Consider the following 203,558-nt stretch of genomic DNA (forward strand, 5'->3'; position numbering starts at 1 on the left):
GCATCCTATGGGGGAAACCTGCCTTGCAGAAATACATTCGGTTAGGCAAAAATCACACACAAAAATGTGCATTAGAAGAAATCCACCCTAAAAATGCTGATGACTTTTCATAAAGACCCTTTTTATTTTTTTAAAAAAAATTCGTGAAAAGTTGATGTGGAGATGTGCAGAACTGACAACTCTTCCTCCTAGCAGATTGTAGACACGACTTTAAGAAGATATTATCAAAAGATGACCAAGGCAGATCCTGATGTCTTTTTCTTCCAGCCACAACACCTTCTGCTTTTTAAATTGCTTGCGTTAGACGATGGGCAACTTATTTTTTAGTCCTTATAGCTAAAGCTGATGGAGGCGGCATTTTCCACCCTGAAAGACTGCTTTCTGGCTCAGAATGGCCATAAAAAAACCTCTCCTTCCGTCTGCAGCCATCGACAGCTCAGTGAAGTTATTTTAAAAACCAGAAATCTATTTGCCTGTTGTCGGGAATAGCAGATGGAGAGAGATCAAAGCAGATTTCACAAAATGATGTCCAAAAAATATAAAAATGGGGGTGGGGACCCAAAGTATTGCTTCAGTCTGCAGGAAATAGGATTGAAGTCAGCAGAACCTGGTGATAGAATGGAAGGATACTAAAGGAGTGCGGCTCGGAGACGTTTTCAGGTGCAATGATGCCTGAGTGTCAGGGTAATTGATGGCTCTAGCAAATAAATGTGGGGATAATGAGTCTTTCAAGTCTGATCAAATTCACGGGAGAGAAGGCAATCAGCAGCTGCTGGCCACAAGAGCGATGTTCCACCTCCACCGTCAGGAAACACAGAGGAGCAGAATGCTGCTATGCTCACATCCAGCTTGGCGGCTTCCCACAGGTATCCAGTGGGCCATCCTGTGAAAACAGGATGTTGAACTAGGTGGATCATTGGCCTGATCCAATGGGCTCAAATTATGCTCTTATGTTCTCATTGTCTTTTTTTTAAGAAAATGATATTTATTAAGAATTTTAAGGTTACAGAAAAAAGAAAAAAAAAACAAGGAAAAAACAAACAACAATCAAACAATACAAATTGATAAAAATCAAAAGCAAAAACAAAACACATAACACATCAAAATCAAAAAACAAAAATAAACCACAAAAGTTTAAAAACAGATCCAATATTCCCAAATCCTTAACTGTCATTACCTTATTTCATCGACCTCCTCACCCCACCCTTTTTTGTATTCTAGTTATTGATTATCACAGCAAATCCTTCCCATTTTTCATAATATTCTGTCATTGAATTACCTTAATCTATTTTAAGTTATGTTCTCATTGTCATTTGTGCCAGAGAAGCATAGAAGAAATCAGAAGTCAATTTTGATCTGGGGGATGAGAGAATGTGGCATGTCGGACTCCTACAATAAATTCACACAGACTACATATTTAGCACCAATATACTTCTTTTTATGCTATTTTGCAAATACACACATTTTTGCAAAGCAAGCTTCCCTAATACAAGTGCTTACTGTATGTTATTTTCTCTAATATATGCATTTTTAATGCACATTTACCCTAGGATGTGCATTTCTGTCCATACCACTTGGCCAGAGAAGTGCATTGCAAAATTCAGAGAAGAGTTTAGAAGGATGGCTGTGTTATGGTCTGTGTATCATTCCTGAAAGTGTGAATTAAGTAGGGTGAAATGAATTGAATCTCTTGCCCATCTTCCCCATCCCTACTTAGAAGCAAACACTATTGATAACAGCAACGACTGAATTATTCTCCTTGTGATACTTGTGCCGCTGCTGCTAAAGGTGACCCACAGACTAGGCTGCCTCTCCTCCTCCTCCTCTTCCCCCTACTTCTCTCTCTGCCACACACACACTTTCTTGCTTGTGACAGAGCCAGATAAGAGACAAGCTGCACAAAGCACAGCGACAAATCAGCCCTTTGTCCTGGAAATCACTTTCTCATTTTGCTCCGTTTCCAGTCATTTGAACTTTTCCCGTTCTGAGGTGGATCCTTCCAGGAACCGCTCCCGGAGACATTCAAGCTGATCGATCCCGCTGCGTGGCGTCATGGCTTTGTGTCAGAGAACCAGAGCGAAAATAAGTGCCAAGGGGTCTGGAATGGCCTGTGCCATCTGCGGCAACAGCTTGCCAACTCACTGAAAAGCAAGGAAATGGAGCCATCAACTCGCAAAAGTTGTGAACACCACGGGGTCAGTCTGCCCTCCACACCAGGGATGAGCAGCCTTTTCTTCTGCTGAGGAACAGATTCCCTTGGGGGTAGTCTGTCGGGGTCATTTGCTGGTGATTGGCAAAGTCATACTTGTCGGTGCGTGGAGGCTGGGGGCATTGCCAGATGACCTCTTGATGGAGCATTCAGCTTGATTTGTTTTGTAAGGAATCAGATGATGCTGGCTATTTAATAATAATAAGTTATTATTTATACCCTGCCCATCTGGCTGGGCTTCCCCAGCCACTCTGGGCAGCTTCCCACAAAATATTAAAATACAGTAATGCATCAAACATTAAAAGCTTCCCTAAACAGGGCTGCCTTCAGATGTCTTCTAAAAGTCTGGTAGTTGTTGTTCTCTTTGACATCTGGTGGGAGGGCATTCCACAGGGCGGGTGCCACTACCGAGAAGGCCCTCTGCCTGGTTCCCTGTAACTTGGCTTCTCGCAGTGAGGAAACCACCAGAAGGCCCTCAGTACTGGACCTCAATGTCCCTGCAGAACAATGGGAGTGGAGATGCTCCTTCAGATATACTGGACCAAGGCCATTTAGGGCTTTAAAGGTCAGCACCAACACTTTGAATTCATTCTGTTTCACTCACAGGAGATGAGATGGCATTGTGTTAGAATGAGTGTGGTTCCTGGGAATACAAAAAGGTCAGAAACTATTGGGAAATGATATATAATGGTTAAGAAACCAGAAGCATTCCTCCTAGGTATTTTAGATCAAGAAATAAGAATAGACAACTGGAAATTATTTATGTATGCAACAACAGTGGCAAGAATTGTACTAGCACAAGCTTGGAAGACAGAAGAAATCCCAACGAAAGAACAATGGCAACAGAAACTCATGGAATATGCAGAATTAGCAAAATTAACAGATAAATTACATGAAAGGGACAACAAAGACTTCAAAAGAGAATGGGAACCACTTACAATATATATGAAGAGACAACATAAAGAGTTGGACTCATTGGTAGAGTTTGAGTAAACATTCACAAATGTTTATAATAAAAAAAATAGATGTAAATGTATTAGGAATTATCTGGGGAAATAATACGCAGGATGAATAAATTGAAAGTAAAAGTGGAAGTATGAGGGAAGTCTAGGGGAGGGGGGCAGGAAAAAATGGAAAATTGTTAGAGAGGTATTTCATAAAGGATGTATTTATTGAAAAACCAATAAAAAATAATTTTAAAGGGGGGAAAACGAACGAGTGTTGTTCCACACCTTCCAGAGCATTGTAGGACCACTTTCTTTATTTCAAAACGTTCAATCTTTTGGAGGAAATGCAAGACTTTCCCAATCAATGAAAATGATGCAGCCTGAGTTGGCCAGTAAGTCACAGAGGCTGTGTATCCGCAGCAGCTTAAAGGAGATTTGGCATGTCCCATGTTTCCAAATTCTTCACATCGCCCATACAACATTGTCTCCCCTCCAAGTGACAACATGCACTTTCAATTAAAAAGAAATCAAAACGCATGTCAACATTCTGCATTTCTAGAGAGGCTTGCCTATTGTTTATTTTGTTGTTGTTTATTCATTGCATTTATATCACACCATTTTTTTCTCTGAAGGAGTTCAAGGTGACACACATCTCTCTCCCCCCTCTTCATTTAATCCCTACAACAACCCCATGAGGTAGGTTAGGCTGAAAGGCAGTGAGCTTCGTGGCTTTACTACTGTGGTGAAGCCTTTTCATTTTAATTTGCTTGATGTAGATGTTGCAGTTACCATGGATATCTGAACTGGACCTCTGTGCAGTTCCTAATAATATATATATATATTATTAACACAGGTAAATGGAAGCAGCCAGCAGGTAAAAGCTCCATTACGTTCCCTAATTCATTTCCGCAACATCTCCTATTGTGATCGATTAACGATGACCTCAGTCTTCAGTCATGAATTATGGGTGTTTTTCCTCCTGCCTCATTATCCTGCATTATTAATGGCATTCTTCATCCTGCTCAATGCAACCCTCATCCTCAGATTATCTATGAGGATGTCTGCATTATTTGTGGTCACTGTTAAGTGAATACAGTATTGAGAGTATTGAGAACAGAGGCAAGAATTCTTTTAGCCCCAAAATGGAAACAAGTACCAAGGAAAGAAGAGTGGCAGATGAAGACGATTGACTTTGCAGAACTGGCAAAGCTGACAGGAAAAATCTGAAACCAGCATGACCAAGTATTCCAAAAGGACTGGAGTAAATTTATATGATATCTGAAAGGTTAGTGTAAGCAATTAACATCACTAGCAGGCTTGCCTGAAGTCTTGTAAGGAGAAATTTTCTACCTTTCTATGTTTATTTAAAATTTGAGCTATTTTGAAATGAATGCAACTAGAATTTGAAAACGGTCAAAATGCAATGATACAAAGGTTAGTTTTGAAAGCTATGAGGCGGGAGGGAAGTTGATAGGCTCTAAAGAGCCGGGGAGGTAAAGTGGATAATAATATGTGAATGTATATTATTAAAAAGGAAAATAAATAAAAATTATATATATATATTAAAAAGATAGAGAATATTGAGAACAGCATTCTCTTTCAGGCATATTATATTGGAATTGGCTTGTTTGGATAGATGCTGGTGATGTCATGCTGAAAACGCCTCTCTGAGGCATATGATGCGGGCATTAACTTAGTTCTGGAAAGAAAATCCTTCATGTTCATGCACTTTGAAATTACTTTCCTGTGATGTGGGGACTAACAGATGGGCAAGGAAAGTGGACCCTACCGGCCCTTATGGTGGCAAAGAAACACCACCATCTATGACTTACTCAGTGGTCTGCTCATCTTATGTCTCACTGCTCATCCTATGTCTGAAGATATAGCTTATACTCAACCATCTCATTTAGAAGCCTGTTGTTTTTATTTTATTGCATCTATATCCCGCCTCTTCTTCAAGGAGCTCAAGGAGGTATGCATGGCTCTTCCAATCCACATTAAACCCCCACAACAACCCTGTGAGGTAGGTTAGGCATACAAGCAGTGAATGCCCCCCACCCCCAAGTGAGCTTCATGGCTGAGTCGGGATTTGAACCCTGGCCCAACAATCTTCTAACCACTCTACACCACATATGGTCTGCTTATAGTAACTTATATGTTGAAGTCAGCATTGATGGGACATTGATCAGACATTCTTAAATGTCAACTGATGATGCTTCCATCTTTTCTTCCTGTTAAACCTACATTGTTGTTGTTGTTGTTTTTAAAAAAGACTGGGTTGTACCCAAAGCTAGTCCTCCTTCAGTATGACCAAATGAGGTCCATTAATTTCAATGGGTTTGTTCTAAGTAAAGCTTTGTTGGATGCAGCCCATTTTTAAGAAAAACGGCAGCAACACACAATAACATAGAAACCTCCTGGAAATGTTGGGTCAGAACCTAGACCCTCATTGGCACTTTCCCCTGAGCTTGAGGAACCAAATGCTTGCCCCAGGAGGTGGAGAGAAAGACAGACAGATAAAGATGTTGGCTATTTGCAGATTAGTTGCGCTGCAGAGAGCTTGCTGGGGAGACCACACATTACAAGGAACGCAAAATAACTTTAGCTAGGTTTTAATAACAAAAACAAAAACTCCTTTTACATTAATTATAATATATGAATAAGCATGACCCAACCAGCAACCCATCCACCAGGGTACCGAGAGAGCTAGGTGCTGCTCTCTATATACTATCCCAATTGCTGACACAGCTTAATCAACACAACTTAACAGCACCTGCTATACTGCTTCACAGCTGTAAAACTAGGTAATGTTGTTTGCTCTGGCCCTTAAAGAAATACACATCTTGTGGAACAATAATGAACCTTCAAATTTAAAGAGACCATTCAACAAGACACACACACACACACACAGAGAGAGAGAGAGAGAGAGAGAGAGAGAGAGAGAGAGAGAGATATGCTCTTGGAGCTATCCATGGTTCTGAAACTCAACCCATGCTTTTCCCTTTCCAGGCTCCAGCATCAGACCAGGACATGACATTACTGTCCATGGTTCAAATTCCTGCTCAGCCGTGAAGCTCACAGGATAGTCACAGACAAGTCACTGTTTGCTGAGTCTTGCCAGGGTTTTTTTGAGGGGTTTTTTTTAAAAAAGGGGGGGCTCTATGCCATCTCAAGGTAACCAGGATGACAGGAAAATTAATAAACCCTGTATTAACTGATTGTCTTTTATTATGGTAATCTTTGTATGAAATGTTCCTTTCATATCTCCAATTTTCTTGAACAGATCTCTGGTTTTTCCCATTCTGTTGTGTTCCTCTATTTCTTTGCATTGCTTGTTTAAGAAGGCCTTCCTGTCTCTCCTTGCTATTTTTTGGAAATCTGCATTCAATTTCCTGTATCTTTCACTATCTCCCTTGCATTTTGCTTGCCTTCTCTCCCCTGCTATTTGTAAGGCCTCGTTGGACAGCCAACGAGGACCTAACAAAAAGGACCTAACAAAAGCAGAAGACATCAAGAAGAGGTGGCAAGAATACACAGAGGAACTATACCAGAAAGAAATGGATGTCTCGTATACTCCAGGTAGTGTGGTTGCCGACCTTGAGCCAGAAATCCTGGAGAGTGAAGTCAAATGGGCCTTAGAAAGCACTGCTAATAACAAGGCCAGTGGAAGGGATGATATTCCAGCTGAACTATTTAAAATTTTAAAAGATGATGCTGTTAAGGTGCTACACTCAATCTGCCAGCAAATTTGGAAAACTCAGCAGTGGCCAGAGGATTGGAGAAGATCAGTCTACATCCCAATCCCAAAGAAGGGCAGTGCCAAAGAATGCTCCAACTACTGCACAATTGCACTCATTTCACAAGCTAGCAAGGTTATGCTTAAAATTCTACAAGGCAGGCTTAAGCAGTATGTGGACCGAGAACTCCCAGAAGTGCAAGCTGGATTTCGAAGGGGCAGAGGAACCAGAGACCAAATTGCAAACATGCGCTGGATTATGGAGAAAGCTAGAGAGTTCCAGAAAGACATCTACTTCTGCTTCATTGACTATGCAAAAGCCTTTGACTGTGTTGACCACAGCAAACTATGGCAAGTTCTTAAAGAAATGGGAGTGCCTGATCACCTCATCTGTCTCCTGAGAAATCTCTATGTGGGACAAGAAGCTACAGTTAGAACTGGATATGGAACAACTAATTGGTTCAAAATTGGGAAAGGAGTACGGCAAGGCTGTATATTGTCTCCCTGCTTATTTAACTTATATGCAGAATTCATCATGCGAAAGGCTGGGCTGGATGAATCCCAAGCCGGAATTAAGATCACCGGAAGAAATATCAACAACCTCAGATATGCAGATGACACAACCTTGATGGCAGAAAGTGAGGAGGAATTAAAGAACCTTTTAATGAGGGTGAAAGAGGAGAGCGCAAAATATGGTCTGAAGCTCAACATCAAAAAAACGAAGATCATGGCCACTGGGCCCATCACCTCCTGGCAAATAGAAGGGGAAGAAATGGAGGCAGTGAGAGATTTTACTTTCTTGGGCTCCATGATCACTGCAGATGGTGACAGCAGCCACGAAATTAAAAGACGCCTGCTCCTTGGGAGAAAGGCGATGGCAAACCTAGACAACATCTTAAAAAGCAGAGACATCACCTTGCCAACAAAGGTCCGTATTGTAAAAGCCATGGTTTTCCCAGTAGTGATGTATGGAAGCGAGAGCTGGACCATAAAGAAGGCTGATCGCCAAAGAATTGATGCTTTTGAATTATGGTGCTGGAGGAGACTCTTGAGAGTCCCATGGACTGCAAGAAGATCAAACGTATCCATTCTTAAGGAAATCAGCCCTGAGTGCTCACTGGAAGGACAGATCCTGAAGCTAAGGCTCCAATACTTTGGCCACCTCATGAGAAGAGAAGACTCCCTGGAAAAGACCCTGATGTTGGGAAAGATGGAGGGCACAAGAAGAAGGGGACGACAGAGGATGAGATGGTTGGACAGTGTTCTTGAAGCTACAAACATGAGTCTGACCAAACTACGGGAGGCAGTGGAAGACGAAGTGCCTGGCGTGCTCTGGTCCATGGGGTCACGAAGAGTCGGACACGACTAAACAACTAAACAAACAAACAAAGTATTAACTGAATCTAGTGGTTAACTTACTTACTTTTTTGTTCTTTAGCTTTGTGATTTACGCATATTGTCAACTGGGCGAGGATTGTGGTGGTTCTAATAATAATAATAATTTTATTCTTTATACCCCACCCATCTGGTGAGGTTTCCCAAGCCACTCTGGGCAGCCCCCAACAGAATATTAATAATAATAAAGTGATGAAGCATCAAACATAAAAAAACTACCCTAAACAAGCACAGAGTGCATTTTGTACTCTAGTCAGGAAAGGCAACAAACACAGAGATATCACGTAATGTGGTGGTGGACAAGAATGGGATTTCCCCACCCTAGTTAAATGTCCAACAATTCACAGACAAAAAAGACACACAATTGAGCATGGTCAGGAAAGCAGATGAAAGATTAAATAAATGAAACTTGTGCAAAAGAGGCAATATGGCAGTATTTAAAAACAAGACAGAAACAACAGATAAAATACTCATGTAATCAAAAACAGTGCCAGATGAAATCATATTTGGATGGAACTTGCCATCTGTATGAATGTGTTGTTGAATAAGGTGTACGAAAAAAAAACCAAGCCAGCCTCAGAAACCCCAAGTTGGTGAGTCAATTTCTCTGATGAAGTATTTTCAGATCAGGGAGTCTGACTTCCAAACAAGCCAGAATGACTGCCAAAACACCCTCATCTTACTCCTTAAGCCCTAGCTATGTCGCTTTAATATTTCATATGGAAGTTCGAATACTGACCCATTCACAGGGCACAGAGAGGCTCTCTCTGAATTGCCAGAGACGACAGCACATGGAAAAGCCAAAAGACATTAGCCGTGACCAGCAGCTGATCTGGCTCATTTTGGATTACGTCATCCGTTCCACTGAACCAGTGTGGGAGCTGATGAGCAAATGGAAAGCGATCTGCACATGAGCGCACCGTGTACCCTTGCTCCAGTTCTACTGCCAGTGAGAACATCTTCCCAAAGTGGAAGATTAATCATGCGCTATATAGTGGGCTCGTGCAGCAGGGAGAGCGCGTGAGAGAGGGCGGAAACAGGCCAGCAAGATCTACGAAAGCCCACGGTAAACGAAACTGCTTCCCCACTATCAAGAAAGGTGAGCAAAACAAAGCATGAGGCCATTCTTAAAAGCGGGGCCTGCAACAAAAAGTTGCAAAGTGCTCCTGGTTCATGGTCCCAGCCAGCCATGCCCTTTCAGAATTCTCCATTCCATCTCCCACCTCCTGTGTTCAATTTTCCTGCAACATTGCCAGTTCTGCACATCGAAGTGTTCAAGTGGGTATATATAGGGTAAGGTGATCTTGCAAGTAATTAATTACTTGATTAATTACGTAGTGATCTTCAATGGATCTCAAGGAAGGGAAACATTTAAAAAAGAACCCTCATCCCCCCCAACTCTTCCATAACTTCCCCACAAGGGGGAGTTTTCCTACTGTTTTGCAGTAAAATTAGAAACCACCAGCTCTGCAGTAAGTAGCAAGGGAGAAATTTGCTTCGATGCATGTTATAGGCAAAACAGTAGCAAACCAAATCACAGCTCTCCTTAGAAATTTTCACTTTCCTGAATGTTTGCAGTTCCCCAGCCAAGTGTACGAAAAATGCATATACAAGAATGAAATGTGTGCAACATACAAATATTTGCTTATAGTATTTTTATTTTATTTATTTATTAAATTTGCATACTGCCCTTCACTTGAAGACTGCAGGGCAGTTCACAGCGTAAAAATACAAAATGGAACATTTGCTTACCAAAAAGAGAGAGGGGAAATTGGGCAAAATTGCATTAAGAATGTGTTAGAAGAAACTTGCACTAAAATGCTGATTGATTTTCATAAGGACTCTCTCTCTTCTCTCTCTGCAAACTGATGCAGAAAATTGCAGAACCAAACTTAAAAAATTTTTGGAGGGGGGGAGGAAGAGAGAAATAAAAATGGACAGATTTGCTCATGCCTCTTTTGCAGCACAATCGTAATCCTGTTAGGAGGCTCTCTTTGCTCATTAGAGGCAATAAAGGGTTGTGCGTGAAAGTTTTAAATATAAATAGCGGTCTTAAGGGTGTAGTTAAAAATGATGGAATTTGCCCCCCAAAGGAAGCAGTTATGGCTGCCATCTTGGATGGCGTTGAAAGAGGATTGGCCAAATTCCTAGAGGTAAAGGCTTATCAAAGGCTAAGAGCCACCATAGCTACGTTCTGTCTCCACTGTCAGAGGCAGCATGGCTCTGAATATGACCCAGAGTCCCAAGTGGGGAGTGGGGTCTTGTGTTGGGGTCCCACTTGTGGGTTTCCTGCAGGCATCTGGGCAGCCACTGTGAGACCAGGCTAGATGGGCCCGATCTAGCACACTCCTCTTCTTGGACCCAGCCAGCAAGGACAACGGTCAGGGATAACGGGAGTTGTAACACAACAACATTTAGAGGGGCTCCAGCTTGGGGGAGCTGGCACTGCACAAATGGTTTGCAGGATGTGCAAAATGGGCCATCGCTGCCCAAGCAGCAAAGCACCACACCAGCCCTTCAAGAAGCAAACATTGATCCTTCCATGAAACAGTTTTCTCCACTTTTGTCCTTGGGCTTTATCTTACGAATGCTGGAACTAATGTACCTCTCCCCCACCCCAGTGATTTACCTGGGCCCTCAGTTTAGCTGCTTCTTTCCATTTAACACACAGGATAAAAATCTAGCAGACACCCATTTAAGAAAGGCCACCATTGTTTGTCAATTGCAGGCACTGCCAGTAAGTGGCTTCCACTCATAGCCTTGAGCAGATTCTCTTCATAATACCCAGACAGCACAGAGGCAAGAAATGCCATTTATCTTCTTGTTAGGTACTGGAGATTGTTTTCATATTTTCACAGCATTCTTTGGAAAAGGGAGGGATGTCCCTTCCTCTGTTTTAGCACAAAACCTGTTTTGGCAATGAAAGCACACTATCGCTTTCATTACGTTATTAATCTGAAACGATCGCACTGCCCTCAAAAATGGTAGAGTTAGAAAAGGTTCAGGGAAAAAAAGAGCAACCAAAATGGCCATAGGGATGGAACGAGGAGACTTCTTAGAAAAAAGGCGAGAAGGAGGTGCATAAATTCATAAAAATCATTCATGGCAAGGAGACCGTGGAGAACATATTTTCTCCCTCTCTTGTAGCACTGGGCACCCAATGAAGCTGAACATTGAGAGGTCAGGATAGATAAAAGTTGAACTACGGAATTGTTGTTGTATAGTCGTTCAGTCGTGTCCGAGTCTTCGTGACCCCCTGGACTAGAGCACGCCAGGCACTCCTGTCTTCCACTGCCTCACGCAGTTTGGTCAGACTCATGTTTGTAGCTTCAAGAACACTATCAAACCATCTCTACTCCTCTGTCGTCCCCTTCTCCTTGTGCCCTCCATCTTTCCCAACATCAGGGTCTTTCCCAGGGAGTCTTCTCTTCTCATGAGGTGGCCAAAGTATTGGAGCCTCAGCTTCACGATCTGTCCTTCCAGTGGGCTGATTTCCTTAAGAATGGAGAGGTTTGATGTTCTTGCAGTCCATGGGACTCTCAAGAGTCTCCTCTAGCACCAAACTATGGAATTAGCACCCACAATAGACAGGTATAGCCACCAACTTCAATGGCTTCAAAAGAGGATCAGACAATTTCATGGAGGTATAGACTATCAATGGCTACTAAGCATGATGGCTATGCTCTGTCTCCACTGTTGCAAGGCAGTCCTGCTTCTGAATACCAATTGCTGGAAGCCATAGGAGGGGAGAGTGCTGTGAGTTCAGATCCTGCTTGTGGGCTTTCCCCTGCCCCCAAGGCATTTGGTTGGCCACTGCGAGACCAGGATGCAGGACTAGATGGGCCAATGGCTTGATCCAGCAGCCTCTTCTCATGTTTTCACGCATTCTTTAAATAACTGAAGGGCCATCACATCAACTTCCTGCAAGACTTGTTGTCTGCTGCCCCAGAGGGCAGAACTAGCACAAAGAGGCTCAAGTCACAGAAGGGTTAACTTCCTAACAGCAAAAGCAGTTTGACAATTGGTGCCAACAGGAACACGAGGCTGTACCCAATGCTGTGCTTTCTTATGGAGTAGACCAATCAGGCCCATCTGCACTACAAAGTTATAGCAGCGTCGCAGCCAAAGAATCCTGGGAAGTGTAGTTTGTTAAAGATGTGAGTCATCCCTCTTTCCCCTCACAGAGCTATAATTCCCAGAACAGCTCAATAATCAACCCCACTTCCCAGAGAACTATGGACACTGTAGCTCTGTGAGGGAAGTGGGGTCTCCTTCAGCGCTCTTTTTCAAAATTAAAATATATTTTTCATTTTCACATTTTACAAGCATTTTTAACGAGAAAAACAAAATCTTTACAAATTTAATTTGCATTTCCCTCAACTCCCCTCCCCTCCTTTCTGCAGTTATTTAGTTTATATATTTTTATTACTGTATATCCAATTCAAACCTATTTACCAATTTTCCTTTATCTTCCCCTTTAATTATCTCTTGCTGCATGTGTTTATATCAATGCTGCTAACATTTTAATTTATTTACAATGTATCTTCAAATATAATTAATTATTTCCCCCTATTGTGTTTTTAAAGAATCTCTCATCTTGATTTCTAATTCTTCCAGTAAGTTTTGCCAATTCTGCGTACTCCATCAATTAAAACTGCCGGTCCTGTTTTGTTGGGACTGTTTCTTCTTTCCATCTTTGTGTGTAAATCATCTGGGAAGCCGTGGTAGCATACATAAAGTTTTTTTCCTGTTCATTGCGTACCTCTTCGCCAATTATACCTAGAAGAAAAACTTCTGGTTTTTTCACAAAAGTGATCTTCAACATTTTCCCCCCCAACTCATTATAAATCATTTCACAGAAAGCTTTTGCTAACTCACATGACAGTTCTCAGCATTCTTAACCAATTATGCTTCCCACGATTCTTTGGGGTGAAGTCAAAGTGATATGATACTGCTTTAAATGTATGGTGCAGAAGGAACCTTAGGTCCATTCATTTTAGGAGTTCTTACCACTGAATAAAGCTGAGTTGACTATACAGTGATACCTCAGGTTAAGAACTTAATTCATTCTGGAGGTTTGTTCTTAACCTGAAACTGTTCTTAACCTGAGGTACCACTTTGGCTAATGGGGCCTCCCGCTGCCGCCGCGTGATTTCTGTTCTCATCCTGAAGCAAAGTTCTTAACCCGAGGTACTATTTCTGGGTTAGCGGAGTCTGTAACCTGAAGCGTCTATAACCCGAGGTACCACTGTATTTATTTATTGGCTGCTGTATAAGCCAAGCTATATTTGTGGCAATCTTGCAGGGATTAAATGAAACAAAATTTACAGTAAATCAGTATAATGCAGTTTATACACTGTATAATACGCCTTGTAAAATAAGGTACAGTGGTACCTCTGGTTACGAACTTAATTTGTACTGGAGGTCCATTCTTAACCTGAAACTGTTCTTAACCTGAGGTACCACTTTAGCTAATGGGGCCTCCCATTGCCGCTGCCATGCAATTTCTGTTGTCATCCTGATGTAAAGTTCTTAACCCAAAGTATTATATCTGGGTTAGCAGAGTCTGTAACCTGAAGCGTCTGTAACCCAAGGTACCACAGTAACCTGAAGAAAAATAGGAAGCTGCTTTTTATGGAACCAGGCCATTAGCAGTGTAGTTATCAGCTACACTGATCGCAGTGGCTCTCCAGGGTTTCAGAGAGGGGTCTCTCCCAGCCTTCCTTGGCAGTTGCTGGGGTTTGAAGCTGGGACCCTCTGCATGCAAAGCAGACCCTGCATCACTACAGCCTGTCCCAAGAACACTTTGACAGTGGTACCAGGTGGCCCCAAAGGTGGCAATGGACTCTCCCTGGTTGGAGGCCATCTGTCAAGGATGCTCTTCTGCCTCTGGCGTTCCTGCATCGAGCAGAGGGTTAGACTATCTGACACCCCTCTCCAACTCCATGGTTCTCTGGCAATCTTAGTAAGGGCTGTTGAGATTATCGTGGTTGGTGGGAAAAGTGCACTGGAATACTGGTTGCTGGGAACTGCAGGAGGGGAGGGGGACCAAATCCTGCTTCTTGAACAAGCTTGGTTGGCCACTGTGAGGACAGGATGCTGGACTAGATGGGCCATTGGCCTGATCCAGCCTGGTCCTACTTAAGGCATTCTTAGGGTTAACCCAGACAGCATCAGCTGAGGTGCCAGAGTGGGTGGGAAGATGACAAGGAAGACGTCCTGCCTCTCTTGCGAAGGCAGCTTCAAGTTGCAAAGGAAAGGGCAATGTGTGGGTTGTAGGTTTCATTTAGGGTCCTTCCTGTCTCCCCACCCCACGCAGAATTCGAACGCAGGAGAATCACCTTCAAATCAAAGGGTATGGCGTTCCTCAAACAAACTCTTCAAAACAATCACACATACACACACACACCCCATTCAAAGTCATGCATATCATGGCCACATTTCAGCACACAATTAGTTACATTTCTGCGCATTACAGGCTTAAGTGTGCCTCACTTTGCCCTGGATTGGGGCCTGTATTTCTCATTGCCTCATTTACCAACGTACTAGAACACACTGCATTTTCTTTCTGTTTTTAAGACAGCAACAACAAAAAATCTCAAAACAGGCACATGCATTTCTGAAAGGGGCAACAGAGTTCCTTTTCACTGAATTAATTCTGTGTTGCCAAAAGACTGAGGTCTAGAACAAAAGGGCAGCCAAATATTCTCACTTCTGATGAGAAATATTTTCATAACTGAAACTGAAAGAGACGGAGAGGAGGGCTGGATTCAGGAATGAAATGATCAGAAACAATCTGATTGGAAAACAAATTATTTATTTACATGCCTATCCTAGAGGCCTTTCATGTGGATGCAAGTCCCAGTGAATAATTTCAGCACACCTTCTTTCTAAGCAAGTGCACTTAAGATCCTAGGAAGCATTTCTCTCAAATAATAATAATTTATTATTTATACCAATTGTAAGAAGAGAAGCTGAACCCAATGCACAGTGCAATGAGTTCTGTGCTGGACAGAACCAGGGCTGGTGGGCTGAATCTTTCGCAAAGCAAGTACTGGGAGCTTGTAGTCCAAATTTGAATATCCAAGGGATATTTCCTTCCCCACACTAACAGCACATACATGTCCTTAGAAGGAAAACTCACTGAGTTCACTGGAACCAACTGGGTGGGGACAGCATCGCACCAGTCCGATCCCTTTACTTGGGAGTAAGCCCTATTAAACTCAGTGAGATTTACTGCTGAGTAGATAAGTGTACAAGATTGCACTGTAAATCTTCTACTTGGCAACAGCTTCTTCCAAGGAGCACTTCATATCAAGATAGGATCTGAAATGTACAATATGTACCACAGCAGATTTGCTCCTTTCTATAGGAGAAGGTTAGGATTCTCTTTCTCTTCATCACAATGTCTCCTGTTGGGTTTCTGATTTTTCTTCTATTAGGTCTTTAAATCCCAATTTTGCCAGTGGTTCTTTGGCCATAAGTTGCCTAAACAAACAAGCAAACAAAAAACAATTTGAAAAGCATTAAACTTGAAATTGGCATGCTTAGCAATTTCATTTTCTGAATAATTTTGTGCTCCTTAAAATAAAATAAAAAAAATAAACCCAGAAGATTCACATGATTCTACAGGACTGCAGAGGAACCCCTGGCAAAGAATGTGTATTCCCAAGGGTGTTGGTTTGCTTTCTTTTAAAGGAAGGTTCCTGGCTTATGGATATAAAAATATGCTTGAAAATGTGTGGGCAGTAGTTGCTTAAGAATGCACAGAAGCTCACAAAAGGGGTAGGGGCTAGAGAATTTGAATTGCCAAGGTCGTCAGTTTCCCTTTTAAAAACAGGTTTCTAGTCCATTGGACCACTCAGCCGCCCTAGAAACACAGGGACATAGGAAGCTACTTTATACAAAGTCAAATCAAAAACTACAAAGTGATTTAACAATCAACTGTTCTTCTCAGGAAACTGTAGATCTGGGAGGGAAACGGGGGGTCTCCTAAAAACTCTCAAAACCCTTAACTACAGTTCCCATGATTCCTTGGGGAAAGCAGTGACTGTTAAAGGGGTACAACAGTGCTTCAAATGTATGGGGTGGATGTGGACTCATTGTCAGCAAAAGAAGAAGAGGAGGAGGAGAAAAGAAAAGAGGGCAAGGGGAATTAAGTACTGTAATTTTACAGATTTCAAAAATGAAGCAGTGGTTTGCGGAGCCAAAAATCCACCGTGCACTGACAGCCCAACATAAGTTGTCTCTGGCAAATTGAGAGCAAACATCCATTAGCTTAAGTGAAGTGTTGCAAATAAGAATGCACTTGCCTCTCCATTCTGCATTCTAAATATTCCTTTGATTCCTGCCTGCACAATGCATTCTCAAAGCTGTTCTCCCTCAGACACTTCATGAATTTTTCTTTGAAAGCTGTACATTCACCTGTTCAACAGAAGGAAAGCATGTTTTTTGAAACAGGAGGCATGAAAAGAAACAGACATGGAATTAAGAGTAAGACAAAACAATAGCGCTATTCAGCTGGCTGCTGTGTCTCAGCACGAGAACGTAATGCAGTAGGCGGGGGGGGGGCACATTGAAACCACCGAGGTGCCAGCAAACCTTCAGGTCACTAAGGTCCAAGAAAAAATAGTTTCAAAGGGGGAATTCAGTGTGAAGTTGCTGATTTAGAATTCATTAGCAGTTCTCAGGATTCTTTGGGGGAAGCCATGACTATTTAAGTGGTGTGATGCTGCTTTAGATCTATAGTTGCATTGGCTCAATCTAGCAGGCTGTTCTTATGCTATTGCTTTATATGTACAGTGCAGATGATGCCTTACAGAGGGGGAGAATTACAAATGCCACCTTGAGCTCCTTGCCCCCCCCCAAGGGAGATAGATATATATTTTTGTATGTTTTAAAATAGGCTTGTAATTTTTTTCTTGATTCTATTTTTGTAGACCGCTTTGAGGTTTGTCTATTTTATACAATGGTACCTCAGGTTAAGAGCTTAATTCGTTTTGGAGGTCTGTTCTTAACCTGAGGTACCACTTTAGCTAATGGGGCCTCCCGCTGCTGCCGCGCCACCAGAGCTCGATTTCTGTTCTCAACCTGAAGCAAAGTTCTTAACCCGAGGTACTATTTCTGGGTTAGCGGTGTCTGTAACCTGAAGCGTATTTAACTTGAAGCGTATGTAACCCGAGGTACCCCTGTACAATCAAATGGTGCATAAATTTTACAAAATAAGATAAATAAATAAAATGCAATAGAAATAAATAAATAATGAATGAATGAATGTTCTGCTGCCTCTCTTACTGGTCCCAGTGTCAATTCTTGTGCTGGAGGTGGAGCTTTAAAAAACACTGAATTGCAGCCCTCCTCTTCCATTTTTATGGCGGAAAATGCGCCCCCAGGTGTTGTGGGACTCCAACTCCCATCAGCCCTAGCCAGCACGGCCCCCACCAAGGATGATGGAAGTTATAGTCCATCAGCAACACGATAGTCAAAAGTTCCCCTCCCATACCCTAGGGGGCCCATGACAGAAGTTCGGCTAACGGAAAGCTATCGTTTCTATGGGCTCACAGCGGTACCGCTCTATTCCTTGCGCATCTATGGCAAGCGCCCTTATTGACTGTACTTGGGAGTTCGCTTTTAGGCCGGAAATGCCTGCCGTACTTTCTATCCCCCCACCCAATGTCCTCTCTATGGTCGGTGGACGACTCGCACATGCGCAATCGAGGGGATGGACGGTTGCCGGGGTGGGGGGGGGGCGGAACCTTCTCACCGAAATGATCCAGAGGGAAAGCGCCTTTGTCCGGCGGTCTCGGCTTGAAACTTTTCGTCCCGAAGTTCATAGCCGTAGACATGACGACGACTCTCCGAGGACGCGACGCAGCCGCTGCGCCTCTGACCGAACCTTCGCCTCACTTCCGGGATCTCCGTGTTGTCAAGTCCCAGGTTGTGGAGTGGAGCGCCGAGCCAGGCCAGAAGAAACGAGAGCAGAGCTGATCGGGCGGGGAGGAGCCGATCAGTTAGCCCCGCCTCCTTCAGACCCAGGTGGATGCCTGGCCGGGATGGAGCTGGCATTTTTAAATCTTATTTTATTTATTGATAAATAAATATGTCCTTTGCAGAAAGCAAAGGAGCCTTGCGATATTTCAGAGACTAACCAGTCTTAATTGCGCCTTCAGATTGAAACTGGAAGATGTGATTTCTTCAATTCCAGGAAATCTATACCGCTTTACTGTGTAATTCTTTAGAAAATAAATAAATAAATAAATCTCCAAGCGGTTTGCAATCTACCTACATCAGAACATCAGATAAGACGATCCACAATAAAACATTACTGAAGAAAGTCAAATATAAAACTTGCATTCAAAGTAACACAATCAACAAGAAACTAAAACATTGCAGTGGTACCTCAGGTTAAGAACTTAATTCGTTCTGGAGGTCTGTTCTTAACCTGAAACTGTTCTTAACCTGAAGCACCACTTTAGCTAATGGGGGCTGCCGGTGCACCGCCGGAGCATGATTTCTGTTCTCATCCTGAAGCAAAGTTCTTAACCCGAGGTAATATTTCTGGGTTAGCAGAGTCTGTAACCTGAAGCGTATTTAACCTGAAGCGTATGTAACTCGAGGTACCACTGTATATTAAAGGAGGTCAGCTACACAGTGCGCATTTACAGCAGCAAAGTTAACAACAAGAAAATATTATCTTAAACGTTTCAGAAGAAAGCATGCCCTAATTGTGCTTCAGCTAGTTCCAGTCCTTCAGCTGGGATACTTGTTCAAGCAGAAGGTGGCTTTCTTCAGAATATAGATTTAAGTGTTAGCAGCTTAAAACACAGGCAGTTCTCCCCTGTTGCATTTCAAGTCGCATTTGCACGCTGCTGTACACGCCAGAAAGGGGACGGAGCAGACCCTCCAAGTGCCCCTATTTTCCAGGGATGTCCCTGATTTAGAGAATCCGCCCCGGTTTCTGCTTTGATCCCAGAATGTCCCACTTTTCCTTAGAATGTCTCTATTTTCCTTGGAGAAATGTTGGAGGGTATGGAGGTAACTGACCCCCGAGCCATCTGAAGGCAATCCTCTATAGGGAGGTGTTGGGTTTTTTAAAATGTTTAATGTTTTATTGCTTTTGAATTGACCTTGCTTTTGAATTATGGTGCTGCAGGAGACTCTTGAGAATCCCATGGACTGCAAGAAGATCAAACGTTTCCATTCTTAAGAAAATCAGCCCTGAGTGCTCACTGGAAGGACAGATCGTGAAGCTGAGGCTGCAATACTTTGGCCACCTCATGAGAAGAGAAGACTCCCTGGAAAAGACCCTGATGCTGGGAAAGATGGAGGGCACAAGGAGAAGGGGACGACAGAAGACGAGATGGTTGGACAGTGTTCTCGAAGCTACCAGCATGAGTCTGACCAAACTGCGGGAGGCAGTGGAAGACAGGAGTGCCTGGCGTGCTCTGGTCCATGGGGTCACGAAGAGTCTGACACGACTAAACGACTAAACAACAACAACAACAACAACAACAACAACAACGTTTTATTATGTGTTGGAAGCTGTCCAGAGTGGCTGGGGTAACACAGTCAGATGTGTGGGGTGTAAATAGTAAAATGATCATTATGGAATGGGACATCCCTATTTTCAATGGAAGAAATGTTGGAGGGTTTGTTGGAGGTGTCTTCACCTAATAAGCATTGCCTGTTTGATTTCCCTGTGGCTTCATTACCCCACACAACTTCTTTTTAGTGAAGCTCTTACCTGTGCATGTGCCATCATCTGCGCATGCACAATGGCTAGCTCAAATGTATGCACCTGAGGTTAATTGCAAAATGAGTGTGGTTTGCGTGTTCAAATCGGATGGGAGCTGGTTTAAGAGACAATGCATCCAACAGCAGTTTTTCTCAAGAAAATGTAGCACCCTGCTTGTGGTTAACGCTTAGCTGGAATGAAATATTCAACGCAGCAATAGAGAAATTAAAATAATAATTTATTTGTCAGACAAATAAATGAGAGGCACAGTGGTATATGGTTACCAAGCTCTGGCCTGGTCTCCTGCCATTATGGCCAGCACTTATATTCCCTCAGCCCAGCCCCCTTGCTCCTCCTTTGGCTGCCTCTGTCCAATCAGCCTGGTTGAATTTCCTATTGGCTGATTGCTAGAACCAATCATATAAGATACTCCCATTTCCTATTACCTTTTATGGGAGACAAAGAGCTATATTTCCTTCTATTTATAATTGGCAAACAAGTAGCCATTAACCTCTACAAGGCACCTTAATTAACGATCACCTTTGCCCCCTTACCATTAACCTCTACAAGGCACCTTAATTACCAGATAACCTTTTGCCCTATTGCCCTATTCACTCCAGAACAGATGGTGGCTAATGGTTCTATTTTTATCTGAACAGAGATCTTGGGTTCACCAGCTATGAAAGATCGCCTTCTTTGGAGCCATATGTCAGGAGTGCTCTGATGGTGTTTCCTGCCTGGCAGGGGGCCGGGCTCAATGGCCCTTGTAGTCTATTCCAACTCTAGGATTCTATGATTCTATGAAATAAGAATCTAACATAAGAATCTAAATTTCTAAATCCTTTGCATAATTACATTTAAGCCAATATATTTAATACATAACATATATAGTTTTTTTATAAGCAAAGACGTTCACAGTAAGAAAAAACTTAAAAACACTTTCTTCAGAGAGAAGCCCCCCTTTCCCTAGCCAGCTGCTGTTTCCATTAGCTCTTGCCGTTTGTCCTATTTGTGGCACAATATTCTTACTATTTACCAGCTTACCATTGTGTTTTTGCAACTTGATTATTTGTAAGGTCAGTGACCTCGCTTCCCAGCCTTTTTATGACCGCAATAAACCAATAAACCAAAGGGGCCCTCTGCCTAAGAGGATGAACATCTGCCAAAATCTTAGCCAGCCTAGTTCCTGCCTGGCATGAAACATTTGTGAATTTAAGCCCATTTTTAGAATTATGGGAACCTGATCAAAATATAAGCCTTGATTATAATGCAGGCTCAGATGCCTCATTCCCCCCTTTCAAGCTCAAGGACCTTCATCCCAAGTGTCCTTGATAGCTTGACCTTCATCATATTCCTGAGGTAAAGCTCTATATAGGGCCATGATATGAGGTAGAGTTTCATTCGAAATCATCTTGCTAATTGTACTTCTAAAACATGAAATGATACATGGCACCATACATAAAACCATTATTACTACCGTCAAGAAAAACAAACAAGACAATAGTATCCCTTTGAGTCCCGCAACATTAGGTAACCAATTGGTGAGCCATCCCATATCCCATCCTTCCCATGTTTGTACTGGGACATGTGCTATACTCTCCATCTTTGTGGCCAACACACGGATTGCCTCACCATTATCAGAAATGTTAAAGCAACAGGCATTCCCTGTCAAGTTCAAGACTCCACATAGGCCTCCCTGCCTGGCAAGTACATAATCCATTCCCATTTTCAGCTGCAAAATGGCGGCTCTACTTTCATCCAGCTGTTGTGCAATAAGTCTCAAACTCTGGGCTGTTGCATTGGTTACAAGTTCCACTACTGCTTGCAATCGAATTATTCTGTTTAGATTATAAATAGGATCCCGTGCCCCTTGTATGAGCTCACCAGGATTCCAGGAGGCAGGATCATAATAGGCTATAATGCGCTCTGGTGGCCAATCATCAGTATCGCTCCAACTTTGGGTACTTCCTCCTGCTATATGAGAAATATCAGCGTTTCTTCGTGTACGCTTGGCCAAATTAGTGGGCATAATCCACATTGGTGGTAATACCCATCCCAGGAAACAAGTCCCACTCCATTTGGAAGGGAGTTGCTTGTATGCCCATTCTCCACATATCCACCACAACCATCGGGTCTGAGGTTTTTGGTACGTGGAGTGCAGAAGGCGAAATATCAAAAGGGGTACAGAGTTCACAGTGCAGTATGTTAGATTGCCTTTTTCTGTCACAGTTATGTTCCATACCACTTTCCATGCATCAATAAAAGGAGGTGCACAGGGCAAGGTATTCCGAGTTCGATAGGTAGTACCGTTTACCCAGGTTTGACTATTCTTAATATAATCCCAAGTATAGTGACAATGAGAAGAGCCTACCATGGTAGGATCAGCTGCCTCTGATGATTTATGTACACAGAATTCCCCTTGCACAGGTATAACTCGTATTGGTTTAGTTGAGTTCCATCCGGGGAAATTCTGTACTTCTGTTTGGTGTGGCATTTCGCTTACCATACCAATGGCATTTAATGGTATCGGTAATAAAGGCATACCTCCCTCTGAATCATCTGGCCCAAGAGAGCAAACAAGGCAATTGGTCCTATTTGCAACATTGGCTACCATCTCAGCTAAGCCTACCCACATATTGTGGTCATGGCGGAATCCATATTTAGTAAATTTGGTCAGATTCAAGGACCCTTCCCCTTCCCAAGGGATCAGGATTAATAATAAAATCATGTTGATGTGTAGTATATGCATTCCTTCCACAAAAGATTACCTTATTGTGATAGCATAAAAATATTAGCCCCAATATAATTCCCCCAGTGACAGAAATGGGGAACCACCAAGACCAAAACATATATCCCAAGGATCCCCAATGAGTAATATCCTTGATAATTGTTCCCCAAGGGGGGGGCAGTCAATTAATTGTATTAGAGAATCTTCCCGTTCACAATCGCTGGTTTAGACGCTCCTCAAGCTTCAGGCGTGCGCAGGTCAGCCAGCTTCCAGGTTGTGGCTGCAGCAGGCCGGTCGTCTAATGTTGCCCGTGACCTAGCCCGTTCCCCGTAGGGCTAGATACAGGGGTTTTTGGAGAGAGTCAGTTTTAAAGGATTAGAGGGGTCACCTTTGCATGTCCAACTGCCTTCAGACTTCTTCAAACGGGAGTGATGAATCCAGGGGGTCACCTCAGCTACCTTCACCGCTGTTGGAGTAGAGAGCAAGACGGTGTAAGGTCCACGCCACTTAGGTGCAAGTGGATCACGTTTCCACTCTTTCACCCATACGCTATCGCCAGCCTGGAACTGATGAATCGGCTCGGCAATGCTGCACGGCGTGCGCTCGAGGGCCCACCTGTTAAGAGAAACAAAAACACGGGAGAGAGATTGCACTTGTCCCTGTGTCACATAGTCTCCTATTTGTTTGAGGTCAGCTAGAATATCCTGAACAAAGGAGGGCGGCCTCCCATACAGGAGCTCAAAAGGTGACAACTTAAGTCTTTTTGTCGGTGCACACCGAACACGAAACAGTGTTATGGGTAACACATCTACCCATCCCAATCCCGTTTCCTGGGTTAATTTTGCCAATTGGGTTTTCAGAGTCCGATTCATTCTTTCAGTTTTCCCTGAACTCTGAGGCCTATATGCTGCATGCAGTCTCCATTTCACTTGTAGGACTCGACATACTTCTTGTACTACTTGATCAATGAACGCTGGCCCATTATCACTTCCAATGCATCTAGGTAATCCAAACCTCGGGATCAATTCAGTGAGGAGTCTCTTAGTTACCTCTCGTGCCTTTTCAGTTCGGGTGGGAAAAGCTTCAACCCATCCGGTAAGAGTATCTACAAACACAAGGAGATACTTGAATCCCTTAGAAGGGACCAGCTCTGTGAAGTCCACAATTAGGCTTTCCATGGGGACATATCCCACATGTTGGATTCCAGGAGGTTGTACCGGTCCCTGCCTGGGATTGTTTTTAGCACAAAGAACACATTTCTGTGAAATGCAAGTTGCTAATTGTGATAGGTTAATAATATACAACTTCCGACTGAGACTCTCTCTGGTTGCAGTACCGCCAAGGTGAGTAGATTCATGATAATTTCTTACAATTGTGCCTGCTAGGTGATGAGGTACATAAATCCTATTGTCCGGCAGGATCATCCAACCGTCCTTCACAACCGCTCCTTCCTGTTCAGCCCACTTCCTCTCTTCTGGGGTATAGTGAGGTTTAACTTCTCCTGGAACTACCTCTGGTATGAGGGCTGCTATAAATCCTCCCACAGGCTTTTGGGCTGCCTCTCGGGCTGCTTTATCAGCAGCATGATTTCCTCTGGTTATTGGATCCCTTCCTCGTCCATGACCTTTGCAGTGCATTACAGCAATCTGTTCTGGAGCCCATACTGCTTCCAACAGGATTTCTACTTCAGGTCCATATTTCAAGGCCTTCCCGTGGGCTCCTATTAGACCTCTTTCTTTCCATAGAGCTCCATGTGCATGCAGGGTTAAGAAGGCATATTTAGAATCAGTATAGATGTTTGCCTTACATCCGGCTGCCAATTGCAGAGCTCTAGTTAAACCTATAAGTTCAGCTTTTTGTGCTGAGGTGCCAGCAGGCAAAGCTTCAGCTTCCACAACTTCCTCATTGGTGACCACAGCATATCCTGCTCGTCTGGCACCTTCATGCAGGTAACTGCTACCATCAGTATAATATACAACATCTGGATTTTTCAATGGTTCATCTTTCAGATCGGGTCTACTGGAATAAACTTCATCCATTATTTGGAGACAATCATGTGATTCTTCATCATCTACCTCTGGTAGGGGCAGCAAAGTTGCTGGATTGAGCATATTCACTACTCGTAGATGAATCCTGGGATTTTCACACAATAGGCCTTGGTATCTAGCCATCCTTGGGTTCGTTAGCCAATAACTACCCTTATATTCCATGAGTGTCAGAACAGCATGAGGTACATTCACATACATCGTCTGGCCGAAGGTAAATTTATCAGCTTCTTTGACAAGGCTTGCAGTGGCCGCTACTGCCCTTAGGCATGGAGGCCATCCTTTTGCTACTGAGTCCAATTGTTTTGACAAATAAGCTACTGGACGATTCCAACTTCCTAATCTCTGGGTCAGGACTGCCGCTGCAATCCCATTCTGTTCATGTACATACAGCTGAAAGGGTTTTTCCGAATTAGGCAGTCCAAGGGCTGGGGCCTCCATAAGTCGTTGTTTGATAACTAAAAAGGCTTGTTGCTGCTCAGGTCCCCATACGAATGGGTCCTTTTCTGCACCTCGAGTGCTTTCATGTAAGGGCTTGGCCAGACTGCTGAAATCAGGTATCCATAGTCTACAAAACCCTGCTGTTCCCAGGAATCCTCTGAGTTGTTTCCTTGTGGTAGGTTCCTTGATAAGGCAAATAGCTTCTTTCCTCTCTGGTCTCAATGCTCGTTGTTGGTGTGAGATGTCAAAGCCCAAATATTTGACCTTTTCTAAACATAACTGTGCCTTTTTCTGGGAAACTCGGTAGCCAGCTTCCCAGAGCAAGTGGAGCAGTTCCTCTGTCCCTTCTTTACAGGTATCAAAATCCTTTGCTGCTAATATAAGGTCATCTACATATTGCAGAACCACCTTTTCTCCAGGTATTGAGGGGTAACTTGTTAGATCCTTCGCCAAGGCAGTGCCAAATAAAGTTGGGGAATTTTTGAATCCCTGGGGCAATCTCGTCCAGGTTAGCTGGCCTTTTGTTCCTGTTAAAGGGTCTTCCCACTGGAAGGCAAATATAGGTTGGCTCTGTGGTGCCAGCCGGCAACAGAAGAATGCATCTTTCAAGTCCAATACAGTAAAAAATGTTGCTTCTGGTGGGATCAAACTCAGCAGGGTATATGGGTTTGGTACATTTGGGTGCAAGGTCTCGATAGCCTGGTTTACGAGCCTCAAGTCCTGTACTGGCCTGTATTCATCTGTCCCAGGTTTCCGAACAGGCAATAGAGGTGTGTTCCATTCTGATTGGCAGGGCTTAAGCAGACCATATTTTAATAGGTGGTCCAAATGTTTCTGGATGCCCTCTGCTGCTCGCCGGGGTAAAGGATATTGCTTTACAGATACAGGGGTAGCCATAGGTTTTAGGGTTACTACAATTGGAGCTATATTCTTAGCCATTCCTGGTGGGCTATTTTCGGCCCATACTCCTGGTGGCACCTGTAGGGTTCGGAGGAGCTTGTTTAACTCTGTATCCAATGTGGGTTGGACTTGCAGGGCTGACATTAGGCGCCATGATTGTTCCTTAGGTACTGAGAGGGAAATTATTCCTGCTGCCTTTGATGGCAGTTTCATTTCTGGACCTCGAGGAGTGAAGGTGATTTGGGCCTGCAATTTGGACAACATATCTCTACCTAAGAGAGGTATTGGACACTCAGGTATATACAAAAACTGATGGGTTAAACGATGTCCCCCAATCTGGCATTCCAAAGGTTGGAGGAAAGACCTCTTAGCTGACTGACCAGTGGCACTTTTAATGACTACACTTTTGGATGCCTTTTTCTGCAATAGTTCTGGGAGTACTGAGTATTCAGCCCCAGTATCAATCATAAAGTCTATTAAATGGCTCCCTAATTGAATCGTGACCGTGGGCTCCTGGAAGCCTAACTTTATGGAGTCCGGTCGTTCCTAGTCTTGGGTAAAATCCTCCTCTGCCAGTCCAATGAAATTGTCCCTACTCCGTCCTTGTCCAGGTCTCTGATATCTTCCATCTCGGATCATTCCCCGTCCCCGTCCCTGGTTTCTTGGGCCGGGGCCTGGGCCTGGGCCTGGGCCTGGGCGTACTTCTTCCAACCTCAGGGGTTCAGGACACTCCCGCTTCCAATGACCCTCCTTCTTGCAATTTGCACATTGATTCCTTCCCAGTGGTGGATTCCTTCCCCGCCCTCTCCCTCCATTTAAGGGGCGGTAGTCTTGCTTCACTGCTGTGGCTAACATCACCATCTTTTCCTTCTGCCACTTCTTCTTCTCTTGCTTCTCAGCCTCATCCCTATTCCGATAAACTCGGCGTGCAATGGCCATAATTTGGCTCATCAGCATCCCTTCCCATCCTTCTGATTTCTGAATTTTCTTACGAATGTCAGAAGCGCACTGGGCCACAAATGTAGCAGTAATCATTCTGCTGTTTTCAGGGGCTTCAGGGTCAAAAGGAGTCCATATACGATAGGCTTCCTGCAGCCTCTCTAAAAAGTCTCCTGGACTCTCATTTGGTTTCTGTTCTACTTCTGAGACTTTAGACATATTAGTGGGCTTCTGGCATGCCCTGCGGATACCTTGCACAAGCGTCTGGCGGTAGGTGGTAAGCCTGGCCAGATGAATTGCATTGTTTGGATCCCAATTAGGATCTTCCAAGGGAAAGTTGTCCCGGAGATGACGGTCAACATTTAAAATATTTCCCACTCTGGCCTGCTCACGCAAATATATCTGTGCCTTTTCAATTATGCCTCTCCTTTCCTCAGTGGTGAACAGAGTATTCAGGAGCTGGCGGCAATCTGTCCAAGTAGGACTATGAGTATTTATTATTGAAGTCACCAAGTCCATCATAGCCTGAGGTTTTTCTGCAAAAGATGGGGTGTGTGTTTTCCAATTCATCAGATCCGTAGTTGTGAATGGAATGTACTGGAGGGTCGAAGTTCGAGGTGGCCGTGGTCCGAGTTGCCCGTTAACCAGCACAGGCTCCTCAAGTGCATCAAATACTCTTCTGAGAGGGGCTACTACGTGATCTTTCTCTTCGCTTTGCTCTAGGGGCCTCAAATCATAGGGGATAGTATCTGTCCCAAGGCGTTCTTTTAGCAGCCTTATACGCCTGGCTGTATTGCTTGCTGACCGATTAAGGTCTCCCTGTAACTTCTGTAATAATTCTCTAGGACTTGGATGTACAGGGGTTTGGGGTAGGCAATCAGTTGTTCCACTAAAAGAGACTGTAGATGGAGTTCTACTGGGACTCACAGGTGGAATAACCACTTCTGCTTGGGCTTTATTATAGGCCTCCAATGCCTCCTGAAGATATTTATCATAATCTATCAAGGAATCAAGTTCTGTGACTCCAGCCCCATTATTCATTCCACTTTCTTGCCTTGGGGTTACAACTGGTGGAGTGTTTGGATTAGGCTCCCTTCGATGTGGAGCATAGGGTGGAGGTGGAAGCACCTCTTCCTCTGGTCCCTCAAAAATGGGTTTGAGTTTATTTGGCAATATTCCTTTCCTAGCTTCGGCTTTTACAGCCAATAATTTGCATCGTTTGACTTTGCATTCCCTTATCCATGGAGGATTTTTATTTAATGTGCTCAGCCAAGAATCTATATATGAAAATTGTTCTGGGCACCCTCCAGTTTCTTTGGCGATATTAGACCAAAGTTTGCTTACTAAATTTATATCAAAGGTTCCCTGAGATGGCCATTCAGTATTTTGTTTCGGCCACTCTAATTCACATAACGTTCTCAAGCGCTCTGGCGTCATTTTGACTCCATATGCCCCTGAGAAGGCTTTCTTAAAATTATTTAACATACATTCAAGAGGTGTATTTTCCCCCTTTGAACCCCCAACTCCCATTATATGGCCCTGTGAAGTATCCACTCAGTCACTCACACACACGCTTCGTGAGATTCCTTGCCCGGGTGAAGTCGCCTTACCGGGAACCGAAGTACTACCCACTCCACACTCAGGTCAGCTACAAATTGTACTTTCTCACACATACAATGCGCTGGATACTTCACCATACTCTACCTCCCAACCTTTCCCTTTCCCTACACCAGATCACCATCTGATGTACCCAACCACCTAGCGTACTCAGTTCCCCTTTACTGAGACGCAGAAGTTTGATCAAGACTTCTCTTCCTCCCAATTAATTGGAGGGCAAAAACCCCTTAGTGCACTTACCCTTAGTTGGTTGCCTGTTTATTTCTCTGGTTCCCCCCGGTCCGTCGCCGTCGGTGGGCAGGGTATCAGACAGACGAGACTTCTGCGTTCCCCTGGAAAAAAACTTTCCAGTGCGCGCTGGGTAAGCAGTGAGTGGTCCTCTCTCTTGTACCCTGCCCAGTAAGGCGAAGGGGCTGCGTTCCAGCAGACCACTTATCCGAGTCACAGGCACCATAAAATGTAGCACCCTGCTTGTGGTTAACGCTTAGCTGGAATGAAATATTCAACGCAGCAATAGAGAAATTAAAATAATAATTTATTTGTCAGACAAATAAATGAGAGGCACAGTGGTATATGGTTACCAAGCTCTGGCCTGGTCTCCTGCCATTATGGCCAGCACTTATATTCCCTCAGCCCAGCCCCCTTGCTCCTCCTTTGGCTGCCTCTGTCCAATCAGCCTGGTTGAATTTCCTATTGGCTGATTGCTAGAACCAATCATATAAGATACTCCCATTTCCTATTACCTTTTATGGGAGACAAAGAGCTATATTTCCTTCTATTTATAATTGGCAAACAAGTAGCCATTAACCTCTACAAGGCACCTTAATTAACGATCACCTTTGCCCCCTTACCATTAACCTCTACAAGGCACCTTAATTACCAGATAACCTTTTGCCCTATTGCCCTATTCACTCCAGAACAGATGGTGGCTAATGGTTCTATTTTTATCTGAACAGAGATCTTGGGTTCACCAGCTATGAAAGATCGCCTTCTTTGGAGCCATATGTCAGGAGTGCTCTGATGGTGTTTCCTGCCTGGCAGGGGGCCGGGCTCAATGGCCCTTGTAGTCTATTCCAACTCTAGGATTCTATGATTCTATGAAATAAGAATCTAACATAAGAATCTAAATTTCTAAATCCTTTGCATAATTACATTTAAGCCAATATATTTAATACATAACATATATAGTTTTTTTATAAGCAAAGACGTTCACAGTAAGAAAAAACTTAAAAACACTTTCTTCAGAGAGAAGCCCCCCTTTCCCTAGCCAGCTGCTGTTTCCATTAGCTCTTGCCGTTTGTCCTATTTGTGGCACAATATTCTTACTATTTACCAGCTTACCATTGTGTTTTTGCAACTTGATTATTTGTAAGGTCAGTGACCTCGCTTCCCAGCCTTTTTATGACCGCAATAAACCAATAAACCAAAGGGGCCCTCTGCCTAAGAGGATGAACATCTGCCAAAATCTTAGCCAGCCTAGTTCCTGCCTGGCATGAAACATTTGTGAATTTAAGCCCATTTTTAGAATTATGGGAACCTGATCAAAATATAAGCCTTGATTATAATGCAGGCTCAGATGCCTCAAAACTACAGAACAGATATGGATGTGGCTAACATCCTATGTACACTGCTTCAAACACCAGCAGTGGGAGCAGGTTGGAGCCAGATGACTTGGTAATGCCTTTCACTGGCTCTACTTTGGCCTCTCTCTGTCAGCATCGCCCTAGAGCCAGTGCACCAACTGGACTCTTGCACCTCAACCCCGACTGGGCTAGGCGAGCTGGGTAGCACCGCCAGAGACCTCCTTCTCACAGGAAACGGTCACAGTGCTGTGGACTCACAGCTTAGAGCTGAGAGCACCGGATTCACTGTCTCAATAATACAGTCGTTGCGCAGCAGAGTTTTGCAGAGTCTTGCAGAGTATAAACCACTCGGAGAGCAGCTCTGTAGAATATCTTCCTTTTATTCTGTAACTACAACTATGATACAAAACTATATACAGAGCTGAATATTCTAAGCATAAATCAATGCTACACTGAGAGTCTGCAGCTGCTCTTAGCAGCAATCTTATCTCTAGGATCTCTAACACTCTCACTCTCTCCGATACACTGACTGACTGACTCTCTCTCACACACACACTGATATGTCGCTGGGCAGAATAAGTAGATAGGCAGGACACGCCTCCTCCTCTCTGGAGAGTCAGCAGAGACCATCAGGAGATGATCAGGAGATTCTTGGGTATGGGAGGGGTGAAATCTTCTCACTCTCTGCCTTCTGTCCTTTCTGTCTCAAGGGGCACCGGACACCACTGGTTGTTGTGAGACACTGGTTGCCTGTAGCTCCTGGGAACCAGGGTTGAATATACATGGGATAAAACAGTTGCAGAAAAGCAGGTGTTTCGGCAGCTTTCCCTGCGAAGGTGTGAAATGCCATAACATCACCTGGGCATGCCTTTACTTTGTTCTGTTCATTGCATAATAAGCCCTGCGGTTGGTATACTCATACGGGAACTGTATTTGGTGATTTATTACCACTGGCGTTTTGAACAAAATGTTCTTCCAAGAAAAACTTAGTTCTGATTTGACTGGGTTTTTAAAAAAGAAAAAGAAAAGATGGCCCAAGTTACTTAACAGACTGAAGAGTTCAGTGCCATGCAGTCCTGCGCATGTTTACTTCTGAGTCAGCCCCCACTGTGTGTAGTGGAGCTTCATTTTCACAAACATGTGCACAGGATCCTTTTGCCCCATCTAAATTCTTAAGATCAACCCTACAAGTACCTAAACACATCTCCAATGCTACCATACATCTCGAAGCTGGATTCGTAAGAATCGAAGCCAGAGTATGGCTTGCCACACTGAATTATTGGCTGAGACTATCCTTCTTCCCATGTAGTCTTGCTCCCTTAACTATTAAGGATGGTTTCCAAACAACAGGGAAATGTGTTACATACAGTGGTACCTCGCAAGACGAATGCCTCGCAAGACGGAAAACTCGCAAAACGAAAGGGTTTTTGGTTTTTTGAGTTGCTTCGCAAGACGATTTTCCCTATGGGCTTGCTTCGCAAGACGGAAACGTCTTGCAAGTTTGTTTCCTTTTTCTTAAAACCGTTAATACAGTTGCGACTTGACTTCGAGGAGCAACTCCTAGCACGCGGTGTGGTAGCCTTTTTTGAGGTTTTTGTAGACTTTGGTGATTTTTGAAGCTTTTCCGACACCGTGCTTCGCAAGACGAAAAAAACCGCAAGACGAAAAAACTTGCGGAACGAATTAATTTCGTCTTGCGAGGCACCACTGTACTCAGTTGCTAGTTTTATGTGTTTTAAGTTTTATGTGTTCAGTTTATCTGTATGTTTTATCTTATGCTGGCCTGGGACCGAAATAAAGTTTGATACTGATACTACCTCATTTTAACTTGCTGGGATCTGTTGCAGGATGAGCTGCAGCCAGCTGCATACTGACACATTTCAGTTACAAGAAAGCCTGATAATTTATAGGCATATCCATGAGCTTCTTTCTTTTTCTTAATAGAGTCATACCTCGGGTTGAAGTTGCTTCAGGTTGAGCACTTTCGGGTTGCTCTTTCATAGTTTATTAGCAGCCAGTCTTATGTTGTATCAACTTGTTTCTTTGAAGTGTGTAATATTGTTTTGATAGCTGTAATATTTATTTATTTCACCTCATGTTTCCTGAAATTTAATATATATGTTAAGGACCTTGCTCCCATACGTTATGCACAGCAGCAGAAAGTACGTAGATCCAAACTTGGGGTATATGGGTGGGGCAAAGTGAACATGCCTGTTCCGCGGTGATTGTAAACTTAGTAGACATCAGATCCATCAAAAGATGGTCAGTAAGAGATCTCAATGAGCAGGGAAGTACTTAGATGCTCTCTCGCGCGTCCAGATCATAAGGTAATCGTTGCAAAAATATCACTGCCGCTCAAGGCAACCTGTTGTTCGTGCTCCTTAATCCTTTCCCACTCTAGAATTTGAAACTGTAAATGGAAAAGTACACCCAGTTTAGTTACATAACCATCGGATTAGGCATCTTGAAATCTGAGGTCTTAATTATGTTGTTCCTGCAAACCATGAGTAATGAATTTTTTTGGGGTTTCTAAGCAACTGATTGTTTTCTACGGTATATAATGCAATTAGCACTTTGAAATCTGGCTGGTTATTACCTTTGGCAATAACACGAGGAAGGAAACAAGCAGGAGGAAACACTAGGGTTGCCATATTTTTTTTAAAAAAATCTTTTTCCTTTCTGGCAAAAGCTGTTAACCTTTTTTCCCCCAGTTTTCTCCAAACTTGTTGAGCTTTTTCAGCAAAAACGGCACTGCTGCTAGGGGCTGCTATTCGGCTGGATTTTTCCAAAAAATTTCCTGATTGCCACCCAGACACTGTTGCTGACTGCAGTATTCCGGATACTACATTCAAATAACCACACCTAGAATGCTGGTGAGCCTCTTGCCCGGTCACACATCCCTGCTTCTCTTTCCATAAGAATATCCCCTTCAACATTCCTCACATGAAAACATTTGTGAGTCGAGTACCCGCCACCCACTTGAGGATAAGAAAGACACAAGGACGCAGTATATTAGGTTAATGGGCTAAAAAAGGCCACAACTTTATTGATTACAGCATGTGAGTGGTACAGTGGTACCTCGGGTTACAATACGCTTCAGCTTACACACTCTGCTAACCCAGAAATAGTGCTTCAGGTTAAGAACTTTGCTTCAAGATAAGAACAGAAATCGTGCTCCAGCAGCAGGAGGCCCCATTAGCTAAAGTGGTGCTTCAGGTTAAGAACAGTTTCAGGGTAAGAACGGACCTCCGGAACGAATTAAGTACTTAACCTGAGGTACCACTGTATTGGCTTAGGCATTGGATAAAACAACAGAGCGTGAGTCCACCCCCTCAGGGAGGGGTGAGTCTATCAAGGGTTCACCACCAGTAGGAGGAGCTTGTTGATGCAAATACAACTGGAAGCTCCCCCTGATGTCACCGGGGGTCGTGCCATGGCCCTAGCCACCTAGCAAGGGCGTCAGACAGGATCCATGACCGCCGGATTCCTTTAACGGAATAACCAAAAGTGGAGGGGTAGGCAATGGCGACACCCTGCCCTCTAATACACAAACATATTCCAATGCCTAACCGCCACCCGAGCCAAAAAGGCTCGCCGCCAATACCCTCACAGCTGCAACCAATCCCTAAGGCTTCTGATTATGTCGGCCAGCCAAATATCATTGCCGAGATCCGAAAGGTGAACACCATCTTCCCAGAACAGAGTCAACTTGCTGAACCGGATGTCAGCATGCACAATCACATAGCCATTCATTACGCGCAATTTGCATGCCACCACTCGATTTACACGTTTTCTGGAGTTGTCGATGACCGTAGGGCTACGGGAGCCTCACCAAAACCTCCTCTTCAGAAGGTTGGACCAAAACAAAGTTGTCCTGGGGAATAGAGCAGCCGAATCATCACCTGACGAAACCCAGCAGCGCAATGAGAAGGCAATGCTGCCACAGCCGCATTTGAGCGGCTAAACCCCGCCTCCTCAGCTTCCGCCCGATTGGTTGGTTGCCACGGGGCGTGGCACAGCAGCCGGGACAGCAGACACAGGGGCCGGAACACCCCCTACCACTCGGGAAACGACTCCCGCTCACAACTCCTCCCCTCTGGAAGGAGGAGAGGCTTTCTCAACCCAACCCTTCTTGACCCATTTTTTTTTTGTCCTCCCTCCTCCTAGAGCACTTCCACCACCACTACCCCAACGAGGCACAGCACACCCTCCCTCCACTGTCCCGGGAAAACCCCTTGATCCCAATTTTGTTGTTTTCTTGGGTAATAATAATAATAATTTATCATTTATACCCTGCCCATCTGGCTGGGATTCCCCAGCCACTCTGGGCAGCTTCCAACAAAATATTAAAATACAGTAGTCCATCAAACATTAAAAGCTTCCCTAAACAGGGCTTCCTTCAGATGCCTTCTAAATGTCTGGTAGTTGTTGTTGGGTAGATTTACAAAAAGAAAAAGAAAAACACAAAAAAAATTTTTTTAGAAAGGGGCACGATTAGATGCCCCCTCGCTCACCACTACATTCATTTGTCCAGTTCATAGAAATCATAGAATTGTAGACGATCATTCTAGTCCAAATGCCTGCAATGGAAGTGAGGAAATTGCTGTTTCCCACTAAGGCCTTTCACACAAACCAGATGCTGCAACAGCGCTGTAGTTACCCAAGTAAACAACTGTAGTGACTATATTCTATCTCCAATGTTTAGAAATATATATATTGTAAGAAAATAGTCACAAAATTAAAAGACGCCTGTTTCTTGGGAGAAAAGCAATGACAAACCTAGACAGCATCTTAAAAAACAGGAACATCACCTTGACAACAAAAGTCCGTATAGTTAAAGCTATGGTTTTTCCAGTAGTGATGTATGGAAGTGAGAGCTGGACCATAAAGAAGGCTGATCGCCAAAGAATTGATGCTTTTGAATTATGGTGCTGGAGGAGACTCTTGAGAGTCCCATGGACTGCAAGAAGATCAAACCTCTCCATTCTTAAGGAAATCAGCCCTGAGTGCTCACTGGAAGGACAGATCCTGAAGCTGAGGCTCCAATACTTTGGCCACCACATGAGAAAAGAAGACTCCCTAGAAAAGACCCAGATGTTGGGAAAGATGGAGGGCACAAGGAGAAGGGGACGAGAGAGGACGAGATGGCTTGAAGCTACCAGCATGAGTTTGACCAAACTGCAGGAGGCAGTGGAAGACAGGAGTGCCTGGCATGCTCTGGTCCATGGAGTCACGAAGAGTCGGACATGACTAAACGACTAAACAACAACAAATACACACACACACACACACACACACACACACTTATATTCAAATATCCATCCATTTTATTTTATTGTTTTACAGTTATATATTTGTTTTGTTTAACAGGATTTATATAGCACATACACAGAATGCACATTGCTGTCAGAGTGGAATGGATTTATAAATGTTGAAAATAACTTTTGTTAAAAAAACCAGAAGCTTATCTTTTAGGTATAATTGAGGAAGAGGTGCCCAAAGATAAGAAAAAAAGCTATTTGTATATGCTACCACAGCTGCCCAAATGGTATATGCCTAAAGATGGAAAGAAGTTTCAACGAAAGTCCATCATCAGCAATTGAGACAGATGGAATACACAGAGATGGCGAAACTTGCCGGGAAGAACAAGAGATCAAGATGAGAGACTTTTCTTAACGGTATGGGGAAAATTTGTCAAATATATGAAAACAAGTTGTAAATGATAAAAACATTAGCAGACATGAGCAGTAAGTAATAAAGGGAGTGAAAAGGTAACATTTGTAAATAGGTTTGAATTGGTTTTGTAGTAAGATTGTGATATATAATGGGGGGGTTGAAGAAAAAGCAGGTTGAATTTGTTTAGATTTAATTTTTGTTGTTAAAATATTGTAAAATGCAAAAATAAAACATTTTTTTTTTTTTAAATTGATATGTGAACCTGACATGAACCAGAAATAGATTAACCCACCCATCCCTCATCTGAGAAAACCTTGTTAGGATGTTTAAGACAAACAAGTAAGACCAAATCATGCTTCTGGACTGCAGAGCTGCATCCACAGACTCATAATCTTTCAGTTTATTTGCTGTTGCGACCATTATGGTAATTTCAACCATCACTAAAAAAGGAAATATACGTCTGTCAGGGGTTCAGGGACAGAGGCACAGGGTAGGCAGGAGATGGAGAGCGATGGGGATGAGTCCCAGGACAGCGAGGAAGAGGATGACAATGACTCAAGAGATTCCATGAGTCTTTCCAGCGAATCAGAGGATTCCCAGAAGGGGGCGCCGGTGGTCAAGGCCAGGGGAGCCCCAGGGGGAACGTGTCAGGAGCAGGGGGCCAGCGGGGGATCCCAAAGTGGCAGCTGGGCGTCAGGACCAGCCTCCCCGCCAGAGTGCAGCGAAGGGGGTGGAGGTTCCAGTGTATCAGGGGAAGCAGCTCCGGCAGCAGAGAAGGGAGGGAGGTCGGAGCAAGCCACCCTCCCGGAAGGGGAGGGGAGTAGTGAAGGGAGTAGTGTAGCTGTCAAAAGGAAGGTTAGAGGTTGGGCGCGCGCGCCAAGTTCAAATGTGGAGGCGCGCGGAAGTACAGGGAGCCCGGAGGAGGGGCCAGGTCCCAAAGCCCGCAGGAGGGGGCAAGAGCAATCTGGGGATTCCGCGTCAGAGGAATCCAGGAGGGGCGAAACCCCAGCGGGCAGGAAGACCCTGCGGAAAAGGAAAGAGAGAAAGAGGTGGAGCAGCGCAAGCCTCTTAAACTGGTGCAGGGGAGGGACTGACTCAGAGGGGACTTCAGCGGTCTAAGCGTAACAGACGTAGGGCTGCGCGCCTCGGATGTGAAGCAAACAATGAACTGCAATAAACACTTTTGTATATAAGAAGAGATTGGCGTTGGTCTTTTGTGAGCTGAGACTTGAGGCAGCCCTGACAACGTCCTATCCATACTATACAGAATGTGCATAGATGCACCATTAAAAGACCATAGACTCACAGTGCATGTGGTTGGTTTGCCGCTAGTTACATGCATTGAGTATCCCTCGATGTTTCTAGACAATGGAGTGACTTGTATCGGAAAAATGCTCTTGTATCGGAAAAAGGGACCCTAGTTTGTTCTCTGTTATTTTCTGGTTCTTGAGCACAAAGGCAAGCTGAGTATAGATTAACTTAGTTGTTCTTTACCAAGGGATAGTTTGCCAGGCTGCGCATGTAACCAGCTGATTGCTGATCATCCATATCAGCCTGCAAATACAATTCTGTATCAGAAACCCAGGAAGTGGAGGAATGATAAAATTCTCATCACTTGGCCGGATGATACAGGAGATTAGATCATCACATGGTTACATACGCAGTCGTGTAATGCATAACCACTGGGTAAATGATTGTCTGCATTCGCCCAGTGAGATCAAGATTTCCAGAAATATCACATTCAAACTAAACCTACATCTTGCTGAATACCAACAAACACTTGCATTTCAGTTTCAGCCTAAAGCATATTAGTTAGTCTTAGCCTTTTTCCTTCTGCATTTGAAAGTATTGTAGAAATCAAATATGAGATCAGGTGTGATGAGTGCATATATTATGCTTTGCGGTATTTCAGTTTTATTTTGTGGCTTTCAGTTGTTGGACTTCTTAGTTATATAAGTATTATTTCTTTGGCTGCCTGGATTACAGCGGATGAGCATTACGATTTAAAATGTATAAATTGTAACATTGGACATGCTTATCTCATTCATCCAGATGATAAGAAATCTTCTAAACCAGGGTAGGTAACCTCCACCACATGGACTCACCTTGACCCACCAAGGGTTCCAATTACCCACTTGTCAATCAGGTGACATCACATCAATAGGCTAGCGACATCACTTTGATAGAATGTCCTTCCACTGGCAGGTGAAGACATTTTTTTACTCCAGTAGGCTTTTTGGGAGCTGGTTTTTTTGTTTTTAAGGAATGGGCTCTTAATAGTGGTTGTTTTGTTTTCTAAGCTATCTGCATTTTAATAGGTATGCTTTTGTATTGTTTTCATCCCAAAGTTAGTATATTTAAAAGGTAAAGGGACCCCTGACCATTAGGTCCAGTCGTGACCGACTCTGGGGTTGCGGCACTCATCTCGCTTTATTGGGCGAGGGAGCCGGCATACAGCTTCCGGGTCATGTGGCCAGCATGACTAAGCCGCTTCTGGCGAACCAGAGCAGCGCACGGAAATGCCGTTTACCTTCCCGCCAGAGTGGTACCTATTTATCTGCTTGCACTTTGACGTGCTTTCGAACTGTTAGGTGGGCAGGAGCAGGGACCGAGCAACAGGAGCTCACCCCGTCACAGGGATTCGAACCGCTGACCTTCTGATCGGCAAGTCCTAGGCTCTGTGGTTTAACCCACAGCACCACCCATGTCCCTCTAATTTATTTAGTTTATTTAGTGGTGTGCATTTTAGCTGTATTTGTTTTGAGTTTTGTGAGCTGCTTGGATCTGGGAAAAAGACAGGATATAAATAAAACAACAATAATAATGTATTTTGGAATTGTTAAAATTTAGTGTCTGTTTCAAGAGGTACAACTAAGGCCAAGGGCAAAGCAAAGCTCACCTGGTGCCTTTGCCCAGCTTCCTTGAACAGCCTCAGGGACACCCCAGAGCCACCAGAATCCGTTCCTCTTCTACAGCCAGCTGTAACTTGTGAATAATCACTAGGTAACCACTTTTGTTGCCGTAATCCTGAATCACTTTGAGGACATAAAGCTTCCAACAATAGCTGGCAGATGTGGGGGATGGAATGTGGCTAAGAAACTTTGCCTGAAGTACTCTTGACTGTAAGAATCGGGCGGGGGGGGCTGTTAGAATTCCTGCTCTATGATTGCAGTCATGGGATTGTTGTCTATCATATGACTGTATATGTTTTGACTCCACAGAGTGGGAAGTGACAGAGACAGGATGTTTGTGTTACTGTGTTCCATGAAGTGAGACTATTGTCTTTTGTTCTTTTTTTCTCTTTGCTGTCTGATGCTAGAGAGAGAGGGAGCCATGTTGCAGTGCTCTGTGTGTGTTTATATGTAAATAAAGTAGATTAGCCAAAATGCTGAGTTGCTGAGGTCTGTCACACAAGGTGCGCAAACTCTGCAGATCCCTAAGTGTGCCGGTGTCGGTTGGCATCAGTCACTGTGATGCTCGGGCTGAAGAAAGCTTATGAAACTCCCGAACGATTGACCAGGAGGGAGAGAACATGTCAGTCGGGCATGTGTCCCTGCCAGGGTCCTACTTGAGTGTAGGCTGAACTCCTGACAGAAACCTCCATACAACTTCATATGGACATATGGCCTCCAGAAATTGCCCTGAAGAGATGGTGACCTTCAAGCTGAAAAGCATTCCCCATTCCTTTTATAAAGCAATGCCAAACCATTACATTAATTTGAAAATTTCATGTCTGGGAAGCGGGGACCCAAAAGATAATTGTAATTAGGAGCCAGATTGAGAAGAGTGGGGTAACCTTACAAGGATAAACTTTAGTTTTTTCCAGAGTTGCTCCAAGCTAATAGTAACCTTTCTGATGACAGGAATCTCCTGCAAGACATCTGATCACAAATACTTTTACCGTAACCAGTGAAAAGGACATACCAGGAAAGCAAAAGACAGCATCATGCTGGGCCACACCTGCAATTTTGCAAAAGGTAAGTGTATTCCATTTAGTCCAGCTGTCATCTGATGGAAAAACAATGTCTAATCAGTTTTGTTTAACAATGTTAACCTCTTCTGCCTTAAAGAAACAGCTTACAGCACACATGTAATCCGCCCCAAACTTTTATCAGCTAGAGTAGGCTTAAACCGAAAGCATAAATCATTGAGTGAGCGAATCTATTGTAAAAGTTGTTCTTACGCTTAGTGCACAAGCCTCGTACTTAGCTTGCCATAAAAGCATTGAGCTAATGGACAGGTTGATCTGCCTTCAGGCTGGACCCTTGTCCCTGACAGACAGTGGTTAATCCTTCATTTGACAAGCACAATCTTCCTTGCCATGACGGGGAGAACCAGTGTCAGAAAATGAGAAAGACATGCTCTATAAAAATCCTTCAAGTTTTCTTTGACGTTCAGCACTATCCTGTATCTCTTGCATGGCCCACTGATTTCCATATGGCTTACTCTCTTGTAAAGTGTGCTCTGCATTTCTTGCCAGTTTGTTTTTGGGCCCAATTCAAGCTGCTCACGTTTGTTTTAAAAAAAACCTGCTTGGTTCCAAGTATTGGAAATACTGCCTCCTTCCCTAAAGACCTTCTCAGGTATTTGCATCAGCTGTTTATTTATTATATATATTAGTCAATTATGTTTTCCCTCACTTTTGCATTTTTCTAGTCTTAAATTCAGTTCTCCATATTTTCACATCACTTCACTGTTTTATTTTTCTAGTTATCATGAAGATTCATTGATGAATTTATCCTAATATATACTCTTTTATCTGCCTAATTTGCCTAAAACACACCTTTCCCCCCGCAAAGCAATTTTCTATATTTTGATGCATTTTTGTATGTGACTGTCACATTTCTATACGTTCTACACACACAATGCCCTTGTAAATGCTTTTTGGAAAACATGACTCGGCTGGAAAACTGCAGTGCATAATTCAGAGAGGTGCGAATTGGAAAGGATGGCCATGTTTCGGTTTGTGTATCGTGGGCATAGGCAAACTTGGCCCTCCAGATGTTTTGGGACTACAACTCCCATCATCCCTGACCACTGGTCCTGTTAGCTAGGGATGGCGGGAGTTGTAGTCCCAAAACATCTGGAGGGCTGAGTTTTCCTGTGCCAGGTGTATCGTTTCAGGAACTGTGAATTAGGCAAGTTCGCCTTTAAATGCAAACTGAACCCAATTTCGCCCATCCTCCATTCCCAGTTCACAAATAATTGCTCCTTGTCCCCTGGCAATGAGTCACACCTTTAAGAAAGAGCCTCCACCGCCTGCATTCTCCACAGTAGATAAACCCCCTACTCTGTTTCTGCTCAACCTGGGAGGCACGTAGACTAGCTGTGCAATAAACAGACAGAAAACAGAGGCACTTTCTGGCCAGGAATTTCCTTTCAGCACAGCAGCCTTGCATAACCTTGTCATTTAAACTGCTCCTCTCTACATCTCTTGACCTTTGTACAAGACAATCCCAGCTTGTGAAGGAGAACATTCCCTCTATCAAGGCATGGGCAAGGGGCCAAAGTAGTGGGTAGGGGCACATACCTCTTGGGTGGGGGGTGAGGGGTGTGTCTCAGCAAGCAAAAATCCTCCCTGATGATATATGTCAAGCTGGCTCGGGATTTATTTATTTTTCAACACGTAGCCACCTGGGCCTTGAACAAATATCACCATGCGTAGTATTCTGCTGGTTCTGACTTTGGCATTAACACCCCCCCCCCCAGTCCCTCATTCTTTCTCCTCTCTCTGTGCAGTGTGGGAAAGGGCCATGGTTCAGTGCCAGAGCCTCTGTTTCACACTTGGAGATGGTCTTAGGTTCAGTCTCTGCCATCTCCAGGGAGAGATGGGGAAAACTTGAGTCTGTCACCACGGAGAGCTACTGTCAGTGCAGGCAGGACTGAGATAGATGAAACTCTGGTTTGGCTCAGCTCCTTAAGGCAGCTCCCTATACACAATTTTTGGTCGGGCACCTGATAAGCGATACGGCCCTTGCTGTTCCATCAAATGGAAAGCAAAGACCTTCTGATTCCTGATTTTAGCTCACTGGTCAGCAACCTTTTTCAGCCATGGGCCGGTCCACCATCCCTCAGACCATGTGGTGAGCCAGACTATATTTTGGGGGGGGGGGAATGAACGAATTCCTATGCCCCACAAATAACCCAGAGATGCATTTTAAATAAAAGCACACCTTCTACTCATGTAAAAACACCAGGCAAGCCCCACAAATAACCCAGAGATGCATTTTGAATAAAAGGACACTTTCTACTCATGTAAAAACACGCTGATTCCTGGACCATCCGTGGGCCGGATTGAGAAGGCAATTAGGCCACATCCAGCCCACGGGCCTTAGGTTGCCTACCCCTGTTTTATCTAAATCATACTGTCTTCTCTCCATAGTCTTCAAATACTGGACTCCAGGACCCCTTCTGCAATTTCCAGTTCTTTTTTTCAATCTGCAAACAGAACGTAATTGATTATATTGTTTCCAACCCATTTACACTGCGTTTCCTTTACATTGAAATGAATGGTGCGGAATGATGTCGTGATAACGTTATCAGTTACGTAAAATTCCACCTCAGCAGACAGTGAGGGGAGTAATGTAGTTTGGGCGAAATGTGAACTGCAGCAGAATGGAAACAGCCTTGCGTGTGATGGATGTGAGTCGGAATGAAAATTGAAGACCTTTGACAGCCCTACAAAATTTGCAAAGGTTATTTTGTTTTTGTTTTTTGTTTTTTTTACAGACTTTATTGAAAATTTCAAAAACAATGACCCAACACAAAGGTGGTCTTCTAAGACAAACACATGCAGTGCTTTTTTGGGGGGAGGGGGACTTTTGTCCATATACTGTATTTATTTTCCCCGATTTGAACTATAAACTGGTGGTTTCCTTGAGTCAAAATGAGAGTACCCCGAAACATTTTTTAAGGGAAAAAAAAAAGCACTGAATACATGTACGTGTCCTTTCTGTCTCCGTTGCAGAAATTATGAAGAAATTATCTGAACGCTTTAGATTGAAGTATATCCCGTGGATGTGAGCTGAATTTGTACTGCAAAATAATTTCCCAAGTTTTAATGCCATGTGAATGACTACGTATGATGACTGCTAATTTATATGCCTGTTTATAATTTAATGTGGCTGTTGTTGTTTTAACAAAGGGGAGAGAAATGAGTAGGCTCTCTGAGGCTCTGTTCAAAAGAGCCAGGTCTCCGGTCTCTTGGGTTACTCCCTAACAACGCCCTTGAATTCGGCCAATGCGCCTGCCACTTATTACCACCATCCCTTGCAATGCTGGCTGCCACTGGCTTTTTGAGGAAGATGCCTTTGCAGGGTTTCAGGTCATTGGAGCACAGGGACACAGGAAGATGTCTTATGCTGAGCAAGAGCATTTGCCCATCTAGCTCAGTAATCAATCAATCAAATATCCTTTATTAGGCATAGCAAACCACACAAACACCATATACAAATTGTGCAAAATACAAGCTCAACATAACAAGCTTTGTCCCAGTCAGATCTTTAACTCCAGAGAAAATCAATTTGCATAAATAATACAATATAGCCACTAAATCTCTTTATAATGGCCCAGTCTTTCTACATGGACAGCACTCAAGAATTCAGCCACTATTAAAGTAATTTGATCATTACTGTCCGAAAGCTATCTAGCTCAGTATTGTCTACACCGACTGGTAGCGACTCTCCAGGAGTTTTAAGCAAGGAGCCTTTCCAAACCCCGACAGGAGTTGAACCTGCGACCTTCTGCATGCAAAGCAGATGCTCTCCTACTGAGCTAAGGAGAAAAGGCAGACCTGAACCCCAAAGCTCTTTTTTAAAAGAGAGGGAGGGAGGGAAAAGAAATTCACAGCCATGCAGATTTTTAGACTGCCCCCAGTTGCCTGAGAGTTGTGCAAACCTTTGCACTTTCTTTTGCACCGTTTCCCTGTGGGATTCAATCATGTCGCCAGCAAATTCAGGTTGAACCATTCAGCTTGATTTAGAGCTCTTGTGCAACAAACTCGCTTCCACCTCCAAAACCAGACCTTCTTTTGGGTTGGGTGGGGAATATAGAAAAACGGAGTGAAAAGGGTGGGATAGCATTTGCTTGGTGCAACTTCATCTCCAAACAAATCAGAATGAATGTCGTCCAACTTCCTTGCAAATTTGGTGTAAGCAAATCAGAATGAATGCTCAGTTATGAGGTCACATGGAAGCAACCTTTGTAACCTTCCCTTCTCCTTTTGCGTTCCTGTAAAAGTGGGATTTAACCTTCACAGCACTTTTTTTGGGGGGGGGGACACAGTGTTTTCCATGACCATCACAGCCAGCTCTTTGTGTTCCAGGCTTACAAGGGTCATGAAAATGCCAGGAATTTGGTCTGTCTGCATTCTTTAGGGAACTGCCTATGCGGGAGATAGAAGGCCATCCATCTGCCTCACTTACGGTAAATGCTTGATGAAACCTTCCAAGTCAAGCATGGCAAAAATTAATAATAACTGCAACATACCTGGCTGAAGTGCCAACTGCAGAGACAAATCAGCAGGGCATGACGTACTTATTAAGAAATCAAATGGAAAAGTTAAATAAGAAGAACTGAAACATGATCATTTGCAATTAAATATGTTTGGCTGTTCTGAAATCGCCCGGGGCATGGAGCTGAGTAACTTCATTCTGCTGCTTCTTGCCCAAGTCCCAAGTTGTGTTCCCCTCGGTTGCTTGACAAGAAGCAAGAGGTTGCACGTGTTCAGGATCCCAGCCAGCCAGCTAAGCCATTTCCCAGAATATTCCATTGCGTTCCTCTCCCCTCTGGTTTTCCAACTCCCCCTCCCTCCCTCCCTCCCTCCCTCCCAAAATAATAAAAAACCACCCCACCCTCAGTAAATCAGCATTCTGTGAAAACTAAGCATGCTCAGTCTCCCCACAGAGCTGTTTTTGGTGTTCTCCCCCACTTTAGGGGTCGGCCCTGATCACAAAGCCTTTGTTGCATTTCTGCAAACCTTGGGGGTTCCGCTGAGCCTGGTGAGATCCTCTACCCCCCCCCAAGGGTGGTGCCAAGTTCGCTATTTGGATACAATGAAATTAAGTGACAGGCAACATGTTGCGGCTGCCCTGTGGAGGAAAGGTTGCTCTCCGGCAGCCATGCCCTCTGGATGTTTTGAACTACAACTCCCATCAGCCCCAGGCAGCGTGCTGATGGGAGTTGTAGTCCATCCCTACATACAGTGGTACCTCGGGTTACAGACGCTTCAGGTTACAGACTCCGCTAACCCAGAAATAGTACCTCAGGTTAAGAACTTTGCTTCAGGGTGAGAACAGAAATCGTGCGGCGGCAGCGGGAAGCCCCATTAGCTAAAGTGGTTCCTCCGGCTAAGAACAGTTTCAGGTTAAGAACGGACCTCCGGAACGCATTAAGTACTTAACTCGAGGTACCACTGTACATCCACTTACAAATCAGCTTGTGCACACTTCACGCAAACCCATGCATTCTTTGTGATGGTGGCTAAGCAGTCACCCACACCAGATTCAGGGTTCACTCTGTGAACCTCCTTCCTTGCCCCACTTGCTCTGAAGAAGCTGGTAGCCCCCAATTCCTGCTGCAATTCAGTTTAAAAGGGAAATGAGGGCGATCCAGCAATTTGGCCCCAAGTCACATACCCAGAAGGCTAGAAGGGTGTGTGAAGCCCCATGGTGCCATACAGTGTTTGTATCTAATCCTGTACCCACAGGCAGGGCCCGTAACTCAAAACCGACTTCTTTCTTTCCAATCAGAAACTGCTTAGACCACATTCTCCAGAAGTGTTTAAAAAGGGTGGGGTTACTGCATTTACACAAGCTGTGCTAGATCTTTTTTTTTTTTGGTGTGTGTGTGGTAATTGCAAAGCAGAAATATAAAGCTCAGAACCAGTGGACAGATCGGGGCAACTGAATATTTTCTCCCATTCTTTCTGGAGAAGCAACTTTTTTAAAAAATAAAAAATGCCTCTGTTAAATTTCCTCTTCTCTTCTCCTGCGTGCATCTGTCTGCTGTGCCTGGTCTTCTTCTTGGCATCGCTCTATTTTCCAAGGAGCTTCGGAAAACCGAATTTTACATTCCCGCCTGGTCCGACGCCTCTCCCAATCATTGGGAACCTACATTTGCTGGATATGAAAAGGCAGGACAAATCCATATTGAAGGTAGGGAATAAAATTGCTTCACATAAGCTGTGCTTTTGGTCCCTTTGTGCAAATTCAAGAGAGGATTAGGGAAGAGGGAGAAGTCTGATTTGGTTCAGAGGTGAACTTAACCAAATCCACACATTCCAAAAGAATGTGCGAACTGAAATCCACACTTTTCTACTTTTTTATTTTTTGCAATGCAGTTCTATAGCTAAGCTACCGTTAGGGTAAAATGTACATATGCCTGCATATATTATTGAAAACATACAGGAAAGTATTGTATTTGGCTGAATTGCTTGCAAAAATACGTATATCTGTCAAAACTGCATACAAAAAAATGTTTATTAGGATAATTTTTTACTAAAATGCTGCTGAATTTGTGTAAGGATCTTTTTAAAGTCGCAAATTGCTACAGAAATGCGCAGAACTGAATTTGAAATTGGGAAACCGAGAGACTGAGAGAACTGATAATTGACAGATTTGCCCATCCCTAGTAAAGATTTATATTTCTGGCATACATTTGTTTTAAATCAGCTGAGTAAGATAATGCTGTGCTGCAAGAGAACCACGAATGCAATCACATGTTGGTTCGAGTTTAACACAGTTGTTATCTCTTTATGTGCACATCCTCTACGTATTTCATCCATCTTATTTATTTTTTACTTTTGTGGAATTACTCTAGAGTAAACAAGGAGTGGGTTGCAGTTGTGCACTTTGAAATGGGTCTTCCTGTATTACTTCTACCAGCCCCTATTCAATAATTAATTAAATTTGCTGTAACTGTGGGGGCTTTATTTCTTAATTTGACAGCTCCCATCCCCTGCTTTAGAAAACAACAGATGTAAAGAGAACTCACAGTACAATTATGTAACATGCATTTGGCTCTAAAGAGGCAAAGTGTTTGTTTAGATAATCTTTTTTGAATAGGGATGGGGGGAGAGTTTGCATTTAAAGGCATACTTACATAACTGGCATTTTCCAAAAGAGTATGAGAGCCAAAACACAGCCACTCTTCAAAATTTGCAGTTCTCCAGATTTTACAGTGAACTTCACCAGCCAAATAATGTGCAGTTGCCAGGGGTCCAGCAGAGCTTCCTGTTTATACCTGCATTAAGCCATGTCTAGGCACTTAAGCATTCAAGAATGTGCATACTTTGGTTCTCGAACGCCTTGGTACTCGTACGTTTTGGCTCCCAAACGCTGAAAACCTGGAAGTGTATGTTTCAGTTTTCAAATGTTCTTTGGAAGCCAAATGTCCAAAGCGGCTTCCACGGCTTCCGATTGAGTGCAAGAAGCTCCTGCAGCCAACCGGAAGTCACGCCTTGGTTTTCGAACAGTTCCGGAAGTCAAATGGACTCCCGGAACGGATTAAGTTTGACAACCAAGGTAGCACTGTCTTATTTGTACTAAAATGCTGATACGTTTTCATGAGGACTTTAAAAAAAAAAAATGCAAAGTAATATGGAAATGTGAAGAACTGAAGATCAGAAAAATGTGAAACTAAGAGAAACTGAAACTGACAAGACTTTCTGGTCCCCAATGACAAGGCTGAGCAATTGGTTATTCACTCCATCCTTCCTGGGCACAAAGTCTCCTCCAAATATGTAAATGTCAAAGAACAGTGAAATATACTCAGAGTCCTGTAGTGATTTCATGCTCTTTATTGCAGCTTGTAAAACAGTGATTGGCTTGCCCCCCCAAACCTCAGGCTTTTATATACATTATTTACACAATGAGTCCCGTCTGACTGGCTGATTCTGCTTCCCTCCTGGAGCCTGATTGGTCTTTTCCTGCAGGCCAATCAGTTGTTGCATTCTACGATCCTACCACCCTAATAGGCTGATTAACTTCCTCCTGGAGCCTGATTGGCCTTTTCCTGCAAGCCAATCAGTTGTTGCATTCTAGGATCCTACTTGCCTATTGTTCTAGGATCCAAGCTTAGTACATAACAAATAGCTATTAATCAAAAGCTGAGTTCTCAACTGCCTTCCACTCCAACAGGCTGCCACGCAGCCTGTTCTATCCAGATCTCCAAGAACACTTCAGATACCCTGAAAACAAGATCCATCTTCAGGGAAGAAGGAGCTGATGATGTTATTCAAGTCATTCTTGTTTGCCTCCATTAAGGTGTAGGGATTTGAGGGAGATTCGATTCAGTTCACATTTAAAGACAAACCAAGCAATCGCTTACTTTCTGAAACAATATGTGAACCGAAACACAGTTACCCTTCGGAATTTGAACTTCTCCAAATTTTTCAGTCAAGGAATGGGTACCAAAAATGCATGTATATTGGGTGTGCATAAGAATACATGCATTAACAAGCAGAAATACAAAAAAAATGCATTATATTGGAGGAAAATGCTTTGCCAAAAGTGTAAATTATTGGCCCAAACTGTATATTAGGAGAAGTTTACAGCAGCAACAAGACCATTTGAAGGTACTTTGTTATAACCCCTGCTTACCTTTCAGCTTGCTGAGAAATATGGCCCGGTGTTCACCCTCCATTTTGGATTCCAAAAGGTAGTAGTGCTGACTGGCTACGAAGCTGTGAGAGATGCCCTTGTGACCTTTACGGAGGACTTTGTGGACAGGCCTCCAATCCCAATATTTGAAGAGATTCAGCGTGGAAATGGTAACGGACTGTCATGGACTGGCTGGATACAGAGGAATGGGAGGAAGCACCAGCTGGGGAACCCCCAAGGAAACCCCCAAAGGTTCAGAGCCAGAGGATTGTTGGTGGGATGACAATGAAGGAAAAGAGGGAGCAGAATGGGAGGAGGAGGTGTCAGAAATGGCAACAGGGTTTAGTGAGCAGGAAGAGGTTGTGGCAGAGAGCAGTCCAGACTCAGAGGCAGGAGAGGAGGGTGGCAGATGAGTCAGGATGCTGAAGAAGCCAGGGAATCTCCCCCTCCTGCTGTGACTGCCTCCCCTCTCCCCCAGTGTCCCAGAACACGCAGAGAAATGAAGAGGGTGGAGTAAAGAGAGACAAGACGAATGAGCCTTAGGCTGCTGGGGAAGGAACCTTAGAGATCGGTGGGAAGGCAGGGACCTTCAGTCCTTGCAACTGCTTCATTGGGGCAAGAGTTGCTGTGGTCACTAGGCCTGTGCTGTTTCGGGGTTTTTTTACTAAAATGTTAACTTCACTGACATTAGTGTTTTTTTAATTCCTGGCTCTTCCTCCAGACATTGACTAAACACAATTGCCTTAATTCCTGCTTTTCTGCAAGTCCCTTATAAAGTTGTGGCATGCTTTTGTAAAGCAATCAGCAGCTTGTGAGAAGGAGGGGGGCTTTGATGTCAGGATGCTTGGAACTGCCGGGGGAACTCAGGGTTTGGGAATGTCAGGTGGCAGAGGAACCAACCCCCACGGCAGGTTGACAGGAACAGATAAGACAAGAAAAAGGCCTTACCACCTCTTCAACATTTACAGAGAGAGGCTTGGGAATGCAGGCTCTTAGAATAATGGTGTTGTCCCGAGTGACTCTCCACCCCCCCTTCTCTCCCACTTCCTCATTCGTCAATAGTAGCACCCCCTCTATGGTTGCCACTTGGGGCCATCTGTCTTCAAGCTCTTTGCTCTCCTACTTTTAAGGCTTGCCAGGTTCTGGGAGATGGTGGGTCTGGAATGCTTTCTAGTGACACCGTGTCCTTCAGCTGTCTCCCCCTGGTGCTTCTTCTTCCTCCTCTCCCATTATTTCCCAGCTCTGTTGTAATTCTGAACTGTCTTCTTCTTCTCTGGAAGGGTCAAGCTGGGAAGGTGGTCTCCACCATTCCTCCTCTGCCCAGTCCCTGACAGGGGAATGGGGAAGATGAGAAAAACAGTGGTTCTGGTGATATAAAAGGTAAAGGTACCCCTGCCCGTACGGGCCAGTCTTGCCAGACTCTAGGGTTGTGCGCTCATCTCACTCTATAGGCCGGGAGCCAGCGCTGTCCACAGACACTTCCGGGTCACGTGGCCAGTGTGACAAGCTGCATCTGGCGAGCCAGCACAGCACACGGAACACCGTTTACCTTCCCGCTAGTAAGCGGTCCCTATTTATCTACTTGCACCCGGGGGTTCTTTCGAACTGCTAGGTTGGCAGGCGCTGGGACCGAACGACGGGAGCGCACCCCGCCGCGGGGATTCGAACCGCCGACCATGCGATCGGCAAGTCCTAGGCGCTGAGGTTTTACCCACAGCGCTACAGATATATATATCTGGTGATATATATATATTCTAAAGGAAGTCTGATGTCTCTTAAAAAAAAAAGCATTTCACAGAACTCTTCCCTAATTCAAATGAACAAGACCATCTCTTATGTCTACCCCAATAGGGGTGTTTTTTTCCACCGGCGAGCTGTGGAGGACTACCCGAAGATTCACCATGGCCAGCATGCGCAATCTTGGCGTGGGGAAGAAGCTCATAGAGCAGCAGATTAATGAAGAACTTGGTTTCCTTGTAGAGGACATTAAATCTTTTAAAGGTGAGTTTGGAAAATTTAGGAGGTTAGGGCAGAACCAGCTCCACGGATGGGGGACACCTGGTTTGCCAGTAGTACATGTAAAAGGGATCTGGGGGTCTTAGTAGACCACAAGCTTAGCATGAGTCCACAGTGTGATGCAGCAGCAAAAAGAAAAAGCTAGTGGTATTCTGTGCTGCATCAACAGAAGTATAGTGTCTTAATCAGGAAAGTCATAGTCCCACTCTATTCTGTCTTGGTCAGACCTATACTGCAGTCGTGTGTCCATTTCTGATCACCACAATTTAAGAAGGATATTGAAAACCTGGAACATGTGCAAAGGACGGCAATGAAGATGATAAAGGGTCTGGAAACCAAGGCTTATGGGGTAATTGGGTATGTTTGACCTGGTAAAGAGAAGATTAAGAGGAGATATGATTGTTGTTGTATAGTCGTTTAGTCGTGTCCGACTCTTCGTGACCCCATGGACCAGAGCACGCCAGGCCCTCCTGTCTTCCACTGCCTCCCGCAGTTTGGTCAAACTCATGTTGGTAGCTTTGAGAACACTGTCCAACCATCTCGTCCTCTGTCGTCCCCTTCTCCTTGTGCCCTCCATCTTTCCCAACATCAGGGTCTTTTCCAGGGAGTCTTCTCTTCTCATGAGGTGGCCAACGTATTGGAGCCCCAGCTTCACGATCTGTCCTTCCAGTGAGCACTCAGGGCTGATTTCCTTAAGAATGGATAAGTTTGATCTTCTTGCAGTCCATGGGACTCTCAAGAGTCTCCTCCAGCACCATAATTCAAAAGCATCAATTCTTCGGCGATCAGCCTTCTTTATGATCCAGCTCTCACTTCCATACATCACTACTGGGAAAACCATAGCTTTAACTATACGGACCTTTGTCGGCAAGGTGATGTCTCTGCTTTTTAAAGATGTTGTCTATGTTTGGCCTGGTAAAGAGAAGATTAAGAGGAGATGTGCTAGCCATCTTCAAATAAAGGGCTGTCACATGGAAGATGGAATACGCTTGCTTATCCTGCTCCAGTGACTAGGACCCCATTAATGGCTTCAAGCTACAAGAAAGGAGATTCTGACTAAACATTAGGAATAGCTTTCTGACAGTAAGGGCTGTTTGTCAGTGGGACAGACAAGAGGTGGTGGGCACTCCTTCCTTGGGGGGGGGGGGGTTAAGCAGAGGTGGGATGGCCATCTGTCATGTATGATCTAGTTGAGATTCCTTCCTTGCAGGGGGTTGGACTCGATGACCCTCAAGGTCCCTCCCAGCTCTATAATTCTATCATTCTAAGTCAGACTGACTGCTCAAAATAGCCAATGTTGTCCGATCTTCCTGCAAACAAGTGAGGATAACTGCTTAATGAACAGATTGTCCCAAGTCTCTGAGGTGTGGGTGCCCCTAGCGCACATGTGCATGAGCATTAACACACCAAACTGTGCCCAGCTTACCATTTCACACCCTGCAGCTACTGAGAGATGTTTTGAACCACTGATAATAGCACTGATCCAAGACAGGAGGTGGTGATAATGGGAAAACTGTTGACATGCAGAGGGCTGGGAGACCAGCCGGCTAGCCCCAGCTGAGCTGTCTCCTTCCAGTCTTCCCACTGCGAAGACCATCGGTCTCTGCTCCAACGTAAATCAGCGACCCGGGCTTTCAAGGCAGGACACACTATCAGCAGAGCGAACTGCACACACGGAATAGGCGTGAGGCTTGTGGAAGCATACTACAACTACAGATTTATTAATCATAAATCAGGACAAAGAAACATGCCTTCTCTCTCTCTCTCTCTCGTCTTCTCAGAGAGAACTGGAAAAGCAAAAGCTATACACAACAGAAGTTCCCAGCAAGCTGTGCTGGAATGTAAACAGACATGTGACATGCAACAGTTCCACATGTCTGCTCCTTAAGGTGGAATGGAAATCTCAACAAAAACTGGGTCGTTTTGTGACAAGGATCGTTGGACTAGTTGGGTTCTTTATCACTTCCAACTCTATAATTTCCCTGGTAATGGTACAGAAACACTGCTACACTTATGTGCACAGCGAGCAACTGGTTTTATAGGAAAACCATACTGGAGAAATTATGGACCCCACAGTTATCACTCTCTCCCTCCATGAACTTTTCTTGGGTCTTGACTTCTATGATTCTGTGATTGACTTGGCAAGTGGCCCCTGTTCCACTTCCGAATCTCTAGCTACTGATCTTCATTTATTGTTGCGAACAATAAGGTTTCAACTCCGGGCTTCCACCAGGACTTGTCCCTGTTTTATTCTCGGTTTCATCCATTTAGGTGAACCTTTCATTCTCAGAACCTTTAACACTGCCCCAACCAACATTACTTTCGCTCTGCTGTTTGGAGAGAGGTTCGACTACAAAGATCCAATATTCACCACTCTGCTAAGACTCATAGATGAAGTTATGTGCCTTCTTGGATCTCCATTCTTGCACGTAAGAAAACTTTGTAGCTGCTACTTCATACACTTATGGGGTAATAAACTGGAAGGAATTCCAAACTAGATGTGCTGAGCTGAGGGTCCAGGATTTGTCTTCCCCATTCAATAGAAAGTAAGAATGATGGGTTTATTTATTACATGAAGAAGAGTGAAATTTCCCCTGGGAGCTGTAGTTTGCTAAGGGAGCTGATCTCACAGTTGCCTGCGCCCTTAAAATGGTGTCACAGTGCCTTAAATACATGGTGCGGATGTGACCATAATCTAATACTCAGTTTCCCCTTGTTCTAAGTCCAATTTGCCAGCCACTCTACCACGTTGGTTCTCTTTAGCATGTAAGATTCTCAACCTTGAGTGTAAGACACATTCACACAATTTTAGGTCCCATCTACATCATACATTGAAATCACTCCTATGGCAGCTTTCAGTTTTTGTGTGAGAGAGATTAGATTTCCTCTCAACTGCTTCTTGGGTTACAAAGCTGAAGGTTAATAGAAAGTCCATGCAAAATCAGGATGCAACAGGCATTCACTTTGGCCTATAGATACCTGATCCAAGAGAGGGGCATCCAAGATTATTATAATCCCAGTCTGGGTTAATTCTCATTGTACTCCAGGGGGCTCTGACCTCTTTTCGTCACAAACAGTGCTGTTTCCATTCCGCTGCAGTTCAGTTCCCACCAAATACTATTTTATTAATCTCGCTGTCTACTATTTAGATACACACACACACACACACACACACACACACACACAACTTCATTACGGTGACAGACCAGCATATACAACTGACATAAATTTTCTCTATGTGGTGTTAGTTACAAATTTAAGCTAATTGGTGACATTTCCCCCATACCAATTGTTTCAATGCAAAGGGCATTTATTTTGATGTTGAGGAAACACAATTTAAATCGGGCGGGGTTGCAGAGTGACCGTCATCAATTACATACCCTTTGCAGACTGAAAATAGCAACAACAGCAAATACCAATTGGTATTCACTGGATTGATCTCCATTTCATGCGTGGGTTGAATAAGCAGGCATCAACAATTTCTGCTTCTGTTCGATTTTCATTGGAATTCTCCGACATCCCAACTCAGGGGCAATCCTTCTTCCTGAAGACTGTGGGGAGGGGTAAGACAGTCATGGGAATACCTATTTCCTTGGACAATCCTTTCCTCAAACACAACCCTGGTGAATGACTTTTGTCTACATTGCTTTTCAAGGTAACTAACATTTATTTCACCTCCCTCCCCATCGTTTCCCCCTTAATTTCCTCCTGACTAGCTGTTTAATTTCTACCCGTTCCTTGGATTTCTTTTCAACGCTCACAAAATTCTACTGAAGAGGATCGAAGACGTCCGTATCATTATAAGGGAATACATCAAGACAAGCAAGCAAGACATCAACGCCAACAGCCTCAAAAGCTACACAGATGCATTGGTCTTCAAGCAACGAGAGGTATTTTGATGATTCAGGTTTCAGGACCTCAGAAGTACCTTACTGCAGGGGTTGGGAATCTCAAACCCAGGGGCCAAATGCATCCTTCTGTCTGGCCCTTGGCACTCTCGCCAGGCTACACCTCCTCCTAGGACCACCTCACACTTTTCACCAGCCCAATTATGCACCATCTTTGAGTGGTTTTGCCTGGTTGGAAGATAGAACAGAATCTGTGTACAAACTAGCCTACTGTACAAAGACAAGCAATACATTCATGGCTCTGCCAGCTTTTGCCTCTGGCCCCATCCACTACATGCATGAGAGCCAGTGTGGCCTAGTGGTTAGAGCAGACTTCCTTCCTCAGACTCGGCCCGTCAGATGTTTTTGGCCTACAATTCCCATGATCCCTAGCTAGCAGGACCTGGGGTCAGGGATGATGGGAACTGTAGTCTCCAAAACATCTGGAGGGCTGAGTTTGAGGAAGCCTGTGCTAGAGTGTTGGGCTAGGAGCTAGGTGACCAGAGTTTGAATCCCCACTCAGCCATGAAGCTCACTGAGTGACCTTGGGCCAGTCACCACCTCTCAGCATTATTGTGGGGATTAAATGTATATGCCACCCTGAGTTACTTGGAGGAAAGATGGGATAGAAATGTAACAAATAATGCAATAATAAACACATAATGTGGCCCTTGAAAGGTTTCTCCAGAAATGAATGCGGCCTTCAGATTGAAGTCCCAACTTTGGGACTTCAAAGCACCCAACCACCTGTCATCCTTGTCCCCGATCTCCACACCTGTTGGATTTGGCCTGAGGCTGGATCTAGACACATCAAAAAAGCATTTCAGTAAAAAGCATTGTAAACCTCAAAGTGGGAAATCATGTCGGCGAAAGAGAGAACTCCACAGCGCCATCTAGTGTCACGGTGTTATAACACGTATAAAACACTTTCCCTTTACTAATTTAGCTGAGTCCTGAGAGGCTATGATCCAATTAAGAATTGGGCTCGTTGAGCCAAAAAGGTCCCTCACCCCTGTCTTGTCTAGTCCAGCATCCTGGCCAACAAGATGAGTCTGTGTGTCAGAAGTCCACAAGCAAGATGTGATGCTTGTGTTCCTCAGCAATTGGGTGCCAGAGGCATATATTTCCACCGATACCTGTGTACAGTGGTACCTCGGGTTACAGACGCTTCAGGTTGCAGACTCCGCTAACCCAGAAATAGTACCTCGGGTTAAAAACTTTGCTTCAGGATGAGAACAGAAATCGCACAGCGGCAGCGGGAGGCCCCCTTAGCTAAAGTGGTACCTCAGGTTAAGAACAGTTTCAGGTTAAGAACGGACCTCCGGAACGAATTAAGTTCTTAACCCGAGGTACCAGTGTATTAAATAGAGTGAGAGTATTTTTGTTTTCAATTTCAATCATGAGTTCTACCACCTCCTCAGGATACGACTAAGCGAGAGAACCTTTTTAATGATGACAACCTCATTGCTTCCATCCTGGATCTTGTCATGGCTGGAACAGAGACCACGGCAACGACATTGCAATGGGCCGTTCTGCTGATGATGAAGTACCCAAAGATTCAAAGTGAGTGGCCAGTTCATTCACAGTCTCCTCCTCCTGCTACTGCTTCTAGAGGATATGAGCTTCTAGGCAAAAGAAGCCCCATGGCTGAATTAGGCCCCATGCCCATCTAGTCCAGCATCTGTTTCTCACAGCAACCAATCCGATGCCTTTGGGAAGCCCACAGCTGGAACCTAAGGGCAATAGCTCTCTCTGAACTAGGGAGGGAGGAGAAATTCAAGTCAGTATGCATTTAAAGCCAAATCTATCAAATTTGCACTTCCTGACACAATACACGCAAGTCCCACTATCCAAACACAACGTGTTAACACAAAATTGTTAGGCAAGCGTTTGCATAATGAGTCGACGATTTCCACTTATTCCTATGGGGAAATTTCTAATGTGTTTCTGACCAAGGAATTTTGACCCCAAAAGGATAAAAGAAACCCAGGAAAACCTGTGGATCAGAAAAAATGTTTTTATGAAGGCTGCTTATTTGTTTACAGTGCTACACGCAAGTCCAGCTGTTTGGATATCTGAATTTGTGGTGTGTACTATTTCCTTATGTTTGGATAAGTGAATTATCCAAGCCAGGAGTATCTACAGGTGCAAGGAATTTAATTGCACCCTGTTCTTTGGTTTTGTTCCAGAAAAGGTTCAAGAGGAGATTGGGCGGGTTGTGAAACCAGGCCACTGGGTCACATATGATGACCGGAAAGACATGCCCTATACCAATGCAGTGATCCACGAGGTGCAGAGATTCATCACGCTCTTGCCGCATGTCCCACGCAGCACATCAGCAGACACGCATTTCAGGGGCTACTTTCTCCCAAAGGTACCTTCTCCAAAGGTGCATGCCTGATTTTGCATGCTGAGGGTACTTCATTGTACTTTAGCATTGTTCTGTTAACTCTAGTCAATTTTAACAGCTGAGCGGCTCTTGAGCATGACTTGTGTTCTGTTCTCCCTTCACACCTGCAGGTTCCTCATTTGATGGCAATGTAATGCCATTCTGACCCTGACATGTATGTGTGAATGAAACACATGCTTTCTTGTGGGTCCATTCACACATGCAGCTCATCAGGGGTTGAGGCCAGATAACACCGGTCCTGAAAGACCTACATTGGCTCCCAGTACGTTTCCGAGCATAATTCAAAGTGTTGGTGCTGACCTTTAAAGCCCTAAACGGCCTCAGCCCCGTATACCTGAAGGAACATCTCCACCCTCATCGTTCAGCTCAGACACTGAGGTCCAGCGCCTAGGGCCCTCTGGCGGTTCCCTCACTGCAAGAAATGAGGTTACAGGGAACCAGGCAGAGGGCCTTCTCGGTAGTGGCACCTACCCTGTGGAATGCCCTCCCATCAGATTTCAAGGAAATAAATAACTATCTGACTTTTAAAAGACATCTGAAGGCAGCCCTGTTTAGGGAAGTTTTTAATGTTTGATGTTTTATTCTGTTTAATATTCTGTTGGGAGTTGCCCAGAGTGGCTGGGGAAACCCAGCCAGATGGGCGAGGTGTAAATAAATAAATTTTATTTTTATTTTTAATAAATGAAGGTAACATTCACATGGGAGTTAGCCCTTGGTCAAGTCACGTTTCATAGAATCAGAGAACTGTAGTGTTGGGACGGACGAGGGTTGTCTATGCAATTTCTGCAATGCAGAAAATTTTTACCCAGTGTAAGGCTCGAACCCACGACATTGATATTAAGAGTCTCGTGCTCTACCAACTGAGCTATCCCAAGCTGCCATCTGGTGCTGCTCCTAAGAAAGGCACCATAGGTGACTAGCAGAAGGCCTCTGAATGGGAAACTGCAGTCTGCCTTCTGTATATCCGTTCTCTGCTGAGTGCATTTGTGAATGTTTGTGTTTGCCTGCCCGTCTTTACATCCTCAAGTTGGAAGATTCAGGACAGATAAAAGGAAGTACATCTTCATGCAACATATAGTTAAACTATGAAACTCATTCCCCAGGAGGCAGGGATGGCTACCAACAAGTTTGTTAAGAGAGCTGGGAATAGTAGCTCGGCGGGGGACGACTACAGTTCCCAGGATTATTTCAGTGGAAGTGAGTGTGCTTTAAATGTATGGTGTGTGTGCAGCCTTGGTTTGTAAATTGCAAACTGGGTAGGTTCCCTTTAAAAATGCAGCATGAACAAAACCCTTCAAGGCTAAAGTACTGTATTTTTCGCTCTATAGGACGCACCGGACCGCTTCCCGGGCTTCGGGCTGCAGGCAGCTATCCACAAGCCTGCGGAGCCCAGAGGGAGTTCCCGCCAGGCTTCGCAGGCTTGCAGATAGCTTCCTGAAGCCTGCATTCGCTCCATAGGACGCACACACTTTTCCCCTTCATTTTTGGAGGGAAAAAAGTGCATCCTATACAGCGAAAAATACGGTATTTTCCATTGCCTTATTGCATCAATGCAGGAGCAGTCCTGGTAAATGAGATAGCAGTTTTCAGACTCTAAACCTGATTTTCTCTCATCCCTGCTTACAATTTCCATCACCTCCCCCCCATGCTGTCTGATCCAGGGAACGATGGTGATTCCTTCGCTCACTTCAGTGCTTCTGGATCGAAGTCACTGGGAGACCCCTCACGAGTTCAACCCTAACCACTTCCTTGACGCCGATGGGAAGTTTGTCAAGAAAGAAGCCTTCATGCCTTTCTCCTTAGGTACTTATTTTTTTTCCCAAATACATATTTATTAAATTTCCACTTTAAACAAAGAAAAAAACAATAAATTTCAACAATCATTCACACAACTTCTTTTCCACCGCTCTGCCGAGCAAAGACTTCCTTCCCTTCCTCCAACAGGTTTTCCTATTCCAATCTGCGTCTCGCGGTTTCCTCATATTTTGTCAAGTCCACATTGTAAGACTTATTTCAATCCTGCTAGTCTCTTCAAACTTCTACAGTTATTATTTATGTAGTCTATAAATTTACTCCAGTCTCTTTGGAATTTTGATTCCTCCTGATCTTAGATCCTGCAGGTCAGTTTTGCCAATTCCGCGTAATCCATCATTTTCGTCTGCCACTCCTCCAATGTTGGTAACTCCTGTAATTTCCACTTTGGGGCTAATAACGTTCTGGCAGCGGTTGTTGCATACATAAATAGTCTTTGGTCCACCTTTGCAATTTCCTCTCCCATCAAGCCCAGCAAAAAACCTTCTTGCTTTTTGGGAAAGGTGTATTTAAACATCTTTTTCAGTTCATTAAAAAACCCTTGTTTTCTCGCATGTCCACCACATATGATAAAAGTCTCCATCCTTCTCTTTACATTTCCAGCATACTTTATTACTTCTCCTTAGGTACTTAAAGGGGTTCGTTCGTCTTGGCGGTATAAATCTGTTGAAAAATTATCAGCCTCCCCCTGTGCAGTGTTGTGATGGGGCAGGAGCTGTATCTTGAGAAATTCTCCCTTCTCTGCAGCTCTTAAGATGGAGCCCCCTCACGTGGTCTGGAACAAGTAACTCCCTTGCATTGGGAGCAAGGTGTGTGGTTATTGGCAAAGTATTTCTATGGCCCTGTAGGCTGTTCCAAGTGTGAACTGTTTGTCTCTTTTATAATTCTTCCAACAGCCTTGTAAGGTAAACCCCATATTGCAGATGAGGCCGAGGTGAGGGGTGACTGGATCACTCTATTGCTAGCCAATGCCAGTTTTGCATGTACATTCACAAAGGGCCTTCCTATCCTGTTTCCACACTATAATGAGATTTTGAAAACTGCATTGTAAATGTATTTTTTCCACAAACATAGTCAGGTGTGCGTTTTACCCTAAAACGTTCGTTTTGTTTTTTGTTTTTTATTTTATTGACTTAAAAAAAAATTATACAGACAGCAAAACAAAGAAGTCTAAATTAACACTGCCTTCTACCGATAAGAAATAATAATAACTATTACAATAATGAAAATACTAAAAGTACATTTACTTCCGCTTTTAAACTTCTATTCTGGTTACAATATATTACTATTCTATAAGAATCTATTATAGCCTTTGCTGTCCCATATATTATTTCCCAAATTCAACCTAACCCTCCCCTCCTCCCCACTGCTTACCTTCACCTGTGTGAAATCTTCCCATCATAATATATTTTTTCTAGTTGCTTTGATAAAATAGAGTAACTTGAAAACTGTTAAATTATAATTACTTCTTTTGTCCTTACACGCTTAACAATTTGTTAAGCAATTGCTAAAATGTTCTTTTTGTAGGCATTTCCCCACCCTGTAATATACCCATTTTTGAACACATTTCTGCTTCTTTTTAACAGTGCCTTTTGGTACATTTTCTAAGCTACGGCACACGATTCAGAGAAGTGCAAAGGGCGGGAGGGCTCTTTTCAAGGCGTGCCACCAGTCAACTCCCAATTCTTTTTCGGTTTTGCAGGGCGCCGAAATTGCATCGGCGAAAGCTTGGCCAAGATGGAACTTTTCTTGTTCTTCACGGGACTGCTGCAGAAATTCACTTTCCAGCCGCCACCAGGGCTTACGGAAACTGACTTGGACTTGACCGTTCCTAAGACGACCTTCACTTTGAGGCCGCAACCTCAGCTGGCTTGCGCCATTCCCCTGGAGTGAAGAGAGGACATTGCGATGAGATAATCCACACACAATGAGGGGGAACTCAAGTAGGGCATTCCTTTTGGCGGAGCAGGAACTGATGGATCGGTACCTTAGCAAAGCTAGAGTTGCCATGGGGTGTATGCTTGAAAGGCAAATGCAACTGGTCCCAACAAACTTGACTTTTTCCATGCTTGTCATACTTTTAAATATATGCGTAACAGCTTAAGCATGTGGGAAAGCAAACACCCTATACTTGGACTTTCAGAAAGCTTTTGCTTAAAGGGTGAATTTGATATTAGAGATTATTACGGAAAGGATTGTGAAAATCAAATTATAGGTACCGTCATGCCTTTATACAAACCTATAGTGTGCCCACACTTGGAATACTCTGTGGAATTGGGATTGCACCTCAAAAAGGATATTGTAGAGCTGGGTAAAGGATAGGAAAGCACAACCAGGATGATTAGAGAGTAGAGGAACTCCCCTGTAGAGAAAGAGGCATGATGTTCGGGGCTTTTTAGTTGTGGAAAAAAAGGAGGGTATTCAAAAGATCTTAGGTTTTGTTTCCCTTAATCGTTGCTGCTTCCCAGAGGCAGGATAATTAATAGCCGTACTCAAGACTAAAACCCTTTCTCAGTTCCCAATTCAGAGACTCTGCTGCCTCCCTGCTGCTAGTCTGGGTCACAGCAAGCACTTTCCCCCAGCCTTTTCTGCTAATAAATTCACACTTGGGATTCTAAAATCCACAATTACTGAGTCCATTTTGTTCTCATATTCTGCTTTGTTTTGTTCTCATATTCTCCTCTGTTTTAAAACCACATGATGCATCTGTCCCGGGACTATACTTCCTGCCGATTTTGGATCTAGAGTCACATTAAAATTTATTAATGGAAAATAGACTAAGGAGAGGTATTCCAGCCCCTTGGTTGCCGGTTCGCAGCAGATTCAACAATACTGGAGATGCTTTGAAAAAACAAGGAGCAAAGATTATGACGGTTATAAGAAGCCGCGTGGAGAAGAAAGGTTTATCGTACTCCCAACGTCTTGTTTTCAGATCATGATCTATGGTTTCAGCGAAGGGTAAACTTCTTTGGGTGGTAACCCGGATGCTTGTGTGCCTTGTTTATTCAGAAAGTGTGGGTGATAATCAGATTCCTCATCTGTGGAAACAAAAGAACTGGGACGTAAGCAGACAACACTCTTACCCTAACCAAACCAGGGTGGCAATAGTGAAAATGAGTGAAAAAGGAACCCTTCTGTCAGGTGGCAAAATTCAAAAACGATATTATATAAAAAAGAGGCTGGATGGCTATCTGTCAGGTTGTTTTGTTGCTGCGTGCCTGTGAAGTGTTTAATGAAGGGAAGAGGCACTTCACAGAGCGGTTTGCCATTAAACAGTTCTCCTGGGATGCCTACTACCTAAGCTGCTCACTCACCCACCTGACATTGTTTTCACACTGGAGTTAGCATGATGACAACCTTACATTTTTATGTATATAGGGAGATAAATAAATATGCTAGCTAAACAAATGTTTTACATTGGCATAGTTTGCATCTGTCGCACCAAGTATCAGGTGAAGCCATGACAAAGTCACGGTTCAAACCGCCAGCTTGCTTCAAAATGGCAGCCATCATCCCAAAGTTGACAATACTTGCCACTTCCACCTCAGGAATCCTTGTGCCAAATTTGACAACGATCTCTTAAGAAGTGTTGAAACGCATAGAGAACAAATAGACAAACTGTTCCCCAAAATATAGAATAGATAATAATTTATTATTATTATTATTATTACCATTATGCAAATTAATACACACCACCCTTTTAACCACCACCCTTTCCCTAATTGGATGACCAACAGAGACATTCAACAGTCAGAAAAATACAATGGTTTATTGAGTTTGGAGACTCCACTTTGTTCATGACACTATGGAGACTTTGTTCCTCTCCTTTGCAAAACGCTAATGTGGGTAAAATATATGTTCAACCAGAAACAGGAGATGATATCCAACCAAGTCACACTCAGAAAAGCCCCACACAAATCAGTGGACTTATATAACTGAATTGATTTTAATGGGACTACGCCGGCCAGCATTGGATCCCATCCACAGCTTTACAAGATATTGACAGAATGTGGGCTTCTATTAATGCAGAGCACTTAATCAAAATCACAAACTAGCTGGGTTCATCTTATCAAGGACTAGAGGTAGTGTTCTTTTAAAAAGATGAATGGCAAAACCTTCCTAATCTTTGGAAGAGAGGAATAAAGGGAGAAAGAAGGGGAGAGGGGGACGCCCCATATGAAGAAATTTTTCACATGGCAGTTAGCAAACAGTACAGCTGGTTCCCATCAGCATATGTCACATTGCCTTGGTCCCATTTCTAGTGCCAATTTCACATGACTGAAAGTTCACCTCTGTTTTAAAACCACATGATGCATCTGTGTCAGCAATCATGGGTTCTGTGATTCCAGTTTGCTCCTTGGCTAAGAGCCTAGGAGGAGGACAGCTAGCATCTCCATTTGATATGGCACCCAGGCTACAATGTTTCGTCCTTCTTTATGAGAGACGGTGCTGGTTTGCAGCAAGCGTTTGAATTGCATTTCCGCGAAAGGCTCCTGAGATCAGCCCCAAGCTTTTGCAATGCACTCAATTCTTTACAGACCTCTGGGCAAGCTGCTGCTGAAACAAGCAATTGGAGAACATGGTGCAACTCTCATTCAGATGAGGTCTGATCATACTCAAGTGTCTAACTGTATTTTTCTAGATCAAACGGGGGGATCAATCAGGCACGTGTCTGCTGGATTTTGGAGCCACTCGCACTGCCCCCCCCCCCCCCAGTTTTGGATGGCACAAATGTTTGAGGAAAAGCAAACAAATCAGAATGAAAACCCAGCTGAAAGGTGCACTCGTTTTCATTGAAGGATGTGTGGATTCATGAAGACGCATTTGCCATCCCAGATATGGAGCTGATAAAGTTCCATTAAGTCCTCCTCTGCTGTCTCCGTGTCCTGTTAAAAAACAACATCCCTTAATAAAAACTGGTCAGGTGATGGGAGCAAACTTTTTGCCTAAGACCCTGGTGCAAAAAGCAACTAAAATCTGAGTGAGGTTTTGCCTATATTCATGGTTACACACCCAGCTCCTTAAGCCCAGAAGAACTAATTACTCCTATGGGGAAATGGCCCCCTGATACAGGACCTAAGTGAGGAGCAAAGCATCCTTTGAGTTAATTCGGCCTTGGATTTTCTTAGTGTTGGGTGTCTGATAGGGAATTTGTGCAGTTAGAAAACCTGCTTTTTTAAGAAAAACACCAGGCAGCCATCTTACGCTGTCTAATGGTATGGCCCATAGGTGTGGACAGCCCCTTGATACATTTGTTTCAGTGAAAGAAGGAGCGCAAATGACTAGACAAACAGATAAGGGCAGGGGAGAGGTAAGTAGGCAAAATGCTAACAAAATAACCACAACAAGAGTAGTCAAGAAGTCAGAACAGAAGATCTTTCCTGCGAAGTTTTTGATGTGTAACATTTTAATGTATTTTTAATCTTTGTTGGAAGCTGCCCAGAGTGGCTGGGGTACAAATTATTATTATTATTATTATTATTATTATTATGTCAAGCAGATTTGGAGGGCAGATTTGGAGGGCAGAGGGCAGGGTGGCTCCTCTTCCTCCTTGCTTGCAAGCTGCAAAAGCAGCCCCTCACTCTCACAGATTTCTTTCCACAAAAGATGGAAAGTGGAGCTTGGACAGAGACTGAGCAATGAGACAAGAGATAGATGCAGAAAAAGGCTTCTATCTGTGGAGGAGGAGGGAGAAGGAGTCCTTCTTTCTCCCTTACTGCAATTGCTGGAGCCAATCACCCCCCGAGACAGATCCAGTCAGAAGCTGCACCTCAATTCCGGCCTTTTTATTCTGCCTGCATCTCTTTCTCTCTGCATTCCTTGATATCCACTTTCTTGAAACTTTAGCGGGTGCCTGAGCACCCTCAGCACACCTCTTGAGCACACCTGTAGTAAGGTCGCCATTGTTGCTAATCCAAAGCCTGAGTGTACTTAGCAATGTCATTTGGAAAGCACATATACAGTAGACATTTTGTCAGTTGGTAGAGCATGAGACTTTTAATCTCAGGGTCATGCTCCACAGTAGGCAAAAGATTCTTGCATAGCAAGGGGTTGGACTACATGACCCTCGTGGTCCCTTCCAACTCTCCAATTCTATGATTTCAGAGGATTTTTAAAAAAGTATTATACCTGAAGGCAACTGTTTCATGGGCAGTGGTCCTTCTGGTTTACGTTCTTTTTTTCTAATAGCGATCTAATAAAAGAAATAGGAGACAATTTATTTATTTCAACTAAGTAGATTTATATTTGATATAAGTATCAAAATATGAAAAGCTGAAAAGTATGGTGCATATAAAAAAGCAAGGATGAATACATTTTGCAAAATTAGAATAGAAAGAAGTAAACTAAAAACAGGGAGCCCAGGTTCCATAGTTTAATTATGAAAGAAGTACATTAACTATGAAGAAGTATATTCTTTTGTCTGTCCTGGATCTCCCAATATTCAGCTACATTGAATACCCACATGTTCCAGCATTATGAGAGAGATAGAAATCTACCCACTTTATCCGTGCAATGCATGAATTCCTTGATCAGCAGGGAATTAGTGGCCATTGTAACAAAGAGTCAAGTTTTCAGAAAATTCGCCATTACCGAAAGCCGACAGATAGCCACTCACTTAAAGAACTTGGCCTGTGTTAAATAGCTCCTAGCTTTTGCGATTTCATCAACAAGTTTCTTTAAATCATCTCCTTCAAACAAGGGGAAAGCTGGATCCTGAAGAAAGAAATAAGAATTCATGTCTTTGGATGGATGGAAATTTATCGGTAAAGAAAATAAAACGTTTTTACAAAATGATGTATAAATGTAGAGAGAGAACTGAAGAGCAGAAAAATGAGGAAGTGAGAGAAACCAAATTGGACAGATCTGAGTAGCTCTAATCTCATCTCACTTTTCATAGGCACAACTATGAACCAGAAAATTAGAGAACTGGTACGTCTGTCTATCTGCAGATATGCCCTGTGCTTGCCTTGCCCTCTTAAATTGGTTCATCTATGTGTACAGGAAGCATACAAACAGGTAGTGCCCCAGGTGCAGGCTGCTTAAATGGGCAAGGGATGGATCCAAGGGAAGCCTATCCCACCCTGTTGGCTCCGCCCCCTGACACAGCCCAAGTCCCCAGCCTGCATCCCCATTTGCCAAAGCAGGGTTCAGGCTAGGATCCGGTTCCTGATAGGCAGAATAAATAAAAAGGTTAAGTGGAATAGAGATTGAGAAATGACTGTTCCTGAAGAGCTATGGGAATGTTTATGATATTTATTTATCTTGTTTTTCTATTGCAACCAGGGAAAACTGTTTTAAGGGGGCATATGGCAGCATAGAGAATTCATAAAATATATAATATAGGAGAAGGTAATGCTGAATTTGTCAGGGGGAAAGGGGAGACTTTGCTCATGTATGGTGATGGAAAAATCAGAAAGCAAAATGTTTTTGAAGTCTGGTGATAAAGTTGATTAAGGACACTTTCCCAGTTAAACCTTAAACCCAAACCATTGCAAAATTTACTGGATGCAGTAAAAATAGTTATTAGCCTGGATAAACACAAGACAGTTTTATATGTAATTACAAATGCAAGAAACGTATTTGCTATATTATGGAAGGGTATTTAAAAAACCACTAGTAAAACAGAGTTGATTAAGAAAATATGGGATCAATCTGAAATGGCTAAGCTTACAGCACTTGAACACATCAATAAAATAGGCATTGGCATTAGAGAGATGAGAACCTGTGATTAAAAATATTTTTAAAAGGAGTTTCCTATAAATGACTTGGAGTGACTTGGAGTCATTTACAGAAGTCTATAAAGGTTAGGTTTTTTAAGTGACTCCACTGGAATGGATTACTTGTGGCAGAGACAAACCACACATACAGGAGTCTCCCCACTTAAGTGTGAGCGAATCGAACACGACTGTGTACATGTGCGGTGCCGGGAAATAAATCATTCAGACTCAGAAATGGAGGGGGAAAGCTGGCGAGTCCTTGTCGCTCACAAGGAGACCCTCCCTGGAACCTGAAGAGTATGTCAGTGAGGGCGGAGGAAGCCGCAAAGAAACCAGTCATATTCCCATGTCAATTTGTTTGTGGTTGGCAAAGCCAGAAGGGAAGCCTCTCCTTCCACAAATGACTCGCCATGTGAAACTGCTCAAAAAAGCAGAATGAGCTATGACCCAAAAGGCACTCTCCAGAGATTTTCTTTTTGGAATAACAGGGAGGGAAAACCTGTTATTTGTTGATGGATGGGGGTACATATCAAGATTCCCATGCTTGCCTTAGCAGCTCAAAGGACCAGACAGACTTTCATGGTACTACATGGGATCCCATGTGCTGGGATCCAGAGTGCAAAATACAGCATGAGATGCTACATCAACTCAACATACATCTTCGTCCTTAAAGCCTTCTGACAGTAGCCGGTGTGCTGCCATCTGTCCATCCACATCCCCGTGGCACCGATGGTAGCGCCCACCTGTCTGGAAGGCCAGTTTCTTAAGAAAGTCATTAGCTGCTCTGTGGAAGACAAGAGGGACGGGGGAGGGGAGGAGTTCTTTGTACTATCTTTCAAATAGGTTTGGGTGTTATCATCACATCTATTCTAAGAATGTCATTTCAATGTGGGTGACATCACTGCTATGTTGCATCAGCCCTGCCCAGAGAAATAATTCACATTTGCTTGTAACTTCTGGTTTCAGATCAAACCAAGTCCTTGGGACTGTTAAGAGTGAGGTTCGTTCTTGGTTTTTGATTATTAAGCACAAAAGCTGTTAAACATTAAATGAATGCACTTTATTAAAATAATATTGGACCCCTCTGGTTTTCTATTCACCCATCTCTCACTGTTAGCGAGCATTCTGAGCATGTTCAAACTGCCCGAGTTTCTCCCCAACCCTGTAAAGGTATGCCTCTCTCTTTTTGCTAGTTCTGTGAACTTTGAATTGTCCCAAAGCCTGCTGATCCCTCTCTCTTGTGCAATTTGAGGAATTGCAATTTGAGGAAACTTTGACAATGCAACTTGAGGAAACTTTCGAAACTGGTGCAGCTCCAGTCCTAACCTTAGGGATTATGCAGTTTTAAGTGGGAGTTGAAGACTTCGTGGAAATGGAGAACACTCTGTTCAATTGCCAGTTTCATCCATGTTTTCCCTCATGTCAACCAAAAATAAGATTAGAAAGCCAACTTTTCCCCCAGCAAAGCAAAACATACCTGTCGGAGCAATTAAACGAAATAGTGTGGATTATAATTGCTCGTTTCTTCAAGAGCATTTCAATTTCTTTCAGGACCAAACTGCAGCTGGTGTCTGGTTTTCCATCAGTCAGAACGTACAAAGCCTCAACGTCCAGAAGGCTGAAAGCTCTCTGAAAGAGCAGAATGGCATAATCTATATAATAATCAGGCTATGCAGAAGCACACTATGGTAAAATATAGTTCACCCCACAGGCAATCAGGGGGAATAACTGGCTCTTTCTAGCTGTCTATGCTTCACAGCTTTGTTTGCACAATGCTAAACCTAACTCTTCGAATGGCTTAGTCCCTGCCCTTCCTCCAAGCTCAACAAGTCACAAACAAAATGGTGGACCCTCATTTGGAATTTTCTAGGAGGCAGAAACTTCCAGCAGAACAGAGATGGAGCCACAGTAATAGCTGCATGCCAGCTAGAGGTCTTCAGTAGGGAGGCCCCCTCTCTCTGCCACAGGGACCCTGGTGCACACAGAACGCTCTGCCCTGCTTAACAAACCCGTAAAGCCTTGAGAATGGATGTATTCCCATGAGCGTGAAATGTTGACAGCCACTGCACAGCGTCATGGCATGTTTCGTTTGTGGCCTCCACAAGGCACTCCTGCCAGACGTCAACATCTTCGGCAAAGCTGATGAGACTGAACCTGATGAGAAAGAGGTGTGTCTGTCAAAACATTAAGCCAGCTAAGCCTGCCATATCAGCTACTGAGCTGAGAAAAGCCCAGCTTTCGACATTCAACTGGCATGCAAAATCTGTTGGGCAAAAGAAAACATTTAGCTCCACCCACAAGCTTTTTGCCGTGAAATGTGCCTCTTTGTATTATCTAAGCTGGTTGCCTAATGCCCAGGCAGGCGTTCCTGAGGCTGTAGTTAATTTTCTGCTAGAAACAAAACCACTGGGTTTGGTCTGGACATAAAGACAGAGGTTACCATTAAACATGGCTGATGACACCCAGCTCTCTCTCTCTCTCCTTTACATCCAACACAGGAGAAGCACCAGGGGCCTAGTCCACTTCTTCATCCAGTTTGTCGCAGGATCTTCCTCTGCCCTTTGTGTGGTGGCTATTGTGTGGTGCTGGACCTTGCTATGGTTAACTGTTGGTTGCTGTATTCAGGGCCCGGTAGGAATTTGCCCAAGGGACATATTGGCTCTGTCCTTTGCTTTCACCTACCTCATAGCAATTGTTACAACTTTGGTGGTTAAGGCATTGGGTAAGCCTTTGGTGGAGGGGAGGTTGTAGCCTGCAGGTGTATCTCATTAAAGGGATCCAGGAGAAACTGCTTCTGTCCAGAAGCCCAGGTGGGGGCTAGGGCCATAGCACTCCTTGAGATGGCAACACTGCAAGGGGTACCTATTTGATGTGTGCCATTAGGTCCTCTTTGCCTTGGGTTGACCCCAAACAATAAACCTCAGTAGGCTGCCTAATGCTCAAACGGTTTCCCAATGCCTTGCCAAACCTTTTCATATGTAATCAATAAAGTCGTGGCCTGATTTGACCTAAGCTACATGTCCTATGTAATCACTGGCGTTGGTCCTGGGGGGTAGGGGCGCCTGATTTACACAATGATGTTTACCTCACTAAGGCTTGCGCAAGAGTGTTAAAAGGATATTGCGCAAGATGCCTGCACTGATTAAAAACCAAAAAGAAAAAAAGGATTATTTATGCCGTGAAATTACAATCTCCTATGGGAATCTCCCACACATTCTGGGTGGAGAATTGGAGATAACAATTCCCTCCTAACTGAGTTACTGAAATTGAAACATGCCACCGTGCAGTAGCTGGTGGAAACAGGCATGGTTGTATCATTTGGGCTGCCAGAAACAAAATAAAAAAAATCCTTCCAGTAGCACCTTAGAGACCAACTAAGTTTGTTATTGGTATGAGCTTTCTTCAGATACATCTTAGAAGGACCAAAACACAAGCCAGTCACTACATGTAATTAAATCAACATTTTATCCTTTCTGAGAAGAAACACTTGAGGAAAGCCATATGAGAGTATTTGAATATTCATAAGGGGGCTACTTTGGTGGGAAAGCAAGTTGATACCCCAAAGCATGGTCCTCTCAACGACTCCTTTTTTCTAATCTTAAATTCAGTTCTCCACATTTCCGCAGCAATTTGCGGATTCTTAAAAAAAATTTAAAAAATCCTCATGAAAATTCTTCAGCATTTTAGTGCAAATTTCACCTTATAAACCCATTTTTTGTATATAGTCTTGATTAATGCACATATTTTTGTAAGCAGTTTCTCCTACTATAATGCATGCTATTTTCATAAATATATTCATTTTTGTGCACGTTTCCCCCTAATATATGTATTTTGGTAAACAATGGGTCGAGAAGTGCATTGCAAAATTTGGAGACGTGTGAATTTATAAGCATGGCTGTGTTTCAGTTTTCAAATTGTTTCGGAAAGTGCAAATTCAATAAGTTCGCCATTAAATCTGAACTGACTTGAGTTTCTCCCTCATCTTAAGGTCACCTCTGCACCTTCCTTACTTCACATTATTCTTCCTCAGCTGTTCCCAGATAAGGGAGGTGAGCTCTTTTGTGACCTCCTGCAAAGAACGGTCCATGGAACCAGACGTATCAATCAGGATGCAAACGTTCGCTTCCAAAATGACACCAAACAATCGACGACTACCTATTTTTTAACAAAAAGGGGAACAAAGAAATAAAATGAGCAGGTAGGCTGCACATTCAGATGGGCGGGGTGTTATTGCATTTGTTTTTGTGGTTATAATGCCACTGCTTCTCTCCTGATTTGTAAGGTTCCTTTCACTCCGCAACACCCATACTTTTTGTAACACAGACAGGGGAACTGAAGGCCATTATGGGCTGAGTTGAGCTGACCTGCATTTTACAAAACACAAAACTCAACTAAGTGTGTTTGCGCACAGATGATGTGGGGCTGGGTGGAACTGAACAGCCGCAGGACAGTGAATCCCATCCCTAGTCACCACCACATCTAGCTTGTCTCTCAGCTCAGTAATTAAACTCAAGTGGCCTTGCACCGGTTACCATCTTTAGGTCTTCATTTCTCACTATAGTTTTTTTTTAAAAATGACAGCGATAATATTAATTAATAATAAACTTCATGTGAGCTATGGGCTATTCAAATGTTGGAAGCCGTCTTACAAATAGTTATCACCTCTCCTTTGTAATTTCTGTCTCAGAACTATTGCAATGGCAGAATGTTAGCTGTTCTCATGCAATGTCTTAAGAAAGGGGCAATGTTGGTCTTGTCTTTTGGTCAAACTCTGCTTCCTATGAACACCCCTGGAATGTTAAGTGTGCTTTCTCCATGAATCCTTTGGCTGGCCACTCCATACTGGAAGAGTCAGCTCTAGGGGTCTGGCTGTAAGAGCAGCTGCTGCTGCTGCCACCACACACAAAACAAAGCCTTCTCTCCGTTAGGTTTAGAGCAGAGATGTGTCCTTTAGGGCTATTGAGTCAAGGAGATCAACAGTTGGAGGAGCCACAGTCAATGACAGGTAGAGGCAACTAATTCTAGTTTTGTTCCCATCCTCCTCCCTGCTGAATTCTACAACAGACATCCTTGAGATTACAGAAAAGAAAACGGAGGGCGGATCTACACTTGCCGTTTATAACATTAAAAATGTATTATTAAAATGTGACACCAGAGGGCGCTGCAGAGCAGCGAGCCCCCGGCAAAGGGAAACTGCCATTAAGCATGATATTTTATAACGTTTAGAAGAGGTGCTGCCTCCTGGAGTGAATCAAGGTTGGCTGGGGAGGTAATATATACCCATCCAATTTTGTCAAAATATCTATTATCTCCTTTATACAGGAAGAACTACTGGGGGAACTGTAGAAGGCAATTTGTGGGTGAGACGGAGATAAAGTTTAGTACACTAAGTAGAGCTCTGGCTTTGAGAAGGACAACACTGAGTTCAAAATCTTGCTTAATCACAAACACCTTGGATTATCTTAGACAACTTAATTTTCTCTCAGCCTCAATTCATCATCTAGTGAAAGGAAACTTCCCTCCCAAGGCTGCATGAATTAGCTTTGTATCCTAGGGCAATAAACAGATATTATCAACACTGCAGCGACTTCTCATTCTTAGAGGTAGTACACACCTGACAGCAGCCACTGGACTCTCCGAACATAGCACCGCAACACTCTCTCCATCTGCTCAATGTACACTTCCAGGTCCTTGGGCTGAATCTGCAGATGTTTGACAATACCCTAAAAACACAGTTTGCATTTTTGTCACTACAGATGTGCAGATGTACAGTGGTACCTCCGTTTACAAACTTAATTCATTCTGGAGATCCGTTCTTAACCTGAAACTGAGCCAGTGTGGTGTAGTGGTTAAGAGCGGTAGTCTCGTAATTTGGGGAACCGGGTTCGCGTCTCCGCTCCTCGACATGCAGCTGCTGGGTGACCTTGGGCCAGTCACACTTCTCTGAAGTCTCTCAGCCCCACTCACCTCACAGAGTGTTTGTTGTGGGGGAGGAAGGGAAAGGAGAATCTTAGCTGCTTTGAGACTCCTTAAAGGGAGTGAAAGGCGGGATATCAAATCCAAACTCTTCTTCTTCTTTTTCTTCTTATCCTGTGGCACGCTTTTGCTAATGGGGCCTCCCACTGCTGCCACACCGCCAGCGTGTGACTTCCACTCGCATCCCGGGGCAAGGTTCGCTACCCAGAACACCTACTTCCAGGTTAGCGGAGCTCGTTACCCGAAGAGTTCGTAAGGAGGACAGTACGTAACCTAAGGTTCCACTGTAATGTTAAATTAAGGTCATGTCAGATATCGATATTTTAGACAGGGTAGAAGTTCCTAGACTTTGGTGATCACGTTAAATAATTACCTGGGTGCATTTGGGGAAAGGGTGCGGGCAAACTTGAGGGAGGATGGCTGGTGGTGGGAGTTGAGGGTCATAGGCCTGACCATGTTCTTAATTAACAGATTGGGTGAAAAATCTATTTTCAATTGTTCACTGGGCCATCTTGAAAATAATTCATTTGAGAGCCAAGCTATACACAGGAATATTAATTAATAACTCTTCTTTTAAATGCATAGGGATAAAGAACATCTTTGTTTGGTCCCATGGCCAAGAGAAATAGGACCCAAATCTTGCGTATTGGCTCCTTCTACATCCCATACCCTCCAACATTTCACCGATGAAAATAGGGACGTCTTAAGGAAAAGGGGGACATTATGGGATCAAATCAGAAACCGGGACAGCTTCTCTAAATCACGGACGTCCCTGGAAAATAGGGACATTTTGCAGGGTCTGACATCCAAGTTCTTACTCCCATTTCCTTTCAGTAGCTTTGCCAGGGTCACAATGGGGTCTCCTGTTTCTTAAAAAATTCAGCCACATCTTTGGAGCCAGAAAGAAGAAGGCTCAAGTATTTCATGAAAATTTTGTTTTTATATACAACAGCAGCTTATTCTATGATTTCAAAAAGGCCAGTGTAAATTTGACTGGAACACAGGAAACCACATTGAAAGATAATAATAATAATAATAATAATAATAATAATAATAATAATAATAATAATTTATTTATACCCCGCCCATCTGGCTGGGTTTCCCCAGCCACTCTGGGCGGCTTCCAACTGAATATTAAAAACAATACAGCATCAGACATTAAAAACTTCCCTAAAGAGGGCTGCCTTCAGTTGTCTTTTGAAAGTAAACTAGTTGCTTATTGCCTTGACATCTGCTGGGAGGGCGTTCCACAGGGCAGGCGCCACTACCAAGAAGACCCTCTGTCTGGTTCCCTGTAACCTTACTTCTCACAATGAGGGAACCGCCAGAAAGCCTTCGGTGCTAGATCTCAGTGTCCGGGCTGAACAATGGGGGTGGAGACGCTCCTTCAGGTATACAGGACCGAGGCCATTTAGGGCTTTAAAGGTCAGCACCAACACTTTGAACTGTGCTCGGAAACGTACTGGGAGCCAATGCAGATCTCTCAGAACCGTGTTATGTGGTCCCGGCAGCCACTCCCAGTCACCAGTCTAGCTGCCGCATTCTGGATTAATTGCAGTTGCCGGGTCACCTTCAAAGGTAGCCCGACGTAGAGCGCGTTGCAGTAGTCCAAGCAGGAGATAACCAGAGCATGTACCACTCTGGCAAGACAGTCTGCGGGCAGGTAGGGTCTTAGCCTGCGTACCAGGTGGAGCTGGTAGACAGCTGCCCTGGACACAGAATTAACCTGTGCCTCCATGGACAGCTGTGAGTCCAAAATGACTCCCAGGCTGCGCACCTGGTCCTTCAGGGGCACAGTTACCCCATTCAGGACCAGGGAATCCCCCACACCCGCCTGCCCCCTGTCCCCCCAAAACAGAAAGATGTTGGCGTCAAAGCAGAAGTCTAGGTAACTGGCAGAAATAAGACATTTTTTGTACCACAATAGGAGGAAAAGCCATAAGAAGGACTTACGTGAATCTCTACACTCGGGAAGATGTCACAGTATTTTGCTGAGACTTGCTTGTGCAAAGATGCCACCATTTCCTTCTGATGCACACACTCAGGTCCAAAAACAAGACTGGGCAAGTCTAACTTCAATTTCTTTATACTGAATCTGCTCAGCCACTTTTTGAGAGAAAGGAGGACAAAATAATAACTATGCTCAACCATCTTATTTATTCAGAAAGTTATCACCCCCTCCCCTCCTCCACAAGGCAGATGCAGCTTACAGATATAAATTGAAACATACAAACAACCATAATGCCAACCAATAAAACACAAATGTATCAAACTAAAAATGATATGTTTAGGATGCATATCAGTCAAAGACATACTGCCGCCCTAGGCTTCTTTGGGGAGAAGGGCAGGATATAAAATGAGTGAATGAATAAAATGAAGAACACTCAATGCTTCCACAGCAATTTATATCAAAGCGGTAAAATCAATAAAGAATGGAAATTATGAATCATACCGCTTTACTGGAGCATATCTCTTCTTCAAATGGCAAAACAGGAACAGGAATCTGCTTCTTCACATTTTTCGTGTTTGAATATTTTTTATAAACTGCACCTAGGAAAAAAAGAAGCTGCAGTTTTCCACTCTGGGCAAAAATATGCTTCATGCCTAAAAAATATGGCATGCCATATGCTGGTGGAGGCATATATAACTTGCATTATCTACTTCCTACCTAATGTAAGAGCTCTACCATATCACACCAAGGATCCATCCAGTGTCCCACTTCCCCAAATGGCCAGCTGGATGCTTCTTGAAAGAGCTTAAGCATGAAGGCAACAACCTTTCCCCATGTCCCATGTCTGGAACAGAAATCAGTGCAACTAACACAATTGGTGTTTGCTGTTGCTTTCAGTCCGCAAACAATATGACATTGACTGCATCCTCTGCACTGAAATGAATGGGGTGGAATAACATAACGACTTGTGTAATTTACAAAATTAATTGCATAAATGGCTTAATTTCACCACATCAGACAGCAAGAGAAATAATCTAGGTTTTGGCGGAAGACAAACTGCAGGGGAATGTAAACAGTGCTGCATGTGACAAATACATGATAGAATGGAAGATGATGTCTTCCATCATCCCAGTTTGGCTCTACTAGAGGTAAGTCAAGCATTCTTAGGTAAAAAAGCTGCAGACTCAAAACTGGATGTTGAAATCACTGATAGGCTCCACCCCTACTTTCACGGGAGTAGAACAAGGAGAGGCGATCTCGATGGGACTGACAGCTGCCTCTCCTTCAAGTCATCTGAGAATCACCACCACCACCAGAATTCCCTTTTAGCCATCTTGTAACATTATTTCATATTAAATTAAATATGATATATAAAAATTAAATTATATAATTTAATATTTCATATTAAATTAAATATGGGACGCAGGTGGCGTTGTGGGTTAAACCACAGAGCCTAGGACTTGCCGATCAGAAGGTCAGCGGTTCAAATCCCCACAACGGGGTGAGCTCCCGTTGCCCAGTCCCTGCTCCTACCAACCTAGCAGTTCGAAAGCACATCAAAGTGCAAGTAGATAAATAGGTACCACTCCGGCGGGAAGGTAAATGGCGTTTCTGTGTGCTGCTCTGGTTTGCCAGAAGCAGCTTAGTCATGCTGGCCACATGACCCGGAAGCTGACAAACGCCGGCTCCCTCGGCCTATAGAGCGAGAGGAGCGCGCAACCCCAGAGTCGGTCACGACTGGACCTAATGGTCAGGGGTCCCTTTACCTTTACCTTTAACATTATTTCATATTACTTTTAGGGGAGACAACAGTCACCAGGAAGAGCTATTTGCCACCTCTCCCCCCTCCACCAGTTTTGTCCACCTCCCACCCTGAATAATAGCTGAAATTCTCCCCTCTGCTGCCATTCCACCACTTGCAATAGGGCTCAGCCAAAGAATTTCCAGTGATAAATCTCATTTGAATTAAAGTCATAGCACTTTAAGTGGCATCAAAAAGCAACCTACGTGTAGGCTGTAAACAGGACCTAGTGTGGTGCTGAAGACATAAGCCAACAAATGCTTCTAAAACACTAACCCAGTGGTTCTCTACCTGTGAGTCCTCAGATGTTGTTGGACTACAACTCCCATCATCCCTAGCTAGCAAAGCCAGAGCTCAGGGATGATGGGAGTTGTAGTCCAACAACATCTGGGGACCCACAGGTTGAGAACCACTGCACTAACCCCTCTTCTCACTCCTCCGACCCCTGAAATGCCTCCCCTCTAACACACTCAATCACTATTGGAACAAGTCAGAGAAAAGGAGAAAATCTGCAGTGAAACTCCTCATTATCAAAGTTTTAAAACTCTGCTGGTTTGGTAAGAAAAGGACCGCACACCCTGGGGACACCCACCTACTTTTTTTCCTTTGTCAGCATAAAATAACAAGAGAGAAACCTCTGGACGCTTCTTTGACTTTAAGCTGTGTTTCTTTTTCCCGCTTGTCAGATAAATTTCCTTTGAAGGTACTGCAACACAAGGGCAAAAATTAATTATTATTATTCTATTGAACCTAAGAATGCAGTGCTTATCAGAATATTGATTTATCATCATCATCATCTCTGGCAGGGTTTAAATCATGGGGCTATGGAGAGGGGGTCCGCCAAGCTACAGTGTTAGCAAACTATGGAGAAGGTCATGATTTGGCACTGAAGCCCAGCTCCCAAAGTTCAGACACTGCCCTGATTTGGCTGCTTTAAGCAGTGCTTTTTTCCTGGGGGGAAGCAGGAGTACGCATACCCCTAAACATTTTGTGAATCTAAGTTTGGCCTCACTGAGGGGCAGTATTTCAATATGAGTAGGAAAATGAGAGTATCCCTAAACATTTTTTTAAAAGAAAAAAAGCACTGACTTTAAATATCAAGATTCCCTTTTAGGAAACAAAGATGAAAAGGGGAAATAGGCAAGGCTCAGATGGATCCACAAAGGAATACTGCAGAAAACTTGCACTGTGGAACTTGTGGACAGTGTGAGATAAATACAGTGGTACCTCTGGTTGCGAACAGGATCCGTTCCGGAGCTCTGTTCGCAACCTGAAAGGAATGCAACCCGCATCTGCGCATGCGTGGGTTGCGATTTGCCGCTTCTGCGCATGCGTGTGACGTCATTTTGCACATCTGTGCATGCGCGAGCAGTGAAACCCGGAAGTAACCCTTTCCGGAACTTCCAGGTCGCCACGGGACGCAACCTTAAAAGACGTAACCTGAAGCGAACGTAACAAGAGGTATGACTGTATGTTATTAATATGAGGAACACTGTTGCCCTGAACTCTTCCCTTAGCCACAGTTATAACCTGCCTTTTCAGCCCTTTGTGAGACCCTTGACTCACAAACATCAGTCAAAGAAATATGCAGTCGAATGTTTTCTTTAACTGTTAACGACAGTAGGACCCCCAGTAACTATGTAACAGTTTTCCTAAACGCAGCAATCCTTGAAACAATTTTTTAGCTTTCATTCCATCTGGGGCAGCAGGGCCCATGACACTGGCTTCCACCTGCCTTCTTCCCCTACTTGAGCTGGTTAGTAGGGCTTACGCACTGGATCCAGGATCAGTGGGGAGGGGATCCTGGCTTCAGTTGAGTTGAGTGCAATCAGCCCCAGATCATCACAGGCTCTGTTGGGCCACAGAGTGAGATGGTCCTTAAAGCATCCTGGGCCTAAGTTATTCAGGGAATGGTACAGTGGGATAGACGCCTATGAGAGGTGATGGACTCTCCCTCCTTGGGAGGTTTTTAAGCAGAGCTTGGATGGCCATCTGTCATGGATGATCCAGCTGAGATTCCTGCATTGCAGAGGGTTGGACTAGATGACCCCGGGGTCCCTTCCAACTCTACAATCCTATGATTCTAAGAATGGCCCAGTTGCAGATGGGAAGCCAGTGCAAGTCTTTTGACACTGGTGGCTTGTGTTCCCAGTCTAGCTGCAGCATTCTGCACTGCCTGAAGCTTCTGGACCAGACCCAAGGATAACCCCACATATGGGGGGCCACTAGGGGCGCATTGGAAGATGGCCAACAATAACATCTCTCCGGCCCACATGAGGTAATTAAGAGGCTGTTATGGGAGTATGCAGCCTCCCTTGTTGCCCCAAGGAAATGGGGAACACTGCCCTTGCCTGCTGTGCCCGTAAATCACCCCCGGAATCAAAAGAAGGGGGTGAGGGCACTAGGCAGAATGCCCTTGTGTGGACTCCGGCTCTCCTGGAAGCTGTCTCTGATCGCGCACTAGCTGCAGCAAATTGGAAATAAACAATTAGAAAGAAGCAAATGCACATATTTCAAGTGAAGAATGGGGAGTAAAGACTGCTAATTGAAGGGATCTCTGTGAAAGAAGAGCGACGGGTCGGATCAACAGGAATATAACATGAGAAGATACTTCAAAGGCTTCAAAGGCTCGGTATGTCGGCAGCGGGACTGGATGGGGGGGACTTTTTTTTTCTTTCTTCTATGTGATTAGCCAATAATCCCCCCTCACAAGTCAGAACCGTCGCTTAAACGACCCAAGCTGGATGATTTAAAACTGTGTGGAAATGAATTCTAACCAAAAGCATGTTTTATGGAGATCGAGAAAAGAACAAGAGCTTTTGGGACGACGCAGCAAAAAATAGAGTCGCCATGTTGGCAAGTTCTGTCGAAAGATTTACGACCAGGAGGAGGAATGGATTTGTTTTCATACTGCTGGCGAACCTCCTCAGAGGACTAAGAAAGGCGACAGATTTGTGAAGATTAATGATGGTAAGAGTGCTTTTATCTATGGAAGTGATGATATACGGAATCCATCTGGATATGGCTCTTGGACGAACGGGAAAATCCACACAGGATTACAATTTGTTTTGACCCGCTTATGGAGACAGTCAGAAGAGGTCACAAAGAGAAAGGAAAAATATATGAAAATAACAAGATGAGATGTGGAAAACATCAAGAAAGGACTGAATAGAATTATGAACATTATTTGGACAGATTTGTGGACATTAAAGCAGCAGTAAGAAGATGATTGGATCCCCTTCGGAACTTGAAATATGGGTACCCCCAACAAAAATTTAAAATTCGGCTTTGTAATTTGGAATTTATGTGATGTGATTTGATTTGATTGGTCGGTTAATAAAAATTATTTTTTTAAAAAAAGGATAACCCCACATACAGCCTATTGAAGTAATGCAGTCTTGAGGTTCCCAGCGCATCAATGACAGCAGTCAGATTATCCGTATCCAGGAATGGTCATAGCTGATGTATCAGCCAAAACTGATTAAAGGCATTCCCAGGCACAAGAGGTCAAGCAACAGTGAAGGTTCAAGGAGTATCCCCAAAGTGCATACCTGCTCCTTCAGAACGAGTGCAACCCCACCCAAGGCTGACAATTGGCTTATTCCCTGGATCCAAGAGCCCCCGCCCACAAGCCCTCTGTCTTTGCAGTGTATTGTCCCTCATCCAGTCCACCACTGCATAGGCACTTGTCCTGGTCTTTCAAAGCTTATCTTGAATCAAATGTCATGGAGAAACAGAAATGGGTATCATTAGCAAGCTGAGCCATCCATCAGAAGCATTAGCTGCCCAGGAAAGAAGAAGTCTCTTATTTTAAAAAATGAAACATCATTCAAGACTGCAGGTATGGATCTAGCAACCTGTAGAGTCTGCAGCTGCAGTTCCTTGTGACAGAAGAAGTCTGGGCATGCCTACATCTTGGGTTTACCCAACTCAGTCCTACTCAGAGTAGATCCATTGAAATTAATGAACCTAAGTTAGTCATGCTCATTAACCTGAATGGTACCACTCTTCAGTTGGACTAGCACTAGATGCAAGCCATACATTATCAAGAGCCAATTCTTCTCCAGACGCTTCACCCACTTCATCCAGCCTTACTCAGCAGGCTTTGCTATTTCATCAAGCTGGTAGTAAACAAAGCTTGAAACAACAAATATATCTATTTGTAATCTTGCAAGCAATAGCAATTCAAATCCATTCACACACACCTGGAGGAATTTCCGCTTTGGCACTTGGTGGACGCCATAGGAGAGCTTTCATCGTGCCATTTCTGGCCCCATCGGGCTGGTCTCTGAAGTTCTAAAAAGGTACAGTTAACATCTGAGAAAACCTTCTGCCACTTTGCCCCTGCCTACCAGCATGCTATGTGGTTCTTATTTTCAAAACCGCTTTTGGGATACCACAATGGCAACAATTATGCAACCAGATTGCTGAGTGGAGCGCCTGGACAGGTCACACCTGTGGTGAGAGAACTGCTCTGGTTGCCAGCCAGCCAGCTACCAGGTCATGTTCAAGGTCTTGTTGTTTACTTGGCCCTGAGCATCTTGGGACCAGGCTACCTGAAAGACTGCCTGGCCCTGTATAGACCTGTATGATCTGCACTCAACCCTATCACAGAGCAGCAACGCACCCCCCACACACACACACAGGTATTTTCAGCTTTCGTCCCTGTATTGTAGAATCATAGAAGCCAACTCCTAGGGACATGGTTAGTGGCACCGATGAAGGCAGTTTTCATCTTAAAATACCAAACAGTGTCATACCATTCTGGCAAGAGTGAGGGCAGTTGGCTTTGGAAATGGCAACCTCTGTGGTCTACTTTTCTTCTGTGTTTCTAGCATTGTTAGGTCTCCTTCAGGCATCAGCTGATTAGCCAAATGACTTCCTGAACGTTGCCTTAAGGATCCCACTAGTAAGGCACACTGAAAAACAGAAGGGATAGGAAAGGTTTGGACTTTCCCTGGAAAGCAAATGCAATGCGGGGGAGGGAAGCCTTATCAGTTTCTATCAGGACTGAACTCAAAAGGAAATAGCTAATGTATGGCCTTCAGTTGGGCAAAATGGGGTGCTTGTGTGTTCCCATTCCATAATAATTGGAGAAATACAACAGAGAACCACACATACACATCCTCTTCTGATGTGCCTTATGCATCAATTAAAAAAATATATTTCTTGTTCTCTCTTCTGATATGGTCTTTGTATTATTATTATTTTGATCACAGTCTCTTTGTATTTGTATTGGAATACTGAACATAATTTGTTCTTGTTTCAATCTGGTTGTTAGCTGCCTTGTGGGGCCAAACCTGACAATGGAATGTAAGACAGGAATTTGAAAAATCATCATCATTGTCATCATCAACATTAGATGCTGTTCCCAAGCCATCAATTACAGTGGTACCTCAGGTTAAGTACTTAATTCGTTCCAGAGGTCCGTACTTAACCTGAAACTGTTCTTAACCTGAAGCACCACTTTAGCTAATGGGGCCTCCTGCTGCTGCTGTGCTGCCGGAGCCCAATTTCTGTTCTCATCCTGAAGCAAAGTTCTTAACCAGTAGCACTATTTCTGGGTTAGCAGAGTCTGTAACCTGAAGCGTATGTAACCTGAGGTACCACTGTATCATCAGCACAGTATGATGTTGTTGTTCCCAAGTCATCCATCATCATTGCCCATGAACCCAAGAGGATGCAGTTCCTATGTCATTGCAAATTTGGAAATTCACCTTTCCATTTCATGTTTTATGGGTTTAACAATGGAACACCAGCCTACTCAGGCTGTCACCAAACCAATGGCCACCAATGTGGATAGATTTACAAGGGGATGAAACATAGGCCACATCCACACCATACATTTAAAGCACTCTTATCACAATTTAATAGTCATGCCTTCCCCCAAAAGGATCTTGGGAAGTGTAGTTTGCTAAGGGTTATGAGCATTGTTAGAAGACCCCCCATTACCACCCACCACCCAAATGTTACAGTTCCCTGGGAAGATTGCTAAATCACTCTGGGAATTGTAGCTCTGTGAGGGGAATAGAGGTCCTCTAACAACTCACAGTATCTTTTGTTGTTGTTGTTGTTGTTGTTGTTGTTGTTGTTGTTTAGTCGTTTAGTCGTGTCCGACTCTTCGTGACCCCATGAACCAGAGCACGCCAGGCACTCCTGTCTTCCACTGCCTCCCGCAGCTTGGTCAAACTCATGCTGGTAGCTTCGAGAACACTGTCTCATCCTCTGTCGTCCCCTTCTCCTTGTGCCCTCCATCTTCCCCAACATCAGGGTCTTTTCCAGGGAGTCTTCTCTTCTCATGTGGTGGCCAAAGTATTGGAGCCTCAGCTTCAGGATCTGTCCTTCCAGTGAGCACTCAGGGCTGATTTCCTTCAGAATGGATAGGTTTGATCTTCTTGCAGTTCATGGGACTCTCAAGAGTCTCCTCCAGCAACATAATTCAAAAGCATCAATTCTTTGGAGATCAGCTTTCTTTATGGTCCAGCTATCACTTCCATACATCACTACTGGGAAAACCATAGCTTTAACTATACGGACCTTTGTTGGCAAGGTGATGTCTCTGCTTTTTAAGATGCTGACTAGGTTTGTCATTGCTTTTCTCCCAAGAAGCAGGTGTCTTTTAATTTCATGACTGCTGTCACCATCTGCAGTAATCACGGAGCCCAAGATAGTAAAATCTCTCGCTGCCTCCATTTCTTCCCCTTCTATTTACCAGGAGGTGATGGGCCCAGTGGCCACTGGACCCACAGTATCTTTAAGAAACCACAATTCCCAGGCTTCTCTGGGAGGGGGGAACCATGACTATTAAAGTGGTATAAGCATCTGGTGAGGATACGGCCAAATTAATGGAAGATATTAATGGCTACTCATCATGACAACTATGTAGTACCTTCAATATAGGAGGCAGTATGCCCCCGAGTCCCAGTTGAGGGAACCCAAGTGGGAGAGGTCTATTGCATTCATGTTGTGCTTCCCATAGACATCTGGTTGGTCAATGTGGATAACAGGATGCTGGACCAACTAGGGTCTGATGTGGTCCAGAATAGGTCTTCTTAAGTTCTTAAATGTGAAGCAGATCCTGTACATGACTGAACAGATGCATCCCATTCAACCTAACAAACACAGCACCCATTTAAGAAGAAGAATATCTGAACGTATACCTTGTGAGAATAGTTGACAGCTTTTTCCATTTCAGATAGGATAATGCTGATATCGTCACTTTCATAGATGCCTAACAGGAAGAGAGAAAAGTAGAGGGAAAAGGCCAGCAGAAGGACATGTCCTTAAACTCCCTAGCACTTAATTTTTTTTTAATTGATCAGTAAGCAACTGCAACATGGAGAAGCATATTGATCATTGATTGTCCCAGAACCGTTTCTGTTGAAACATTGTAGGGTTGAGTTGTTGTTGTCCGTTTCATTTCTATACCACTTTATATTTTTAAGAAAAAATAATCTCGAAGCGGCTTACAACCTACATTAAAACGTCAAATAAAACAACCCAAAATAAAACTTTACTGAAGAAAGTTAAGTGCACGATCAAGGCAACTAAAATATCATCTTTAAAAAAAATCTCAAAATAAAACATGGTGAAAGGAAGTCAAATATAAAACAGCATAATTATCAAAAGAATAAAATATTATCAGAAGCATAGGACATATCCGCTGCTGTTGCTGCCAATGCTGCCTATGGTGGTTCATGGTGGGCGGTGGCTGTGGCCTCTTGCCTCTTCAGCAGACTCAGCTTTTGTAGCTGGAGCTGAATAAGGATGGGAGCGTGAGCAAGTAAAGGAAAAGTTTTTCTAAAAGTAAAAGGAGGTCCCAATAGGGTTGCAGAAGATTCCCAGTTCAAGTTCAAAACCACGTGTACCGTTTGTGAGCAAGTGGAGAACCGCAACAACCTGCCCTTCACCCTAAGGTCTCAAGGTGGGTCACAACAATTTAATGTAATCTATTTGACAATATTTCTATATCGCTTACATTAAAAGTAATCTCACAGCAGTTTACAATATACATTGAATCAGTGTTACAGATAACTGGGCAGAAGGTACAGGGCCATCATTTCAGGGAAGCCCAAGTAAACAAGTTTTTACTAAATGCTGGGCTGCAAACACCCAACAGTCACTATCTTCTGAATAAAACTACACCATCTGTACTGCTGCAGGTTGCAGCTTTATTAGCAAGGTTTCCTCCTTTGATCTTAGCGAAGGTAGTCAGTCCTTTAGCATCCCAGGCACTGGAGACCCTGAGAAATACACTGTGTGTCCCAGGGCTCCTTGGGCCAGGGATACACGCCATTTAAAACACAGCATTAAAAACAGTTTAAAACAAATTGCAATCCTAAAAATGCATGTCACAAACAAACAAAACATCTGAACATCATATACCTGTCTCTCCAAACCAATGAAACCGACCATTGCCAGTCTGGGCAATTTCTTTACAAATCACAGCCGTTTCATTCAGACTTGCATAACGCGGCGGGATATCATCAAGGGAGAAACCGTCGACGCTGAACAGACAGACATGCAGCTTCAAGTCACAGCCGCCACAGACCTCAGCCAGGTAAGAACAGATGGCATGCTGGAAGGCAAGAATAGAAGCCATCGGAACCACTTGGGAGTATTGTTTGATGATACTAATTCAACAATTTTAGCATTTGTATAGCGCTCGCAGTCATCACAGTCTGTAAGGCAAGGTGGGAATCCTTTTCCAAACTGAGGGCTGCATTTCCTCATGTGCAACTTTCTGGAGGCTGGTTGCCGTGAGAGGCAAGGTGGGCAGAGCAGCCAGAATGACTCTGTACAGTAGTCAACCTTCCAGCCAGGCAATAGCCAGTGGTTGACGCACACATCTCTCTGCCCTGGCAAGTAAGAGTCATTGCACCACTCAAAGACACATTCCCGCCAGGCAAAAAAGTATTGAAGGAATGCACAGAGAAAGGGCAGCGAGGGGCGTGGCCTGAGAAGAATTGCAGAGTCTGCATACAGAAGCCTGGAGGTTGTTACTGGCCCCTGGGTCAAACTTAACATAGAGCACACAGCACAAGCCCTGTGAGGCAGAACCACCTTAGAGTCCAGGGGGGCCATCTCACCCACGGCATTGTGGGTGCCCAAGCACCCACAGCCACCTGGAGTTGGCTCCTATGCTTAGAATGCATGTAGGAGAACACGTTTGAATACATACAGGTGTCAAAGTCTCTCTGCAAGTGCAAAGCTAGCATGCAATAGTTCAGACAATCTAGCAAGCAGCTCTGGGCAGATGGTAAGCTGGTTTGGGGATTTTACCCACCTTTTCTTGGTCAGGGACTCCAGTCGTAAGCAGGTAAATGCTTTGAGATTTATGCTTGTCTTTATCTTTAAAGTCTATCTCCACAGCTCTTCTAAGTGCGGTCATAAGATTTCTAGTGCCTTCACACTGAAGGGTCAGTACCCAGCTAGAAGAGGTGTTGAACAATTATTTTATTTTATTTTTAAATGCCCAAGTATCATCAAAACACTAACCATGGCTTCCAAACATTTTATGACTGCCATGCTGGCTCATGCTAACAATCCTAGGGCAAACTCAGGTAGGGATAAAAGAAAACATTGATTTCTGCTCCGGCCCACATTTGTCACACTGCTGTTTCCATTCAGCTGCAGTTCGGCTTCTGAGGGAAATGATGCTATATGTCACAGATATTGACATAATTAATTATGTAAATAATTATGTAATTATTATGCAATTCCACACCGTTCATTTCAACGCAAAGGAAACACAATGCAAATGGTGGGAAAAGTCATTGATTACGTATCGTTTGCAGAATACAAACCACAGAAGGAAATACCAATCGTATTTGCTGCATTGGTTTCCCTCCCTGACATGGTAGAAATAAGCGGACATTGGCAATTTCTGCCCCCATTTGCATCAGAACTCTTCAACATACCTAGGCATGGGAAAGCTGTGGCCCTCCAGATGTTGTTAAACTGCAGATCCCATCAGCACCAGCCAGAATGATGCATGGTCAGGGATGAAGCTAAACTTGTGGGAGGCCACAATTTGTGGGTGGCCACAAGTCCCCAAATCCTAGCCTATAAACAGTTCCAGGCATAGCCTGAAAGCAGGGAAATAGGAAGATGGAGTAAATCCCACTTCCTGTTTTTGAGTGGTGGCAAGGGCAGACTTGTATGGGAGAGATGTGCAAACTGATTCCATTTCTGGAATAAGCATATCTCCCCTAAATGAGTCCCTTCTCTAATTTTATACCAGCTGTGTAAAAATAAGGAGCTCAACTCAATCTTAAATGGATTGAACAGAGATCACTAACCTTGGCGTTTCGCCAGTGAGGCTTCCCTTAAAAGGTGTTTTACTTACCTCCAGGCCCTTTGTAGGTTGTCTAGGTGCGAAGAAACCATTTCTGCCTGCCAGGCCTTAATGTCATTTCCAAAGCTGCAAGAAACACAGAGCAAATAACTAAATGCTGCTTCACAGCATATCAGCCTGCAACAGAAGATGCTTGAGCAGTTCAGGTTCCAAAAACAGTAGCAATTCTACACCTATTGACCTGGGAGTAAGTTGCATTGCACTCAGTGAGACTTACTTCTGAGTAGGCATGTGTAGGGTTGCGCTCTTGGACACTGAGCTGCAATGGGTACTTTCTGCTATTTTAAGCCTAAACATTAAGAGGAATAAAAATATAAGAAGAGGCCTGCTGGATGAAGTCAATGGCCCAACTAGTCCAGCATCCTGTTCTCACAGTTGCCAACCAGATGCTTTTGAGAATCCTGCAAGCAAGAACCAAGTCCAAGAGCACGTTCCACTCCAGCAACTGTTTTTATTCAGAAGCATTCCTGCCTTGGAGGCAAAGCAATAGCTATCATGGTTAAAGGTAAAGGTAAAGGGACCCCTGACCATTAGGTCCAGTCGCGGCCGACTCTGGGGTTGCGGCGCTCATCTCGTTTTACTGGCCGAGGGAGCCGGCGTACAGCTTCCGGGTCATGTGGCCAGCATGACTAAGCCGCTTCTGGCGAACCAGAGCAGCGCACGGAAATGCGGTTTACCTTCCTGCTGGAGTGGTACCTATTTATCTACTTGCACTTTGACATGCTTTCGAACTGCTAGGTTGGCAAGAGCAGGGACCGAGTAATGGGAGCTCACCCCGTCGCGGGGATTCGAACCGCCGACCTTCTGACTGGCAAGTCCTAGGCTCTGTGGTTTAACCCACAGTGCCACCCGCGTCCCAGCTATCATGGCTAGTAGCCCGTTAATCAAAAGGTTAATGTAGCAAGGATGCCAAATGCTCATGGACAGACCTACCCCCAAGAAATGGTTTCAGCCATTGCATGGCAGTTACTTACGCTATGATATTGAAGAAATCCTTGCTCGACATCTGCTCCTCGAGTAAAAGTCGCAGGGAATGTTGGATATGAATGATGTACATGGCATTTGTTTTGGAGACATCAATAAGAATGACAATCCTGTGTGAGAGACCACCAGCATCAGAGACACAACTTTTAGATCAACGTTTTCCCATTTTTATTGTCTAGAAATTTTGAAGGGAAACTATACTTGTGTCAAAGACTTTGGGGGGTGGGGTCATAGCTCAGTAGTGCAATTTCTTGAAGATGGGAGTGGAATTGTGCTCAAGGAACATTCTACATCTACATGTGTGTGAAGCTCTGCTGGAGGGGAAAGGGTAGGGAGACCCTTAATGAAGACTAACTTTTCTGATCCCTAACCATTTTAGGCAATTTGTGCCCTGCTTCCAGTTGCCTTTAAAAAAGCTACGGAGACAGAGCTTTTAAAAAAAGCAGATCCTGAACATGCATACTCACCAAATGCATGGAAGCATCCATATTTCAAGATAGGGATTGGCAACCTGTGGCTCTCCAGATGCTGTTGGACTACAATTCCCATAAGCCCTGGTGCCATTCTATTGGCTATACTGGGACATTAGAGTGAAGGACAGGCAATAAATTTATTAATAATATCTGTTTTTCATTCTTTCTTGTACACTGCCATGTGTAGGGTGGCATGGAAATGTTCAGATTTCCTCTCTCTCTCTCTCTCTCACACACACACACACACATGAGGGGCAATTTAGGGCATCATTTTACAAAACTGGATGCGGATAAGCAAAACACTGATACCTCTTCTCACAAACAGTCCCCCAAATTCTTCTACTAGCTGTGGAGAGCCAGTCTACCCGTCTCTCATACATCCTCACCAGTCTGCCAAGTCGTTTCTGTAGATGCAATTCAAAACATAGTTGATGAGAACAATTACTTGCACATTTCAAACAACTGCTTCAGCAACCGTTCCATTCTTTGAGTACGTTCTTGGCTTCCACTATATTTCTCACCACACTTCGTGGGCAACATACACCTTTCCCCCCTCCATTCTTAACCACCTCAGATAAATTAAAAACTCCCAGAACCAAAATGTAATTAAGATAGCCTTCACGCTAAGCATGATGCCTTGATAATAACTGCTTCCCTGTTCTTTGGGTGCCTCTTCCTATAGCAGTCCTGATGTGTCTTCTGATTCTGTGGTCACTTCCTGACAACCTGCTTACTGAGAGTTCACAGGAACATAGGAAGCTGTCTTATACCAAGCCACGCCATTGGTCAATCTTGCTCAGTATTGCCTCCATTTATTGGCAGCAGCTCTCCATGGTTTCACAAAGGAGACATTCCCAGTCCTGCCTGGAGATGTTAGGGAGTGGATCCTGGACCTTCTGTATGCAAGGCATGTGATCTGATGTTGAGTCTTACCCTATACTAGTGAGGAGAGTACTGAGCTAGATAGGCCAATGCAATATAAGGTAGCTCCCTACGTTCATCTTCAACCTGTGCACAAAGTTCACAGAGAGATTAGATGACAACAACTGTTTGTCAAGCCTTCATTCTGATTTGTTTGTGGGGAGGTTAGATGACATGCGCATCTTAGTCAAAACTACACACAAAAAGAGCGGTTGGCTTAGATTAAACTGGAATGCCATTAACTCTGGCAGTGGGGATTCATGTCTAGGTCCTTCAGTCACCTGATAGTCATACAGTATGGGTGGATCAACGTGAATATTTTTAATCGTCCCATCATACCATTCAAACTGGGTCATTGCTTTCTGAAACAAGGAGAGAGAGAGAGAGGCAGAGAGAGATAAAATTAATCATATGTTCCGGTAACAAGTCTGACAACCAAATCATCATTCCGGTGACAGTTTGCTTCAGGGTGGGCAAAGGATGGTACCTGACGAATGCCAACAGCCAACAGAGCATGGGTGGCTAACCTGTAACCCTCTACAGCTGTTGTTGGACTACAACGCCCTTCATCTCTGGGCTGTTGGCCATGTGGGGCAGGGGGTGTTGGACCACATGGCCACCAGACTCTAATCTAAAACTCCTCTTTACTTACCTCATGTAATGTGGACGATACCATTTTCCGAAGGACGGGCACAAATTCTTCCACAGGGGAGAAAGCATTGGGTGCCAAAACTTGATAAAGGCTTAATTTCCTGGCTGTAGCAAACAAGGAACCAAAAGGTAAATGAAAGGCCTGTTCAGGTGGATCAAGCAGGCTTCATTTCACATGGAACCTTTATAGGGAAATCTCTGGTCCTGAGGCCAAATGCCTCTCTATTTGCCACTTGGAACTTCCCACAGCCCTCACAGGCCTTACTTCACAGCCTGAGTATTTTTGCCTGGCTGGGATGTGTCACTGAACTCTGGTCGTACCTCTTTCTTGCTTGGATGGAAAGGGGCAGGTGAGTGTATATGGAAACTAGTCTACTGTACAAAGGTAACATCTTCATCTGTCGTGCCATCTATCTTTATTTCCCCGTGACCGTGCCCCACTAATTAATCCACGTGGAAACAGGCAGTGGCAACTAAAATCTCATCCCTGGGCTTCTCTCCAGGTCTTCTACTTAACATGGGATAAGATCAGGCTAAAGCGTTCACTAAATAACGTGTAGTAGACACAGAGTGCCAATTGGATCCACCAGGTACCTTGCCTCCTCTATGGCATATCTAACTAAAATCAAAGTCCCTAAACACCGAAGGGCTTTTACCCTGGCTCAATGTTACGCCCTTCCCTAGGTCGTTATTGAAGGCAGATACAGGAAGATTGACTACCCAGAGAGACAATGCCCCTGTGACTCAGGACAAATCGAAAAGGTAGAGCATGTCCTTCTCTAGTGCCTGTATTACAGAGACATTCGTACTAGCCTGATTTCCCCATTACTTCATAAGCACCCAGGGTGAACAGGACAATTTTACATCTCCCTGCTGCTCTCGGATACTGATCCTGATGCAATTTATAGTGTTGCTAGGTTATACACAGCAGCACTCGAGATTCGTAGGAGGATGACCTGTGCCACAAATCGGCTTTAATGAACATATCAGAGTGCTCGGTAAATGATAGTTAAAGCCTTTCTAGATCAGCCTTTTGTGCTCCTCCACACCCGCCCAATGTTCCTGACCCTTCTTTTGGATTCTTTTAGCTTCTTTTAAATTCTTATAGACTTTTACATTCACCTTGTGTTTTAATACCTTTTAGCTTTCTAAAGAGCTTTTTAGATTTTTAAATGCCGGTCTATGACTGTAATAAAGATTTGTTGTTGTTGTTGTTGTTGTGCCATCCATGTTTGCCTTTGGCTCCTCCCACCACTGGCAAATGGACCTCAGAACATTGCCTAGAAGGGAATACGATTCTCAGGCTGAAGAAGGTTTCCCACACCCAGCCCTTGCCCTTCCAGTCTACTTTACCTTTTAGTCCATTCGTTTTTAACCATTCAGCCGAGGTTTGGGCCGAAAAGCTTGGGATTTGTATTGCAAGAGGACACTCATGCTTTGGCGGCTTTGGCAGGGAGGTCTCAGAGGGAAGCTTCAAACACTCCATGGAACCCTAAATAAGGATATTTAAAATCTCATCTACAAAATCCTGCATTTGCATTTTGTCTCCTACAAACGCCCAAAAGCTGGGAACATATTAATGGAACATTTAAAAAGGCATTCCAATCTACTTATCTCTTTCCTACATTTTTTCTATTGTCCACTCCCTAAGATCAAGGGTAGACAACACAGTGCCTTCCAGATATTGTAGAAATGTAGTCCCAATAAAGAACCACACTCATTAAAAATATGTAGCATTGATCAAAACATCCACATTCAGGGGCAATATGCCTTTTGGTTATTGCAAGTTGCTGAGCCACAACAGCAGAAAAGGACTATTGTCTTTAGGTGTTCTGGGGGCGACAGGCTGGCTTCTGTAAGCCGATGGATTCTGACCTAGACATGTCTTTGGTCTGATCCTGCAGAGTTCTTATGTTCCTAGGCACCAGCATAATTTCCAAAGTTGCACCCCAGCCTCTCTCATTGGAAAGGGAAAAAAAAGATTGTCACAATACATACAGCAAACACATCAAGGCTTTTCTTTTTTATATGTAAAAAAAGTGCAGACCACTTGGTCTCAGCTGTGTGGAATATTTTTAAAAGGCACTAACAACCTCTCCTCAGCCTCTCAAAATCCCAAGCTGACACCTTCCACAAAACTTTGAAACAAAAGACCTTTTTTTAAAGGCTTTAAAAATATAGGTAAAAGAAAGGTTTAGATTGTGAGGCTGAGGACAGAGACTGTCTTGTCACTGACAATCGTAAGCCGCCATTCATGAGACTTTTTTGGCTGAAGCGAGGGATATGACTGCTGTTTTTAAGATAATAAAATAAAAAGAGTAAAGAGCTCTAATTTGACTCAGGACTCACCAGAACTATTTACATAATGGTATCACTACAATACGTTTCTCTGTGGCTGAACACTAATTAGATGTCCAGCAGCTTTTTTAGATCTACTGGTCTTTTTAAAATAAAACAGCCGATTAAATGAGATCAGGTACTTACTTGTTTCATTACGTTAAAAAGTGTGTCACCCATCCTCCCCTGGTAAATTTCATTTATGATGTTGAGCAGCTCCTTGGCCTTTTGGCGTTCAAGAAGAATCAGTTGAATATCAGTGCTGTCACAATTCTGATCACGCAACAGAATTAAAAAGCCAATCAGATTTATTCTTCATTTATTGCGGGTATACTGTCTTAGTGACCTTTTATTATTATTTATTTAAAGCATTTTTCTTTTCTTTTTTGTTGATACAACCCCCTAGCAGTTAACAGACACAGGAAACTCTGACTAAGAGGTTAATTTTAAAATGGCAACATATAAAGTGACAAATGCTAAAACAGACGCTAAAATTCTGCAAGCAGCAGCAGCTTCAAAATAAAGGTGGAGGAAACAGTGAACCAAAAATGAATTACCGAAAGCCTGGCAGGCTTTAATGCAATGAATCCCCAATTATCTGGAAGAGGACCTCCTTCCTTATAGACAAACCCAGAGATTAAGATCAGTGGAAGAGATCCTCTTAGAGATTGGGTGTGGATGGTGGCTCATGAAGTAGCCTCAGACTCCACAAATTGTATTTAGTTAAAGATAAAGGTAAAGGGACCCCTGACCATTAGGTCCAGTCGTGGCCAACTCTGGAGTTGCGGCGCTCATCTCGCTTTATCGGCCGAGGGAGCCAGCGTACAGCTTCCGGGTCATGTGGCTAGCATGACTAAGCTGCTTCTGGCGAACCAGAGCAGCGCACAGAAAAGCCGTTTACCTTCCCGCCAGAGTGGTACCTATTTATCTACATGCACTTTGATGTGCTTTTGAACTGCTAGGTTGGCAGGAGCAGGGACCGAGCAACGGGAGCTCACCCCGTCGCACGGATTCGAACTGCTGACCTTCTGATTAGCCAGTCCTAGGCTCAGTGGTTTAACCCACAACGCCACCCACGTCCTCAGTTACACATTAACACTTATTTATATAGCACCATCAACGTACTTGTCTCAACCGCTTTTCAAGCTGTCCAAGTTGGTTGTCATCACGGCCCCCCGTGGGAGCATCTGCTCACCTGGCACTCTGCACGGGTGGCCATTGCTGCACGACATGTCTGTGGTGGGTTCAGGGAATATGCCATGTTCCAGAGCAGGTGGGGAAGCTGATGGTCACCTGGCGCTGCCCTCCTCCAGCCATGTTGGGCTCTCAGGTAAGAGCAGGTAGTGCCCGCTTAGCCAATCAGAGGCAAGGGCTTGGGGGCTGCAACCCCATGCCTATTTAAGGGGATAGCCAGGTACAGGCCACCCTCTTGGCACTCATATGAGCTCATAAAGAAGTTTCCTGTCCACCTCTACAACCTTATGAGTGGGCAAGGCAATCACCAAGCGCTTTGCTAACAACGTTTTAAAATAGTGCCGTTGTCCAAATGAGGAGTGACCTACCTCTCTCTTTGAGGAGTAACAGTGATAATAGCCTCCCACATCTTCTGCTATGCTTCTCACCACACCCTGCGTAGATTGCATGAAAGGAAATGGTTGAGCACAGAACGGCTGCATAAATCCCCATGTTCACTAAACCTAGGGTTGCCATACGTCTGGACATAGCCAGTATTCAGCCCTCTTATACAGTGTCCAGGCGGAAAGCACTGAATTGCCTGGGAAATGGCAGCCCCCAAAAAGTTCAACTAACAAACAATGAGAAGGGGTGAGTGTTTCTTTGTTGTTGCTCACCTAACCATGGCATCAAAAACAGCCCTACACTTGTAGGCATAACCACATAAGGAACATAATGTGTAGCTGGGTCCTTAGTTTGCTTCAGTAAGACTCAAGTAGTGAAAGAAGGAACATAGAAAGTTGTCTTATACTAGATGAAATTTGCCGCCTAGCTCAGTCTTGTCTCCAGGCTAGGGATGGGCAAATCTATGCAATTTTGCCTAAGAGACACATTTTTTGCAAAGCAATTTCCCCTTATGCAATGGTTTTTTAACACAATATCCGCCGATATGTGCATTTTCCAGCACACTAGTATATGCATTTTTGTACACATTTCTTGGTTGAAGAAATGCATTGAACTGCGCTGTGATTCGCATATTGCTTTGGGAAGTGTGAATTAAGGAGGTTGGCCTATAAAAATGAACTGACTCGAATTTCTCCCTCCTTCGCAGCTGGAGAGCTTCTACCATGTCAGCTGGGCTTCCCTGGTCCTTTTAACTAGAGACAGACCGACCAGAGGCTGAACCTGAGACCGTCTTGACTCAAAGCATACGCATTGCCCTAGAGCTACGCTACCCTCCCCAGACAAACTTACAAGAGGAACTTGATTGCTACAGTCATATGTGACAGTGTGGACCAACAGCTTTCTCCCCACGGTACATTCCTGGATATACTCAGACAATATTTCCGAGGCTTGATCTGGGCTGGTTTGGGAAGGGTGGGGGGAGGAAAAACACACACATGAATATCAAACACAGGGTGGATCCCTACAAAAGGGATGAAGGACCTGTGGCCCTCCAGATACAGATACTGTTACAATCCACATCATCACCCCTGAGACCATTGGTCATGTTGGCTGGGGCTCATGGAAGCTGCAAACACACTAAACCAGGCATCCCCAAACACGGCCCTCCAGATGTTTTGGGACTACAGTTCCCATCATCCCTGACCACTGGTCCTGTTAGCTAGGGATGATGGGAGTTGTAGTCCCAAAACATCTGGAGGGCTGAGTTTGGGGGTACCTGCACTAAACATTTAAAGCTCCCCCGCAAAGGATTCTGGGACCTGTAATTTGAGTGCCTCTCTGTGGAGGAAGTAACTCTGTGAGGAATAAATGACAGTTCCCAAGATTCTTGGGGATGTGCAGATATATGATATAAAACAGGGGTCAGCAAACTTTTTCAGCAGGGGGCTGGTCCACTGTCCCTCAGACCTTGTGGGGTGCCGGACTATTTTTTGGGAGGGGGAATGAATGAATTCCTATGTCCCACAAATAACCCAGAGATGCATTTTAAATAAAAGCACACATTTTACTCATGTAAAAAAACCAGGCAGGCCCCACAAATAACCCAGAGATGCATTTTAAATAAAAGGACACATTCTACTCATGTAAAAACATGCTGATTCCCGGTCCGTCCACAGGCCAGATTTAGAAGGCGATTGGGCCAGATCCAGTCCCCGGGCCTTAGTTTGCCTACCCATGCTATAAAAGGTAAAAAGGTACTTTTAAGCTTTAAGTGTATGGCATGTATAAATCGAGTCCATCAACAACTGGAGAACCACATTCTCTATCCCAGTCCTGCAATATTTGGGGCTTTTAAACTTAAGAAGAAGAAGAAGAGAGTGGAAAAAGTGATAAAATTGTGCATGATGTGGGGATAGTGTAAAGAGAGACATGTTCCTCCCTTACTTATAGTAGAACTGAGTATAGGAATTTAAATAATACAGATGAAAAAGCAAAGTGGTGCTAAGGAAATTGCCCCACCAGAGTAAGCATTTCTGCCTGGTGGAATGATCTTCCCTCCCCACCCACCCCTGAAATGAATGCAACAAATTCATTCATTTCAATGGGTCTACTCTGAACAGCACTCACATTGGAAACAGCCTAAAAGACAGTGTCTTGCCATGTATTCAGACAGATGACCTACCAGCTTCCTACCACAATCACCAGTGAATTCAGTTCTTTTACTGTAAGGGCTTTCTTCAATGCTTTGAGCAAATTGCAGCCGCCGCTGGGTTTGAGATTTAGCACCCATTGCCTTGCTTCATCTAAACTAAGGGGGAGAAAACAATCATTTGAAAGTGAAATCCATTGTACATCAATTAGATACTAGCAAAAGAGGTATGATAGGCAGGCAAGATGAAATAAACGAAAGGTAAGACTGTAGTACTGTCACAAACCAAATATTGGGACCTGCGAGTATAGGGCAGTATACAAATTTAATAAATAACAAAAACAACAATAATTGGGAGGCATCGCTGTGGAAAATAAACTGTGCTGGACTGTCAAGAGAAAAGGTTTTCCGTCTTCCTGGTGCCCTCCCCCCCCCCGCCCCCCAGATCTTGATGTTAGGTTTCTGTTATGCCACTGCAGTTTTTGGAGTCACAAGACTCTGTTGACATTCCAGACTGTTGGAAGTCTCACGGGAGACGGATGTTGGTGTTACTGGTTTCCTCTTTCTCTATTCTGTTGTTTTCTGTCTCTCACAGAGAGCAGACGCATATTCTTTTCTGTCTTGCATAGTTAGAAATAAAGTAGCAATGTAGCACATATTTCTGGCTCCTTCTGCTGCTGTCTGAGTACTCTGCGCAATGGAGAGCATGCCTGAAGTCTCATTCAAAGGCTTAGGTTGTTAATCACTGTCGGAGGAGAGCCTGGATGGGTTCCGAAGATACGGCCAGAGGAGTAGCCATTACAGCTTGGTCGAGCTGTTCCTGCTCTCCCTGACTTCTTTGTTGAAACTGCCCTTCACCTTTGGGTTCGAGTATGGATGCATTTGCCTTATAGTCTTTCCGTCATATGTTGAGATGCTGTTGCCTTACATTTTGTAAGTTGCCTTTTTTACTCTAATTCTGTATTTGCGTGTGAACCTTTGTGAACCACTGGCATATGAGGGGCGGTGGGGGTTGCGTGGCACTGGGTACCATTTGGGGAAAGGGTGCCATCACGGCCGCCCTCCCAGGATACGCGCCACACGCCGCACAACCTCGGGACACGTGCCATGCCCCCGCGGGCGACGTGCCACACCCCCAGGGTGCACATCACGCCCCCAGGATGCGCACCAGCCACGCCCATGCCTGTTCGGGGGCTGCAGCATGTTGCTCCGCCACTGTTGTGAATGACCACCTCAGAGGCCTTTCTGGCTAAAAGGCAGCATAGAAATAAACTCTAATAATAACAGTGTTGGTCTTTGAAAGGCCTTTCAACTAGGAAGGACAAAACTCTCCCCCCTCCCAACATAAACTTATGAAATTTTCAGCCACAAAGAATGTTGCTGACCAATGGTCTGTACGGCTTGAAAGTGGAATTAGAAAAATTCATGGAAGTGATGTCTTCTCTAAAGCTGTCACCACAGTTAAGTGGAACCTTCATGTCATGTAGCTCAGTGGCAGAGGATATCTGCTTTGTGTGCAGAAGATTCCAGGTTCTATTCCTTGCTAAATATAATTGTTTAATTGTACACTGAAATGGAGAATGCCAGTATGCATGTTGCTGAAAGGGTTGGAAAATCTCACTGAAGGATACTTACGGTAGGTTGCTGATCCCTGGTTTAACCTTAGAACAGGCGGTTGCGGTATTCAATTGCAAATCTCCATTTTGAAATGGAGTTGTCTTTATCTTTTCCCAGGCACAGTGAGAGGAAAGATGTGATAATGAAGTCTCTCCAAGAGCTGCATAGCCATAGGCTGGATGCAGGCTAATGTAAGCTATGGGAGAGACAGAGCTTTGATTTTTGCTCTGGTCATAATTATGCTATCTAAGAAGAAGAATCTATGTTTGGACAAGTATATGCTCTATACAACTTTCTCGCTGTATCATTGATGTTTTTGTACCTGTTTTGAAGAAGTTCTGGTTAGTAAAGCTTGGAATCATAATTATGGGTCTGGACAACTTATATTTCAAAAGGAGTCAGCTTTTATGCATCCAATTGCTTCATGCTGCACCATATTAATATCTGCAATATCCCTGGCAGTTAGTGGAGAAAGCTTCAGAAGCAGATTAGACATAGAGGCTAAAAGGCTATTAACGGCTATGAGCCACAATGTTCTCCCTCCACTGCTTTTGAATGCCAATTTCTGGGTATCATAAATGGGGAGAGTGTCCTGTTGTACGCAGGCTTCCTATAGGCATCTGGTGCAAGATACTAGACTAGATGGGCCCTCTTTTTATGTTTCTACTAAAGGAACCCAGAGTGGCATACAGCACAATCATAAACCCATACAGTATAAGAACAACTAGCAACCATTGTCTGAAAAAAGCAATATATAATATAACCAAGACCACACACATAAATACTTTAGAGCTAAGCAACTCACTTACACCTTCTCGTCGATAAATCTTGGCTTCTCCCAAAGTAATGAAATATTGGTACCAAATGAAAGGAAGTATAACTTCTTCATGTAAAGCAGCTGCTCATCTATTACAGACTTAAGAAGAAAACAAAAGGAGGCAATTAGCTGCTTGCCAAGCTATATAGCAAGCCTAAATCAACCTCTACACTAAGCTGAGTGTTGGAGTTGTCTTATTTCTTTTCCTACATTCATATCCTGCCATCATAGAACCCAAGAGAGCATCCATGTGGCTCTGAAATGGTTACCCACCCAGACACAGACCAAACAGACTTTCACATCTTCAGGCCATAGTGCCTTCCAGATGTTCCAGGTTACAAGTCCATCAACCCCAGCCAGCACTAGGGCCGATGGAATTTTTAAGCCAAAACATCTGGAGAGCACCAGGTTGGTGAAGACCATACCCTGGCACTAGCATATTTTGTTTATGACATCTCCATACACTGAAAATGAGTAAAACCTATGAACAGTGACCAATGCCAATCCCTTTTTCCTCTCCTCCCTCTGCTAGCTTTTTAGCTCTGCTTTAGTTTGCCCTTTTTGTTTTTATGGTTGCATTTGATATAAAAAGTCAAGAAAAATGTTAGTACTTGAAACCCAAAAGATTATCAGGGATGCCCCCTGAAGAAGACTTTGAATTCTTAACTCCAACCCTTCTTCCCCATAGATCAGCTTGTCATGTTGTCATTTTCTAGTTGGGAAAATAAAAAAATTCAACCCCATCTTGGTGTTAAGCCTGAATGAAATTAATCTCTGTCTACTCCCAAACACAACAGCTACAGTTGCTGAACAGAATTTTGTATCTTAGAAGAAGCTGCCTGCTGCCTGACAACAAGAAATGAACTAATAAATATATCAACTGAAGACTGGAAATACTGAATGAGAAGCGACTGAAAATTAAACATATTGCAGTCGAGAAGTTCGTTAGCGAAGCCATACAAAACTACAACCAGAAAATAAGAAAGATGCTAAATTTAAATTCATGTTAAATTTGTCTGATCATGATTGTGAAACTTTTTGTTTGTTTGTTTTACTATAGGAGTAATATAGATTGAGTTCACTCTCACCAAGAATTAAGTGTCTCGCCTCTCAAAAAATTCACCACCACCCATTTCAATTCCCAAGGGAAAGAAATTGCCAGAAAGGAAATGTGGCAGTTGGTTAAATAATTATATGCAACTGCAGCATATAAACACCACCTGTCCATCGATAGAGCAAGGTAGCTCACATTATCTAAATCCAGTGAGGCATGATATAAAAAGGCCGGTACTCAGGGCTATATCCAGTCTTTGTCCTACTTAAGTATAGGCCTTTCAAACTTAATTGTCATGACTGGTTTGGGTTGATTAATTTCAATGGTTATATAAAAATAAGTTCTCCTCATCCATTAGGATTAATGAACATAAGTTAGCAATGTCCATTTATTTCAATGGGTCTACTAAAACTCATTTGAATACAGTACGGCCATATATTTCCCTACTCAGGCCTCAAAGATACAGGCTGATAAAAATGTGAAGGAAATTAGACGAAAAGGCAGTGACTTGCCCAAGGCTTCCTACAGAGCATCATAGCCAATCAAACCTACATTTCGCCAGCCCAAAATGCTACCCACAAGTACATCATCATCTCTGATATTAAGAGTGAGCGAGTGCTTCAATAACATTTACCAGAAGATCTCTTTGGAAATCCTGCAGTCTGGGTCCACAGTTTACATCTGATGTGTCAATCAGAACTCCAACTTTATCCCCATGGATCATACCAAATATCTGGAAGGGGGAGAAAAAACAAAACAAAAGGAATGTTAAGGGGTGGCTCCAGTGCCAGGAGTGAACCAACAGAGTGCAACCTGCTCCCAAAGGAAGGATGCTCCCATTGGGATAGTGCATTTTTGGGATCACATGGGTTGAGGTTTCACACACAAGGGGTTCCCAAACACACATGTCTATTAGACCCCATGTTAACAGGGTACTGTTTTGAAGGGAAATATAATAAGAATGGAAACCGTTAACAGTTTTTAGGAGAGAGGAAATTGCTCAAAAGACTTCGAGACTGTGAGAAGCCAAGTTACAGGGAACCAGGCAGAGGCCCTTTTCGGTAGTGGCACCCGCCCTGTGGAACACCCTCCCACCAGATGTCAAAGAGAAAAACAACTACCAGACTTTTAGAAGACATCTGAAGGCAGCCCTGTTTAGGGAAGCTTTTAATGATTAATAGGTTATTGTATTTTAACATTCCATTGGAAGCCATCCAGAGTGGCTGGGGAAACCCAGCCAGATGGGCGGGGTATAAATAATATATTATTATTATTATTATTATTATTATTATTATTATTATTATCATTATTATTGTTATGTACTGATGTTCTCACCCTGGGCCAGCAGGGGGATACTGTAGATAGTTATGCAAATGAAGGATCGAAAGTAACGTTCAGTGATTGGATAGTTTGTATGCAAATGAAGGATCGAAAAGTGACGTTCTGTGATTGGATAGTTTTAGAAAGTTGCAACAGTTACAATTGTTCTGGAGCTCTATATAAGCAGGCTGACTGAGCTCCTCAGTTAGTTCTGTTCCAGCTTACAAATAAAGAGCTGCTTGGAAGAATCGCTGTGTTGTCTGATATGTTCGCCCACAACTTAACAATTATCATTATTATTATTATTATTATTATTCCAATGATGTACAAATGCCTCTAGTCAAGCAGGTGCAAAGTTGTCAAGATCCAGGCTGAAATCCCAAATTGCGCTCTTCTTTTGCTTTGCATTTCCTCTTGGCTGAAGCTGCAGAGACTAAATGATGTACAGGAGCTGCTGCTCCTCCTCCCTGCCCCTTGCTGGTCAGACTACAAATTTGCTAGTGCCACTTGCCACAACTTCATTTTTGTGATGCATAAACAGTGTCCTTTAGGTTAGGGGTAAGGAACCTGTTCCCCATCAGATATTGCCGGTTCTTCTCTTTCTTCATCCATGACCATTGGCCGTGTTGTCGGAGGCTCATGGGAGCTGGAGTCCAGCAAGGCCCGTGGTCATGGACGAGGGGAGATAGAGATAAGCAATATCTGGAGAGCCACAAGACCCTCACCACAGCTTTAAGTGAAGAAATTGTGCACAGTACCTTCCTGCTATCCTGCAGCAGCCACTCAATGCGTCTGTCATAGAGAGCAATAGTTCTGTAGTTGGGTGGGTGGGAAACAGAAGAAATGAAGTTAGTGCAATAAAAATTATAAGATATTGCAATGGTGTTAAGAGATGAAGTTCCGCCTTTCTTATTCTAAATTCAAGTGGGAGAACATAAGATAGGGTTACCAGACGTCCCCGGTTCCTGGGGACAGTCCCCAGATTTGCAAATCTGTCCCCGGGAAATGTGGCAGCGGCAGCCTCAGCAGCCCGGAGCCAGCTTGGTAGCGCAGTTGGCTCTGGCTGGCTGCGGGTGCTGACTGCCGCTGCCGCTGCCACTGCCAAAGGAGAACCAGGGACGTCCAGCGGTACAGATCTACTGCCCCCTTCCACCTTTGTTTTGACTGATGGGGGAGGCTCAGGAGTTGCAGGCAGCCAGGCATTGCCCAAGAGGGGCACAAGGCGCATGGTTTCTCTGCCAGGCAAGGTGCAAAGCCCTTCTTTCACACCCTGTGAAACATAAATGCGCAGTTTTTTAAAAAACTGGGCAACGGCGCACTGCGCACCCATGACTCCTGAGCTGCCTCCAATCTCCTGCTCCCTTCCCCCTTTGTTTTGACAGATTGGGGGAGGCTTGGGAGCCACAGGCTGGCAGCCATTGCCCAGGTTTTTTTATAAACTCTGCGCATTTATGTTTCAAAGGGTGCGAAAGAAGGGCTTTGCACCTTTATACAATATGCATGTCTGCTTGGGCCCAGGGTCTTATGCCTCACCATCCCCACTACTGACTCCCTGTTGCTACTCAGCTTCCAAAAAAAAAAAGGGTCACAAGATTCATTGAAAAAAATATGGTAACCATAACATAAGAGCTCATAGCTTCTTCACTGGTGGCGCTAGTGGAATGCCCTCCCTGCTGAAATGCGAGAGGCTGTATCCATATTGGCATTCCACCAGTTCCTGCACACACACAGAGGAAACATGGGAACGTGGGTATGCTGCCCTGTATCAGATCAGACCACTGGGTCCATCTAGCTCAGTATTGTCTATAATGACTAGCAACAACTCTCCAGTTTTTCAGACAAGTCATTCCCAGTCCGTCCTGGAGAGGCTGGGGATTGAACCTGCAACCTTTCCCATGCAAGGCAGATGCTCTGTCACTGAGCTACAGCCCTTCCCCAGCTGCAATCCTTCCCCTGAACTTGAACTTCCTGACCTAATTTTTCGCATGGTATTTTAACTGTTTTAATAGTGACGCTTTCTAACTGGCTTGCCTTAGCGTATATTTTAGGTACAGGTGTTTTCAAATGCTCTGACTGGTTTGTTTTATTGTGCGATCTTATTCTATTTGGGTTTTATAAATTGATTCTGTACTTGTAAATCAGCCAGGCTGGGTACACACTAAACCTTTAAAGCATATTCAAAACACTTCATTTCTCTCAAAGGAAACTGTGGTTTCTCCCTCACAGAGTTACAATTCCCAGCAAGTCTTAACAAACTACAGTGCCCAGAATTCTTTCCCAGAACCTTCTTTTGTATGCACTGTTGAGATTTAATTTCTCTCCCACCTTTCCTGTTATTGGTGCCTTCTGTCTGGTTTCTTTAGTTGTCCATCTAGCCCAATATTGTCAATTGGCAACGGCTCTCACATTGTTTTCATTTGTGACACAAGACCAGAGGCCATATTATTAACTTTCTTTTTAAAAAATCCCACAGTTGGCTGGCAAAAAAGCTGCTTAATTAATTAAAGACACCAGCCCTCCACAAAAGGGATCAGCAGTATATGCGCTTGCATTTTAATTAATGGCTATTTGGAAATAAAGCATAATAAAATGAATAGACAGGCAGAGGGGTCAGCTGCAAAAGCAAGACAGGTCATCTCGCTCAATTTACTCACTGAGGATAAATTTAATTCCATCTTGGCAGGGTCACTGTTTGAAAATAAAGATATATTGACACCAAAAGAAAGATAGAACTTATTAAACTGTTTTAGAGATCAGGGCCGTTCTGTTTTCATCCTTGCAAATAATAATTTTACAACCATTTCTACGATGGTTGGAGAAAACTCAGCATTCTTTCATGAGCCCCACAAGGTTGTCAAGACTGGGCTTGAGTTGGCAGGCTCTGATGGAAGAGGAGGAGGAGGAAGAAGAAGAAGAAGAAACAGGGCTGAATTGTGAGAGTCTAAGGTAGGAGGACAGGGTTAATGCCCTTTCCACCTTGACTTCAGTCACTTCAGGGATGCTGGCTCTCCTCACTGACCTTCCTGAGGAGTGGGAAGCCTCAGTGAAGGATCGGGAGGACTCTGATCAGCCAGTGAGGGAGACCAAATAGGAGGCAGCAGTGAGTGATCAGGAGTCTGTGCAGGAGAGTGCAGTCTTGTCGCCTAGAACTGCCACTGCAGATGAGAGCAGGCCTGCCCTCCCTAACACAGTGCACACTTACAATCCTGATATTCCCATAAGGCACGAGAGACTCACGAGTGAGTGCGCTATGCCTTGTCTGTAAAAGCTTGGCAGGAGGGGGGGAGAGATTTGTTGGGACATCTTCAATGCTTCTGCCCAGTTCTGAACTTCTTGCCCAGGTCCTGAACTCCTGGATCATGACTCTTGAGCACAGTATCTGCTTCTGAGCCTGTACCATTACTTGCCTAAATAAATATCTATTTCTTACTTCCAGTTAAGAGCTTCTGTCTGCATGCGCTGGGCGGGAGCCAGGACTCATTCACCAGAAACTAGTCTGAAACGAGCTTTTTGTTTTATTCAAAGCTAACTGCAGCCCTCAAAGTTTATCATTACGACTTGTTAAAATTTAATTGTTTAGAAAACAGAACACTCTCTCTTCCTGTGGTTTCTAGCCACAGGAATTCAACAGCATACTGCTTCTGATCATGGAGGGAGAGCCTAGGCATTGTGGCTAGTAGCCACTGATCGTCTTTCCCCCCTGTGAATATTTCTAATCCTCTTTTTAAAGCCATCCAAGTTAAGACCATCACTGCCTCTGGTGGAAGCTCAGAGAACAACACCACCTTCCCCTTGCTCAGAGAAAGGTCTGTAAAGGGGAAGGAAACTGTGGATCAGACTCCTTGCCCATTTAATCTTGTGTTCTCTGCTCTGAATGGGCACCAGCTCTCTGGGTTCTCAGTCAGAGAATGCCTTTCCTGCTATCTGATTCTTTTATCTGGAAAGGCCTGGGGATTGGAGCTGGGACCTTCTGCCAGGAGCGGAACTGTTGAGAATTTCCATTCCACCTTAAGGAGCAGACGTGTGGAACTGTTGCGTGTCACATGTCTGTTTACATTCCAGCACAGCTTGCTGGGAACTTCGGTTGTGTGTATTGCTTTTGTTTTTCTTGGTCTCTCTGAGAAGACGAAGAAAGAGTCAACATGTTTCTTTGTCCTGATTTATGATTAATAAATCTGTAGTTGTGGTATGCTTTCACAAGCCTCACGCCTATTCTGTGTGCACAGTTTGATCTGCTGATAGTGTGCCCTGGCTTTGAAGCCCGGGTCGCTGATTTACGTCGGAGCAGAGGCCAATGGGTTTTCGCAGCAGGACGGCTGGAAGGTGACGGCCCAGCTGGGGCTAGCCAGCTGGCATTGCAACCCTCTGTATGTCGACAAGAACAACTGGTTTGGTCGCACCAGGCACAGAGCTTTGAGGGTGCTGCAACAATGATTCAGAATGGAAGGCGAGAGGGTGAGGGGGCTGAATTTCAGCATTGCACATTGCATAGGTAAAATTTGAGGCCTCAAGGTCTGCCACTGCTTCTACATTCCAGTCGGAGGAGTTAGCACTATCCCAATATGGATGTTGCATGGGATGGAAGGTTATGCCAGTTTCAGCTCTTTGTTTCTCATTTTTCCAATCTTAAATTCAGTTCCCCACATTTTCTGCAGCAATTTGCATTTTTTTTTAAAAAAAAAATACACTACAGACAATATTGAGTTTTTATGCACATTTCCCCCTAATGTTATTTGATTGGAGAACCACATTGCAAAATCTGGATACATGTGAATCTCACAGAATGGCTGTGTTTAGGTTCTCATATTGTTTTGGAAAATGTGGATTTGATTGATTTGGCTTTAGATGCAAACTGAACTGCATTTCTCCCCCATTCCTAGATTTGAACATAAACAGATGCAAACCAGAGAGGGGACATGTTTCTGGGGATACTTACTTACGCAACTCAGATTCAAAATAGTTAACAGACTCCTTAGTAAATTCAATACTCTCTGTTGGATCATCTGGATTTCTAAAAAGGAAAAATCGAAAAATGGATGAAAAGAGCAGACATGACCAGCTTGGAACAACATGACTTCATACTTACATCACAATGCTGCCCTTCTTCATTAGATCGTCGAATGAGAGTTGCAAGGGTTTTAAACCATAGACTTGAATCCAGTCATCTGTGGACTTCAACCCAGCAAACAGCATTGCTGTATCCTTAAGTCTCTGTTGACCAAATGAGAAAAATGGGAGTCAAGAAAAAGCCATTCAGGGACGAAAAGCATGCACTTCAAGTTGTCAGAGCACATGGCTGTAGCAAGAATTTACTTTTGCACCACTTGTTTGTTACCCAGGTGAGGGATCACCTTTTAAATAAAAACAAGGAAGCAAGAGAATGACAGCAAGCCCAACAGATCCAGCAGGAACCCGGTTTATTAAAGTCACTGCAACAGGACAACCTTGCTAACCAGTTGTTCAGCATAAATATTTGTTAGAAAAGACTGCCACGAGACACATAAGAACAAAACTTATATAGCAGTTTCAAACACAGCATGCAAAGTCATAAAGATAGGGGGGAAACTGAAGGGCAAACTACAGAGATTTCAAGTACTAGAAAACAAGACTGAAGCTGGAAAAGTACATTGAGGGAGGGGGGAAAGATCAGCTCTTTAGGACCTCAGAGATTTCTATTGTCTGGTGGCTAAACAAGTCACTAATCAATAATAGCTCAGACTTCACCTACTGCCTAAAAACACTGACAGGTGGGAGCAGTCAGTCCAACTCCCACCCTTCATCTCAAAGGAGCCCAAGGCAGGAAACAGTAAGTGATTAAAAAATAAAACAATTCCAATACAGATTGGAAAAGATCTCAATTTAAAAGAGTTGTTGGAGACACCAAAAAGACAACAGAGATGGGACCTTTCTCATATTCCATAAGAGGGTGTTTCAGTGGGTTGGTGCCACCACATGAAAAGCCCTGTTCCTATGTTGTTTGCTACAGACCTCTACTGTTTCTATGATCCATGAAGAGCAGGCGATGAGTGCACATAATACAGATATTGACTTACCATTAAATCCTGTGTCTGGTTGATATTGGTAACCAATAATCCATCATCAGAGACTGCAGCAGAAACATTCCACAAAGATGGGCTTCCTTTTTGTAAAGTGGCATTTGATACTGAATTTACACTGGAGGGGAAAAGGGTTCTTATGCAGCATTACAAAGCTTGTCTTTTCTTTTCTTTTCAGACATTATACACATCCGGCAATGTAATTGCTAAAGCATTCCACTTTAAGTCAAAACCACTTTAATGCAGTAAAATGGGAAATCTGGGGAAATTTTCATGGGAGATCTTGAATGTATATTTAGTAAGCCTAAAGAGCTGTGCACAAGTATATGTGTTTCTGAAGTATAGGCACCCAAAAAAAATTAATTATAACTTTGATTTCAGATTTGACTTGTACTGCATTGATTCAAAATACACAATATGACTTGCCTTCATTCATTATGCTGCTAATAAATTTTATGAAATGATGTGTTTCTAAAAGTGGAAATTTTCCATGGAGAAATATAGCAGTAGCAAGTTTTCCACGATATGCAACTGCTTTAATAGAGATGTAACCAGATAAGAGTGTGCTCACCATGCGAGGACACTATTTCTCATACATAACAGGCAAGTAGCAGATGGGTGTTTTAACATGGTTTCTTCCTAGGAAAACTTGGGAAAGACTGTACTTTAAAAAGTGTGTTTATTTAAATTGTTTAATATATAAGCCGCCCACCATTTAAAAAATACCATGGCAGTGTATTTAAACAGATATAACATTTAAAATATGAAGCTAAAAACAGTGAATACAGTGGTACCTTGGTTTAAGAACAGCTAAATTTATGAACAACTTGGATTAAGAACGCTGCAAACACGGAAGTAGGTGTTTTGGTTTGTGAACTTTGCCTTGGAATAAGAACATGTTTCATTTCCTGCTGAGTGTGTTCCATTTGTAAATTGAGTCCCCCACTGCTCTGGGAAGCACACCTTGGTTTGAGAATGCTTTGGTTCTTCTGGAACGGATTAAGTTCATAAACCAAGGTACCACTGTATGCATTAAATTCATATTTAATATCAACAGGAACAATATCCAACATTGCTACCCTGAAAAGGCCTGGTTGCACCTAGACTATTTCTGGTGGAACAGACAAAAAAGCACAGATCATGAGCACAAATCATCCTGTGCATGAGATAAGCCAACAGGTGCAAGGTCAGCCAAGCCGTTGCTGTGACAACGGCCCATTGCTGTCTATATCAGTGAGTATGGCATGTCAGATCATTAGTCAGTCTGTGAGTCTGAGCTATGGATGGACTCCCTGCCTTCCACCCACTGTGCAAAGTTCTTATACCAAACCCTTGGTGATGAAATGAGATAGCTACAAAAGCAGCGGCTGAACCTAGGTGGAACCTTCCAACTGTAAAGAGTCTGCCCACCATATCCAACTTGTTCAAAAGCTACAAGTCGCTTACCCAACTTTTTCCAAGAATTGCGCATCGTCCAGGAAACTTGCCACCTTCTTCTGCTTCGACATACTGTCGGATCTTTTATTTTTTTATTTTTTAAAAAGAAGGAAGAAAGAAAGAAAAGAGTGCCTTTGAAAAAAGTAGCACACTTTATTTTATTTTATTTGTATTGCCCCACAGTCCTTCTAGTACCCAGGGACAGAGGAAGCGGGGTGCAGTAGGAGCAGGCTGCCCCGGTGTCACCACTGGGGTGTGTGTGACAAAATGCCGAGTGGTACTCACCGTGGCGCCTGCAGCGAGCCCAAGCCATGAGTCTCTCCCGGCAGAGATGTGGTGGCTTGCAAGTGTGCAGGCTCCACGCTGCCCAAACGGTCTGCCCACTGCCTCCCCACCCCCCAGCTGTAGGGCGGCTGAGTGGGAGGAGGCAGGCAGACTCTGGAAGCCCCGCGGTGTGCCCTGCCCCTATGGGTGCGCCACCCACAGGGTGTTCAAGTGGCTTCATCCGCCGCTGCTAGTATCACAAAGCAGCAGCAATTGCATCCTAATATTGTAATACGTAGGAGTCTGCCCACTGTATCCAACTTGTTCAAAAGCTACAAGTAGCTTACCCCACTTTTTTCAAGAACTGCGCATTGTCCAGGAAGCTTGCCACCTTCTTCTGCTTCGACATATTGCTGGATCTTTTATTTTTTAAACGAAAGAAAGAAAGAAAGAAAGAAAGAAAGAAAGAAAGAAAGAAAGAGTGCCTTTGAAACAATTTGCACACTATTTTATTTTATTTTATTTGTTTTGTCCTACAGTCCTTCTAGAATCACAAAGCAGCAGCAATTGCGTTTTAATATTGTAATATGTAGAGTCTGCACACCATATCCAACTTGTTCAAAAGCTACAAGTAGCTTACCCCACTTTTTCCAATAATTGTGCATTGTCCAAGAAACTTGCCACTTTCTTCTCCTTCGACATACTGTTGGATCTTCTATTTTGTATTATTTTAAAGAAAAGAAAAGAAAGGGAATAGACGCTTTGAAACAATTAGTGTACCATTTATTATTATTATCATTTGACCTACAGTCCTTTGAGTATCACAAAGCAGCAGCAATTGCATTTTAATATTGTAACATGTAGGGGACAGAACCTAATGCCCCTTCTTTTTAGCTTTCTCATTACAAGACTGGCATGCATTTTTGTTGCATGGCTGAACTGGTCCTTCCCTTTTTGCCATAACACTGAGAAATAAGTGCTTTTTAAAAATTATTTAAATATAGTCTCTGCTGCTACAGGCCTCCTAGCGAGTTCTGTGCCATTTGAAAGCTTACATCTCTGGAGGGAAAATATTTGAGCCGCCATCTTCTTTTCAGCCACTTGGTAGGTGCTAAGATTGCCTTTGCCTGTCCCTGAAGAGCTCAATTTATACCATCCGTGAAAGAATGGCTGATAAGATTGCCAAAACAAGCAAGCCAACTCAGTGTTACGTGAGGGAACAACTGATAGACAGTTTTCATTAACACGTCAGCTGGACACCACTTATAGCTGAGTGGAATGAATGGGTCTGTTTTATTACTGAACAGAAACTTGATTTTGTAGGGCAGATATGAGGAGCCTGGGGGCTAAATGTGGCTCATCATGCCCCTCTCTGTTTAGCCTTTGGGAATCACTCTAGTCTAGCCACATTCCCTGACAAAGAATCATAGAATGTTAGAGTTGGAAGGGACACAAAGGTCATCTAGTCCAACCCCCTGAAATGCAGGAATATTTCGCCCAATGTAGGGATCAAACCCACAACCCTGAGATTAAATGAGTCTCATGGGCTATAAGCTCAGCACCCCCAGGATGCACCACTCCTTCAACGGAAAGGGCCTCCATCTTGCCTGGATGGAGGAGGGAGGGAGAAAGGGAGGTGCTACTGTGCAAAGATAAAAATTACATTTGTTGCTCTGCCCACTTTTGCCTTTGGTGCCACCCACAACTGGCATGTGGCCCTCAGAAGGCTGCCCAGAAGGAAATGTGGCTCTCAGACTGTATAGCAGGCTTCCTCAACCTCGGCCCTCCAGATGTTTTGACCAGTGGTCAGGGATGATGGCAGGACCAGTGGTCAGGGATGATGGGAATTGTAGTCTCAAAACATCTGGAGGGCCGAGGCTGAGGAAGCCTGCTGTAACGGTTCCCCACCCGTTTTAATCGAAATAAGGTAAAAAGCTTAAAAACTGGCTGTACAGAAGATGACATGCTTTAGGAAGGTGTGGTGCAGTGGTTAGACAGTTGGTCTAGAACCTACAGTAGGGTAGAGCATGGTGCTGATAATACCAAGGTTGCAGGTTCAATCCCCTTAGGGATAGCTGCATATTCCTTCATTGCAAGGGGTTGGACTAGATGATCCTCAGAGTCCCTTTCAACTCTACAATTCTACAATTCTATTATTCTACAGTAGGGCAACCTACTGTGGAACCAGGTAAAACTTATAACTGCAAACAAAATGGGAGATGAATATCTAAATGACATAAAACGGAATAATATAAAATGGTATATTGTAAAACACCAACATGTTTCTTCTTCAGTGGTCTCTGGCACCCGTCTGTACGGTATGTAGCAAACACACACACAAATGTAAATTCAGAATACTTCCATACCGATGAAAAAGACAGGTAAAATATATACATAAACCCAAATAATTTAGGGCTTGTTGATATAGTTCTGATCAGACCATGATATAATCTGAAATGCAGCACTTGTAGATGTGGGTTGAAATGCATTAGTCGCTTTATAACACACAATATTTCACTTTGTTTCATTTGGACACCCAGAGTACATTTTGTCCAGAACCAGCCAAAGATGACACAGAATAATGAAGCTATTCGAGTTCTCCAGAACTCCTAATCAGGCCGGATTTTGACACTGATTTTTTTTTTTAACTGAGAAGTGACAGCTAGAAATTCACAGTCCTAAGTATTTGTCACACTTGACAGGAAGAAACTTAAAAAGCAAGTCATTTTAAGGTGTAAGCTGGTATACCACTCCAAACAAGGTTTTTAAAATAGAAAATGTACCTGAGGTACATTTTTTACAGTTGTATTCTCAAAAATTAGTAAACATACAATAAAATGGAAAATGTGTATACTGCTTTTTTTTTTACCTCAGTGGGAAATTATCAAAGCCATTCACATCATAAAACCTACAACAACATGCAGTAAATTAAAAAAAATAGTTCTATAACGCAGCGAAGTTTTCTTATGACAGATTTTCGGGGCATATGATTGATATATACTGTTTGAAAATCACACTAGATAAAACAATTCAGTTACAAGTATTCCCTCCACATCGGAGACACAGTGAATATCAGGTGTGAGACAAGAGCCCTGGGTAGTGACTGGAGAAAGGCACTTTGCACATACTCAGGGGCACAGTTTACTACTACCCTACACACGATGCTCTTCCAAACCAGTTTTGGAGCTAAGCACATCTTCCCACCGGTTGGGACACCATTGCTCCTTCACATCCCAACAGCCCTTCCTCTGCTAGGACCACCACAAAGCCGTGCAGCCTTGGGACTCACCAGCGATCGCTCACTGTGCCTTGCATCTTCCCCAGTGCATGTAAAGCCAGGCTTTATCCAGGAGCAAACACTCCCCTGGCCTGAGCTGTGTTTTCGTTGCCAACGGCAACAGAAGCAACCATTCTCCATAGCGGATGGAGGGAGATGAAAGATCTGCAAGGGAAACACGGCTGCGTCTCAAGAGGCGCACAGCGAATTAATCTGCCTGAAAAGCAAATCATGTTTCTGTCTGGGGGCTTTTTATATACCCAGCCAAAAGAGAAAACCATGTGTAGGACCAAAAAAAGAGAGTATTTTGACACCTTTTAGAAGGAATGAGGAAGCTTTGGCCTTCCAGATGTGGCAGAACTACAACTCCCAGCAGCCTCAGCAAGCATGACCAATGGGCGAGGGGTGATGGGAGTTGCAGTTTGGCAACATCTGGAGGGCCAAAGGTTCCCCACAGCCGCATTAAAACAAGGGAGGCGAACCCTTGTCACTGTGTGACCTTTCAGGAGCCATATCTCAGTGACGTGTGGGGCCACAAATGCGGGTTTTTGTCTTTGTACAAAAGCCTAGTTTTTACACATAAGACTCCCCTCTCTATCCTTCATCCAGGCAAGCAAGAAGCCTGCTCAGAGTTCAAGGATGCATTTCCGCTGGGCAAAAAACTTTCAGAGAAAGCGTGAAGCAGAATCAGTGAAGTGTGCGTGCGGCTTCAGGGGGTGCAACACCTGAGATTTCTGAGGGCCGGGTTGAGAGGATTGGAGCGCCACATTCGGCCCCTGGGCACGAGGTCCCCAATTCTTGCCTTTGTAACTGACAGGATTTTTTGCATCAGAATTTTGGCAGATGCGCCGAGAACAGTAAATGCATCTTCCCAGTGTGGTTCAGCGTGTCAGATTAAGACCCGAGAGACCAGGGTTCAAATCCCCACTCAGACATGAAGATCACTGGTTGACCTCAGGCCAGTCACTCAGTCTCAGCCTAACCTACCTCACAAGGTTGTTGTGAGGATAAAATAGGGAGAACTATGTACGCCACCTTAAGCTCCTGGGAGGAAACACAATAAATACAAATACAAATAAAAAATGGGTTTTCTGTTGTCCCATTTGAAGTTAAAGGGGTACTACACCCCTCCCCAAGCATGCTGCTATACTTCCCTCTTGTGTAATGTGGGTTCCTATCCTGTCAGCATGAGGACACTGAGTTTCCTCTCTGAAGGAGGGCCAATTTAACAAAAAAGGACATTTCCAAGTGAATCCTTACAGCGCAAACAGGTCATAAAAATCAGATTTCTCTCGCTGTTTGGCAAGTCATTCCTCGTTGTTGCCTTCGCATCCACCCAGGCATGGGTATATATTTCAAACGTATTTGCTGTTTTGAACTGTTTTTAAATCATTTGGGCCGCTTCCAACTCGAGATGATTCTTTAAAAGGAGATAAATAAATAAAACCCCTGGCTATTCCGCTGCTTCAAGTCCTGGAAGACCTGCTAGCCTGGAAGACCCTTGCTGGCCTTTTCCCACCTGGCCTGACCAGCTCCAGTTACGAAAGTTGAGGCTGCTGAACAGATTTTTCGGGCTGGGGTATGTTGCCGTTGCTGTTATTGATATTACTTCGTGTCTTTATTTTTAGACCTTTTTATGTGGATTTATTCTTCAGTGTGGTTGTGTACTTTTCCAATGAGTTTTCTTTAGTTTATGACTTTTGTTATGCTTCTAATTGTGTATTTTTTTTCCACGTTGTATGGCACCTCAAGGATGGTTTTAACCAGTGCTTTTTTCCCGGGAGTGCTTGTGTGTGTGTGGACGGGATGCAGGGGTACGCATACCCCTAAACATTCGCGAAATAAAATAAATAAATAAATAAATAAATAAATAAATAAATAAATCCTTCCAGTAGCACCTTAGAGACCAACTTAGATGGTCTCTAAGGTGCTACTAGAAGGAATTTATTTTATTTCATTTATTTTGTTTTGTTTCGATTACGGAAGACCAACACGGCTACCTACCTGTAACCTAAACGTTTTGTGAATCTAAGTTTGGCCTCATTGAGGGGCAGTATTTCAATATGAGTAGGAAAATGAGAGTATCCCTAAACATTTTTTTAGAGGAGAAAAAAGGCACTGGTTTTAACTATGGAAAGGTGGCATGCAAATAAAATGAGATTTATGACAATAACATGCTGACAGTGTCTTCAGCACCAGGCAAAGTTTTAACCATCCCAGCTTTCAAATAATTCAAAGTTTCCCAGTTCTGTTTCTAAATCTGTTTTAACTTTTGTGGTGAGTTTTTGTTTTCTTGTCATATTTATGTCCTGTTTGCCTCTTTATTTGGTATTTAACTTGCTTTTACTTTTTTTTAAGGCTGTCACAACACTTTATGTTAGGAGGTTGTGCATACACACACACACACACACAGGGAGAGAGGGAGAGGGAGAGAGAGAGAGAGAGAGAGAGAGAGAGAGAGAGAGAGAGAGTAAACAAATTATATGCAAGAAAAGGTTTCAGTTATATACCACCCTAAAAATAAAATCAAAATCAAACCAGATTTCTTTAAGTAGACAATTTATTTTGATAAACTTGCTCAATAACAAAAATACAAGTGAAGAAAATTATGTTCATTTTATACAGTTTGTATTAACAATTTGTTTGGAAATTAAATCGGGGCGGGGGAGAGAAATGTCCTAACCAATTAGAAAATAATCTTTAACAGTTGGAAGAGGATATGGTTGCAGTGGAAAGGGGGAAGACCACCACGAAGACCTTGAGCCCAAATATTTATGATCTTGGAGTAGCAGAAACAGAACTAGCAACTCCAAGGCAGGAAAACCTATCTGAAAATGCCATTTCCTTCATCTTTTTGCTTTGGGATCCTTCACACAACTTTATATTTTTTTTAACAGCAGGTCAAAACAGCAACTGAAATAACTCACCGGAGAAAGGAAAGGGGTGTGAAAGTGAGCTTTAGCAGTGCACCGAAGTCATTAAAACAGAAATGCTTGGAAACAGATCCCTAAACTCTACAATTTTATCTCAGGCGTGACTCCAGTGACTGTAAATTTGAAAAATAAGGCCTAAGCTTCAAGATTCCCGTCTCCCCACCCTCAACCCTGAAAAGAAGGCTTTAAAATGGCAACAGGATAGTAAAAAAATGATATTGTAACAGACACAAATTCAGGTTTGGTTTTTTTCAGAGAAATCTCACAAAAGACTCCAAAAAAGCAGGGTGGGGAGGAAGAGTTGCTGCTGTGAAGTTTATTGGTCACAATAGAAATAGAGACCGTACAAGTTTACCATAAGCCTGTCAAAATGACTGTAGAATGAACTTCATTTCACCAGAACCAGGATGTTAAAAGCATTCGGAGTCGTGTGAATAATTTGGGGCATTCATGAAATAGCAGCAAAGTAAGTGTGACTGGACTAATACAAATAATTTACTCTTAAAAGTAAAGCTGGCAGAATTTCAAAAGGCTTTATGTGAATGCTCACCCCACCAATGCAGATTTTGCTGGGCAAAAAAGTTGCACACACTGAACTGAATTAAGGGACAGGCATTTATTAAAAAGCCTGTAACAGGTTTTCCCCAAAAAGAGAAAAAAAAATCCTTGTGCAAATACAAGCGACAAATATTTCTTTGCAGATTTTAGCATGATGCTCTTAGGTATGGGGAAGGGGGGGACACAATGCTGACCCCCCCAAAAGTAACAGACAGAAGGTTGACAAACAATTGCACCATAAAACTGTGTTTTATATACAGTTTACAAGATATGGTCTTTCTGCTATAAATTAATACTGCATTCCATGTGATCTTATTAAAAGCAACTGCTGATCCTCTCTGTCCCTCCCATTCCTTTTTATAGTTAGGATTATCCACACACACACCCCAAATGACTGAAATTAAAGTTAAACAAACATAACACACCAATTATTTATGCATTCTGCAGCTATATTGATTTTCACAAATACCTGTAGACAGGCCAGGCTCCTGCTCACAATATACAGACTGGACATATTCCATGATCACAGAAGGTCATCAGCAGATGCTCTTCTTCTGAACTTTCCCAAACTATTTTTAGTTAAGTCAGGAAAATGTCACCATGTGGTCATCTACAGAAAGGGGACAGTGGGGTGAGGTCGTTCTGGCAAATATGCCCCCCATGTAAGCAGGCGCGGGGGTATGGACTAGGGCTGGGTGATGTATCGATACACCGTCCAAAATCAGTTTGAAGCCCGCATCGTGGGAACAGTTTCATAATGTTCGACATGGTGATATATCATGGATCACGATGTCTGGCTATGTAAAAAAAAAAATCACAATGTGGGAAAAACCATGAAGCCGGTCATCACTTTTCTCATGATTCCTGCCACCCCTGTTGCTCTGTACTATAAAAAACACTTGTAACAGTATGTTAACGTTAAGAAAAACCGTATCAGTTTTAGACCCCTAGATGCCAGGACATTATGCCATTTGCCTCTACATAGTTCCATCCTTATTTCAGACATATATTTCATATATATCGGTATATCATGATGTTTAGCTTGTGATATATCATGATGCTGAAAAGCAGATGTCGCTCTGCCCTAGTCTTGACGCTGCCCCTACTAAGGCTCCCATGATGCATTTTGGATACATGTGACCCATCTCCCAATACCCTTTGACCTCCTGTTTAGCAGAGAACACAAATCCATCAGCTTAGGTTGCTAATCTATGTTCTCAGGACAGTTTCAAACTCAAGTCAAGGCCAGCTTATATTAAACCCTTCCATTTAATAGTTTAAGGATGGGAGCTTGGGAGCATTCCTGGTTCTTCCAAACTAATAATAATAAATGGCCAGTGAGCTTCTGCGGTCTTCCTATTTCTCAACCAAGAGCTCTTAACTAATGCCATTTGCACATGTTTCCAAATAGGGGAGATGGCATTTAATTCAGCTTCCTAATGTAGAAAGGCAGGCTGAGCTTTAGATAGGGGTGCAAGATCCCACGTCTGAAAGATGGTGCCAATGAAGACAGGTGATGGCGGTATGAATTTGGGGTGGGGAGATACACACTAAGAAAGAAGAGAGGAAGGGCAAGGAGGGCTGCAAGAGATTTGGCCCAGCCATAACTTACTCTGCCTTCTTAGGCAGAGATTGTGCGAGGTTAAATGCTCCGATTCCTGATCTCAAAATAGCACCTGCAGCAAACAAGGTATGAAAAGAGGACCATACAGTTACTCAGATAATTGTAGGGTACTTATGTCGTTAACTATGGCAAGACATAGAATGTAGTAGAAGGGCAAGAGTTTGCAGTTTTTGTTTTTGTTTTTTTAAAAAAGCTCTGCTCCTGTGTCTTACAACAGCAGCCTGATATGTAGAAATTAAACTTGTTTAAGGTTTCTAATATAATTTCATTTCCATGGCAGGAAGAGAGATCATTAGCTGTATTTCTGGATGTCATGCTGTACAAGAAAAGAGGCAGCAACAATACTGGCAGCCCTAGAAAGAACCCAGGCAGGTAACAAACCAGGGATAAAACTTCTAGGAAAATGCACCACCTCCATATTATTCCATGGAACTATTTACAATAATCCTTTGGAGAAGGTGTCATTTTTACCCTTAATAGAACAGGTTATAGCTGCCAGGCCTTTTATCAGCTTGCTCATCCCTTTTAAGTACCAATTCGTATATGCGAACAAATTAACCCCATTAAACTATGAAGATCTCCTCAGAGCTCTGCATGGGATTTCCTGTTGCAATCCAGTTTTCTCCAACATTGCGCATTTTAAAAAGAACTTTCACATCCAAAACCAGCAAGCCCACATAGGGTGTCATTTTAGGAAAGCTGACAGAATTCAACAGCGCTCACAATTTCTTTTGTGAAGAACCCCTCAGCCAGCTGAGTGAACAGGTTAATTTTTTTTTTAAACAAATACTCCAGGCAAAATATATATATCACAATCATCCATAAACTCTACAGAGAAAGGAATCTGATACATCCAAGTCAGCCTCTGGCAACAATACTGTGATGGGAAAGTTTGCATGATTGGAAGGTTGTTCTGAAAATCATACATGATTTTTCTACCAGAGAATCCTCGTTTTTACAGCAAATTTTGCATACACAAATGAAAATTGGTCAGGATCTTTCTCTTGAAGCCGGAAGCAATTCCCCTCAGTGCCTGATTGTAGCATGAGATGCTGCCGGCCTGGTAACCTTACATTTTCCCACTGCTACGATGATTCCTCGTGGTCCCTTCCAACGCTACAATTCTATGACATCTTTGCAGTGATCAGTTGTACCCGTGAATAGAGAGCAACACCATGTGTTATGCTGAAAGTACAACAGCAGTGACTCCCTAAACAACTTGCATTAAAGGACCAGCAGCTAGCATTCAACACTATTTCAAAGGTTATCAACTTCTTCCAAAATAGTGCGGGGTTTCGTTGTTGCTGCTGTTCCAGCTCCACTCAGTCGCCGTCACTTAAGTGAGCAGGGCTGGCGCCTAGGGTCAAAACCATCAGGCATCTGCCAAAGCCCACATCCTGGCAAAGGGCCTGCTGATGAATGGAGCTACAAAAACCAGACCGCTGCTGCTGGGCCTGATGACGTGAATTAAGGAGCTTTAATGGGGGCTGCTCATGCCCAGAATGGCAGGCAGGTGCTGCTGCTCAGAAACACTCTGGCAAAAGACTGTTGCTCAGATCTTCCGTTTTGGCTATTGCAGGTTGTTCTTCACTTCTGGTGGGCCCATAAGTGCTCTCTTGGCCGGAGAGCAGAGAAAACAGGAGCTGCCTCCATTACTGAAGGAGGTTGGCAATGGCAGACTCTCTTAAGAGACTAGGATGAGAGGGGAGACGATGCTAAGAACTGCAAAGGCCCCTTGGATGTGAGCAAGCCCTACGTTAAGTGTCAGAACAAGGCAAAGCATGGGGACGTCAAGTGACCATATGGCTCTCTTTTTTGTACCAGTGGATTTAACTTAATACTCGCACATGAAAGAAGAGTATGTCCCTCTTTGTAGCTTTTACTGCCCAACCACCCGGTTCATGTTATGTAGCCAACTTGAGATGATATCTCACGGTAGATTTTCTGTGGAGAAATTCATATTAATAAGTGAAGCCAGAAAGAGCTGGCAAGGTGGAAAGAGGGTTGTGGAGGGGAGGAGAGAAACAGAGAGAGATGGAGAGAAATCAACCCACTTCAGTTGCCCATAATTTAAGTAGTGTAACTTCCCAATACTGGGATCGGACCTTTGCAAAGTATGACACAAACTTGCCTTCTATCCCCAATATACAAATAAATTACCATATAAAGAACAAAACCCTCTTAGCTTAACTTAGAATTGCACCTAGAAAGGTATGGAGTTGTTTGTACCTATAACAAAACATCTGTTAAAACCAAGGGCTGCTACAAAGAATGAGGTAAACTGAAGACTTTCCCAGCTATGCAGCCTTCAGAGAAATGGCTTTGTGTTGTTGTTTTTTCTATTTCACTTCCCACCCCCCTCCTATCGAGTTCTAGTTTTACACACCACAGTGTTTTGCTAGCAAAGCGCTCAAGAGCTCTCTTCCAGAAACATGTGTCTGCGTGTATATATATGTATGTGTGTATATATATATACACACACACACATATACACACACAAACATATATATACATATTCTGTATACTGCATCAGCAATATATATATATATATATTTATATAAATATAATGAAGAATTCCTAGCCACCCTGACGTTCCACGGTGTTTCTAGAGCTCACTGGGGTTGGCGAGAGAGATGGCAGGCAGACGTTTTTGTTGTAACAGATTTCCGAGAACATCTTTTGATCAATTGGCTTCAGGATGCAGTTAGTGTAATGTTGAGCTGTTGGTTGGTTGGTTGGTTTTTTTGGCGGCAAATGCTTCTTGCCTATCACAGAAGGAAGATGCTTATCTCCTAAAGAGAGTGAGGCCAGCCCCACTTCCAACTCCCTTGGCAAACCTCTGGTCGACCAAAGTTCATAAATACTTTTGAGATTTTTCAAAATTGTCAAGTTATCTAAAATGGGTCCAGTACAGTGATGTGGGGGGTGGGGGTGGGGGGGGCAATAACGCTGCTCAGTGTAGAAAAGAATTATTCCACTACACTAGTTTCTATCACAGTGCACACCTGACCGCATCCAGACGCTCAGGAGATGAGTCAAGGCTGTCTGTCTGTATTTGGTTGTGGGAAAGGCTCTCCGTTCAAAAACAAAAATAAATCCAAAGTGCATAGTGAGAACGCATCAGAGACCTCCTCGTTCCGGTAAGACTGCAGCAGCCCAACGCAGGCATCCTTCCGAGATAGCGACAGGCGTCCTACTCTCCTTCATGACCGAGTGAAGCAGTATCTAGACCTTTGTCAGCCAGGTAAACAGACTTTGCCAGCAAATAGAAGTCCCACTATTGTAAAGAAAATGGATAAAACAAACAGTACGTACGACGACCCAACCACTGTGTTGTTCGGCAGTTTATAAGGTTGGCCGCCCACTTCGTTGATATAAAATCCTATGGGAAATATTAGGGCCGCCATGCAGAATAGGATCACTGGAAGAAAATAAAAACAAAACAGGGATTAGTCCTTGGGGTGTGTGAGAGAGGGAGAGTCATGTTGATAGCTCATAGCATTAAACAACAACCACCACGGATTGCAGACCTTGGAAGTTTCATCCCACTACATCTCAAAAGGACAAGAAAGAGGATTGGGATTTAGAGGGATGTGGCATTCAAACCAACAGATCCTTACATAGATGTTGCTCTTTGTTCTCTGGGTATCTCCCAAGTTACAAGGCACTCTGACCAGGACTACTTGTCTGCATATATACATTTCCGTAACTTAAGAACCTCAGATTTCCTGCATCAGTAAAGGATTAAACTAGAGAACCTCACAGGTCTCTTCCAACCCTATAATTCTCTGGCAGAGGGACTTCCCTGGGTGCCTCACCAGCTGCCCTGTGGCAAATGGCTACCAAGTAGAGAACCTTCTGGCACCTCAATTACAGAATGCCTCATGGAAAGCCTCTGTTGGTACCTCTATGCCCATCAGCGCTATGTTGGCAACCTCTGTACTACCCGATCATTCCCACCACCATCATTAGAGATCAGGCAAGGAATGGCTCAAGTGAAGGCCATTGTAACAGAATGCTCCAGCAATAAATACCCTCCTTAAGACCACTTACCCAATACCGTCCTGCGTTTTAGATGCCAGCTGAAGATTTTCTTGTTAAACCAGGCTCAATAAACAAACAGTGAATCATGATACCTTCAGTTGCTCTCCATTTTAGATGGCTGGACTCTTAGTGCAATGTTCTGTCCCACAGGGGCCTTTTTTTAGCATTTTCATGAATTCCTGATTTAACTGTAAGCCATCTTGGAAATGTTCAATGAAAGATGGGGCGTTGATGTGTAAAAATGTGTAAGTAAGTTGAAGACAGCACGGTACACATTCCATGCAAAACACACGTATGCCGTACCTCAAGGGGGGCAGTATGCTAACTGGAACGAATATTTTGTGGTCACACCCTAAGCACAAGCTAGGAGACCGATGGCTTCTCATTTCAAAGAAAGAACGCTATAGTAGCCATGGGACACCTACCTGAAACAGACAGTCTACCAATCCAGTCTTAGTTTATCAGGACTCCAGCTGAAAAACCACTAGAGGGAGCTTAAAGCTTTCTGTTAATTCGGCACCCAAATGAACACAGCTAAGAGAACAGGATAGGGGTGTGCGCTGACCAGGAGGTTTGGAAAAAAGCCCACTTGGCTTCTGCTTGATTTGGCTCGGGTCAAAGGCACAGCACACTCTGGAATGAACAAGCCTTCAGCCTATTCTACTACCCTATCCCACTGCCTGCGTGGGTCCCAGATGTGAGGCAAGGAAGGGACACCTGCCCTTGGGAATTTCATGTTCCCAAGGGATAACACAGGATAAAATTCTAGGCTTGCTGACCCAGTGTAGATAACCTTCAACCTTGGCCAGGCTCTTCCTCCCAATACAGCTGCATCACTCCCCTCCTGCTGTAGAGCACAAAAGGAGCATTATGCCCATCGTATGGCTTATCAGAAGTGGACATGCACCTGGTCAGACCACCTACCCATCTAGCTTGGTACAACTGTCCATTCCAAATGGCCATAGCTCATCAGGGTCTCAGGTAGAGGTTTTTCCTTATTACTTGATACCTGAACCTTTTAACTGGGGGATACCAGAGACTGAGTATGGGACCTTCTGCGTGCAAAGTAGAGAATCAGTGTTGGATGGCTCTACCATTGAACCAGAGTGCCTCCCAGAAGTCAAGACGTTTCTGGCAAGCCAACCATGGGGCAATAGGGCAAAAGGAGCCCCTCTCTCAGCAAACAGAATTCAGAGAAAGGCCGACTCTGCACCTGAGCTCTGCACCACTGACAGTACTGCCCTCTCCTCCAACATTTCTACTCCATTTCTGATGTTCCTTTAGAAGGAGGTCTCAGCAAACTCAGGCTTGCAGAAGTATATTATTTAAGAAAAAAGGGTGCGTATGAACCCCCAAAACTCCACAATGCCTCATTCCCCCTTTTATCCATTTTTCTATTTACGCTAGCTCTCAGTGATACTGTATGCAGCTGCCCAGGGAATTCTGAGTCTGTCTTTTAGATAATATAGTGTTTTTACTTGGGGATATTCAAAATCCTGCAGTAGATTAGGCTCAGACACTTGCAGAAAATTGGTTTCTGGTATAGGTGAAACTGTTGTTGACTAGAACAAAAAGCAGGGAATAAAGCAATCCTATTAAAACATGCATGTGCACCTACTCCATTTTTCGAAACGGATCCTATCTGTTATAATTAGTCTGCGTAAAGAAATAAGCTTCCTATTACCCACCCCCAAACATGCACAATAGTTTGGAGAAGGGTGCTTCATGGAAAGCAGTATTTCTGATCTTCCTGGGTGGGCAAAGATTTGTGAAAGGAGATCACTCCAGCTCAGATTTCCCAACCTGCACTGCTAGCCCACAGTGACTGATGGCTTGTGAATATGGGGTAAGTTCTAACTTGTGGAGTGAGACAACTTGCATATGATCAGAGTAGGCTGGTCCATAAGGACAAATGCCCAACTACCTTCAGTGTGCCCCCAAACAGCCAATAATAATAATAATAATAATAATAATAATAATAATGATACCCCGCCTTTTTCCTTGATGGGACTCAAGTGGCTTACAGATAAAACAAGAACTGCTAAGCAACCAGTTCAAGAGGTGGCACAGGCTGTAAACTTCCTCCTCTTCAGTTTCAGCATTGTTCCTTGTAAAACTCAGCAGGGAGAAGGACAGGGGCAAAACCAGAAGTAATTGGCTCTGCTTATCACTGGCACTGACTCCACCTACCACTGGTCTCCTGCCTTATGCCCCACCAGCGCCAACAGTCACCAGCCACCAGTGCAAGTACTGTGTAACTCAGCAGCAATTGCTATTAATCTGCATTCATACTTAACAGGCGCCTCTTTAAAAAAAAAGTTGCCAGATGAGCCTGACTTGTAGGCAAAACTAAGTGAATATTGCAAACATGGACTGCAAGTCTTTTTGGATCCTGTGTGGCACAGTGAGTTTCATGTTCAGTAGCATTCCGTGAAGTAGGCAATATTTGGTTTACGGGGCTTGAAGGAGCTGCACCAGAGCAGGGGAAATCTGCTTCTGCTTTGGATACGAAGGAGTTTAATGAGGGAAACAGCACCATGCCTGCCTTGAGACCTTTTGATCTGGACAGCAGGTGCTTGCAGACTTCCCTTGTATACCTTCATGGACTGCACAAAGCTGTACTTAAATGCTGGCTGTGTGGGAGGAGTAATTAATGTATTACATTCATTGCCACAAGATGTTGTGGTTGATCATGGGCTCAGGTGGCTCTGAAAAGGGAGTGAACAAATTCTGAACTATTGCCTGGTGGAATGTTCCTTTTCACTTTGTTCCACTCAGCCAGCCATGCCCTCCACTGTTAGCGTGCTGACCTTTGACAGGGGAACCCAAATTAGGCTTAGCAGTAGGGACGAAACTAGGACACTGCAACCTAGTTGTGTGAGAGAGAAAAGAGCCTTACCCCTCACCCCCCAAACTCAGAAAGTATCCTACCTAGACCTCCCTGGGGGGAATATAAAATCTAACAAACCCTTCCTTCTTTCAGGTCACAGAAACCAATGGCAGATTCTGGAGAAGGAGTCAGTACATGCAGGTTTCTTGAAAACAGGGAAGAGTTTTCAGCTTCCTGCCAGGGAAAGGAGGGTCCACATGGGGTTTCAGGTTACGAGGAAGGTGTTCGGAAGCATCTCAGACACAGGTGCTCCCCTCTCCTGACTTCCCAAAAGCCAAGGTGACTCCCAGAGGTTTGGCCTGCTGCCAGAACTACTCCGGAGCCCAAAAGGCAGACTTACTTCCAGTGAATGCTATCCAGCGTGCGTATTTAGTTGCTTCTCTTCGCCAGTGGGAAGCCACTAGCAAGCCACATGTGACAGTCAGTGAAATGATTCCCATGATGATGAAAAACAAGGTGGTGACCCACTCAGGAGGCAACCGTGGAGGAATACAGGTCCTGTCACGTCCATGAATGGTTTGACACTGTCGCACAAGGCCAACTGTGAGAGCACCTGAAACGACACACACGACAAGACAAGAACCCATTAACCGGTGTGCCTTTTTTCTCTCTCTGCCCGTCCTCACCCGCTTCCTCAAAACAAGAAGTTAGGAGCAGCCCTGGCTTTGTCACACCAAAAGTCAATTCTGTCTCCCCCTACAATGGCCACCCAGATATTTCTGGGGGGAATTAAGCTAACAGCCCTTCTGGCCATTGTTGCGACCTGGCAGCTGACACTGTGTGGCACATGGCCTCTGAACCAAGAGACTAGTAGCCATTTTGTAGAAAGTTTAGATCAGTGGCTCCCAACGTTTCCCCCTCCATGGACCACCTGAAAATTCCTGAGCACCTCAGTGGGCCACTTGATGATTTTTCTGTCCATTGTAGCAATTGTACTGTGCTGTGCTAGATGCTGTATGACTTCCAATCTCGCTTTATTGCTTCATTTGCATTTTACTGTATTGCAATTTGAATTCCACAGAATGCAGTGAATACAATGTAATAAATAAAAAGAATTAAAAATACAGTTAAAAATCACTATGAACATTTAATGTGATGGTTGTGCCATTTCCCATCCTCAACCAAGAATCCAGAGGCATGCCGCGGACCACTTGAATAAAGCTTGCAGGTAGCAAGAGTGACCCAAGACAGAGAAAAAAAAGAATCAGTGCGTCTAGACAGCATGGTTAGCCCAGGAAACTGATGCATTGCAAAGCAGAGGACGTTTTCTTCTCAGCTCCAACTTGCTGCCCACTCACCTTCGGGCATGAAGTTAAAAGGTTTAACACTGAAGGCGAGAGAAAAAAGTCTTGTGATCTGTGCAGTTTAATGACTCCTCCCTTAAGACTAACTATAACACAACTGATTAAAAGCACCTGCAGGCAGAGTCATTGTCTGTTTGCGGGAAATGCACACAGGCAAACACAATAGTCACTGTTCAGATGTCACAGTTACAGTGTTAAGGAATTCTCTTGAGAATGGGCTCAGCCAAGTCTGTAACAGAGGCCACCAAATTGCAAATGCATCAACACGGACAATCCTCACGCTCATCTGCTTGTTCACCACAGGGCAGATGTTGCCTCCCTGCAACCAAAGCTAGCAGTTTGGAATTGTTGTCAGATTCCACATATCCCTGCCCTTTTTTGCCACTAGCACCTCCAACAACAACTTGTCCACAGTAGGAATTTGGGTATGGTCGGCTATAAACTGCATTGCAAGGTCTATAGGCTGGCAGCCTGGGGTCTCCTGTTCTAGACACCACCTGCAGGTAGAAATTAGTGGAATTTTCCAAGCTGCACATTTTCCATTCAAACCAGAAGCTTTCCAAAAAGAGCTGCACAGATTGTGGGCAAATGAAAAGGTCAGTTGACACAGCTCTAAATGCCTCACATAACAGCAAAGGCTACTCTTGATTGTTACAAATGTCCTAATGATTTGCCACAGCGCACAGCCTTCATTTTCCGGAAAATTAGGCCAAAGATAATAGAATAAGGCTGTGCAATTAATACGCCTCGCTTGGCACTGGGAGATCTATTTCAATTTAGCCGCCTTCACGAAAGGAGCACGCCAGCGCGACACGACTGCATGTGTTTACAGCACAGAATTCAGGTGCTTCTTGTTAGCTAGAAGAGCAAAGCGTTCTCGTTTGAACAAATCTCACTTAGTGTACTCCAGATGCAAATGGTTTAACAAGTTGAAACCAATTACCTTGCAAATCCTACTTAGCTCCTGTGCACCCACAAATATGAGCATTCTCACTATTTCCGACCCTACTTTCTGCGGTGTGAGAAGTTGCAGTATTCAATAAAATGGTTTGGGGTTATCGTCCCAGATGAGGAATGAGCATGTTCTGTTGGGGCTGCCAATGGCTGCTAGCCATGACAGCTGTGTCGGTTGTTGGGTATCACCAGTTGCTGGAAACTATGGCAGGGGCTGCATGGAGGGAAGTGTTCTTGTGCTTGAATCCTGCCTACTGGTTTCCCACTGGCATCTGGTTGGCCACTGTGAGAACCGGGTACTGAACCGAAAAGGCTACTGGCCTGATCCACCGGGGCTTTTCTTATGTTTTTGGCCTGGGGAATGGCAATATTGCCAACCAGGGGCCTGGGCAAGAAATAGGCAGAGGGAGGGAAAGGGGGGAACTGACCCTTAGTGGGCCTGGGAGGGGGAATGCATGAGGTTGTGGGGCAGGGTTAGAGTGTTGGGTATTTGCAGTTTACTTGCGCTGCAGAAAGCTTGCTGGGGAGACCACGCCTTACAAGGAACTCAAAAATAACTTTAACAAGGTTTTAATAACAAAAACAAAAACTCCTTTTACACTAAACATATCAATAAGCATGACCCATCCACCAAACCAACCCCCAGGGTACTGAGAGGTGGTGCTCTTTATATACTATACCCAATTGCTGACACAGCTTAATTAACACAACTTAGCAGCACCTGCTATGCTGTTTCACAGCTGTAAAACTGGGTCTCGTTATTTACTCTGGCCCTTAAAGACATACACATCTTGTGGAACAATAATGAACCTTCACATTTAAATAGACCAGGGGTCTGCAACCTTTAAGACAAAAAGAGCCACTTGGACCCGTTTCCGAAGAAAAAAAAACTGGGAGGCGCAAAACTCGTCATTATAAAAATAACTTTTTTGTCACTTTTTTATTATTTCTTTGTTTGACCCCTCAGAATTACTCCTCCTCATAGAAATAAACGTTAAATTAACAAGTTACCTTTTTGTGTGTGTGTGTTCTTCACTCCCCTTCAAAACAGTGATCAGCGTACATGCCCCCTTTCAATGCAGTGACCAGCATACATGCCCTTTACAATGTAGCGGGCGGGCGGGCGGGCGGGAAGGTGATGTCGGGACGGTGTGTGACTAATGCGCGCACCGCCCCCATGCGACGTCACAGCCAGTACAGCGCCCGCCACAGTGGGGAGTGTCGGGGCGCACAGTGTGCCTCCTTCCCTCGCTAGTATCCGCCCCGGAGCCGCGGCAAAGGTGTAAAAGAGCCACATGCGGCTCCGGAGCCGCAGGTTGCAGACCCCTGTCATAGGCCATTCAACACAGAGTAGGTTTAGATTGGGTGGAATCAGTTTTGCCAAGTTCTTATTTTGTAGGAAAGGGACAGATCGTCTCTACCCACTTTCTCAGTATCACACATATTTTACAAGTCCCATTTGCAGGGAAAGAGTGTCCGTCTCACTCTGGACACTGCGGGATTCCAACTTGACTGCCTGACTACTGGGATTGATGGGAAATGGGGCTCCCCCATCCCTCCCCTATTGTGTGTCTTTATCCCCACCCACCGCCATGACTTGAAATGAACTAAGAAATGTCGAACACTTTAATCTTTTCTCAGAGGGAAGATGCTCCAACTGCCTGATCCTTTGAATCACTTTTCCAGATCCACAAGATCCTTTTTGAATTCTGAACCCACCTTTGTATGCTATATAATCTCCGCTTAGCACAGGTATTATGCAGCGTGTATTTGAGCACGTCTCATTCTAATATAGTTTTATCAAACTAAACAAAAACCATCAACAGCTACACTCCCCTCCTCAGAAGAGATCAAAAGAAGCTAGTAAACCTGCTTTTGTAAGACACGAATTTGGACTTCTTTGGCAATCCAAGACAGGAGATCTGGAGGGGTCTGGAACTGCTGGGTCACAGCTGCTGTGCAGGATTACTCTTGGGGGGGGTTGCTTTATAGGGAAACCTGCAAATGCCATATACACCCCAAGCTACAGCCTATGCAAGGAAACTAAAAACAACATGCCTGTAATTGCTATAAAATTAATGCAAATGTTACCAACTAGCTTTATAATAATAATAAAAACTTTTCAGGGTTTATGGGAAGAATCAACAAAAAGAACCCCCTCAAACGGAATAATGCCTGCCAACCACTTGTGACAAATTATTTCCCTGTCATTTGAAGAGAAAGAGGCCCATTCACTGCCCTGCCATAGATCTCTGTATGGGAAACTGAATCCCAACCATTCTTGTAAAAGGTAGGGTAGTGACAACTCAACCTCTGTTTCAAGACAACGATTCTCAAAAGACAACATTGTCCGGGCTACGGTATAACTGAGCAACTGCATGAGAGGGCAGCCTTTCCTTCCTAGAAAGAGCTGGATGAATTTGCAGCAGAAAAAAACAAGAGTGTTCTCTGTTTTCCATTTAACTCTGCAAAGAACGGAGGTTGGTGGAATCTCTTCCATAGGGAGCATCAAAAGGATGGCTTGTTTACTTCCACTCAGTTAAACATGTGGAGACCTAAGCAGCCAGCAGAGTCTCCGTGGACCCTATGCTGGCCAGCAGGAATGTTATTGCAGGTGAGAATTTGCAGGGAGGAATGAACCTAGCTTAACTTTAAAGGCTCGGGCTGTAGCAACAGACAAGCCACCCATCATCACCTAAAATTGGTAGTATCTAATGTCCACCACCCAGGTGCCAGGAGGAAGACGTGGAAGTAAATGGCAAAAGAAGTCGTGACTACTGAACATCCTCAGATGGGCAGCTGCTGAGCCAAAGTAAACTCTCTCTTTTGGGTTAAAGCCGGCACTTCTCTTATTGCCCCTCAATTCATAATGTAACTATTAATTAAGTTCTCCCTGAATTATTTGCACGCAAACACCTTCCTTGCAAACATCAATGCACATTTCCAGGAACATGACTTGAAGGGGTATCTGGGATAACAACTCATTAACCTGTTTCAACTCCCGTTTTTTTACACAGTTGGAGGACTGACTCAGCAACTAAATCAAAGGGGTGTGGTAAGGTCAACAATCTCTGCTAAGTTCAGGATCTCTTTAAAACATCCCTTTCACACAGTGGTAACACTGTGTTATTTTGATGGATTTCAGAATTCCATAAAAACAAAAAACAGCACCTGTGTGTGATACAGGGGCTCACTAGAAGGCTAAGAGAATCGGAGGGAAAGTCAGCTAGGCAACAGAAGATATCTTAACAAACACGGTGGGGCATAAGACAGAATGGCTGTATTAACCATGCGAACACCACCGAGTTAAGAGATGTGCATAATGCCAGGACTCCTCAAACAGTTCTGTCATTGGCACCACATCATTTTAAAATACTGAAAGAGATAAAAGACAATCTTTCAGGAGCCCAATGGAAAAGACTGACCAAGAATATTCTAGATCAGGCATCCCAAAACTCGGCCCTCCAGATGTTTTGGGACTACAATTCCCATCATCCCTGACGACTGCTCCTGTTAGCTAAGGATGATGGGAGTTGTAGTCGCAAAATATCTGGAGGGCCGAGTTTGGAGGTGCCTGTTCTAGATGATCCCAAGACTCCGATGTAGACAAGATGACAGTGAAAGTCATCCCCATCCCTTCTTGATGGAGGCAGTCGGAGATGAACTCTGATTGTAAGAATGAGCCAAGGGAGTCAGCGAATATGACTTCCTACACACCAGCATTTCTAAATTTCTTGTTCATGTGAATAGGGATTATCATGTCTGCATAACACCTTTAGAGGGCCATCAATGCTTTTCTTCATGTCTTAGAACGCCGATTAAGACACATTGCTGGACCCGTTAACACCGGACACTATTTCAAAGAGATAATTATATACATGCATTTGGACTGCAGATTCAGGCCAAAACTTAGAAAGGAGGAGTGGAGCTAGAGGGAAGGTGTCCATAACTTAGCAAAGGTGATAAAAGCCTGGGCTATTCAACTGATCAGCAGAGATAATTTCACAGAGGTGGAATATACCTTTGACAGCTGAAACTACTTTGGATTCCACCTGATCATCAACATGCCAGCCGACGCTGGTTTCCTAGGTAACAAAAAAAAAAAAGGCAGTGCCTACAATAAAAAGGAAGGAAAAACACAGACAGTGGCACCTGCCTCTTCTCCCACTTCTTAACACCTTTGAATTATTCAGACGGGCTCAGGGCTGAGAGCACAGCATTAACAGTGCCACCCCTCCTACCTCCCCCCTCAAAGGCAGAACAAAAATCGTGATGAATAATTTGTAATGCAGCAGCATCTGAAGACAGCCTTATCCCTTGTTCTGAAGAGTATACAAATAGGAAAGAGGGAAGGGAACTTCAGGGGGTCCAAGAATGCTAGGAGGCAAAGGTGAATGCATAAAACTGCTCCCCTTGGAGGGGGGGGAGGAATATAGTTCAGTGGTGAAGCACCTGCAAAAGGGCTAAGGTTCAACTCACAACATCTCCAGGTAGGGCTGGGGAGAAGAGTCGTCTGGAACCCTGGAGCGCTGCTGCCAGTCAGTGTGGCCAATACTGATGTAGATGGGCCCTAAACAAGAGTCATTCATCAAGTAAGAGTCATTCTTACAGTTGGTGGTAACGTGGGTGGCGCTGTGGTCTAAACCACTGAGCCTCTTGGACTTGCTGATCGGAAGGTCGGCGGTTCAAATCCCCGCAACGGGGTGAGCTCCCGTTGCTCTGTCCCAGCTCCTGCCAACCTAGCAGTTAGAAAGCATGCCAGTGCAAGTAGATAAATAGGTACCGCTGCAGTGGGAAGGTAAATGGTGTTTCCGTGCGCTCTGGCACTCATCACGGTCCTCCGTTCACCAGTAGCAGTTTAGTCATGCTGGCCACATGACACGGAAAACTGTCTGTGGACAAAGACCGTCTCCTTCGGCCTGAAAGCGAGATGAGCACCACAACCCCATAGTCGCCTTTGACTGGATTTAACCATCCAGGGGTCCTTTACCTTACTTACTGACTCCATACATATACAATTCAAGCTGGCTGCCAATTAGTTTCTGGGCCCAATTCAAAGTGCTGGTGCTGACCTATAAAGCCTTACATGGCTCAAGACCTCATTACCTTAGGGACTGACTTACAAACTGACTCAAACCCTGTGCTTGTCATCTGAGGCCCTTCTCCATGTCCTCGCTCCCCAAGAGGTTTGGAGGGTGGCAGCATGAGAACCGGCTTCTACTGTGGTGGCTCCCCAACTGTCAGACACCAGGCTGAGGAGTACAACTCTGGTGAGGAACGGTGGGAGCCTCCCCCTCCCCCTGCTCATGGCCAGGATCCTGAAACTCCACAGGAGCAGTGGAGTAGTGTTGATTTGGAACAATGGTTTGTGGAGGGGCACAGATTGCAAGACAACAGTTGGGCAGAACTGGGAGGTGAACAGCAAGAAGAAGAATGGGAAGAGAGTGAGCTAGCAGACTCTCTATCACTGGAAGATGTGCAGCCTCTCAGTCCCAAGGCTAGGAGATTAGCTAAGGTAACTGCGCAAAAGGCTGAATGGTTAAGAGATCAGGTGGCTAGGAGATGAGAGGGCGGAAGTGACTAGAGGGAAGTAGGCGGAACTGGAATTGGGAGCACCTGCACTCTGAGAAGGGACACTTGTTCTTTTGCTGTGTTCATTAAACAGTTCTGTTACTAGTAAGAGACTGCTTTCTCTTTGTACTGCTTATCTATGGCCAAGGGAGGAGGAAGCAGAGCCCCGGACACCGACTGTGGAATGCTCTCCCTGAAGAGGCTCACCCAGCGCCATCATTATATTACTTTAGGCACCAAGCAAAGCCATTGCTCTTTACCCAGGACTTTGGCCATTAAATAAACTACGGCCTATTAAATGTGGGCAGGGGACTGTTATTATGATTATTTTATTATTATGCTGTGTATTATGCTTTTAATTATGCTCCGTTTATGGTGTTCTGAATGTTGTACACCAGCCTGGGATCTTTGGATAAAGGGTGGTACAGTGGTACCTCGGGTTACAGACGCTTCAATTTACAGATTCCGCTAACCCAGAAATAGTACCTTGGGTTAAGAACTTTGCTTCAGGATGAGAACAGAAATCACTGTGGTGATGGTGCGGCAGCAGCGGGAGGCGCCATTAGCTAAAGTGGTACCTCAGGTTAAGAACAGTTTCAGGTTAAGAACAGACATCCAGAATGAATTAAGTTCTTAACCCAAGATACCACAGTACATAAATAAAATAAATGAATAAATATGTCCTATGGAGCCATACCAAGAGTCACAGGAAGCTGCCTTATACTTAGGGGAACATCTGCAGTATTTAAATCACCATGATACCAATTTAACAGCCAGGGCCAAGGGCCAAGGAATCCTGGGAAGTGTTAAGGGCGCTGTTAGGAAACCCCTATTTCCTCTCCCAGAGAAATAGTTCCCTGAGTGATTTAATCAATCCATCCCTCTTCCCAGGGAACTCTGGGATGCTTTGCTCTTAGTACCCAGTAGACCAACCTAGAATAGACCTATTAAAATTAATGGATCTGAGTAAAAGTTAGCTGGCTACAACTCAATATCTTGGATGCATGGTTTGCCCAATCTCCAAAAAGCAGGTGCCTTAGAGCCTGAAGAGGTTTATGGCAAAGGCACCAGAAAATGATGAACAGGTTGCAGGATCTCCCCTGCAGGGAAAGGTGGCAGTGTCTGGGGATTTTCAGTTGAGGTAGGGGAAGAGGAACTAAAGGCTAGACTTTATAAAATACTTCATAATACTGGAAATTGCAAGCATCCAATGAGAATCAATGAAAGGCAGCAGGTTCAAGAGAGACAAAGTCAAAGACAGTTTATGTGTATTAACCAAAAGGTCACTGCAAGTTCTTCCAGTAACACACAATTACATACAGCAGTTAAAGTTCAGTAGAATGTCAACAGCATTACATCAGTTAGTCTCCAGCAGCCACTTTCACCAACTTATCTGAAAGATTCTCAGCAGTTTTGGGGATTACTGCTGTCCTGCAAGTTACAAACCTATCTACAGCCTCAAAAAAGAGGTAGTTCGGTGCAATGGTAAGGATGCTGGTCGAGATCCACTGGGTGATATTGGACCAATTCCTAGCTCTCAGCCTAACCTGCCTCACAGAGTTGTCAAATACGGATGCTAAAGATCCAGTTTTATTTATTTTTTTAAAGAAATTTATTGGATTTTACAATAGCAATACACATAATAAACAATGTAACATATATCTTGACATAATTTCACATTTTCTTTGGACTTCCTCACATCTCCCGCTCCCACTTTCATCGTTATAACATTTTGTCAGCAATTTATTATCTTATTTGCAATCTTATATCCCTTCTATACTTCAAAATCTTCTACTTCTCAAAAAGAGTTATATTTTCTCAATCTCGCTTATTTTCTTAAAGTCATCTAAGTTTAGTGGTGCTCAGTTATATTGATCTAGCATCCTGTTTAGCATTCACTCAAATTGCAATGTTTTTGTAAATAGTTCTTAAATTTCTTCCAATCCTCCTCAGTCCTCTCTTCTCCCAGGTCTCGAATTCTGCCGGTCATCTCGGCCAGTTCCATGTAGTCTATCAGTTGCATCTGCCATTCTTCCAGTGTGGGTAGATCTTGAGCTTTCCAGTGCTTTGCGAGTAGTATCCTTGCTGCTGTTGTTGCATACATAAAAAATGTCTGGTCCTTCTTTACCACCCCTTGGCATCTAAAGGATCCAGTTGGTAGTAGTGTCATATCCATCTTTACTGCATTATGGTCGGAACAGGTCTTTGGGCAGATTTCCACTTTTCTGACCTTAGGTGCCAGGCCTCTAGAAATCCATATTTGGTCGATTCTTGTCCAGGTCAGTTGGGCTTCAGAAAAGAATGTTCCCTCTCTTCCTAGTGGGTTCTTTGTCCTCCAGATGTCAATCAAATCCATATTGTCTGTCATTTCAAAAAAGGTTTTAGGTAGTCTGCCGTCTTTTGTAACATTTTGACTTTGTGACTTGTCCATGTTAGTTGATACGACCCCATTCATATCTCCCATCATTATGATGTTGTTATAGTCCAGATAATCCAGCATTGTCTCCTGCAGCTTCTTGTAAAATTCCGATTTCCCTTCATTAGGTGCATAAATTCCTAATATCAACAATTTCTCTCCTTGATGTTGTATCTCAATTGCCAAAATTCTTCCATGTTCATCTTTAAATAAAAATTTAGGTGACAGGCTCTCTTTCGCATATATCACCACACCTCTCTTCTTAACTTTGTCCGACGATACAAATTCCTGGCCCAGTCTTTTATTTATTAACACTTTTCTGTGGAGCCTCGTCACATGTGTTTCTTGTAAACAAATAATGTCCAATTGTTCTTTTTTTAATATATGAAATATTTTCTTCCTTTTTTCCGGAATGTTACAACCATTAATATTCCAACTCAACAGTTGCAGAGACATCCTGAATTGATCTGGTTATTTCTCCAGGGGTGGTATCTTCACTGGATCTTCAGGTTCCCCAGGTGCTGGTGTTGGTACTGGCGTTGCCCCAGGCCCAGAAGGTAGTTCAATTCCTTTTTGAAGGTCCTCTCCGTGTGTAGACAGAAATTTGTCTCTCTCTTCCAATGTTCTGATTTTGACCTTTCTCCCTCTAAAGGTAAAAGATATTCCTTGGGGGAATTCCCACCTAAATGGAATTGCGTTACTCCTTAGTAATTTAGCAAGTTCAGAGTAGGCGGCTCTAAGATCCAACAGTTGTCTTGGAATATCTTTATAAATTTCGATTCTTCTGTCCAGAACCTCCAGTGACTTTCCGTAGTGTAAGCCCAAAATCTTGTCCCTTTCCTCTTTTGATCTCAATGTTATCAAACAGTCTCTGGGCCTCTCCTTCTTTGTAAATCTTCCAAGTCTGAAAGCTGACACAATTTTGAAGTCCTTTTCCTCCAAATTCCAGAACTTGGAGAATTCTTTGGTCAAAAACTCAGCTAGATTTCCTTCTTCTGCCTCTTGTAACGATCTAATCCTCAAATTATTCTCACGATTTCGCAGTTCTATCATAGAAAGATAAATCTGATGTTCCCCAACTTGTTTGGTGAGTGGTCTTACCTCTTGTTCTAAATTTTCTAATTTTTGTCTGGTATCCTCAGCCAATTTCCGATTTTCTGCCGTGGCCTCCGTTAACTGTCCAATTGCCTGTGTGTTCTGTGCCACTTGTATAGTTAATTTATTTAGGCATTCTGTATTTTTGTCAATCTTTGCTGATTGCTCATCTGCTTTCTTGTCCAAAGCTTCCAATTTTTCAAAAATTTTGTCTAAAACAGAAGCAGATGCTCCTGAGGCCATATCTTCCAATTGTAACTGCTCTATTTCACCCTCTCCCTCTTTTGCCTGTGACGAGGCAACTTCTTCTACTTCTACTTCTGAGGGCAAAGTAGGTACAGATGATCTGCGTGTCTGCGAGGCTGAGGTTAGAGTTGTCAAAGTTGTTTGTCTAACTCTTCCTCTTCTTCTTGTGCCACTCATTCCAACGTTATCTATCAGTCAAGGTCACACTGAGTTATTCCCATGGGAATAGAAAGGCCCAGAGCAAGCAAACAGCAAGGGAATCGAAAGTAAATGTAAAGTCACTGTTTTAATCCAATCCTCTAGAGGGAGCTTAAAATGTCTTTCAGAGTCTAATTTAGTATCCAGGAACCTTCAGATACAAATATTTAGCAGAGTTGATAAATAATCACTTTGTTACAAACAGTGCTTACTTGTCTCCAAAAAGAATGTTTCAAATTAGAAGGTCTCAATACCCTCAGATTGTTGCAAGTTCCAATATACAATATCCAAATCTGCAGTACTGACAGCTCAGTCTCTCAAAGCTCAGGCAGCTCCGGACCCTGGGTTTCACCTTTTGATTGTAATCCAATAAAAGGAGGAAAGTCAAATGCAAATAATAAATCCAAATCTTTAACTTAGGATCTTTACTTTAGATTGCAGGTTCAGTGGATGCTTAGATCTGTAAAGTTTAAAAGCTCTTTCTTTCAGCCTCCACTCCTCCAGCTAATTTGCTTTTTCAAGTTCAATGGCAGCGGAAGACGGACTTCCTGTTTCCACGTCTCTCCGCTCTCCGCCAAGTTCAACCAAGTTCAGATCTTTTAATTTAAAATCTCTAATTTCAAGTGATTCAGTCTTTACTCACGAGTAAGTTGGTTTTCGTTCCGAATCCGAATTTGACAGGAAAAGGGATCAGCGCTCACCGGCAGCAGCAGCGCGGCTTCGCTCCGCAGACTGTGAAACGGCTCACAGCGCCGCAACCCCCCTCCACGCTCCGGAGCCCCTTACGGGGTTCCTTTAGCGTTTGGAGGGTCGCTTTAGGCGCCCGCCGAGCCTCAAGACCACAGGCTCTTGCCGCCTGTGGTTTTCCGAAGTGGGTCTCCGCTTCGCCGTAGCGGACGACCCGATGTCTGTGGAGCCTCCTCTCCCGTTCAGAAGAGGACCGCCATTGCCGTTCGCGCCGCCCCCGGAAGTCTCCGCTAAAGATCCAGTTTTAAATCCTCCTCCACTAATTTGGAAAAGAGGATTTCTAGGGGGTGGCTTTTGAACACAACATTGGAGGAAAAACCATTTCAGATCTTCTACACCAGTTGTGAAGAACCTTTGGCTCTCCACTTGTCACTGGACTACAACTCCCATCAGCCCCAGCAGGCATGGCCAAAGGCCAGGGATGATGGGAGTTTCAGTTCAGCAACTTCTAGAGCACCAAATGTTCCCCCACACCTGCACTGCATCCACAGGATGCAACTACAGTGGTGCCCCGCAAGACGAATGCCTCGCAAGACGGAAAACTCGCTAGACGAAAGGGTTTTCCGTTTTTTGAACTGCTTCGCAAGACGAATTTCCCTATGGGCTTGCTTCGCAAGACAAAAACGTCTTGCAAGTTTGTTTCCTTTTTCGTAAAACAGTTAATACCCAGGGTGCATTGCTTGAAGAGGTGCAGTTGCGACTTGACTTTGAGGAGCAACACATTGCACGCGGTGTGGTAGCCTTTTTTGAGGTTTTTGAGGACTTTGCTGATTTTTGAAGCTTTTCCAAAACTTCTTTTGCAGCCGTTTGGTAAGTTAAACTTTTAAAACTTTTTGGGGGGTTTTTGGATTTTGGGTTGGGGTGTTTGGAATTCAAGGACTTAGTGTTGAGGAGGGGTTTGCAAGAATCTGGGAGCTTGTGTGGGTTTTTTTTAATTTTTATGATTTTCTGTGACCATTGGGGAACTCTGCTGTTTTTTTAAAAAAAAATCTAGGTTTGAATTTCTGTGTGGTGGGTGGCTGGGGGAACAGTTGAGGAGGGGTTTCCAAGAATCTGGGCGCTTGTGTGGTTTTTTTCCTGCATTTTTATGATTTTTTGTGACCATTGGGGCACTCTGCTGTTTTTTTTAAAAAAAATTCTGGGTTTGAATTTCTGCGTGGTGGGTGGCTGGGGGAACAGTTGAGGAGGGGTTTGCAAGAATCTGGGAGCTTGTGTGGTTTTTTTTGAATTTTTATGATTTTCTGTGACCATTGGGCCATGTTGGTTTTTTTTCAAAAAAAAATTCTGGGTTTGAATTTCTGTGTGGTGGGTGGCTGGGGGAACAGTTGGGGAGGGGTTTGCAACAGTTGGGGAGGGGTTTGCAGCAGTTGGGGAGGGGTTTGCAATTTCTGTGTGGTGGGTGGGTGGCTGGGGGAACAGTTGAGGTTTTTGAAGACTTTGGTGATTTTTAAAGCTTTTCCAAAACTTCTTTTGCAGCCATTTGAGGATTTTGAAGACTTTGGTGATTTGCAGCCATTTCGTAAGTTAAACTTTTAAAACTTTTTTGGGGGTTTTTGGATTTTGGGTTGGGTGTTTGGAATTCAAGGACTTGGTTCTGGGTTTGAATTCCTGTGTGGTGGGTGGCTGGGTGCTTTTGAATTTTTTGGGTGTGAAGCACTGATTTTTTTCCCCTGAGTTTACGAAGCTAGGAGCTGTGCTGCCATGGGACCCAAGAAGACTGCTGCTGCAGAGGCCGGCAAGAGGAAGAAGGAGAAGGTGATGCTGGAAATGAAGAAGGAGATCATCCGGAAGCACGACGGTGGAATGCGTGTGACAGACCTCGCCAGGGAGTACGGCAGGAACCCATCGACCATCGGCACCATCCTGAAGATGAGGGAGAAGATCCTTGCGACTGATGCAGCCAAGGGAGTCACCAGGATCATGAAGAACCGCCCAGCTGTTCTGGAGGAGGTGGAGAAGTTGCTGCTCATCTGGTTAGAAGAGAAGCAGCGTGCAGGGGACACAGTGACTGAGGCCGTGATTTGTGAGAAGGCCAAGGCCTTGCACGCAGACCTCGTCCGGGAACAGCCAGGAACCTCAGGCGAGCCAGAAGTCTTCAAGGCAAGCAGAGGCTGGTTTGACCGGTTCAAGACAAGATCTGGAATCCACAGCGTGGTCAGGCATGGAGAGGCTGCCAGTTCTGATGTTCCTGCGGCTGAAGACTTTGCATTGAAGTTCCTGGAGGCTGTGAAGACGGAGGGCTACGTTCCACAGCAGGTCTTCAACTGCGACGAGACCGGGCTGTTTTGGAAGAGGATGCCCAAAAGGACTTTCATCACTCAGGAGGAGGCCAAGTTGCCTGGCCACAAGCCCATGAAGGACCGTCTGACCCTGCTCTTCTGTGCCAACGCAAGCGGCGACCTGAAGATCAAGCCCCTGCTGGTGTACCACTCGGAGAACCCACGGGCCTTCAAGAAACACAAGGTCGACAAGGAGCAGCTGAGTGTCATGTGGCGATCCAACAGCAAGGCTTGGGTCACACGTGTGCTGTTTGTGGACTGGTCAATCTTGCTTTTGGCCCTGCTGTCAAACAGTACCTGCTGGACAACGACCTGCCGCTGAAGGCTTTGCTTCTGATGGACAATGCTCCTGCTCATCCTAAAGGCCTTGAGGAGGACTTGTTGGAGGAGTTCAGCTTCATCAACATCATGTTCCTGCCGCCTAACACCACGCCACTGCTCCAGCCGATGGATCAGCAGGTCACCGCCAATTTCAAAAAACTCTACACCAAGGAGCTTTTCAGGCGATGCTTCGAGGTGACTGATTGCACCATGATCACCACGGCCTGGAAAGGGATCAGCCAGAGAAATTTGAATTGTGCTTGGCGCAGCCTGTGGCCGGACTGTGTGGCACCAAGTGACTCTGATGCACCAGAGTCAACAGTGGTGCAGGACATTGTTGCCTTGGGGAGGACCATGGGCCTGGAGGTCACAGAGGAGGACGTCTGCGAGCTGGTGGAGGAGCACGACCACGAGCTGACCACCCAGGAGCTGGTCGAACTGCAGGCAGAGGCTGCGCAGGAGCAGGCCTCGCTGGAAGAGGAGGAAGCAACTGAGGAACGGCTGTCCTCCAAAGAACTGAGGGACATTTGCATGAAGTGGAAGGATGTGCAGGCTTTTGCAGAGCGGAACCACCCTAACAAGCATGTGGCACATGACCTTGCGAACACTTTTGATACGACGGTCATGTCGCCTTTCAGGGAGGTGCTGAAAAGGTGGATGAAGCAGCAGACCATGGACAGGTTCTTCAGCAAGAAGCAAAGAGTGGAAGAGGAACCTTCTTCAAGTGGTCCCCCAGAGTCTTAGAAAATGTAATGTACACTTTGTTGATTTTTAAATGTTTTTCCTGTCATGTTTAGAAACTTAATTTATTGTTCCTTCAATTTTTGAAATGCTCTTTACAGTATGTGTGACTTTAAAGAGCACTTAATAAACTCTTGTTGTACCAAATTTGGCTTTGTTTGGACTTTTTTTGACTATTGGAACGCATTAATTGGATTTCAATGCATTCCTATGGGATTTCGTGCTTCGCAAGACGAAAAATTCGCTAGACGAAAAAACTCGCGGAACGAATTAATTTCGCCTTGCGAGGCACCACTGTAATCTCTTCCTTATTCTAGTCCCTAGGAAAGGCAGCTTTGTCCCTCGGCTTGATTTAAGAGGTGAACCGCTGCCTAAAGATGGTTCAGAAGATGTTTGTGAGAAAATAAATCCTTTGATTTAAAAACAAATAGGCAATAAGGTACAACTACTCCCGGCCTGCTGATTGGAGCTCTCATGATGGAATGCTGTAAAGAAAAACCAATTATTATTCATAGATACTTAGAATGTCAGGGAGGCTATGAAAGAAACATTCTCCTTGACATATGAGTTTTCCATGTACAGTCGTAACTTGGAAGTCGAACGGAACGTGTTCCAGAAGTCTGTTCAACTTCCAAAATGTTTGGAAACCAAAGTGTGGCTTCTGATTGGCTGCAGGAAGATCCTGCAGCCAATCGGAAGCCACGCCAGACATTCGGCTTCCGAAAATCGTTCGTAAACCGGAAAACAAACTTCCAGGTTTTGATTGTTGGGGAGCCAATTTGTTCAAGAGCCAAGGTGTCCGAGATTCAAGGTACGACTGTATAGGGAATGTATGAGATTCCTGCATTGCATGGGGTTGGACTAGATGATCCTCAGAGTCCCTTCCAACTCTACAATTCTATGATTCTATGTTTTCTCTAGGTACAGAGAGTAAGTGCCGTGCAGCCATTCATAAGAGACCCCCCCATGCCCCGCCCCATCCATCTGAAGTGGCACAGGCCAGATACAAGCTGATGTCCTCACCTGTTTGAGATAACTAAGCCTCATACACATTTATCTTAGTTAACTTTCTCAGTACTGCTTCACCTTACTCAATATTGCTTTATCTTACAACATAACCCCCCTCCTTTTTTAAAGTATCATGAACGGGCATGTGGGAAACAGTTGGCAATAAAAATGATGTGTGACAAGGGAAATATGGACTCCATTCAAAACACACACACACAGTCTGAAAATGTAATAATATTGTCTGAGTAACCATTAGGTTGCATTTAGAGCGGATATTTTAAAAAGACCTCCACATTAATAATACTAGGGAGGAAATGTATATCCATATCCGGAGTCAGAGAGGTGCAGGTATTCCCTATATCTGTACCTTACTAGTATTGCTCTGAATACAGCCAATTTCTGTTGAGACTTCTTAAGATGTAATTTGAGAATGTATATTCAGAACACAGCATGATAGATGGAGGCTTTATTTCAAATGGGCTTCGGGCAGGTTGTTCTGTTTACAGATTAAGAGGCAAGCATATTCAGACTTTTGTGTCCTGAACTCATAAATCTTACCTCCACAACCTTCAGCTCTTGCCAGACATGGTGTAAAGCACATTATCACTTGCTTAAGAGGAAAATCAAGGCACAGAATGCACCAGTCAGAGACTGACTTATTATTCCATCAATGAGGAGAACATTTCTAATGTATCTGAATACACTTTGGCCTTTCCCCCTCTTTAACTAGCAGCTATTTACTGAGGATGCATCAAGGTACATCACATTTGGAAGTTACTAGTATCTCAGAATGGGAAATCATCACACTCCTTTAGCACTTGCACCGTAAAAGCATGTCAGTCTCTAGAGATGCTCTGACATGAAACTATCACAGCCATTACAGACTGTGCCTTTCCAGAGATCCACAAATGCAGGCAAAAAAGCATAGGAGGCCATAGACAAGGAGCACTGTTGGGAAGAGTGTCTCAATGTGGCCACACACGCAGGCCAGCTCCAGCCCAATTGCCCTGTTCCTATTGGCATTGTGGGGTAGGTGTGAAGGAATGATCTTCACGCATTTGGCCGAATGGTCTTAAAGGACAGGCCTATTATTCAGCTGAAAGCATAAAGACTCCTCCACCAGATCTTCCTTCTCAACACACAAAGCTCACCGCTGGCAGAGACCCTGGAAACAGGACAGTTCAGCAAACACCTGAACAGAGCTATTATTTGCGCAATAACCACTGTGTGCATTACTAAATTAGTGTGGTCCTGCAACTATGCTCACAAAAAGAGTTGACTGCTGTTGTCATGTGTGAGCTCCTGGAGAGAAGAGAACTGGCCCAGTTAGCTTATATGAAACTTTGTAAGGTGCCATGGGGAACACCAAAACTTCCTCCAGGAACACAGTCCACAATGCAAACTGCCCTACAACTGCTATTAGTTGCACCAGCTGCCAATTAGACAACAGGCTAGGTATATGGTGTACAAAGCCTTCACAGCTTGGGATCAGGATACCTCCAAGAGCAGCTGCATGCCCAAGTGATCACTGCATTCTACAGGAGAGGGCATCCTGCAGGTTACATCATATCAAGAGGTCCATTCTTCATGCTCTTGGAAACACCGGCCCTTTGGAGTATCCTCCCATTGCATATCAGACAGATAATAATAATAATAATAATAAATTTTATTTATATCCCGCCCTCCCCAGCCGAAGCCGGGCTCAGGGCGGCTAACAACAATAAAACAGTACAAAAGTACAGCATAAACAACAGTCTAAAATCATTCGTTATAAAATTAATTAATTCAAGCCACTGGCAACTATTGGGCCAGAGCTCCGCGAAGATTGCCGAGGGAGGGAGTCAGGCTGTGCCCTGGCCAAAGGCCTGGTGGAACAGCTCTGTCTTGCAGGCCCTGCGGAAAGATGTCAAGTCCCGCAGGGCCCTGGTCTCTTGTGACAGAGTGTTCCACCAGATCGGAGCCACAGCCGAAAAAGCCCTGGCTCTAGTTGAGGCCAGCCTAACTTCTCTGTGGCCTGGGACCTTCAAGATGTTTTTATTCGAAGACCGTAAGTTTCTCTGTGGGGCATACCAGGAGAGGCGGTCCCGTAGGTACGAGGGTCCTAGGCCGTATAGGGCTTTAAAGGTTAAAACCAGCACCTTAAACCTGATCCTGTACTCCACCGGGAGCCAGTGCAGCTGGTATAGCACCGGATGAATGTGGTCTCGCAGCGAAGACCCCGTAAGGAGTCTCGCTGCAGCATTCTGCACCCGCTGGAGTTTCTGGGTCAGTCTCAAGGGCAGCCCCACGTAGAGCGAGTTACAATAATCCAGTCTGGAGGTGACCGTCGCATGGATCACAGTGGCTAGGTCAGGGCGAGAGAGGTAAGGAGCCAACTGCTTAGCTTGGCGGAGATGGAAAAATGCCGCCTTTGTTATAGCTGCAATCTGCGCCTCCATGGAAAGGGAGGTGTCGAAGATTACACCCAAACTCTTAACGGACGGTGCTGGCACTAATTGCGCCCCCGCAAGAGATGGGAGTTGTCCCCCCAATCCCATATCGCCCCGTCCCAGCCACAGGACCTCTGTCTTCGAAGGATTTAGCTTCAACCGGCTCCCACGTAACCATCCAGCCACAGCTTCCAAACATCTGGTCAATGTGTCTGGGGCCGAGTCAGGATGGCCATCCATCAACAGATAGAGTTGGGTGTCATCGGCATACTGATGGCAACCCAGCCCAAAACTCCGAACAAGCTGGGCGAGGGGGCGCATAAAGATGTTGAAAAGCATCGGGGAGAGTATCGCACCCTGAGGTACTCCACACACCAAGGAGTGGCGCGATGACAATTCCCCTCCAAGCGCCACCCTCTGTCCCCGACCAGAGAGAAACGAGCGCAGCCATTGAAGGACTGTGCCCTGGATCCCCACGTCGGCAAGGCGGTGGTCCAGAAGTTCATGATCGACCATGTCGAAAGCTGCTGACAGATCTAGAAGAATCAGCAGCCCCGACCCGCCTCGATCCAGCTGTCTACGAAGATCATCTGTTAGGGCAACCAGAGCCGTCTCGGTCCCATGACCAGCGCGGAAGCCGGACTGGAATGGATCCAGAGCCGATGTTTCATCCAGAAACCCACCAAGCTGTTCAGCAACCGCTCTCTCAATCACCTTACCCAGGAACGGAAGATTCGAAACCGGGCGGTAATTGGATAGATCTAAAGGATCTAATGATGTTTTCTTTAAGAGCGGGCGCACCACTGCCTCCTTCAGTTCCCCTGGGAATGTCCCCGTGCCTAGGGACAAATTGATGATATCCCCCAGGAGGGCCCGCACCTCGTCTGGACATGCTCTAATCAGCCAAGACGGGCACGGGTCGAGAGGACAGGTGGTGGGCTTTCCAGCTCGGAGGAGTCTGTCCACATCAGCTGGGGATATCCGGTCGAAGTGGTCCAATACTGGACCCGAGGACAGTCGAGGGGCCTCCAGTTCCTTTATTGTATTCAAATTGGCCGGGAGGTCATGGCGGAGCAACAAGACTTTCTCCGCAAAAAAGCTCGCAAATGCCTCACAGCTGTGTGTCAAATTGTTATTTAAATTTGGCTGTCCCTCAAGGGACGTTAAAGACCTGATTATACTAAATAATTGTGCTGGGCGAGAGCTAGCGGATGCAATGGAGGCCGAAAAGTATGACTTCTTAGCAGCCTTCACTGCCATCTCGTAGGTTTTCATAAAAGCCCTATAAGATGTTCTTGAGGCTCCGTCACGGGCACCCCGCCATACTCGCTCTAGCCGTCTGAGGTCCCGCTTCATTTCCGGAGCTCCTCGGTAAACCAGGGAGCCCGGTTTCTGCGGGGTCGCAGAGGGCGCTTAGGTGCGATCTCATCAATGGCTGCCAGGAGCTGGGTATTCCAGCCCTCAACAAGCTCAGTCAATGAGTCGCCAGGGGGAGCAAGGTCCCGCAAGGCTTGGCGGAATCTATCAGGGTCCATCAGCCTCTGCGGGCGAGCCCAAATCGGCTCGCCACCTAAGCAGGGTGGGGGTGGAAAGTCAATCCTGGCTTTCAGAGCATAGTGATCAGACCATGGCACCTTCATCGAAGGAGACATGATCACATCTATACCTACGCCAAAGATCAAATCCAGCGTGTGGCCTGCTTGATGTGTGGGGCCCGAAACAAACTGGGAGAGCCCTAGTGTCGCCATGGAAGACACCAGGTCCAGAGCCTGTGAGGAGGGAGTGGCATCAGCATGGATGTTAAAGTCCCCCAATACCAATAGGTTAGGGAACTCCAAGGCCCAGCCGGCCACCGCCTCCAATAGGCCTGACAGGGTGGCTGCTGGTGCGCTAGGTGGCCGGTACACCAGCCAGACAGCCAAGCTCTCCTCGGAGCCCCACACTAGGCCAACACATTCAATGCCAGGGATCGATGGTGATGGTAGAGCCCTGAAAGGACAATCTTCCCGGATTAATAATGCCACCCCTCCCCCCCGGCCCACAGTCCGCGACTGGTGGAGGACGGAGAAACCCGGGGGCGCCATCTCTCGTAAGGTAACTGTTGCCCCTTCGCGCACCCAGGTCTCCGTCACACAAGCCAGGTCGACCCCCTGCGAGATAAAGAAATCTCGCAGGGTGGCGGTTTTATTGCCTATAGACCTGGCATTGCACAGCACCAGTGACGGAGGTGCCTTCTCTATTGCGTTTTGGCACCTGCTAAAGACGTTCCACTTTCAACAAACCTTCTAAAACCTTTATCCCGGTTGGTATCTGTCTTCAAACTGAATTGATTTTACATATGCAATTGTTTTATGTACTGTACTTTCCCATCTATAAGACGCCCCCCCATGTATAAGAACCTCCCATTTTGGGGGGCTCGGTTTTAAGAAAATAAGGGGAGATGGCCCAAAGTTGTTGAGCTTCTCCCCCCATGCAGCTGCGGGCAGGAAACACTCGTTAGATCGTTTCCCGCGTGCAGTGGCATAGGGGGAAGTTGCGCTCCCGCCAGGCAGCCGGTTGGCTGGAGCACAACTTCCCCCAGTACCGCTGCGTGCGGGAAATGATCTAGGGAGTGTTTCCTGCACGCAGCGGCATCAGGGGAAGCCAGTCAGCCGGTTGACTGGAGTGCAATTTCTCCCAATGCCGCTACGCATGGGAAATGATCTAGGGAGTGTTTCCCGCACGCAGCGGCATCAGGGGAAGCCAGCCAGCTGGCTAGCAGTGCACAGCTTCTCCCCGCACACAGCTGCGTGCAGGAAACACTCCCTAGATCGTTTCCCACTCCGGCAGCATTGGGGGAAGTTGCACTCCCACCAACCGGCTGGCTGACGGGCACACCGCTTCTAACCCCCCCCCATGCCACTACCCATGTATTGGACAACCCCTCTTCTAATACACGGAAAAATACGGTATGTTATACTGTAAATCGCTTTGGGGTGCCTTGTGAGAAGTGATTCAGAAATGAAATAAATAAATCAAACTTTAAAATAAAATAAAATAAAGGCAATCCGGCACATTGATCTTTCAAGTTACAAGAGGAGAAAAAAAAAGGCCACCTGGGCTTTAACACATGACATTTAAAGCTATTCCAGCCCCTCTACCACTTAGGGGCATCTAGCACATTTCCCCAAACGTTTGCTTCCAGACAAGATAGAACTGGCAGGCACTGAAAAAAGTCACTCTCGGGCAGCACTCTGGAAAGCATAAAGACGACTTTGTTGAGCTCTTGCATACCGAAGCGTAGCATTTGGACTCATGCCGAAGGGTATTCTTGCCTAGCACAAAGTTTAATTAAGTGCCTGTCCCGTAGCTAATACACTGAACTGAGCTAGAAATGATTTACACACACACACACACACACACACACAAACACACCAGCACTGTGGCAAATCACAACTGCCACTGAAATCCGGAACGTTGGGTTTTCGTAATGGCAAGAGGCTGCAAGGGGGAGAACACACACCGAGAAAAGGAGAGAAAGAGAAAGATGTCAAGTAACTTTAAAGACACCGTTGACGTAGGCCAGTAACCAGCCTGTTGCATGAGCCAACAGTGTGTTCTCCAAGCTCTACCTTTCCAGTTAAACGAGTTCTGGCCCTCGCTCTGGGCCAGAAGCTACAATGACCACACAGCTGTTCTGCTCCTGCGTAAGGCAGCTATATTTAGCTTCACGCAGATATGTAAAGTGATCCCCGTCATGCACAAGCTCCCAAATTACAGAAAACCCACATCTCACAAAGTGGGAGGTACCTGCCCTGGGGGCTGGGGGCACGGATAGGTGAAGAGCAAGCTTGTCCCTAAACCCCATGCAAACGGATTCTCGCTTTGTCACTAACATTGGCAGGAGAGCATTTTTCAGCTGCTTAGCCATCAGTTGCTACGGACACTACTAAAAATGATTAGTCCATTTCCCTCTTTTCCTCCCGCCCTGGTTTTGTCCCGACATACTTCTCACTGGTCTTTGCTGGTTTCTCTGTTCTCATCTTCATTTTAAGTTTGTGTGTTTTCAGACATTTCCACTGACTTGATGCTCTGCAATTGTTTTTTCTTCTTTCTAGGCTCTTCCCTGAACATTTTTCCTCTACAGCTACCAATGTCCAAAGGACACCTAACTAATTCCCTTGCCCCCCTCCAGCTGCCCCTCATGTGAATGCCCTTTCATCCGATACTCTAGTCTTCCCCTGTGTTTATATTTACAGTGCAATTCTACACTCAGACACTACCCGCGTTGTGGCCTATACCTTTCCTTTTGAGTTGCTTCATGTTTGAAAAACATCTAACAATTTCACATGGTGGTAGTAGCAGTAGCATTTATTAAAGTTTTATACTGCTGTTCACCCAAGGATCATAAGGCAGTTTACAATATAAAAGCTCAAAAATAAATATCATAATAGCAAAAACAATGAGCCTTCTTCCAACAATTAGCTTCACAAAATAGCCCAGAGTTTTGGGATACCTCAAAGTGTATTGTACCAAAGCAGGGTACAAATTGGTATCTGCCAGTGAATACTGTTCTGCAGGGAATGAGACTATCTAACACAGGGATCTGCTATAGACACACATCAGAACACTGAGTTGGTTGTTTTTCAAACCAGGCACCCAACACACTCTTCCTGCTCACACTTTATGGTGTTTATTACAGTCACGGGCAGTATACATGCATGCAAGTACTCGTAAATCTGAAAGTCACCTTCAGTTAGGCTACCAAGGAGAACCCCAGACATGAATACTAGGCAGTGCTCTGTGCAACTCAGATGCTATGTTAGTTGTCCCAGCAAGGGGAATCCATCGACATGATTCCATTTTTAATACACACGTACACAAATATACGAGCAGGGTCTCAAGATTCATAGTTGCTCAGAGCTCTTTCATCAGAACAGGAGCTCTGTGGAACAAGGACACAGGCTTCCTGACCAACACAAGTGGGTCAAAAGTCGTTTGAACCAAGCTTGCAAGGCTTCTCTGAAGGCTTGCCCTCTTCAAAATGCATGTGCCAGGTGGCTAGTAACAGCAAGCAACAGCATAGAAAAGACATAGGACCCTCTCTGCCCCTATAAGCCCAAGAACTAGTCCACCCCCTGGCTATGCACTTGGAAAATGGGTGGGGAACCTCAGGCTGAGGGGGCAAACAAGACTCCTAAGGTGTTTCTATCTGTCCCTTGTGGGTCTCCCCAGGGACCACAAGTCAAAAGCGGGTGTCAGGAGCAGGTCAGCAATAATGTATCCCTTGGGGCTGAGAAAGGTACCCCAACGCTGCCTCAGAACAAAAACCCTGCTCTTTGTATTCTGCCCATCTTACATTTGGCAAAGCAAGCACAAGAGACAGAGCCTTTTCGGTCATGGCACCCGGACCCTGAAATGCCCTTTTGGAGGAAGACTGACTGCCGGGCTTCCCATCTGCTTGGCTTCTGGCAAGCTGTGAAAACCTGGCTGTTTCAGCCGTCAACATCATTTATACTCAACTGACTGACATACTTATCAGGTTCTGGGTGGTTCCATATTTTGTGGCTTTCTTTATCATCCTGTTCCTTTTAAACTGTTCTATGACAGGATCCAAAAGGCAGGCTAGAAATTTCATCTGAGTCTCCAACAGGTAGTAATGACAGAATTAGAAACGAAGTCACATCTACGCATGTAAAGCAGATTTAAAGCACATGGCTTCCCCTCAAAGAATCTCAGGAACTGTAATTTAAGAGTGCTAGAAATTGTAGCTCTGTGGGGGATGAAACTACAGTTCCCACAGTTCTTTGGGGAAGCCATGTGCTTTAGATCTATGGTGTGGATGTGACCCAAGACAGGATCCACTCTCAAAATAAGAGAGCCAAGAAAGAAAAATATTAAAAACATAAAAGCAAGGCAATATTGAGTGAGAACATCTAGACTCTACACTTTTGTGGGAATTAGCTCCTGCATCCCATTTTAAAAATAAGTGGGTCAGAAAGTAGTCAATTTACAAAACCCAAAGAAAACCTTGGCCTTCTCCCCCTTTTTCTGAATGGGTCTCCCTGCACACATAACGCCTCAACAAGATCCAATTTCGGTCAAGGAAAGTTCCTATAAATCCTTTCTGTGCAAAATGCGGACAGATTTTGAGCCAACGTTAATAAAACTGCCTAAAGAGAACCAATTAACCTGAATGGGAGAAAGGAAACCCTGGAAATTTAAAGAGATGTGTGTGAAGAACTTCGAACAAAATGCAAGATTCAGTGTTTTCACACTTTGTAACTGGGACTCCATTTCTATTCCAGAAACTTGCTAAGTTGGACTATTCTTGAGAAAGCCAAAAATAAAAATAAAAAATAACCCACCCATAAGTACTTAACTACAGATCACAGATTTATTTTGGAGTGAAAGCAAGGCTATAGACTGAAAAGAATTGGCATACCAAAATGTAAGGGATACATTGCCCCAATTTTTAAAGAAACTGTTAATGGTATTGTGAGCTGTAGTGGAATTTTACCGAACACAATCCTTGGCCCCAGTATAGCCCTTCTGTAGCTCTGTTCCACTTGATCTGCTTGTAAACTTAAGACTTTCATAATGTTATAAAAACATCTGTTGCCAATCTTGCTGCTGAGTGCTGGATTTTTTTTCTTGTTTGATCTGCATTTTAATTTTAACAGTCCAACGAACTACTGTAAACAACTCTTTGTCACCAAGAATCACTAAAACGCCTGATAAGCCATGCAAAAAAATTGCCAGCAAAGACCATCCAGGGAGAGGTAAATAAACTGGGGCGTTAGTAGCGTTACAATAGCTAGCCTGCATTTGCTGCTAACACGTTATATTTGGATACAACAAAGAATGGAGAACCTGTCCGCTTCCAGATGTTGCTTGACTCCCATTCCAAATGAGCACCAGTCACCATGGTCAGGGATGATGGGAACTGTAGTTCAACATCTGGAGGACTACAGGTCTTCCACCCCTGCAGTGAAGATATAGCAACGCACAGGGAAAGGGAAAGCTTTTCACATGGGAGACAATCTCAAGATGGTCCTCTGTCAGATTCTGACACACCCAGATCTGAACAGTATTGATGCCAAACCAACACGATTTTTGAGAACAACAACTGAAAGGTATTTCAAAGGGAGAGACCGTTGGAGGATGACAGAGAGGCAAACTAAATGCACACCTTGAAGGAGAATCCAATGCATGTAGGCACATTAAGACACTTGGGAAGGCAAACAAGGTATGCAAGAAGAGGAGCTGCAAGAACTGAAATATAACTGGGAGATTTTGCAGTGCAATCGACAGCCAGCGTGGCACAGCCATTAAGAGTATGGAATATATACATTTTAAATAAAGGTTTCGGAAATTGGAGGGGGGGGCACATTTCAATGTCTGTTTCTCACAACATCTTTAATTTAGGTAAATACAGTCAGGAAGCTTGCTAGCCAGGCCAGGTGAGTGGCCAGTTTACCAGGTCAGTGGTCCACGGCCACCTACCTTGTACATCTTCTCAGGGAAGAAGGAACCTGTAACCTTCCAGATGTTAGACTACAATTCTCATCATTCCTGACTGTGCTGGCTGGGGCTGGTGAGAGCTGAAATCCAACAACATCTGGAAGGCTTCAGGCTCCTCATCTCTGACATATCTGGGCAGGGATTGGTAGCCAGCTGTCTTGGAAAATGAAGCAACATACTATGGCTGTTAAAAGTGCTAAACTGTTCAAGTTCCCTTTCTTAGACGATGTCCACTGCATTTCCTTGGCCACAGGAAAGGGCAAAAGGCTCTGCCAGGTGCACCCTTTTTTGCATCTGGAGCTAGAAAGGGTTCACAAAGGAAAACAGCAGTACCAGCAAGCCTGGGTACACGGTGCGGGGAGAACAGAACTAAAAGCGATGCCCCACTCTCAACACTTCTGCTTCTGTTTTTTTGTGGAATGAAGAACTGCCAAGAAACTGACATGGTAGCATGCTGCAAAACGTACTTTCAGCGATAAAATGTACTGAAGTCTGGTAGCGTCTGCAGTCCTGAAAATGCCTTTTGAAATGGATACGAAAGGCAAACTTCTAGCTCTTGTTGCAATAGGCAAGAATAGGCAAGAAAAAGCCCATTAGCGCTACCCACATTTCCAGAAGGATGAGGTCCTGTATGCTTCTGCTGTATCACAGGGCTTCACTGTCGTCTTGCTACTTCTGGCACCACACGTGCCAATGACGCAGGCTCCACTCCATCTGCACATAATTTTCACAGGCATTGCTCTGCAGAACACCCCAAGAGTATTCTGCTCCTTCCACCCACTGCCGCCAATAGCAAGCACTCTATGGGAATCTGTGAATGATATTTCAGCAGCCTTCTTCATATGGGAGTTGGAAAGGGCTTTGCCAAACTGCTGTAAAAGCCTAGATTCTTCTTGCTGTCATACGAAGGGCAAAGCTGTGGGGAAACAAGAGCCAGGCAAGGATTGCATAATGTTTCCTTGCTTGTGAAGGGGACGGAAGCAATGCACTGGCCTGCTTCAGATGTAAAAAGCCCCTCCAACAAACCATGATATGTTAAAGCATCAACAAGCATTAACAGCGACAGGTTTTGTGTACACTCAACTCTCTCACTCCACCTCCTGTACACCTGGCCGTAGAGACCTTCTGGTTTCTTAAACAGCACTTTCCTCCAGTGTCTGAACCAGGAAATCATGGTTTAAGAACTCCCTACAAATCAAGATTGTAAAACCAGGACCTGATCCTGATTTGAAGATTACATTTTAACCACAGTTTCCTGGGCTTCAAGGAAAATGTGGTTTAGAAACTAGTAAGTTTCCTCTGCAGGGAAGGACTTCAGAAGCAAAAGAAGGGAGCAAGCACTATAGCTCACGGGTCTTTTATGCTCCAACAAACCACGGAGTAACTCTGTGATGTCTGAACCAGGCAACCACCTCCACCACATGCTTTAGCCCATCATTAATCTGGGCATATTCTCATGGATCTACTCCTTTCAACACAACACGAGATTGTGGAGAAGTCCAGCCTTTTGGCTTCTCACACACTTTGGCTGTCTTCTGCTCTCCCAGGCGCAGTTCCTCTTGAACCTGCCAGTTTTGCTTGCCACAGCCTCTCTCCTTGGCAATGAGCGCGCTGGGCCCATGGATGTCATCAGCAGCTTGACAACATGTTTTAATCATGTCTGAACTCTCATCTTCAGGACTGTTCTGCATTCCACTCTGTTGAGAACTACCTGAAAATAGAAAGCAGCATTATTAAAAATGTTTTCCTAATTATCACCAAAATACACTGTCCACCCCAAACCAACAAAATCTAGGTGGGAGGCCATGACGAAGCTGGTAGCCATACAGCAAGGGGAGAAACCTGAACTAGAAACCTGAACTATGGCAGTCCAGCCTTGAGTTTGGACTGGAGGACCCAGGCTCAAATACCCAACTCAGTCATGAAGCTATTTGGGTAATCTGGGCCAGTCACTACCTCACAGAGTTCTTGCGAGGTTAAAATCTGGAAGTGGAAATAGAACCATGACTGTTCAAAGTGGCAAGATATTGATCTAAATGCATTGTGCAGATGGGGCCCAGGCACACCAGTGACCTTGCCTCATAGCCTCTTGTAAAGGTGCTGAACATGAGGACAGACATTAAGGAACACAGTCGTACCTTGGAAGTTGAATGGAATCTGTTCAGGAAGTCTGTTCGACTTCCAAAACGTTCGGAAACCAAAGCGTGGCTTCTGATTGGCTGAAGGAAGCTCCTGCAGCCAATCGGAAGCCGCAGAACCCACGCTGGACGTTCGGGTTCCAAAGAATGTTCGCAAACAGGAACACTCCCTTCTGGGTTTGTGGCATTCAAATAAAAAATGTCAGAATACCAAGGCATTTGGGATCCAGAGTACAACTGTATACATAATGGAGCCCACAGGTGGAACTCTCCAAAGATAGCAACTATCCATCCTCAGGGGCCATAGCGCAGTAGTAGAGCAATGCTTTGAATACAAAATGTCCCAGATTTCACCCCTAGCATCTCCCACCAGGTAGCAGATGATGGGAAAGGCAATCAGTAGTGAATTTGATGAATCAATGGCCGGCTAGCATGAGGAAATCTGAAAGTGGTTCTGCATGAACCTCACTGTACAGAACCAGTATAAACCCAGCATCCTGTGAGCGTTAAGTCTCAAGTCAACTGAAAGATCTAAGGTGGAAAAGATGGGCAAATAGTAAATGGCAGACTATCCCAACCGGCTGGTTTCTCAGAAGTTGTTGGACTACAACTCCCATCATTTCCAACCATTAGCCATGCTGACAAGGCCTGATGGGGGTTGCAGTCCAAAACACAGGGAAGGCACCTCCTTCAGAAAGGTTGTAAGGAAGAATGAAATGAACTTACCAGTGGCTGACATCTCCAATGCAGGCATGCGTTGTGGTTGACGTGTGGCCGACTTCCCAGAGAAGAGGATGCAGGAGTTGGGAAGCTCTCCAGAAAAGGGTGAAAGATGGAGCTCCTGCTGCATCTTCATATGATGCTTTATTTATGGTACAGCAGCTCTCATTCTGCACTGTGAAGTCTGCCCAATTTCAGGGACATTATCCAGAAAAGAATAGAACGCTAGTAACTCTGACCCATCTCTACAGCCAAGAATCAGAATTAAATGCCCCTCTAATTTCTGAACTCAGAATGAAATCATGCAGATTGAATAAAGTATGCCAATAAAGCAATTCCATTCCACCTTTCAATTTTAACATACTAAAATAATACAAATATTAAAAAAAAACCAGTCTCACAACTTCTCTGTGTGCATTCTGCAACACAACTAGGAAATGCAACCAAAGACTGGGCTAAATTATGAAGAGCAGCATCTATCATCCACCTCTGTGGCTCAGTTGTCAGATTGAATTTTATGGGATAAATACAAGCTGCCACTGGCAGATTTAGCCTTTTTGCCCTGCTTATAGACTATGAGTAGACCTTCACCTTATCTGACATAAATGAAAGATAGCCATGTACCTGTATGGGGAAAACCCCCATACTTCTGTAGAAAACCCAAACTGCTACCTTGCACTTTATGGTAAGGCTAAAACATCTACTGAGTGGAGCCAGCTGGAGGAAGAATTCATTGCATTGCTGAGCACAGAAACCCACTAGTTTCCTTATCATGTGTCCTTGCAATATTTGAAATTGCTACTAGCATATCTACCCAGACCTTCCTCCAGGCAGCTCAGAGCAGGTTCTCCTGTCCCTCTTTGTGTACACAACCACTCTGCTAGGCAGGTGCCTTCTCTTTTTTACAATGAAATTGTTTATTATCATTATTATCATCATCATCACCACCATCATCTCTATACCACTTTATATATTAAATAACAAATCTAAAAGCAGTTTACAACACATTAAAACGTCAAATAAAACAATCCAGGGGGGAAAAACTAGTTCAAGCTTCAAGGAAAATATTTTAGATCCTTCTCCATGTGGTATTTTGCTTTCCCCAATTACCAACCTGGCAGCCAGAGATCTCCACATGGTCGCAACTGGACCCATGTCGGTCGCAAAATGTGCCTGGAGCCTGGTTAATTTCTAACACGAGGTATGGACTGAGATGGTAGAGGGAAAAATGAACTGAAGGATGATAGAGAAGCTGTAGAGAGGGACTGATGTTCTGCCACTTCAACACTGAACTAAAGATGAAAAAAATGCTAAAAAGAGGTGGGGGTGGAGCAGACAGAGATTCTCAGGCAGCCAAATCTATTTCATAAATTCTTCAAAATATAACCATCACAGCTGACTGTTAGTCATTGGCAATATGTAACTTCTACAGAATATCTTGCATACCGACAGCGATCCCTTTGAACAGACCACACACCCTTGTACGTGCAGATAACACTTGACAGCTACTCATCTTTAGAACTATCAAAATTCAAGTTACACTTTGACCTTGAGTCAATAATTTTGTTCAGATGGAGGATTTCTTCCAATGAACCTTGGGCAACATTCAACAGTGGCATGCATAGCTCAAACAGTTCATGGAAATTTTGACATGTATGTGGCAAGAGTTCCTGAGTTAAAATATGAATGGGATTCTCTTCCCTTGTTATTTCATTCATTTGTATTCAAGCTTTTGATCACTATGGCCATTTTTCTCTGACTTAGATTATCATAGCCCAACTCTTCAAATACAACACTTACACAGCAGGGATTAAGCCCCAGTCATTGCAACAGAAGTCAGAATTGTGTGCAACTTTTGCCTCAAAGCACTGAAGCTCAGTTAGCCAGCTAGTGCAAACCACAGCAGAAGAAAAGAACTACATCTAGCTACTTTTGTTACAAGACTGTCAAAGGGAAAGAAATTAAAAAGGGAGGAAAATTTGAACAGTTCCTCTGCTACGTATTTTAAAGAAGAAAAGTAGGCCAAGTTGAAAAGTGTGACCCACAGTTCTTCCTAACTCTGGCAGAAATGCAAGTCAATGTTTTATATAATCCTATTCATGTGCAAGTACTGACTCCAAGGGAAACTGCTTTTAATAAGCCAGGAGTCATTAACAGATCACATTTTTCCAATGAGGTTTACTTGGCAATTGGATGAAGTGTGGCTTCTTTTAAGCTAATTATGTAGTAACAACAAACAACTTGTATAGGTTTACGCCACCTTTTTTATATTCTGGGGAACAAATGCATAGACTGGGAAACACAGCGAGAAAGAGAAAGAAACGGGTCTATGTCTTGACCACTAAAATTCCCCTCCAAGTCCTTTTTGTTCCTAAACATCTAAGCCAAGATTCTTTGGTTCACTCATCAGGTTGATGCTCATCAATTCTGCATCCGTCTACATATGATTTGCAGAAAAATCTGAAAGTCGCTGCCCAGTGGTAAGCAGTCTACTGCAGCTTGGTGGCTTAGACAAGAATAATAATTTTTAAAGTCATCTTTCTTGGAAGCGATATTTCCAACCGCTTCAATCTGGTGCAATTATTGGGTTTACATTATGCTCGTCTGTGTTGACCCCTCAACAAGGAATTGACAATGGTACTTTCTGGACACCTTCCAGTTAGAGGAAGAGTGACCACTAGGGTTGGCAGAGGGGAAGAACCATACAGTGAGTCACATACAATGCCCATGCCTAGGGCCAAACTAGGCATTAATTGTATGAATGAAATTAATACACAAGCTTTAATTTTATTAAAATTGCAGTCCCTGGAAAAACTGAGCATGCTTGGGGGGCCATTGTGTGTGTGTGAAAAATGGAAGCTGACCTATCCCTCTCCTTCCTGCCACAGACCTGACAAAAATCATCTCTCTGAAGCTGCTACATATATTTCAAGGGAAACCTCCGAGGACATAAAGTGGAAGCTTCTCTTGAAATGCAAACAGTCGCTCCAAGGAGATGGGTTTTTTGTCCAGATCCCTACAGTCACGAGGCTACTCAGACTTCCTCTTGGCTGCTATTTACATTTCAAAATACAGTAATAGGTTCATGAGTCTGGTCCTTAGTAGAAATGCAAAATCAATTCCTTATCAACAAGGGGGTGGAGTATAACTGAAGTACGCCTTAGTTGTGGCCAGGCTTAACATACCTATCACTGGCAGTACAGTATAGGGTAGGTGGGCGGGTGGGATTATGCACCTTCAGATTCCTAGGTGCTAGTCTCAAATTTTTAATCCACTGGACAACCAGGCACCTCTGCAGACCTGGCAATATGGAGGAGAAGGCTGTTAAAACCCACAATTAGATCTTGTTTCCAGGCTTAGAAACACCGACGTTCCATTTGATTGATCAAATATTATGAGTGAGCATATGGCATTAGGAGATGGCCACCCTATTTAAAAAGGGGGGGGGGACCATTCATACCCAATGGGAAGGACTGAATCCATACTAAAGCAATAAAATCTCTCAACAGTATTGCAATAAAATCAGTCTGCAATTTTCTGCATTTATGAGAATCAGCCAACGCCAAAGGCTACATATGATTTGCTTTCCTTTATTCCAATACTTTTGATGTATGTAATGATGACAGAAAAAGGAGAGAAACAGGACTTAAATTGCTACTTTTCAGGCACTTTATTTATTATATGAAAATTGCCTAAATGTTTCAACTATGCATCCTCCTCGGAGACACCGAAACAATCTTTTATTTTATTTTAGTGGGCATTAAAATGCAAGCACCATACTAGAACATTTTATTACTAAATCTGGGTGCCTTCCCCACCCCACCAGCTGAATCAAAGCTCTCAATCAAAAGTTAAAATATATAATTATATAAACAGCTTTTTAAAACAGAAGAATATACAAATTAAACCTTCTATCTCAAAATGAAAAAGAGGAACTCGGTCACCTCCTGTAGAAGTTTGGCAAAATCTATGACCTCAGAAGACATGTGCTGCAGCTGGTATGCCAAGAAATTAAGTGCAAGTTTTATTTTGTGCTTTCAAAACAAATCAAAGGACAATCCCGTTATCTTCCTTACATCTCCAGGTCTTCTATGTATATGCCCTCATCAAAGAGAACTCAGGAAAAATGCAAACCATTTCACCTATGACAATGTAATACCCAGAAAATTTTACATTTCTTCAGCTCAAATAAGGGCTAAAAAGCAAACACCACTGAAGAAGGTTTTGTGCACTATATAAAGCACATCAGGGTGAGCTGTGTTATAGACTTTGCAGATCATGCCAGCAAATAAGAGTTCTGAGAGCCTTCACTGTAATGCCACTCACCAGTATATGTTACCAGCGCATTACAGAACATTTTGAAGTGCGTAGCGACAAATGCTTAATTTTAAAGGCATATTAGTTTAGAAGAACCAAGAAAAATTAAGTTTTTATGCCAAATATTAACCCTAACCTGATTATCAGGCAACAGCTATATTAAATGTTTTATTCAGCTGCTCTTGTTTCAGATGGAAGAACCAATATCATCAACTTAATGTCTTCCCTTTATTACTCCTATTTATTTGGCAATACCACGTAAATGTGGAAGACAGATTTCATTAGAGCCACGTTTCCTCAAGGGTGAGGCAGAAACCATCTAGCTGACTGTAAAGAGTTTAATAAATCTGCTGTCAATAAATCTGGATGTCAACCATGCACTCGGCCGGGGAAGAGATCACACAACTAGACTTCAACTGTTGCCTCCTCGCTAGCTATAAGAAGCATTTGTCCCAGTCTCTGATCTGCATGAGCTTGAAAAAGCAGTGACTGAACCTTTCTGGATCTGCTGATAACTTTGAAGAGGAAAGGATGAAACTGGTCTCCAGCTGGTGCTCAAATATTGTAGTTCAATTTTGTAAAGATTGCCCAATGCATACATTGTCTAGTGTAAATTGCACCCCATATGAGATGCTTCACGGAAGAAAGCCATGTGTAAAGCATTTTAAAATTTTTGGTTCGGAGGTTTGGGTGCACACCTCGCAGGGTGACAAACTCAGCAAGCGTGGAGAACATGGTGTTTTCCTAGGATATGAGAAAGGGTCTTATCGTGTTCTGATCACAGACACGAAAACCATAAGGCTCACCAGGAGTATTGATGACAATCCACAATGGGACAGAGTTGGCGTTTTTCAGTGCCATCCCATTTGTGATGATGGTGCAAAAGGGGCAAAGAAAGTTAAGAGGGAGGCAAGTGTTGTTGGTGATGATAATCCTGATGCCAATGTAGTTCCAGATGATGGCACAGATTATCAGAGCCCAAAAGCCTCAGGTGAGTCTGACGCTGACTCAGACTTAGCAGCTTCATATACTTTAGCTCCCCATTCTCCCAAAGAGGAGGAAGCACCAGAACAAGAGGATCAAAGAGTTCTGCGCAGGTCCGAGAGAACAACCAAGGGTGTACCACCGAAAAGGTTTTCTGAAGAGTTTGCAAAGACTGCGGTCACGAGCAACTCTGGTGGGGTTTTCAAACCTAGCATGAAGTGTGCTGAGAGTAGTAGCACAAAACGCTTTATTTATTTCCTTACCTGATATTTGAAGGAAAGCGTGTATTTGAGTTCTGAAAAATGGTTTGTTCAAATCTGCCTAATTAGAAATGTCAATTTGTATTTGAAAGGAAGAAATGTGTGTGAAGATTTTTCCAGAAGCTGCTTATTCATTTGTATTGTAAAAGTGTTATATGCCGGGAAAAGAGATACCTGCAAATATGTTAACCAAGGTTGTAAGCAGAGAACAACTTTTGGAGTGTATGTGTAAATTGCAGTTATGTTAAAGATTCTTGAAATGGTCGGATGAAATGGGGGAGGATGAGGAGATTTCACCCCTCCCATACCCAAGAATCTCCTGATCATCTCCTGATGGTCTCTGCTGACTCTCCAGAGAGAAGGAGGCGTGTCCTGCCTATCTACTTATTCTGCCCAGCAACATATCTGTGTGTGTGTGAGAGAGAGAGTCAGTCAGTCAGTGTATCGGAGAGAGTGAGAGTGTTGGAGATCCTAGAGATAAGATTGCTGCTAAGAGCAGCTGCAGACTCTCAGTGTAGCATTGATTTATGCTTAGAATATTCAGCTCTGTATATAGTTTTGTATCATAGTTGTAGTTATAGAATAAAAGGAAGATATTCTACAGAGCTGCTCTCCGAGTGGTTTATACTCTGCAAGACTCTGCAAAACTCTGCTGCGCAACGACTGTATTATTGAGACAGTGAATCCGGTGCTCTCAGCTCTAAGCTGTGAGTCCACAGCACTGTGACCTGTTCCTGTGGGAAAAGGAGGTCTCTGGCGGTGCTACCCAGCTCGCCTAGCCCAGTCGGGGTTGAGGTGCATGAGTCCAGTTGGCGCACTGGCTCTAGGGCGATGCTGACACTAGCTGACTGTAAAGAGTTTAATAAATCTGCTGTCAATAAATCTGGATGTCAACCATGCACTCGGCCGGGGAAGAGATCACACAACTAGACTTCAACTGCTGCCTCCTCGCTAGCTATAAGAAGCATTTGTCCCAGTCTCTGATCTGCATGAGCTTGAAAAAGCAGTGACTGAACCTTTCTGGATCTGCTGATAACTTTGAAGAGGAAAGGATGAAACTGGTCTCCAGCTGGTGCTCAAATATTGTAGTTCAATTTTGTAAAGATTGCCCAATGCATACAGACCAAGGTCTTCCCCAGGGCAAAGACTCTCCAGGGAAAAGGTGGGATAAAAATATAATAAATGATTGATTTTAATAAACATGATTCCCGGTTTGGGCAAAACGGAAAGCTATTATCTCATTGCCAACATAGGAGGAGTGAATCTGAAGCAAATGCAGCTCATTCATAATAAACCACGACTTACTGTTATTTATTTATTTAATAAAATTTGCATGCCGTTTGATTGCAAGGAAACCTGCATTAAAGATACAGATAGGTAGCCGTGTTGGTCTGCCATAGTCAAAACAAAAAAATTCCTTCCAGTAGCACCTTAAAGACCAACTAAGTTAGTTCTTGGTATGAGCTTTCGTGTGCAAGCACACTTCTTCAGATACACTGAAACAGAAGTTGCCAGACCCTTCTATATAGTGAGAAGGTGGGGAGGGGTATTACTCAGAAGGGTGGTGGGAATGGGTGAATGGCAGATAGCTGAGATGAGCCTGTTGACGACTCTTAATGACTACAATAGGTCTTACAGGAAAAAGCAAGGGGTGAGAAGGTGAGAAATGGCTTTGTCATGTATAATGAGATAAGAATCCAATGTCTTTGTTCAGGCCAGGTCTCTCCATGGTTTTAAGTTTGGTAATGAATTGTAATTCAGCAGCTTCTCTTTCCAGTCTATTTCTGAAATTCCTTTGTAGTAAAACAGCTACTTTGAGATCTTGTATAGAATGTCCTGGGAGATTGAAGTGTTCTCCTACTGGTTTCTCTGTCTTGTGATTCTTGATGTCAGATTTGTGTCCGTTTATTCTTTGGCGTAAGGTTTGGCCTGTTTGTCCAATATAGAGAGCTGAAGGACACTGTTGGCATTTGATGGCATACACAATGTTAGACGATGAGCAATTAAACAGTCCCGAGATGGTATGTGTGATGTTGTTGGGGCCAGTAATGGTGTTGTCCGGGTGTATGTGACAGCAAAGTTGGCATCTGGGTTTATTGCAGGCTCTGGTGCCAGTGTCCGTGTTAGGTCTGGTTGTAGTATTATTGTGGGTTAGGAGTTGTTTAAGATTGGGTGGCTGTCTGTAGGCAATGAAAGGTCTTCCTCCCAGAGCTTGAGAAAGAGAACTGTCATTGTCCAGGAGAGGTTGTAGATCTCTGATGATGCGTTGTACTGTTTTAACTTGGGAGCTGTATGTGATGACTAGAGGTGTTCTGTTATTTTCTTTTTTGGGTCTGTCTTGCAGAATTGGAACAGATACGGCTGTAACGTAGTGCCTGGCTATATACAATGGACTGTTTGGTATGTTTGGGATGGTAGCTAGAGGCATGTAGATATGTTTGTCGGTCAGTTGGTTTACGGTATAAGTATCTGTTCCAATTCTACAGACAGAGACTCTCACCTAAGAGATCTACAGCAAACCTTTTTAGAACTAAAATACCCAGCAGATGAAGTTAGACAACAGATCAACAGAGCCAGACTGATACCCAGAGAGAACTTGCTGCAACCTATCCCCAGACCGTATTCTTTGATTAACGGCTTGATAAACTACCAACTGTCCATATGGAAAATGCTCTGGGAAAGCTGGAAGATGCCAGTGTGAGTAAACTAGTTTGGCAGTTAAAATACATCATTAAAATTCATAACTTATTACTGTCACAGTATCTCAGCTTACAGGGCTGTTTAAATGAGAAGAGGAGCAAGGTCACTTGTAAAAAAATATATATTACATTTCACAGTTGCACAGCCAACTGAAGTTTACTATTTAACAGTAGCTGCACACAAGTCAACACGACGGCATGCCTGAAATATCAATTGCAGCCAATATGGCCATATGTGAAAATATGTATCAGGCTAAGTGGTTGTGAGCGTTCCTCATTTTGCTGAGTTACCCGCAGGGATTTAGCATCTAAATTTCACGACAGGTATAACGCAGTTACTTTCTGTGTTGCACACTGACACTGAACAGATGCTCCCAAGGCAGCTGCTTCACTACTGCTTGAAATATAATTGAAGGCACAGGCATTCATTATGAGATTTCATAAACACACAAGCTTCCCTTCTGATACATTGAAAAGTGGTTTGCTTTGGGGCGGGGGCAGGCAATTAGAACTCACAAGTGTTTCCAGCAATCAAGTTACAGCTTTAAAATGTCAAACATCTCTTCTGCACAACTTCCCTCTCCCCTAAATAAAGGCACCTACAGATGGTGAAGCCGTGGCCCTCCAGATGTTGTTGGAATACAACTTCCCAGTGTTGGAAACTGGGACAGAAAAGCTAGGAGCTAAACGGCTTCTGGGACCTGGGTGGGGGGCACCAAAACAGAATGTCTAGTCGCCACGGGGGGGGGGGGGCAGGGAGAGGTTGGCAACACTTTTTATTTATTATTTTGATAAGCAGAACTAATACACAATTCACATAAGTGACACATTGTTAAAATCACATTTTTAGCAGAAACTGTTAATACATGTTTCATTTGGTGTTTACAATAAAAATACTGGTACCATACTTCTGTTTTCAAAACATGCTACTCTTTATTGTTAAACTCCTTAACATATTGTCTATCCTTAACATACACTTTGAAGGACAGATCGTGAAGCTGAGGCTCCAATACTTTGGCCACCTCATGAGAAGAGAAGACTCCCTGGAAAAGACCCTGATGTTGGGAAAGATGGAGGGCACAAGGAGAAGGGGACGACAGAGGACAAGATGGTTGGACAGTGTTCTCGAAGCTACCAGCATGAGTTTGACCAAACTGCGGGAGGCAGTGGAAGACAGGAGTGCCTGGCGTGCCCTGGTCCATGGGGTCACAAAGAGTCGGACACGACTAAACAACAACAACAACAACAACAACAACAACAACAACAACATACACTTTGAGGCTTCAAAGCACATACATTTCAGTAATCCTTGAGTGGCAGCCAGGCGCAAAAAATGACACCCAGACTTTTTGAGGTGCTTGCAAATGGAGAATCTTTAGGCAGAAAATGCGCCTGGAGCCCTGCTAATTTTGAACCCTGAAACTCCCATTAACTGCCCACTGGCTAGTGTCAATAGAAATTGGAGTCCAACATCTGGGGGGGGGGGGCAAAGGATCCCAGTTCTATTATTTATATCATGGTGGTCCAACACAACTTAAGTGAAGCTCACAGGTAGATCACATTCTTTGATTTAATTCCTGGTAAGGTTCAAAAGATCTCCAGGAAAAAGTGCTGAGAAAGGCACTCCCTTTGCATTCAGTGGAGCTTAGTTCAAAGATAAATGCACATCAGATTGCAGCCTAAATACTTTCATATAGTTCAGAAATAACAAAGAAACTAGATCTAGCATTCCATGAGCTATCTTTTCCATAGCAGCAGTTTGCATTATTTAAGCTACTTGTCTCATTCCCTGCAGTTTTGCTGAGCTTCAGAAGCAACACACTTCTTTAAAGTATGTTGAAAGCCTAGTCAAAAGCAAGCCCTTGCCCATTTTGTCAGTCTGCACTGAGGCAAACTCCCCTCAGATGAAAAGGAAATGTAATCTGATGACGCAGGGAGCATGTCTGAGGACCCCTGTTCATGCTCCAATCTGTGGCCCTTCAGGTGCTTTTGGACTCCTGCCCCCATCAGCCCCTGCCTGCATTGCCAATTGTCTGGGATTGTCTGAGACTGTGGGAGCATCTGGAAGACCACAGGCTCCCCATCCTTTGTTTACAGGATCCAAAAAAGCTAAAAGTTTCAATCCACTGTTTTTAATTGCTGTTCTTACGGCGTTTTTTTAATTCAGAGTTTGTGTTGCTTATCTACCCAACTGGGAACCAACTGGTAGAAGAGCCGCATGCAAATACAAATACAATTTGTTAACAGAGTATTAAAACCACACATTTTACACCCAGAAGCAACAGTATTTACCACTGGAACAAAGTCACACTGTAAAATCTTTACTGTGCCACTTTAGCAGAAACATACCAGATGTCCACTCGGTATCAAAGCAAGAGTATGAAGTGTTCTTTTCATACGCTGCGGTGTCTTCTGCTGTTAAGACTATTAATTTTCTCTCTCTTTAGGACTGAAAGAGGGAAATAGCAAACTAAACCAAAGTTCACCAAAATGCCAACTAAACAGTACAGAGCTTGAGAAAAATCAGTGGAAGCTTAAGATTTGCTAAGGTTACAAAGGATATTTAGCACCTTTGCAACACGTTTTAAAAACACAACAGAGCAAGGTTCGTGAAGTGCAGCCAAAGCATCAAATTAATTGATATTTAATGACTAGCAAAGAAGTACAGTACAAATAAGGGAGAACGTTTAACCTGAAAAACTTGCTTTCTTTTACAATGTCTATTTAGCAGACCCTCCTCTGGTTGATGGGGGTGGGATAACCCATGGTGCTCCAAATGCTATTGGACCAGAACTTCCATAAACTGTAATCATTGGTCATGCCAGCAGATGATGGGAGTTGGGATTCCAAGAACATTTGGAGGACCACAGGTTTCTCATCCCTGATCTGACTAGCAGCAGCCGGAAGGAGTAGAGAGAGGACTCAGGTGAACATCAGGCCTCCCAGGACCATGAACAGATTCCGTTACTCCCAAGAAAAATCAGTTAAAGTACAGGCTAATCTCTCTCTTCTTGGGAATTCTCTCTGGGCAGCAGAACAACAATATTCACAAACAACTTGGACATGCTTCTTGGATACACTTCATGGGAACAGTCATTGTGAGGGCCTCACAAACACATTTGTTTGTAGTTACAGGTAGGTAGCCGTGTTGGTCTGCCGTAGTCAAAACAAAATAAAAAAAAATTCCTTCCAGTAGCACCTTAGAGACCAACTAAGTTTGTTATTGGTACGAGCTTTCGTGTGCATGCACACTTCTTCAGATACATTGAAACAGAAATCACCAGACCCTTATATATAGTGAGAGGGTGGGGAGGGGTATTATTCAGAAGGGTGGTGGGAATGGGTGATGGCTTACTACACCTATCAGCCAATCACCCATTCCCACCACCCTTCTGAGTAATACCCCTCCCCACCCTCTCACTATATATAAGGGTCTGATGACTTCTGTTTCAGTGTACAGTGGAACCTCGGGTTGAGGACGTAATCCGTGATGGAGGCATATCCGCAACCCGCAGCGGTCGCATCCTGAAGTGCCGTGTCTATGCGGGCACCCACGTGATTTGCTGGTTCTGCGCATGCGCGAGCGTGAAACCCGGAAATAACCCATTCCGGTACTTCCGGGTTTCCAACAGTCCGCAACCTGAAAACACGTAACCTGAAACGTCCATAGCAAGAGGTATGACTGTATCTGAAGAAGTGTGCATGCACACGAAAGCTCATACCAATAACAAACTTAGTTGGTCTCTAAGGTGCTCCTGGAAGGAATTTTTTTTATTTTGTTTCAACATTTGGTTGTGTTATTGTGAACCACTTTGAAGAGCCATTAATGGCAGCTGAAAAGGGGTGACATTCGTTTCATCTAAATAAAGAACAGGGATCTCAGGGAATTCCCCAGATAGGGCCACTTTTCGGGTGCCCTCAATTTCACTGGAAATAGCCCAATTTTAGAATGCTGCATTCTATCCAATGGCTGAACAGTGCCCAGTGGAAATGTATACATCAAAAGCAGCAACCATTGTTACACAGAAAGAGAACAAGATACCTGACTTTTGCAGGCTCCACAAAAATTTACCCAACCAGTGATTTATCTATTTATTTGCCCCCCAAAAATGGCTGGTTATTTAGGACAGTCATGTCAAATAATGATACAAACGCTACCAAGTTTTTATCTACCGCATCCTTGCGAGCAAGAAAAGGAGTAGAAAGCAACTGCTGTAGCCACAGGGAGGCCTCAAAGAAAGCGGAAAAACTATATACTATTGAAATGTAACTAAATGAAAATATTTAAATAAACAATCACGTCTACAGCGAAGTCTACTGGCATTAAACTTCAGGAAATACATGAAGGCCAATAACATTACATTAGCACACAATGTAAGAGACATCCTTGACGCATTTTAAAAAATGCAATCCAGCTCCTGCAGAGAGTGAATTAATATGCCTGTGGCCATACATGCTCCAGTCCCCAATGACTGCCTCACTGCTAACCATCTTGCTTTGCAATGCCCATCCTCAAAAGGTAAGGAGACCCAAATCCTTGAATTTACTCTCATAAAGATGGAATGGTCTCTGTGCTTTCACAGCACTTTTGAGGACCGGAAGGTCACTGTATGTTGTCGTCGGTTTATTTAGGCCCTGATGGAACTGACAAATCAAATGATGAAAATATGAAAATGATAACAGAGATTTGGAGGACAGGGGACGATGTAACTGGAACAACAAACACACAATAAGATTGCAACCATCTACTTTAGAGACTCATTGCCTTCTAAAGAATGTGTGAAGCATAACCCTACACTGAAATTTTGCAGTTCCAAAGCAGAGATCAGAAGAAAACGTAAACAAAGAGAGGAAAATTAACAGCTATATTGGCCAGATTTACTAAATGGTTGCAGTAGTTCCCGGCTTCTGTCATCTCTATTTCCCAGTGCCTTTTCCCAGGGATCAAATATAAGATTCTAAGCTGATCAGAGTAAATTTGTTAATCATCCTATACACATTGATCACACGGGCACATACATACAACAATGAGTTGTCGTCCGTCTTTGACAGAAGGCTACTTCCAGCTTCCAAAGAACACACAATCATTGGAAGGCCTTCCACTTTCCCACAAGCCCAACCCTTAAAAGGAACTGACTAATGGGGGGGGGGGTGTGCTTAACACTTTCATTAGCTGATTGTTGGAATTAAAAAAACCTTTTCTCAGCACTTCCCAAGATTCACAAACATCAGCACGCCAAGGAAATAGTGCTACTTGCTATCATAAAACTAAGACTGTACTGTCAGAAATAAGACAAAAGGAGGATAAAATGTCCCTGAGGACTACAGTAAGCCTCTGGTATCAGATAGACTTAACTGCATGTCAACGCGGTGAACTCCATGGCATTAATTAAATCTATTCTGGTTGTTGTACCCTCTAGCATTGCAATTTACGTCCTTATTTCAGGAAGTTCACCCACACACAAAAAGGTTAGCATTTACAGTTGCATCAGAAAAACTAAACACCAGCACCAATGAAACCTATGCTGACATCCCAGTATAGCCTCAAGTGGCTGCTACTCATTATCACATTTACAAAGCAAATAGTTACAGATAGGTAGCCGTGTTGGTCTGCCATAGTCAAAATAAAAAAATCCTTCCAGTAGCACCTTTAAGACCAACTAAGTTAGTTCTTGGTATGAGCTTTCGTGTGCAAGCACACTTCTTCAGATACACTGTGTATCTGAAGAAGTGTGCTTGCACACGAAAGCTCATACCAAGAACTAACTTAGTTGGTCTTAAAGGTGCTACTGGAAGGATTTTTTTTATTTTGACAAAGCAAATAGTGATCCAATTCAGATTCATCAAGCTGAAAGGGGGGTGGGGATCAATTCCTTCAGCAATATCTCTCACCATAACAATGGTTTAGTACAATTAAGAGATGGCAGACTAGCCCTTATTTCTTCAGGGTCAAATATGCAAGTACATGTCTAAAGATGACCTAGATGTTCCCAGATGTTGTCTGAACACAGTTGAGAGAGTTTTTGGTATCCAACACACACACACACACACACACACACACACACACCCCTTTATTTCAGGTTCAACTTCTCTTTCTCTAGTAATGCATTTCCCTTGTCTATTCCCCTCTGACTTTCACTCCCTATCAGGGTAATATAATGCAAAAAAAAAAAAAAAAAGGTTTCAAGAACTCTAAGCTCTCCAAACCCAGGTTACTCAAGCCAGAGTACTTCTTTTTAGGTAGAAGTAGTCAATGCAATGCCCTCAATACATTGTTGGGACTACAATTCCAATCATCTCTGGCCATTGGCCACTCTTACTGTGGCAGATGGGAGTTATAGTCCAACAACATTGCCTATCTCGGTGCTTGTGCAGTCTCTGTCCAATTTTCTTCCCACACACCATACTCCAAAAATTTCGGGGCAGCCCAGCTGAACCTCCGGAAAGAACATTTTTCGGGGGATGCATAGTGAAGGAAACTTCTGTTGCCCAAGCAGTTTCCATTGTCACAAACTCTGGATCCAAACCACTACTTTCAGCCCTGTTCGCACTTGCCACATCTCAAGGAACAGCTTGGACTGACTGCCCTTTATGGATAAAGCAAGAATTGTTCCCCCACCCGGAGTGATGCTAGTTTGCAAATTTCATTCCCCTGATAATTTAAAAATGATATTATCTGTGCAAGCCTAGTGTACCATCATACGCAAGGAGCATACACCAATTTTTGAAGGACTAAATAGCAAGCCTAAACACAATTTATACTCACATAATTTGCCAGAGTTTAGTACAGTGTCATCTGCCTTTCATCGCTTATCTGATGCGCAGTCCTTCCAAGCTGTTAGGATAATTGTTTTCCTACTTTTCTGTAAATTATCACAGATGCCATGCCAGGATTGCACATTCATTTCTCAAACACATTATGGGGCAGAACCTCCCATTAACAACAAACAGTGGAACATTTTATTTATTTTCAGTAAACTCACATTCTACACAATAACTGATTTTCAGCTGCAGCTGAATGCACTCTAGATGTTGAGTAACTGGAGAGGGCTAGTGTCATGATGGACCTATCTTCAGACAGAGGATTAGACTTGATAACCTCTGGGCCCTGCTAAGTGACTTGCAGCCAAAGTCCTCAAAGCCACAAAGATGCAGTAGAAACTTTAACAATGAAATTGCTCCATCCTTCACCCATACATTCTCATTCTCAAACCCCTCCCTCATATATTTGTCCACTCCATCAGTGGTTTCCCCCAACTGGGTTTACTGCATCTCCTACCATTCCAAGGAAATGGTTTGATGACTCTGTGTAGTAAGGGGTGAGGAGTTATTTCTCCGTTCCCAAATACAAGAAGAGCTATGCTGGATCTGGCTAAAGGTTCAGCTAGTCCAATATAATTTGCTGCCAGATGCCTCTGGAAACCCAATAAGCAAGGCATGAAGGTAACAGACCGCTTCTAAAGTTGCCCCAGCACTCTATATTCTCTGGCATACTGCCTCTGGACCTGGAAGTTCTATTTAACCACTGCAGCACCACTGATTCCCTTGACTTCCCAGCTAAAAGCCTCCAATCTCAGATTTTATTTGGTAGTGTTTCAACCCTCCTTTCCACAGGGATGATTAAAGTACTTAACAAAATCACCAACAGGCAAGACAGCAAACAGCAATTTTCTACGAAGAATCACCCTAGGCAAAGGTTATGTTTCTGAGAGCAAGATCTGGCCAGATGGACACCTTCTCCCCCTCCGCCTGCCCCAGTATTTCGTCTCCTGCTTTTTCTCTGCTTCCAAAACACAAACAAGCCAAATGCCCATCGAGTCCAGCACGTTGATTCCCACCGTGGCCAACTGCTTGGGGAGCTGGAATCCCCCGCCACGACACTTGCCCCCAACCCCGAACTCCTCCTGTCCCCAAACACAGGAACAGTGTCGGGTCACGGTGAAGGTCTAGATGCCCCGATTTCCACAGCAACCGACCTCGTGGGGAGAGCTGGATCCAGCCCCCCCCCCCGCTTCTTCCCAATGCACTTCGCCCCCCCCCCCTTCTTCCAAAACACAAACAGACCACTCAGCGCGCAGCACATCGCTCCCTGCAGCAGCCAGCCGCTTAGGAGCCTTGGGTCCGACCCCACTTAGCCCTCCGGCTCCCTGCAGAGCAACCCATCCCTCGCCACAGCGGCTGCAGCGTTTGTGCCTCCAGGCTGCCACCCCGCTGCCCCGAGCAGACCCGACCCGACCCCCTTCTGCCCTCCCACCGCCTCCCGCCAGCCGTCCAGCCCGGTCCTTCCGTGCTTTGACCCACCCGCGGACTCGCCGGTGTTGATCCAGTCCGGGTTCGCCAGGCTGGCGATAGCGAAGATGTCGGCGGCCAGAAAGAGGCATCCTGAGATGATGGTCAGTTTGTCCATGTCCTCCGGCTCCGGCCTCGGCCCGGCTTCCCAAGAGCGGGGCCCGGGCCGGGGGCTCCTCACAGCCGCGGCTCCATGGCTCGGCTCGCCTTCCGGCTCCGCGCTCCGCAGCAGACGCGCTCGCCGTCACCCCGCCGCCGCCGCCACCGCCGCCCTCAAGGAGCCGCTGCCACAGGAGCGGGCTCGGGCCCCCCCCGCGTCCCGACTCGGGACGGCGCCGGAAGCAAAACCCGAGCAGCCGCCGCGCAACCCGGAAGCGAAAGCTCACGCCCTCGTCCTCATCTCTCCCCGCGCCTTTCACACTTTGTCCCAGACGGGGCGGGGCCTGCTAGGGAGACGGCGGCGGCGGCGGCAGCAAGAGCATTGGGCGGGGCTTAGAGCGGAGAGGGCAGGCTTCAAGGGCGGGGCTTCCTACAGGGTGAAGGGGCGGGGTTGTAGAGATGTAATGCTGCGCGAGCACGTGAGGGGCGGCGCTAAAGGGCGGGGCGGGGCTGAGGCTCGCTTAGGGGCGGGGCTCGGCGACGAGCGAAGGCTTGAGGAAGGGGGCGGGGCTAGTTTATTTAAATAAATAAATACCGTATATTTATTTTTACTGAGGGGAATTTAATTGAGAAAAGGGAAAAGGAAAGTTGCGCTATTATTGGACTACTACTTACGTACTAAGGATTTTTATGGGTGCTGGAGCAAGACTTTAGGAGAGCCACGTTCAAATCCCCATTCGCTACCTCTTTTCCTGTCCTACCTCACAGAGCTGTTGTGAGGAGAGAAGGGAGGGAGGGGTATGAGACCCTTGCCAGCTGCCAGCTGAGCTTCCTGGACTCTCCTGGGCAAGGCAGGCCACCTAATACAGCCTGAAATGGTGCAGCCATATAGTTTCCACCTCAGAGAGAACAATACATAAGATCAAGAGCGTGTGTAATGAATTTGCTAACTACATTTTACTGCTCTTTTACAAGTACCCAGAAATCTAAATCTGACCCACTTGCTACCAAGGGTGTAGGATGCTTGGCCAATGATTGGTATTCTAGACTGCCAAGTCTAGCAACTCCAAAGCCACAGAGTTGTATGGATTCTAAAAATATATTTAGCCATAGCAACACCCCTTCCTTTCAATGGCCATCTAGAAATACACACCCATAACACTGGTGCACGGAAACCTAATTGCCATGTGACATTTAAGCTGCAGACTGTCTATCCAGTTTATTTTTAGACCCTTCTGCACAAATTGCAAGGTATAAAAGTGCCATATTCAAGCTGCAGTCCTGCACAGAATTACCTGGAAGTAAGTGCAGTGGAACATAGGACAGAACAACACATTATCTGAGCAAACAGGAAGGAAAGGCGCTCAAACAGGACAACCAGCACAGGGTGCTCAACCCGTCCTGCACCCACTAATTTTTCCTCAGACATGCTCCTCTCTCCAAAGTTATTCTTGTCCACCCCATTCCAGCTCAAGTCACTTTCAGAGCCACGCTTTGGAAAGTACCATGGGGGAAAACCCTTGCTCAGTAGCAGAAGACAGGTGTTAGTAGCTGAATATCCACAGTTCAGTTTTTGGCATCTTCATTTTTTAATCTAGTAGCAAATGATATGTAAATCCTCTGCTAAAGTCCCTAAGTATTGTTGCTACTTAGGCTGCGTACACACAACATTTTATTCTAGAATCTATGGAGACTGGTCCAGCATACACACCTTTGAAGCACATTTCCCTGCACAAAGAATTCTAGGCACTATAATTATTTGAGGGTGTGCTTCAAAGGTGCTTTAAATGTGCAATGTATATGCAGCCTGAGTACTTGATTTTTCTACGTAGTCCACACACAATCTGTGATTATAATTTTTTGTTTTTCTATTGCATTGTTTTTGCTCCTGAAAAGCACATATTGACTAACTGGCTTCATTCCAAAATAAAAGCTCATTTTGGATTGCTTCTGCATTACCCTGCAACATGTCTAGAACTTGTGGACATCCAATAAAGCTGAATGTTGGAAGATTCAGGACAGAGGAAAGAAAGTTCTTCATGCAGTACATAGTAAAACTATGGACCTTGCTCTCTCAGGAGGCAGTGATGGCCGCCAACTTAGATGACTTTAAAAGAGGATTGGACAAATTCATGGAGGAGAGGGCTATTGATGGCTACTAGTCATGATGACTATGCTCCACCTCCACAGGTGTTTCCGAATGCCAGTTGCTGGGAACCACAGGAGAGGAGAGTTCTTGTATGCTCAGATCCTGCTTGTGGATTTCCTGCAAGCATTTAGTTGGCTACTATGAGAACAGGATGCTAGACTAGATGGGTCTTTCGCCTGACCCCGCTTGCTCTTCTTATGTTCTTATGTTCATTGGAGATTCCAAGAATCTTGGAATTCCACGGTACTAGTATTCTAAACTGTTACTAGGCATCAATGTCAACTTGCCTACCGTAGTGTTCTCCCTTCACATGACACTGTAGGCTGGTGGTCTCTTCCCAAAAGGCTTTCCAGAGGCATTTCTCTGACCGTCTTTGGCTACACAGAGAATCCACGGAGGCTTTGTCAACATGGACCACCAGAGGTTTTCTGGTAGAAGAGGTTCATCTTATGAAAGAAGGCCATCTATGCGACAAACGTCATATGAAAGAGAGAGGTCATCTGACAGAAGAAGTTCAACTGCCAGAAGGAGATCATCTGCCAGAAGACGGTTGTCCGACATGAGAGCTTCATTTGACAGAAGAAGGTCATCCTTCAGACGACCATCCTTCAGACGACCATCCATCAGACGACCATCCTTCAGAAGACCATCTGTCAGACGGCCGTCTGTCAGAAGACCATCTGTCAAATGGTCATCCATCAGAAGACCATCTGCCAAATGGTCATCCATCAGAAGACCATCTGCCAAATGGTCATCCATCAGAAGACCATCTGTCAAAAAAAAATTGTCTTTCAAAAGTGCGACATATTTCCCACCAGGTAATCAGGACACCGAAATTTGTTTAAGGTTCCTCTAAACATCTGTATACACAAAGCGCATTTAAAACACATGACCTCCCACAAAGAAATGTGGGAACTGCAGTTTGTTAACTATGCTGGACAACTTAGTTCTGTAAAAAGTAAACCATAGTTCCCAATATTCTTTGGGGGGAGCCATGTGCCACATTGTCCTATACAGTAGTCTTGGCTCCATGAATTATGGGTTTGCATCTCAACACAGGCCCTACCTGGGATCCTGTGTCCAGTTCTGGACACTATGGTTTAAGAAGGATATTGACAAGCTGCAACATGTGCAGAAGAGGGCAACCAAGATGATTAAGGGTCGGGAATGGGTGAGGGAGTTGGGTATGTTTAGCCTGGAGAAAAGAAGTGATAGGAACGCCATCTTCAAATATCTGTAGGGCTATCACATGGAAGGTGAAGTAAGCTTGTTTGCTGCTGCTCCAGAGGATAGGAGCTGAACCAATGTATTCAAATCTAAAGATAGGAGATTCCAACTAAACATTAGGAATAACATTGTGACAGTAAGAGCTGCGGGTCAATGGAATGGATAACCTTGGAGGTGGTGGACGCTCCTTCATTGGAGGTTTTTAAACAGTGGTTGGGTGGCCATCTGCCAGGGATTCTTTAGCTGTGACTCCTGCATTGCAGGTGGTTGAACAGGACAATCAATCCTTGGGATCCCTTCCAGCTCAGTAGTTCCATGAACACTCCTTGTTTTCTTTTCAGGATTCCTAAATGAACCTCTCAGATGTTGATAGTCTGGTATCGTGGCCAGGATCCAAAGAACTGTGCAACTAATTCCAGTATGCCCAATGGGGCTTTGGGGGCTCACATTTCTCCAACAGCAGTCTCCAATGCTTCCTGGGGAAAGTCTTTTGAAAGCTAGTATGTCTCACACAGTTCTTTGGGTCCTAACCCTTGGAAATAATACATCTGGAATGAAACTGATTTGCTCTATAACTCTGAGCTTAAGTTTTGGGAACTGGGTCTTGAAGCCCATTAAGCTAAGGAGAATTGTATGCTTGAAGCAGGTGCTCAGAGCAACCTTTGGTCCTTCAGGTGTTGCAGAGTAGAACTCTCATCCTCCCTGTCCCATTGGTCATGCTTGCTGGTACTGGTGCAAGCTGTGGTTCAGCAACATCTGGAGGGCCAAATGTTCTCCCGCACCTGGCCGAGAGGGTTAGGCCACATGAGCTTTGCAACATGTCCAAATTCTCTTCCTTAGCAGATGAAGAAGAAACCTCATCAACAGACTCTGATGATTATTACAGCTGGGACACAGGTGAGTGTGGCAAATTCAATACAGGCAAAAGAAAGGATTTCTTCACACAGTGCAAGATTAATTGCTGGAATTCACTGTCACCAGATGTTGGGGTGCTCAATAGTTTCGATAGTTTAAAATGGGAATTAGACAAATTAATGGAGGATAGAGTTATCCGCACCTGTTAGGCAGGATGCTCAAAAGTAGTTGACCATAGGAACATTGGAAGCTGCCCTATACTGAATCAGGCCAATGGTCCATCTATCACAGTTTTGTTAGCACTGATGGTTCTCATGGTTTCAGGGAGGGAATCTATCCTAGCCCTACCTGAAGATGCCAGGGACTGAAACAAAGATCTTCTGCGTGAAATACAGATGCTCCACCCCTGAGCACCCTATGTCATGGACTGGTTGAACGCAGAGGAATGGTGGGAGGAACCAACTGGGGAACCACCAAAGAAAGAAGTCTCAGAGTCTGGGGAGTGGTGATGGAACAACAATGAGTGGTCAGAGGGAGAAAAGGGAGAAGACTGCGAGGAGGTGATATTGAAAGCTGAACAGGCAACAGGGTTTAGTGAGCTGGAAGAGTCTGTGGCGGAGAGAAGTTCAGAGACAGTAGCTGAAGCAGAAGGGTGGGAGGAGGGAGACCAAGATGCAGAGATTAGTCAGGTTGGTGAAGTCATGGGTATCTCCCCCTCCTGTTGCAACCAGCTCCCCTCCCCCACCCCCATTTCCCATAATCAGAAGAGTGTTGAAACAGGTGGAGCAGTGATAGGCTGCATGCAAACATAGTCTCCGATTGCTTGGGGGAAAACCCTGGGGAGGAGGGGATTTAGATGACTGTGGGGAGGCGGGGACTTTCAGTATCAGCCACTGGTTAATGGGGTAAGACCTACTGGAGATGAACTGCTGTGTTTATTTGGCCTGGCACTCAGCCAAGAGTTAACTCCAAATTTGAACAGTGTGATTTACTGCAGGCTCACTTTTTGACACCCTACCACTGGATACCAGTTTCTAGTGGGGGGGGGGAGGCTGTTGCTAGCATGCCCCCTCCCTGTAAGCTTCCCAAATGTAGGGTTGCCATATTTCAAAAAGTGAAAATCCGGACACAAAAGTTGTTGAGCTTTATTAATGAAATTTGCCAAAATCCACACTTCTGACATGGGTTGCCATACAGTCAGATTTTCCCGGACATTTGAGCAATTTCCGCCCAGACGCTGTTTACAAGGGCTGAATACCGGCTATGTCTGGGAAATTCCAAAAAGTATGACAGCCCTAGCAAAGGCATCCATTTGAGCATTGTGGAAAACTGAAGACTGGACTCAGTGGATCTTCCAACAGGGATTTTGTTCTTCGGTGTCACCAGATTCAAAGAGCTACTGCAGTGAATAGAGGCTCTGCCAGGCAACCAGTTTATTCAGCGTTCATTCTAATTTGCTTGCATGAAACTTATACAGTGATTAGACCAGGCTTCCTCAACCCCGGCCCTCCAGATGTTTTGAGGCTACAATTCCCATCATCCCTGACCACTGGTCCTGCTAGTTAGGGATCATGGGAGTTGTAGGGCAAAAACATATGGTGGGCTGAGGTTGAGGAAGCCTGGGTTAGACTATGGACCCCTCCAGAATGATTGGGGGGGGGGTTGGTGGGAGGAGAGTTGGGAGCGCATTGCACAACATGTCATTGATTAAATCACTAGTATTTAATCATTGACATGTTGCATTGCTCAGGGTTTTACACTGGACCATCTATCCACCAGGACAAAATGGATAGCAAGTTCGAAAGCACGTCAAAGTCCAAACAGATAAATAGGTATCGCTCTGGCAGGAAGGTAAACGGCATTTCCGTGCGCTGCTCTGGTTCGCCAGAAGCGGCTTAGTCATGCTGGCCACATGAGCTGGAAGCTGTACGCCGCCTCCCTCGGCCAGTAAAGCGAGATGAGTGCCGCAACCCCAGAGTCGTCCGCGACTGGACCCAATGGTCAAGGGTCCCTTTACCTTTACCTATCCACCATTCTGTTTTATTAGTTGTCCTTTAATGTTTCCCCAGGGTTACCACTTGGAGGGGCACATATGAACCAAAGTGCAACAAAAGCCGGGGGGGGGGGCACTCCAGAACATTTTTGGTATGAAAAGTCACAGGACTTCAGCAAGAAGCTAAGGGACATGCACTAACAAAGCAGTATGTCCGCCCAGAAGCTTTTGCAGGCGCAAACAATAGTGGATTGCTTTCTTTCTCATTTAGATGAAGATACCAGTTCAGATATGAGTGGATCTGAACATACTTTAAGTGCCACTGTGAAGACAAATATCCAAATGGGAGAGCAGGGATTAGGCTTAATCCTCATTCAGAACGGGCCCTACATCCAGATCTCAAGCCTGGTCGAGAAAAGTGCAGCAGTAAGAGATGGGAAACTCCAACCAGGTAAGCAGGTGGAAACAACCTCAAACCTGGGGGGTGCCTGGCTGGTATGTAGTAGGAACAGAAAGAGCTTTTACAGCAGCAAAGGAAAACCTCTCCCATGGAACTCCCTCTCTTCCACTGCTTGTTGCATTAGACCCAAATTAGTCGCAACCATTAATTCCAATAAGTCTATACTGAGTGGGACCAGCACCACACATCAATGAGATGTAGGCAGTGTTTTATTTTATTAAAAAGAAAAAATGGTGACGGTACTCACCATGATGTTGTTACACTTAATATGGTGGGGATGGGGAGATGCTGGTACTGAGTACCCTTGAGTACCTCCATGGGCAGGCACTGGATGTAGGAACTACCAGGTTAAACAAGCCAAGAGTGCATTCTGCAAACAACTTCCCCCAAACTAATAGCTTTCCTTTCCTTCCAGGTGACATCCTGATTAAAATTGGGCATGCTAATGTCCTAGGGTGGACACTACGAGAGCTAAGGCAGCTTCTACACACCACTCTCATTGGGACCGTTCTGCAGATCCAAGTTTACAGGGAATTTATGAAATTACCAGTCCGATGGGAAACTGCCATCGACAGCATACCTGAAAGAAAGGGAGCCAAGCTAGGAGAGTAAGAAACAATACATTTCTAGTTCACTATCTGGGTAAAGGTCATGAGAGTGCTGGGAGGCGGGAGAGGGTTGGAAATCTAATGGTAACATTATTTGACCATGTCAACTTCCCGAAATGTGTTGTATCTCAGTGGAAGTGTATCTCAGTGCATACACTTTGCATGCAGAAAACTCCAGGTTCAATCCCTGGGCTCTCTCTTCCAAGGGGTATAAAGACCCCATCAGAAACTCTGAAGATCCATTGCCTGTCAATGTTGAGCAGGGAGGGATGGGGAACCTCAGGCCTTGGGGAGAAATGTGGCCCTTCAGGCTTCCCTATCTGGCCCTTGGGACTCTTCCCAGACCACCCGAGCACTGGTTGTGCTTCACATCCTAAATCTTTTTGCATGGCTGGCAGGTGCTCTTGGACTCTGCTAATACCTCTTGCTTGCCTGGACAGAGGATCGAGAAGGGTATGTGCACGGAGAACCTAGACAACTATGTGAAGGTGGAATCTGCCTGTATTGCTCCACTCATTTATGGAATGCTCTCCCCAGGGAGGCTCACCTGGTGCCTTCATTATATAGTTTAGGCGCCAGGCAAAAACGTTCCTTTTCAACCAGGCCTTTGGCTGATTAATATCCTACAGCCTGTTAAATGTGTATGTGGGAAGGGGGGTATTGTTTTACTCTTTCGATTTACTTATTTACTTGTAAATCCTGTTTTTATCCTGTATTTTATACCCTGAGATCTTATGATGAAGGGCGGTATTAATAATAAATAATAAATAAATAATAATAGCAGCAGCAGCACCTCGGGCCCTGCTCCATCAGTAGCATGCAGCCCCCAGATGTTTGGTTGCCCAGATGGGAAGGTGGTCATCTGGCTGAAAAAAGGTCCCAACCCCCACTTGGGAACAGCTAAAAATGAGCCAGTAGTTAGATGGTGTAAGGGAAGCAGCAGCATTGCTCCCTTGCTCAGTTGTGAAAGTTTCATCTGGTAATTAGCAAAAGAAATTGGAAAACACATACTACACAATGGAGTGATTTTTGTAAAAAATAATATTCAGGAACACATGGAGTAACAGTTATTCTATAAACTGGGATAACTCCATTCAGTGAAATGAACAGAGTCCCTAGTATCATTTAGCAGAAGCTTCTTGTTCTTGCTCTTCCTCCTCCTAATTCCAGGACTTGAGGAAATAAGGGATAGAAGAAAGGGGTGTTCTAACCCAAGCTGTTAGGATGAGAAAGAGGAGCCAGTGATCATGGGAGCTACTGGAAGGATGAGCTGTAGTGTTTCATCTGATGGCTGTCACCAATGCAAGTCTTCTTTGCAGCCACCCACACCCTATAAAATTAACCAGTAAAGAGGTCTCCACCACAACAGTTTGACATCAAAATCCACCTAAGCACTGTTTGCAGACCTTGAAGTAGCAGAGCACTAGCTTTTCCCAAGCACATAATTTATATTTAATAGGCTGCTCTAGCCTAGTGACTTAATGCATACAATTATTATACACAATTTCCCCCATCTCCAAGGAGCTTGTAATGTTATGTTACAAAAGAGGTGGAGGAAACACAGCACGGAAGCCAGAAGTGCAGGGAGTAGAGGGTCAGCTGCTTTATTTTAAAAATACAGGAGGGTGTTGATAGTAGGATACGTTGATTGGTAATATGATAGCAATAATCTAGGCCAAACAGGAAACATATAGCAACAGGGGAAGCTGACATATACTGAGGCATGCCTCTGGTCTATCTATACAAAAGGTGGGGAACCTTTTCTGGCCAGTGGGATAAATCCTTATCTCCCAACCCCCCAGCAGGCCATCCAATCAACTGACATCACAATGACATCAGGTAATGCTGCACTTTGAAGCCCCAATTGTTGGGACTTCAAAGTGCATCACAGGGGTTATCTGAAAGCTCTTTTGCAAGCAGACCCCCAGAAGAGGGAAGAGGTTTCCAATGAAACTACTGTTTAAATGAACCTGGGACTGTTCTGCTTGCAAAGCTATGTTCTGTCACTGAATTGCAACCCCTTCCCGAGTTACTAAATGCCACAAGTGGCCAAAGCACTTCTTTAAGATCTGCCCTCTATGAATCAAATAGAAGCAATCCTTACAACATTACTGCTTTCCAAGACTCTCTGTGTTGTGTTCATTTCAGGACGTCAACTTACACCAGTGAAGAAGCTTGGTCGAGCAGCGAAGACTCTGAAGATTATGATTGCGGCTGTCATGTTAGTGACGACGAGGAGCTTATTGGTGGGAGCCATGTCGTCAGCTTCGGTAGTGATGAGATCTATACTACAACCGAAGTCACTGAGGTTCCTGTTAACAGAACTGTACATGCCGATGCTTTTCCTAATGTCAAAGCTGTACCATCACTTTCTTTTGAAACTTCTAAGCAACCCAAGTGGATCTCTAAAGACTGGCACATCTTTGAAAGGAAAACCTACACATTTACCGTGGGCTCAGACATTGGTAACGACATTATAATTCATAAAGACTTTGAAGATGAAAGTGATGCTGACATTTCAAGTTTGTATTTAACGTCCTCATCGCCATATTGGACTATGCTAAAAGGTGTTGCGCCGCCATCATTGTCATCTTCCTCCTCTACTGTGTCGGATGCATTTTGGCTTGAAAACTTTTCTCAAGAAGTTGAATGAGGCAACTGGTTCCAGTTTTGCACCGCCAGGAACTGGGTTTCTGAAACTGGATCCAGTTATAAGCTGGATTTTCACTCATACAACCTCTCCGCCAACTGATGGGTTTCGTCTGTTTGGCGAGCAGAAAACGTGGGTGTTTGAAAGAAGCGATGCTCCCTCTTTCGAGGGAAGGAGAGAATAATCTCAACAGTGGAGAAATAACTACAGTCAGTTTTCATATAGACATGTCTCTGGAAGTCTAGCAGCCAAGCTATATAGCACAACTGCAAGAGCAGAACTTTGCCATCTTCTGCTTGTGAAGGTAAGGAACAGTATTACTTCAAAAGGAATTATGCCAGACTCGAAATTAATCTAACCCTTGCCACTTTTTAGCTGAACCATTAGCAAAGATTAGGGAATTCTGTTCTTAGCATTTTACTGCAACACACACGCCCACACACATTTGGAAACTCAGTATCTGTATGCAGGAATGGGTTCCCTGCGCCCCACAATTCTGGTCCGTGTAGCCTGATGGTATGACATGCGCCAAACAATGTACAATCCTCAAGCTTCTCAAGGGCCCCTTGGCTTATCGTAACAACCAAAGTTTCCCCAGTGGTGCCAAATTGATCCACGCCTACTTTATATCTGACCCCTCCTTTAATTACTTATATCCTACCTTTTAAAGGGGGAAAGAAAACCACCCCAGTCCCACTTTTTAACGCTTTATACAGTTCAATAAATTTGGTGTCAACACTAAGGAAGAATTTGGAATGTTGTGAATCCCCTCCATCACCACAAAGGGAGGGATTATATTTTGTACATATACACCCCATTTCAACTAGCTCTTTGTGTTCCTAAAGCAGGTTAAGTGTGCACAATTAATTAAGCACACTTACATACCCCTTTGTTTTAAAATGCTTTAAGCATTTGAACTTTAGAAGAATTAAAGGCATTCAACAATTCTCTTGAGATTTTGACTCTCACAAGGCCATCCAATGAACCCATTGGCTGTGGTGAGGTTTTAACCTGGGCTTCCTCAATCAGTTCACCAGCCACAAGACCAAACTGGCTCAGAACAAAAAAGCAGATACTCAGGGTTGTGCTCAACTTACACAATTCCATATTAAGCACCAGATGCTGCTATAAGAGCAACAGAAAATGCTTTAAGTGCATAACAATACAGAAGACACAAAGATACTGAGAATCCTGTTAAGAGGATGAGCTCTGCACTTTATTTGGTGTAAGTGTACTGAAAGTAACCTACAGCGCCAAAGCATTAGGAACTCATAAATAATACAGGACGATAATGACAGTCAACACAACTGTCTTAGAACAGAGTCCATTTTGAGGCTGTGCCTCGTGTTCAACTTCTTACAACTCATCCACAAAAGGGGTGTTTGCCAAATCCCCACTAGCTGCCATTGACTTCTTCCCACTAACAAACTTCTTTGCGGCCTGAAAAATAAAGCAGAAAGATAGCAGAGGACAAAATGTTAGGTGATTGAGGCATCATCCGCTTTGGAATCAGCAAACAGAATCACTGTATTTGAACAGTGGCTGTTTTTGAGCTTTAAAGGAACTGCTGACTTAGAATTTGGCTTGCAGTGGGTGTAGGAAGAGCCATTTGTGGGGCAGAAAGCCAGTGTTGGCATTCATTTAATATATTTGTATTCTGCATTATACCAAATCTAGGTCTCTGTGGCAGCCGGCAAAGGACAAAAATGAGAAGCAAACCCAGACACAGAGGACTGCAAACACCCCAAACGCAAAGGGTAACACCAGCCAAGTGCCATTGGAAGTGTGGGGGGAAGGAAACATTTAGGGTCAACACTTCACAGATACAGCTCTGATGGGCATTCCAGAGACTGGGAGTCACCGGAGCAAAGTCCTGTCCCTCAGAATTAGGGTTATGAGGACTGCTGGCCAACTCAAGAAGCAGGTCATCTATTTTGTCAGCGCTACAGAAAACAGGAAGAGGGGAAACCGTTCTAAATACAAAGCTTCTGATTATGTTGTAATCTACAGGCACCTTACTTACATTCACAATGTCAGCAGTGGCCACAGAATCAATCTTTTCGGCCGCAGCACTTGGTGATGTGTATACCCCAGATGCCAGGGCCTGAGAGCCAATTTCATCAAGCAAGCCTTCTGAAGACTCCACAGACATCAAGTAAGCCGCCTTCAGCTGGTTTCTGTCAAGAATATTGAGGAAAATGAGCATAGCAGCCTGCGTAGGAATCTGTAAATATGATGGCAGACAATCGGCAGGAAAAGTATAATGTGGAGTGCATTTATTTACACTGTCTTACTTGCATTTGCAATGCACTTTGTAATTCTGACAAGTTACAGGATGCCTATTACTTTAAAACAGTCATCCGTGAGACTGGAAATCACAAGGCATTCTTGAAGGCAGGCATGAGAGAAAATCCAGCTTCATGGGAGGAAAAACAACCCTCAGTTAAATAGGCCAAAAAAGTGTTGTAATCATGTATTTTATGAAATCATGTAAAACCTAACAATTTATTAGATTTCCATAGTTTAAGAGTAAAGTAGATTTTCTATACATTTTAGTGTTCCGTTGCGGCTCCTTTTTTTAAAAAAAGTAGTCCAATAATGTATATTTTACATAAGAAACAGCCATTTGCCAATTCAGAGTATTTGTCCACCTTATCAATATTGCTTACTCTGACTAGCAGCTGGCAGTTCTCTAGAATCTTAGGCTGCCCAAACCTTTTAACTGGGTGGCAAGCAGGGTTTGAACCTGGGATCTTCTGCATGCAAAGCATGTGCTCAACAACTGAGCTACGCCGCCTTCCCTGAATGCCTCAACCCTATCTCATTTGTCCTAGATGAGAGGCACGTTTCTTATTTAGACATAAAAACGAGAGCTCTTACTTTACTTAAAAATACAACTGATTAAAATGTACATCAACAATTCCCGAATATCAGGAATGTGTGCCGGGGCAGAAAGAGGGATGTGTATAATATACGATTTTGGGCTGTGAACAGGTCACAAGAATAGCTCTGGTAAGCTAACTTACTTGGCTCTTGTGACTTCCGCATCAGTGACTCCACCCTGGGCAATTGCCTTCACTTGGTTCAAAGCAGCTTTGATTACCTTGATTCAAAAACATAAAAATATGTTGCTGCCGGCTACAAAAGACAGAATTCAACCCCTGCCCCCACTTTATTTACATATACCTAGAACTTTTATTAGACATATGCAGCCAGAGCTGTCCCTTGAGGTTTGTAGGGCTGAGGGAGAATCACTCTGTGTGGTCCTCACATTATTTGTATACAGGGATAATCTGAGCCAGATCAGGCCTTCTGCATCTGCAATGTGCACTGGGGGGGAATATCCAATTGGAGTGAATGCAAGTCCCATCCCCTGAGCAAGCTGCAGGGGCATGGATGGGTGGATTGAAAGTGGGTGGGTGAGAAAGAATAGCAGGCCTCTGGGGCTTCTTTTCACCTGCTACTAGATCCTTTTCTTTTAACTGGAGATGCCAAGGACTGAATCTGGGTTCTTCCACTATGGTCTTTTCCAGAGCCAGATTACTTTGTTTGCCCACTTACAATCATATGAATTAAGGAGATTTTGTAAAAGAAGCTAATCCACAAGATGTTTCATAAAGGTATCTATCATAAAGTACATCTATCCCTCTGACCATAGCAACTTAAGGACACATTTTCTACTTTCAGCACATCCTTCCTGAAAGCAAAACACCCCTTGCAGTGTCAGGAATACAGACATTTGTCGTAAAACCCTACCAATTGTTAAATAAATCCTTATCAGAACTTGCAGACTGAACGTGCTTCCAATTAACTTGGTCTGAGAAAACCAACTGGTGACTTACCTCCCCAGCAGCTGAAGCCTGGGATACAGTGTAAACGCCAAAGAGTCCGGAATCAGAGTAATTCACATTAAATGCTGCTGCCTGCAAAAAAAATTTGATTTCAGTTAGCATATTCCAACAAGCTCTTTTCTTCATGCGGAAATGTTTTTGGCATTTTAAAGTAGTCCATGTTTAGACAGGCTAAAATTCAAAATAGGAAACAGAGTTAGGAAATAGGCCTAGGAAATAGGGTTATCATTAGTTTATTATTGATTGTTCATATTTTAGTTAATGTATGTAATTGTGCATAAATTTAAAACAGTCAGAAGCCACAATCTCAAATGAAAAATTCTCCTTGTATGAGAGAAGTGGGAAATGCCACTTCTTAGAGGGCATTTGCCAAATTACAAATAATTTTGTAATTATTTGTACAGTAGTATCTTGGTTCTCAAACTTAATCCATTCCAGGAGTCTGTTTGACTCCACAAACTGTTCGAAAACCAAGGTGTGGCTTCCAACTGGCTGCAGGAGCTTCCTGCACTCAAGCAGAAGCCGCGTCGGACGTTTGGCTTCCAAAAAACATTTGCAAACTGGAACACTTACTTCCGGGTTTGCAGTGTTTGGGAGCTGATTTGTTTGGGAGCCAAGCCGTTCGAGTACCAAGGTACCACTGTACTGCAAATTTACTTGTATTACTTAAGAAAATAAATCCATAGGTTCATTTAATCAAAGATACTTTATAAAATTGCACTGAACACTGCAGCTCTGGTAGAAATATTTGGCAAAAACCATTAGGAGCTTCTATCACATGACCCCTTATAGAAATTCCATTCATTCCAAAGGGACGTCTGCCGCACGTCTGTTGTCATCGTTGCTGATAATAACTTAATTTATATACCACTTATATGCTAAAATTACTTCTAACTGGGTTTAACAACTATACAATCAAGTATGAAATCCTTGATTAAAAAACACACACAATTACAATTCCATTGGGACATTAAATCAACCCTTAATTAAAATTAAAAAGAAACAAGCAAGTTAAAAAGTACAATTAATCCAGTAAGAGAAGAAGTCTAAGTCCAAGGAAATGCTTGGCTAAACAGGTGTGTCTTCAGCAGTTGGCAGAATGCCAATACTGATGCAGCCTCTCGTATTTCAGTAGGAGTGGCATTCCACACCACCAATGAAAAAGCCACCCCACCCCCATGTTACCACAAACCAATAATTATCAGGCTGTGGCAAAACTAACCAGGTTCTATTAGTGGATTGCATCCTTACAAGGCACTGGAGATAAAAAGAATGGTTTTCAGGTAACTGGGTCCAGAGTTATTTAGGACACTGTATCTAAGCAGCAGAGCCTTAAAACTGGCTTGGTGGCTACTAACCAGCCAGTGCATGCTTTTCCCAAAATATAAACGGGTACAGGTTTTATCCAGTGCTAGTCCTGCACAGAGTAGATCCATCCACTGAAATTACTGAACATAACTAACTTAGGTTCATTAATATCAACAGTTCTACTCTGAGTAGGACTTACAATGGATACAACCCTACACTTCTCTGCTCTTTTTTTGCTCACATTAAAATCACAGGTGCAAGCCTACATACTTACATCAAAAGGTAGGGCAGTTGCCTTCGCAACACCTTGGATGAGCTTACTGGTAACACTACTTCCTCTCTTAATGAGAGGCCCTGCCCCAAGAACATGCTGAAGGACACTAAAGGCGTTTGCTTCTGCACTTCCTACAGCAGCTCCTTCAGCAACTACGGCAGCATGGACAAGGCTATGGCTGTTCAGCTCTCGGATTTCACCTTAGTGAGAGGCAAAAAGAGGCATTATATGCTCATCAAAGCATAACACATCAACAATCCCTGCAATGATAGCATTTTCTCTGTCAAATCGTCTACAGAGAAGCCTTCCCAAACCCACCATGAAACTGGTAGCGTTATCAAGCCACCTCCTAAGAAACTACAAAGTTCCCTAGAATGCAGTTTGAAAACTAACACAATCAAAACACAAATTCGGATAGAAGCCAAAGTGACTTTCAGATAGGATATTAATGCTACTGCCACGAAGTATGCTAGAGGGAGAGCTTAGAATTTCTCTAGATCTTTAAGGCCCAAGTCAACAACAGACACATGATGGCTACTGAATTATGAAACTGAATTTTCAAGGTGATCAAGTAGACAAGAAAATTCATTTTCTTCTGTACCCTGAAAAACTACAGCAGCCTTAGAATTTGGCCCTTGCCCAGCAGGCAGCAGGTCAAAGTGCACAGGCCAAAGTGGTGTGATGGCAATGGAATCCACTGAAAGGTAAGTCACATGCTCTCACCCTGCAGGACTGTTGTGAGAACTAGGAACAGCACTGTGGGAGAACATCTGTTTTGCAGGGGGAAGGTCCCAGATTCATTTCCTGACATCTCCAGTTACATCAGCAAGCGTCTGGAAAGGCCTCTCCCCACTCAATACTCTGGATGATCACTGCCAGCAAGAGCAGATGATAAAGGCCTAGATCAACTTTTCCCAACTGTTTTGGACTACAATCCCCATCAGCCATAGCCAGTGCGGTTAATGATCAGGGATGATGGGAGTTTGGAGAGAACCATATTGATTGGGGAAGGATGGCCTTGATGGCAAAATAGCCCCAGCCTGGCAGTTAGGAACACGGAGTCCTAGGAAGCTGCCTTATACTGAATCAGGCCACTGGGTCCATCCAGCCTAGTATTGTCTACGCTGATGGAAGTAGCTCTCCAGGGGTTCAGGAAAGGTTCTCTCCAGAGCAGATGTTCTACCATTCATCCCCCAAAGAAAAGATGCTGCTTTGTGCTGAATAAGACCATTGAACTGTCTGCACTGACTGGTAATGGCTCTCCAGTGTTTCATACAGGACATTCCCAGTTGTACTTGGGAATTACCGGGGATTGAACCTGTGACCTTCTGCATGCAAAGCAGATGTTCTAGCATTGAGCATTGGCCCCTATGTTCCTGTGAAGCATGTATGCCCCACCCTGAACATCTTGGAGGAAGGGTGTGATAAAAACGTAGCAAACTGTAATATGCCTATTGGGAACAGTAATCTACAAGCCATATAACATGTGCTGGAATTCTCTGGTCTTTGTGAAAGGTTGTCCCTGGGTGTGGAGTAAGGCAACAATGCAGTGGCTGGGGCAGGGGTACAGTAGGTTTGAAGGCTGGATGATGGCCCCACAGCAAGATGTCAGAAGGCAGGATGGACTCACCCCATCAATCTAATTCAGCAGCACTGCTATAGAATTATCAAGAAATATGCAGGTACCAAAAAAGAGAGAGCACATTTACCTCCACGGTACTTGGCCTTCTCACCAGCTGAGCCAGACCCGCTGCGGATGTTTAGGAAATGTTCTCCAATCTGCTTCAGGTCAGAATGGCTGACACCTGAAAGGCAGTGTTAGCATCAGAAGAACAACCCAGAGGTTTGCGGCAAAAGGTGTTCTTGTCTTTTAAAAGAACACAGCACAGCCACAAGACACAGATCTTGCCTTACATACCGAGCCCCACCAGAGCCATTCTGCCACTTGTGAAGTTGTTCTGTACGAACTGGTGCAGCTGTGATGAAAAGGAAGATGTGCGTGTTAGTATTTCTGCCACGTAACTAAAATAAGAACTTAAGAGTCCTTCTGAATCACACCAAAAGGTCTATTGAGTCAAGCAGCCTGCTTTTACAGTGGCCAACCAGATGCTTCCGAGAAGCTCATAAGCAAGACATGGTAATCACAGAATCATAGAATTGTAGAGCTGGAACTGACCCCGAGGATCATCTAATCCAACCCCCTGCAATGCAGGAATATGCAGCTGTCCCATAGGGGGATCAAACCTGCAACCTTTGCATTATCAGCACCAAGCTCTAACCAACTGAGCTACCCGGGGGCCATTTTAAAAAATTTACCTTATATAAGTTGTTTGCCTGGACTATGACTGTGCTTCACTTCCAAAAAAGCACATTGAGGAGCCTTAGCGTTTGAGGCATTTCAGAACAGAACTGGTTTAAGTGACACCAGTTTTAAACATCTTCACAAATATTTTGATTAAGTGCAACAGCTTGTGGAAACAAGTGTTAAAATGCAACATGATGCTTTATAACTGCAGCCCAATACACTTACTCTAGGGGAAGTCCCCAATGAATTCACTGGGGCTTCTCAGTTGGCCTGCATAGGATTACACTGTTGAAAAACCAACCAAAACAAAGTAAGGGGAAATGTTCTAGGTAGGATCAATACACTCAGATAGGGGAGGAAATTCGCTTCCAAACCACTACAGTGGAACCTTGTGTACTGTCCTCCTTGAGAACGCTGCAGGTTACAAGCTCCGCTAACCTAGAAGTAGATGGTCCCGGTTGCAAACTTTGCCCCGGGATGCAAGCGGAAGTATTGCGGTAGCAGCAGCGGGAGGCCCCATTAGCAAAAGCGTGCCTCAGGTTATGAATGGTTTAGGCTTAAGAATGGACCTCCAGAACGAATTAAGTTTGTAACCAGAGGTACTACTGTACTCAAAAAAGATGGCATCTTCCTTACAAATAAAAACTTTCAAGGTAAATTTAAGTTGTTCTTTTACCACTGCTTCTTTGAAAAGAGACATCTCCAGAACCCAAAGTTGCATTCAAGCAGGCAAAGGATGGCTTGCATTAACCAGGATCAAACCCTGGTTTTCACTTATGGTTTGCTGAGCAAGTATAAATCATAGGACAGGGAACCTCTGGCCCTTCAGATGTTGCCAGACTACAACTCCCATCATCCCTAACCATAAGCTGTGCTGACCGGGGCTGATGAGAATTGGAAGCAAAACAGCAACAGGAGGGCAGGGAAGAGACGAGCGTTGCAATTAAGTTGATGTCTTTAGTGCCAAGCTTCTCTTCATCTACAATAATTAAGTATAGTAAGTGCTGTTTAAACTCTTACTTGTTCCGAAGTAATCTTCCCAATAACGTAATCTGGACAGTACAAGGAGTTGGCAAGGGCATTACGATAAGCCGCTGCATGCAAGTTTTCAAGAACACCTATGCATAAGACAACGGAAAGTTTGTTTACTTGTTGTAGTGAATCATTTGTACCCAAGCTGTGCTCTGCAGAAATGTGTTTTTCATCGATTGTGTGGAGCTTCCCCTTCAATACTAAGGTGAAGCCCCTGTTCATGCAGAATATGCAAATCAAATCCACTCTGGGAAACAAACTGTCACTTAGCTCTGTCTAAACAATCTGCAAAATAGTTTGCTGGACCATGGATGTTGGGTAAGGATCGAAAAGATAGTTTTAGGCATATCCAAGGTCCTAGTGTGGGTCCACTCAGATTTAAATCACACATACCTTTGTTCCACTAAAAAGCAGCCCTACATTTGTTTATTTTTTTAAAAAAAATGCTGCTCCTTAAATTCTGCTTGGCAGAGAATAATGTTTTTAAAGAAAGAACTCCATCGCCCCCTTTATCACTGCAAATGTCAGCAATAAAAGATTATGGAATCATTCATTTAAAGCTGTATCAGTTGTTGAGGGCACACAAGATATCCACCCATAGGCAGGGGGAAACTATTCCACTCAAAAGGATTGTTTCATACTTGTACAATCTTAAAAGAAATACTCCTCGTAGCCCCCAGCAGATTAGGAACACTCACCAACTTGAGGATTCTGAAAGGCAATCGCCTTGTCAATTCTTAAACGGGGATTGGCCTCAGCCACTTCCCAGCGCCTGAATTCTGGGGCCGTTGTGACATTTAATAAATACTCCAAAACGGTATCACTGAATAAAGGAAGAACATCATGTATCAAGAAAGGATCAAACAACTGAGGCTTCAAAATAGTAGAGAGCAGATCAAGGGCAAGCTGATGTTAAAATATAAAAATTCAAAGGTAAGTGGGTTAGCACGAATTTCAATGGCATTCCTTCTGAGAATTTAAGACTGGACTCAAAAGTTACCTAGTCTCTACATGGCACCTTAAGGAAAACACACACGGCTCCTGGACCAAGAAGCTTACAATCAATCAAAATACTGACGGGGGGCCGGGGGAGAGAGAGACAGGGAGTTAGGTAACGAACAAGGGCAGAATTAATAGATGTGTTTTCTTCCTGACAATCCTTTTAGGAACAGACCCACAGATAAACATGTGCCATGTTATTTATAGCTCAGAATAAAGTCAAACTGTGTATTTCAAGGGCAGGAACAAAAAATTACTTATGCAATGATGTTCTGTTGCATTATCAATGGGAATGCTTACAGAATGCGTTGAAAACTGATTTGCTACACATCTAGAGGCTTACATATAGTCACGCAGGCATTCAACGGAATAAACCATGTTCTCTCTGGTAGATGTCACACTAAAAAAAGAAAAAGTACATTGTTCAAAAGTTGATATGAGGTTACTGGTTCCTTCTGTTTACAGTCCTATTGTGGGCTTGCTTACAATTAAATGTTTTGTTATTAATGTTTTCTACCTTAAACCACAATACCCACATGCAGATTTAGTACACATGTATACCGCCTATTGTAAGAGTCCCCGTGAATAGTTATCTTTCAACCGTATAATAAACTACTAATTATGCATTGCTAAAACTCTTCTGACTGAGAAACATAAAACAAGACAAAAGAGTTGTAGCCGATCAAGTTCTACTCAGAGTAGACCCAATGAAATTAATGAACGCAAGTTACCCATGTTTATTAATTTCAATTGGTTTACTCCAAGTATGGTCAGCACCGGATACAAGCCATGTGATTCTGATTCACAAGAGTCTGCAATAACACTATATTAAATAAGGAGATAAAAGCCGCTGTTACTGCTGCCTCTTCCAGTTGCCGCCATGAGGACTCGCAGGCCACCACTGATTGTGCCGCCACCACCAGGCCTTGCAGGTTGTCACCACTACTGCTAACACATACCACCATCATGGCCAGCTGCTTCTGCCTCCTAGCAGGTCTGCTGGCAGTCCCACATTATTTGTATTCACTGACTCATCGCCATACTTTGGATTGTCCTGAATATCACCATTTGGTAGGCAAGCCCAGAACCAAAAGTCCTACTGGGATTCATTTTGGCTTGCCTGCTGATGAAACTCAGTGTGTGATGATTGATAAGATTGTCATTTATCTGTTTTAGGCCCCTAAGCAGTAGCAGTTGCCTGGACATTGTCCTGTTCACCTCTGTATAGTTCCTTCCTTATTTTAGACATTGTGGTAGATTGCAATGTTTAGCTGGTGATAACATTGCAACGTTTAGCTGCTGATAACACTGCAGTTTAGCTGGTGAGTTATTGCGATGTTGAAAACCAGATATCACCTATCGCCTGATAACTTGGCCCTCCAGGTGTTTTGGGACTACAATTCCCATCATCCCTGACCACTGGTCCTGTTAGCTAGGGATGATGGGAGTTGTTGTCCCAAAACAGCTGGAGGGCCAAGTTTGGCCATCACTGGCCTAGCCCTTACACACTGTGATTCACACGATATTGCCAGCTCAAATATTATGAAACAATTATCACGATGTGAACTTCGAAGCTGTGAACTTCGAAGCAACCCAGCTTCAGGTGCAGTAAAGGAGATGGAACACTGGAAGTTACCTCATACCATTGGTCTATTTAGCTCAGTATTGTTTACAAAGTCTGGCAAAATCTCCAATATTTTTTACTAGACTTTTTCCAAGCCCTTCCTCGAGATGCCGGGAACTGAGCCAAAAACATTCTGCAGGCAAAGCCTGTGCTGTCCTGCTGAGACACAGCCACTCCTGACTTCTCACTCTAAGCGAGAATCATGCCCCAGGCAAAGTCATATGTTTCTAGAGATGTGGCCCCTTTCCCCTGGTTTATATGAGCATATATGAAAAATACAGGACTCTCTTTCACTGTGATTACACTTCCTTTCTGCGCTGATATCACTACTGTTGAACCATGTGCTACGGTTCTACATACCAACATGCTTGAGGAAGCACATATAAAACAAAATAATTAAACTCCAGGATGAAACTGGGAATCGTTTTTGAAAGAACTATTGCAGGGGGAATGAAGTTATATGGTTTTAGCGGTAATGTAATAAAGAATTAAGTAAAAGCTGATTGATAATGGGCCAAAATGAAAAATTTAAGGTTAGACCGTTAAGATAAATTATAGAACAAAAATTGAGAAAGATGGAAAGAATTTGCTGAAACAATTAATTGATCTAGAATACAAAGAAGGGAGGTGCGAGGAGGTTGATGAAACAAGCAAATGAAAGGTAAAGATATGGAATATTGGATGTGTGCTTTAGTGTTTTTGTTGTATTGTTTTTCTATGCTTTTCTTTTTATGTATTGTAATGTATGTCCTGTTAAATTTTTTGTTGTCTTTTTTGTAATTTCTAAACCTTTAATAAATATCATTTAAAAAAAATGAAAGAACTATTGCAGGGGGAAGTGCAATTAAAATTGGATAGTGGACAGATGTTTAAGTGAAGCCTGCCTTGTGATTAAAACATGAAAAATTACTTTTTAAAAACCCACTCACCCTTCTTTTCAGTACTTCTGCCTTGGGCTATTCAAAGTCATCCAACTATGAACTGCCATAATCAGAGGAATCCCATTTCCATGTAATTATTCAAAACACAGTTGAGCATTAAACAATTACAAACCTTAGGCTACCACCAACAGCTTCAATACCACGGGTGATTTTGAAGGCAGAAGCTCCTTTTGTAGTCTGTAGGAAAACCAACATTACACTTTCAACTGCGGGCATCAAAACAAAACTTCAGTCATATCTAACCCATATGTTTTAACTTGGCCATTGGGTATTGTAACCAAATACGCAGAGCCAATGCTTGCATCACTAAACTGTTCAGGTATAATGAGTAAGCCAGAGCATGTTAGGTCAGTGTTATGCTGCAAGATAAACACCCTATGGAAATTCAGGAGGCTTATTATATACTTAATCCTTATGCTGGAACCAGACAAAACTGAAAGTAGCAAGACTGCACCTCCTTTTCTCCCACCCGGATAACAGTGATAGAATGTGGTGGTTTTAAAACAGGATCAGACAAAATCATGGAGGATAAGGGTATCAACAGCTACTAGCCATGATGACTATGTTCAACCTTCATGGTTGCTAGGAATCACAAGTGAGGAGAGTGTTCTTGCATTCTGTTCTTGCTTGGAGGCTTTGAAGAGGCATCTGGCTGGCCACCATGACAAGATGCTAGAAGAGATGGCCAATGGCTTGATCCAGCAGGGCTCTCTGCAATTCATAACAGTTAGCGGTGCAGGACTAGGGCAAAGGAGCAGGCAAGCCAGCCTAGATCTTTGTGCTGCCGCACGTGTCAGGTGTGAAGTGGGAGGTGGTGGCTGCTGCTAATCAGCTGGCCAGCCTCCACTTTGCTCAGGGGACCCAGGAGCAGCTGTGCTAGAGCATGTTAATAGCCTGCTAGTGCTCCGGCCAAAAGCCTCTCCATTAATAAAGGGAGGTCTTCCTCAAAGCCAGCTAAGCCTTTGGAATAATTAGAGACAAGGAGAATAAGGAGAAGAGCGTCTGACACTTTTGTGCTTGCAGGTCCTTAGAAATATCTGCCAGCAGGGCCTCCTTAAGGGAAGAAATCATTTCTTTAGAAAATGAAGATGTTTGCTTGGATACATTTGCAGGGTCTGTTGAGATTCAGAAAGGCTAATTTGCTGTTCCTTAACACAAGAAAGCAGTCTTGTTCTCCAAGGGCCTCTGGTGGTCATGGAAAGTGGTACAGCCCAAAACTTTCAAATACAGTGGTGCCCCGCAAGACGAATGCCTCGCAAGACGGAAAACCCGCTAGACGAAAGGGTTTTCCGTTTTTGAGTTGCTTCGCAGGACGAATTTCCCTATGGGCTTGCTTCGCAAGACGAAAATGTCTTGCGAGTCTAGAGATTTTTTTTTCGCTTTCCCCCCCCTTTATCTAATCTGCTAAGCCTTTAATAGCCTTTAATTGCCTTTTAGCAGCTAATCCCCTAAGCCTTTAAGCCTTTAATAGCCGCTAAACCGCTAATAGCGCTAATCCGTTAAGCCGCTAATAGGGTTGCTTCGCAAGACGAAAAAACCGCTAGACGAAGACTCTCGCGGAACGGATTAATTTCGTCTTGCGAGGCACCACTGTAAACTGATGCTGCTCCAGCTGAGGAGGGAGTAACAGCAAAGGGACACAAGCAGCTCTTGGCACCTTGCACTTTCAGGTGCAGAAGAGGAGGCAGAACTGCTGGTTCCCCAAGCCTTGTGCCAGTCGCTGGCATGGATCACTATGGCCACCTCCTTGACTTCTTTTGACACCATGTTGAGTGCCCAAGAGGGGCCCTGTGATAGAAGCGTTCAGGGCTGGAGGCAATGGACATTCAATGGTGATGGTAGAAGTATGCTTGAAGACAGCTCTGTCTTTGCCTGAAGATGTCATGGCAGCAGAGAAGAGGAAAGTAATATCCGAAAATGAGGAATGGTAAGGAGATTTTTTTTTAGGGTGAGTGAGGAAAGAGCAGAAAAGGCTAGAGAAGGAGCAAAATAAAAAGAAAATAAGAGTAGACCGAAAGTCCTTCTAGTTCAGCATCCAGTTTCCTACAATGGCCAACCAGAGTCTCATGAGAAACAAAAAATCAAGGCATGAGTGCAGCATCCCTCTTTTTGTTGTTCAGAGACATTCTGATTCTAGGAGGCAGTACACAGGGATGAAGATCAACAGCCATTGATAGCCTTATCCTCAATGAATTTGTCCACTTGCCTTTTAAAGCCAACTAACTGAAAAGCCTGGCTGGATTAGTAAGGCCCACTTAGTCCAGCATCCTGTTCTTACAGTGGCCAACCTCTGTGACACCTACAAGTATGATCAGTGCAGAAGGGACAACAAATGGCCCATAAAGCAGAAGTGATAGGAGAGGATATACATTTGATTGGGTGGAGGCAGGGGGAAGAAAAGAGGGATATCTGAGAGAGCGCAATATAATGATACTCAAAAGCACATGGTCACTGCCTGGGCAAATGGCAACCCATCATGTAGATGCTACACACAGGCCAGCCTGAGAATGGTTTTACTTGAATTTGTATTGACACCATTTTTTTCTCCTATGAAAATAACAAAAAGTATTCTCCTCTGTGGTTTTTAACACAGTAGCACAAACGTTTGTTTTTCCAGAATTTCAAAAGTACTCCACTCACCTCCCCACCCTTTCCAGCCTCCCAATTTCACTTTTAGGATACCAACACTAAATAAGCTGAATATAACACTTTGCTTCCTTAATCTAAAGTCAAAGAAGTTGAAGAAGAAACCCACCAGGTTAGATGCAAGCCGGAGCAGGTGAGCAGTTCCCAAATTGGTGGTGGTCTCATACCTGCTGCCTGCTTTGATGAAGACACCAATCCTTGAAACTGGAGAATAATTTTCCAGAGAAGCAATCATCAAGCCATTTGGTAGTTTTGCAATCTGCATTTATAAGAGGACACATCAGTCTACGTGAAATCACACTGCTCCACTATGTGCTGCTCTAATTAGAAGATATCAAAATGCAAAATAACTTCCTCTTCAGACTAACCTCAAGATCCTGGGGGTGTAGCAGTACTTTTGACCGTTCTGCTCCTCCAGGGGCTTCAACTTTAGGCGCAGTCTTGAGAGAATAAAATCTCCTCTAATAAGAGAAAACAATGGTAAGCTAGATCCATACACATTTCAACCAATTAAATTTGAAAGATAAGCAATGTGGTGTAGTGGTTAGTGTGTTGGACTATGACCCATAAGACCAGGGTTCAAACTCATCCATGCTGTTCACTGGGTGACCTTGGGCCTAACACTGCCTCTCACCCTAAACTACCTCACAGGACTGTTGTGAGGATAAAACTGGGTAAGAGGAGAAATATGTATGGCTCCTTGAGTTCCCTGGAGAATATATGTAGTATGTTATAAATAAATAACTGGCACAAAGTAAACATGCCAGGAAACAAGCATGTCCATGTTCCAAGACTGTGGATATCAAGCAGGCATTCACTAAAAACATTGTTTAGACCACCGAGCCTCTTGGGCTTGCTGGTCAGAAGGTCAGCAGTTCAAATCTGCACAATGGGGTGAGCTCCTATTGCTCTGACCCAGAAACCTGTCTGTGGACAAATGGAGGCTCCATCGACCCGAAAAGTGAGATGAGCACTGCAACCCATAGTCGCCTTTGACTGGACTTAACCGTCCGGGGGTCCTTTACCTTTTTACTTAAGACAACCCTACCCTGATGCTTACTTAGAAACGCTTTGAATTTTAATCTGCTTTTAGCTTCTTGTTCTTGCAATTTCTCCTGAATTTTCTGGTTTCCTCTTTTTGTAAAGCACTTGGATGTGTTGCCGTTGTTTGCAATAAGCGATGCATAATTTTTTTACGAAATAAATAAATAGCTTAGCCGTTCTCCCTAGAGACTAATTTGTGGCCTGGGGGGGGGGTGTTTCCGTGCGGGGATTTCTTTCCTTCGTTTTCAACGGTCATTTCTCCCCCTGCCGGAGCGAACAGCATTCTGTCCTGCGTACGTCAAAAGGGGAAACGCCGACTGACCGCTTCAGATGGTGCTGGGGCTCCAGGGGCAGGCCGACCTCGGGGCTCCTGCAGCGACCTTCAGCCTCCCGGCAGAAGAGGGGTCTGTCACCACCCTCTTCTCTCCCCAAAGCGGCTGCTGAGAAGGAGGAGCGGCGCCCGGAGATGGATGAGGCGCCGGCCTTCCCTTTCCCCTCCTTCCCCGGTCGAAGGCCCGAGTCAAGGTCGCTCCCGGGAAGCGGGCGCTGCGCTTCCTCCATCGGGCCTTCACCGGCCCAGGCGCCTCTCTCGCTCCGGGCTCCCGCCCCTTCACCGCCGCCGCCTCCAGGGCGCTGCTACTCACCGAGAGGCACCGCGCTGCCGCCGGAATGGGCTTCATGGTCTCCGACCGCCACAGAGCCCTCCGGAGCCTCCCCGGGGAAGAAATCCAAGATGGCCGCCCAGGAAGCGGAAGGCTCTTCCGGTCCACGCCGCACTGCCACTCTTTCCGCGCCGCCCGAACCATAGAGAAAGCGGAGCCTTTCTATAATCTCGCGTCTATGCGCCCAGCGCCTGCGACTGAGGAAACGCCCCCGCCCCGTAGAGGTAGGGGAACGTTGTTCCAGCATGGAAACCAGGAGAGGAAAGCGGCTAGAGCGTCCCAGGCCAGTCCATGAAGGTGATAATCGTTCACCGCTAAGAATCATCATGCACGTCCGGTTCTCATTTGCAGTTGGTAGAATCCTGGATGGCAAAGGACGAAAACAGAAGCTGAGGACTAAAAACTCTGCTGTGCGCAGTTAGCTCGCGGGCTGACCCTCCAGCCACCTAGAATCATAGAATCATAGAGTTGGAAGAGACCACAAGGGCCATCGAGTCCAACCCCCTGCCAAGCAGGAAACACCATCAGAGCACTCCTGACATATGGTTGTCAAGCCTCTGCTTAAAGACCTCCAAAGAAGGAGACTCCACCACACTCCTTGGCAGCAAATTCCACTGTCGAACAGCTCTTACTGTCAGGAAGCTCTTCCTAATGTTTAGGTGGAATCTTCTTTCTTGTAGTTTGGATCCATTGCTCCGTGTCCGCTTCTCTGGAGCAGCAGAAAACAACCTTTCTCCCTCCTCTATGTGACATCCTTTTATATATTTGAACATGGCTATCATATCACCCCTTAACCTCCTCTTCTCCAGGCTAAACATGCCCAGCTCCCTTAGCCGTTCCTCATAAGGCATCGTTTCCAGGCCTTTGACCATTTTGGTTGCCCTCCTCTGGACACGTTCCAGTTTGTCAGTGTCCTTCTTGAACTGTGGTGCCCAGAACTGGACACAGTACTCCAGGTGAGGTCTGACCAGAGCAGAATACAGTGGCACTATTACTTCCCTTGATCTAGATGCTATACTCCTATTGATGCAGCCCAGAATTGCATTGGCTTTTTTAGCTGCCGCGTCACACTGTTGGCTCATGTCAAGTTTGTGGTCAACCAAGACTCCTAGATCCTTTTCACATGTACTGCTCTCAAGCCAGGTGTCACCCATCTTGTATTTGTGCCTCTCATTTTTTTTGCCCAAGTGCAATACTTTACATTTCTCCCTGTTAAAATTCATCTTGTTTGTTTTGGCCCAGTTCTCTAATCTGTCAAGGTCGTTTTGAAGTGTGATCCTGTCCTCTGGGGTGTTAGCCACCCCTCCCAGTTTGGTGTCATCTGCAAATTTGATCAGGATGCCCTTGAGTCCATCATCCAAGTCGTTGATAAAGATGTTGAATAAGACCGGGCCCAAGACAGAACCCTGTGGCACCCCACTAGTCACTCTTCTCCAGGATGAAGAGGAACCATTGATGAGCACCCTTTGGGTTCGGTCAGTCAGCCAGTTACAAATCCACTGAGTGGTAGCATAGTCAAGACCACATTTTACCAGCTTCTTTACAAGGATATCGTGAGGCACCTTGTCAAATGCCTTGCTGAAATCAAGGTAGGCTACATCCACTGCATTCCCTTCATCTACCAGGCTTGTAATTCTGTCAAAAAACGAGATCAGGTTAGTCTGACATGACTTATTTTTCAGAAATCCATGCTGACTATTGGTGATCACAGCATTCCTTTCTAGGTGCTCACAGACTGTTTGCTTAATGATCTGCTCCAGAATCTTCCCTGGTATTGATGTCAGACTGACTGGGCGGTAATTATTTGGGTCCTCTCTTTTCCCCTTTTTGAAAATAGGGACAACATTTGCCCTCCTCCAGTCTGCCGGGACTTCACCTGTTCTCCAGGAATTCTCAAAGATGACTGCCAGTGGTTCTGAGATCACATCTGCCAGTTCTTTTAATACTCTTGGATGCAGTTCATCTGGCCCTGGAGACTTGAATACATCTAAACTAGCCAAGTATTCTTGTACTATCTCCTTAGTTATTCTGGGCTGTGTTTCCTTTGCTGAATCATTTGCTCCAAATTCTTCAGGTCGGGCATTGTTTTCTTTATCGGAGAAGACTGAGGCAAAGAAGGCATTGAGGAGTTCAGCCCTTTCTGTGTCCCCTGTTTGCATTTCACCATCTTCTCCTCTGAGTGACCCCACTGTTTCTTTGTTCTTCCTTTTGCTACGAACATACCCATAAAAGCCTTTTTTGTTGCTTTTAACCTCTCTAGCAAGCCTGAGTTCATTCTGTGCTTTAGCTTTTCTGACTTTGTGTCTACACGTGCTGGCTATTTGTTTGAATTCCTCTTTGGTGGTTTCCCCCCTTTTCCATTTTTTGTACACATCCTTTTTAAATCTTAACTCAGTTAAAAGTTCTTTAGATAGCCACCCTGGCTTCTTTAGGCACCTTCCATGTTTCCGTCTCATTGGTATTGCCTGACGTTGTGCTTTTACTATCTCCCTCTTAACAAACTCCCAGCCATCATGAACTCCCTTTCCTTTTAGTATTACTGTCCATGGGATCTCACCCAGCACTTCCCTAAGTTTTATGAAGTCAGCTTTCTTAAAGTCAAGCAATTGAGTCCTAGTATGCTTGGCTGCTCCTTTCCGCTGTATAGTAAACTTCAGAAGAGCATGATCACTCGCGCCTAATGATCCTTCCACTTCTACCCCACTAACCAGGTCATCAACATTGGTTAGGACCAGATCTAAAATGGCTGTTCCTCTTGTTGCTTCTCCCACTTTCTGGACAATGAAGTTGTCTGCAAGGCCAGTGAGGAATCTGTTTGACCTTATGCTCTTGGCTGAGTTTGACATCCAACAAATATCCGGGTAATTGAAGTCCCCCATTACTACTATCTCCCTTCCTTTTGCATGCTTGGCCATCTGTTCCAGGAAGGCATCATCTATGTCCTCCGTTTGGCTTGGGGATCTATAGTAAACTCCCACAATGAGGTCACTGTTATTCTTCTCTCCCTTAATTTTGACCCAAATGCTCTCACTTTGGCTTTGAGGTTCTAAATCTTGGATCTCTTCACAGGTATACACATCCCTGACATATAACGCCACTCCTCCTCCTTTCTTGTCTGGTCTGTTTCTCTGAAATAGATTGTATCCCCCCATTATTACATTCCAATCGTGGGACTTATCCCACCAGGTTTCAGTGATGCCTATTATGTCATATTTAGTTTGCTGTACCAAGAGCTCAAGCTCATCTTGTTTATTTCCCATGCTTTGTGCATTAGTGTACAGACATTGAAGTCCATTAATCATTCCCCCGTGTCTCTTATTTAATGATTTTTTCCTCCCACCACTAGGTCTGTGTGCTGTTTGCTCCATTTGGTCTATGACATTTGGATGATCATCTTCATCAATTGATAGACTCCTACCTTCAGGAGCACTGTCTCCCTCCCCCACATTAGTCAGTTTAAAGCCCTCTTGATGAGGTTTCTGAGATTTTTGGCAAAAACATTTCTCCCAACCGTTGTGAGGTGCAGCCCATCGCTTGCCAGAAGTCCATCTTCAAGAAACTGCAGTCCGTGATCTAAGAATCCAAACCGTTCCTGTTTACACCATTTGCGAAGCCAGCTGTTCACTTCCACTATTTTCCCCTCTCTCCCTGGGCCACGTCGTTCAACTGGGAGGACAGATGAGATGACAATTTGTGCATTTAATTGCTTCAATTTCCTGCCCAGAGCCTCGTAGTCTCTTTTGATCTTCTGGAGGCTATTGCTTGCAGTGTCATTGGTTCCCACATGAACCAAGAGGAAGGGGTATTTGTCAGTGGGTTTTATGATTCCTTGCAGTCGTTCAGTTACATCTTGGATCTTAGCCCCGGGGAGACAGCACACTTCCCGAGACATCTTGTCAGGCCCACAGATCACTTCTTCTGTTCCCCTCAGTAGGGAATCCCCTATCACCACTACACGCCTCCTCTTAGGTTTGGTCGGGGTTCTTCCGTGAGCTGCCCGTTCCAAGGTCGCCTGCACATTCCCTGAGGACTGACTTTGCTGCTCGTCTTCATATACCTGATCGACTGTAATGAGGGAGAGATCCTCAAATGGAGTCTGCTCATCGTCTTCCATGCTAGGGGAGAGGACCTCAAAGCGATTGTGTATTTCTAAACAATCAGAGTGAACCCTGGGCCTCCTACTTCTTTGAGTCACGTTTCTCCATATATCTGGCTCCCGTGTTGGTGAACTAGCCTCCTTCTCAGGGGAGTCCCCTGTCTCCTCCTTGGTGGAGACAGTGTGCTCTGTTGCTTCCAAGAAGAGCTCCAGCTCTCTAATTCTTTGGAGCGTAGCTACACGTTCCTCCAGTTGCTGGACTTTGTCTTTTAAGAGGGCAATCAACATGCAATTGCTGCAGGTATAGCTGCCTGCAACCTTTGACAAGATGGCAAACATTGCGCAGGAACCGCAGGCGACTGCAGCTGTTCCCTCCCCCTCCATCTTGAGAACGTGTCGGGGGTGGCTACAGTGGTCCTCCATCATAAAAAGCATGAAGACAGGAAAAATAACTCCCCCCACAAAAAACCTAGGTCTCCCCCAACAAACGTTTGAGACTAGCTCCCCTAAAAAAGATGGATCAAACTGCGCGCGCCGCTAGGCGCGTGCCGCTGCCCTGCAGGCTCTGATAAGCTCCTCCCACAGCTAATCACCTGCCTCAACAGAAACCCTGCCCCCTCTGACCTTTGCACAGGGAGAACAGCTAATCAGCCACAAAGAAACACACACACACACACACACACAAGAAAACCCTTTTTGCTCCTTCTTCAACTGCTGCCCTGCAGGCTCTGAGTTGTAACTCACGAGCGTTTCGCAAATTTGATTTTCTCTCCCCCCCCCCTTGCATTTGAAGAAGAAAGGACATCTATCCTTAATTCTGATAAATCTTTACATTGCTTTAATTCTCGAGGATCGAGAGCGAAAGCTGCATGTCCTAAAGCACGCTCTATTCATTTCTTTTGTTCTCTCTGTAAAGGTGATTTGCGGTACTACCATCCAGAAACTGCCACCCACTTGTCAAGGAACCACCAGGAGCACACATTTAAGCGCCTTTGCAGCCAGGTCTTGTACGTGCCCCACCTATGATGTCAGGTGTGAGGCAGGTGGGTGCAGTTTGGGGGAAGCAAGTTAAATCATGACCCTTGCAGGAGGAGTGGAGGTTCACCCCACGCATTTATAACACATGACTTCACCCAAAGAATCCTGGGAACTGTGTTCTCCGCTTAAGGTAAAGGCAAAGGGACCCCTGACCATTAGGTCCAGTCGTAGCCGACTCGGGTTGCGGTGCTCATCTCGCTTTACTGGCCGAGGGAGCCGGCATTTGTCCGCAGACAGCTTCCGGGTCATGTGGCCAGCATGACTAAGCTGCTTCTGGCGAACCAGAGTAGCGCATGGAAACTCCATTTACCTTCCCGCCGGAGCGGTACCTATTTATCTATTTGCACTTTGACGTGCCTTTGAACTGCTAGGTTGGCAGAAGCAGGGACCGAGCAACGGGAGCTCACCCTGTCGCGGGGATTTGAACCGCCGACCTTCTAACTGGCAAGCCCAATGCTCTGTGGTTTAGACAGCGCCACCTGCATCCCTTCAAATAACTATTTATTCAAATAAATAGCAAGATGATCTACAAGTCACCCGTCAACAGAAGATTCACTCTTTCTCTTGCACACAGTTTATATTTCAAAATTCATTCCCTGCTTTTCTTTTCTTAAATAGTTTTTATTATTTTTTTCATTTTTATCTTCATCACAATACATTCCCTGCTTTTCTTAAGTTCATGAAGTACAGTAAAGCAAAATGACAGAAAAAATGCAAACCCAGTTGGAATGACCGAAGTCTGATTTGCACAACAGGACCCAAAGCATGGACTAAACAGCTGAGCATAAAAACAGGGAGGCGGGATGTTAATCCACAGTTTAAGTCTGGCAGAGTCAAAAGGTTTTACGATCTTCCTTTAGCTTAAGAGTGCAAGAGTCAAGGGAACCCATCTGGGAAGGGAGTTTCACAGCCTGGAATGCCTAATAAAAAAAGCCTTTGGGTTGTATGCACTGTTGGACCTACTCAGAGCAGAGCCATTGAAATTAAGATATGATTAACTTAGCTCTATTAATATCAACAGGTCAACTATAAGTAAAAGTTAGTTATGGGCAACCCATTGAAATCAATAGGCATGACTAACCTTCACAACTGACAACAAGGTCTTGGTAACCACTGTTGCCTTCTTCAGTGGGGTTGTTCCTTGACAGATCACCACACCTTTACAACACCTGTGCTGCTGACTTTGGGACTTTTGAAATATATACAATAAAAATAATAATCAATTTGAGTCATGCGACTCCAGTTGGGTCTAGTAGACCCCAAAAACGTAAGCAATGTGGACTAAAGTCACTTCCGGGGCTCCTCCAGGATTAGGGGCACTGAAACTTAAGTTTCATTTGTTTCATAGTAGATCCATTCCAAGTAGGGTTGCCACCTGTCCTGTATAATACAGGATTGTCCCGTATTGCAATGTAAAATGCCATGTCCTGTAGTGATACAGTTTTGTCCTTTATTTCAGGTCTTCTCTGTCTGTTTGTCTGTCTGTCTCTCTGCCAAGTTAAGGATCCTCTCCAAATGCATGTGTTCAAAAGGGTGTGTGAAAGTCATGCATAAGCTCTGGGCATGGGTCTTGCCAGGATTTTTGTTAGGGGGGGGTGAACCTCAGTTTGCTATGTATTTTTTATTGAATTTTATTGATTTAATGGGTTGCAGCTGCCCCTCCCTGCCCCCCTTGGCTATGCCCAGGGCTCTGGGTAGCCAAGTGCAGACAGATTTACAAATTCAGGTATTTGTGTGTGTGTGACAAATTCCAGAGGGCCACCCCATTAGGTTGCAACAGATTGCAGTTTATTTGCTTTGAAGTCACTTCAGCATTGAAAAAAATGTTGAAATATACATTTATTAAGAAACCAGAGGCCTTTCTTCTTGGAATAATAGATTTGGAATTGCCCAAGAAAGATGTTAGATTGTTTTTGTATGCCACAACTGCTGCTAGGATTTTGCTGGCTAAAAATTGGAAAACACAAGAAGTGCCAACAGTGGAGGAATGGCAGATGAAGATGTTGGACTTTTGGGA

At 44.2% G+C, this 203,558-nt stretch overlaps 6 protein-coding genes, 2 long non-coding RNA genes and 1 pseudogene across 15 annotated transcripts; 5 read left to right on the forward strand and 4 right to left on the reverse strand.

Moving 5' to 3' along the window:
• Window positions 1–15,084: 15,084 nt before the first annotated feature.
• COX19 (cytochrome c oxidase assembly factor COX19) lies at window positions 15,085–18,353 on the reverse strand. 2 transcript variants are annotated; one of them, XM_080981421.1, is made up of 3 exons: window positions 18,051–18,353; window positions 16,600–16,711; window positions 15,085–15,775 (listed from the first exon to the last, which is right to left on the reverse strand). In XM_080981421.1, the coding sequence occupies exons 1-3, from the start codon at window positions 18,130–18,132 to the stop codon at window positions 15,688–15,690; spliced, it is 282 nt and encodes a 93-aa protein (XP_080837547.1). In that variant the 5' UTR covers window positions 18,133–18,353; the 3' UTR covers window positions 15,085–15,687. The 2 variants fall into 2 exon arrangements, 1 of the variants encoding a protein (XP_080837547.1); XR_013979518.1 differs by lacking the exons at window positions 15,085–15,775; window positions 18,051–18,353 and adding an exon at window positions 17,582–18,041 and having other exon boundaries at window positions 16,596–16,711.
• Window positions 18,354–35,456: 17,103 nt separating this feature from the next.
• On the forward strand, window positions 35,457–44,740 carry LOC308463141. Its single transcript, XR_013979479.1, has 5 exons — window positions 35,457–35,952; window positions 39,814–39,927; window positions 42,333–42,401; window positions 42,515–42,645; window positions 44,274–44,740. It is a non-coding gene; the product is annotated as an uncharacterized lncRNA (long non-coding RNA).
• A 432-nt stretch (window positions 44,741–45,172) lies between these two features.
• Window positions 45,173–61,301, forward strand: LOC308463000 (cytochrome P450 2W1-like). The gene is made up of 9 exons (XM_080981127.1): window positions 45,173–46,104; window positions 48,557–48,719; window positions 50,401–50,550; window positions 52,837–52,994; window positions 54,282–54,455; window positions 55,874–56,015; window positions 56,642–56,826; window positions 58,524–58,665; window positions 60,377–61,301. The coding sequence occupies exons 1-9, from the start codon at window positions 45,907–45,909 to the stop codon at window positions 60,565–60,567; spliced, it is 1,503 nt and encodes a 500-aa protein (XP_080837253.1). The 5' UTR covers window positions 45,173–45,906; the 3' UTR covers window positions 60,568–61,301.
• A 91-nt stretch (window positions 61,302–61,392) lies between these two features.
• Window positions 61,393–62,072, forward strand: LOC308463133. Its single transcript, XR_013979467.1, has 2 exons — window positions 61,393–61,714; window positions 61,783–62,072. It is a non-coding gene; the product is annotated as an uncharacterized lncRNA (long non-coding RNA).
• A 1,376-nt stretch (window positions 62,073–63,448) lies between these two features.
• On the reverse strand, window positions 63,449–112,115 carry VWA3A (von Willebrand factor A domain containing 3A). 3 transcript variants are annotated; one of them, XM_080980941.1, is made up of 36 exons: window positions 111,425–112,115; window positions 108,776–108,850; window positions 108,483–108,554; window positions 107,881–107,952; window positions 106,432–106,552; window positions 105,465–105,589; window positions 105,315–105,389; window positions 101,137–101,191; window positions 99,693–99,791; window positions 97,997–98,103; window positions 95,604–95,729; window positions 94,271–94,379; window positions 93,406–93,471; window positions 91,991–92,116; window positions 90,860–90,998; window positions 89,508–89,611; window positions 89,137–89,217; window positions 88,244–88,338; window positions 87,452–87,571; window positions 86,469–86,543; window positions 85,407–85,551; window positions 84,506–84,698; window positions 83,281–83,351; window positions 80,881–81,039; window positions 80,326–80,416; window positions 76,713–76,826; window positions 74,821–74,918; window positions 74,322–74,474; window positions 72,007–72,115; window positions 70,403–70,547; window positions 68,402–68,546; window positions 67,870–68,021; window positions 67,050–67,176; window positions 65,291–65,388; window positions 64,804–64,867; window positions 63,449–63,560 (listed from the first exon to the last, which is right to left on the reverse strand). In XM_080980941.1, the coding sequence occupies exons 2-35, from the start codon at window positions 108,835–108,837 to the stop codon at window positions 64,819–64,821; spliced, it is 3,678 nt and encodes a 1,225-aa protein (XP_080837067.1). In that variant the 5' UTR covers window positions 108,838–108,850; window positions 111,425–112,115; the 3' UTR covers window positions 63,449–63,560; window positions 64,804–64,818. The 3 variants fall into 3 exon arrangements, with proteins under 3 accessions (XP_080837067.1, XP_080837068.1, XP_080837066.1); XM_080980942.1 differs by lacking the exon at window positions 108,776–108,850; XM_080980940.1 differs by lacking the exons at window positions 93,406–93,471; window positions 111,425–112,115.
• Window positions 112,116–112,159: 44 nt separating this feature from the next.
• Window positions 112,160–138,728, forward strand: LOC308463062 (tigger transposable element-derived protein 1 pseudogene; annotated as a pseudogene). Of its 2 annotated transcripts, none has more exons than XR_013991532.1 (2): window positions 112,160–112,991; window positions 137,469–138,728. The product of XR_013991532.1 is annotated as a tigger transposable element-derived protein 1 pseudogene (transcript). The 2 variants fall into 2 exon arrangements; XR_013991533.1 differs by lacking the exon at window positions 112,160–112,991 and adding an exon at window positions 136,666–136,802.
• MOSMO (modulator of smoothened) lies at window positions 113,955–170,048 on the reverse strand. Its single transcript, XM_080981306.1, has 3 exons — window positions 169,693–170,048; window positions 123,802–124,014; window positions 113,955–119,948 (listed from the first exon to the last, which is right to left on the reverse strand). The coding sequence occupies exons 1-3, from the start codon at window positions 169,796–169,798 to the stop codon at window positions 119,764–119,766; spliced, it is 504 nt and encodes a 167-aa protein (XP_080837432.1). The 5' UTR covers window positions 169,799–170,048; the 3' UTR covers window positions 113,955–119,763.
• A 1,130-nt stretch (window positions 170,049–171,178) lies between these two features.
• Window positions 171,179–181,738, forward strand: PDZD9 (PDZ domain containing 9). 3 transcript variants are annotated; one of them, XM_080981150.1, is made up of 7 exons: window positions 171,179–172,612; window positions 172,673–172,746; window positions 173,996–174,052; window positions 176,275–176,454; window positions 176,879–177,071; window positions 179,220–180,025; window positions 181,399–181,738. In XM_080981150.1, exons 1-6 carry the CDS (start codon window positions 172,338–172,340, stop codon window positions 179,722–179,724), a joined length of 1,284 nt encoding a protein of 427 aa, XP_080837276.1. In that variant the 5' UTR covers window positions 171,179–172,337; the 3' UTR covers window positions 179,725–180,025; window positions 181,399–181,738. The 3 variants fall into 3 exon arrangements, with proteins under 3 accessions (XP_080837276.1, XP_080837274.1, XP_080837275.1); XM_080981148.1 differs by having other exon boundaries at window positions 171,179–172,746; XM_080981149.1 differs by having other exon boundaries at window positions 171,179–172,746; window positions 173,999–174,052.
• On the reverse strand, window positions 180,911–196,566 carry UQCRC2 (ubiquinol-cytochrome c reductase core protein 2). The gene is made up of 14 exons (XM_080981128.1): window positions 196,390–196,566; window positions 195,070–195,162; window positions 194,811–194,960; window positions 192,168–192,232; window positions 189,834–189,890; window positions 189,190–189,314; window positions 188,480–188,577; window positions 187,073–187,130; window positions 186,864–186,959; window positions 185,155–185,354; window positions 183,564–183,644; window positions 182,748–182,824; window positions 181,745–181,898; window positions 180,911–181,161 (listed from the first exon to the last, which is right to left on the reverse strand). Exons 1-14 carry the CDS (start codon window positions 196,549–196,551, stop codon window positions 181,078–181,080), a joined length of 1,500 nt encoding a protein of 499 aa, XP_080837254.1. The 5' UTR covers window positions 196,552–196,566; the 3' UTR covers window positions 180,911–181,077.
• Between the last annotated feature and the right edge of the window lie 6,992 nt (window positions 196,567–203,558).

Source organism: Podarcis pityusensis, assembly GCF_964106645.2.
Source record: "Podarcis pityusensis genome assembly, chromosome: 14".
Lineage (NCBI taxonomy): Eukaryota > Metazoa > Chordata > Lepidosauria > Squamata > Lacertidae > Podarcis > Podarcis pityusensis.

Bases quoted from the DNA above. Each gene is read 5' to 3' on its own strand.
- COX19 (XM_080981421.1), bottom strand. From the start codon at position 18,132: ATGTCTACGGCTATGAACTTCGGGACGAAAAGTTTCAAGCCGAGACCG. The intron at 16,712-18,050 runs GTGAGAAGGTTC...TCTGTTGAACAG, and splicing joins TTTCCCTCTGGATCATTTCG to GTGAATGTACAGCTTTCAAA. The intron at 15,776-16,599 runs GCAAGTGCATTC...TTGTTTGTTTAG, and splicing joins TTAGAATGCAGAATGGAGAG to GCAACTTATGGCCAAAGAAC.
- LOC308463000 (XM_080981127.1), top strand. From the start codon at position 45,907: ATGCCTCTGTTAAATTTCCTCTTCTCTTCTCCTGCGTGCATCTGTCTG. The intron at 46,105-48,556 runs GTAGGGAATAAA...CTTACCTTTCAG, and splicing joins AGGACAAATCCATATTGAAG to CTTGCTGAGAAATATGGCCC. The intron at 54,456-55,873 runs GTATTTTGATGA...CCACCTCCTCAG, and splicing joins TGGTCTTCAAGCAACGAGAG to GATACGACTAAGCGAGAGAA.
- VWA3A (XM_080980941.1), bottom strand. From the start codon at position 108,837: ATGTCGAAGGAGAAGAAAGTGGCAAGTTTCTTGGACAATGCACAATTA. The intron at 101,192-105,314 runs GTAAGTATCCCC...ACCCAACTACAG, and splicing joins TTTGAATCTGAGTTGCGTAA to AACTATTGCTCTCTATGACA. The intron at 83,352-84,505 runs GTATATGATGTT...TCTTCCTGTTAG, and splicing joins TCATTGGTTTGGAGAGACAG to GCATCTATGAAAGTGACGAT.
- MOSMO (XM_080981306.1), bottom strand. From the start codon at position 169,798: ATGGACAAACTGACCATCATCTCAGGATGCCTCTTTCTGGCCGCCGAC. The intron at 124,015-169,692 runs GTGGGTCAAAGC...GTGTCGTTTCAG, and splicing joins CAACACCGGCGAGTCCGCGG to GTGCTCTCACAGTTGGCCTT. The intron at 119,949-123,801 runs GTAAGTCTGCCT...ATTTTCTTCCAG, and splicing joins CTGGATAGCATTCACTGGAA to TGATCCTATTCTGCATGGCG.
- PDZD9 (XM_080981148.1), top strand. From the start codon at position 172,338: ATGGACCACCAGAGGTTTTCTGGTAGAAGAGGTTCATCTTATGAAAGA. The intron at 172,747-173,995 runs GTAATCAGGACA...TCTCTTCCTTAG, and splicing joins TGCGACATATTTCCCACCAG to CAGATGAAGAAGAAACCTCA. The intron at 174,053-176,274 runs GTGAGTGTGGCA...TTTCTCATTTAG, and splicing joins TTATTACAGCTGGGACACAG to ATGAAGATACCAGTTCAGAT.
- UQCRC2 (XM_080981128.1), bottom strand. From the start codon at position 196,551: ATGGTTCGGGCGGCGCGGAAAGAGTGGCAGTGCGGCGTGGACCGGAAG. The intron at 187,131-188,479 runs GTAAGAGTTTAA...TTTTCATCACAG, and splicing joins GGAAGATTACTTCGGAACAA to CTGCACCAGTTCGTACAGAA. The intron at 182,825-183,563 runs GTAAGTCACCAG...TTTTGAATCAAG, and splicing joins AGGCTTCAGCTGCTGGGGAG to GTAATCAAAGCTGCTTTGAA.